Source organism: Panthera onca, chromosome D1, assembly GCF_046562875.1.
Source record: "Panthera onca isolate mPanOnc1 chromosome D1, mPanOnc1 haplotype 2, whole genome shotgun sequence".
NCBI classification, from domain to species: Eukaryota; Metazoa; Chordata; class Mammalia; order Carnivora; family Felidae; genus Panthera; species Panthera onca.
In genome coordinates, this window is record NC_138348.1 from 101,111,380 (window position 1) to 101,399,737 (window position 288,358).

The 288,358-nt window shown below is 47.3% G+C and overlaps 3 long non-coding RNA genes across 5 annotated transcripts; 2 read left to right on the top strand and 1 right to left on the bottom strand.

The window, feature by feature from the left end:
* Window positions 1-329: 329 nt before the first annotated feature.
* LOC132660899 (uncharacterized) lies at window positions 330-183,347 on the top strand. 2 transcript variants are annotated; one of them, XR_009601955.3, is made up of 8 exons: window positions 330-503; window positions 22,030-22,137; window positions 24,106-24,273; window positions 25,166-25,285; window positions 33,811-33,913; window positions 35,549-35,645; window positions 169,468-169,666; window positions 182,715-183,347. It is a non-coding gene; the product is annotated as an uncharacterized LOC132660899 (long non-coding RNA). The 2 variants fall into 2 exon arrangements; XR_013550029.2 differs by lacking the exon at window positions 24,106-24,273.
* Window positions 183,348-229,372: 46,025 nt separating this feature from the next.
* Window positions 229,373-242,305, bottom strand: LOC132660896 (uncharacterized). Of its 2 annotated transcripts, XR_013550028.1 has the most exons (5): window positions 240,651-242,303; window positions 237,440-237,603; window positions 236,954-237,344; window positions 231,371-231,513; window positions 229,373-230,155 (listed from the first exon to the last, which is right to left on the bottom strand). It is a non-coding gene; the product is annotated as an uncharacterized LOC132660896 (long non-coding RNA). The 2 variants fall into 2 exon arrangements; XR_014135322.1 differs by having other exon boundaries at window positions 236,954-237,603; window positions 240,651-242,305.
* On the top strand, window positions 237,582-243,970 carry LOC132660897 (uncharacterized). Its single transcript, XR_009601952.2, has 3 exons — window positions 237,582-237,659; window positions 239,179-239,238; window positions 242,408-243,970. It is a non-coding gene; the product is annotated as an uncharacterized LOC132660897 (long non-coding RNA).
* The last annotated feature ends 44,388 nt before the right edge of the window (window positions 243,971-288,358 follow it).

Below are 288,358 nucleotides of genomic sequence, written 5' to 3' on the forward strand. Positions count from 1 at the left end.
GTAGTCCCATCTCCTGGGCTCACAGGCTACCTCAAATCTGGGTCCGTGATCCCCAAAGAAGCTCTCTCCTCCACTGCCTATCATCTGACTGTGGAAGGTGCCCAGTAAATGCTAAAGATGCTCCCCTTAATATCTAGCCGGGTTCAGGAACGGTCACTTTTCAATTCGATAGTGGGGCCTCTAGGGGGACCCCTAGGCACCAATGGGAGCATAAGGTGGCTAGACCTTTGGAGTTCTGAGAATTAATCATGCTCTCCAGTTGGTTCAGGGTGGCTTCTTTGTGGAGCAGGGGGCACCAGCAGATGACTTCGCATGTTTGTGCTGGAGATTTCATCTTGTCCTTCCCTCTACAGTCTCAGCATCAACCAACTGAGCCCTCGGAGGAAGGGCGCGGTATAGGGGTGGTGACCCCAAGAAGTAAGACCAGAGGAGTCACTCAGAAACCCGGGGAGTGGAGGCTAGAGCAGCCGGCAGCCTGCAGCCCGGGCTCTCAACAATCCCAGGTGGGACTCCTCCCTGCTTGGAGAGGCTGGGAGGCCTTTCAAACATTGCTTTCCAGGAAAAAGTGCTGGTTCTTGCGTTCTCTGCCCTCTCCTCCCCTACACGGGCCTTGAATGTTTTAAACGGCAGTCTTCATGGTTTGATGGAGAATTTTACACTAATGCAGAGTATTACCTAGTTAATTTGACTAGAATAGACAGTGATTTTACACGGTGAGACTGTTGCCTCCTGAGCTAACAGTTCCATTACCAGGGGTGGGGCAGACCGCTCTCCTAGAATCTGATGAGCTGAGGGCCAGCTGCAGATGGGCTTGCTGGGAGCTCCCCGGGGAGGCTGGACAACAGGAAGGGGGCCAAGGAAAGGCTTGCGATAATTCACTGCTTCCTTTGGTCATTCCTTGCTGATGAGTTCCTTCCTTTACTCAATAACTGACTCATTCGTTATTCCCTAATTAAGTCCATCCATCTCATTTCCTTCCTTCGACAAGCTGGCAGTGTGTGCCTGTGAGGCGCCAGGCCCAGTGGTGTGTCCTGGGGGTACAAGATGCCTAAGCCCACTCCTTGCCCGTTGGGTACTCACAGACATGCCAGAGAAAACAGTTGCAAACATCTAAGCGCACCACAGTAGACCCAGAATGAATCCAAACCCCGGTGGGAGCCTGGAGGAGAGGCTGGCAGCTTGGGAGGCTGGGGCAGACCCGGCAGAGGGCTGAGACCTAACCAGGATCTTCCACTGGCCAAGTGTGTGAGGGGACTGGACCAACAGTGGGGTCAGCAGCTGGGTGCAGAGAAATGATAAGAGAACCGCATCCTAAATAGAGACACCAACATCTGGGGCTTGTTAAGAAGCTGATCGGGCCCTGTCACCCCCTGCCCCACAGCACATTCTAGTGTCCAACGTCCCAGTGTGTAGAAGAAGGGAGAGGGGCTGGCCGCTGATTTTGTGGAGACTATTTAGAATTCTCTTTCTCTCCCAAGCCAGCTGAGAGTGGCTCTGAGGGAATTATTCAGGGAGGTTGGGAGTGCCTATAGGAGGAGAGATGACACATCACTCCCAGGACAAAGTAGACACTTCCGGGCTTTGACTGGAGATGGGGACAGCGAGGGGTTCTCGCACAGGTTTGACTTGTGTCCTCTGCTTGCGTCTTTCCTGATTTTTCTGAAGCGGGAGCCAGGGAATGGGGAGTGCGGAGCACAGAAGTTGAAGTCCAGAGTGGTTTGGGCCAAGGCCAGAAGGAACCGCAGTGTTGTAAATCTGGGAAGGGAGGGGAAGGGAAGGGGGGGTCTCCCCTCCATCCTACGTCCCTCCAGCTCTCAGAGAGTACCAAAGAAAACCCAGAAGACCTCACTGATGTGGAAGGACGAGGTGTCTGGAGGAGGGGCGGTTGGTATGGGGCCTGTCCGCTACATGAAGCGACGGCCTTCTCCGGGGGGTAGACCACTGGCAGGGGCCTGAGGTAGCCATGGCTGCCCTTCCTGACATGTGCTCAGCACTGGAGGAATAGGTAAAGCCAACACTAATCCAAGACCGCCATGTATACCTGCACACAGGCAAAGCCACCAGCAGGGGATGGGACCAAACTGAACCGTTAGAGACCAAGGCCTTCCCCATGTTGTCAGCCTGCCAATTCCACACAATGACCCCAGCCATCATTTCTAAACACCCACCCCCCTTCCTGGCCTCAGCACCAAAGGATCCAGATCCGGGAAAGGAACCAGAAAGTTAGGGTATCTGTTAATGAGAGAATCCAAAGAATGTGATGGAAGGGATTTCCATTTATGTATTTATGCCCCACTGAATAGAAACTGTTTAATAAACCATTTAATAAACCAGTTAAACAAAGGGAAGGGGAAAAGACACGTGGATGTAACCACAAGAGCAAAGTCACAGGGGGGTGTGAGCACATGGCAGGGAAGTCTGAGTGGTCTGGTGAGACAGCTGGGTGAGTGACAGGACAGGAGAGGATAGGGCTCGGGAGGCTAGCGTGTGCTCTTAGAAGGAAGCTGGACATGATCCTAGAGGTTCTTGCCCCCAGGCGGCATCAGGTAGCCTCCCAGCCTCATCCCTTCCAGCTTGAAATTTCCAGCAACACTCTTCTCTGGACAAGGGGAGGCTTTCTCCTACACTTTAGAAGCTCCACATACTCTGTAAGCCCCCCACGCTAATACATCTATTTATAAGAAAACACTTGGGTCCCTCTGTTAGCGGGTTCCAGTGCTCAGTGTTGGTTTGGTGGGACCTGTAACCCTAAACAGCCACTCTCAGGACTGTCATGAATCATGCCCCAGGGAGGTCCTTCTCCCGGTCTTTTGCCCTCTGTTCTTGAAACAAAAGGTGGCTGGGTTAGGTTGCTATGAAGGTGCTGGGTTGTGCTGCTGCCCACATCAGGGAGACAGTGTTTTGGGGTGGATGGTGGGCAAACTAGGATTTAAGCAGTGGAAGTGCTTAGATAGAAGGCCAATTAATTAACTTGTCAAATCCTTCTCAGATAGCACAATGAAATAGATTCTTTCATAATGAACTGTCCACAGTGCTGAGCATCCATTTTCTTGTTTTCTTTGTGTTCAAATTCAAATTCATGGAGGTATTCATTAATTAGTGTAGTATTTGCAATAGTTGTATATAAAAAATCAGAAACACTTTGCAGTATTAAACAACTCCCGTTTCTCTTACTTTTGTCCATCTGTAAGTCTAGATGTAACATGCATAAAGTATCATGCAGAACGCCTATGTTACTCTATCCCGTGAGAAACAGGATGAAAATCAACTGTTTTATATCATTCCCTGAAATGATAATTTATCATATGTGGCCATATTATAGTGTTTGAAAATAAGTAAAATTCTCTGCTTATTTCTGAATACATAGATGTGGGGCTTTAAGAATTGTATTGTCATTTCTAATTTATCCTGCCTCTGCAGAGAAGTTTCTTCAAATTGAAATTAACAACAACAACAAGAAAAAAACTATCTAAGAACTACAATACCTCAAGAGATGTCTAAGTTGGCATTAATCCCAACAGAACACAAATTATGTAAACGTCTCGATTATGACAACATAATTAGGGACTCTTTAAATAAAGGCAAGAAAAATAATTTTGGAGTAAATACACAATTGTTTTTGAATTATTTTATCTTTGTTTTATTACTCATCCAAACATTGTCAGCACCCAAACATGTGCAATAATGATTAAATTCATCTATCTTTAAGAGTTGCCAACTTTAAGTCATATAAAAAGAAATCTGTGGTTTTACACCTAGATTTTTCAATTTTGTCATCATGAAGATGTATTTGTCAAGGTAGGAGGGTAAGCGTATTTTATCAGTTTGTTATACTCATTGTACCTTTTAAGCATTTAGACCCATGATTTGGGGGCCTTGGTTGCCTTGCCCCCTCCCCCAACACCAGTGTTAGGAGAGGGTCTGCTTGTCTGCTCTGACAATCTTGGTTGCCTTCTCCCAACATCAGCCTTTATCCTGACATCATAGTTCTTGTGGGCACAGGAAAAGCACAGGACTCAATGATTTTCTTGCCCTATAGCACCCTTTCCTGGGGAAAGAAACTGAGTCAGAGAGGCAAAGTGTCTTGCCAAGGTCACACAGCTACTGAAGCATTTAGAGACCCTGGAGTAGGGACCTTCCGTGGAAGAAGTGGGCAGGGGGTGGATGAAGAGACATCTGCACAAAACCCTGTACCTCAGCAGCCCCCAAGGCTTTAGCACCTCCTGGTTAGTGGTGCTCCACAGAGTTGGTGCAGAGGGAGGAGTGAAAAGCAGGCCTGCTGCCTACATGCCTCCTTGGTCTCGGTGACAATAAGGGGGAGCAGGGATCTGGGATACGGCCCGACACTCGCGCTGACCTACTCTCTCCAGGTCTCAGTTTCCCCCATTGTAAGAGGAGCAGCTGGGCAGGATGATCTCTGAAATGCCTCCCAGCCCCAACATCCTGTGTCTGCATGATTCCCCAGGGACTGCAGGTTTGTGGAACCCTGCGAACTGGATTTGGCCTCAATCCACGTTTCTCCTTCATTTCTAAAACCACGTGCACTTGCTGGAACACTAACTCCATCTGGTCTTGATTCCCTTCCTCCTGATTTCGCTCCCTGCTGGAAAGCGCTGCATCACGCCCAAGGCACCTTAGGGAGCTGCTCTCACCAACTCCCTGGTTTTTCTCCCCTGAGGCTTAGCAAGTCAAGCATTGCCAAGAACTCCCTTCCTTCTGCCCCAGCAGAGAGGAGCAACCACCGTCTGGGTGAGCAGGCTTCTTCTCTTTCCCTTTGGGGAGGCTGGCTAGCTGGGATCACCAGCCTCCCTCCCTCAGGAGCCAGGGGGCCCTCTTGCCCTCTTTGGCCCACGGCTCTGTCTCCAGAAAGTCTGGCCTTTGGCAGCCTTGCTTCCTCGTCACAATTGCATCTCCCACCTGCCCACCTCTTTCCCAAACTCCTAGTAAATTCTGTCCTCTTGCTCTTCTCCTTTCTCAGGCAGTGGAGTGTAGCGGTTAAGACCGTGCCTGAGTTTGCATCCAGCTCCTCTGTTCATGGGCTGTGAGGCTTTCTTTGAAATGATTGTCTTGTCTGTCAGTTGGGCATAGCGATTCCTATGTAACGAGGTGGCTGAGAAGCAGACACCCCGGACGGAGCGACGCGTCGTGTCTGTTAATCTTCCATCTGATGAACATGTGTGAAACACTGTCTCGTGTCCTTCATTCCTTTCTCTAGGTGTCCTCCAGATTTTATTAACATATCTCACCTTTTGCTTAATTTCTAAATAAAGTAATCTGAGTCAACATCCCACACACCTCTGGAGAGTCACTCTGCCCAGTAGTTTTGAGAATTCTCTAGGTGACCTTATGTTCTGCTGGCTCCTTGTGGTTCTGAATTCCTGTCTCTACTCAATTCTGGAGTCCCCTCTTGATGTCTTGCTTTTTGCTATTATTTGCTGCCTGTCCAGATAGGACCCCGTGTGATCAAAGGCCTCCTCCCTTCCCTCGGTATCGCTAATGCAAGTCACGTTATCAGTGACAATTATGTTTATAGGGCTTTTGAGAATAGAAGGCGCTTATGTGTACAAGAAGAAAAAAGAACATTATAATTGGTATGTGCCATTGTTCATGAAGTCACAGAGTTGGCTGTGTAGAAAGAGGGGAAGTGGGACTAGGAGAGGCATTCCAAGCAGAGAGAACATGGCGGGCCAAGATCCTCCATTGCCCGCTATGACCATCTGCTGGCTCCTCACCAAATCTGTGGCCTGTGGGGACTCTGCTCTTCCTTTGCAGTTAGGTGTGGCCTGTATTGAGGTCCAGTCATTAGCCTGTGAGTAGAAAGTGATTGATCTGTGCTACTCTCAAGCCTGGCCCACAGAAACTTCCCACACGCTCCTTGCTCTTTTCCCTTCTGCTGACGTTGATGGTGCCCCCGGGGAGGCCTTGGAGGATTCCTGTTGAAGCCGGCAGAGCTGCTGTCATCCTGTCTGTAAGAGAAATGAAGAGCAGAGGAGAGCATCTCTCACCAACTGGGAGTATTGGTGTTGTCCTGCTGAGTGAGTGAAGGATGAAGTTCGGAGTTGGAGCCATCATGGGGTCTGTTCATCGTAGCAGTTAGCACCGCCCTAACTAATACACACCCAAGCCTCGTCGTCCTCTAGACTCCTCATGCTTGCAAGGACGCATGTGGTATTGGCCTTCCTTGGTAGACTACAAGCTACAGAAGGACACAGACCACACTTTTCATTCATCTCGTCCCCCTTACCTGGTGCAAGGTAGGTGCTGCGTAGAGATGTGTCTCATGGAATGGAGTGGAACCAACGTTCGGAGGAATCATTAGCAGGTGGACTAGCAGTACGTTGCTCTCAAAGCTCCACTGTCCCTGCATGATGCCCCCTTCCTCCTCCTCAGGCCAGAATGCTGCCCTGGCCCTACGCTACAGCCTTGTTCTGACTTTTAAATGCAGCATGTGCCCTTACACCTGCTGCTTACGTGACTGGAACCCAAAGGTTTCCCTTCACCTTCAGTGTCCCATGCTGCTGGGCAGTACATGGGCCTGCTTCCTCTTGCCCTGTCCTAAGCCCAGCCGATACTGGGTGGTGGTCTTTTTTTTTTTTTAAATATAATTTATTGTCAAATTGGCTTACATACAACACCCAGTGCTCATCCCAACAAGCGCCCTTCTCAATGCCCATCACCCATTTTCCCCTTTCCCCCACCCCCCCCCATCCACCCTCAGTTTGTTCTCTGTATTTAAGAGGCTCTTATGGTTTGCCTCCCTCCCTCTCTAACTATTTTTTCCCCCTTCCCTTCCCCCATGGACTTCTGTTAAGTTTCTCAAGATCCACATATGAGTGAAAACATATGATATCTGTCCTCTGACTTACTTATTTCACTTAGCATCATACCTTCCAGTTTTTTTTTTTTTTAACATAAGGGTGATGGTCTTATATGAAACAATAACTGATAACAGGTGTGTAGCAGATAGGATTAAGATGCCAGGGTTTGAATCCTGACTCCACCCACTTATTAGTGGTACAACCCTTGAGAATCGATGTAATCTCTTTTTGCCTTAATGTCCTCATCTGAATAATCAGGATACAAATAGGACCTGTAGGTAGGTGTATTATGAGCACTGGATGGGATAAAGCATGTAAAACGTTTAGAATAGTGCTTAGCATATAGTAAGTGCTCAGTAAATGCTACTGTTACTGTTACTGTTATTGTTATTTCACTTTCCAGTTCATAAAGCACCTTCACTGATTCAGTGCATACCCCTCCTACAACCCTGGGAGAGAGAGATCCCCTGTAAGTACACAGGTCCCTCAACACATTCAGATTCAAGCACTATTACTGATAAGTTCAAGGCCAGTTTTTTCATAGGCCAAGCTAGTTGGAGAAGCTGGGCCCAGAAAGGTTATAATAGTTTCTGGTACGTGGGAGGATGGGACTCAAACCCAGGTCCTGGGTACGAATCCCACCACAGCCCGCTGGATGTTCTCCCACTCAGGATGGCAGTACCAAAGGCAACACAGATGAGGACCTTTGTGTCTAAGGCAGAGTCCTCTTCACGCACACACTCGCTCATGTGCACACACACATACACCAGCGCCTCGGACCTGAGTTCAGGGGACAGGTCTCTCCGTGATACTTCTGTCACTGACCAGTGTCCAGTTCATGTTGCATCAGGACTCTGTCCATCTGGAGGATGTTTCTTTTCAAAGTGGGTTTCTGCCCTTATACCTTGCACCTTCTATTGCTTTCCATTAACTGGTCTGCCTTCCCCAGTTAAAGCCCCAAGTTCTTAGCTTTCTGACTTGTCCTTCCAGGGAAGAGGCCCTCCTATGTCCCTTAGTAGACTCCTCTCACAGACCATAAGTGACTGTGAAACTGACATGATTCCTGCAACTTCCAAGGGGGCAGTAGTGAGTCACCTTGCCATAGGACCTACTGACACTTAGCACCGGTGAGGGCTTCAGGCATGGCTCTGCGTGGGTCGACTAGGACGATGGCCTTAGCAGTGAGCCGAAAAGCTGAGCCCATGCGGTCACAGGACTGGCCTGGCCCACACTACCACTCACCCTCTAACCCATGCCCCACTTCTCCCGTCGGGGCACCAAGGAACAGACACCTTGTGGCTGTAGATTCAGATCCTGCAGTAGCCTCCCACCTGCTCTTCCCAGACTCATGCCAGCTCCCCGGCCTGGCCCGTAGGGCCTCCTCACAGTCTCCTTGCGAAGCCTTCTGGGGAGGGTGCCGCTCCAGCATCGAACAGCTGCTCTGGCTAATCCATTTTCTCTGTGCATTTGCAACATACGTAATTAAGAGTTCTGCTGAGGGGGGAAATAAAGCACACCATTAGATTTGTTTAGCATATTACGCCAGGTCTAGTACCTGTCTGGGCCCCAGTGCCACACAAGACATTAAGGTAAGACTCCAGAAACAGCCCCAAGGTTGCCTGATGGGATCTGTTCCGTGTTAATTCTGAGTAAATGTTTGCTATTTGGGTTTTCATAGCTTTGCCATTGGCGGGGATTTTGAAAGGTGGGCTCCCCCACCAAACCCTTGTTATTTAATTAACAGACCACTTAAAACCAGAGTTCTTAAGGCTTTCCCCATTTGCCCTTTTATTTTGTCTTGCATTTTGCTTGCTTCCTTTCTTTGTCCTGATCCTGCCTTCTTTCTTGCTGTCATCTTCTCATCCCTCTTGCTCTTATCTGTGTCTTTGATGTCCAGATCTGGGAAGTATGCCCCTGGTGGGAGGGAATGAACAAGGAGTGGGCACCAAGAATCCTGGGTTAAGGACAAGGCCAAACTTCGACATCCTCCTTTGAACCTTCTGCAAGAGAGGATCAGGCATGGCCCCTTGGATGCCACCTGAGGGGCTGAAGAGGAGAGGGGCTTGGAAGACTCAAAGGAGAGATGGAAAAGTTTGGAGCTTGAGGGGAGAGAGCAAGTGGAAAAAGGTTGGGGTCCTTTGTGAGAAGGAGGAGGAGGTTCTCAGGATCTTTGAAGAAGTCAGTTGGTATGGAAACTTATTTTCAACTGGTTTAAGTAGGAACCCATGACGACCACAGGAGTGATGGACGCCCTCACAGCACACTGTGACAGGAGCTGCTCATGGCCCATCCAAGAGCCAGGTTGGGAGAGGCCGCCATCCCTTATGTCTGCATAACAGGAGCAAAGGATGCTGGGAAGGGAGAGGGAATATTGTCAAAGCTTAGCTTGATGCATCATCTTGAGAAGCCATGGTGAGCCTTACACTTGGGCACAGACGTCATGTAGGCCAATCCCAAGCACCAGTCCTCCCTACCCATCCCCCAAATGATTCTCCTTCATTAATAATATGGAGTACACAAGCTTTTGTGGTGCAGGGCCCATTGTAGGGCAGTGCTGAGGGTTAAAATCTCCTTGACTCACTAAGACAGAGTCTTCCTGTATTTCCTGTGCTGTTCTGGTCCCAGACCCCACTTGGGAAAGCCCAGAGAGCTTGTCCAATCCCTTTGCCACATCATTCCCTCACATATTTGAGGTCACCCATCAAAGTATTTCTGAGTTTGTTTCCCTGGCCCCAACACTCCCCATTTTTTGTCTTCTCAGTATTTATCACATTGCTCACTATGCAGTCCTTGTATGAGCTGTGGTTTAATGTCCTCTAATAGCCTTGTTTAGTTTAGGAGGACAGGAGCTATGTTCTTTTCACTGCTGTAACCTGGTGCCCAGCAGAGTGTCGGCAGATGGGAGGCACTCCGTCGACATCTGATGAGTTAAAGAAGTAATTCCTTCCTGGTCTTCTCCCTCTGCACTCTGCAGTTTCTCTATTTACCTCTTAAAATGTGCTGTTTTAACCAGAGAAGGCCAGAGTAGGACTAGTACCTCCGTACTTGATGCCCCTTTGGCCAACACCTTCTGTGAAGGGTCAGATAGTAAATATTTTAGGTTTGACCAGCCATAGTCTCAGTCTCAGACCGAGGCTGAACTCGGTCGTTACAGCCCCAAAGCAACCATAGACAATACTTAAATAAATGTGTGTGACTGCATCTCATTAAAACTTTATTTACAAAAACAGATGGTGGGCCAGATTTGGTCTATGAGGCATAGTTGTTTGACCTCTGCTTTAGACACTAAAATCCTAGGAATTCAGAATGGAATTGGATTAAATATATAATATATATTTTTATATTTTATATATATATATATAAAATATATTTATATATATTTATATATATATTTTTATATATATGCTTATTATAAAAAATAAGCATATCAGAGCTGCTGGAGCCCAAGCAAGGAGGAGTGAGCAGGAATGATCCCTTGGGCTTATCATGGCCACAGCAGCCTCTGTAGAAGGCAAAGAGTGGAGAGGGTAACTTCAAAGCCTGTGGCTTGTCTGAGGTCAGGCTGAGAATGAAGTTGGTCCATTGTTGGAGAGACCACTCCCCACACCCAAGGCTGTGTCACTGCTAGACTAGGTACTCAGTGAACAGCCAAGAAGAGAGATTCAGTCCAAGCAGTGACGGTGCTCATGAGAGAACATTCTTGCCCTAACAGCAGCTTTAGCATGAGAGAGGTGCTTGATGGGTGGCTTTTTAAGCCCCTGTGCCTAATTGAAGTGACTGATCATGGTTAAAATTGTGGGGTATGGGCACAGAGTGGGAATGTGAATGATGAGTACATTTGTGCATCTGTATGCATGTAGAATATTCCTGTAAATCTGGAGCTCCTGAGGGTGTGTGCTTGTGTGCACACCTATTTCCGTGACTGAACTAACCAGCTTTTGTTGTAACTGTCTGCTTTCTTGTCCATTTCTCTTCCTAGACAGAGACCTCCCTGAGGGTAAGGTCCCTGTTCTTTTTTTTTTTTTCTTTTTTTTTTTTAATTCCAAGTTAGTTAACAGGCAGTGTAATAATGGTTTCAGGAGTAGAATTTAGTGATTCATCACTTACATGTAACACCCAGTGCTCATCCCAACAAGTGCCCTCCTCAATGCTGTCTTTTTCATCTCCCTATTTCCAACACCAAACAGACTCTTCTCCAGGCCCAAGAGTTTAGTTCAGTCTTAATTAAATTGAATTGATGGTGGGCATTTGATACAGGCACGGGGTGGTAGAGGGAGCTGTACGTGGTTGCCTTTGCATGTGGCAATGGCAGACTTGAGTGTGTGTACGTCCATGTACTGGGGTCTATGTAACCCGTATGCACGCACATGTAGAATAGGGCATTCAGAGGTGTGAGCACACACATTTGAGATGTGCATGAAGACGGGAAGACGTCAGAGTATGAGCAAGGGCAGAATTGGTGTCTTATCGGGGGACATGTAATGTGAACATACAGACAGTAGAATATTATGGGATGTTTACATGGAATATACATACTGATAGGGCTTAAGAGTTCATGTGCCTGGGATATAAGCAAAGGGGATCAAGTATGTATGTGTACATGAGGTGCTTACAAATATATCTGAAATACACATTAAAGTCTGACTTGCAGATAGGCTGGTGGGAGTAGCGGTTTCTGTGAGGATGTGGCAGACATGGAGGTTTGGGGATATACCCAGGAAGTGTGTATGTAGGGTGGGCACATGCAGACATGGCCGGCAAACAGCGGATGTGTACGCGGAAGTGCAGCTTGCAGATGTGGGTGGTTGAGGCTGGGTGTATCTGGGGTGAGTGTGTGCAGATGTGGTCTGTTGGAGGTATATGCACATCAGAAGTGTGCACACAGGGTTCAGCTCCTGGTAGTGTATGTAAATAGCTGGGCGCCGTGCCTGCAGAAATAGACAGTTTTGAGGGCACCTGTGATTAGTATCAGTACTGAAGGAGCATCTTTGCGGGGATATATGTGAATAATGGCCTGTTGATGATGTGGTGTGTACACACATGAATGTACACGTGGACGGTTGAGGGTGTGGTGACCTGGGCATGTGCGTGCAGACCGAAGCCGTCGAGAGTATATGTGTATGAGGCGTGTACGTGCAGACTGGAGAATGCACCTTGCAGGTGCGCGTGCGCTCTTTCAAGTGTAGATCCTCAGGACTACCCATCCGGAATGTGGATTTTCTGAGAATGTTTGTATGGTGGGGTCTGGGCGTGTAGATATGGACTTCTGGGTGCGTGCACACGGGCGTGGGGTTTTGGAAGTGTGGGTAGGTGGAGGTGCACGCGGTCACCGCCTGCTGGGGACGGTGCTGGCCTCGTGCCTGCACTGGTGGGCAGCGTGAGCCTGTGTGCTCAGCTGACACTGGTGTCGGCCATCTGGCAAGTGCTCTAAGCCATGCGCCTCATCCTTCGATGGACTGAAACTCTCTCTGGGCTGCCTCTGTCCTTGAACCTGAGTGTCCTGGGAAGGGACAGATAACGAAACATTAACTCGGCAGAGGCATCTGAGCCTTCAAGGCTCAGTCTTCTCAGGAACCGACTGCCCAGGAAAACGATTGAAAATAAATAAATAATAATGTTTCTAGGGACCCTTTAGCTGTTCGGGGAGGGAGGAGGTGCAGGTTGGGAAGAGAAAGACTTTGACAAAAACAGAACAACGACAACAACAAACCCCAGAAAAACAAACAAACCAACAGCATCACGAGGAGAGGGAGAGGGAGGGAGAGAGCAAGCTGAGGAGCAATCCAGTGGAGCCTGAGGCAGGAGAGCATTATGGTGGTGGCAGCAGCCAACAGGCTGACAAGTTGTGTGTGTTTTACGTGCCCGTTAACCCACTAACTCAATAAAAGAAGATGCACCGTTACCGCCACCCGGACTTGCCGCTGCTGGAGGAGGTGGCCCAAACTGCCTGCCTCCAGCCTGAGGGTCACAGGGACGGCTACCGTGGGCAGCAGGAAGTCAGGAAGTCACCAGCCTGTGAGTGACAGAAATGAGGCAGAACCCCAACGAAACCAGGCAGCAGCACTGCAAAGACTCCAGTCAGCTCTGCCTCTCTCGGATTCTTTCATTCGGTGTTAGCTTCTCAAGGGACCCTGTCCTGGGCTGGGGCTGTGCTGTGCGTTTTTGTCTTTTGTTTTTTTAAGAAAGACCTTTCTAATTTTTTTTTTAATGTTTATTAATTTTTTTTGAGAGAGAGAGACAAAGTGCGAGCGGGGGAGGAGCAGAGAGAGATAGAGGGAGGCAGAATCCGAAGCAGGCTCCAGGCTCTGAGCTGTCGGCACAGAGCCCAATGCAGGGCTGGAACTCACGAACCATGAGATCGTGACCTGAGCTGAAGCCTGACGCTTAACAGACTGAGCCACCCAGGCGCCCCTGTGGTGTGTTCTTAGGGGAAGAGGGGTGAAGAGTGGTGGACTTGGTGGAGTAGATAGTGGGGGGCACGGACCCGGGCAGTCGTGGCTGGCTGCGGGAGAATTAGGCTGGGCTCGGGCCAGTAATGTTAAGTAGCCTCTTCTGTGAGCTCATTTCCATTCGTGGATGAATGAACCAGAGCCGGTTATCGGGCAAAGGTCGGAAGCGCGTGTCAGTGTGTGGTGTTAACTCACCTGCAGAAAGTTAACGTCAGCTTGTTGGCAGGGATGGAGTGAGCACCTCCTTTGTGCACAGACCTGCCCTGGGTGATATGCAGGGTGTACCAGAGATGTGGGCCTTGGTCTCTGGCCTCAGCCAAGGGCCCTCTGGAAGGGGACAGATGAGAAGCAGCATCTGTTAGAGAGAACTCAAGACTGGGGAGTCTTGGATTCTGGTTTTAGCTCTGTGACTTCCTAGCCATGTGCCCATGGAAAAAAGACTTACCCTTTCTGGGTCTCAGTTTCTCCTATTCATTTGCCTTGTATTTTTGTGTCACAGATAAGAGATACATCCAGCTTTCACGATCAAAATAAACACTTGGCTCGTCAGCATTCAGGTTAATAATGGCACCGGAGTCCCTTTGGAAGAGTAGCTGTAGAAAACGAACAGGTCCATGGTGGTTTCTCCCCAGAACAAAGGGCTGTCTCTCCATGGTTAAATTCAAGTCACCCTGCTGACAGATGGAGCAGGACATCAATCTTCAGGCAGACAACTCAATCTCTCTGAGCCACGGCTTCATCTGTAAAGTGGAGACAATGATAGTTCTTAGCTCACAGTCTCGCCGTAAGGCTTAAATGAGGTAATATATGGAAAGCTTTTAGCAAAGGACATAGTAAGCGCCGAATACATATGAGGTGTTATTGTCATGAGCCATTCTAGGATCTCCAGGGTTCTTTCCAGGAATGTTCTTGGATGTGGATGGTCTAAAGTCAGAAAGTTTCAAGGGCTAGATGAGGGCAGGCAAAGAGACACCTGGGTGCACCAACCAGGATGCGTGATTGAGGTGTTCACTCTCTTGGAGGCGGGGGGCAAAGAGTGAGGGGTTGGATCAATGGCCCCCACAGGGGCAGGGGGGAGAGGGAGTAGCTGCCTGCCATAGGTACCAGCACAGAGCTACCTGGGCAACTTGAACCCACATGACAGGTGGTAGCTATGTGCCTTCCCTTTTCACCCCAGCAACCACAGAGCCCTGGATCGGCAGTATTTGGCTTTCTGTCCTCTCTCTTGGGCACTGTCCTGCCCACTTGTTACATAGCTGGGTGCTTAGACATCCTCGGTGGCAGGCTACTGGGAGGAGGGGACTGTGTATCCCTACTCCCCTTTCCTTGAAGGCAAGATCATGCTAAAAGTAATTAATAATAATAATAATAATAATAATAATAATAATAATGCTATCAGTGATACCACTACCACATTTATTTCATTTTATTACACATCGGGCACTTTTCTAAGTTCTTTGCATATATAGAAACATTTCGTCCCTGTCACCACCCTGTAGGTCAGTTTTATTACTATCTCCTTTTTTTTTAATTTTAATTTTTTTTAACATTTATTTATTTTTGAGAGGCAGAGCGCGAGCTGTGGAGGGGCAGGGAGAGAGGGAGACGCAGAATCTGAAGCAGGCTCCAGGATCTGAGCTGTCAGAGGCTCAGACACAGAGCCTTTGACACAGAAGCCGAAGCAGGGCTCAAACTCATGAACCATGAGATCATAACCTGAGTAGAAGTTGGTCGCTTAACCCACTGAGCCGCTAAGGTGCCCTATATTACTATCTCCTTTTTATAATTGAGAAAATGAAGGCACAAGACTTAGGAAGGAGCCCTGATCGCCCAATAAATCATGCTCCAGAATCCCTCCCTCCCCTGCGCAGGGAGCCTCTTGTCGGCAAAAGAGCGTGTGCAGGTCTCTGGTGCAAGGCCAAGGCCAAGCCCGAATTCAACACCTTTAAGGAGAAAAGTTTTAGAAGGCAGTACATTCAAATGTTACCAGTGGCGGATGCAGGTCATGGCTTCCCTACTTTTTTACATTGTTATTTTCCTTAAGGCTGTTTTCTGTTAAAATGAAAACATTAAACCAAGTTCTGTTACAACAGGGAAGGCACGGTGCTGCTCTCCAAGCTTCACACGGCTCTCTGAGACCCTCAGGGCCACGGGGAAGCTGGACACCACCACGGAGGCCCCTGGGCCCTGCTGAGCTGCCCCTGAGTGGGCTGGAGCAGCCAGTTGGTTAAATTAAACCTCTCAGGCCAGTTTGGGTTGTTTTCTGAAGTGAGAGGCCAAACTCCAGGCTCTGACTCGCTGTCGCCAGAGGGAGTTTGCTGGGAGGTTGGGGCCAAGGCCGCCAGGCACTTTACCCTGCTGCTTCCTGAACAGGTTTGCGCATGAGAGAGGAGGCCTCTGCACTGCCCCAGAGCCAGCGCAGGGCGCCTACTCAGCTCCCATAAACGCTTTGCAGCCTTGAAGACTGAGGGGTGGATTAGAAATAGAAGGACTAAGGTTTTAGTGGTGTAGACACTCCTCATCCACCTGTGTATCTCCTCACACCAGGGCCCAGACCTCTGGCCCTGCCGCCACCTGACTGCCCATCTCCCCCTCCAACTGCCTTTATGAACCTCCACTCTTCTGGTCCACCCCTGTCCGGGGCCTCTAGGGGCATGGAGGGTCCAGGGAAGGGTCCAGGCATGGAGGGAGCAAGAGAGGGGTGGGTAAAGAGCAGGTGTGTGCAAAGTCTGGGCAGGCTGGGTTTGGGGGTGCTGGGAGGGCCAGCACAGAGGCCAAACTCTAGGCCTCTCTGTTCCTTCCCCTGGCTGCTGAGACCCTCACCCCATGCCCAGGGCCTGCACCCCTCCTGCCCCCCAGCCGGCCTGAACAAGTTGACTGCCTCTGCCCTCATGGAGCTGCCTTCCTCTGCAGACCATCCTGTGGGGAGACAGGAGGTTGTCAGGGGGACTAAGGGGGTCACCTGTGTCTCCCTTAACCTCTAAGCGTGTTGTCGTCGTGAGGTGCGGGGGCTCCCTGGGTCCGGGCATTCTCTGCTTGAGTGTGTCGTGTTTATCATGCCTGGTTAAAGATCATTAAAGCCTTTGTTGGGGGAGCTGAGTGACAAGGAGAGTGGATTAATATTAGAACACCCTGTCACAACTGGTGAAAAGGCGGGATTGATTTTATAGGGAGTTTAGTCAGAGCTGCGTGTAAAACCCCTGGGGTCGCTCTGGAGTGTATCCATCTCTTCCATTAGGAAGTCCCTGCGGGAATATTCAGCTGCAGTGTTTATTACAACCGAAGCTGCATATCACAGATAGAGTATTAGCTGCTTTTATTCAGCTTTCTTGCTCTTGATTGCCCTGGCTCCTAGTGGCTCAGTCCTGTGTACCCAGTCAGCTGCCTGGTCAGAGGAGACCGTCATGGGCTGGCCCCAGGAAGGCACGCGAGTGCGTGTGCATGTGTGTGCTCACAGGCATGCTGGGCTGGAGCTGGGGCAGCTCCAGAGCTCCCCCTTCTGGGGGATGGTGGGGAGAAACTTCTTCTGTCCCTGCTGTAGAACTGTCCAGCAGGGCTCATAGATTTCCCTAAGAGACCGTTTGCCTAAGAATTCACCGAATGCTCCTTGGACCAGACACAGGAGAGTGATGGTTTACCAGGCCAGGAGTCAGCTCTGGCACTTATTAGCTGTGTGATCTAGGTCAAATCACCTAACATCTCTGGGCTTGGTTTCTTCATTGGTTATGTCAGGATAAGGAAAGAGGTACCCACCTTACAGATGTGTCCCCTGAATTCAAGGGATATTATGAGCAAAGTGCCTGGCATATAGTGAGCACTCAATGCAAGTTGATGCTGTTGTGTCATTAGCTAATTATTCTAATGTATTCTAAATGGGATTCAATCTACAAACATTCAGTTTGGACAAAGCTCTTCTGGAACATCTTTCTTGCAGAAAACATGGCCTACTGGAAGCAAAGGGGTCACGGAGCAGTTTCCATCAGTTTTTCCCCAGTGGGAGGGCTCATGGAACGTTGGGAAGAAGCCCAGACCCAAGCAGGAAAGCTCTGGGGCAGTTGGGCTGCTGGATGTGAGATGGTGTGGGACACGATCTGGGCCTGCCAACCCAGCCAGGTGGACCTGGGGCCGGAGGCCAGCCCAGCAGATGTCAGTCACTCACAGCAGATGCTGAGTCTAAGTTAAGACGATGTTTGACGTTTCATCTGCAGAGATAAAAGCAGAAGGTTGGGTGAGTAAGCAGCAGAGAGAAAGCTGGTTACCTACCTGGGTTCTCACACAGGTCAAGAGTCTGAGAGCCAAAAGAATTCATGACTCACTTTTGCCAAACTCCCGTAGTCTTTCTATAAATATCTATTACAACACTTCACAGGTGGCCTCTTTTCTTTCATAGCACATGGTGTTTAGGAGCCAGATTGCCATTCAATTCTCTGTGACCTTGGGGAAGCTATTCTCTATGCCTCAGTTTCCTCCTCTTTAAAACGGACACATTCATCATACTTACTTCACAGGATTATAGCGAGGGTTAAAGGAGATAATACGTGCAAAGCGTCTAGAACAGCACCTGGCAGTCATAGACCTTCAGGGTCAGCTACCATCAGAGTCCCTACGGCTCTCTCAAGTGTAGAGACCTCTACTCACGGTTTCTATGTCCGCAAGAACCTGTCCAGGGCTTGAGCATGTAAGGAGCACACAGTAGGTTTTTTGAACTGTTGAATCAAGTGGAATAGAGCATTGTCACACCTAGCATGGTAGGGATGACTGGAAACTTCCAGGAAGCAGCAAAGTCCAAGACGCAAGACAGAACAAGGTCAGATGCCAAGTAGGGTATTAGGATAAACGGAGCCGAGGGTAAGCGTGGAGGCGATGGCAGGGATTTCCACGTCTGGTGAGAGCCCTGTGGTCAAATCAGAACCTAAGAGACAAGTCTTAGAAAAGGAAGGCAGAGGAAGGTGAGGGGCAAAGATAAAAATTTGGCAGTGTCCCTGCTCAGCCCGGTCAGAAGAATGTGAGCACCATCGTTCCACAGGTGGGGGAGAGGCAGACTTGGGGAGTTTGATGCAGGTAGCGTCTGAGCATGGCGCTTGTCCACGGGCTTGCATCTACAGAGACACCCCAAAGCTGGCAAGAGACAGCTGGGGTTCTCGAGGAAGGGCAACAGCATGGTGAGAAAAGTTAATATTGCAGATGTTGACAGGCAAGACACAGAAATCCAGGCTCTCAGGATATTATAAAAGAAAGAAAGAAAACAGCACTTGTGAGCATTCCCTGACAGCAAATATTGCAAAATTCTTTGTGCAAAATGTTCAAATAATACTAAAAATTCAAAGAAATGAACACATGCCGAATCACGCCTCCAAGAGATAATCACTGCTAATATTTTGGTCAATGCCTGGCGGCAGGTGGAGGTGTTCATAACCTCCATCAGTGTCCCTCCCTGCACCCCAAAAGAACATACATTCTAAGAAACACACACACACACACACACACACACACACACACACACACACACACAACTTGGAGGCTGGTTGGCAAATGCAGTTTCAAAGTGAATCCTCAGTCCTTGCCCCACCCCACCCCCAGACCAGACTGCCACCTTTAAGCCCTCCCTCCTATCTGAAACCAACAGAGCCTCTGGCGTTTCTTTATCTAAGGCACACATACAGATTTGTGCATATAAATTTATATAAATGGGCTAAGGCTTCGAATGCTGGATTCTTTTTCACTCCAGAAAATACCCAAGACCTCTTTCCAAGTCAGTACATATAGAGCTACATCATCATTTTTCAGGACTGCATACTATCTTTCCATTTGTCGATTTCATCCTGCTCATTCCCCTGTTGATGGACATTTAGGTTGTTGCTACAATTTTGCTCTTAGAAACAGTGCTTCAGCAAACATCCTTGTACTGCTATCTTTTAATACTTAGGTGGTTACTCCCACAGAGTAAACTACCAGAAATAGAATTAGTCAGTGAACAATCATACACATTTTTACATCTCGATACAAAAAAACTCTTTCCAGGTTTTCCAGCCATGTAAAAGATTGTCCGTCTCCCAGCCATGTAAAAGATTGTCCGTCTCTTCATCCAGGTAACAAAGTAGATTGTGTCAGCTTAAAAAAAGAAAAAAAAAAAAAAACTATGCTGATCGTATATATAAAAATAACATCTCATTCCTCTTCTTTGATTATTCTTGAGGCAAAGTGTTTTTTTGTATGTTTGCTGGCCATTTGTAATTCTTCATCTGCAGTTTTCCTGAATATTAAAAATCACGAGAAAAAAGAACAAACTTAAGAAAAAAAATTGCAGAAGAATATCCGTGTAAGAGAAAATGTGTACAGTGCATCCCAAAATGATGAAAGGATAGACTGCAGAACATGATTCTAGTATATTTTTACTTAAAGAATATATGGATATGCAAACTCTGAAGACTAAAATGACATTCCAAATGACATTCCAAAGGTTAATAGAAATGATATCTGGGTTGTATTTGAGAAACAGGTGTTTGTCTATTTATTTGTTAAATGCTTATTCTTGGTTTTCAAGTTTTCTGCCATTAGAATGATTTATAATTTGAAGAAGATCCCCAGAAGTATTAATAAAAGCAGAAAATATCCTTTGTGTAATCTGCACCACTCTGCTCCTCCTTATGTGTAGTCATAAAATGATTAAAAATTTTTTAATGTTTATTTATTTATTTATTTTAATTTTTTTAACGTTTTTTATTTATTTTTGAGACAGAGAGAGACAGAGCATGAACAGGGGAGGGTCGGAGAGAGGGAGACACAGAATCTGAAACAGGCTCCAGGCTCTGAGCTGTCAGCACAGAGCCTGACGCGGGGCTTGAACTCACGGACTGCGAGATCGTGACCTGAGCCGAAGTCGGCCGCTTAACCAACTGAGCCACCCAGGCGCCCCTGTTTATTTATTTTTGAGAGAGAGAACACGAGCAGGGGAGGGACAGAGAAAGAGGGAGACCCAGAATCCGAAGCAGGCTCCAGACTCTGAGCTGTCAGCACAGAGCACAGAGCCTGACACGGGGCCCGGACTCATGAAATGCGAGATCACGACCTGAGCCGAAGTCGGACGCTTATAGACTTTTTGACCTAAAAGGACCCCTGCACCTCATTGTAGAAATGAGAAAAGTGCATGCAGTGCAGGCAAGTGAAGTGACCCCGGCCAAGGTGTGCCGGCCGCTGGAGACAGCAGAGAAGTGAGGTAATGCTATGAGACACCAACCAAGAAGGAAAAGACACCCCATCTCCCCACTGCTCCCCTCTTCTAGGGGGCCCCCGCCCCAGTGCAGAACCAGAACCGTGTTGAAACTTTGAAACCACAGCAGCCCAAGCCTGGGTTAAACCTTAGACGTGAACGCAGAACTGGTAGTGGAATGGGTTGCAGGAATCTGAAATCCGGAGATTTTAAAGACCAGGAGAGTGAGGCTCTGGTGAGGTGTAATCCCCCCGGGGGGAGAGAAACCACAGGTGATTCTGAGGTCCAGGGATCCGAGGTGCCGGGCGGCAGGGAGAGGTCGGCGCACCCCAGCTCCCCTGGGAGGCTGCCCTCGTCCTCAGAAAGCCCACAGAACGGAGCCTGCAGGGTGATCCCCCAGCCCAGTGTACTCCCCCACCAACTCCAGATCGTCCCCAGCTCCCTTTCCTGCCGCGCTTCTTCACAGACCTCAGACCCAGGGTTTTGTTTTGCAATTTGTTGCAGGTTGTGTTTCTTTTTTTTTTTTTTTTTTTTCCCTTCCCTTTCTTCGCAAAGCCTGTCTGGGATTCTGCCCCACTCGGAGGTTGGAGAGAGCAGCACGGCTGCCTCTGGAAATCTTGTTTCCCCTGCCACATGACATCAGTGGGTTATATTGCAACTTTCCACATGGCTGCCCAGACACAGACAGTTGTGTTTATGAAAATCCTCTTGATACTGACTTGGAGCCTCCCTGGCGCTCAAGGCTCCTTCTCAGGCTGCGCGCCGTGTGTTCTGCTTAGAGGAGCAGCTGACAAAGGGTGGTTCGGAAAGCCGGCTTCCCTGCAGGTGCTCCATGGGTGTGTGTGTGGGGGGGGGGGGGTGGCTCCCCTCCACCCAGAGCAGGAACATCTTTGCCGGCACCGCACTCAGCTCCAGGAGGCCCCAGTTGCCTTGGATCAGAGTGTTCCGGATAGCGGGGAGTCGGGGTGGGCAGGGAGCAGAGCAGCTCACCTTTGGGTCAGAACCCCTGGTTTGGCCGATTCGGTTGCTGACTTGCAGGGTGGCTTGGGGTAAGCCTCTCGGCAATCTGGGTCTCAGCTCTTACGTTCAGTTCCCTAAAACTGGAAAAGTGATTTCTGTTCCTCTCTACCAGTGGTGAGGACAGGGATTCAGTGACAAGAAATAAAGGGACACATTTGGGAGATAAGCTCAGCTGACTTAGGAAAACCATTTCGACTCTCTGAGTGTTAGCTTCCCCGCTATCAAATCGCTGGTAAAAATGTTCTTTCCTCAACCCCCTCTAGTTCTAAGGAAAAAAAAAAAAAATCATGGCTTTATGACTTTTTCAAATCCCTAGCAGCTAACACTAAAAGATCCTTTGGTTAATACTCAGGAACCAAAGTCACCTAGGAAATCTTAACCATGAGTCAAAGCTTGGGAGGGTCAGCTGAGGGAAAATTCAGTGAGTCGTGGCCTTGCACTCCCTTGCCCCATAAGTGGTCCCTACAGGGCAGGGATGTTTGGGGGTATCTAGACTCTCCCTAATCTCAGACAACTCATCACTCCTTTCCAGAACTTCTGGTGCTGGTGGCCACCTGAGATCTACCTCTAAGTTCCTGCTGCCAGACTGGCCCATGGAACATTCTCCCTGTGATGGCTGTCCTCGCTGCCCAACTAGAAGGTAAGTACTGTGGAACGTTGGGGTCTTTTCATCCCCCACACTCCCATGCTCACTGATATTCATTCATTCATTCATTCATTCATTCATTCATCCATTCATCCATCCATCCATCCATTCATTCATCCATTCATCCCAGGCCTTGGACACATAGGGAAGACATGGTCTACTGGAAGTGAACATTCAGTGTCATTCCTGAGCCCCACTACCCCCAGCCACACACCCCAGGGAATACTAACAAACAAAAGGAATAGCAGGTGAAATGTGCCAAGGTCTGCTCTGAGAGCTGTATGTGGATAAATCTCACATTGATCCTGAGAGGCGTGTACTCTCATTGTCCTGCAATTAATAGTTAAGGAAACTGAGGCACAGAGAGGTTATGTAATGGTCCAAGGTCACACAGTGAGTGGTGAAATCTTGATTCAAATCTAGACAGTCTGACTTCCGAGCTCGGGGTCTCAGCCACCGTACTGTCTTTTTACTTCACTCTAATGCTCAGAGGAAAGAGAGGAGGGAGGGATCGACTGTGGCGAGGAGGAGATGTTACAGCAGAGTTACAAAGCGTGAATGAGTTCCTGGAGTCAGAATGCTGTGCTCTCTGCAAACAGACGTGACCGAGGCCCTCCACCGGCTAACAGCTGGTGCGGCCCAGGCTGCTGGGCGAGGGAGCCAGTAGCAACTCCGCTCCCCATCTTTCTTCACGGCCCCTTCCTCAGAGAACAGGAGGTGAGGCCACAGGAGCATCCCAGTGGCTCTCACCCTCACATGCAAGCACTGTCATCCGTGTACTTTCTACGCCCATCACCACGAGGTTCCCACCCACTACGGCACGCTACCTTTCAGGCACCAGCTTCTTGGAGTCCTACAAAAGGAGGAGAAAATTGTTGGACAGACTGAGAACGGGTGTCCAGGCCACAGCAGCCACAGAAAGGCACAGGAAGGACACTGGGGGCCCTGAGCACAGAGCAGACGTAGGCCAGGCCAAGAGAGTCCCTTCCTTCCGCCCTCCCAGCCGCTGTTTCTGCCTGCCAGCTAGAGGCCTGCTCAGGATGCGGTGACATTCTTCGCGGGCGTGATTTAGAAGGGGCTGTGCGGAGCGGTCAACCCTTCCTAATGGGCCTGGGTCATAATTCTCAACAACCATCCTCCTCTTCCCCACTCCCACCCTTCCTGTGGCTACGGCTCAGAGACATTTAGGGCAGATTTAAGATCAAAATCAAATCAGATTCACCAAACAAGGTGTCAGGCCAGGCAGGAGGGGCTGGGGGCTCCGAGTTATAGCTGGAAGGCCTGGCAGTTCCTTGGAGACTATTAAGTGAGCATATTTTATGGCCAGACACAATGCTGAGAGAACCGTCCATAAACCAATTACAGGAAACTTGCCCACATGTCTCGGGGAATGCTGGTGGATGGCCGGCTGGTGACGAGGAAGCACACATTCACACCCATCAGGCATGCGTGGGGGTTCCACTTGCTGTGGCCCACTGGCTGGCTCCACCCTTAGGAACCAGGCAGCCTCATGGGTAGGACTACCTTCCTGAAATGGGTCAGCAAGCGTGCTGTGCATTACAAGCAGCAGGTTCTCAAGATGGATAGATCCCATTTTACCAAGGAAAAAGTGGAAACTCAGAGACAGGGAGAGTCCGTGCCCATGGTCACACAGCTCCTGAGGCCTAGGAATGGGTCTCCAGACTCCGTGTTCAGTGCTTGTTCACGCCACGTATGCTCCCAGCCTCTCTTGGAAAAAGGCAGAAAGCCTATTTCCTCGCAGATTGCACCTGCCACACAGCTTTGAAAGTAAATTTCCAAGAATCTTGCTGGTTGGGCTCCTCGCGTGCACTGGGGTGGAGATCACAGCCTCTACTTCTGTCTCGCGTCCTGTGAGGGACGCCCTAGCCCGGGATGCCCTGCATACCTTGCACCCAAGTCCTGGACCGTGAGATGTGAAGAATGCCCCCTCCTCCCTCCCAGAACGCAGGTCTATGGGAAGTCAGAGGCTGTGTTTATTCGCCTGGATCTCATCTCACACGGTGCCGGGCACACGAGGAGTATTGAGTGCCTGTATGCTAAATAGATGAGTGCCTCGAAACCACCACCCTCTCAATCACTTTACAGAGGAAGAAGCTGGAGTCCACAGAGGTGCAGTTACTGGGCCGGAGTCACACAGTGAGAGACAGAACCAGGCTGGGACCCAGGTCTTAGTTCCCCCTGCCCTGTGCTCTTTGGGCTACAACTTGTTGCCCTCTATGCGGGGTCCTCCGGGCTGAATAATTGATGGAGAGTGAATCCTCTGCTCCCCTCCCACTGGGAAAACCCAGAGGTGCCCTCCATTCTGGCTATCGGGCTCCTGCTTTAGAGTGGGTGGGCTTTGGGGGGTTTCCTCTTATGTGGCCCTGGGGAGACCCCATGGCGCCCCTCCTCTCTGTAGGCCCCAGCCCTCCATCCTCTGCTCCTCCTCCTCCATCCGCTCCTCCTCCTCCAGCTCTCCTCGCTGGACACCTCTGAGGACCTGGGCAAGGCTCAGGGGAAGCAAAACCCAGGGGACCCAGCTGCCTCCCTGTCAAGTCCAGCTGCCCCGAGCACTGACGGCTTGACAAGTGGCATTAGCATAAAAACCTCAGCAGTAGCAGCTGCCGGCTCTGTGCCAGAGCCCTGGGCATCCCTGCTCCGTGCCATTCACTGTCACCAGGGGCGGGCACCTGCCAGCCAGAGGTGCATGGCTGTCTCTCACGCCAGGCTCCTGGACTCTGGGCATCTGCTCTCCGGGCTCCGGCTGAAGTTCTTCCAACAAGCTGGCAGTCCACTCAGACCCTTCTGAGTCCCTTTCCCAAGGGTTAGCAGCTTCGTTGCCTCTGTCCCCAGCGTTTCCTTATTCCTAGGAGGGCCCCCAATTCCCCAGTCCCTTCCACTTTCCTGACGGGAAAATTCTGCTCTGGCAGCGTGATTCAGCCTAGTTTCTCCCCCAAGTGCCCTGCACTTTGCTTTTTAAATTCAGCTGCCTCACGCTAGGATGCCCTGTGTCCACCCCCAGCTTCTTCCAATCCAGGCTGAGAAAGGGGCCCGTGAAGTGCTGCTGGGATGAGGACCTGGGTCTCGTTCAAGAGCAAGGGCACACACGTCCCTGGGTCTACGCCTAACACTACTGCGTATGGTGAGTCTCTGAGTTGTGGGAGGACATGTGAGAGGCACCTTTCACCCTGCTTACCAACAAACTGCGGGACCTCCAACGTTAAACACACACAAGAGGGGACCCGAAGGCTGGGGTGGTGCAGGTGGGAGGCTGGGGCCAGATGCAGTGACCTTCCCCCTTGGAGCCCTCACCCCCAAGTGCGCTGACCAAGGTCTTGTTGCCCCCTCTCTGACCTTTGTAACTCGGGCCTGAAAACCTTCCCTCAGTTTCCATAGCACAGGCATTATAAAAAGAGAGCCTAACTGTGGGAAGACAAAAAGGCAGCAATTACAGTTAAGCAAAGAGCCTATGAACCCTCCTCTGCTTTGAGTCCTACTGGTCACCCCGGGGCTTTCTACCTGGAGCTTGAAAACATGGAGGTGGCCCATTGTCCTCCCCTGCTCCTCCTCCTCCCCTTCTTCCTCCTCCTCCCCCTCCCCCTCTTCCTCCTCCTCCCCTTCTCCTCCCCTTCCTCCTCCCCTTCCTCCTCCCCTTCCTCCTTCCCCTCCTCCTCTTCCTCCTCCTCCTCCCCCTCCCCCCTCCTCCCCCTCCCCCCTCCTCCCCCTCGCCTTCCTCCTCCCCCTCCCCTTCCTCCTCCCCCTCCCCTTCCTCCTCCCCCTCCCCTTCCTCTTCCCCCTCCCCTTCCCCCTCCCCTTCCTCCTCTCACTCTTCCTCCTCCTCCCCCTCCCCTTCTTCCTCCTCCTCTCCTCCTCCCCCTCCTCCTCCTCCTCCTTCTCCCTTACACTAAGGATCACTGGCCTTCTTGGGCCTTTGTGATGTTCTTCCCTTTGCCTGAAACCCCACCTCCTGGGGCTCAGAGAGGCCTTCCCCAACTCACAGCCTTGAGGAGTACCCTGCTTCCCTCTCACTGCCCTGGCATCTTGTTCTTGTCTTCCACAAATTATTAAATTGTATACTTTTCTTTTGCAAATACATTTCATATTTTAAAATACTTATCAGTAAATACACCATTCTTTTCCTTTTTTAAATTAGTTTTTTTTAAGCCAAAGGAATACATACACAGAATTTAAAAATCAAATTATGTCAAGAGATTTTTCATGGCAGGCAGCTGGCCCTGATCACATCCCTCCCACCCTCCAGAGATAACCACTTTAAACTCTTGGCTGTTTCTCCTTGCCCTTCACCCAAATAATATACCCAGCTTCTACTTTTCCCCCAACATTTTATTACAAAAATTTTCAGATGCACACCAAAGTTGAAATAATTTATGGCAAATACCCATAAACCCACCACCATCTAGACTCTACCCTTAACATTTTGTTACATTTGTTCTATCACATAACTTTTTAATTTTCCATCCTTCTACCCACCCATCATTCCATCTTACCTTTCCATGCATTTCCAAGTGAGTTGCGGATGTAAGTACATTTCATCCTTAAACACGCCACCAAGCGTATCATTAGAATTCACTATTTGCTGGTGGTTCCTTTTTTCCCCCTTTTGAAATAGATTTTACGTGCAACAAAATGTGCAGATCTCCGGTGTAGCAATCCATGAGTTTAGACCTAGGCATACAACTATGTAACCAAACCAAACTATGACCCTTAGTCAGACCTTTACCGTTCCCTTGGGGAGTTTCCTTACGCACCTTCTTGGTAAGTACTGACTGCTACCCACATATAAAGCAGGTGGCTACTGTTCTTTCTTCTTTTTTTTTTCCACTCTCTTTTCTGACAGAACTATTTTTGACCTTGTCTAGCGGTTTCTTATTATGGCACGAGTCTTAGCTCATAACTTTCAGTTCCCATAATATACTTACATCACACTTTAAAAAATTAAATCAATACTCTTCTTACAAAAGAGTAAGTAAAAACAGTTCACTCCCGAGACAGTACTGTACTCAATGCTGATTATGTTTCCTTTCTTGTGCAACTTTATGCTTTTCCTCATTTTTGACTTGCTTTTCTGTACCTGTCTCATGATTTTTTCTTTATGATTCAACGGAACTGGGAAACCTCTGTTGCTTTTATTTGTCCTATGAGCGAGTGTATCAAATAATCTATAACTTACTTTTATTATTTTTTTTTCCAGGGAGACTGCCCTCCAGTCTCTTGAGGGTGGCTCCCTGCTGCTCCCTTTCTCGAAGCTTTTAGGAGCCTCTCATCTCTGGTGTCTGAAACGTCACGATCATATGCCTTGGACCTTTAATGACCCTTCATTCTGGAAACCAACATCTCTCAGTATGGGGAAATTTTCTTCTATTATTTCTTTGATAATTATCCCGTCCATTTTCTCTAAACCTTTCTAGAATTTCCAATGGTCAAATGCGGGACCTTCTGAACTGATCCTTAGTGTTCTCATTTTCTCTCCCATTATCTGTCTTTCTCTTATTCTCTTTCTTTCTGTTCCACTTTGGGGGAAATGTCCTCTATTTTATCTTTCAGACCTCTTATTGAATTCTGAAATTTTGCTATCATTTTTAATAGCCAAGAGCTTTTCTCTGTGCTTTGATTTTATATATGGTATCTGTATATGCTTATAGTTTCTATCTATCTATCTATCTATCTATCCATCCATCTTTCTCCCACTTTATTTCAGGTGAAAGGTCTGCTTTTATCTCTCTGAGAATATTGATTATATATATTTTTGAAGTTTTTTTTCTATTTCTGACCTTGTCTGTTTCTTCAGAGTTCCTTTCCTTTTTTTTTTTTTTTTTTTTTTTTTCTTCCTATTTTCTTGTCTGGTCTTAATGGTGGAGGCTTTCCTAGAATGTCTGGTGATCCTCAGTTGCCCATATTTAAGATTGTAAGTCATTAGAAAACACCTGATTGGCAGCTCTATGGGCACGGCTGGGTCCTGTTTACTGGTGGGATTCACCACAGAGGGAATGGATAGGGCGCTGGCTTTTTCTTCAGGGGACACTCAGTATTGCCCTTTACCCTCTTTGTCCATTCAGTTTTTCCAGAGAAGAATTCTCTTGACTCTGTCAGGGGTGACTCCGGCAGGGGTGAGGGATGGAAGTTCAGGGATATCCAGGCTGTTGCCATTATGAATGCTCAGTTGGGAATGGAGAGTGAGGATCTCACTGTTCAAGATGCAGAATTTAACCTAAACATCCTGTTTATGTCTAACCAGTGCCCCTGTTTAGCCCCATCTCAGCTTCTGCTGTGCCTCAGGCCCCTGCTTCCTTAGGACTGGGGTGGAGGGCAGTCCCCAGAGGCCACATCTCTTTTTCCAGGGAAATTTCCCTGCAGACAGGGTCATTTACATTTCCTCCCTCTATTAAGTCAGTTGTCACTCTTCCATTTGCTAACATTTGTCCTATGCCTCAGACATCTTTCCCACTTGCCTTTTCCTGGTCGGTTTCCAGTGACTTGAATTTCACGTTAGTGTGATTTCAGGAGGGAACAGTGATAAAAAAAAAAAATGGTGATCAATCCACTATGTTTAGCCTGAAGCTTTTAGTTAATATCTGCCCCCTCACACAAGATTTCAAGAGCCCCATAGGTAGGGATTCTGCCTGCTTTGTTCAACACTTTTCCCTGCACTTAGCAGCATGCCTAACTCATACTTGGTTCTTAGAAAATACTGACTACATTAAAAGTGTGGAGGATGGGAGGTTTTATACGTTCTCTTATTTAGCGGTATCTATCGCACTGGATGTGGGGAGGAGGTCCTCAGTTTCCTCCTCTGAAAAATGAGGAGCCTGGGTCTGAATGGGGGTTATCAGATGATCAGATGTGGTGGGGAGGGTCATACCTGTGATGGCAGAAAAAAAAAAAAAACCTCACAGGTGGACAATCCCTTGATTCCACCAATTCGAACGTTGGAGCATTATGGAGACTGGCTGGATGCCCCCTAGAGAGGGGCGGGCGAGGGGTCCTGGGTGCCTGGCAGCAAAGAGGAAGGATCTGGCTCCAGCCCCAAGCCCTTCCCACTGTCCCCTTACCACACCCCCTTCACAGAGCAGGCCTTCTGTCTCAGCTGGAGGGAAGGGGATGTCAGTGGGCACCGGAAACCTCTTTCCTACCTCCAGAAGGCCGGGGAGGGCTGCAGACCTCCACACGGAGCCCAGATGCGGGTTGAGGAGCTAAAAATATAGCCATCGGTATCCCCCCTCCCCCACTGTCTTAATGTGGTTTTAAAATAAGTCAGCCTCTTTCTAGTTCTCGCTTTCCACTGTCATTTATTTCAGTTTTTATCTCCACAACAAAAATTCCTTCCGACTTTTTTTTCCCCCTCTCTCCCTGTAATGCTCTTCACTTTCAAATGCTAATAATCTCCAGCTGTAAAAGGCTTAGAAGTGGCTCTAGATTGTTTGATCTTTGGCCTGTGATCTGCTTTCATCTCTCTGCTTTCAAATGTTACTTTAGATTTACTTTAACCTATTAACATGCTTGGTATTCACAGACACGCACTCTCCAAACCAGCTTCCCAGCACCCCCACCCCATCATAACTAGACGAGGAAAGTGAACCTGTAGGCTCTGGGGAGGCACGTTTGGCCACGGTGGCAGGAGGCCTGGAAGGCAGGAAAGGCAGAGAGGAGCCGGCAGGGGAAGGCTGGACGGAGGGGAGGCCATATGGAAGGAGAGGGAAGGGAAGAGGGGCAGGGGACCAAGAAAGCCTAAAAGGAAAGGAAGGAAGAAGACAGCGAAGCCAGAGAGTGGGAGAGTGGGACAGGGACAGGAGGACAAGTCCCCAGCACAAGCAGGCTGCCTCCCTGCTGGTTAGATGGCTATCTAACTCTGCTCTGGCGGTATGGGTAGTGGGGGGACTGAATTAGTGCTTGAGATTTCTTGCACCCACTGTTGTGCTGGAATGTCTGCGTGTTCGTTTCCACAGGAAACGCGAGGCATGAATATGGATGAAACTCCTCACTGAGACCACAAGGGTACGGCTCAATTATTTGCCATATAAAGTAGCACACGAGGACTCTTTGCGCTTGATCATCTCCTCTGTGTAGGGCTGTGCGCGCGCGCCCGTGTGTGCTGGGGGTGCACGCAGGCGGTTCAGGGAGGCACCAAATCATCCAGGCCCTCACGGCGGTCCTAGCTGCAGCTGGGTGCCTGGAGGGGCACTGAGGAGAGAACTCACTGGCCCACGTGCCCCGCCCCCAACACAGGCCCGTATGTAGTGAGGGCTGTGACTCCACAGCCTCTGAAAGGACCAAAGGACAGAAGTCAGAGGAGGATTGGGCATACCAGACTTTCTGGAAAACCTAAAGGGCGGGAGCCTGAGGGCCCAGCTCTTCTGAGGCTGCTCCCTTGTCTGGGGAGAAAGCCTGAGCCACCCCCACTCTGTGGGAAGGCAGGAAGGAGAGAGAGGCTGTCTGAAGCTGGGCTGAGAGGGACACCAAGGGAGGCCAGGGTCCCCTGGACAGTCTAGCCACAGAGGAGAAGCGTCCAAGGCTGCTGAGGCCAGAGGAGTGCAAGGAACCCTCACTTGACATCAGAGAGTCTAGCGTTCAAGGGGCACCTGGGTGGTTCCTTGGGTTACATAGGACTTTGGCTCAGGTCGTGATCTCAGAGTTGGTGAGTTCGAGCCCCACATCTGGCTCTGTGCTGACAGCTCAGAGCCTGGAATCTGCTTTGGATTTTGTGTCTCCCTCTCTCTCTGCCCTTCCCCCACTCATACTCCCTCTCTCTCAAAAATAAATAAACATTAAAAAAAAGTGGGAAGGGGGCTGGGTGGCTCAGTCAGTTAAGCGTCTGACTTAGGCTCAGGTCATGATCTCTCAGTTCGTGGGTTCGAGCCCCGCGTCGGGCTCTGTGCTGACAGCTCAGAGCCTGGAGCCTGCTTCAGATTCTGTGTCTCCCTCTCTCTCTCTGCCCCTCCCCTGCTCATATTCTCTCTGTCTCTCAAAAATAATAAACTTTAAAAAATAGTCTGGAGTTCAAGTCATGGGCCAGTGACTTAGCCCCTCAGTTTTTCCATCTATGAAATGGACTAACAATGTTCTTACTGCAAAAGGTAGCTGTGGTGGTACAATAATCCCAGCAAGGACTATATTTATATTTCACTGAGCGCTCATTATGCAGCAGGTACTATTCTAAGTGTGTTACTAATATTAACTCACTTAATCCCCATTAATCCTCATCTAATACACATTTAACCCTATCAGGTGGATACTATGATCAGCCTCATTTTGCAAATAAGGGAACTGAGACACAGAGGGTTTAAGGCAATTTGCACAAGGTCACACAGATAGGGCTAGCATGTTTATTTTAGGTGAATTAGGCTCCTGGATTACACGTATGCATCTCTTACCTCCCTGAATCCTGCAACATCCCTCTGGGTTGGTATCAGGGCACCGGCTTTACATAGACCCTGGCAGTATAGCCTAGGTTCTCTGCTGCCCAGGCCCACACTCCTTATCACGCTCTGTTGTGAAGATGCTTTTCAACTGCAAAGCGCTGAAAAATGTCAGTTATTATTATCCACAAATGTTGGGGAGTCTCTGCCAAGGGGAAGACTCATGTTCGGGAGTCGGAGGTCTAGGGTGCTAAGGAAGAGGCGGGGTTCCTACAGGGTGTCCCCTCTCCCACACCTTCTCTAAGGCAAAGCAGAACCCTTCTGCTATTGCCAGTCAATTGCTTCTGGTCCTGAACAAAGAGAAAAGGGAGGGCAGCAGTTACCCCTGCTCTGTAACTCAACAGAATCAGCACAGAGAGGGAGGGGGAGCCAGGGACCCCCCCCCCCCTTAGATCAGGGCACCACCTGGAATGAGCCAGATTCACAGCTGCCATGCCCCAGCTTCCCCCGGTGGAGGTGGTAACCAGGGCAGGGTTTACTGGCTGAGCCCACCTGTGGGCGCTTGTGGGAACTTTCAAGCTCCCCGCCCATCATAGCAAAAGGGAAATGGACCCAATCTGAATACTGTCACGTGCCAGGCATCATGTGAATTATTTCCACACCTATCAGTGCATTCAAACTCCACACCAGCCCTATGAGTGAGGCATCCACCCGCATCATCATTTTGCAGGTGCCGAGAGTCTAAGTGACTGAAACATGGTCACACGGCCTCTTCTCTTTCCAGCCCACTGCCTCCCGCAGGGCTCAGCGGATGTAGATGGATGACAAAAATCCAGTAGTGAACAAGAAGGGAGCTTTGGCCTAGATACCAGTGCTCCCACAGTCCCACGTAGGTCTTGTTTCACCAGGCACCAGACATGCCTGGGGCAGGACCTGGATCTGCTTGTGACCCGATAGAACCCAAGTGTAAAGTACTTCTTCTCGTCGCTCTCTTTGGGCTCTGTCTCCTCCCGGCAGCTTGCCTGGTCCAGGGGTGGTGAGCCCTGCGTGTCAGTTGCCCACGTGATGAGAAGCCACTCAGCTCTTTCGCGTAGTGACTGTGTGCCCCCAGATAAGTAACTTAGCCTCTCTGAGCCAGAGTTTCATCATTTGCCTAAATAGTGAAACAGTGGGGGTGGTCCTAATGAACCAGGGCCCCAGAGGCGCGTGGCCCTGGGGCCTCTGTGTCTTCTGCACGGTCTGTGGGGTTCTCCCTTGGGAGGGTTCCATCTGACTGACTCCCTACCTGTAGGGCTGGTGACGAAGGGGGTAAGAACATTTGTATTGTCCACTTTTCTGTCTCCAGCAAAGCTCAGTTGCTCTGCCACCCGCCCCACAGGGCAGGCTGTCTTGCACAAGAGAGGCTATTTTCAGAGGCACCTGCCGGGGGCATCATGAACACTGGAAAACCCAGCTTTGGCTACGAGGCCTCCCCCCCGAGACCCAGTTGACAGCTCTTTGGTTCAGGAGGAATCCTTCTAGGTTGCTTTGGGAGTGGGGGTGACGTCGGGGGTTGATTAGGATGCTTGTTGGAGCAACTCCTTTGCCTCCTCTGGTATCAGCCTCACCAGGAGGCCGGGATCTGGGAGGGGCGGGGGGTACCGAGGAGAAGCCCCCTTCCTTCACACCCACCCACCAGCCCAGAGTCACTGGAAAGAGCAAATGCAAATGGATCCAAAGCACAATACCCAGAATACACTGCCTCGCGTCCTGGGGGCTCACTCTGAGTTAAAGCTGGGCTCCTCCTGGGGGCTGACATTTTCCCTGGTTCAAACAACATCTGTGGCTCGCTGAGCTTGGTGAAAGGTGAAGGAACCAGCCTCTGCCACTGCAGACTCCAGGGAAACAGAAAATCCAGCTTTGTAGGTCCCTCCCACCTGGAGGGGCTCCTGGGCCCACGCCTGCACTCGCACGCCCATACACACACACACATACACACACGTGACCCCACAAGCTCATACTCGTGGTAACCCTCACAGCCACTCAAAAGCCCACACGTGTGCATTCCCACATGCGTGCAGACTCACATGTGTGCCCTTTCATAAACACTCACCTCCACCCAAACCCACACACACGTGTGCACACACACATCTGTCCACAAACAACGTGCAGACTTCTATGAACCAGACGAGAGGGCCCGCCCCCACCCCATCCACACCCCACACCCCAAGATCGGACAGGGGCAGACCCAGGAGAGGCTGCTGAGGGTTTGAAATAAATGCATTCTGAAAAGAAGGACTGTCTTCCCCTCCAGGCTCCAGGCCAAATCTCCAAATGAAATCAGGCCGGGGAGAAATGAACAACCGAGATGCACAAAACAATGTGAAGAAGAAACAAATAATAATATAAAAAAAAAGGTGAGAGTTATTTTTCAGCTCACTGGCTTTCTGAAAAGTAATATAAAGTTGAGCAGCGTCTTCTTGGAATCGACCTTTCTGAGCCGAGACCCAGGCCACACGCACATCTCTTTCCTCTCTTTCTATTACCCGAAATTTGTATGGTTTCATCTCCTCTGATATTCTTTCCCTTTGTGCGCCTGTGCAAACCCCTTGTGTCAGGGGCTTGTTCCTAACCCTGCAGCCCTGCCATGCCAGAATGTGTCTCCCGGGCTCCCTGCAGGGCTGAGAATTGAGAGCCTCCTCTACAGCTCCCCCACCAAAGTTGAGGCCTTGGCCCCCACCCAGCTCTGTCCTCCTCCCTGCCCAGAAGAGGCTGCAGCCTTCCCCCTCCCCGCCTCCCCCACAACAGCCTCCTGGCCTTCTTTGTTCCAGAGACAATTCTCTTGCACACTGTTCTTTGAAGCAGAGCTGGAAAGGGAAGGGTGGATGGACCCAGGGGTGCAGGCTCCTGGTGCAGGGAGGGCCGGATGATGTTTGGTGAGCGCACGAGAGAGCAGGTGAATCCTAAGAAGATTCTGTCTTCTTCAGGGCATGGTGGGAAAAAAAAAGTGTCCATTCTATTTTTTTTTGTTTTAATTTTTTTTTTAACATTTACTTAGTTTTTGAGACAGAGAGAGAGCATGAACAGGGGAGGGTCAGAGAAAGAGGGAGACACAGAATCTGAAACAGACTCCAGGCTCTGAGCTGTCAGCACAGAGCCCGACGCGGGGCTCGAACCCACAGACCGCGAGATCATGACCTGAGCTGAAGTCGGACGCTTAACCGACTGAGCCACCCAGGCGCCCAAAAGTGTCCATTCTAAAATGTTCACGGGAAAAGGATATGGAAGGGGAGATCCAGAATTTTCCTAACAATTATGACATTCCCTGTAGTTGCAGTCAATTCTCCACTAGAAATGATGCTGGAAGAACCTACCTAACGGTGGCCCCTTTGCCTGCCGTCTCTACCACCTCCCATCCCCAGACACACATACTCATGTACCTGCATATGTAGACAGACACACAAACTCGCATGCACGAGCACCTCAGACACATCCATACAGATGCACACACACACACACACAGAGCCGTGAAACAAACATCCATATGCACTCCTCAAATGCACATGCATGTACACCCTCAAACACATCCACATAGATACACACACATGCACTCCTTACACACACTTGCACAGACAGGGGTACATGCACTTTCATCTGCATGGTTACCTTTTCGAGCTGCACTGGTGCCTTTTCCAGTGAACTGTGTGTCTACTCTCAACTTTCTGCCTTAAGGAGGTGGGGGACCTAATGGCTTTTGCAATAAAACATCAAATGTGGGGAGAAAGTGCCTGGTGGCATCTTGGCTACAAAGGTGAGTCAGGGGTGTCTGGCTAACCCCCGACTCGGGATGGAATGGCTTCAGGAGGACCAGTCACACACCTGTCCTTGGTCCACCCAGCAAGATAAGAACACTGATGGATGCATTTGAGGTGGGGAAATGAGGGCATGGGGATGTAGGGAAGGTAATTGAAGTTTTTCTCTGGAAGAGACTAAGAGGTCTAGTGTAGCTAATTCCGACGTGTATCGCCTGATGTGTTCTTGTCCTCACTCAGCCGGTGGTTGAAGCCCAAGATGAGCCGTGGGAGGGGCTCAGGACATGACACGATGTGAGGGGTGGACTGCTGTGTGCCAACAGTGGTGATGATTGACGTGAGTAAATCCTTGGCTTTTTGCCTAAGTGCTTCCTCCTTTGTTATGTCATTTCTATCATCACGCTCACCTTGTCATGTAACTGGAACGGGTATTAGTATGCTTATGTTATAGATGAGGAGTCTGGGGCTCAGGGAAGGTGAGCAGCTTGCCAGGTGAATGAGTCAGGCTGGGCTAATCACTGTCACAAACAGCCCCAAAATCTCAGTGGGTTAGTTCCGTAAAAGTTTTGCAGATATGCCCCTCCTCAATGAGAACTGGAAAGGATGCCCCGCTTGATGCAATGTTTCTGAGACCCAGGCTCCTTCTTGGGGCTCTGCTATTCTTGGAGTGCTTGGAGTGTCTTGACTTGGCAGGTGCATGGAAAAATCAAGTGAGGGGTCTATGCATAATACTTTTTATGGGTGGGGCCTGGGAGTGGCGGCGTCACCTCTGTTCATGTTCCATGGGCTAGAACATAGTCACCTGCTATGTTTACAGCAGGGAGGCTAGGGAGTGTCATGAAGCTGTGGGTCCGGCAAGAAAAGGAGAATGAGGGTACCAGTGAGTCCTGCCACGCCCAGACTCACACAGCCCACAGCAGTGAAATCAGTCCTCAGACCTATGTTCTGATCCTGGTGCTGTGCTTTTCTCTTCTGGCGCTTTACTTTGAAATAGTAAGCTTTTTCAGTGGAGCCATGTTCCTGGTCTTTTTCTAGGTCTGGAAGTCCTTACATCGATAAGAATCCAATGATAATGACAACAGTATCTCCCTGTTATATGCACATCTCATTTCTTGTCCCCACCACCCCATAAGTTACATAGGAGAACCCTACCTTCTACTTGAGGACAGTGCAGCTCAGGGAGATCAAGTAGCTTCTTTGAGGTTGTGGGAAGGTGACAGTGTGAGTCTAAGCCTTTCTGGCTCCTGTCTTCTGTCTTTCTCCCATGCTGCTATGGCTCCTGCTGGACGTGGGATTGGGGTCTGAGTAGGTGGAGAGCCAGCCTTCTTAATCCCGCAGGGCAGACGTCCCTGAAGATACTTAAGTAGGATGCAAATGCAGTGGGCAAAGTTCTCGCCGCCTTCTGCGCTGGAAAGCATCTGGATAAATATGAGGGCCTAGGCCATTGTAGCTTAGTTTACTTGGCAGCCATGCACCTGGAGATATTAGCAGGGCTGGGAACCGACTTCCAGTTGTATGATCTTGAGCAAAGCTGGGTTGGGAGTCAAGAGATATTCATGCGGAAACCCAGCCATAGTTAACTGTGCAACTGTGGGCCTCTGCATGGAGGCCCGTGTGGTTCAGCACCACACCCTCCCCTCCTGAAAATTGGAGATGGTAGTTACCACCCTCGTTCCAGACCCTGCTATGCTGCATAGCCTCCTAATTGGTTTCACCAAGGCCACACCATTTGTCTTTAATCCCTTCCTGCGCATCCCACAAAGTAACCTTCTTAACCACACACCCCTGTCGTCGTGCCTCTCTTCTGCACAACGACGTTCATGACTGCCATAATGTCCAAGCTCCTCAGTTAGCCCGTCATGGTGCTTGATACTCTGCCCCTACATTACCCATCTAGACGGATCCCCCTTGACTCCCCTAAATGTATCAAATGTTATTCTTGCCGTACTTTCTTCTTCCTCCCTCGGACACCCCACTGCCGGGGTGCCCTCATTGCTAGCCTACCTGTTGCTACTTCTAAGATACCGCTCTGGATCACTCAGCACAACCTCCACCCCTCCATCATTGTGATTGTACCCTCATGCCGTGCTTCCCTCCGAGGCACCCTTGGTGCTGTGGTCTTCTGAGAATGTTTCTTATCTTTTTCCCCAGCTGTGAGCTTCACCAGGGTGAGAGTTTAGTCTTGTACAATTTGTACCTTTGGATATAACAGCCCTCAGACAATAGTTTACGCATGAAAAAATAATCAGGAGATAGCCAAGACTTTCAGTGATATGCAAATGAAAGATATGGCTTAGGAGCCATCGTTAAAGTCGGTTTGACTGTTTCCTGCCAGCTGGGGGTTGTCAGGCAGTTTCCACGTCTTGAAGGGCTGCTAACCTCCTGGGTTTATCTGCAAGGCTGCATGGGTGGGACCTCCAAGCAGAGACCTGTGGCACTTTGAGCTGTGTATTCTCTGCCCACTGGGGGCTTATAAGCCCAGACCCCCAACAGGCTCACCTGTCGGGAAGTAAGCTAGGCAGGTGCATTTGGGGAGCTCCTCAAATTGAGCTCTGTTGGCTCTCTGCCCACACTCCGCCCCTCCACACCAGGCCAAATTGTAGGCTGGAGCCAGTGGAGAAAGTAATGGATTGGAACCAGGATGCTCAGGTTAAGTGGGCCGCTTTGTGGAACTCATCCATAATCCTGCTGGAGCCCAGAGAACAATACGTTAATTAGAGCCGACAGCACTGCTCCCACCAGCCATCCATCCTGCCTGTGTCTGCAGGGCCTTCCCCATGGACACGCCGGCCCACTCCCTTCTCTGAAAGAGATTTATTCATTATCAATGTTTGTCTGTGAGAGGGACCCAGTGGGGAGGGAACAGGATTCCAAAGGGGACGGGATATGAAAGAGCTGCTGGCAGCTGACGAATGGGTGTGTCTGGGGGCTGGAGATGGGTGTTCCCAATTAGGAGGATGAGGCAAGCCCACTGGATTGGACAGGGGAAGAGGTAAGTCAAATGGAATTAGAAGAAATTCAGTAAACATGTCCAACAAGTGGTCCTTGTGGGAGTTTTAGCTTTGGACCTAGCTCGCTTTAAGCCACAGACGATGGGGGGGGGGGGGGGGGAGACAGAAAACAGATGAAGTCCCTTTATCTATAGTCTACCCTAGTGCTCCTTTGCAGAAGCACTCAAAAAGTGCTTGTTGGGTGAATAAATGTCTTTCATGGCAGCCAGAGGGACTTAGGTCGGACATCATAAAGAACTCTTTGCCAGGGAGCAGGAACTAGGGATGAGAGACCAAAAATGGGTTCTGGGGTTCCTACCCAGCAAGAATCTTTTGAAAGAAAGGCAGACATATTTCATTTGTCCTGGATCCCATTATCTGCGTATCATGTGGAATTTTGGAGGAAATGGGAGAGGACCAGCTCTCCTCAAGAAAGCGGGACAGCCTAGGGAGGTAGGAGTCAACAGGTCAGAGATGGCAAGGGACTAGCGGGCCTGTGGCCCACTGACCAAAGCTCCAAAGGGAATGAGAGGGGTGAGCAGTGGGCTGCAAAGTCCTCACGAACTCATCTCACAAAGGGATATGAAGGACTCTAGCACCCTCTCAGTAGCCTCTGCTGCCAGGCAGAGAAAAGGGGAAGTGGGAAAGTGAGGGCCAGAGTCCCACCATCAGTGCATGCCAGCATCTGGCTGCTCTATGTGTGAGCCCCGGGGCCAGCCGCATCCCATTCCCCGGGGTCCTGTTTGACATGCAGAATCTTGGGCAGCACCCCCAGAACTACCGGATCCAGATCTGCATTTTAACGAGATCCTCCTGTGACTTCTCTGCACACGAAAGTTGGGGAAGCAAGTCAGCAGGATCATGTGCCTAGCCCTTAGAGGACCAGATGGTGTTTTGGGGAGAGAACTGTGTGAGTAGTTTGGAAGTTCTTGCCATAACTGTCTATTGACTGGCTGGGTGACTTGGGGCAAATCACTTAGGCCCTCTGGGCATTAGTTTATTCATGTCTAATCTGAAAGGACTGCGCCAGATCTGTGTTTCTTAAACTCTGTCAACCATCAGAATCCCCTGAAATGAAAGACAGATTCTTGGGTGCCAGTGGCACCCTTTGTGTAGAGCCTGAGATTTTCTGATTAGTTCCAGATGATGCTAATCACTGCTGGTGGGGGGAGCACACTTTGAGAAGTGCCTGACCAGATGATGTCTAAGGTTCCTTCTGATTCGGAAGCTCTATGGGGTTTTATTCCCCCATTTACGACTCTTCCTTCCCCCAGGGCACCAACCTGTTGCTCTCTGTCTCTGGCTCCCCTTCCTGTGTCAGTGCCATTTTTCCAGCACACCCAGGACTTGAGGGAGCCAAATCTTACAAAATGCGTGGAAGTCAATACAGGCAAAGTATTAGCCACAAAGATTTAAGAAGAGTCCTACGAAACACAGCAATAAAACCTGGAAATAACTATCCATTTCCTACAACAAAATGTCTCATTTCCGAGTCCATAAACGCTCCCCCTCCAGATCCCCGGACCCATCTGTTTTGTAAGCATGTGTAATTATTAGCACCATAAAGTCACTTTCTATACCTAATCTAATTATAGGGAGCCAAAGTAATATCAGGTAGAGGAGGGGGAGGGAAGAGATGCGCTCACTGCAAACTCAGACTATTTCTTTAAAGAGAGAGAAGTAGTCACATGAGAGTGTAATGATTCTTTATGGTGATATTATACTTCCTATGGAGGCTTTGGGGACAGCTTTGCAAATAAGACTGAGCTGGCTCATCTCAAAGTAAAGAGCAGTTTCCTGCCATGTACGGAGGATTTAGGCCCTACTGGGAGCTAGGAATTAGGATCACCGAGCTTCGTCTGCTCCCAGCCTTCAGATCCTCTGTAGATCTCAAGGACATGGCCTTCCATTCTAGGCACTTCCAAAACCGGTTTACCCTTTCCTTCCTTTTGCACTTCCTCTGGAAGGAAAAAAAAAATTACAAAGCTACTCTGAGATACGAGCTAACTAGGAACTTGTGGTTCAGAGTGAAGCCTCGACTACTGTTTCCTTTTCTCCCAAAGTGCCTTGGGGAAGCTATCTAGTCACCGGCTAACCGAATGAGTGAGTGAGTCACCGGATGAAGTGGTGAATGAATGGGTAAGTTACAGATGATGACAGGACTGTTCTTAAAGATGAAGGAGAACATATTCCTTCTCTTCATATGTCTTATTTGTGATGGGGTGCGGGACAGAATAAGGACCAATGAGGCATTACCGGCAGGCTGATTTTGCTTTACTTTATGATAAGCAAAATAGCATTCTGAGCATGTGAGCCCCTCAGATGGACCAGCCCTCTTTGGTTAGTGGTGAGTTCTCCATCACTGGAGATTTTCAGACAAGGCACATTTGCCTTGAATCTTGTCTAGGGCGTTGGCGTGTTAGGTAGGAAGAGAGGGAGCGGGTAATGAGGAGAATGTTTATTGAGCACTTACTATGTGCTCGACTCTTTAGTTGTATAATCTCATCTAATCCATTCACCAAACCCATGAGGTTTACTCTGATCCCTGTTTTAAAAAGAGAGAAGGCAAGCTCAGAGCATCGTGGAACTAGTCCACGCAACCCAGCTAGTCAAAGGGGAACTGGGATCCAGACCAGGTCTGTCTGCTCCAGACTTCATCCGCCTTCTGCGGGGACTTGGAAATACTGTCCTATAGGCTTAAAATTCTTCAGTGCACTTTTCTGGAGCTGCACTTGACACGCTTGACTTTTGAAAACACAGGCTGCTGCCGCTGCTGGAGGTGATGTTGGTCTATCTTCTGGATCCACCTTTGAAAATTCAAAGAGGAGATGTGGGAAACAGCTCTCTTGGTTTGTTAAGCTGCCCTGACGTCTCTCCTCATCTGCAGATTTGTCTGTCTGTGAGGATCCCATATAGACATGATGGTTTAGGGGTTTCACTCCATGGCCTGGAAACCCATGCATGCGGTAGCCCCTTGCTTCCCCTCTTCACCCAGGGCAACGGCTCCTCTCTCCAGCTCTCACACTGACCCCATTCAGGGCTGAATGGAGGAGTGTTTTGGCCAGGCAGGGGCAGATAGCTGGGGCTGCAGACCACGACACGGTTGCTAATTTCTTGTGCTGGGCAAATCCCAAAGGTGCTGGTGGGGCAGTCTGGAGAAGACTGAAAGATGGGCTGATGTGTGCTTTCTGAAGCGTCTCGGCAGCCTCTGGAGGCAGCTTTGCGTGCGTGTGTGTGTGTGTGTGTGTGTGTGACTCTCGTCTCTGTCCCTTGTTCTCATGCCAGCCTTTTCTGGACGCCCACCAGATTCCTTCCTGCCTATGTGCCTCCGTGCCCCGCTTCTCATTTCTCTTTGAAACCACGTGGCAGGACCCCTTTCCCAGTTGCAGGGGGAGCAGCTGATCAAGGGGGATAGGACGCAACTTGTCATTTGGTACCAGGCCACCACCTTTCCTCTCTGAAGTCTACCCCCTTCTTTTTGCCCCTGCTTGCCTTTGCCTCCATTTCCTTCCAATCCAGCTTCATATCATGCTGGGGGAGGCCCGAGCTCGAGAAGGGCACCAGCCAGGCCCCTGGGAGGGCATCTGCTTCTGCTGATAAGTAGCCCTGTCTTTTTCCTACCCATTCGGTGGGGCGGAGATGTCCTCCCACACGAGCCATGGAATTAAAGCAGCGAAGTGGGCTTTGGCAACTGGCCTTCTGCTGGTACCAGACCTGCTCTCGTCTCCATGGATTTTTCATTCTCAGAGAGTCACTATTGCCCGATTACAAATGATTTCTTCTTGCAAAGCACAAGAGGGTCTTGTGTGGAGCCCACCCCCTGAACGAGATGGGAAATTGGAAATCCAAGGGCCCAGAGCCTTAGGTCTGAGAATCGATTCCCAACCCCTGCCCTGTAGGCTGGGTGGAGGGGTTTCAGAGCAGAGGGCTGTACAGAGTGCAAACCCGACCCTACCCAAGTCAGAGCCATGGCTCAACCTGTCTAGCCCATGTATGAGCATACTAGGGCCTCTGTGAAAATGTACCGCAGACTGGGGGGCCGTAAACAGCAGAAATGTGTCATTTTTCAGGTCTGGAGGCTTGAAGTCCAAGACCAAGGTGTTGGCAGGCTTACTTCCTTCTGATGGCTGTGAGGGCAGGATCCGTTCGGGCCTCTTTCCTCGGCTTGCAGGTGGCTGTTTTGTGCCTGTATCTTTTCACACTGTCTTCCCTCTCAGTGCCTCTCTGTGTCCAAATTTCTCCTTTTCATTAGGATGCTAGTTGTACTAGTCCACTCGGGCTGCCATAGCAAAATACCCCAGACGACGTGGTTTAAACAACAGAAACGGCTCTGAACAACAGAAACCAATGGAAAACTTTCTTACAGTTGTGGAGGCGGGAGAGTTCAAGATGAAGGTCTGGCAGGGCTCAGTTTCTGGTGAGAGGTCTCTTGCTGGCTTGCGGACAGCATCCTTCTGGCTGTATCCTCGTGTGACAGAGGGGAAGGCTCTGGGGTCTCTTCCTCTCCATAAAAGCACACGGGCCTTGTCAAACTAGGGCCCCACCCTTACGAGCTCATTTAACCTTTATCATCTCCCTGTCTCCAAATCCAGTCACGTTAGGGGGTACGGCATAAACATGAATTTTGGGGGGAGGGGACACAATTCAGTCAGTAGCGGCAGGCATGTTGTTGCGTTAGCGTCTACCCTAATGATCTCACTTGATTTTCTCTGTAAAGACCTTATAGCCGAGTAAGATCCCATTCTGAGGTCTGGGGAGACCTCACTTCAACAGGTGAATTCACTTCAGCGGGTGAATTTCCGGAAACGCAAGTCAACCAGTAAGACTCAAGTCCCACCCAGCTCCACCAGCCCCACACTCCCCTCACCACCACCCCAGAATCCATTACAAAGAGACCGATGGCTCCTCAATCATGTTTCCTTTCCTTGGCACAGTCTGCTTGGTTTTCTGAAGGCAAGGGATGGGAATAGTCCCCCCCCCCCCACACTGCAGCTCCCTTTTCTGAGGGGGCCCCCAGGGCACCCCAGGCTCTGCCATGCACCCCCATCTTATGAGTTGTCAGCCCTGCTCACAGCTGCCATTTTCCAAGTCATCAGCTTGTTCATTGGGGCCCGGGCCACCCCAGCTGACTTGTCTCTATTCCAGAAGGGAAGGAACCATAGCATTCAGGTGGCCGTTTGAGGTGTCCTTGGAGACATCCGGGCCCGAGCCAGCCAGAGAGCACGAGGGGGTGCCTCTGAAGAGGATTTGGGGATCAGGTGTGTGGGGAGAGTCAGGCAAGAGGGAGAGAGGAGAAGAGAGAGACTGGGAATTAGTCAAATTCCCCCTCATTCCAAGCTTGCCATCACACAGCCATGGAGAAAGCCTTTTCACCACACTTTTTCCTCATAATAGGATTATTCCGAAAACATTTCAAGCGAGAGAAATGCTGTTTTCTTTTAAATCTTTATTTAAAGGACACAAAGATCAGAATTTTCTTTTCCACATTGAGTAGCCCTTATATCTTTATCATTCTCCTGTAATTTCCTCCTGGAGATACAGAAGGCAGGCCCTCGCTATTAGCAGGAGGCCCTCGAGCCATGCTGTGCTTCTAAGTTCTAGAGCTGGGTGTGGGGTCAGGGCGTTGGGACTCCTCTTTGAGGAATCCCACAAAGTCGCTTCCTGGCCCCCACGCCTGGTGCATCCCCCACTGGCCGCAGGGCTTGTCCGCCTCCCTCCTCATACCTCCACACATCCATCGCTCAGCATCACAGGGCGTTGGCCTTGGCACAGGGGTGGGAGTCAGACGAACATGTGATCCAAGTGGACAGGGAGGTGGGAGCATGAAGGCTCATGGAGGAGGTAGATGTCATGTGGCTCCTTTTATTCTGTTTGCACCTACCCTGGTCAGCATCTGGGGAGAAGGATGCCTGCTTCCTGTGCTCCCCGTCTCTGCCTTAAAACAAGACTCTGACAGACAGAAGGGTCTTTGGACAGAGTAGAACTCATCTCCCTCCTGGATGTGTGGATATTGGCCAGGGCCCTGCTTTCATACATCCTGGGGAGGGGAGCACTGTTCCCCATCCCTGAGCTGGGGGGCAGCTCAGGATGTTGGAACATCTCCTCCAGTTTGGGTAGGATCCTTTCCAGAGAAAGAAACCCAGTAGGATGTGTGTGTGTGTGTGTGTGTGTGTGTGTGTGTGTGTGTGTGTGTATTTCCATTTATATGTATGTATTTATATATTTCCATATGTGTGTATATATATATTTTTTCACATATATATGGAAAGAGATTTTTATTAAAAGGAATTGGCTCATGTGCTTATAGAGGCTAACAAGTCTCAAAACCTACAGAGTGAGTGGGCAAGCTAGAGAGCTGCTGGTGTCGTCCCAGTCTGAAGGCTGGCAGGCTCAAGACCTAAGAAATTTTGCTATTGTGGGTTGAATCCAAAGGCAGGAAAAAGCCGATGTCCCATTTCAAATGCAATCAAGCAGGAGAAATTCTCTCTTACTCATGGAAGGGTCGGCCTTTTTGCTATAGTTAGGCCTTCACCTGACTGGATGTGGCCCACCCAACACTGGGGAGGGGTCTGCTGTAATTCAGTCTACCAATTCAAGTGTTAATCTCATCCAGAAACACCCTCACAAAACACTCAGATGAATATTTAGCCAAATGTCTTTGGGATCCAGTGGCCCCATCAGGTTAATACATAAAAGTAATCACCCCACTACCTTTCTATCATTCCCCACTTAGTCTGATACATTTCTGAAATACCAGGCTGCTCTGGCCAGAGAGGGCGATACTGAATGGCCTGTACTTGGTTCTATCTTAGAGAAAATGACTGGCTATCAGGATAAGGAAGCCCATGTCCCTGCTTCTCTCTGCCATGTCCCTCTCTGCTTCTGGGTGAATCATAGGCAGTGGTAGCTGGGCCAATAGGAATCATATCCTGGGATTGATCTTTGAAGAGAAAAAGAAAGCACATTTCCATCTCTGTTTCCCCCCTACTGGTGGCCTCACAGAGGAAGGAAAAGGGAGCTGCCAACTTAAATGCCAAAGGCTCTCCCTGCATCACATCCTCGAAGCTGCACAAAGACTCAGCAAGGGCAAATCTCCTGTCTGCTGTAACCACAAGGAAACATGCACGGAGTTTACATCACCAGCTCAGAGTCTTAGAACTGCCAACTGCTGGAACCAGGATTTGAATCCAGCTTAGGTATACTTTGAAACTTCCTCTTCCTACTACATCTTGGGAAGCTGCATGTCTGTGCAGGCTCTGGAAACTGTATTGCCTCAGGGTGGGGGGGCCACCGTCAGGTTTAACAGCATTCTCACAGCAGCGATGTTGTTCTGCCCAGGTGCCCAGGCAGTAAACCTGTCAGCCAGCAAAGGGAGTCACTGAGGGTTTGATGTCGCCGTGCTATGTCATCTACGGTCAAGAGTAAACGAGGAACCTGGAGAAGATGACCGCTAAGGGTCGTGTTCTCAGGTTCTGGCGTCCTCGGGATGAAAGCTTTTCAACCGCCCTGGAGGATCCCCAGGGCAGGCAGCCTGGAGGCTCCTTCATCTTGGTGGCACTGAGGAAGGGAGTATGCGGAGGAACAAGTGGCCAGAAGCCCAGAGCACCTCATGGTCTATGGTCCCTCGCCACGGTCTGCACACGGGCCTTGTTGGGGGAGGAGGTGTGGGCAGGAGGCTTTGAAAAGGGCACAGCGTGAGTGGAGCCCAGCTTCCTGTTTGTCTGGGACCCTGCCAGCCGTGTTCTGTGGTGACTCAGAAGAAGAGAGCAAACAAGGGGATTTTCAGATGGTCTTTGCATGCTTTCTCCTTTGTTTTCCCTTGGAGGGAGAGGCAGCCACTATGGGTCCTCTAAATCTTGGCCTGGAGGAGCCAGGCGCAGGAAGTGGGGCGGGGGTGGGGGGGGGGGGTGGATGGCTTATGTGAGATGAGAAGCCGAAGCCGCGCTAAGCCGAGCTGGGGCCAGTTGATATGCACCCTGCTCGGGGAAACTCCGGCTTCTCCGCAGAGAATGTGGGCTGACCTTTCTGGATCCCCTTGCTTCTCTTCCACTGGACTCTTTAACAAAAACTGTCACTAATCTGGAGGTCTTGGGGCTGGAGGGGCCTGAAGTGAATCACCCGGATGCTCTGTAAACACCTGCAGAGAAGGGACCTCTGTACCCTGCCAGGACAGCCCGTCTTGTCTTGTGCAGCTAGTGCCTGCAACTCTGTCTGCTCGTAGCTTCGGCTCCCCATCCGGGGGCTGCTGAGCCCTGGCGTTTGCCTCTGCTTGTTTCGTGGCACTGCTATGCGTAGGCTGTCCTCTGACCCCACGAGTGCGTTGTGCTCCCCTGGGAATGTGGCCTGTGCTCTGAAATTACTTCCTGTGGTAGCTGTTGCATCTCCTCAGCTGGACCGTAAGCTGTCTTCAGCAGGGACCAGATCGTCCCTATATTTTATATCCCACATACTCACTACTAGAGGGCTGAGCATATGGCAAGCGTTTAATCACTGCATGGTGGAAAGAAGGAAGGAACAGAGGGAGGAAGAGAGGGAGGGAGGGAGGGAATCGGGAAGGAGGGGAGGGAGAAAAAATAGAAAGATTTGTCCGCATCTTTTTTTGTCCACTAGACAATGACTCTGCACTCTGGGGAGTGTCCCCTGTGACGATCATTGTCTCCCCTGTCTGGGAGATGCCCTGGTGTGGAGAACAGCTCTAGGCTCTGGCCTCGATACCCAGGTTGCAGCAATAGCCTCATATTGGGTTGTGTGGCCATCAAGTCAGATCAAGGGTCCTCACCCTGTGTAAACTGAGTTCCCTTAGGCGTGAGAGGCAATGCTCATGTTTATGACACGGAGCACTGTGATTCCAACAATAACAATTTTGTTATTATTTGATTAGTTTCTACTGTGTGCTGACCAATGAAAATTGCTTTATATACACGGTCTGTGTATACAGCTCGTGAGGTGGCCAGTTTTACTGGAAGTTCGGAAAGCTTAAGTGACTTGAAAAAGTAGGATCTGCACCCAGATCCCTAATGGCCTCCAGGCCCCAATTGTCTCTACTGCATCAAACTGCTTCCTGTCAAAAACAAATTAGGGTCCATGTGGGGAGGCGGTAGAGGGTGATGTTGGACTCAGAGACTGTAGGAGAGACTCCAAATCTTGTCATTGAATCACTTTCCCAGCTAGTAGGGTACAGCAAATACCCAGGCTCGTTCTTTTCCTGAGTTAGTACTTTCCTCGCCGAAGTGTGTCCTTTGCAGTCAGAGTGAGTCTGCCAGCCAGGCGCAACTTACTTTCCAAGAAGCCGGGGATGGCTGCATTAAAGACGTGGGTTTCCGGGAGCACTGTGTGTGTGTGTGCATGCGTGTGTGTGTGTGTGTGTGTGTGTGTGTGTGTGTGTGTGTGTGTGAGATCTAGAAATCAGGCGGAACCCCACAAAGAAGATGTGGCTCTGAGGCAGTGACCAGTGGATCATTCAGCAAACTTTACTGAGCACCGACATGTGCCAGGGGCTGTGCTAAACCCCACAGGGTTGAGGAAACCACGCACCCGCTCTGATCTCCAGGAGCTAGCGGATTGGTGAGGAAGACAGGATTCAAGGTAGATGGAGGCTCCTTCTGCTTGTGGCCAGACAGGGGAGGGGAGGAGAGGGCAGGGAGGGCGGCGGGAGGGAGGGGGTGTCGGGGAGGGAGGCTGGACCCAGGAGACCGTGGGGGAGGGGGTGGCACACCCGGGTCCCCCTGGAATTCTCCACCCCACCAGCCGCCCTCGGGCCTGGTTCTCAGTTTAAGTCAAATAACTTTGGTCTCCAGTTGCCTCCTGCCTGCCACGTTCCAACTCAATCATTCTTTGAAATTTGGAGCTGTAGCTAAAGTGCCTTTGCCCTGTAACAGGATTTTCACAGTCTCCACAGCAGCGGCTAGCGTGGCTCCTCACCTGCTGTTGTAATCTGCACCGCTAAGCCCGCGGCTCCAGGCGGAAAGCTTAACTCGCCTTGCCCATTGGAGCTCACTCTTCCTGGCATCGGAGCCTCATTTCAGGAAGGGGAGCTAATCCGCTCCCCCCGCCCCCACTCGGCACACAGAGACGTTTCAAAGAAAACACACACGAAAGAGGGAGTGCGGCCCCTCCTCCGAAGGGGCAGTGAGAACCCGGTGCTCTGCAGCTGATGAGCAACAGGAAAGGTGCCGGGCGTCTCTTCTCCTGAAGAGGGTGGGTGCCAGAGCCAAAGCCGCTGATTTTCCGGGAGATTTTGCTTCCTGGACAGGCCCAGCCTCAGTGTCTACCTTGTGAACGGGAGTGAGTGGTATGCCTCTGCCCTTGTGCCTGTCAATACCTCGGACCTTTATCTAAAGTCATTAATCACTGCTGGTAATTTTTGCCCTCTACCTCCATCTTAACACTTTATACTCTTGAGGGCGAAAGCCCGGTGTCTGACACATAGTAGGAGTTCGGCGACTGCTTGCTCAGTGAATGAGTTCTAGCACTTGAGCTCAGCTTCGTTCCAGGCGCTGTGAAGTAATGCACAAGAACACACGGGGAGCATGGGGAGCTGATCACATAGGCAATAAATGGAAAAGCAAATAGAAACAGGAAGAAGTTGGAAAGTCCTTGGAGGCAGGGGCCACGCATGCAGGCAAGCATTCATTCATTCAAGAGATATTTACCGAGCCTAACATATGCCAGGTGCTCTTCCTGGATGCCGAGAATAGAGCAGTGGAACAAGTTACAGACAAACATTCTTGCCCCTGTTCTAGTGCAAGGTACCAGATCAAGACTGGACATCAAACAGATTTTAACTTTTAACCTAAGAAATAACTTCCTGACAACTAGAATTGCCCAATGATAGAAGGTACTGCTGTGTAGTAAGATCCCTGTCTCTAAAAAAGCTTGAGCAGAGGCTACGTGGGCACACACGGGTGGTGTAGAGAGGGCACAGCAGACCCTACGCATCCTTGCCCGTGTCCTCTTTTTCCTATCTCTTCAGTGCACGCTGGCTGAGTTCCAGCTGCCAGCACCTGCATTTCCTTACCTGAGAGCTTTCTCTGGTCGCAGAACCTATTTTGTTGTTCACTGGGCAAGCAGGAAGTTGCCCCCTCATTGCCTACTACCCAACAAGGCCTGGGCACCAGAGGCCCAGGGTTAGCATGATTAAGCCGTATGTCCTGTCGGGGGAGGAGGGAGAGAGACACAGGTTGTTCAGTAGGTGTTGAAGGGGTTCAGAACGAGTTTCTTCAAAATGTGCCACTTTGGCAGGCGGGTCATTTTGAGCTGAAGGCGATCAAGGCCCAAAAGACTCAGAAAGAGCTTCCTACCTCCCCCTTAACCGCCTCTAAGAATTTAGATGGAAGGTGTGGTGCAGGAAGAGAGCCATCGGCAGAGACAATTACAAAGACTCGGGGCCAGGTAGGGGGAGCTGAGGGGGAGCTGGGGCCTGGGGCCTGTTTGTGCAAAGTCTTCTTGTGTTCCATTGTCTCTGCTCCAGTGAGCAGCTTTTGTTTATCAAACATTTGCTCTTCCCATATTCCTATGAATTGTCTTCCTCCCCCTTGAAGTCTAAACCCCTACCCCCTCTCACTAGCTCAGGATGGCATATAAGCCTCAATTGCCTGGCTTTGAAACTGTCATGTCTCTATGAGGCTCCTGCACGTATGACATTTGTTTTTCTCTTGTTAATCTGTCTTATGTCAATTTAATTAATAGAACGGCCCGAAGAACCTGAAAGCGTAGAGGGAAAACATTTCCTCCCCCACAGTGTGGTCGCCCCTGTAGCGTGTCATCCAGATCATCCTTCAGGGAGGACTTGTTGGCCTAACTGCTAGGCAAGTGATCGGCTGGTGGACTTTGGCAGTCAGCCCCTAGAGAGATCACTTCGGCCACAGAAAGCTTCCTGCCCAAGGTTATCCCCCTTCTGGGCTGGTCCATATCCAGGGACAGGGTGATGTGGGAAAAAGACGGCCTGGCCATCTCCACTGGGTTTGGGACAGCTCCGAAGGGCCATTCCAAGGCTCCAGAGCAAATTGTGGGGTTGGCCAAGGCTGCTCTTGGTCTGCATAAAGGCCAGACTCCTCCCCGCCCCCCACACTTGCTTCCTAGGCTTCTTTTCCACAAGTACAGACTTCATAGACACCCCTTAGTAAGCACCCTACTGGCCAAACTCCATCTCAGGGGCCTCTTCCCAAGGAACCCGCCCTGTCACAGCGGGACCTCATCCCTGCCTGCTGGGCTGAGCCTCTGGAATCTGCCTGCCGAGCCCTGCTCCTTCACCACCTGTCATGTTTATGGAAAGCGCCTCCTACTACCTTAAAGAGCGAGTCTCCGGCCAGGCCCAGCACTTGCTCCATGGGGCTTCATCTAGGCTCCCACAGGAAAGAGTTTGTGTGGACAGGGTGGTGGGAGTAGGGTATCTGGTCCTCTGACAGCCATGCCCCTTTCTGACACCCACCGCCCCCCCCGCCCCGCCCCCGCTGCCACAACCATGTTGCGTGTGGATGCCCCAGGCACTGTGCTCCCAGACAAACCTAGTCAGGGAGCCCCCAGGAAGATGAAACGGCCGTGGCCCCAGAGCAGCATCTCTGGATCTGAGGCGCATTCCAGCAGCTGGGACTGCGACGGGAGCTTGCTTTATTAGATCCCATTATATATGGATGATTTGCCATCCCCGAAGATAAATGGGAAACTTAATGCAGAGGTATCCTGTCTGGGGAAACTGGAGAGTTATGGATGTTAGCTTTGTAGCTTTATGAAAGCACTTTCTTATAGAAACTGAAATGACCAAGATTAGATTGAATTAGTATGTACTGGTATGAGCTTTTTCTCCCCCTATCCATCTTGATTTTTTTTTTTTTTTTTTTTAAGGAAAGAGATTTGCCTCCTCCGTGAGCATTTCATGAAAATGCAAATCCCAAGTTTGGGGTTGGTAATTAGCAGGGTTGCCTCCTGGTGCTAATGAGGCAGCTGCCCCAGCTGGAACTGTATCTGCAGGGGTGGGGAAAGAGGCGCCCTCTGCCGGCTTCCCTCTTGGGTGGTGCCTGCTCCTTCCCGTCCACTCTCCTCCCACTGGTACCAGGTGCCCCCCTCACTCTACAGCGTATAGAGACCCTTCCATCCCAGCAGCTGGGCTCCCGGCCGCCCCCCTCTGAGGGACGGGCTCTCCCTCACAGTGTTGTTCCCCAACCTGAACTTTGGGCCCAGGTCCCGGTCGGGTGGCCGGGCTTTCTGCCAGCAACAAATCCATCAGGTAAGTGAGCACTCTGATACCAAGCACAGTGTCAGGCACCGAAAAAACAAAGATGAAAATGCTGAGTCTGTGCCCTTGAGGGGAGAGCAGTGTATCCACTAACCCCATAGGGGCCCCTGGAAATAACTTAAGGGCAGTGTTCTGGAGGGGAAGTAATTTGGGGCTTAATTTTTCAGCTAAGCTTTCCGGAATCTCAGGCCCATCACTTCTGTGATTTGAGCCTCAGTTTCATCTCCTCTAAAATGGGATTATTAAAGCCTGCTCTGCCTCTCTAGGATATTAGGAATAGGAAACGTGGTGTTTATCTGGTCCAGTCTCTCCCCCTCAGTGGAGGAGGGAGCTCCGGTCTCTCGACAGGGGTGGGGCAGAATCAGTTGCGGGCATTTTGAGCAAGTAAATTATTGCTCTTGTGCTGTGGGGATTGATTATGGGTAAGGAAAGGAAGATCTTTGGAGTCAGAACTGTATCAAAGAGCCTGGGCCTTCCGTAGCCACCACTCTTAGGAGCCATAGCAGCTGATCGGGACCCAGTGCTGAGGTCTGTCCCGCATTTGAAGCTTGGAAGGCTGGCAGGGAAGAGACCTTATTTGTGATATTACTGACCATGCTAGGCCTAGCACACACCCTACACTCCAAATGTGCACCAAACATCGGCACGATAAAGGCATCCCAAGAGTCAGGATGCAGAAGGAGGAAACAGAATAGTGTGTGTGCCACGGGGTGAATGGGGACCCCAGATCTGGGGGGCCCTGAGAGCTTCAGAGCCTCTCAGGCACTTTACTGGGGCTGCAGATTGACCTGGTGAGCATCCCGTCAGATGGTGAATGGGGGTGTCCCAGCATGGCTTCTGGAACTGCCTTTGCACCCAGGAGATTTGCAGAGATGGAGAGGGGGAGCCCAAAAATGAGATCAAAGTGGCCTCCTTGCAATGGACTCAGCCTCTAGGGGGTGTCAGCGCAGAAATGGAATTTGAATGAAGCATTGAGCGCTGGGCTCGGAGATGAGAGGGGCCAAGAGCAGTTAGTCTCAGGTGGAGTCATTTAAAATTTACAACGCAGATTAAACAGCTTCCTTTGTATGATGATAAGCACTGTGCCTATCCCAGGTCCCAGGGTGCCATCTCCATGAGGGGCTGAGCTCTGTCAGATGGAGGACGAAGGCTAGCTCTGCTCACCAGCCAACACCGGACTAAGGCCTGGGGCCCACTTTTGCCACAGACCCCTCCTTGGCCGCTGCCACTGCCCACTGGGGCCCCAGGGCCGTCTCCATTCCAGGCTCCATCCAGCAAAGCTTTTCACCATGGGAGCTGCTTCTCCTATTACAGAAGCATTAAAAACTTTTTTTTGGCGTTTATTCATTTTTGAGAGACAGAGACAGAGCATGAGCAGGGAAAGGGCAGAGAGACAGGGAGACGCAGAATCCAAAGCAGGCTCCAGGGTCTGAGCTGTCAGCACAGAGCCGATGTGGGGCTCGGACTCCTGACCCGTGAGATCATGACCTGAGCCAAAGAGCCGAAGTCAGACGCTTAACTGACTGAGCCACCCAGGCGCCCCATATGGCAGCATTTTTTAAGCCTCTTGTCTATAGGCGCCTGGCTTTGGGCCTGGGAAAGGGAGACCTTGCCTCACATGAGGCATGCTTCTTCATCCTCTTTAAGGCCAGCTTCTTCATCTCCTTCTGGCTGAGGCAGAAGCAGAGCTGAAGAACCTTCCGTGACTTCAACCATCTCCTTCTCCATCCACATTTGGCAGAGGAGGAACCGAGGCTCCAAGGCCAGAAGACTTGCCCAAGGTCCCACAGCTAGTCTGGAGCCAGGTTGGAATTGAAATTCACGTTGTCTCTCTAACTCAATGAATCACTCAATCAATAGATTTTTCGTAAATACCTAGTATATGCTAAGAGCCGTGCCAGCCAAGGGGATAACAGAGAGCAAGAAGACAGGGTCTACCTTCAAGGACTTTGCCTTGGGGAGGGGGAGAATGAATGTATAATCCCCACTTTTTCTAAGTGTTGCAAGGGAGAGTAACCAGGTGGTATGAGAGAGAAAAGCAGAGGAGGGGGTTACTCTCTAGAATGGGTGGCCCGAGAAGTCACAGCTGAAGCTGAAACCATATATAAGCTTACCTCTGCAGGAAGAGTAGGGGGGCAGCAAAGACGGGGAAGAGTCAGAAGCATCTGACTCTTGATCTCCAGGCGGGGGCTACAGCCTGTGCAAAAGCCCCAAAGTAGGGAAGTTTGATGTGCTCAAAGAGACCAACACCAGCAAGCAGAAGGGGGCGTGTTTGGGCAGGGTGAGTGCCAGAGAGAGTAGCAGGACAGGACGGTGGGGAAGGAGGCAGGCAAGATCACGAGACAAGGCCTCCCTAAGTCAAGTTAAAGACAGGTTTCACTCCCATCTCCATCATGCAGATAGGACATAATAGCTGCGTTTGGGCGGCACCAGGAAAGGTTGAAGCCTGACTGTGGCAACCCGGAAAAGGAGGGACCTAGTGGTGATGAGTACAGGGCTTCAGAAGACATTGTGGGACGCAAGGTAGGAGCTGCTGGAAAAGCTCCACTTGATGCCCAAGAAGGCCCAAGCCAAGAGGCTGGGTCCTGAGGCTGAGGCTGGCATAAGAGGCTGTCAGGGGGCAACCGAGGGGCCAATTTGACCAGAATGGGCTAGGTACTTCCAAGGACTGGGGCCGAGGTGGTGGTCTAGCCAGCCAGGGCCTTAACGGCTCCTGATGGGAGAGGCCAGACTTGGGCCTTAGGCTCTTCTGGTCGAATCTGTGCTAGAGCTGGGTATCTGTGATTCGCTTCTCTGCATGCTGCTGGTCCCCCGAGAGTCCTGGCCAGTGACCCTAACAGGCGGAGCGTGTGCAACACTGACACTCCTCTTACCTGAGAGATGGATTGCAAGAGATGTGTGTAGGCAAGGTGGTAGGGCCAAGTTCCAGGGTCGTGCCCGTGGATGCAGCAGGGAGGGAAGGTCGGGAGGGCTGTGGGGTGGAGGGTTTCCAGGTGAAATGGAGCAAGGCCTGTCACCCCTTCCTGGGGGGCTCTCTTCTCTGCCCTGGCTGTGGAGGTCTGAGGCCGTAGGGTCAGCCTGCCTCCTGCTCCAGAGGAGTGTGATGGGCCTACCTCTGGAAATGGACCTTCCCCCCAGCTTTCATTCCCAGTGGCATAACAGCTTGGCTGACAGCGTGCCCTCTCATAGGTCCATCATGGGTCCACCTCCCAGTCCCCAGTGTCTAATGAGAGAAGGCATGGAAAGCACTTAACACCCGCCTGAGATACTCTAGATGCTCCGTCCAGCTACTGTTACTCTCATTATTTATTGGGTCGGGTTTCCTCCATTAACGCTACTTAACTCCCTTGCCCTGGAATGAGCTCCTTGACCTTCTCCCAGGACCTGATGTCCTCCCATTTTTTAAGAGCGGGCGATACAGTACAGGGACGTTACTTTTCCACTTGCCGCTGGCCCACGTGCGTGGCCTCAGCCAAGCCACTTTTGCTCACCACATCTGTTTTCTCATCCATCACTCGATGAGCTCGTTCTGAACCCCAACTTCCCTGCAGGCGTGCAGCAGCACACTGGCGAGCCCCAGACAGGTGCCCTGTGTTGAGCTGGGGAGTCCCTGGGTGGGCGGGGGCGGTCCCCTGGCTGTGTCTCTTCTCTTGGGAGTAGCCGATGCAGTGCGCTGCAGCGTGCAGAACAAATGTGGCCGTTTCTCTGTGAGCCGTGATGTAAAAACTGTCGAGAAGTGCTGGAAATCATGCCTGAAGTCTCTAGTGGGATAATGTCGCCAGTATCCCACGAGTCATCACCTAGATTCAAAATGGACCTGTTCCGAGAAATCTGTTCCTACACTAAGTTCAATGCCGTTCCTCTGTCATGGTATTCTCAGCATTTATGAGTGGTGTTAGCCTGAAATTAATTAATTTGTACTTCTTAATATGTGGCCTGTGGGTTGTTTCCTGTAACAGATACTATTACTGTGCCACCGCCATTGACTGAGGTGCCTCACCATTCACTCACAACGGGGCTGTGGGGTAGTGTGCACGTGGAGACTCGAGACTTGTGTGGATTGCAATAGTTGCCCAGGGGCGCCTGGGTGGCTCAGTCGGTTAAGCGTCCAGCTTCGGCTCAGGTCATGATCTCACAGGTCGTGAGTTCGAGACCCATGTCGGGCTCTGTGCTCACAGTTCAGAGTCTGGAGCCTGCTTCAGATTCTGTGTCTCCCTCTTTCTCTGCCCCTCCTCCACTCGTGCACCCTCTCTTTCTTCCTTCCTTTCTTTCTTCCTTCCTTCCTTCCTTCCTCTTTCTTTCTTTCTTTCTTTCTTTCTTTCTTTCTTTCTTTCCCTCTCTCTTTCTCTCTCTCTCAAAATAAATAAACATTAAAGAAAATTAAAAAGAAATAGTTGCCCAAATCATAAGTAGCTGAGTCAGGATTTGGACATGAGTCTGTCTGGCTTGATGTAGCCCATGTTCCTTGTCACTTAAGCATTTTGCTCTTGTGTGTGTGTTCTCCCCGTCTCCCAGTTAGATCAGGGGGTGTCCTGGGAAGAAGCACTGTGTTTTCTATCAGCCTTTCTGTCTCCCCGCAGTTTAGGATTATGCTCGATAGTAAGAATTCAGTGATTATTGTGGGCGTGCCAGACACTCTAGTAAGAATGGACAGTGAGAGCGAGAGCCAGGACGGGCTTCCCCGGGTCACAGACTGAAGGCACGGTTGACCTCTGTCTTTACCTGAGTGTGTGAGATCTTACCTGTGCTGTCTCACAGCGGAGCAAGCCCTGTTCAGCCTGGCTTCTGGTGTTTGAGGGTAAGAGAAGTTCTGGAAATGAGGAGTTCACACCAGGTTCCCAGCCGATGAGAACCTGTCTTGAGGCCCCCCCATAGCTTGTCCCACAGGCCTGTCCGGGTCTCTCCGGAGGAGGGAGAAACAAGAGTCAGTGATTAGCGTCGGGGACTGGCGGGTAGTAGTTGACGGGAAGGGGTTCACGTCGCTGGCTTGCTAACCCTGGTGGTGTGGCCTTCAGTGTAAAGCTCACCATGTCACCCAGCAGTGTCCTGGGACTACGCTCTCTGTTCTTCTCCTCTCTCTCCTTCCTGGGCCTCACGGTCCTCCTGGGCGGTGGGTCAGTCCTTCCCCGGCCTTCTTACTGCTGGGGCTGCCAATCGGGTCCTGCGAAGCATTTACACCCGGACCGTCAGTGAGTTAGCTTCGAGTGCCCCGGGGCAGTCCCCATCTCACTCGTCCTTCACCCTGAACACCAAAACCACCCACATACACGCTGTGTGGTTAAGGGTCAGACCGCCTGAAATTTGATTCTCTCTGCTCCAACTCTGGAGGATGTAACCTTGGGCGAGCTTGACAATGTTTGTTCAAGAAATATTTGGTGGGAAAAAAATATTTACTGAGCATCTATGAAGTGCCAGGTATGATTTTAGGCAAGACCTGCGGTGGTAAAGGATGTATGGTGATAGAGTATAAGGAATAGGACAGAGAGGTATGTGTTCAGGAAGGTGGTCAAGTCAGTCCTCTTTGACTTGCAACCTGAATGATGATGAAGGAGTAATCTGGAGGGAGAACATTCTATTGAGACAGAGAGAACAGCCAGTGAAAAGGCCCTGAGGCACAAAGATGGCTGACAGGCTCCCTGGGTTTATTGCTGTCGCTCCATGTGGAATGAATTGCAGGGGATCAAGAGCAGAAGTAGAGGGGCACCGGGGTAGCTCTGTTGGTTAAGCATCTGACTCTTGATCTCATGGTTTGTAAGTTCAAGCCCCACTTTGGGCATTGCGATGACAGTGCAGAGACTGCTTGGGATTCTGTATCTCCCTCTCTGTCTCTGCCCCTCTCCCATGCTCTCTCTCTTTCGCTCTCTCTCTCTCTCTCTCTCAAAATAAATAAACATTAAAAAAAAAAAAAGAGTGGAAGTAAGGAAACTGGCTAGAAGGCTATTGCAAAGGTCCTGGCCGGCAGTGGTCACGGCTGGGGTGAGTTACATCATTCTCTGAGCCTCAGGTTCCTCACTGACAAAATGGACGTAACAGTAGTACTTAACTTACAGTGTGGTTGTGGAGATTAAATGAGTGAATACATGACGTGTAATGAATGGCAATTATTAGCACCGATAGAAAGAGTAATAATCGTTAAGTGTGGGCAGGGGGTGAGGGCTCACGTAGCCAGGCCCTCACAGGAGGTCTGAGCCTTTAATTAAGCGGAGATTTTTCCGTTCGGCAGGTCCAGGGGTGCCTCCGGGAAGTTCAGGATCACATGCCAGTTACCCCCGCTGGCTCACCCATCCTGAGCTTCTTGGGTCAGGGAGGGGGAACAGGTGGCCTTGGGAGGCAGGGCAGATTCTCTGCGTGTGAAAGCAAGCAGGCCCAGGACTGAGAAATCCAGAGAACCCCTTGCTCCGCTGCTTTCTGGGAAAGGCCTGGGAGAGTCCTCGCCTCCTCCAGGAAGCCTTCCGAGTTGAGACGGGGGCTGGAGAAAGGCACACTCAGGAGGTAGCAGGGGAAGCAGGCCCGGATAAAGAAGGCAAGGCGGCAGGCTCCTCTTATTTCTGACTTTCTGTCCCCCGGGGCAGGGATGTGGGCCAACAGGAGGGAGAGAGAGAGGGCGGGATGAGTGGGGTCCTTCCCTGATCTTACTTCCGTCACCTTTGAGATGAGAAACCCCTAAGGGAATTTGGTGAGATGCTCACAAGGGTGCCGAGACAGCAGCTGGGTGCTGTGGCATCTTTCTGCTCTGACAGACAGGCCTCCTCCCCTGCAGAAATTCTGCTCTTCCAAGCGGAGGCCAGGAGGGTTCTAGTGACCTGTAGCCCGCCCTGCCCTCCCCCACCCCCCGGCCTGTGTCTCCTCTGCCATGCTGCCAGAGGGACATTTTATGAGCTCTTCAGTCCTCGGGCCCCATGAGGCTTTTGCCTTGCTTCAAGACCATCTCTGGTACACACATATATCTTAAAAAGGAAAAGAAAGAGAGAGAAAAGCTATTTTATTTCATTGCCAAACTATCCACTTTAAATACCCTTTTTATTACAGTATCTGCATAGTAATACTAATAATAGATCTTGTTGGCAGCTCTAATGAGGCTGGAGAATATAAGGTTTCCAATAAAGTTAATTGTTGCCTTTAATATTCTCATACATTTATACATGGTAAATCTTTAAAGGAGAAAAAACACTCCATTTCATCTCTGTTAAGCAGCCGGTTCTAAACTGGACGGAGACGCGCCGCAGTCTTGATGTGGGCTGGGCCCAGGCTGGACTCTCAGAGAACTTGGATTGGGAGCTCCGAACTTTTTTCCAGCGGTAAGAGCATGAGCTTTGCACCAGGAGGATCTGGGTTTGAATCTGAGCTTTGCACCAGTAGGATCTGGGTTTGCCTTTGTCACTCGCTGGTTTTATAGCTAGGGCAGATCGCTTCCCTCTCCCGGCCTCAGTTTCTTCGATGGCGAGCTGAGATTCGTGAAAAATGCAGATAAAGTGCAGGACAGCACGTGGTGTATTGTCAAGGGCATCACAATGTGAGCTACGGGCATTATTTTAACCTATTAAATACAATGCTACTGTGTGTATTCACTTACTGTGTGTATCACTAACTGTGAAATAAATCAGGGTTCTACAATCACTGTGCTTGGATTTCACCGCTAGCTAAAATTTCTTTCTGTTACTTGATTTCTCGAGGTTATGTTGTAGTAAGTGATAGAGTCGGAACCCAGGATTCTCGGACTCCTGCAACTCCCCGTAGTTATCAGGCAGCCCTCAATCCCCACAGTGCCTTCCCACCTCAAGTCTAGAGCATTTTGGCCAACTTTTCCTTCTGCCCATCTCTTAACCAGACTCAAGTCTGCTGTCTGGGATCTAGAGAACCCTGATTTAGATGCTGGGAGGAAGGGAGGGTGACCTCCCCCGGTCTTGGGACAAACACTCATGGCTACTGGCCAACCTCTCCAGCGTGATTTTTCTGTGGTTCTTACTTCCTCTTAGAGAAATTTCGTGGTCTTTAGAGACACAGAACAAAGAAGCACACGTATTTCGCCATTTATTATATAGCCCATTCCATGTATTTTTGACAGTTCCTTCACATTTCTGGCATTTATGATGTTTTCCTCCCAGGGTGTGAGTAGAAGGAGATGTTTACCCCCAGACCTCACCCCAAGATCCAGGAAAGGGAAAGACGGACTCAGGATGGCCGGGGTTAGGGACAGCCTATGTGACTTGCCTCTCAACAAATGGATCACCAACCATGCAGCCCCCCACCCCTCCGACCTTCCCCACCCAGCCAGGGTTCTCTACACATCAACGCCTCTCCTGCTGGCAAGTGGTAAGAAATACTATGTGACAGGATGGTTTCCATGGCAACCCTCATTTCCAGTTAAACAACCGGGCACTGATGAAAGGGTCTCGTTTGCTTTGGTTAAAGGTTTTGTGGGGAAGGGTGTGAGGTTCCTTACTTCCTCCCTCTCTCCTTTCCCCTCTCTCACTCCTCACCTTCCTGTCCCCCTTTCCAGGGATGAGGGCCAGGCACTACGGGGCCAGGCTCTGCCTGGGCCCTGGAGAATGGGGACTCCCACTCCAGTCTGGACCAGAGGAGCCAGGATGGGGGACTCAGGTCTGAGAGCCTGCATGCCCTCAGCTGGCAGCCACCGTTTCCTCTCAACCCCGCTGCCTTGCGTCCCAGGTCCCCTGCCCTCCCCAAAGAAGGACCCGTTGTGGGAAGAAAGAGGCTGGTGCAGGACCCTGTGTCCCAACAGGTGGTTGGGTAATTAAGTGAGCTTTATGCATACAACACTGTTTTGCCCAATGTAATTGCAGTTTCCATATAAATAATTCACGGGAAATTATTAGAGTGAGGACATCGCCCGCCTCCTCATAATTTGCTTAACCGAAATAGGCTCTTTCATCATCTGCGCTGATTTGCCTTAAGACCATGCACTCAGCATCCTTCATAGGCCGGCTCCTTCGAAACCAAGAATGCAGAATTTAATTAAGTTATGCAAATCGGGTGTCCCCTGCCTGGGGAGAGGCAGGGTGTTTGCCCACATGGCTGTGGGTGGTGCATGGAAGGGGAGGAGGGGCCTCGCCGTGTCCCAGGTGGTAGGCAGCTGTTTGGGGAGGTGCCAGGCAGCGCGCCCCCCCCCCCCCCCATGGCGAACCCAGGAGCTGGACTCCATGGATGGGGCAGAGCGGAGTCAGAGCTAGAACTCAGGGTCCTGCCTCCAGACTGACTGACTGTGTAATTTGGGGGATAGTACTTGACCCCATTATACCTTTGCTTCCCTCTCTGGCAAATGAGGATAATAAAGCAAGCCATCACAGGACGCCTGGGTGGCTCAGTCAGTTAAGCGCCCAACTTTGGCTCAGGTCATGATCTCACGGTTTGTGAGTTCGAGCCAGTCATCAGTCTCTGTGCTGACAGCTCAGGGCCTGGAGCCCACTTTGGATTCTGTTTCCTTTTCTCTCTGCTCCTCCTCTGCACACGCTCTGTCTCTCTCTGTCTCTCAAAAATAAATATTAAAAAATTAAGAAAAAAAAAAAGAAAGAAAGAAAGCTGTCAGGAATCGGTGTAAACTACTAAATATGGTCCTGGTCGGAGTGCTTGGCAAATAGCTATCATCACTGTTACTATTGCTATTCTTGTCGCTGCTGTTAGATATATTAGACTCGTTGTGGCTTCCACTGCTCTCGAAGAAAGTATCTGGCTGAGACCAACTGTCCTCCTGCCACGGGGAGGGTCACATTTAAAACTTCCTCTATAAACTGTTGCGTGATTTTTGGAAGGAGCTGTCAAATTAGCCAACATGTTGGAGGCAGACAGGTCAAGGCTCAAATCCCAGTTCTGCCCCTAATGTACTCGATGTTAAGTCGCGGGCAGGTCACTTTGCTTTCGTGGGGCCTAAGAACCTCTTGGGTAATATCCCTGCCTCCCGTGGGGCCTGTGAGAGAAGCACCAGGCACAAGTCTGCTCCGTGGTTTATGATCCACAACTGGCGAACACACCTTCAGGGCTGAGCCAGGATCCTCTAAGAGAGTTCAGGAGCCTCCTCATGCTCCTCCCTTCCCTTTGCTTAGTGGTGATGCTCCCACTCCTCCTTCCAAGCACCCTTTCTCCCATGCTTTCTGTCAAAGGACCAAAGCAGCCAGAAACTCATGCACCCTGAGGTGTGAGGGCCTGGGAAGTTTAAACGTTCTACTCTTCTGGAGGAGACTTATTTTCTCAAGGGGACGAACTGCTTAATTTTTCTTAAATCCAAGGTTTGTTGCTCTAACGGAATCAGGCCATAAAGGCGCGGTAAAGCAGAGAGCCGCTCCCGAAATCTCTGCTGGGAATCGATGGCTTCCTCATGAGGGAAGCAGTGGGTCTGGGAATCTGCCCTGGTGGCTGGTGCCTCTCACCAACTCTGTGTCTCTCCCTCAGACTCAAGCTCTGTCACAGAGCAAGCTGCTTTGTTCCTGTAACAAATATTTATTGAGCACCTACTACTATATACCAGGCACTTCAAGAAGCACCGGGTTTATAGTGGGGAGTGAAACAGACACAGGCCTGGTGTCCCAAAGGAGCCCATGCCCCGCTTTAGCCTGCAGCCAGAGGGGCTGGGAAGGATCGTCAGCTCGGGGTCAGAAAGGCCAGGCTGTTTTTGGCTCTTCTAATTATTCCTCATCAAATTCACTGCCCCAAGCCTTCGCCTCTCCACCTGTAATGGGTGTGCAGTGTGTTTCCTGCTGGTCCCTGGAGAGCCACCCTCCACCTTTCTAGGCCCTGCTCTGGGCCCTGGAGGCTGGTCTGTGTGCTCTGCACCGCCAGGCACCCTTTCCCTCCAGCTGGGTTGCTGGGAGGTACCAATACAAAGACCCGCAGGCAGGAAAGTTAGGTCAAGCTACTCGTTTCCCCGGCTCTTGCCTTGCTGGGCCATGGCTACCACTCCCATCTTCTGTTTCTCTCCTGCAGCTGCTGAACTGAGGCTCTGGTCACTGCCCCTTCCAAGGTCTCCTCTGCCAGGAAGGGCAGTGGCTTCCTGCTGTGGCTAGCCCTGAAGTACTTTACTGTTCTTTGTTGCTTTCCCTAACCCAGCCCACATCTTTGCAAAGGATCCCCTTAGTGGGTGTGATGGTTAATTTTGTGTGTCATTTTGACTGGACCACAGGGTGGTCAGGGTGCCCTGACATCATTTTGGGTGTGTCTGTGAGGGTGTTTCTGAATGAGATTAGCATTTGAATCAGAGACTGAGTAAAGCAAATCACCGTCTCTAGTGTGGGTGGGTCCCATCTAATCAGTTGAAGACCTGAGTACAACAAAAATGCTGACCCTTCCCCGAGTAAAGGAAAACTCCTATCTGATGGCCTTCAAGATGGGACCGGGATTCTTTCCTGCCTTCAGGCTGCAACTGAAACATGAACTCTTCCTGGGTGTTCAGCCTGCTGGTTTTCAGTCTGGAACTTAGACCTTTGTCTCTCCCGTTTCTCCAGCGTGATGTTTGCAGATCTGCATGTGCCCTGCCCACCTCCCAGGGCCATTGGGAGGCTGTCACAAGCCAAGATCTATGAAAGTGCTTTGTAAACTGTGAAGTGCTGTCATGGTGAGACACGACCTATGTTACACTTTTGTAGTCCCGAGGGCTTGTGTATTCTGTTTGTTCTCTGAGGTTGGGCCAGGGACACGACACTCAGGTGTATGATTTCAGGCCTTGGCACATAGTCCCTCACAATCTCTGGGAACTCTTCTCCAGTACACAGTTGAGAGAGGTGAGCTCAAGCCATGACCCCAGCTCTTCTCTGCACTTTCGCCCACTGGTACAGCAGGAGGCAGAGAGGTCAGGAGCACAGGATCGGAGGCCAGAGATCTGGCACCAAATCCCAGTGCATCCTTTTTGGCCCGTGTGGCCTTTGGCAGCTCTCTTACCTCTTTGGCCTCAGATTCTCACCTGTCAAATAGGGACACTAACAGGTGATCATATAGTTAATATCTATATGTACTCCATGATGTTGTCACAAAGATTACCCAAGACTTTGGCCTTGTGCTTTGTGCAGCGTAAATCTTGGGGAAACTAGTTATTACCACCTTGTCGGTGATCAGCTGTGTGACCTTGGGCAAGTCCTATCACTTTTCTGGGCGTCAGTGATCTTTTCTCTAAATGTGTCTGGGGTGAGTGAATGCATTTGCTTTCTACTGCTGCATAACAGATTTCCACAACATCAGTGCCTAAAACAATACACACTTACTGTCTTTCTGTTCCTATGGGTCAGAAATCCCAGCATGGGTTAGCTGGGTCCTCTGCTGGGGTTCTCATCAGGCTGCCCTCAAGGTGGTGACTGGGCTACATTCTTACCTGGAGCTCAGTGACCTCTTCCAAGTGCATTTAAGTTGTTGGCAGAATTCAGTTCCGTGGGATGGTTAGACTGGGGCCATCAGCTCATGGAGGCTGCCCCTCTCCTTAGAGAGCTCACAACATTCCTGTTTGTTTCTCCATCAGGGGAATGTCCCTTTCAAGAGGAGCCTAGTTCCTCTTGAGGGTTTTACCAGATGCAGTCAGGCCCGCCCAGGATAATCTCTTTTGATTAATTCAAACCAACTGATATGGGACATTAATTACATCTGAAAAAAATCCCTTTACCTTTGCCATTTAAGTAATATGATCAAGGGAGTGATATCCCATCACATTTGCCAAATTGTATTGGTTGGAAGCAGCCATTGGCTCTGCCCACACTCAAGGAGAAGGTATATATGGGTCATAATAACACCAGGGGGCAGAAATTATGGGGGCCATCCTAGAATTCTGTTGACCACAGTAAATTATCATTAACAATGTTCTTTTTAGGAAACATTTTTTTTAATGTTTATTTTTGAGAGAGAGAGAGAGAGAGAGAGAGAGAGAGAGAGAAAGAGAGCATGAGTGGAAGGGGCAGAGAGAGAGGGAGACACAGAATCTGAAACAGGCTCCAGGCTCTGAGCTGTCAGCACAGAGCCTGATTCAGGACTTGAACTCACAGACTGTGAGATCATGACCTGAGCCGAAGTCAGAAGCTTAACCGACTGAGCCACCTAGGCACCCCTCATTAACAATGTCTTTAGTGTCTGTCTCCATATAGACTGAAAACTCTAATGCTTGTCTAGGTTGCTGCTTTGTTTCCAGTGTATAAAACCCAGAAGGGGTTTGTGATGGTTAAAATTTACGTCAACCTGACCGGGTCACGAGGTCCCCAGACATTTCATCAAATGTTATCCTGGGTGTGACTGTGAAGGTGTTTCTGGCTGAAATTAACAGCTGAACTGTGGACCTGAATAAAAGTAGATTGCCCTCCCTAGGGTGAATGGGTCTCATCCAATCAGTTGAAGACCTCAATAGAACAAAAAGGCTGAAAAGAGGGAACTTTTGCCTGATTGTTCAGGTGAGACATTGTTCTTCTCCTGTTCTCAAACTGAAACTTACACCACTGATTTTCTTGGGTCTCTTGGGACTGCAGATCTTGGGACTTCTCAGCCTCCATAATCACATGATCCAATTCCTTAAAATCAGTCCCCTCTCTTCTCTCTGTATCTATATCCATCCGTACCTGTACTTATATCTAATCTATATATCTCTTTGTCTCTCTGTATACTCTCTGTATATGTACATATACATATACATATACATATACATATACTATTGGTTCTGTGTGTGTGTGTGTGTGTATATATATATATATATAACATATATATATATATATATATATATATATATGTATAAAACCAATATATACTATTGGTTCTATTTCTCTAACAGTGTTCACTAAATACTTGTTGACTATTGAAGGTGACTTTATCATCTCTCAGGTCCCTTCCAACTCTCATATTCATCAATGTGAGAAATAGGCAGTGGCAGGGAGCAGGGCAATGGATAAGAGGTACTGAGGAGCAGAAGCTGTCCTACAGCTGTCTTAAGCATATATGTCCCCTTATCTGTACTCTTTCTATCTTCCTCCATCATCCCCAAGCCTTCACTGGGGAGTTAGGATAAGGGGAAGGCAAGAGGCAAAACAGTAATCTTCCCTACTACTCCTGTACGTCTTTACAGATCCTTTGATTTTTAAGCGTTATTGAAATATAATTGACACACAATAAACTGAACATACTTAAAGTGTACAGTATGACGAGTTTTGACACATGTATGTTCAAGATAATGAAAATATCCATCATCCCCAAAAGTTTCTTTGTGCCCCTTTGTAATCTCTCTCTCCTGTGCTCCCCCCACCCCTAATTCCCAGGCAACCACAGATCTGCTGTCACTATAGATTCATTTGCATTTCCTAGAGTTCTATAAATGGAAGCATCCAGTATGCACTCTTTTTTTGTCTGCCTTCTTTCACTCAGCATAATTATTTTGAAATCCATCTGTGTTGTTGTATAGATCAATAGTTCATTCCTTTTCATTTCTGATAGTATCTTATTAAATGACACCACGGTTTGTCTATCTGTTCACCAGTTGATGGACATTTGGGATGTTTCCAAGTTTGGGCTATTACAAATAGCGCTGCCGTGAATACTTGTTTGAAAGTCTTGGTATAGACAAACATGTTCATTTCCCTTGGACAAATACCTAAGAACTGAATGACTGGACCGTGTAGTAGGTGGTTGTTTAAATTTTTGAGAAGCCACCATGCTGTTTGCTAAATTAGTTGTGCCATTTTACAGTTTGCCCAGAAGTGTACGAGAATTCCACTTGCCTCACTTCCTTGGCAACGTTTGGTATGGTCAGACATCTTAATTTTAGATATTCCAATAAATGCACGGTGGTGTCTCATTGTGATTTTAATTTAAATTTCCCCAATGACTAGTGACATAGAGCATCTTTCTTCTACATGCTTCTTTGCTATTTGTATATCTTCTTTGATAAAGTCAAATCCTTTGCCTGTTTTTAAATAGGGTTGTTGATGTTCTTGTTACTGGATTGTGAGTTATTCACACATCACAGATACAACTCCTTCATCAAATGTATGGTTTGTGTTTTCATTCTCTTAACAGTGGTTTTGAAGGGCAGTTTTTAATGTTGATGAAGTCCAGTTTACCAGTTTGTTTTTGTATGTGACTGTGTCTAAGATATCTTTGCCAGACCCAAGGTCATAAGTTTTCTTTTATGTTTTTTTCTAGAAGTTTTAAAGTTTTATGTCTCTGTTCCCTTTTGAATTAACATTTGTATATAGTGTGAGAAATAGATCAAAGTTCCTATTTTTTCATGTAGATAGCTCATTGTTCTAAGTTCTGTTAGTGGAAAATATCATCCTTTCTCTACTGAATTGCCTTTACAAATTTGCCAAAAATCAGTTATCTGTATATGTTTGGGCCTGTTTCTGTGCTCTCTTCTGTTACATTGATTAATTTAGTTTAATTCTTTTTCTTTTTTTCTTTTTTGTTTTTTTGTTTTTAGGTTTTACATCAGTAGCACACCATCTTGACTGCTGCAAACTTTAGTTCTTGAAATCGGATGGTGTTAATCCTCCAACTTTGGACTTCTTTTTCAAAGTTGTTTTGGGTATCCTGGGTTTTTGGCATTTTCATACAAATATTTGAATCAGTTTCTACCAAGAGGCATGCTAGTATGTTGATTGTGGTTACACTGAATCTGTAGATGAATTTGGGAAGAAGTGATATTTTAAGAACATTGAATTTCTTTTTTTTCATGTTTATTTAAGTTTGTTTTAATTTTTTTTAATATCTATTTTTGAGAGAGAGAGGGAAACAGAGCATGAATAGGGGAGGGGCAGAGAGAAGGGGAGACACAGAATCCAAAGCAGGCTGCAGGCTCTGAGCTGTCAGCACAGATCCCGACACGGAGCTCGAACCCATGAACTCTGAGGTCATGACCTGAGCCAGAATCAGATGCTTAACCGACTGAGCCACTCAGGTGCCCCTATTTATTTATTTTTTTGAAAGAGAGAAAGAGAGCAGGAATAGGAACAGGGGAGGGGCAGAGAGAGAGGGAGAGAGAGGATCTTAAGCAGGCTCCATGCTCAGTGCATAGCCCATAACCTGACATGGGCTTCATTTGATGACTAAGATCATGACCTGAGCAGAAATCAAGAGTTGGATGCTTAACCTACTGAGCCAAGGCTCCCCAAGAACATTGAATTTCTAACCCATAAACATAGTATATATCTCCATTTATTGAGATATTTAAAAGCTTCTCTCAGTGATGTTTTATGGTTTTTGGCATACCTAGATTTTACAACTTTTGCAAATTTATCCTTAAGTATTTTATATTTTTGATACCACTGTAAATCATATTGTGCCTTCTTAATGTCTATATTTGATTTTTCATTGTTAGCATATAAAAACAATTTTTGTGTATTGATATTGTATCCTTTAGCCTTGATAAACTTACTTATTAGTTATAGTAGCTTTTAATGGATTCCTTTGAAATTTTTCATAGGCAATCATATTGTTTGCAAATAACGACAGCTTTTCTTCCTTTCCAATCTTGATTCCTTTTCTTTCTTTTTCTTTTCTTATTGCACTGGCTCAAACCTCCAGTGCAATGTTGAACAGAAGTGGACATTCTTATGTTGTTCTTGGCTTTGGCATATGTGGGGGGGTGGGCAGGGGGAGGGAGATATTAACCTTTGTCTACCCTTTATCTGATTGGGGAAGATCCTTTTATTCCACTTTACTGTGAAGTTTTGTCCTGTATGGATGTTAGATTTTTGTCAAATGCCTTCTCTGCATATATTGAGAAGATCATATGGATTTTCTTTTTTTATGTGTTCCTATGATGAGTTACATTGATGAAATTTCAATGTTAAACCAACCTTGCATTCCTGAGTTAAATCCTACTTAGTCATGATTATTACCTTTTTCATTTATTGTGGAGTCCACTAAGTAAAATTTTGTTTAGAATTTTTTAAATCTATGATATTAATCAGTAATTTTCTTGTATTATCTTTGTGTGATTTTGATATCTGGGTAACGCAGGCCTCATAGAATAAGTTGGGAAGCATTGCCTCCTCACTTATCTTGAAGACTTTGTGTGGAATTAGTATTGTTTTTCTGTAAGTATTGGTAGAATTCACTGGTTAACCTATCTAGGTCTGAGGTTTTATTTGTTAGAAAATTTTAACTTCAAATTTAATTTCTTTAATAGATATAAATCTATTCAAGTTATCTCTTTCCTCTTTAGTGAGAGTTGGTAATTTGTATCTTTCAGTATATTGACTTTATCTAAGTTGGATTTGTTGGCATACACTTATTTATAGTATGCTCTTATTACTCATTAATATATGTTGTATCTGTAGAGTTGCCCTGTCTCTCATCATTATATTGGCAATTTGTGTCTTCTCTTTATTTTTACTGAACAGTCCAGCTAAAGGCTTATCAATTTTTTTGCTATCCTCAAGTAACCAACTTTTGATTTCATTGATTTTTCTCTATTGTTTTTCTATTTTCTATTTTATTGACTTCTATTCTGATCTTTATTTTAACACTTAACTTATTTTGGGTTTTATTTGCTCTTCGCTTTCAAGCTTCTTAAGGTGGAAGCTTAGGTCTTTGATTTGCTACTTTCTACATCTCTACTATAGGCATTTAGTGCTCTCTCTCTTCTTCGCCCCGTTCCATAAGCCCACCAATGCTTTGGTGGCTTCCCATAATTTTGACTAGGTTACATTTTATTTTTACTCAATTCAAAATACTTTCTAATGCCCTTTTTTATTCCTTCTGTGATCCATGCATTTAAAAAAAATGTTCATTTATTTATGAGAGAGGGAGGGAGGGGCAGAGACAGAGGAAGAGAGTATCCCAAGCAGGCTCCGTGCTGACAATGCGGGCGCAGGGCTCAAACTCACAAACCGTGAGATCATGACCTGAGCCAAAATCAAGAGTTGGATACTTGACTGAGCCATCCAGGTGCCGTGAGTGACCCATACATTTTTGAAAGTATGTTATTTCATTTTCAAATATGTGGGGATTTCCCAGGGATATTTCTGTTATTAAACCCTAATCGAGAAAACATTTTGTATGACTTGTGCTCTTTACATTGCTTGAGACTTACTTGTGTTGCAAAATATGTTCCATCTTGTGAAATGTTCTTTGTACACTTTAAAAAATTTGTATTCTGTTATTGTTGGATGGATTATTCTATGGTGTCAAACAGGTCGCTTTGTTTGATAGTGCTCTTCAAATCATCTATATCTTTAATAATTTTTTGTCTACTTGTTCTGTCAATTACTGAAAAATGAGTATTTTAGCTTCTAACTATAATTATGGATTTGCCCATTTCTCCTTGTAGTTCTGTCAGGTTTTACTTCGCGTTTTTGAAGCTCTGTGATTAGGTGCATAAACATTTAGGATTGTTATGTCCTCTTGATGAATTGCCTCCCTTTTCATTATGAAATAAGTTTTAAAAAGTACCTGGTAATATTCTTTGGACTGAAATCTACTTTTTCTGAAGTTAATATAGACACTAAAGCTTTCTTTCCTTTTTACAGCTCTATTGAGAAAGAAGTTATGCAGCTTAAATTCACACACATTAAATGCATAGTTCAATGGTTTTTAGTGTATGTATGGAGTTGTGCAAATATCATCACAATCTAATTTTAGAACCTTTTCATTACCCCCAAAGAAACCTCATACTCGTTAGCAGTTACCCCATTTTCTTCTCCTCCTACGCTCAGGCTTAGGCAACTATTTTTTACTTTTTATAGCATTTCCTGTCCTGTACATTTCACATAGATGGAATCATATAATATGTGGTTTTTGTATTTGGGATTTTAAAAGTTATTTTTAATTAAACTTTTTTTATTTTGAGATAATTAAAGATTCACATGCAGTTGTAAGAAATAGTACAGAGAAAGCACATTACTCTTTAACCAGTTTCCCACAATGGTAATATCTTGAGCAATCAAGATACAGACATTTCTATCACCACCGACATCCCTCATGTTGCCCCTCCCTCCCACTTGCACCTCCTCCATAACTTTTGACAACCACTAATCTGTTCTTTATTCCTATAGTTTTGTCATTTAAAGAATGTTATATGAATGGAAGTATGCAGTATGTAACCTTTGAGATTGGAGTTTTTCATTCAGCTCAATTCTTTGGAGATGCATGTAGGTTGTTGCATATAGGAGTAAATTTGTTCTTTGTTATTGCTGAATAGTATTCCATGGTATGAATGCACCACAGTTTAACCATCCATCCTTTGAAGGACAGCTTGGTTGTTTCCACTTTTTGGCTATTATGAATAAGGTTGTTAAAAACATTCATAGGGGGTGCCTGGGCAGCTCAGTCAGTTAAGCGTCCGACTTTGGCTCAGGCCATGATCTAGCAGTTCATGAATTCAAACCCTGTGTTCAAGCCCTGAATTCAAGCCTGTTTCAGATTCTGTGTCCCCCTCTCTCTCTCTGCCCCTCCCCTGCTTTCTCTCTCTCTCTCTCTCTCTCTCAAAAATAAACATAAAAAAAAAAAAAAAAAAAACAAAAAAAAAAAAAAAAAACACAACAACCAGACATTCATAGGACGCCTGAGTGGCTTAGTCGATGAAGTGTCCAGCTCTTGATTTCAGCTCAGGTCATGATCTCACGGTTCATAGGTTCCAGTCCCACAGCAAGTTCTGTGCTGACAGTGCAGAGACTGCTTGGGATTTTCTCTCTCCTTCTCTCTCTCTCTCTGCCTCTCATCTGCTTATTCTCACTCTCTTTCTCAAAATAAATAAATCAACTAAAAAAAAATTTTTTTAATTCATGTACAGGTTTTTATGTGAATGTAAGTCTTCATTTTTCTGGGATAAATGCCCAACAGTACAATTACTGGACTCCTTAGTAGTTGCAAGTTTAGTTTTTCAAGAAACTGCCTAATTCTAGTTTTTCTAGAAACTGGTTTCTAGAGTGTCTATATCATTGGCCATTCTGCTGGCAAATTACAAGTGATCCAGTTTCTCCACATCCTCACCAGCTTTTGGTGTTAATTATTATTATTATTTGTATATTTTTTTAGCCATTTTGAAGTGTGTGTAGTGATATTTCACTGTGGTTTTAATTTGCATTTCCCCAGAGGCTGACATATCGGACATCATTTTATGTGCTTATTTTTCATCTATATAACCTCATTTTCAAATTAAAAAAAAATTTTTTTTTGCCACTGACATAAGGGTTCCTTTGTTGGACATGTGGTTTACAAATATTTGTTCTCATTCTTTAGCTTACTTTTTCAACCTTTTCCACAAGGTATTTTACAGAGCACAAGTTTTAAATTTTAATAAAGTCTAATTAATCAAAATTTCCTTTTTCTTGGTGTCAAATCTAAGAACTCTTTGCGTACACCTAGATTTTCTCCTATTTTTTTCTAAATGTTTTATAGTTTACATTACATTTTACATTTTACATTTAAGTTTGATCCATTGTGAGTTACTTTTTGTATAGATATGAGATTTAGGTTGAGGTTTTTTTTTGTTATTGTTGTTGTTTTTTACTTGTTTTTGATTTTTGCCTGTGGGTGTTCAATTGCTCTAGAACCATATGTTGAAAAGGCTATTTTTCCTCTATTGAGTTGTTTTTGAAACTTTGTCATCAATCAGTTTGGCATATTTGTGTGGATCTCTTTCTGGATTCTCTATTCTACTCCATTCATCTTTGTGTCTTTTCTCTGCCAATACCCACAGTCTTGATTACTGTAGCTGTGTGAGGCTTGAAATCAAGTAGACTGATTCTTCCCACTTTACTCATTTTTTTTTCAAAATTGTTTTAGCTCTTTCAGTTCTTTTCTCTTTCCATATAAATTTTATAATTATCTTATGCACGCACCCAGTATGTTGGTCTGGTATTTTGATAGAAAATCTCTTAAACCTGCATATTAGTATGGTGAGAATTAACAATTTTACTCATCTTTTTTTTTTAATGTTTTAATTTATTTTTGAGACAGAGAGAGACAAAGCATGAGCAGGGGAGGGCCAGAGAGAGAGGGAGACACAGAATCTGAAGCAGGCTCCAGGCTCTGAACTGTCAGCACAGAGCCTGACACAGGGCTTGAACTCATGGACTGTGAGATCATGACCTGAGCTGAAGTCAGACGCCCAACCGACTGAACCACCCAGGCGCCCCTAATTTTACTCATCTTTGTTGTGTCTTCCAATTTGTGAGCGGAAATATCTCTCCATTTATTTAGATCTTGCTGATTGCTTTCATTGACATTATGTAGTTTTTAACATATAAACATTGTATATGGTTTTTTTAGATTTACATGTAAGTGTGTTTTAATTTTTTTTATGTTTTATTTATTTTGAGAGTGAGAGAGAGAGAGAGAGCGTGACAGTGTGTGAGTGGGGAAGGGCAGAGAGAGAGGGAGACACAGAATCTGAGCAGGCTCCAGGTTCTGGGCTGTCAGCACAGAGCCCAATGCAGGGCTTGACCCCACCAACTGTGAGATCATGACCTGAGCTGAAGTCAGACGCTCAACTGACTGAGCCACCCAGGCACCCCTCATGTAAGTGTATTTTAAAAGAGAGATTGTAAACAGTATCGTATTTTTATGATTTTTTTAATTGAAGTAAAATTGACATACAATATACTATTAGTTTCAGGTGTACATCATAGTGACTTGATATTTTTACACATTACAAAATAATCCCCATAAGTCTACTTAACATCTGTCACCATACAGAGTTATTACAGTGTTAGAAGCTATATTCCCTATGCTATACATTACATACCCATGACTTATTTATTTTATAACTGATAGTTTGTACTTCTTGATCTCCTTCACCTGTTTTGCCTATCTCCCAACCCCTCCTCTCTCTGGTAACCAACAGTTTATTTCTTGTATCTACAAGTCTTTTTTCTGGTTTGTTTTGTTTGTTCATTTGTTTTTGTGTTTTAGATTCCACATGCAAGTGAAATCATACAGTATTTGTCTTTCTCTGACTTATTTCACTTAGCATAATACTTTCTACATTCATACATGTTGTTGAAAGTGGCAAGATTTCATTCTTTTTTATTGCTATCTCACATGTCTTTATCCATTTATCTATCAATAGGCACTTAGGTTGCTTCCATATCTTGACTATTGTAAATAATGTTTCAATGAACATAGAAGTGCATATATCTCTTCAAGTTGGTGTTTTCATTTTCTTTGGATCAATAACCAGAAGTGAAATTGCCATATTCTATGCTATTTATATTTAAATTTTTTGAGGAAACTCCATACTGTTTTCCATAGTGGCTGTACCAATTTACTTTCCCACCAGTAGTGTGCCAGGGTTCCCTTTTCTCCACTTCCTCACCAATTCTTATTGTTTCTTGTCTTTTTGATAATAGCCAATCTGACAGATGTGAGGTGATATCTCATTGTGGTTTTGATTGTGTTTTTTCTTATAATTAGTGATGTTGAGCATGCAACTGTGCACCAAGCAAGTCTATCAGTGCTATTTTTTTTAACAGCAACTGCTCACTTTATATCTGTCACATTTTGGTAATTCTCACATTTCCAACTTTTTCATTATATTTATATTTATGATGATGATCTATGATCAGTGACTATGACTCATTGAAAGTTCAGATGATGGTATTATACATTTTTTTAGACATAATGCTATTGTACTTTTAATGGACTAGAATATAGAGTAAACGTAACTTTTATATGCACTGGGAAACCAAAAAATTCTTTTGACTCACTTTATTGCTATATTTGCTTAATTGTAGTGGTCTGGAACTGAACCTACAATATCATAAGGTATGCCTGTAATTGTTTGGCCCCCCTTTTTTTTTTAAATGAGTCTGACCAGAGGTTAATCAATTTTGTTTATGTTTTCAAAAAGCCGGCCTTTAGTTTTGTTGATATTTTCTATTTTTTTAAGTCTGTTTATTTCCATTCTGATCTTCATTATTTCCTTACTTCTGTTAAATTTGGGCTTTGTTTGTTCTTCTTTTTCCAGTTCCTTTAGATGTAAAGTTAGTGTATTTGGGATTTTTCTTGTTTCTTGATGTGGACATGTGTCACTATGAACTTCCCTTTTAGAACTGCTTTTGCTGTATCCCAAAGATTTTGGAAAGATGTCTTTCCATTTTTAGTTGTCCCAAGGTATTTTTAATTACCTCTTTGAATTTTTGTTGACCCATTGGTGGTTTAATGACATGTTGTTTCCTCTTCATGTGTTTGTATTTTTTCAAGTTTTCTTCTTATTTTTTAAAAATGCTTATTAATTTTTGAGAGAGAGAGAGTAGGGGAGGGGCATAGAGAGAGAGACGGGAATAGAGGATTTGAAACGGGTTCTGCATTGACAACAGTGAGCTTGATGGAGGGCTCGAACCCACCAACCGTGAGACCATGACCTGAGCCGAAGTTAGACACTCAACCAACTGAGCCACCCTGGCACCCCTCCAGTTTTTTCCTGTAATTGATTTCTAGTTTCATACTGTTGTTGTTGGAAAAGGTGCTTCGTATGCTTTTAATCTTCTTGAATTTACTGCGACTTGTTGTGTGGCCTAACATATGATCTATCCCAGAGAATGTTCCATATGCACTTGAATGTGTGTCCTATAGTTTTTGGATGGAAATCCTTCTTATATATGTTAAGTCTCTCTGGTCTAATGTGTCATTGAAGGCCAATGTTTATTTATTGATTTTTCTGTCTGGATAATTTACCTGTTGATGTAAGTGGGGTATTAATTTCCCCTATTATTACATTGCTATCTGTTTCTTCCTTATGTCTGTTAATATCTCCTTTTTATGCACTCCTATATTGGGTGCATACATGTTTACAAATGCTATATCCTCTTCTTGGATTGACCCCTTTATCATTACGTAGTGTCCTTTTTTTGTTTCTGTTGCAGTCTTTATTTTAAAGTCCATTATATCTGATATGAGTATTGCTACTCCAGCCTTCTTTACATTTTCATTTGCATGGAATATGTTTTTCCATCCATTTGCTTTCAGTCTGTGTGTTTTTAACAGTCTAGTTAGAATGCCTGGACCCTGCTCCTATCCATACTCTCAAGGTGGAGGAGGAATGTAAAAAATGGTGCTTTCCAGTGTCTCTGACCCTGGAGAGAGTTCCAGCAATTCCCGCATGTCTGGTGGCCACTCTAAGGTTAGTAAATGGATTTCTTTTATTTATAGTCTAGGTGCCCTTTACGGCACTGGTTTTTCACTATGTTTCAGTGTGGGTGAGCCTGTGCATGGAACCCTCAGTGATGTCCCTCTCTACTGCAGATTGCTGCATTGGGGGCGAGTTTCCTGTCATTACCATGTCTCCCTGTCTCTGCCTCTTCTCTGTATTTGTTGTGCAGAAGCTGTTCAGTCAGTCGGTTCTTCCGGAGGGTTGCTCTACACATAGGTGTAGTTTTGGTATGTCTGTGGGAGGAGGCGAGGCCAGGGTCTTCCTGTGCCACCATCTTCTACCTTCTTGTATATTTTTACTATCTGCAGGGTCTGTAATGATATCTGTTTTCACTCCTGATATTGGCAATTTGTGTCTTTCTTAAAAACCAGTCTTGCCAGGGATTTGTTAAGTTATATTGATCTTTTCAAAGAATCAACTCTTTGTTTTGATATTCTCTTTTCAATTGTATTTATTTCTGCTCTTCTATTATTTTCTTCTTTCTGCTTTCTTTGATTTTAAGTGACTCCTCTTTTTCTAGATTCTTCAGGTGAAAACTTAGATCGCTAATTTGAGACTTTTCCTCTTTTCTAATTTTTTAAAATGTTTATTTATTTTTGAGAGACAGAGCGCGCATGTGCCCACATGAGCAGGGGCAGGAGGAGCAGAGAGAGGGAAACGCAGAATCCAAATCAGGCTCCAGGCTCTAATCTGTCAGCACAGAGCCTGATATGGGGCTTGAACACACCAACTGTGAGATTATGACCTGAGCTGAAGCTGGACGCTTCACTGACTGGGCCACCCAGGCACCCCTAGACTTTTCCTCTTTTCTAATGTAGGCATTGAGTGCTATAAATTTCCCTATCATCACTGCTTTAGCTGTGTCCTACAAATTTTGATGTTATATTCTTATTTCTACTCAAGTCCCTATACTTTTAAAAGATTTCTCTTGACACTTGCTTTTTAATTAACAAATTATTTAGAAATGTGGTTTGGTTTCTGAGTGTGTGGAGACTTTTTCTGTTATATTTCTGTTCTGTTATTGGTTTTTAGTTTGATTTCATTGTGGTCAGAGGACATAGTTTGTATGCTTTCAATTATTTTAAATATGTTGAGATTTGTTTTTTGTCCCAGGATATGGTCTTTTTGCTATATGACCCAAGGACACTTGAAAAGAATGTGTATTCTACTGTTATTGAGAGAGTATTCTATAAATGCCAATTTAGATCCTTTTGTTTGGTGGTGGTGTTCTTCTGTATTCCTGCTGGTTTTCTATCAAGGAGTTCTGTCAGTTGCTGAGAATAGAGTGTTGAAGTCCTTAACTATAATTGTAGTTTGTTTGTTTGTTTGTTCTCCTCTTTCTTCTTTTAGCACTAACAGTTTGGCTTCATGTATTCCTTAGCTCTGTTGTTTGGGTCATACCCTCTTAGGATTGCTATGTCTTCTTAGCAAATTGACTCTTCTATCATTACGTAACATCCCTCTCTATCTCTAGTAATTTTTCTTTTCTCTGCAAGTCTACTTTATCTGATATTAATGTAGCTACTCCTGCTTTCCATACATTGTGTTTGTGTTATATATAATTTCCATCCTTGTACTTTCAACATGCTTATCATTATATTTAATATGAGTTTCTTGTAGACTGCATATAGTTGGGTCAGTTTTTTAATCCACTTTTTAAACTGGTGTATTTATACCATTTACATTTAATGTGATTATCGCCATATCAGGGCTTGAGTCTGTTATTGCTTTTTTTTTGGTTTTCTGTTTCAGTCACTTATTTGTGTGATTGTTTCTCTGCTTTCTTTCTCCTGCTTTCATATGGGTTACTTGAACTTTTTTTTTTTAGAATTCCATTTTGGTTTGTTAATAGTGTTTTTGAGTGTACCTATTTGTATAGCTTTGTTAGAGGTTACTCTAGGTATTATATTATAGACACATAACTTATGGACTACTAATATCATTATCTTACCAGTTTGATGAAGTGATAAGGTGAGAATTCATCTCCTTTTTTTCCCTTTACCTGCCCCCATTTGTAAAATCATTATTTGAAATAGTTCCTACATTTAGAACCACATCAGATAATGTTATAGTCTTCGTTTTAACTGTCAAACATTGTTCAGATCATTCAAGAGAAAGAAAATCTATTGTATTTTTGGTTAGGTCTTCTGGCAAACAAGTTTTTAGTTTTCTTTCTTCTGAGAATATCTTTATTCTCCTTTCATGATTGCAGGATAGTTTTGCCAGATATAGGATATATAAAGCTGAGCAATAGGATTATGATTGACAGTTCTAGTCTCTCAACTCTTGAAAAATATTGTGTTACTGCCTTTGGGCCTCCATGGCTACTGATGAAAAATTCACTGTAACTTGAATCATTTCTCTACTAAAGAGGAAGTACCATTTTCCTCTGGCTGCATTCAAGAATTTTGCTTTGTCTTTACTTTTCAGAAGTTTAATTATGGTATATCATGGCATGGATTTCTTCTTTTTTTTTTTTTTTTTTTTTTTTTTTTTTTTACTGATATCTATCCATCATTAAAATTTTTTTATTTTAAATGTTTATTTTTTTTTGAGAGAGAGAGAGAGAGAGAAACAGAGCATGAGTGGGGGAAGGGCAGAGAGAGAGGGAGACACAGAATCCCAAGCAGGATCCAGGCTCTGAGCTGTCATCACAGAGCCCAATGCAGGGCTTGAACTCATGAACTAAGAGATCATGACCTGAACCGAATTTGGATGCTTAACTGACTGAGCCACGTAGGCACCCTGACATGGATTTCTTTGGGTTTGTCCTGTTTGGGATTTGCTCAACTCCTTGAATCTAAAAGTTTATGTTTCTTGACAAATTGTGGAAGTTTTCAGCCATTATTTCTTGGAACACTTTTTTTGCTCAGTCCTCTTTCTTCTCCTGAGACTCCGATAACACAAATGTTAGTTCCTTTGTTATTATTCCCCAGATCCCTGAGGCCTATTTTTTTTTTTTTTTAGTCTATATTCCCTCCATAATTCAGACTGAGTCATTTCTATTGTTTTATCTTCTAGTTCACTATTTTTTTTCTGTCTCTCCCTTCTGTTCTGATGTCAAGTTTATCTACTGAGACTCTTATTTTGGTTATTGTGTTTTCCTGTTCAAAAATGTCCATTTAGTTATTCTTTGTATCTTCTATTCTTTTTGCTTTGAGTTTATACATATATATTTTTTTTGATTCAAGCATGTTTATAAGTGCTCACTGGAGCATTTTTACTGTGGTTGCATTCAAATATTTATCAGATAATTTTAACATCTTTATCATTTCAATGTTGGTACCTATTGATTATCTTTTTTTGAGAGAGAGAGGTGGGGGGAGAGAGAGAGAGAGAATGAGTGGGGGAGGGGAAGACGGGGAGGAAGAGAGAGAATCTCAAGAAGGCCCCACACAGCACAGAGCTCAACTTGGGGCTCAGTCTCACAACCGTGAGATCATGACCTGAGCTGTAATCAAGAGTTGGATGCTTAACTGAACCACCCAGGTGTTCCTTGATTATGTTTTTAAATTTCATTTGAAATCTTTGTAGTTTTTGGTATAATGACTGAATTTTTATTGAACCTGGAAATTTTAATATTATGTTTGAAACTGGATCTTATTTATACTTTCTGGTTTATTTTATTTTAAAAAAATTTAAATGTTTATTATTTAATTTCTAGAGAGAGAGAGAGCGTGCGTACAAGTGGGGGAGGGGCAGAGGGAGAGGGAGACACAGAATCCAAAGCAGGCTCCAGGCTCTGAGCTGTTAGCACAGAGCCCAACGCGGGCCTCAAACCCGTGAACGATCAAATCATGACCCGAGCTGAAGTCTGATGTTTAAGCAACCAAGCCACTCAGGTGCCCCTGTACTTTCTGTTTTAACTGCCTTTCTCTTACTCAGGGGTAGGAGGTGTTGCTGCCTTGTTACTGGCAGGTGGCGGTAGAAGTTCATATTCCCCATTCAGCCTCTGTTGACACCCAAGGAGAAAGGCTCTTCATTCCTGCTGGGCGATGGTGAGGGCTCCAGCTCCACAGGTGGTCTCCAGGGATGCTGTGGCAGGAGTGGCATCTCTCCCGCTGGGTCCTGATAAAAGTCCTGACCAGAGTCTGCTTATGCCCCAGTGGGGAGGAGGATAACCCTTGTTATTCAGGAGGGTGGAATCTACGGTCCTAGTTGGCCTTTAGTAGCAGGGACTGTGATAAACCCACAGTTTTCTTTCTGTGGTATTAAACTAGAGTAGAGAAGTAATTGTCCAAAAGCCTTCTGTATTGTTAAGATGCTCTTTTCTTGGTCTTTGGCTATAAAGAACAGGCTTTATTTTTTTCCTTCTTCTTTTTTTGTCTCTGTTTATTGGCATTTCTAGGTTGCTGGGTTCTTTATGTATTCTTCTGGAATTATGAGACTAAAGAAATCCCAGGGAGCTTACCACCATATTATTTCTGGAGTCTTGAATTCCCTTAGCTGATCTGCTTTATTCTCTTCACCTATGGGGATTGTCTTATGTTTTATATACAGCATCCAGAATAGTTAGTTTTACTTAGCAGGATGAATAGAGAAAAGTACATCTACTCCACCTTCCCAGCAGTGGAAATCTGTTTCCAGTTTTTTGTTTTGTTTTGTTTTGTTTTAACTAGTGTTAGTATAGTGTATCTTTTTCCATCCTTTTACTTTCAAACAATTTGTGTCTTTAGTTTTGACCTGCTTTCCTTTTTGGAAGTGTATAGTAGGATCTTACATTTTTTATCCAGTTTGATAGTTGAGGCATTTAAGGTCAATTTAGATTTAAAGTGACTGTTGTTGATATGATTACATTTAAATTGATCTTATTGCTCTTTTTTTTTTTTTTAATTTGTCCCATATATAGTTCTCTTTTTTCTATCTTCTTTTGGATTATTGAATACATTTTTAAATTCTTTCTCGTTCTCCTTGTTGTGTCATTAGCTGTAACTTTACTTTTGTATTGCTTACTTTAGGGCTACAGTATTTTCCTCTCATCACAGTTGAACTTCTAGTGATATATTTCCTTGTGCTACTGTTGTCACACATTTTACCTGTTAGAACTTCCATACTACAGTACTAACATTTTTGTATAGTCCATTATTTTCTAAAGATATTCGAACACTTCAGAAATAAAAACTGAAATATTCACCGATATAGTTATCATCGCTGGTGCCCTGCACCCCTTCGTGCAGATCCATGTTTTTATCTAGTATTATTTGCCTTCAGTCTAAAGGATGTTCTTTAAGATTTCTAGTAGTGTGGGTCTGCTAGTAGTGAATTATTTCAGCTTTTTTTATGTCTAAAAAGTCTTTATATTGCCTTTGTTTTTGAAAGACCTTTGTGCTTTGTATAGAATTCTAGGTCAACCATTTTTTTTTTCTTTTCGTACTTTCTAGATGTTGTTCTACATTCTTCTCACTTGCCTTGTTTCCAGTGAGAAATTTACTATCAATTCTTATCTTTGTTCCTTTGTATGTAACATGGTTTTCCCCCCTAGCTTCTGTTATTGTTTTTTCTCTTATTGATTTTGAGCAGTTTGATTATGATGTGGCTGCTATATAGTTTTCTTCATGTTTCTTGTGCTTGGGGTTCATTGGACTTCATGGGTCTGTCAATTTCTAGTTTTCATCAAATTTGGAAAATTATTTGACATCATTCAATTTTTTTTCTGCTTCTTCTCCCTTGGAGACCCCAATGACATATATGTTAGGATGCTTGAGGTTTTCTTTCAGTTTACTGATGCTCTATTCATTTTTTTAAATGTTTTTAATGTTTATTTATTTTTGAGAGAGACAGAGTGCAAGTGGGGAAGGGCAGAGAGAGAGAGGAAGACAGAGAATCTGAAGCAGGCTCCAGGCTCAGAGCTGTCAGCACAGAGCCTGATGTGGGGCTTGAACTTATGAACTGTGAGATCATGACCTGAGCCAGAGTCAGAGGCTCAACTGACTGAGCCACTCAGGCACCCCTGCTCTATTCATTTTTAAAATTCTCTTTTCTCATTGTGTTTCATTTTGTTTGTTTATGTGGCCATGCCTTCAGGTTCACTAATCTTTTCTTCTGAAATGCCTAATCTGCCATTAATCCTGTCTAGTGTCTTTATTTTTACATTTCAGAGTTTTTATTTCTAGAAGTTCAGTGGGATCTTTTCTGTATCTTCCACATCTCTGTTTAGCTTTTCAACATATGAAATCCAGTCATAGTAACCGGTTTGATAACTTTATGTGCTACTTTTAACATATACACTAGTTTTGAGTTGATTTTAATTTATTTTGATCTTCACAGGTTGTTCTTGCTTCTTTGTGTGCTTGCTAGTTTTTTATTTGCTGCCAGATGCTGCGAGTTTACCTTGGATGTTGGAGATTTTTGTATCCATTCCTCATAATTCCAATTGGCTGGAAGAGGACTTTGGTCTTTGTTCCTTGACATTCCACCAGGGGCTGGGACATCAGGAGGAGCTGAGCTGGATGTTGACATATCTTATCAGGTGACAGCAAGTGTATTCGTTTGGGCTGCTCTTCCAGGGATGCCCAGAGTTTATTCCACAGTGCTGAAGAATGTCTTGCTCCTCCCCCAAATTTTCTACCTCTGTCCCACTTCATTTCCAAGATCGTATTTTTTATGGCCTGTTGGTTTCTTGTTTGGATAAGGAAGGCAAATAAACCTAAAACTGTTACTTTCTACCTTAGTTGATAGCAGAAGCAAGAGCCATTTGTCTCTCTACAAAATGTGTTTTTTTTTCTCTTCCTTCTTCCTTCTTTTTGTTCATGTATAGTGTGGAGTGCCCAGCTCTTTCTAACTGAGGATTCTGTAATAAACAAGGCAGTCAAAGCTTGTACCTCCTGATGCTTATATTATGGTAAGGGAGCCTACGATAGTCTGAATTTGGTTTTCAAAGATGTCCATGTCTTAATTTCTGAACCTTTGAATATGCTACCTTACATGGAAAAGGGACTTTGTAGATGTGATTAAGTAAGGATTTTGAAATGGGGACATTCTTGTGGATTGTCTGGGTGGGTGCTATGTAATCACAAGGGTCCTTATCAGAGGGAGGCAATAGGGTCAGAATTAGAGAAGAAAATGTGACAACAGAAGCAGGGCAGAGAGGGATTTGAAGATGCCACGCTGCAGGCTTGACAATGGAGGAATGGGCCATGAGCCAAGGAATGCAGGTGGTTTCTAGAAGCTGGAAAGGCAAGGAAATAGATTCTTCCCTAGAGTTTCCAGAAGGGACACAGGCCTGCCAATACTTTGATTTTAGCCCAGTGAAACTCGTTTTGGACTTGTGACCTCCAGGATGCTAAGATAATACCTTTATGTTGTTTTTAGCCATGAAATTTGTAGTAATTTGTTTTGGAGCCAAGTAATAAATGAACAAACAAATAATAAATTACAGAGAGTGGTAATTGCTACAGGTGCGATACACAGGGTATGAATGATGTATGTTAGAGAATAATGGGCATAGGCAATGGTATCAGGGGACTTGATTTGATCAGGTGGTCAGGAAAGATTTTTCTGAGGAGGTAACATTTAATCTGAGTCCTGAGGATGAAAGAGACCATATTAAGCTTTCCTCTCTTTCTCTTTCTGTCTCAGCACAAGCTTCCCGAGCCCACCCTTGCTAAGAACACTGGAAAAGGAGCAAAAAACGATGACAATTTGCCTTTAGCCTAGAGATGAACAGAAAAGAGAGAGTTTAATTTGCAGGAGGAAGTAGTGAGGTTGGATACAGGGAAAGACTCTTTGGCTGGAAGCTGGTTGACAAAAGGCCTTGTGGATCCTGGAACACTGGCATTACTCATCTTTACATTTGGAAGGTAGCTCAGAGACCAGTCCATACAACCCTGAGGCTTGCAAAGGAGTAGAGGGAGGCCGGGCAAAGGTAGTGACTTGCCCATAGTTGCTCAGCTAGTTATCCGCAGAACAGGGCCTGGATCCCAGGGGTTGGATATCCCACTTCTGTGCCGGCCTCCCCATTTCCCCTGCTGCGACACCACCGAGATTAATTTCAGATTAGTGGGTAGGCTTCTGGAGCCAGCTACCTCACTGAGGCCCCCAAATGGCCTTGGGCACAACTAGCTTCTTGGAGGAGGAAGATCCCAGTGCAGCTGGACTTGTGCAGACCACAAGTCTGGGAGAAGGAGCTGGGGCTGGTAAGGTTGCTGTGCGATGGTCAGAGGTTTGGTGGGAGCCTGAGTGCCCATAGCACCACCCTGTGGAAAGGCTGGGGCGTTCCTGCTGTCTCCAGGCCGCTGGGGCTGACAGTGCTAGAGAGTTCCAGCTGAGATGATCTGTCACTCTCTGCTTGCACCACCTCCTGTCGGAGAGTGGGAATGACCATCAAGAGGGAGGATCGGGTCAGGACTTCCAGCCTCCCCTGCCACTACTGATGTCAACATGGACTGAGTGCCCTGGGAGCATCTGGAGAATGCAAACTGACTTTCATGAGGTTGGCAGGTGTCTTTTGGAGCTTACTGTGTACCCACTAGTATCCTGGATTCAGTGGGTAGAAGAGGGAATGAGGGGGCAAAGGGAACAAAAAGAAGAGTGGACGCAACAAGGGTTTATGAGTGTGTCTGCCACGTGGATTCTCAAAGAATGCTGGGTGAGGTGCACTCACAAATTCAGAATCACTGGACATTTATCAATTGGCTGTGGACACCTGGGATTGTGCAGGGTGCATTCTCGAATATTACCTTACTTAATGTCTATAAAATGCCCCACCAGATTTGTCCTTATTGCCCCGTCCTACACAGGACACAACAGTAGTCTGGAGTAGTCCGGTGACTTGCCCAAGATGCTGAGATGCAGGTGTGGGTCCACCGGAATCATTGCTGCCTGCAGTGAATAAACAAGTGAAGGAATGGATGGGAAACAAACACCACGCGGGCCACCTTCAGTGTGCAAAGTGGACGTGAGGGCTCTGAGAGGCAAGAAGCCCATGGACAGGGAGCGTCCAAAAAATCTTGGCAATGCCCGGCCTGTCATCACTCCGAGAGAGAAGATACACATGAAAAACAGTGGAACAATTTAGGCCAACAAATATGTCAGGAAAGGTGAAGAAAGCCACACACACATCTTAGTGGGGGCACAGAGAAGAGGTTCCATGTCAGGAGTGGTGATGCCCAAGGTTAAAGGGAGGCATCTGGAACACGAAGGAAGAGGGTGGTGTATATGAGAAGAGGAGTTCACGCCCTAGTCAGCAGTGGGCAGGGAAGCACATTCTGGAAGGGGGAACGTGGTGTGTAAAGCCAGGCCCTGGCACAGGTGGGTGTGTCTGGATGCCATTCCAGGCACCGAAGTTCGGAAAGGAAGGGTTGGGTGGCGTGTGGAAGGTGCAGTCTTAGATGAGGGAGCCTAAGTTCGCAGCGGTGAATGTATCGGTAGAAATAGCCCAGGGGAGCTTTGTTCTTCCCAGAATCCCAGAGCTAGCTGCAGGCCTTGCCCCAACCCTGGTTGGGCTGCCTGGGCTCCCAGGGGATGAGGCTCCCCAGCTTTCTGAAGCTACATTCTTTTTCTCAAGCATATTTTATGTCTCTCAACTCCCAGAGGCTGTGGTCCTCATTCCTTAGTCTGTCGTTTGCTGCCTGCCGTCCTGGCTGCGGCCGCAGAGCTCCTTTGGAGTAAGGCCTTCCACTCTTCCCCACCCACATCCCTGCTACAGGACCACCCATCTTTATTTAGATGCTACCAGAATGTGCAGAGGCTTTTTGCTATGGAGTCACTGCTTGGCCCATTCCTTGCCTCTCACCCTCGCCTGTGGCCCTTTTCCTTCTTTGTGTTTTTCCAAACCAACTCATCCTTTGAAACCTAGCTCAAGGGCCACCCGCTCCAGGCAGCCTACCCTGGCTTCCCTAGTTCAGAGCAGCCTCTCCCTACCCTTGCTTTTCTGTAGAATTTGCTAGGCATACAGCTCCCTTCACATTTAGCATGTCCTGGGGCTGTTCACCACCATGCTGCTGCAGGGGAAATGGTTCCTGGATATTCAAGATCTAGCTTCAAAATCTATGTGACTTCTAATGCATTAGTAAATCTTTTTTGTGCTTTGGTTTCTTTTCTTTCTTTTCTTTTTCTTTTTCTTTCTTTTTTTTTTTTTTTTTGTAACAAATTGTATTATAATTCCATTGTGAGGGTTAAAACAACCTAGTGTATGGGACATGGCTGATAAACCGTTGGTGCCCAATGAGTGGTTATAGGACAAATGCCTGATTGTCTCCTCCTATTAATACCTCCATAGCATGAGGGATCAGATACTATAGGGGGTCAGCCAGGGCTTGAAGATGCCATGAGGACCAGAGAGCCCAGACTGGACCCGATGAGGCAGGGAAGACCATGGCTAGCTAACCCCTGAGTGTCAGGTGTTTCCCGCCCAGCCCAGGGCTCCTGCCGTCTGTCCATCTGTCTGTTCCTCCGTGGCCGGAGCAGGCGGAGGTTCTAGGCTCACTGTAGAGGGCTACAAAGCTCTGGTTCTCAGCCAGTGATTATCGCTAAACTCCTTCCTGCTCTGGGTTCCCGTGAACCTGGCTGCTGTCTCTCAGAGATTCTTAAACACCTTCTCGAATCGCACCCTCAGGGACTCATTCCTCTCTTCTGTTGGTCACAAAGAGCCCTACTTTTCTAATGAGCTGCTAAGGAGCTGTCAATTACAGATGCAAATGAAGAGGCGGGAAACCATTAGTGGCCCAGAAATGAACTGAAGGAGCCGCTTCTCTTCAGGCCCCTGCCCTGCCCTGGGAAAGTGGGACCAGGAGCGGGATGGGGAGACTGGCCTGCCCAGGCCCCAGTGCCAGCAGAACGTCCTGGCTTCCTTCTTCCCACACAACCCTTACTACTCAGGGGCAGCCCTTCAGAATCAGGTCCAAGTTGCAGGGGATTGTCCACATATATTACACATACTTTATTGCATGTTTGAGGTAGTTCACACACACACACACACACACACACACACACACACACACACACACACACTAGCAGCTATTGAACATATGTGGCAGACACATTTTCTTCTTAAAAAATTCTTATTAAACTCTCTTTTATTTTGCATAGCCTTATATGTGTCTCCCACAAAATTCTAGGGCAGTAGTTGTTTAATAAACTTTCACTTTATTGAAAAAAAGAGGGGGGTGCTTATTTGAGCCCATTGTGCTGGCCAGGGGGTAGGAGATACTCCTGGGCTTGTGTTCTTCCTGGCCCTCAACTCTGCACCCTCTCTCCCCAGGCAGCCTCTCTTTTCTGGTTCCCAAAGATCATGTGTTTTTACTCCTCTAAAAAGCAAACAATATTTTGGTAAAGTATTCAACCACGGCACCATATGAAGTAAAGATTAGTAGTGCGGCTTTCGTAGCAGCCTGCACGTGTTCATATATTGTGTCCCCTTCTGGGTAGTAAAGTAGAACACCTTCTCTGTGCTGATGTCTCCTTATTTGTAATATGCAGACACATAGAGTGCCCTGGGGTAGGGATTTGTAGGGCTGCAATGATGTAATGCATGAGAGGCTTTAATGGTCTGGCTCATAGCGCTCCATCGATGTTGCAAGGACTCAGCTCACAGGGAGCAAAGGTGCTTCCTGCCTCAACCCTCCCAAAGACCTGTGAGGCACGCCGCGGCAATCACTGTGCCAGTAAGAAATTGAAGCTCAGCGATATTAGCCAAACCTCACCTTGGAGTCTAGGACTCCTGTGCCTTCCGTTTCTTGAGCTCACTGCTACACCTTATCATGTTGCCTCTCACGAGGGATTTACATTTTAATGGTGGCCAGAGGTCCTACGAATAGGAATATGAACTATGAATATCTAATTGTTGATCTCCTAACACCACCTCTGGGGATGGGTGTGAGGAGTTGGTGAGCTGTGGAAGAAGGGTGGGGTGGTTTGAAAGACTAGCAGTGAAGGAAAGAGAAAAATTGTGCCTGCTTCTGAAATCGTGGTGAAGAGGCATAAACCCTTCTTGCTCTCAGCTGATCCAGGAGGATGATATCTCACCCTGGAAGAGAGGGGGTTCAGGAGGTGGGTCTTGAGGCCCGCAGGGTTCCAGGTGGACAACTGTTGCCCTCAGGTCTTTGGAATTTGGAGAAGCTTGATGGTTCCAAGTCCAGGAGTTTGCTTGAGAAGCCGCCTGAGGCGTGTTCTGAGAAGCCGGAAGGCTCTGACCCAAAGAAGGCTGGGGATGATAGGCTGGGGTCTTTAGCTGTAGACACCCCTGGCCAAATGTAAGAGGAAATGAGTTTAAATAATTGCCAAGGGGAATCTAATTGAGTTGGGCGCTGAGAAACCCCAGGGCTAGCACTGGCTTTAGGCAAAGCTGAATGGGATGGGATGGGATGGGATGGGATGGGATGGGATGGGATGGGATGGGATGGAGGGCCTCAGCTGCTGTTATCGAGTCTCTTTTTCCTCTCCATCTCTCAGATCTGCCCGATGCTTGCTTCTCAGATTCCCCAGGGTGCCTCCCAGCAGGGCTGGGATCAAGTCAGGAGAGCTTCCATGCAGGAATCAGTCACAGTTTCTCAGGAAACCGGAAGCCACTTTGGGTATATGGAGGAATAATGAATTTAATATAAAGAGTAAAAGTTAACATTCATTGGAAGAATTGGAGAGCATAGGCCAGGAAGGCAGCTCCTAATCTCCAGGAATTCTGGAATTGCAGGAATCTTGGGGAAGCTGCCGCTTGTGGTCTCATGTGCCCATCGCACCCAAGTGACCCACCAGGGGATGTCTGGAAGTTGCAAAACTCCACGTAGCTGGAGAAAAAATGGCTGGGGCTTCTCTTCCGCCTTCCACATCTTGTACAAACTCCTGTCACTGTAGGACTCTCACAGAGACGGGGCTGGGGAGGGAGACTGGGAGAGAGAATTTCCTGGTTTTCAGTCCTGTGTGCCAGGAGATAGCTAAGAAGGGTAGGGACAGTTCTGGATGTGAACAAATAACCCCTCTCTTAATAACTCTCTTGCAAAGGGTTGATTATGTTTTGTTGGTTCTGGTGGGATTAGGTGCCTGGATCTGCTATGTTCCAAAAGTCACGCCGAGTCCTAAGACCCCCTGAAGTGGGGAGTTGAGTCAGTTCCTCCCACAGCACATGGACTGAGGGTGGGGAATGGTATCTCTTGAAGGAAAAGTTGGGGTATTGTTACTAAAGGAAGAGGGAACTGATACTCAGGAGCCAGAAAAACATTCATTGTAATTTCTATCTTGAACAGACAATTTGAAGATGAACTTTGGAGCCAGACGGCTAGGGGTTCAAATACTGGTGTGATTTGGGCAAAGACTTTAAACATCCTGGAGTTTCATCTTCCCCCCCAAGAGCAGCAAGATGCTGTTACCTAGTTAGCAAGACAAGTGTAAGCTTCATGAGTAGTAGATGCCCACGTGACTAACTGCTTCCAAATACATGCACAAAAATGTTAGTAGGCGCTCTTTCTTTCTTTCCTCTCCATTTATTTATTGATCGATTCAATAAATATTAATTGGGAACCTCCCATGTATATCAGCACCATGCTAGATGCTGGAGATCAAAGATGAACATGACAGTTTCTGATCTTTACTAGCTCAGAGTTTAGGGGTTAAGTGAGATAGTCATAAACACATATCAAAAAAAATTGTCAAGCAGTATAATTCGTTATAACACAAAGTCTCTTTCCTGCTGTATAAATGCAATGTCATGCATATTAAATGACATTTTATTGTATACTTACTACTACCACTGTATGCAATCAGGGCTATTCTGGTCCCCACTGTGGACCAGAGCCGCCTACAGGCAGCCAATCAGACGGCTCATTGCTGTAGTTTCTCTCTTGCCCAGGCCTCACAGCTCGGTGCTCTGCCCACAAATAAGAAAGGAAGGTCTAGGGGTTCCTGTAAATCAGAGAACCACCCCTAGAGTAACATTCTGTCCCCTTTCTCTGCCTGGGTTTGGACTGGCCCGGCTCCCCAGGGGCTGGTGGGGGTGGGGTCAGGGTGGTTACTGGTGTTGGTGCTTCTCCACAAGAGGTTTTCCAAGGCCTGAGAAGCACCTGTTTCAGCCTTCTCTATAACTCGGCCCATGAGGGGTTAAGCTTCCAAGGAAAAGGTTACGAGAGAGGCCTGGCTGGTCTGTCTCTTCACTTAACAATGGCAGAGACTCTTCTCTGCAGTAACCTTTGATCTAATTGCACTCTCGGCATCATTCAGTCGGACTCACAATTCTTTGCAAAGTAGGGAAATGACAAGAGACTGAAGGGCTGTGAAAGTTCAGCTTCGGCTTTGTGGCTTTTTGCCTCAAATGCCACCCAGGCCCCTTCAGGAGGAGCGTGCAGCCGTGGCTCCAGAGTCTAAATGCCCTGATGGTGGGAGTGCCAGGGGGGCCGGAGCAGTGGCAGGGAGGGGAGAGGGATGCAACAGACTGGGAGGACCCCCTGAGGATGTGATTTCAATGCCCGGCTGCCACAAAGGTGGTATTGAGGGGGGTTTCAGAGCCCGAATGGCGATTGGATTGTGTCCAGGAGTTGAGAAGTGCCTTCACCCCAGGGGTTGACTGTGGGCGGGTCAAGGAGGGTGAAGGACCTGGGGCGCGTCCACACAAGAGGAAGCAGAATGGAGAATGGGATGGAAAGTGCCTGACTGCCTCTTTCTTAAGTATTAGTCTGAAAATAGCAAGGCAGGCAGATGGTGAGGTACATACCCCTTCGTCCCGGGAAACAGGCTGAGCTGAGAGACACCCTGGGGGGACAGCAGAATGCATCCCCACATTTGGCTGGTGCTCCAGGCTGGAGCCTGCCCGCCTTCACTCAGGCCCTCGGCAGGCTTGCTGAGACTACCGAGCTCCTGCAAGGCTGCTGCTCTCCCCTTCTCCACTCCTGTCTCTCATTGCTGTCACTGTAACCTTTGTAAAACATAAGTGGAACCATGTCACTTTCCCCCACATCCTTCAGCAAGTCTCAGAGGCCTACAGAATAAGTTCAAACTCTTCGGTTTGGCTTTTAAGCTCAACTAGGAATTGGGCTCAACCTACCTTTCAAGTCTCAGCTCCTGTAACATCCCTCCAGACACCTTAAGCTCCGCCCATCCCACTTCTCCATTTCTTTTTCTTTCTTTCTTTTTTTAAGTTTATTTATTTTGAGAGAGACAGAGGCACAGAGGGAGAAAGAGTCACAAGCAGGCTCCGCACTGTCAGCTCAGAACCTGATGTGGGGCTCGAACTCACGAACCCTGAGATCATGACCTGAGCTGAAACCAGGAGTCGGATTCTTAACGGACCCCCGCTTCCCCATTTTCTGAGTGTGCTGGCCACCATTGTGCCTTGGTTCACGTGGACTTGCCTGTGTCTGTCTTCTCTTCTCGGTCCATTAACGTTTTCCCTGCCTTCCGAGCCCCAGGTGAAGCCGCCCCTGATCTTGGGTGAGAATTTCTGGGTCCTTGCACTTCCTGACTTGACCTGTAACCGCAGACACACCCTCTCCCGAGGCTAGAAGTTGTTTGAGGCCCAGGCTGTGTAGAAGCCATCCGTTTGGTACGAGGCACTGCAGCCTACTCAGTGCTAGGCTTCTGGCAAGTGCCCAGTGAATGTGGATAAATGAAAGAGAAGCCCTCTTGCGGGGTGAATGGTAAGGAACCACAGATGCTGTGCATCCAGGAAGGGCAAGGTAGCCGAGGATTTGCTTGTCTCTTTTCTTTTACGATCGTGATTCATTTGCCACGCTGAGCTCAGCAGCCTGCCACCGAGGGATAGAGAGTTTGAAGCCTGAAGGCCTGTTCCAAATGGGTCCAGGTATTCTTAGGAGCTTTTTGTGTAATAAAGAGAGTCCCCTGACCAGCTCCCTGAACTTTCTCCGGGCCTCCCGGAGGCTGAGTTATCACCTTGTACATAGCCCAGGAGCTATGTCCCCAGAGAAAGAAGAAAACGCATGTGGGAAAGATAATAAGCGCTCCCACTTGCTGAGCACGTACAGGGTGCAGGGCACTATGCTAAGCACTTTGTGTACCTTCACCCATTTTCTCCCAGGACACATGGCGGTAACTTAGGGATGGTAAGAGTCTGAGGCTCAGGATACTTAAGTCACTTGCCTCAGACCACACAGCTAGTAGCTGATGGAGCTGGAATCTGGACCCAGGTCTGCCTGACTCCAGAAGTCCACATTCTCATCGACCACATTCCACAGTCTTGGGGTGGGACAGTGCCCCTGCGGCTCCATCTGCCCCTCAGGAGGACCTTTGTCACCTAGAGTTTAGTCCCAGGGCTACGGATGGGCGATTGATTTGCAAGGGCTGCTCTCACATCTGGGGTATCTGGTGTGTGTGTGTGTGTGTGTGTGTGTGTGTGTGTGTGTGTGTGTGGAGTGGAGAGAGGATTTATTTTACTGATTAGGCCTGTGTTCTGTTGGGGACAGCCTGTGTGACAGAAACATGGCACCCTAATGTTTCTTTATGGTACCGCTCTCTACAGGAGTGGAGGTGTCTCTAACCAGAGACAAAGTCAGGAGACATGAATTAGACCCTCTCTGGGAGGACCTAGCCCCTCATTCCATGGGAGGTGGGACAGGCAGAGTGGGGGCTTGGCCTGTCACGGCACAGGCTGCTGTCCCCGTGCCAGGGGCTGCCCTTCATGTGTGTGAACGCCTGCGTGTGAGAGCCTCTGCTTGCCTCTTTCTAAGAAAACACTAATGTGATACAAAGCACATTCTAATCACCACATCTAATCACAGAAAAAAAGAGTAAATCACCAAACAAAATTAGTTTTCAGAGTCTTAATTATCACCAGAAAGAGTAATTAATAAGCGAAACAGGAAATGACCCAGCCACGTCCTGGAGCCTCTCAGAGCTGAGCTGGGGTCTCAGCACATGCTCCCGGGTGGGGGTGTGTGGGAGGGGCGGGCAGGGGGCCGGGCTTCCCAGAGCCTCAGAGCCCCACTGGGCATCACGGATTTCCTGAGGCTGCGCGCATCCTCAGAAGTTCGCCTGCCTTTCAAACTTGGTTTGCAAAGTTTCTAGGTCATTCCTTCCAGGGCCCTTTCTTTCCCAGGCCTCAAGGCCAGAGTAAGGCGGTAGAATTAGAATAAATAAACAGACCCTCCTGCCTTTTTTCTCCCCCAGTGTAACAGGCTCTGGGCCAGAAACTCTCAAACCAATTGATGATAACAAGCCCAAGTTCAATGCCATTGGCCGCCTGGCGAGACTTTCCTGGGTTTTCCTGCCTCTATTCCTTGGCTTGTATTTCTTTCTTCATTTTAATGGTGCGTCATATAAATAAAACACCATTACAAAAATGTCGCGGAAAGTTCACAACTATTCATTATCCATTTCATACAGGTTAAAATTGCCATCAAGGCTGTTTGGATTTGACGTGCGTTCCTTTCCTTCTAATGAGCTGGATAGAGGAGGCAAAAGATGCTAATTCATCCTTACATCTCTATCATATCTCGGCTTTTACTATATAAAGCATCAAGGTCGCATTCTGGGGAAATGTCTTTTTACCAAAGGTGCTATAATAATAATGAAGAAGCAATTTGTTTCAGCAAACTGCCTGCAGTAATGAGGCTTAATTATAACCATGTTATTAATACCGCTGCTTAAGGTAATTCACTTCTGAGCGGGGTGCAGAACAGTAAACTATAATTTAAACAAGAATCGAGACCTAATTTAAATCATCGGATCTACTGCGGAAAAAGGCAAACAGAACGACTGTAATCTGCACGTGATTTAGAGCTTCCCCTTGGTGCCATTTCCGGAAGACTTAGGTGACTGTCAGAGGGGCAGGGTGCCGGGGATCTGGGTTTGGTCCCTTCTACTTTCTTCCTGGAGGCTTTACAGGTGGTACGGCTGCATGGCTCTGCGTCCAAGAACCTGCCTGCCGCCACTTGACCCCTTCTTCACACTGGCAGGGGAGGCTGAGAGGCCAGGAGGCAGGTCCTTCGGACCTCAGAGACGTGTCCTATGTGTTCTTGAACCCATCTTAGTTCTCTGCCTGCTGATTTGTTATGAAAATGTGGAGTTTTGTGTTGGAAGGGGCTCTCAACCTCACCTGAAGACTGTGTCGTCCTTGCTCAAGAGCACACAGTTGGCCGTGAGGTGTGAACCAAGCCCTTTTGCTTCCGGGTCGCATGCTCTTGTAGCAAACCAGTGTCATCTGGGGGTCTTGATGTCCCTATTGCTAGTCTCACATGGCACTCAAGGCATCTAACCCAGTGATTCCCAGACCCGGCTGCTCATTGGAATGTCCTGAGGTGCTTGTTAGAAAATACAAGTTTATGAGTCCTGCCCCCATGACCTAGATTCTGATTTTGTCAGTCTGGCTTTGGGCCAGGGGATCCATGTATTTGTCAATAACTTTGGCTATTTTGATGCAGGTGGTTTAAGGGTAGTTCACTCACCTGTTCAGCAGCACCAGTGCATTTTAAATACTTAAGAAATGGCGTGTGTGTGTTTTCTTGATTACCTCTTCCAAGTTATATTTATTCATTCATCTTTTCAACATTTATAGGGTGCCAATTATGTGCAAGCCACAGCTTACACACATCAACCCTTCCTAGTCAACTATGCTTTAATCCCTGCTGCTGTATTTTCAATGAATTTTTCTCCTTTTAATGCAGAACTGTAATCCATGTTATTTTACATGGAAATGAATAGGAAATCGAGAACAGACTTAAGTGTATGGTAAATATTATGAAAGACCATATCTAACCCATATTTTATACCAGGTCTTTGTGGATGTTAGATGTTACTGAGGTAAATGGCCGTCCTTTCTAAGAGTCTTCCTAAGAGTAAGAGTTCAGAATGCCTGGCAGTCAAGGCTAAGTTAATGAGGCAGTTATGAATGCTCTATCACTGGGAATTTACAAAGGTAGGAGAGATTTCCAGAGTGAGGGCAGTGAAGATACTATTTCCAGTTCTGACTCCATGATAAATACTAGGGGGCCTCTGCAGAAGTGGGGGGGGGGGGTTGGTCTTTGACTGCTACCCAATTTCTGCCTATCCATTCTCTATCCAACGGCCATCTGACCAGCCAATATTCTCATCGACCTAACTGGATACAGGGGGTGGTAGAGTAGGGAGGGAGTCCAGTGGCTTGAAACCCAGAGCTCACCCAGGGAGACTCGCCTACCTTTTCAGACTGAGGTTTTCTTGCAGAGTATGGAGTCCTTCCTATTCCTCATCCTCAGCTCCTTCAAGCCCCATGCCAGATCCAAAGCCAAATTAAGTGTGGAGCTGATTGGATTCCAATCTGGAAATCACTCCTGAGGGTTGCCTCCTCTCAACCTTTCTTTTATGTTCTGGAGAGCTCTTCTCTCTTTCTTCTTTCTTTCTTTTTAATGTTTATTTATTTATTTTGAGAGGGGGGAGAGGCAGAGAGAGAGAGAGAGAGAGAGGGAGAGAGAGGGAGAGAGAGAATCCCAAGCAGGCTCTGCACTGTCAGTGCAGAGCCCCACATGGGGCTCCATCCGACAAACCATGAGATCATTACCTGAGCTGAAATCAAGAGCCAGATGCTTAACAGACTGAGCCACCCAGGTGCCCCTGGAGTGCTTTTCTAAAGGGTCTGCTGTTCTGTGAAATGCAAAGTGGGAAGATAGGATTTCAGACAGCTCAAAAGACAATAGAAACTCTTTTTCACTGAAGGGAGATGAAAGCCTTGCTTTGTCTTAAGGTCAGCCAACCTACAGCCCACCCACTTCAGACCTGCCTCAGTTTATCTACATGCGTTCTCTGTCTCTGTCTCTCGTCAGGAAGCCTGCAGTTCTCTCCCTCAGCCTCCCCTCACCTTTGTTCTTTTCCAAAAGAACTCTCCCTCCTGGGGCTCCTCACTGGTACAGGAGCTTGACAAAGCCAAATGACACCAAATGATGTTTCCAGCTGGTGGTAATGATTAGGCTCTGGCTCAACTACAATAGCAAGGCTCAGCGCTATAGATAATCCAGAATGTACTGGGAGGGGCGCTCCCCTTTCTCTCTGTCTCTGTCTCTGTCTCTGTCTCTGTCTCTCTCTCTCTCTCACACACACACACTCTGCATCTCACACATCCATACGAATATGCATATGCATGCACATATAATGCACGTATGCAAATTCACATACACAGTATAAACGCACAGACACTGATGCTGGTGTGTGCAAAAGCATATACCCATGCAGATACAGATTTAGTTTTTGTTTATTTTGCTTCATGCGGCAACAACCCTCCCTTTTCCCTTAACTAACCCCTCCTTCCTTCTTGAAGTGCTGGGTTCACACCCACCGGTTATGGGGCAGGTGTCTGGGGAAGCAGTCCCTTTCAATCTCGGAGACACTGTGAACCCATCCAGATAAAAATGTCTGGAGATGAGGTGACGGCAACGGGGGGGGGGGGGGGGGGGGAGGGGACGGAAGCTGGAGTGTCTGGAGCATTTCCCTTAGTGGGGGAATAAAACCCCTCCATCGGTGTTCCATTTCTCTGTTACCTCCTGCAGGCTGTTTCATCTCATATTGTGTGAGCTCTGAGGGGGTGTCCAATTTGAGGAACAATAACTATAAAGTCATTTGCGGTGCCCCGCTGTGGCACAGTTTCTGACCGACCTGGCTGCAGACGGCACTAGCTTCGAGAAGCTGCCCCTCACTGTGGGTCTTGCAGTCTGCCACTGGCACCCCCAGCCCCCAGCCCCCAGCCCCCAGCCCCCAGCCCCATGTCTCTGGCATCGAACCCAAGCCCCTCAGAGCAAACCTTCTAGTCATGGCTTTGAGGTTTCAAAGGAAGACCAGGGCAAGCCCCTACCCTGCTCAAGGAGCTGAGAAAGTCTAGGTGGCAGGCCATGGCCCTAGACAATGTTTGGGAGTAGCAGAACCCCCAAGGTAGGTGTGGGAACGTACCTACAGAAACCCCTGCTCCTGCCTTTGTGTGGCCTATAGCTTGAGTCTGGAGGAGGAATGTCCTACAAAATCCTGTGACTTCTTACCAGGAGCCTCAGGGTGGTATTTTTTTTTTTTAATTTTTAATTTTTATTTGTTTATTTATTTTTGAGAGAGAGAGAGAGAGAGAGAGCACGAGCAGGAGAGAGGCAGAGAGAGAGGGAGACACAGAATCTGAAGCAGGCTCCAGGCTCCAAGCTGTCAGCACAGAGCCCGATGTGGGCTTGGAACCCATGAACCGTTAAGATCATGACCTGAGTCGAAATCGCATGCTTAAGCGACTGAGCCACTCAGGTGCCCCTCAGGATGGTATTTTTAAAACCTGGGAATTGGAACCCCTTTTCCAAAGTAATGCTCAATAGATGTCACCTTCACCGGCCAATTGGCCCATCACCTGGGTTTAAGAGAGAATTCACCCGTTCTCAGGCCAGAGGTCTGAAGAGGGCATCTGCTCCCTGGAAGTTCCAGGCAGCCTCCCCCCGTCACTTTTCTGATAATAAAAATCTCTTTCGTCTTACACTTTTCAAAGCACTTTCACATCCATTAGCCCATTAATTGATTCATTCATTGTACATGTTTATTGAACACGTTAGACACTTCAAGTCTTTTTAGAACAAGGCAGGACCCAGATAAATATATGCACACGTATTGACTAGCCACAAAGTGCAGGTTGCTCTGACGGGCATGGTGCGGAATGAGCAGGATTTCACAGAGACAAAGAAGAGGCAGCCTCCAAACGCAGTCCCCCTCCAGCACCCTGTAAGTCGGACAGCAGATCTATTATGCCAGTTTTGCAGGCATGTAAACTGAGGGCCCAACAGGTTAAATAACTTGCTTCTGGTCAAGAAATTAGTTAGAGGCAGGCCCAGAATGCACCTCCTGTTTCAAATTGGGTGTGCCCTACCGTTCCATTTTCTGAGATGTTGCTTTCCAGAAAGTTCTTCCCGCGGCCAGATCTCCCCTTGCCTTCTTCTTTTCTTAGCCTCTCTGGAATAAGCTGTCTCAAAGGAGAAATAATCACATTGCAATTCTTTCTGGGCTCACATATATATTGCTTCAGGGACAAGAAAGAAAAAAAAATTCTTCTCTCTTTCAATAAGAAGGTCAGCAAGACTGGGCAGTCGCTTGCGTTCCTATGCGGCCTCTCCAAGGACTTTTCATTTTCTCCGGCAGAGCCCTGGGGTGGGCGAGGCAGCCGGCTCATTCAGGACAGCATTCAGGACAATGTGTCCATCCCAGTTTTTCCTCATGAACCAAGAAGATGAAGGAAGTCCCCCTCTCAGCCTTCCAGCCAGGAAAGCCTGAGGCTGAGAGGGGTTGAAGAACCTGCCAGAGGCCACCTCAGAGGGCAGAGGAAGGTTGGCATTGCTGCCCTCTCATTAGCTCTTACTTGAGCTCGGGCTCTTGCCTTTCTGTTCTGAGGGAAGATGTGTGCGTGTGCACGTGTGTGAGTGTGTGTGTGTGTGTGTTGGGGGGTGTGTAAGCCAGGTTCAAGGTTGAATGGGGAAGCAATGTAACTGTTTTCTCTCTGTGCATGTCATGGTGTCAAAAATTCTGAGACTCTTCAAGCCCCAGGCCCCTCTTGAGTAAGGTCACACTGTCAACTACAAGCTGCTGGAGTGGCCACGGGAATGATAATGGAGCTGCCCCGACAGCTTAGTGAGGCACTGGCCTCCAATGCCCACGCCTGCTTGCCTGTGGCTCTCAGAGAGCTGCTCTGGGGTGGACAGGGCATCTCTGGAGCAATACTCGTGACCTGCTGGTTCAGGCTCTGGGGACCGGACGGCCTGGCCCCCGTGCTTTGGAGCACGGACGGGTTTTTGGTTGCAAGTAGGCAGAACTGACTCTGGGCAGAGTACGCAAAAAGGGGAATTTTTTGGAGGACATCAGGGACTCGCTAAATCTTTGGAAGGCTGCTTGACTAGGCTGAGGAAGGGTCGGGCACTAGGGTGGTCTTGAGGAGTGAGAGGCAGGGAGGTAGCCGTTGGTTTTTAGCAGTTGTCTGGCCAGGACGTCACCCTGCCGCTGAATGGGGCTGCCATGGCCTCGGCCTGCCACACCGCATGGCTACGGCCACTGGACACCTCTTCTCTGCACCCCTATCTCCGGGGCCAAGGATCCTGGCGCTCCACCCTCTTTGCCTTACTCACCCAGAACCAGTGGGAGCAGGTGCTCAGTAGGGCACAGGCCACACCCCGGGGGGAATGTAGAGTCTGTGTCTGTCTTTCTGTGGTGGGAGATAGGACAGGGAAACGAAGACCTATGTCCCTCAGAGAGGTGCTGAAGGTCTGATACTTCTTTTGTGGGATAATTAAGTGAAGTAAAGAGACTGAAAGAGGCTTGGTATCTCTTTAAAGAATTGGGAGTCCCCCCCCCGCCCCCGCCTCACTTTTCTCCATTCAGAGGATGATGGGCAGATGGCACATGGAAAATGGGGCTGGAATAATGCAGGAGAATGGAGCCTGGATACGTGAAGATTAGATTGGTTTCCTTGCAGTGAGGGTACTTCCGGGCCAGGCGGTGGATGACTGTGGGGTGCTGGGGCCCTGCCATGAGGGAAAGGGAGATCTCCCAGGTCTACACTTTCCCTCTTTCCCTCACCCTGCCCCTTGGGGGAGTGTTAGCTCTCTTGATGGGTCTTGGGCAGTGTCCTTCCCTGGAGATCCATGGAGGGGCATAATGATGGAGGGCAGGTGGGCAGTGGCTGAAGGATGGGGTTCTTCATTTCTGGAAAAAGAGAGAAGAAACTACTGGGGACTTTCACTATAGCCCCATGAGACTGAAAATGGGAAGACGCTCCCCATGTAGAAAGGCAGCCTTCTCAAAGTCAGAAAACAGCACTTCCCAGCCTGGGGGATCCCACAGGCACCCAGAGTGCCTCAAGCCGGGTGGGAAAGAGGTACTGCCGAGAGAGAGATCCATCCTTGCCCAGGATATGTACACTCAGTGTCCTGTCCCTTTAAAGCACTCCCGCCTGGTGCCACGGCACACTTGGAAATGGGTTTAGCCCAGCAGCTCCCAAGAAGCCTGAGCAATAAATGATGAGCATCTCCCCTGAACTCATCTCCCCGTGCCCGGTGTTTAAAGTGAATTGAAACGAATATCTGATAAATGAATAAACCTGTAAATGGAATCAAAAACCTTATGAACCTGAAGGAGAAATAGGAGTCCCTGGTCTGTTAAGTCTAAATTGAATAAATCTGATCAACTCCCTGACAATTTCTGCCAACGCTCTTGAAGAAGAAGGAGAAGAGGGGTGAGCAGAGATCGGGCAGAGGAGGGGGAAAGAGTGAGTGGGGGAGGGCGAGGCAGGTTCAGTAATTAAGCTATCACCGTGAACCAACGGAGAAGGCCCAGGCGGCCCCCGGCTTCACTCAGTTGGACTGAATAAGTAGATGATGTTAGGAGGCTCTTGTGAGACTGGCTACTCCTGTGTGTCTGCCCCAGAGGACACTTCCAGAGAGTGACTAGAGATTTGTATAAAATGGGGCCAAGGTCCCATTGTGGATTTTTCTGGGAGAGCAGCTATGGAAGAATGGCAGCCTGTGACTCAGTTGTGGGGCTCGGTGAACTCTGCTGTCTAGGGGTGGGAGTCCTTGGTGAATGGGACTTGGTAGGGTAGCAGGTACTGGATGTAGAGAAGTCACATTCGGAAAGAGCCCCGGACAGTGATGGAGCCAGAGAACTCCTCCCTTGCTCTCCATTGACCTCTGCCACTTCCTGCCTGTTGTGTTGGACAAGTTACTTCCTGTAATGGTTTTCAAACAAACACGGCCACAAAATTCTTTAACACTTAACCCAGTGAGAGGTGGTGATGGTGGTGGTGATGTTTAGGGGTGGGGAGTGGGGAGGGTCCTTCTTGACTCTAGGTGGATTTGTGACTACTTTGACCATGACATTGATGTTGTGTGACTTTCAAGGCTGGGTCAGCAAAGGTCATGCAGCTCCTGCCTGGCTGTCTCTGGGGGAAGCCAGCCACTATGTAGGAAATCTGGTAGCCCTGAGACTGCCATGCTGGAGGGGTGGTCCAGGCCACAGTGCTGCTGAGCTCCCACCTGACCAGCAGCGTGGACTGCCAGCCATGAGCATGAACCCTGTTAACCAGCCAGCCTAGCAGAGCCTTTGGATGTCCATGAGCCCGGCCCACATTTGACTGCAATGGCCAAGTAAGAACCACCCCACCAAGCCCTTCCCAAACTCCTGACCTGCAAACTTACAAGCACCAGAAAATGGTTTTATAAGCTGCTAAATTCTGGAGTAGTTTGCTAATAGTAACCAAAACACTTGCTCTTGAGTTTTGATTTTCTTCTTTAAAATGAGTGGTTAGATGGTCTAAGACAAATTTTAAACCTATGTTTTGAAAATCGTAAGTAGGAGATGAACATAGTATTTTTTTTTTTTTTTTAATTTATTTTTGGGACAGAGAGAGACAGAGCATGAACGGGGGAGGGGCAGAGAGAGAGGGAGACACAGAATCGGAATCAGGCTCCAGGCTCTGAGCCATCAGCCCAGAGCCTGACGCGGGGCTCGAACTCACGGACCGCGAGATCGTGACCTGGCTGAAGTCGGACGCTTAACCGACTGCGCCACCCAGGCGCCCCGAACATAGTATTTTTAAAAAGAGTTCAAACAGCATAAAATGATAAAAACAGAAATCAAGCAATTTCCTTCCTTACTCTTGAGTTCTTCCCACCTCTGAGAGATAACTACATTCAATAAGTTATAGGTCCTTCCAGAAATGTTTTATGCGATCACAACATTTGCAATTCTATCTTTGAAAACTACGCATAGAATTATACATAATTTTTTTTTGTAATTTGCTCTTGTCATTTACTAATAAAGACTGGAGATATTTCTATAGTAATATACATAAAACTAACCTCATTCTTTTTATGGCTGCGTAGTATTCCATGGAATGGCTATATCAGAGTTCACTTCCCCCGTCCCTACTGATGAATGTTTATGTTATTTCTCAGTTGGTTGGTTGGTTGGCTGGCTTTTGCTATTGTAATAGCGCAGCGAGCATTCTTATGTACATATTTATGCCTTCTTACACAAGTGCGTTTATAGGCTAAATTCCTAGAAGTAGAATTCTTGGGTCAAAGCATTTACACATTCAAAATTTTGATCATTATTACCAAAGTTGGCTTCTAAAGAGGTGGCCCAAATTTATATCCCACCAACGAGAGGACTCGTTTCTTACCATCCTCATGGTCTTTCAAATTTTGCCAATATGCTACAAGAAACACAGGGTCCTGCTTTGAAGTTTTCATGCCTTTGATTGTGAAGTTGAACATTTTTTATGTGTGCATTGATGATTTTTAATTCTTTTTCTCCTTTGAACATCTTATTTATATACTTTGCCAATAGTATAGGTTTTTCATCTTTGTTTTAAAAACTGATTTGTAAGAGCTTTCCTCACATAAACTTTTTGCTATTATATGTTACCAATATTTTCCGTATTAAATGTGTTCATTGTCTTTTCAACCTTCTTTTTTTATTTTGTAATTTTTTTTAATGTTTATTTAATTTTGGCAGAGAGGGAGAGACAGAGCATGAGCAGGGGAGGGGCAGAGAGAGAGGGAGACACAGAATCCGAAACAGGCTCCGGGCTCCGAGCTGTCAGCACAGGGCCTGATGCGGGGCTCAAACCAACGAGCTGTGAGATCATGATCTGAGCCAAGGTCGGATGCTCAGCTGACTGAACCACCCAGGCACCCCTGTCTTTTCAACCTTCTTAAAGGTGTTTTTCTTTGTAGATAAATTTATCTTTTATGACATCAAATTTATCAATCTTTTTAAAAGATAGCTTTGAATTTAGTCTGTTTTCAAAGGTTTTCCCCATTCCACAATCATAAAATAAAATCATACAATAGATTATGCACATTTTCTTCCAGGTGTATTTTACATCAAAATATCGATCCATTTGGATTTTATTTTCCATATGAAGTGTGAGATAGGGATTCAATTTTACTTTTTACCAGTGGTTAGAATACTTCTGTCCAATATATATATAAAGAAAGCCATATATGTAATTTAAAATGTTCTGTTACCCACAATTTAAGTAAAAGGAAACAGGTAGGAGAAATCATAATAACATATTATTTTATCCCACCATATATTCAAAGCATAATGTCAACGTATAACCTATATAAAAATTGTAAGTGAGTTAATTTATACGTCTTTTCTCATATCTAGTGTTCAAAATCCAGTGTGTATTTTGGACTGGCCACAGTTCAGGCGCACAACAGCCACCTGTGGCTACTGGTTACCACATGGAACAATCCAGGGTTAAATAGTAATGACAATAACATTGGTCAAATCTTTCCATGCACTGATCTGAAATACCACTTCCATCAGAGGCTCAATTATTTTTTATATTTAGGCCTATTTCTGGTCTCTATCCTTTCCCTCTGTACTGTCTCTTCCTTCCCATGCCAATACTGGGCTATTTCAATTATGATAGTTTTAAAATATTTTGTATCTTATAGAGCAATTCTTCCCCTTTATTCTTCTTGTCTAGTGTTTTTCTGGCTCTTCCAGTTTAGTTTTTTCTCTAGATAGACATTAATATCTAATATTGGATATGAGTTCATATTATACTTCATTATAGGTCTATCCACACTCTCCTCTCTATAGATACTATACTATTTTATAGAGAATATAATATTGATAATACCTAATATTAGACAGACACTAACATCTGATCATATTTTGAATATCAAACATGCTGTATTGTTGGTATTGACTGGGAACACAATGGATTTCTAAGGGCTCTTCTACCCTAAATTTCAAAGACTCCATTTTGCCGTCCAGGGGAGGAAAGCAGGGGATGGCGACAGCCGCATCCTGCATGACTAGTATGGTGGGCTGATTTGTGCTGTGTGTGGACATATCCCCCCCACCAACTGTTTGACCTCCTGGCAGGTAGGGCAACCTGTGTATGGTGTTTGGGAGACACTTGGTGGCAACAGTTTAGAAAGCCCTACCTGCTAGAATGGCTGGGGAAGCTGGCTGGGAGGAGGGCCCAGGCTCTCTCCCTGGGGGTAGTTGTCCTGAAAGATGGATAAGAGCAGAGTTGGGTGGGAAGAAGAGAGGAGGGAAGGGCCCTCATGGGGGGAGGGGTGGGTGGGGAGAAAGCAAAGAGAAGGGAAGGCTAGAGGCAGAGAGGGGAAGAGGAGCAAGGGGAGAGTAGGGAAGGGATGGAGGGGAAGGGGGAAGGAGAGAAGGGGAGGAAAGGGAGGGAGGTGGGGGGTGCAGAAGAAGGTTTTTTATAGGTCAAAGTGGCTGAGATAGACCAGGCAGAGAGGCCCAGCCCAGGGGAAGGCACTCCAGGAGAGGAAGGCCAGGCTCCCTCTGCGGCAGGCTGGAGAGGCTGGAGCTGTGAGGGTTCTCCTCACCTCCAGGAGCTCTTGTCAACACAGCATCGTGGCCGTGGTGGGCGGGCGTCTCCAAAGAGTGAGAAGGAGGCTTTTGATCTGCAGAAGTTGGGGTGTCTATGGGGACAGGATTAAGAGTGTCTGGGGCAGCAGGGGCATGGGCCAATGGCCAGGACCCACTGTGCCTGGGGAGGTTGGCCAGGAGCCCAGAGCAAAAGATGACAAGTCACATATGCCTGGCTGGGGTCTAGAGACTGGGGTCCCCAGGTGGGAGGGAAAGAAGGATGAGGGATCAGTGAAGTCGGTGAGGTGGCTGTCACACTGGACGGTGGGAGTGGGAGGGCTCAGCAAAGACACTCAGCCCCCTGACGTGTCTCCATGTGACTGTCCTGCTGCTTAACGGTGGTGGAATGTCTTTGGGCACCTTTCAGGAGAAGAGGAATGGCGTCACCGTCAAATAACCACTCTTGGGCTCACCTGACCTCCTGTGACCCTCACCCCAAACCGGGAAGCGTGTTACACCAGCAGGTTCTCTGCAAGTTGCGTGCAGGGAAGCTGAGGCCAGAGTCCCAATGCCACTCGCCTGTGGCCAGCGGCACGGCCAGCACCAGAAGCCTGGTCTCTTCCGTCCTGCCCAGGTGCCCTTGGCAGCTCTTTTCTTGTTCCTTCTCTGTCTGGAGAAGCAGAAAAAGGAATGTCAGGCATCGACTCTGAGCCCCTGGATTTCCAAGGAGTCACAGGGTCACACGGAGACGGAAACAAAAGGGGAAAAAAACCCATCTTCACAGCTTCCAGGAGATGCACAGCCTGTCTCTCCAGACTGCTTGCTCCTCATCACAAGCGCGACAAAATGCTATTTTCCTTTCAGTGGTGTGCACAGGTGCCAATCTAAATGAATATTATTCACACACTTCTGTCCAAACACTGTGAAGTCTTCAAAGGTTGATTAAACCTCTGACATCGTTGCTTTATTTCTCCAGCGCTCCCCACCAGGTGAAGACCTCCCTCCTGTGACCTCGCCCCTCCTACCTCTCTGTCCTCCTCCACACACACCCTTCCCGCACAGAATCCAGACGTCCCAGGGGAGCATGCTGCCGCGTCTCCTCTGGCAGGAAGGCTGGCTTTGACTTTGGTTCGCTGAGGACTCAGGGAGCAGGGTGCAGGGAGGGCACCTTGCATGCGATGGGGGCTGGTGCTAGGGGTACTCACGGGTGGGGATAGTGAGGGATTTGACTTTGATTACCCAGCAAAAATCCATTTCCTGCTAGTAATGACGGGCTGGTGCATATTGGAAATCACAGCCTCCCTGCCCGACTCTCCCCGTGTCATTAGGCCCCAGTGGAGCGATGTCTCATTGGAAATCACACCTGGTGAAATGAGGCGTGACATGCAACTCTGCAGACCTGCTTTCCCTGGGCAGCCTGACAGCAGCCACTCAAAGGTGCCCAGCACAGCCCAGGGGTTCCTGGATGACCCAGGAGACCCGGTCATGCTGGATCACTCTTCGGGCTTCCTTAATCTTACCTATTCGCAAAGGTGGGGCGTGTGCCAAATGTTAAAGCATCTCTGTACCCATCACAGTGCTTCACGGAGTGCCCAGGGCCCAGGAATGCCCCACGATGACCTTAGGAGAATGATGACCTGAAAGGCCCAGGGTCTCTCCAAAGCCATAGAGTGTCTCTAAGTTGTTTTTGTCCACCACACTGCTGTGTGGCATTTTCTTTTGGCAGTAGACTCCCAAATTCCTTTTGAGAGGAGAGGCCGTGCCTTTCTTACCCCAATGGAGAGATTTGGGTGCCCTTCACCCCACGTTAAGGGATGGACATGTGACCAAATGTTGGTCAATCAACATTTGACCGTAGTGATTGATCCAAGGATTAGTATGGAAGGCAAGTGCGGTGCTGGGGTTACTGATGGGAAGGAGGCATTCCTTTTACCCGGGGCAGCAGAATTGATTGCAGATAGGACTGGGCCACGCTGGACTGTCAACACCTCATGGAATGACCCCAGCTGCAGGTAGTAAAGAATAAAGAATAGTGAAGACACACACAATCATCTGATTTATAGCAAATGCTTCACTACAATTCAGTGGGGGAGAAGGATGTACTTTTTAATAAATGGTGCCGGGTTAATTCATGTGGAAAAAAAATGAACCTTGACCTCTACCTCATACCATCCACAAAAAATCAATGCATGAAGGAGCATAGATCTAAACACAAAAGATAGAACAATCAAGTTTCTAGACTAAAACAAAGGATAATGAATATGTCCATGCCTTTGAGATAAGAGTTTTCTTCAACAGGCTATACATAGCAATACACAAAACTGAATGTAAAATAAATGTTAATTTGATTTTATCAAAATTAAGAATGTTAACTCATAAAAAGACAATATTAAGGATTATAAGCAAGCCAAAGATTGGGACAAGATATTTGCAACTCACATATCAGAGAAAAAAGACTACAATATTCAGAATATATAAAGAACTCCCACAAACCAGTGCGCAAACAACAGACAATCCAATTAAAAATTCTAGTGGGTGTGTAAATTGGGATAACTGCTCCAGAAAAACTATTTTGAAGTATCTATTAAGACTAAACATACACATTCTCTATTTTGGAGGGGGGGGGGGGGCACAACTCTATTCCTGAGTATATATACCCAACGGAAAGGAGTGCTTTTGTCCACCAGTGATGTGTACAAAAATGCTCACAAAACCTTTATTTGTGGTAGCCAAAATTGGAAGCAATCTATGTGTTTACCAACAATAATTTGTGGTATATTCATATAATAGAATACTGCACAGCAATTAAAAGGAACAAACTCCCGTTACAGGATAATAAGAAGCATACATTTCACAAACATAATCTTGACTGAGCCAAGTCAGCCACACAAGAATACCCACACATGATTCAATTTATATGAGACCAAGATAGGAAAGCCTAAACTCAACAGCAAAGAAACAAACAATCTGATGTAAAAATAGGCAGAAGACCTGAATAGACATTTTCCCAAAGAAGACACACAGATGGCCGACAGGAACATGAAGAGATGCTCAGTGTCACTCATCATCAGGGAAAATGCAAATCAAAATCACAATGAGATCTCACCTTACACCTGTCAGAATGGCTAAAATCAAGGAGAGAAGACATAACCTGTTGATGAGAATGTGGAGAAAATGGAACCTTCATGCACTGTTGGCCAGAATGTAAATTGGTGCAGCCATTATGGAAAACAGTGTGGAGGCTCCTCAAAAAGTTAAATATAGAACTATCACATGATCCAGGAATTCCACTTCTGGGCATTTGCTTAAGAAAACAAAACCACTGACTTGAGAAGATATCTGCACCCCTGTGTTCATTGCAACGTTATTTACAATAGCCAGTACAAGGCGACAACCCAAGTGTCCATCAGCGAATGAATTGAGGAGAAATATTATATATTTATGTGGTAATCCACACACACACAGGAGTATTATTCAGACATAAAAAAAGAATGAAATCGTGCCATTTGCAACAACATGGATGGACCTGGAGGGCATTGTGCTAAGTGAAATAAGACAGAGAAAGACAAATACCTTATGATATCACTTACATCTGGAATCTAAAATGAAACAAAGCAAAGCAAAACAAAACAAACACAAAAAACCCAAAACGTCAAACTCCTAGATACAGAGAACAGATTATTGATTGCCAGGGGCAGAGGCAGGTGGGGGTGGCCAAAACAGATGAAAGGGGTCAAAATGTGCAAACGTCTAGTTCTAAAAGAAGTCATGGGGGTGAAATGTAGAGCGTGGTGACTATAGTTAATAATACTGTATTGCATATTTGAAAGCTGTTAAGAGAGTAGATCTTAAAAGTTCTTATCACAACGAGGAAAACACTATAATTATGTATATGTGGATATTAATGGGGCTTATTGTGGCAGTCATTTCAAAATACATACAAATATCGAATCATTGTACTATACACCTGAAACTAATATCATGTTATGTGTCAATTACATCTCCGTAATTATAATAAAACGATAGCAAAACTTAACCTGCGGTGATAAAAGTCGGTACAGTGGCTACCCTTTAGGGGTTATTGATTATAGTGGGGCAAAAGAGCTTTACGGGGTGCTGGAAATTCTATATCTTGATCTGATGGTTTTTTGTGTAGAAATTCTGAAGTGTATACCTACGACCTCTACATTTTACTGTATGTTAAGTCATACTTTAATTAAATAAGAAAAAGATAGGGAAGAGAAGGGAGAAACTGAGTCTTGTGATAGTGTCCAAACACCTGGATCCAGCCATGCCTGAAGGTAAACACTCCTGGACCTTTTAAGAGCCAATTGATCTCCTCACCTTTTTTGTACTTAAGTCAGATTGTGCTTGGTTTTCTCCCACTTGCTACTAAAGTTGTCCCGACAACTCCCGCTTTCCTGCTTCCAGGCCAAAATATTCCTCCTTCAGCCTAAGCGGATAAGAGCAATTGTACATTTAACGGGATCCTAGGTGAGCAAGTTCCTTAGTTCGTTTCTGGTTCTACTAGGAGTGCACCGTTGGGCAGGCATCCAGCATCTTTGTGCCTCAGTTTTCTTATTTGTCAAATGGAGTTGAAAATAGCACCTACCTCAGACAACAGATCAGGTGCCTTTGTCGAGGCTCAAATGCCTTCTATTCTTTCCGGTCCCCTTTTGAGTGCTATTTGTGACCACAACTTCTCTGGGGATGAGGATTGTGTCCATTTCACTCACCACCGTATCTCTAGTGTTAGTGCCACTCCCGGGATGTGTAGAGTCCCAAGCAAATTTTGCTTTGTGAGGCTTCTGTCTATGCAATCAAAGGCAGTCACACCAAGTCAGAGAGCCAGCACCATTCTGGTGGGTCAATCTCATGGGACTCCATGAAAATAAATGAATGAATGAATGAATGAATGAATGAAGCTTCAGCAGGAGGGAGTGATGTACTCACCACTCTACACTCCGGGAAGAGATTCTTTAAGTGCAAGTGGCCTCAGAGGATCTGGCCAACCCTAATGTATGTTATGTGTGTGGGAGTGGGGTGGGGAGGTAGGGTAGAGGGTCCAGGGTTGCCCTGAAGGGGAGAAGCAGGGACCGGACTCACATGGAGCTCAGGGCTCCACACCAGGTCCTCACTGCCAGCAGGTACCAGGCATCAGAGAAAGACTGAGAATTCACAGGAAGATGCACCAAAGCACCAAAGCTTTAACATACAGGCCCCGTGAGGCCCGGTCTGAGGTCAGGGCTGCCCACTACGACATCTGGTGCATCAGAAGTCCTCAGTTCCTGCTTGTTTGAATAAATGCATGAATGAAAGGTTGCATAAGCATTATATAACACATAGTAAGTGGTCAGTAACGTGGGGTGGTTGTAGCATTTTTCCTGAGAGGCAGGAACCCTCCCTCTTTTTCCTGAGAGGCAGGAACCCTCCCTGCTCCCATGCTTCCCCCCACCCCCAAGCAAAGGAGTCAGTCTTGTGACCATGGCTTGAGTGGTCAGCTTCTCACAGGGTCAGGCTTGGAAACAGTCCCATTGTGGTCCTGTCACAGGGGACAGATTCCCAAGGAGGAACAAAGGGGCCTGGAAATCAGGCCAGGGAGGAAAATACCCTTTGGGGTTATTTAGCGTTTGTTAATTGGTCACCTCGTTAGCAGCCCATCTGCAGCCTGATTCTAGCAAGTGAGTGGCTAAAAGGGAGGGGGCCACCCTGGCCAAGACTGGCTTCCCAGGCTCAATAATAAGGACGGAGCAATTACCGGAATTTCCAGAGCCAATTCCTGTTAGGAGCGAGCCAGGCCAGGCTTTGTCCTATGGAGAAGAGGAAAAGGTCAGCGTGCTCTGTGGGAGGAGAAAAAAAGAGCCCTTCACAGTGAAAGAGCCTGCCCGAGGGGGGAGACAAAGAAAAGGAGGGCTCTGTGGAGGTGAAAAACTAAAGAAAGAATGACATTTGGAAGTTCCTCCGAACGAGGGGAGGAGAAGACTGAAATAAAAATGACAAGGGAGAAGGAGCCAGCTCACAAACCAGGAGAGCCCAAGGCGGGGGGTCGCCCTGGAGGGTCACTGCCGGCCTGGAAATCAGCTTGGGGAGCAGCTCGTGGGGGCTGCTGGCACAGCCTGAGCCAACCACAAGCCCTCTGGGCCTCGGTTTCCCCATCTGTAAACTGAGGGGCCGTCTAGGTCTGATACCCTGTGGGTCTCTGATTCTGTGCTGGTGCAGATGTGTGGACGGGAGGAAGGCAGGGCCAGAAGCATTAGCGGGAATGTGATCTGAGGCACAGAGGCCGCTGCCCCCCAAGCATGCCTCCACATGTTCCCGCCCTCTTGCCCTGAGGTGAGACCCCGTGGCTCGATCTGCTGGATGAGCTGTGAGTGGTTCATGTGTCATTCTGAAGCTGAAGTGTGGGAGAGCCTTTGAGTGGCCCTCCCGTTGTCTCGGGGCCACAAGAAATTCCAAAGCCCGGGACCCTGAGTGACCGAGTGGAACAGAGGCCTCTGCTGACCCACACAAGAAATAAACATCTGTTGTTTGCAAGGCACTGTGGTTTGGGCTTGTTTACCATATAAGCATAACCTGGCCTGTTCTGACCGATGCACAGGCCAGGCAGAGCGCCCACGATTGCACAATCGTGGCAGCTTCCTGAAGGGCCGTTGTGTCCCCGGGGGTCACCCTTTCTGGCCCACCTGCCTGCTGCTGTACCTCTGTGAACTCCTGATGTGACAGGTCTGTCCTTATTCACACCCCTTCAGTGGCTCTCCAGTGACCACCAAGCCTGCAAAGCAAATTGCTTTCAGTGCTGCCTAAGCCCCTGCAGGTTCACGTTTAAGGCCCAGGAGGAGAGTCATTCAGTTGGCAGTGAAAGAGAAAGACCAGCAGCCGTGAGGGCAGGGAGGCCCCTGCTGGCAGAGGCCCAGGGGCTGCCGGGGAGACTTGACAAGAGAGGGGTCTGGGGCTGGGCCGTGTGTCTGAAACAGGCGTGGTCTCTGTGGGGCTGTCCGTGTAGTTCCTGAGAGTCCCCCTGTCTCCCTGACATCTTGTCCAACAAACCCCCACCCACTGGGATGAGAGCACGTGTCTTCCCTTGGACGGTGGGGACCCAGTGAGCTGAGAGACAACAGGGCTACCAATCACTGTGACCCCTGCTCGTGGACCTGCCCTCTGGGCCTGAGCCCCGTGGCGCTGGAGGGGACAGTCTTTCCTGTTTGAGAAATGGTATCCTTCTTCCACAGTGTGCGGCCTGTTCTACCCGGCCCAGGCCTGAAGGGATTCACGGGAAGCCAGACCACCCGTGTGCTCCCTCCAAGATGCCTCCGAACATGGCGGCTTGGGAGTCCTGGTTGGGCAGAATGCTTCCCTCTGCATATGCTGGCCCAGCCACGGAGTCCAGGCACAGGATCAGGCTCCCATACACTCCCCCCTGGGAGGATGTGAGACACCAGCAACAATAGACACAGCCCTGCTGCAGGCTCCATCCTGGTGGGGGTTGGGGGGGGGGGGTGCTTCCCTGTCGTGGTTCCACAGTCAGTTGTCACTGTTTCCCAGGAACCCCTCCCAGGGACTATGACTGGGTGTGAATGGGTGAGCCTGGGAGGGAGATTCTGCAGGAAGGTGGGAGCACTGAAGTGCCTGGGGTGAGGTGGGGCTGCCTAGCCTGCCTCTCTTCCTTCCCCTGGCCTCCTGCTGCCCCCACTCGGTCCCCTGTCCCCAGAAAGCCTCCTTCCGCCTCTCTCTACCGGCCCTGTCTGTTTCTGGGCTCCGCGCACTGCTCTAGGACCCTTAGCTTCTCTTTTGCCTCTCTCCCCTCCCTTATACCCGCAGCGGTGGGCATTCATTATTTAAACAACCCATGCCTCTGAAGTCTTATTTATCCAACATCTTTCCACAGCATATGTCAAAATTTACAGTAAGTGCATTCATCCCATAATAAACATTTGGCTTTGCTGGTCTACCGGCGGCAGGGCTAATTAGGGAGAGCGACTCCCTTGTTATCTGAAGGGAGGTCAGATACAGCAATTAGCATCTCTTGCATGGCTTTCATAGTGGTGACTTTGAGGCTAGGCCCTTCGGTGCCAGGTGGAAAAGAGGAGTTGGCAGGAGGGAAGGGGAGCCGTCCCCAGCAAGTTCTAGAGAACCAAAGCTGAGCTTTGAAAAGCAGCCTGACTGGTTGGTTTCTTGGGCTCCCAAGTCTCACCTGCAGCCTGAGCTCCCTGCTTGCCTCCTTCCCCCCAGCCCCCGAGGCAGGGCCCTGTCCTGAGAATATTCTCTCCCAGCCACAGTTGTCTCCCCAGCCTGTCTGTGGGCATATGAGAGGACACCCCTGTCTGAAAATCCTGTCATTGCTTCAGGCTGAAAGTATCCAAACCAAGGCATGCGTCTAACAATCAACGCTTTAGGGTCTGAGAGAAACGTAAGGTCTTCTGGTTCATTCCTTGCGCCCTCCCTTTGACTGTCTCTCTGGAGCCTCCACCAAGAGGCTGTTCAGCTATGGTGAAGCGTGTCTGACCTCCCTTCCCTGGGGAGGACAGAGCAGAATGCTCTGGCCCAGGGTGCATTCTCTAGGAGCGAGAACAGGCCGTGGGCACAGCTGGGGCCGGTTGCCAGCTGCTGCACGTGCCGTCCCCGGACAATGCAAACGTAGGCACAAAGAGGTCCAGGGGGGCAGGTCCAGGGGAACACGCAGAGAGCCAGGCCCAGCTCTGCAGCAACAGGCAGTGAGAGGCAGCAGGCAGGAGCAATGCTTGGTCAAGACGACCTCTGTGCAGGAGTCCCCACGGCCACGGCCACTCGCGGGCTCAGTGAATTCACTAGGACTCAGAACTCGGCGAAGCTGTACGACTCACAGTTACAGTTCATCACAGCAAAGGGATACAGATTATAGTCCGTGACAGGAAAGGCGCAGAGGCAGGCGTCAGGAGAGTTCCAGGGATGTGCTTCCTGTTGTCCTGGGCCATGGAATTATCCAAGCGGCACTGACAGTACTTTCATCTAGGGAAGCTTGCCTGCGCCTCGCTGTCTGGTTTTTGGTGGGGTCAGAAACTTAGGCAGGGAGTGCCTGCCCGGCACAAGGCAGTCTCCAGGCCCTCCCAAGGTCAAGGTGATACTGAGTGGCCCAAGGCCTACGGGTTAGGAAACACACCCTTATCAGGCACATTTTAAGGTTACCTCCCAGGAGCCGGGCAAGGGCCAAGTCTTTCTTAGGGTGAAGTTCATCCCTGTCCGGTTGGAAAGATATCCAATGAGGGGGCTGAGCCCAGAGAGCAGGCCCCAGAGGGCATGGAGGTCTAGGCCTGCTTGGGAAGAAGCCACCTACCTCTCTACCCACCTTTCGGCATCTGAGCCCAGCAAAAGCCTTGGGGTGACCTCTCCACCTGGAGATGGGCTGGTCTCCAAAGAGGAAGTCCGAAGGGGGGAGGCTGATTTTGGTGGGAGAGCAACAGACACGGGGTGAGGGGTGGCAAGCAAATGGTTTGGGGCTCCTCAGGTGTGCGTCCCCAGGGAAGAGAAGTTTGCCGTCCCAGTGCACTGAGGTTCCAGAATCAGGCGAGCCTTGGTTTAAAACCTGTCTCTATCGCTTCCGGGCACTATCGCTTGGATACTTTACACAGCCTGTTCGAGACTTGCTCTTCTCACCTGTCGGCCGAGGATGGAGACTATTCCTGTGTCACGGGCGGTGGTGAGATTTACATGACACGAATATGAAGACAAACGGTGACTATCCTTACCCTCGCCATAGTCACCTCCTGATGAAGCAGGGTCCATCTTTAGAAGCTCTTGGCCTCTGTGAAGGTCTCCCTTCACAGGGAGATTGAGATGAAACCTGGTTTCTCTTTGTTTTGAAACAACTTTCTTGTTGTGCTGGCACCCTTCTTTATCTTCTATTTCTGTCATGGCCTCACCATTTTTTGTTTTCAGAACCATCAATTAGTCATTCAGTTATTTCTTCACTCATTCATTCAATACTTGTTTATTGATATTTGTGTGTCGTTATTGATATTGTGCTAAATGCTGTGGACAAAAGGAAAAATAAGACACTCCGCACCCCCAAAGGACTTCTAGTTAAGTGAGATAACAAGCAACTGCGTAAAATAAACAGCTAAAATATTTCGTGTGGCAAATGTACTGAATACCGGAGGTGTAAAAGAAGCCGTGATCTGTTTTATCTGCTCTCCCACCTCCCAGATGCACCTTCTCACTTGCCTTTATTCATCTGGTGAGATAACTTGCAAATTCTCTCTTTCTTTCCTATGCTTGTTGCTATGCGTTCAAGAATTGTCAGTAAATTCAGTCTCAGGTTGGAATTCACAATGGCTGCTAGCATTTCCTATGGGGCTGGGTTGAGGGAGGTTGAGGGCTGCATCTCATCAGTGAGGCGGGATCAGACCACCTGTCTGAAGAAGATTTGAAAGCTGTGGTCATTATATAAGTCTGACCTTTTACCTCCAGAACATACTCCAGGCTCAGAGCAGACAGGTGCCCTCACTCCACGTAAGCTTCTCAGGACACTCCCTTTCTCTGACTCCCTATCAGGAATACCCCAGCTCAGTCCACACCCCAGGGGTCACAGTGGTCTCCCTCTTCCCAGAGTAATGCCTATTCCATGGCTCCCTGCTTCATGTCTGCTGTGATGTCTTCCCTTTGGAGAGTGTAGCCCTTTGGCAGGGATTCCCCCTTTTACGTCTTGGGTGTTCCCCTCGTCCATCATCACCCCCAGGCTAGTACTGGTCTGTGCTCAAGGTAGGTGCTGACTGATGGATAGACAGGCCTCCCGGGTGATTATGCAGGGCTCCAGGAAGACTTTGGGGTTAGAAACGCCCTGGCCGTGTTGCGTCTAGATAAGGTGCATACCCCACACTTTGCAAAGCGACTGTGATGTTAACGAACAACTTGCTTGCTCTTCGCATCTCTGCTGTATTTACTCGAGTTCTTTGTGGCAGTAATGCGTCTCTCCCTCCCTCCATGCAACCCAAGGCAAAATTTCTAAGTGGACCTGGGAGCACTCCCAGCCTGGATGGAGCCACAGGGACGGGAGTGAAATTAAGCTGTGAATGTGCACTGTGCTAAACTGACCTCACAATGATGATAGCTCAGAATGGAGTTTCTTTGAGCCGAGGAAGTTTGGGGGACCACTGGCAGGGACACTGGGGCTCCATGGAGAAGCCAATGGCAGAGAATTTGAAAGACATGATCATTCTACCAATCTGACCTTCTACAGCCTGTGCACAGGAGGACTGGGAAGTTTCCCGGGACAGGGAAATGGGAGATGAGCCCAGGAGGGGCTGACCCAGATAAGAGGGGCTACAGCTACCTTACTCCCTAGGAAAGCTGGAGGGGGGAAAGATGACAGGGAGGCCCGGCTGTTAAAATCTGGAAACAGGGTGCTCAGAACAGTGATGCAGTGAATCCAAAATTTTGGAGGCCATCATTCAGGAAAGATTCAATAAACAGGGTCCAAGGAAGCATAAGGGAAGTGCTGTTGAAAAATCATTTATGCAACCATTCTTCCTGTATTCCTTCAGTTGCATATTCCGAACAGCTGTGATGTGTCAAGAATGGTTTCAGGCACCAGGAACACAAAGAGAAGTAAGATACAGTCCTGGTTGTGGAGGTGGTAGGATCCTTCCAGGACTCTGAAGCCTAGGACACAAGACAGGGACAAGAAGCAGTGAGCTTGGGGAGGTCCGTTGGAGGCAGTGCCTTGAATACCATGCTGGAGAATTTAGTTTTTACCCAGTGGGAACTGGGGTGGCCCTGAGGGCATTTAAGCTAGGAAAGGACGTGTGTGTTCAGAAAGGCTGTGATGGCCGCAGCATGAAGGATGGTCTGCAGGAGAATTTTGCTGCCGATGGCAGGAAAGCCAAAGACAAGAGGAATTGGGACAAGGAGTTGGGGAGTGAGTCTTGATTCAAAGGATATACAGAAAGTTATCTTTCGCCAGTAACCACGGGCACTGGAGAAACCACTTGTGGGTTGGGAATGGCATAGAAACAAGATAAACTAGGAAAGAAGATTGTGAGCCCAAATGCCAAGTTCAAGAAGGACAAATTCACTCGCCCGCTGTGAGAATACACTTTGAAGAGGTGTTGATACGGGCTCTGCGGCCTGAGAGACACATAATTTGACGTTGACCAATCGTGCAAGTGTAACAACCTCTCCAAGACTCAGTTTCTTTATCTTTAAAATGGGCTTAAATTGTACTCCCCTCCATATGGCGGGCGTGAGGATAATACGAAGGAATCTCTGTGCAGCCCTTAGCCTGGAGCGAAGCAAGATCTCAATGCCATTAAGGGTTCGTTGACAGCAATAACATTTATTGTGGTGGAGTTTCGTTTTTCTCCGAAGACGGAAGAGGAGGAAGAGGATTGTGGGGAGCTGAGGCAGCCTGGCCATTTGTGGGCTCGCCTGCCAAGCTGTTGTGAAACAGTATCACAATCCAGGAGCTGAGCATATGGAAGCAGCTCTGAGGAATGGAGATGTGGCTATGGGGCCTGAACCACGTGACTTTGCCTTATGTCACAGGTTTTTCTCCTCACTCTTTCTCTGAAAGGAGATCGCTGTGTCTCTTAGCATCGCAGGAGGGGTACTGCAGAGCCAGAGGGGAGAAGCTTCCGTGCAACCAGCTTTGCACCTTGACGCAAACACAAAGCCCTTTAGTTGGGGGTCCCAAGCCAACCAGGTCCATCTCTCAGCCGTGCCTGTCTCTCGCACAGGCTGTCTCTATTGAGAGGGGAAGGGAAATTCTCTTAAGAGATATACACCCCTTCTGGGGCCATCTTCTAAAGAGGAGCCAGATGTGGGTGAGCTGCTGAGCATCTGGCCTTCGAACTCGCTTTTTCTTCGCCACTTGGCTACTCCTCCAACACTCTTTGAGGGCAAGGTGGAAGAACTCTGAGCTCCGGGTTTAACTAATGCAGCTCTTTGACCTCCCTTTTGCCATAATGGTCTCCTCTGTCCCCACTTTGAGATAAGCAGGGCTCTACATTTTTTTTCCTTTTACTCCTTCTTGCTCTTTCTATTCCTCTGTCACAATTCCCTCTTGACTAAGAATGTACTATATGTTAGACACCATGCTGTATACTGCACAGACAATATTTCATTTAATCCTTGCAGATCTCTGTGAGGAACATGATCTTATGAATCCCATTTTACATACGAAGAAACCAATGAATAGAGAAATTAAATAAATTGTCCAAGGTCATTCAGCTAAAAAAATTGGCACAGTCAAGCTTCAGACTCAGGTCTGTTTAATGTCAGGCCATATACGCTTAACCTGAAGATCAGTGATTCTCAAAGTGTGGCTCATGGAAGCCTGGGGTTCTCTAGATCCTTTACAGGATCAAGACTGTGCTATGACATTATTTGCCTTTTTCACTATGTTGACGCTGGCATTTGTGGTTCAAAATCAGTGGTGGGTGAATCAGCTGGTTCCTCAGCCCAAATCAAGGCAGAGGCATCAAATTGTACTTCTAGATATTGTATTTTTCACTGGGACAGCCTTTCAGGAAAAAAAACAAAAAAAAAAGCTGTTTTACTTAAGAATGTCCTAATAAAGCAGTGAAAAATATTAATTGTATTAAATCTTGACCCTTGAGCACATGTCTATTTAATATTTTGTGTAATGAAATGGGAAGTATGCAAAAATCATTTATGCAAAATATAATGTTTATCTTGTAGAAAAGCACATGTGTGATTATTTGAATAGCGAGTTGAATTAGCCACTTAAAAAAAAAAAACCAGCATTTTACTTGAAAGAATGACTGACAGACAAATTACGACTATCCAGACTTGAGTATTTGAAAAACAAATACCTGGATTCTTGCAAATGAACAAAGTGAGACTGTTGCTTCACGGAAAGCACCTGATAGTATTTGTTGCTGATGGTGGGATTCAAGCTTCCCCGAATACTAGTATTTGGGAACATTTGCATTTGTACTGTATCAGTCTTGGTCTAGACAGGAGACAGAAACTACCTAGCAATTTGGATAGGGAAGGTTAAATATAAAGAATTATAAACTATTTACAAGAACAAAAGACAACCCTGACGAATACTGTAAGTCCAGGGGAAGGTACTCAAGGAAGGAAGACACTTAACAAGGAGATTCCCCCTCAAGGCTGGGATTCTGACTTCATTGGAGATGATGCAGTTGCAAATGGATGGTGAAGTTGTCCTTGGCCTGAGTCTGCCCACAGTTGGTGGGCCAGACCTGGCAAGCAGGAAAGGATGAGATGGGACCAACAAACAGGAAAGTCACACTTGGGGTGTGGATGTGCAGAGGCTGGCAGACAAGAAGCTGCTCAAGGGGTGTCAATGAAACTTGCCTGGAAGCTGTCTATATGGGTATTAAACATCCTGGAAAGCCAGCTGGAAAGCCAGCTGTGGCTCCTATAGAAGCTACCTGGAAGTTCCTTCTCTGTGGTTCCAGCGGGGCTGCCTGCAGGGAGGTGCTGTATTCATGGCCAGAACCCCATGGCAGTCACTCTCTGAGGTGCCAAGGGAAGCTACTAATGGGGGGGGGGGTGTGCCAGACCTGGATGTGAGGTCACTCATTGTCCCTCAAGCTGCTGGCTGTCATGTGCCAAAGAGCAAGCTGAGATCACTGGAACCAGGAAGAGACTCTCTTCCCTCTCCCAGTGTCCTCCCAGTGCTGTCTACTGGCAAAACATCACCTTGTGCCTGCTCTCCAGAAAGAAACATTCCAGCATCATAGCAGGAATGGACTTGGGCCAGTCAGCAATAGCTGGGAGACTGGTACAGTCTACCCCTTTGTTTGCTCAGCTTCTGCCTATAGCTCAACTTCCATGCAACATCAAAACAGCTCTCTTTCCACAGATACAGATATTCTCTGAGCTGGTAAAGATCTCACCCTTTCCCTAGAGAAGGAGGTGCACTGTCCCAAAAGTCTTTGCATCCATTGCTGGCTATGTGAATTTCCTAAATTTAGCCACACCTCCATTAAAAATACCTCAAGAACAAATTGTAAAGTTAATCTCCCACAACTTATATCTAAAATGATAATGGGGGCTCATCTCCACCAGCCTGGCACCTGTCCATAAGTGGCTGCTGTTGGCACCCTAGAGGATGAATTGCCCTGATTGGTGAGGGCAGTATTCCAGAGGGCAGCTTTCTAGTGAGTTCCATGGACTCCCCAGAGGGCTTACTTCAACAATACCCCTCAAAGGTGGCTTCCATGAAGATTTAATCAGTACCCAAGTGGGGGGTTCCTATATACCGGTTCCCTATTTTCCAGCCTCAGCCCATTGACTATGGCCCAGCTTTGGTCCAGAGCAATCCAGAAGACTTCTGTGCATTCCAGTGGGCTGCAACCACACCTTCTCCTATGAGATCTGAATCACAGTGGTGCTTGCACTGTGACCTTTCCAAATAACCGAAAGACTTTTTTGTATGAGATCAAAGGTGGTATTAATGAATGTGATTTTCCAAAATTGTAGATGATCCTGTATGAAAAGGTTTCAATCAAACTGGGAGAGCCATTGTAATGACACGCTGTGTGAGCTTCAGGGCAGGCCACCACTCCGGTTCACAGTTCTTGCCTTCATCACTCTGGGCTTCCTGCCTATTGAACAGAGCCTACTGATGACCTGTGCCCCCTTTTGTCTTAAAATGTATTGCTTTCACCTTCTGCCAATTGAATGCAGTATCTACATACCTTGACTTATTTCTTCTTGCTGGACTTTGGGAAGGATGCAAGAGATACCCGTGGATGAAGAGTGCCGAATAAAGACCCGGTTACTCAGCACTCAGAGGCAGGTGCTCACTACCCGACAAGCCAGGAGTTCCCAAGAAGAGTGGAAAAGTCTGAGAACAAACGTCCTGAATTGAAGCTCAATTTCAGTAGCAGGGTGTTTCACTTTTGCCAGTTACATCCAGTGGAAGGAGTTGACCTTGGGAAGGATCTCTGTGACCTTCTGTGAAGTGCGTTTGAAACCCACCCTATTGAGCAGTGTTGGAGATGTCTGCAATCTTGCTCCCAAGACTGGGCAGACATCAAGACATCATTGACATCTCCTAAGATTCTGCAGGCCAGAAGGGTCTGGGGAGTTCCCTTTCTCATCCCAGACCCTTTAAGCGCTAGAACTACCCAGAAGGGGAAGTATAGAGTGGGGTTCTCAAGAATCTACAAAGAGGGGTTTCACCGGAACTATGAGGAGGGAGCAGTTCCCTGCACCCATACATCATCCAGGCAATAGAAGCCTTCCAGCGAGCCTCTGGTGGGCAATTTTCCCAAGAAATGGCACCTTCTATCCCAGGCCCCAAGTTGCCTGTGAGCTCTGCCGGGGAAACTTTGGGCTGACAAGCTCAGCAGACAGGAGTACTGAAGGGGAAGCCTCCTCAGTCACCTCTGAGATAAAAAGAACAAAATAAGAGAGAGGGAGAAAGGGAGAAGGAGAAAATCAAAGACTAATCCTACAAATTCTCCTTTAATCTTAGAGCTTCAGACCTAGTTCCCCTTTCATCTAGGACTTCGAAGTTATCTAGTTATTTTATGGGTAGTGAAACCACAGGGCGAAGAGAGGGTGGGGGGAGATTGAATTAATGAACAGGTAAGCAGGTTTATTATTTCGTCTGATCCTTCCTTCCTTCCTGCTAATTTCTCTGAGCCAATTTGGGAGGCAGAGCCTATCATGTTAACTCAGAGACAGACTATTGTATCCATGTTCTTTCTGAAACCATTTATCTGAAGGATATTAAAGATCCAATTTACATAGACATTATGGCACTGTGAGGAGGGTGTGTGCACGTGTGCATGAGAGAGAGAGAGAGGGAAAGAGCGAGATAGGGAGGGAGGGAGGGAGGGAGAGAGAGAGAGAGAGAGAGAGAGAAATGAGCTAGGGTATCCATCCAAATGGGCATATGTTTGTGTACATGCTTGACCTGCATTGAGAATCATCTCCCATGAAGCTCTCAAAGGAGTTTGCAATCACTCAACAAGTTAGATCAAGAAGTCATCGGGCCTTGACAGAAATCAGGCTCCAGGCAATGGTGGAAATGTTTATTAAGTCTGTGATTCAACCCTCAGGCTCCTGCATTTCCTTATCAGAGCTACAAAGTCACAGTGGAGGAAATGGGACTCTCTTGAGTTTGATATCTGCCTAATTGGATGCCTGGTTGCATTGCCCCGGCCCATGCGTGTGCCTATGTGATGAAAAACAGGTAGGATAGATGCTGGGAAGAAGAGGTCAGATTCCCAGGTTAGCCCTTAGCATCCAGGATAACCCATTGCAGTGTAGGGTCCTTGGTTCCACATAAGGGAACTGAGTGACTTAAGACGACCCATATCATTGTGGGGGCGGGAGCACAGAGGGCATGCCATTATATTCATTCATGAAACACAGATAAAAACACCTATCCTGCCTTTGACCCTGGTTTGTCATAAGAATGAAGTGAGGGGATGTGCATAACAGCAGTCTAAACAGAATTAGCAGGAAGGAGGGGGCAACTCACCCAGCTATAAGTGTTTGTTGTGAAGATTCTTTCAGCAACAGCCAATTTCCCTTTGCTGACATTGGGTTCACCAAAGAGACTTCTAATGGGTGATTTGGTCTCCTGAGTGGAGCTGTGCAGAGCCCATGGCATGGCAATGCCAGTGGTCCTACAGGGGATGCTGTCATTGTAAATGAGTGCTGGCAGTCTCCTGCTCTTCATTCGTTCATTCATCCATTCAGCTCATACTCACAGAGGAGCTGGTGCAATGGCTCATAGCCTTGGCTCCACTTTAGATTACCTGGGGAGCTGAAACGCAAAACAAAGCTCCCAGGCCTTTCCCCAGACTAATTAACTGAGAGGTTCCGGGAGTAGCTCCCAGGCACAGACACTTTTATAAAGCAGCCCAGGTTGTTCTAATGAGCAACCGTGGCTGAAGTCATCGACCTGGTGTATGCCCTGCATTGTGCTTGCCTCCAGAAAATACAAAGATAAATAAGATGTTCCTTACCCAGTGAAAACCATCCCCCTAGCACCAGGTCACCCCTGGGAGAGGTAGGGGAATTCTATTCCTGATTTTGCAAAGTTGAGGATCACGATGAGACCCAAATCTCCTGAGGACACCATGAAATAGTCCTTCCATCTCACTCTTGCTCACGAGCCCAGCTTGCTGGTCTTACTCCTTCAGAAAAATAAGCACTTCCTAAATCTCAGGTACCACGGAGCTCATCTTGGCCTTTAGTGCAGTCTCCCTCCTGGCCCAGGCATCCCCCAGGTCCCTCTGCCTGCAGCACAAATGGTGGTAAGCTTGGTGAAGCTCAACCTGTTCTCCACTCAGGTTGTGGACCAGGTCCTTCTAGAATCCGTGAGGAGACCATGATCTCAAGATGCATCAGCCTCATATTTCTTTCCTTTAGGAGCTCCCAGAAGACTAACTCTTGCCTTTCTTCCTGATGCTTGGACTCTCTCTGCACCTGCTCCTAAGGTTACGGTCCGTTTCTGAAATAATATACCTCATTTGAGAAGGAGGAAAGCTGCCTACGCTCGCGCTGATGAATCTAAGTCAGGAGATGAGCTTTGCCCACTTTGGGATTTTATGATTTGGCCAAGCGACACCTCCTCCAGGCAGTAATATTGCAAAGGTCATTTCCCCACACACGTCTTCATCTTCATAGCTGAGGTTAGGCTGGCTTCCCTGCGCACTGTCCTCAGAAGTCCACACTGTGGATGCTTAGCCCAGCGCCTGCCACAAGTCAAGAAGGTGGTACCAGCTTAGGTCAGGCATCCGGCTCAAGGCTGGGATAGAAGGCTTCTCAATCGTCTCTCCCTTTACTCTCTTCAGAGCTGACTGCTGCAATCAGATGGGACTGTGATGTTTTATCATTCAAGTCTGTTAAGAATCTGTTTCTTTCAGCGTCAAAACTTTGTTCCTGTCTTCTCGGAGACTTAAAATACTGTCCTTGAACTGAGGCGGGACCCTCTTGCATTAAACACACTCACAGCTTCAAAGCTACAAGTATTGCTGCAGAGGGTCCCAGGGGAGTGTCAATAAGAGACGTTTGTTTGCTATACTACAAAGAGAAGCCTCTCTTCTTGATGGAGTTGATCTGAGGGGCGGGGGTGCTGGAGGGGTTTGTTGTTTGTCTCCAAAGGAGGAAGGGATTAGGGGAGGAGAGGTTTAAACTCCAAGAGGAGTTTCTGGCATCAGCAGCCTCCTTCCCAAGGAGGATCCTGGTCTCCTACTGGAACAGAAGATGCCCAGACCCTTGAGATTGCGAAGCCAGCTGTTTCCGCCCCTGAATAACCACACTGCCACCACCATTTCGTCACACTTCTCTGCACTCTGCCCTGTTTGCTGCTCACACCAGCCCTAGGGGTCAGGTGAAGAGATAGAGACTCTGAGAGGTCGAACTGCATGCCTGAGATTGCCCCACTGATATTGGACCTGTGCTCTTTCTTTCGTGGAAGGTGGCGAGTAGATTTCAATGCCTTGACTGATGGATTGTTGTTGCTTAGAAGGTGGGCTGAGAAGGGTTTTGAGATTGCATCTAGGCTCAGTGGGAAGGAGGGTTGCCATTGATGTGTAAACTTATCATCTAATCTGCGACACTTTTGGGGGTGAAAGGGACTGTATTAGAATTATGCCTAAACAACACATTTAAACTGGGACTGTCCTGGGTCAATGGGGATATGTTACTCCTAAGGGAGTAAGTGTGTGAGATCTGGGTACTAGGGTGGGGGAGCATATGGGAGGATGTCAGCTGCCAGTCGGCCAGGAACATGCCAGTTCTGACTAGTTCTATGATTTCTGTGAGGATGTCTCTTCTGGTTCCTCCTCTCAAGGAGCAAGCTCAGCCTATCACATCCTGCAAAAAGTTGAGAGCGGTGGTCACGGATCAGAGGTCATCTAATGTGGCCAAATCCAGACCATAATATGCCTTGCCATATGTGCCCTCGAATGGCCTATTGCCTCACCTCGGCCTTTTGCCAAGTAATGAATGCAAGGGAAGGGAAAGTCCCGAGGTGAACACTTCTCTTTTTTGACTATAGCATCAATATTACGGCCATGCTTACCCATTCCCCAGCCTGGAGGCAGCCACAGAATCTCTCCAGACCCAGTCCATACTGATTTGACAAGGATTCATGCACTGCTGGAATTCACTGCCAAACCCTCATCACCTCCTGTTTGACTCCTTCAACAGCCTCTCCACTTGTATCTCTGCCTCCATGTTTGCTCCTCGTCATTCCCCCTCTGCTGACAGGGTAGTGTGTCTAAACACTCACATCTTCCTAAAAATCTTCCTAAGAATCTTCATTGTCTTTGCATATCTCTTATGGACTCAATGCATGTGCCCCCCAAACTCATATGTTGAAGCCCTATCCCAAAAGGTGATGGCATTTGGTAATGGGGACCTTTGGGAGGTCATGAGGCTCGGGCACCCGTGATGAGATTGGTGCTTTTCTAAGAAGAGCCACCTGAGAATTTGTTCTCACTTTTCATGCACATGCTGAGGAAAGGCCACATGAAGACACCGTGAGAAAGTATCCACCTGCAAGTCAGGAAGAGAGGCCTGAGAACATGACGATGCCAGCACCTTGATGCTGGACTTTCCAGCCTCCAGAACTGAGAGAAAGAAATGTCTGTCATCGAAGCCCCCTAGTCTGTGGTTTTATGTTATGGTGGCCCTAGCAAACTAAGACGGCATGTAAAATAACTAGGCTCACATTTACAGCCTCCCACAATCACCTGCCATTAGTTTCCCGTACAAGACTATGCTCTGACATTACCAGATTACTCACCAGTTTTTGATCACATACATGGCACATATTTTCATGCCTCTCTGCCCTTGTACGTGCTGTTGGTGCTACGAGTCTCTTTTCTCATCTCCTTTAATATCTGGTCAATGCCTACTTAGCATTAAAGCCCCAACTCCTTTCAAACGTCCTCCCTTCCCCTCTCTCAGCAGAAATCCTTCCCCCATCTGCTTGGCTGTCATATATAGGGTGCACGCCGGCTTGCGGCTTTACCTTCCCACTAACGCGGTGCCTGACCTATTAGGAGCTGGGAAATTAATGAATGCACAAAAGGATGAATGAATAAATGAATGAATGACACCAGACCCTTGGACAGAGTTCTCTGTCAGGCCTTCAAGGAAATGCACTCTTGGATTCTCATTAAAAGAAGAAAGGGGGCGCCTGGGTGGCTCAGTCGGTTGAGCGGCCGACTTCGGCTCAGGTCATGATCTCGCGGTCCTTGAGTTCGAGCCCCGTGTCGGGCTCTGTGCTGACAGCTCAGATCCTGAAGCCTGTTTCGGATTCTGTGTCTCCCTCTCTCTGACTCTCCCCCATTCATGCTCTGTCTCTCTCTGTCTCAAAAATAAATATACGTTAAAAAAAATTTAAAAGAAGAAAGGGAGGAGGGGTGCCTGGTGGCTCATTTGGTTAAGCATCTGACTCTTGGTTTCAGCTCCAGGTCATGATTGCATGGTTTGTGAGTTCGAGCCCTGCATCAGGCTCTGTGTTCACAGCGTGGAACCTGCTGGGGATTCTCTCGCTCCCCCTCTGTCTCTCTCTCTGCCACTCCCCTGCCACAAGCTCTCAAAATAAATAAACATTTAAAAAATGGAAAAGGAAGATAGTTGAATTAGCCTGGAGGTTTATTAGCTCTGTAGCTTTGCGCGCTGTCTTCTGGGGACTCAACTTTGGGCAGAGGCCAGAGGGTGACAGTGGGGAGCAGTGGGGCCGGGGATGGGCTGCGCCTCCCTGCGTAGGGATCCTTGCTGAGGGAGATCTGCTGAGAAGGGAGGCAGGGCAACAGCAAGTAGAGAATGAGCCAGGAAATAACTCATCTCTTTACCTTCACATATCTGGTCCCCACCCTCAGCTTTCTCTTCTGCCCCAAAGCTGTGAGTGACCTTCCTTGCCTGCCCTTACCAGCATTCACCCCTGTTACTCTCCTTCTTCAGTGACCTTGGCCTTGCCCTCCGGAGAGCCACCAGGAGCCTGCTCTCCCTGACCTTCCTCCTCACCTCCTCCTTGAGAATGTCAGGCTCAGTGACCCTCCCCCTGTTCCCTACCAGCAATTTCCCCCAGAGTGATGCTGCAGACGGGAGGGTGCAGTGGCCTGGGGAGAGAAATGCTGCCTGGACCTGAGCCGGAAATAGGAAGTTCAATGGGCATCAGCCTCGTGAGCAGCCCCGGCCTCATTCTGAGACCCCGCTTAATCCTCAGGCCTTTGCTTTGAGGTGGGGAGCGGGGAGTCCTGGCTGTGCCTCCCTGCCTGCCACCCCCACCCTCATCGCTGACCCCTTGCTGCAAACTGTTTGTCCGTGTTTCTCCTCTTTGCCCCAGCGCATTTTGGCAGCCCAATTAGTGCCTCGCAGATAGTTTCTTGAGTCTGAGTAATCCTCCTACCCAACCTTTCACCTCCTGATTTCACTTTCCTGCCCTTGTAGGGAGATGTTTGACAGGCTCCCTTCCATTTCATCTTCAAGCAGGCTGACATGCTCAGAAGGCTGCTGCTGTCTTCCAAGTGAAAAGTGGGTTAATTAAGGCATATTTTCCAGCTTGTTTTTAAAAAGGAAAACAAAAGAGAAAGAACAGGTATCCTAGTTAATGGTTCCTAATTGCTTCTTTCCCAAAAAGTCTTCAGCGTGAAGCAGCCTGCTGGAGTACTTCCTAACCTGGCATTGAAGAACTGAGCAGGGCTGTGCCTGGCCCCCAACCTAACTCCCACTCTCTTTCAAGACCCAGCTCATGTGCCATCTCATCATGGAAGCCACCCAGCTCCCTTGGATTAGGTCAGGGGATTACAGTGGATGCTGTGCTTTCAGCCCAGAACCTTCTGAAGGGCTTGCTCTGCTAGCTGCTGAGGGGGTTGTCAGTAGACGGTCCTCATCTGTCAACCCTTCTTAGGAATGCCCCTCACCAAAGAGAGCTGACTTGTCCAGAGTCATGCCCTTTTCACGGGACACTTGCCTCCAATGATTGGCCCATGCAGCAGCGTCAAGGCCTGGGCCATTCGTTTCAGTTTGGTACGACCCTGAGATGCCATCTGAGCTTCAGTTTCCTGCAATGTTGCCTGCAGCCTTTAATGAGACTGCCTTTCAGCCCAACCCCTCCTTTGGGCCACTCTTGCGTCCTCCCTTTTCCACAGGTGTTCGGCCCATGAGTACTCCCTGATGTTCTCCCGGCATGCTGATCTCCTTCTCAGGAGCTGATTGCTGGCTCACCCCGTGACCGTGATCTTTCTCTGTGTTACTGTAGTGTCCTCGCTGGCTATCATCATCAGTGGACAGCAGTGTGATGCCCGAGGAGGCTTTTTAAGAGGGACATAATGCAATGAGGCCATTTACAGTTTTTCATCTAGCAAAGATATGTGGATTCAATTCTTTCCAGACTCAACCTCTGTTAACTGCTACAAAACTCTACCTACAATCTATAACTTGTCTGTCTGTCTATCTATCTATCTATCTATCCATCTATCTATCTACTATATCTATCTATCTATCTATCTATCTATCTATCTATCTATCTATGTCTCTCTCTCTCTCTCCACCATATCTATCAATCTTTCATATCTATCATCTATCTATCTATCTATCTATCTATCTATCTATTTTTAATATCTATCTATCTATCTAATATCTAATTAGATCTAATATCTATCTATCATCTGTCTACCATATCTATCTTCTATCTATCTATCTGTCATCTATCTACCTATCAATACTGTTGGTGCCCCACCCAAGTCCCCGTTATTGGCTGGTGCACCCTTCTCCCAGCTGCTATCACTGTGACAGTGACACTCATGACAGTCACTCATGACAGTTCACAGCTGAACCCCTTTCTGGAAATTTTCCTTTAGCCAGACAGGAGCTGCTTTATCCTGGAGGCTGTGAAACCCTTCCCCTTCCCCAGTGGCCGACCTCAGACAATGACTGACTGGCACTGGGGTAAATGGACAGCCCTCTTGCCCCTACGTGGGACAAAGTCTGTAGTAGAATTTGCACTGCAGAGCTCCCCAGAAGATCAGACTGAAAACTGTTTTCAGCCGAGAGCACATTCCTGCTTAGCTGTTTTGCTTTCCTGAATCCTCCTCTTCTGAGTGTACTTCCCCAATAAAAGTACTTGAGTGAAAGTCCTTATGTTAGGCTCTGCTTTTTGGAGAGCCTGACCTGAGACTTTTGCTATCAAGACTGGTCCTAAAAAAGCAAACAAGCAAGCAAGCAGGCGGACAAAAAAATAAAAGCAGGCACCAAGTATGGGATTCTGGAACTGGATTGCAATGGAGACTGCACTGTTGGTTATCAGTGGAATTATTGCTAGCCTCTGGCAGGCTGTGCGATTGCTAAGATCTTTACCTAGGTGAACTTGCAAAGATGATGGTTCAATGTCTTAGGGGTTTGGGCTGCTGTAACAAAATACCATGGACTGCAGGAGCAGGGGGGCTTAAATAAGAAACATTCATTTTCTCATGGTTCTAGAGGCTGGAAGTTGAAAATTAAGGTGTTGCAGTTTTGATTTCTCCTGAGGCCTCTCTTCTTCTCTTGGAGGCACCCACCTTTTTGCTGTGTCTTCACATGGCTTTTTCTCTGCGTACATGCTCCTCTGGTGTCTCTTTCCTCATAGAGATACAAGTCACATTGGATTAGGGCCCTGCCCTTATTATCATTTCATCTTAATTACCCCTTAGAAGGCCCTTTTCCCAGATACAGTCACATTGGAGGTTAGACCTTCAACACATGAGTTTGGGGAAAACACAATTCAATCCACAATAAAGTATACCTTCATTGTGAGAGAGAAAATGGCGGCCTCAACTCTGTTAATTAACAATTTAAAGCAAAGTCACGCATTTAAGGAGGAGAACTTCCATTCCTATGGCCAGAGGCAGACAAAGCTAAAAACCAAGCACAGGGCTTGATTGTGGGAGTGACAGAACTTTAAAGAGGAGTGAATTCTCAGCGAAGATGAATCACCTATGCTGAAAGCAGGGCCTCGTATTTGGGATGTGACTATCTAGATAGATGTACTTGAGAACTCATTCTCTAGAATTCCCTGAGCCATTTGGGCCTGAACTAATGGCCTACTCTTCATTGTTCACAGGTAGAGGCTCCTACTTGCTTGAAGATGATGTGGAGGCCTCACATGAGGCCTTCAAGACAATGCTTGCCCTACCTCCCCTTTCTGGCCCCCAGAGTCACAGACAGGGTTAAATCTCAGCACAGCAGACTGGGGAAGTAGTGAGTCTGCTAAGGGACCCACAGATCACACCCAGAGCTACCAGACCTGACTGCAGTATAATGGCAGGAACCAGGAATGGATTCAGAAGGGCCTGGGTGAGGAGGGGACCAGACTACAAAGCTGGATGGGGACAATTTTCCAATACAAGGCACTCTCCCACAACACAGGGTATAGTGCTCTGGCCAGGGCCCTGAGATATGGCTCTAATGCACTGCTGAGATGACTCTTGGAAGCTTGGCTAAAGCAATGGCCTACATTAAATAAAACACAGTTACCAGAATTACCATGGTGAACAGGTAGGAAGAGACAAGAGGCTTGGAGAAGTGGGCAGGCTAGAGCGGGTCTGTGATATAATCTAGAAAATCCAACTAACCATGCTCCTCAGGGGGCCTGGACGACACTCTTGTTGCTAAGGTGATGAGGGGTACCAGTGTCGCCAGAGGGTTCAGTGGTAGAACTGATGGAAATTCTTAGTAAAAATGGGGATGTCTCAGAATAGCAGATGCCAGGTGGTAGCATAATTGTCAGAGGCAAGGTGAGCATAATTACCGTAATGGGCATCAAGGTTAGCATGAGAGCCAGGACAGCCTGGCCTTCAGGGACTTCTGGAAATGGTATGAAGATCATGGTGTTCCTAGAGGGAGACAGATGGGCAGCCAACAAGGATACATGGCTTTGGATAAACACACACACACATGTGTATAGGTAAAACTGAAAGAGATCAAGCATGGATGAGTGTTAAGTCCAAATTCAGGCTCTCCAAAAGAAAGTCATGTTCCCTTGCCTAGTTTCCAAACCTAAGCTTGTTCTCAACCCCAGAACGCATTGACTAAAGGAGAGGCCAAGTCATGTAACACTGTGGTAAGTGTATACAGTAGCACCCTGCATATACTAGTTCTTTCCCAAAGAGCCTGTAATTATTTACTTGCATAACCAGGTACTGGGGAAAAGGAATACCTGGAGCCTTGTAAGGTCTGCTGGAGATAAGTTCTGGGCTGACACTGATGCCTGGGAAATAAAGCACAATTATGATGTCCCTGTTAGGTTAGTGGGGACCAGGTAATAAATGGCGCTGTGGCCCAGGTGTTTCTCAAAATATCCACCTGGTGGTCACTTCCCTGGTTGCTGAAATATAATTGGAGTGGACGTCATTAGCAGAAGATAGATATAACCTTTACTTGGTTCTTGGACTTGTAGAGTAAGAACTATTGAATAGGAAAGGCCAGTAGAACTCTTGGAAGGCTCCCTCCGTCTACCGGGATGATAAATCAAAAACAACATCACATTCTAGGGAGGATGGCCGAGATTTAGCTCCATCCTGACTGACCTAAAGGGTGCTGAGATGGTGGTTCCTTGTAATAGTCCCATATAGTTCACCAGTCTGGCCGCTGCAAGACTCAGGTGGATCCGACAGACAATGGCAGATTTTGGCCAGTTTAACCAAGCAGTAGTCTCAACTGTAGCCACTGTATGACTCATCCTATATTTACCAGAGCAGGTTAGCATGGCCTTGTTAATGGTCATGCAGCTATTGATCTGCTGAATGCATTCTTTGTCTTCATACCCTTCATAAGCAGGAAGGATCAAATGCACTTGGCATGTACCTAGAACAGACAGAAGTTTACATCCACCATCTTACCTCTGGGAGATTGTGAATTTTTTATTCAAAGTATAGTTCAAAGTACCTTCGACTATCTGGACATTCTACCAAACATCAAAATGGTCCACTCTGTTGATGCCATCATGTTAATTGGATCCAATGAGAAGAAGTGACAGACACTCTGGATGCATGGAAAGGCTCATGCTTTCCAGAGGGCTGGTGATAAGCCCTAGAGACCTAGGATTCTGCCACAGCATTGACATTTTTAGGGGACCAATGGATCGCTTCTCAGCCTTTTGGCTAAGATCAAGTGTAGGGGACCAATGGCCTAAGGAAAGTCTCTTCGTACCCCCTCTCACTAAGAAAGAAGCATAACAGCTAGTAGGCTTCTGTGGTTTTGGAGGCAGCATATTCCATGCTTGGAAATTCTGCTACAACCCATTTATCAGGTGACATTGGGAGTCCCCTGGCTTGGACTGTACTTGCCTGGTCAAGTCACTAAAACCAACAGGAGCACTAGCTCAGTATGAGGGGTTATCTAAAATGAGTGGTGAAGATGGAAGGTCAAGAGTAGTGGTCATGACCTTGAGAACAGGCAGCTGGGCTGTGGTTCACTCTAGTAGGCCACCTTTTGTATGTTTTCCAGGAACCCATGACCTATCAGAATCCTGGAGATGCTCTGTCTGGTTAGAGTAGACCTAACAGAGAAGTAAGCGGACCAGCACTGTGCAAAGGTTGAGTGTATCAGGTACTGTTGGGGTCCAGCCCAGACACCATGTACCTGCTGTGAGTCGTGGCCACCTGACCTAGGAGAAGACTAGCCCCTTCCCCCCAAGTGCTGATCTCAGCCATTGACTGACCAGCACAGGGAACAAAGGTCCTCAAGGTGGGACTGACTCTTTGGTAGTCCTTGATTTAGTGCTATTAGAGCTTCCCAATGGACTCAGTCTGAAGCTACTGACCAGCCGAGACTACGTTTTTACTTAGCTTCCCTTCCCCTCCTGTTCTCTCCGAAGAATGCTCCCTCCAACAAATCACGTGACCAAGAATCCCTACCCAAGAGCTGCTTCTAGGGTGCTCAGCCTAAGACAATGTATGCATTATTTGTGTTATTATGTATGTGTGTTTACTATAAACACAGTACCTCTTTCTGCAACGTCATTATCTGGTGCATACCCATGTTCACATCTGTGCCCCCAGATCATGTTCATGAACAACATGGCCCACATGTGTCTAAGTCCAATTTACTTTGGGGTTTCTTGCATCAGTTAAGTGATTCCGATCTACATGTTTTGAAGGATTGAGAATTTTGCATCAGGAAATTTTCGCTAGTTCAAACTGAGTTCGTAGGTGGAATCCCATCACATAACTGAACTTGAACTTGCTGAATTCCACCATAGAAAGTCAGAGAGAGAGGGAGGGAAGAAGGGAGAGAGAGAGAATGAGAAAGAGAGGCTTTTATTTATCCATTACTTTATTAATTTTTGGCTTTTGAGCTTCTGAGAGCCCACGTTTTGATTTTAAGGATTTTCAAGGAGAACTTTGACAACACCTATTTTTACCTTGCATGCTTGATTTTAAAGGAGACTCTCTGGTGATAAACTATTGAATTATTTTATATTTTAGACTCTTCATTTCAGAGTAGGCTCCCCCACTTTGGTCTGAATTAGTGAGGTTTGACGAAATGTGGACAGCAAATGAATTGCAAATTATATGTAAATGTGTATACATTAGCACCAGTTATTAGAATAATTTGCATCAACAGCTCTATAATTAGGCAGCAACCTGAGAGAGAAGGGCAGTGGGCAAAGGATCTGAGGAAGCTGGGAAGGCAGCCCAGGAGTCCTGGGGTCCCCACCTCTATGTTAATGAGGCTCTGTTTTCGCCTTCTCCAGGCCCCTTGGCACAGGGCCTCGGGGATCTAAAATCCATACCCTGGCTTTTGTCTGGTTCTTGCTAAGATGCCTTGTTGGCGCCGCTCGGGAAACTGGGCTTTTCCTGCTCCGTGCGGCACAGCGAGAGGCTGTGGCTTCGGTGTGTGGAAGTCTCAGATCTACTGCTTTCAGGACAGCTTCAGCCGAATCACTGTCTGACTCTCAGTTTCCTCATCCCTAAAATGGGCTTTGCAACAAGCGCTTGCTCCCACATTGTCTCCTAGCGCTATGTGGCTCAGACGAGATTATGTATCGAACTCTACAGCCCTCTTCGTGAATTCAGTATTACTGGGACAGCTGACCGCATCTAGCCAGCCAGTGGCAGATCCAGGATGAAACCCAGGCCCGTCTGGCTTCAGACCCCTTCTGCATCCCTGCCTCCCAGGGAAGCAGGAAGCAGGCGTGAAGTATAGTTCCTTCCCATTATCCATTCTCCTGGTACCACTTGGCCTCCTGCCCCATGTGGGTGCAGGTCCCTTGAGGCCAGACGCTGTGTCCTCTATGCCTTTTGCATCCTGTCCTCAGCACACTTTTTGGTGGGCATGCCCTGGTGAGTGCCCGGTCCTTGGGGCCTGTGCCTGTCTATGGGCTTATTGAGGGCATTTCTCTTCCTCTTTCCCTCTATCCTGCGACAACAAGGGAAATGACACAGAGCTCCCATCCCCTCGTCTATAGCTACCCTTGCATCAGCCATCCTTGAGCAAATGAGGGTAGTTACAGGTGTGCAGGGAGCTGGGAAAACCAGACGACGATATAAATAATCACCTACTTGCCTTTGGAATGAATCATATGGATTTTCTTTTTAGCGTATTTGCCATCTTCATTTGCCCTGAAAACACATACCCATGCTCTGAACCCAGCCCAGAGGACAATGTGTGGCTGGAGGAAAACACTAAGGGGGGGGGGAGTCACCACTGGGGCAGGTACCTAAGGGGTGAGCACCTGTCACAGAAAGATCACAGGGTGTGGGTTCAGAATCAGGTACTGGTTCCTGCGCTGTGATCTTGTAAGCTTTCTGAGCCTCCTGTATCCTTCACAAAGTGACCTTGAGGATGAAATGGAATTTTATATGTAAAAGGAATTTTCCATTATTTCATTATGATCAAGGACCCCGAGCACAGCCCAGCTAGATCTTTAGTTCCTGCCTGCCTGTCCCACTTCCCATCTGCCTGTCCATCCTTCAACACACACCCGGGGCCCCCGTCGTGGGCACTGCTCGTCATTCCAACTATCTTCACTCACATGGCCATCTCTTCTCTGAGTGGCTTTTCCTGCTCCATTGGCTGGACCAGCATCTACTGATCAATTCATCCATTCAGCAGATGCATGTTTACCAAGCATGTGTGCCAGTCACGGTGACGGGCGGTGGGGACACAATGGTGAACCAAACAAAGGTATTTCCTTTCCTCATGGAGCTTACATTTCCTGAACGATTTCACACTCTCTTAAATATTACAACCTTCCCTGACATCTACCCTCCCTTTGCAGACGTGTGCCCCTCTTCTGTTTACCCACCCCGTGTCTAAAGTTCTGTCATTTTGCCCTTGACATTGCGCTGACTCTTACACACTCCGCCCCCTCCCCTTCTGCCTCTTCAGCGCCTCCTGTCTTGCTTTTCCCCTTTCTTCTCTCTGTTTCCCTCCCTCCCTCCCTCCTACGGCAGCCATTTCCTTTGTCCCTCCCTGGAATTTATAAGGCCAATCCTTGAAATGAGAAGGTGACTACTTTCAAACAGATAAAAAGAAAGCCCTTCTTTTCCCAGCAGATAATTAATTTGTGTCACTTGCTGGTCGTGGAACATAATTGAGGCCAAGGGCTTAAGAAGGCCCCGAGAAGGAATTAGACACGTAGCCACACCAGAGGGAATGTATCGCTCACTCCCTTCCCTGTCCCTGGAGGGCGAGGGTGGTAAGCCCTGCCCTGTGCATTGGTCACGTGCCACCGTGGTGAGCTGCAAGCCAGCTTTCTGGAGCCAGCAGGGGGACTTGTTGTTAAAGGGTGCTTGGAGAATAAGTTGGAAGTCCTGGGTTCGAGTCCCAGTTCTGTCATTTTATTAGTGGGATGATTCAGTTTTATTCCTTAATCTCTCACAGCCTCCAGATGCCCGGAACCCCTAAATCCTATGTGTTTCCCCTCCCCTCCCCGCCCCCATGGGCTGTGGAAGGTTCTGGAAAGCGTAGTCTGTGGACAGCTTGGCAAGCCGTAGAATGTAAAGGGCTGAGTGTTCCACGGATGCTCATCCTGTTTCCCGCCTTTGGCCATGGACGCGGCAGAAAGGATATTCCCCAGAAGCTGGAAGTGTACAGGTGTTGGCACAGATCTTGGCGACGGGGACCATCATCAGGCATGTGGCGATCACAGGGGAGCTCCTGGGAGCAGAAACGACCCAGTGTCCCTGACGCCCAGGTCTCCGTCTGGCACTACCCAGCTGTGAGGTCCTGTGAACTCCTTTTTTCCTTTCTGGACTCTCAGATTCTTAATCTGCAAAATGGGCACTGGAGGGTGGAGCGAAAAGAGTCACACCAGATCATGATTTTGCAAACCGTATTCCTTGGAACATCGGTGAGAGATTTCAAGAAAGAAAAGAGCTCCAGAAAAATAAGGTTTCGAGAGAAAGTTTGAGAAATTCTGCCTAATATATGAAGGTAATCAGAGTGCAGGCTAGCATAATACGTCTCTTCAAAGTCCTGTAATAGGGAGAATTGGTTTTGTTTAACCTGGTTTGGCCCAAATTTTGCAGAGCCGTTATGAACGTCCTATAGATGTTGATGCTCTCAGTGATATGCCTTGGGGAGCATGTGACAAAGCCCTTGCATTCGTCCCTGTCAAACATTGCGTGCCTCCGTAATACTCACGTGGCAATTCCACACAGACCGGGGTTTGGGGGCCATCACGCTCACACCGAGGGTTGGCCAGGGGTCAGTGCTGTGCCATTTTGGAAAGTTCTGTTGAGGCTGTCTGCCGCCTCCTTCCCAGCTATGCTTTTTATGCTTAGGTGACATTCAGGTTGTTTTCCCTGAGCCCGCCACAGAGGCAGGTAGCAAGGGAGCCGGCAGACAGGGAGCCCCACCTGGGTAATTGGGAGAGCGCTGCAGGTGCTGGCATGTTGCACATGTTGCAAACTAGCCCCCCGAGGCACGAGGTGAACTGAGTCTCAGGAACCGGCAGCGTGTGAGATGGGCTCCAAAGAACGCAAAACCAGGCAACGTTACTCAGCATTTCCACGAAAAGTGCATTGGGCACTTTGTGCCAGGAGCTGTACCAATTGCTGGCCACACAGTGATAACTCAGACCCAGTCTCTCTGACCTTGAGGTGCTCTTGGACTTGGGGAGGGAGGGGAAAAGAGATAGCATATAAACAGGTAACAGCACCTGCTCGCAGGCGCTGGTGGAAAGGATCCCCTGGGAAGTTGGTTAAAAATTCAGATGCCCGGCTTCTGATCCTGAGGGTTGGAATCTGTGGTGTGGGGGCCAGACACCCGCATATGCTGGTATGTGATCGGACTGGGGCACTGCGGCATTCCCTGAGTAGGATCAACGGGGAAAACACGCTACTGTGGAGTCAGGACGTTGCCCGGGTGAGCCTGGACAGGGCCCTCCCCTCTCCCCAGCTTTACGGAGGGGTAACTGACAAACAACACGGTAAGAGATTTAAAGTGTGCTCTGTGATGATTTGATCTACGTCTACAGTGTGAAAAGATCCCCCCACCCCCCCACGTCCATCACTTCACATATTTGTCTCTTTTGTTCTTTTGGGGAGAACATTGAAGTTCTGCTCTCTCAGCATAATTCGGTCATACTGCAGTGTTTTCAACGACAGCCCCCCATGTGATACATTAGATCCTCAGACCCTGTTCATCTTCTAGTGCCACGTTTGCACCCCCTTACCAACCTCTCCCTATTTCTTCCACCCTCAGCCTCTGGCAACCACCCTCCTATGCTCTGTGTCTAGGAGTTTGACTTTTTCTTTAGATTCCACAGTGATACCATGCGGTATTTGTCTTTGTCTGTTTTATCTCACTTAGCTTCTTGATTGGACACGCTCATGCATTTGTGGGTGCAGTGCCCTTGGAATGTCGTGTGTAAGGCACCTGGCACAGAGTCTGGCTAGCCACAGGAGCCCTGTGGCCACACCACAGGGGCATGGCCATTCTCGGTATATTTATTGAAATGCGATTTATTGAAATGCGAAGGGCAAGGAAGGCAGGAAGGTCACCTGTCAGTCTACTTCCTCAGGGCTCATGTCAGAGGGCAGCAAGGAGCCAGCTGGGTCCTGGCTGTGCCTGGGTCCTGCTGAACAGGTAGCACTTTACATGGGTGTAAAGATACCATTTAACCACAGAGGTTAAGACACCTTAAGACACCAACCTCTGGTTGGGCCAGACATCTTAGTGCTTTTCACAAAGGAGTGTTTAGGAGGCTTGTGAGGCTCTGCAGAGCTGCATGGCTCGATCCAGCCAAGATCTGAGTTCCGTGTTATAGCAGCTCCTTTGGTCTGATTCACACATTTCGTACCAAAGCCTTCACTTTCTCACAGCATTTATTAATTTACTGTGGGTATGCCTTATTGCCTTTGCTAGCTCCTAAAGGCCAGGAACTGGACAGATGACACCTTTTCTTCCTTAACCCAGTGCTGTGCAAACAATAAGTACTCAATACAGACCTGTGGCTAATTGATAATTGATCTGTTGCAGCAGGGAGGGAGGATGCCAGCTGTGGCTGTTTTGTCCTCAATTTGGGTTCATTTCCACCTTTAAAGAGCTTGTGCATTATTATATTATCGTATTATGCAAACCAAATATCCTAAAAAGACAGATAGTTAACAAACAGACTAGTAGATTAGGGATTGCCTATGGGATTCATCCTAATCAACCAGCCTACTTATCTGCCTGTGATCAGGGCCCTGAATCTTTATCATTCAGCCGAGTGAAGCAACATACCAGGTTCCCAGAGGAGTAGAACGGGATTTCAATTACATATCCATTTTTTTATCACTTCACTGAAATAACATGGGCTCCCTGGCTCTAAATTGCTAAAAACCAGTTTAAGTTAAGGAGACAAATAGACACTAATTACAGAGCAATGTGGAGTCCAAAGAATCAAGGCACTTGGCCGAGAAATGCCTTCCGTCACTCCCTCCATTGCAAAGTGGGAAGAAATTGCAATTTCCTCTCCTGCTACTTTATTCCCAGGAACCCCTCCCCTCAGGAGGGTAGGAGTATGGCAGGGTGGGGGGGGGGGGGCTACAAAAGAACCATCTGGGGAGAGAAGTTTAGATGTTCCTCTTTTAGCCCTGGCAAGCTATTAACTCCAAGACCATGGCATCTGTTTCTTTTGTATAATAATCTGCGCTGTTGTCTACATTCTTATGTATTTAGAGGCATCCTCTAAACCTACTCAGAACTGCAGCCTCCCACTGAAAAGAATAATAACACATAGGCATCAGGTGACCCCACGAGCTCCATGCTAGCTCCATGACCAATTGGCTGAGTGACCTTGGACAAGTTACTTCATTTTCTGCTTTGGTTTCCTCTTGTCTACAGTGAGATCCACTGGCATGCTGGCAAATATTTGACTGGCTCTCCAGGGAGGAAAAGCCCTTATTTGTAGCTTTTGCCAGTTTCCATGGTGTAAATACTCCCACCATGGCCGATTTCAAGCTGCCCGCCTGATGTCACTGAATATGGAATGGGAAGAAATGCCCACGGTCAGCTTTCATGAGCTGGCATGAGATGGTTTCAGCATACCACTGGCTGAGATATCACCCATCATCAAATCGAATAATAACGGGATGGTCATACAGAGTGCATGTACTCTCTCTGCCTGTCTAGGTATGTCCATAGTCCTAGTTCCTTTTTTTTTTTTTGTTTTATTTATTTTTGAGAAAGAGAGACAAAGTGCGAGTAGGGGAGGGGCAGAGAGAGAGGGAGACACAGAATCTGAAACAGGCTCCTGGCTCTGAGCTGTCAATATAGAGCCCAACGTGGGGCCTGAACCCACGATCTGTGAGATCATGACCCGAGCTGAAGTCAGATGCTTAACCTGCTGAGTCACTCAGGTGCCCCCATAGCCCTAGCTCTTACAGCTAAAATTTGATGACAGGCAAGAAGGAAAACATCTGGTTTCTGCCCATCTCAGAGGTGGGGTAAGAATAAAGGAAACAGTGTTTTCAACATGAGATAAAAATAAAATACAGAATTTAGTTCATTCTTTATAGCAGTGTTTAATGAATATGTGATAACATTTATTAATAAAACGTAATAATTGTATTCAAAATTTCATTGAATGGAAAACACTCTTCTCTGCTTTTGTGCCTTTGTGAAGGGGAAAGTGGACAATTTATTCCCTGTCAAGGGAGTTTGACAAGAAATAGATCAACAAGGTGCCTTCTCCCCGTCTGTCATGTCCAAGTCCACATGTTCAACAAATGCTCAGCATCTGCGTATCGATGACACCTCCTGGCCATGAGGACTTTCCTCTTTTAAAAATGGCAGCGATCTGATAATCAGGCACTGAGTACTGACTGGACCCTTCAAGCCTCCCCACCATGCCTCCTGTTACCTGCGCTGACATTCATTTCCCTGTATCAAATGCTTCTTCCGATAGCTTCTCTGCAGACCCTTCCCTATCATGTATGGCCCCTCTTTCTTTGACCCAGCATAGTACCACAGCAATAAAAATCTCTCTTATGGCACAGGTCTTACCCTACCTGGATTACAGTCACTGATACACTTGTCCTATCCCCGAATCAGACAGTGAGCATCTTGCAGGAAGAGATTAGGTATTATTAATCATTTTTTATTTCCTGCAGTGTGCTTAATAAGTGCTTTTTGAATTTTAATTGAATTTCTATGACTAGAAGCTGATGTACCTCCTTAATCTAAAGAGTTCTTTAAAAAAATGAATTCAGAAGTTACATCCTATTGAAGAATATCTAGAATAACATTAGCCAGAACTGTTGGAATGGTAGACGACCACATTCTTGGTACGCTTTGTGGTGGTAAGCTTTTGATGCCAAAAGACACACCCTCACCCCCTCTCACGTGCACGCAGTAATTTGCCTGACATTCCAGCTTCCACTTCCTTAAATAAAGTATCTATTTATACCCACATTCATTAATTTTATAATTGGAATTACCTGAACAAGAATGTTTCCAATTAAAAAAAAATCTAAGAACACGGAACATTGCTAGGTGCCATGCAAGATATGGAAGTGATGGAACAGAGTCCACCTTCTCAGGGACCTTAGAGTTTTTCAAGGTCAAAGCAGTTGCAATATATGTAAGCAGTCTGAGATTAGTTGGGGAATGTTTGACCTAAACCTTGAAAGATGAAGTAGAATTTGGGTAAGAAGAGGAAAGAGGGAAATGGAGAAGAATAGAAGAGATAGAGGAAGAAAAGTAAAGAGGGAGAGAAAGAGGTAATTGTAGGACTTAAAGGGAAAGGTGTGGCATAGGGAGAAGTGGATGAATAGGAGGAGTCTTGACTGACTGGTGGGTGGTGTTCATGCTCGGAGATAAATTACAGGTTTCTCTGAGAACCAAAAGATGTAGGGTCACAGACGTCTTTGAGTTTAGACTTTTTCTCTAAGAAGCCCTAAGAAGCCACCAGATCTTTTGATAAGGGAAGTAGCCTGATGACAGATCTTGGAGGGAATGACCAGAGGGTAGAAAGAAGTTAGAGTCAGAGCCTCGGGTGGGACCAGCCAGGAGAACTTGGGATTCTGGATTTCACAGTCATGTAGTGGCCATGAGGATGGACCAAAAGGGACAGGAGTCAAGGCCCCAAGGAGGGGGCATGACCTGGGGGCTGGTCAAAACTGTTTAACAGCGAGTTACAGATCAAAGTAAAAGGTGATGGGTGGGTAGCTCTTGAAAGAACACAAATTATGGGAATGAGAACGGAATGTAGAAGCCATTGGAAAACCCAAGAAGACCCATGGAGGTGGCTATTCTTTCTGTCTCTCCTTCCCTCTATTTGGACCCCAGAACCAAATCTTCTTCCTACACAGCTCCTCTGCTTTCTTGTCTCTACCCTCTGGCTTTCTCTGATCACTTACTCCTTCTTCTCCCTCAGCAAGTTCAGCCGTCACCTTCGGCCCTCCCGCTGCTAAGTGACTCAGCTACTCAATATTTGCCTCTTCACACTTCTGAGGGAGCACACCTGGTTGACTCAGCATTCCGTACCTGTTACATTCTAATCTTGTGGGTGGCCAGCCAACCTATGGCTTGGCTGGTCTTGGCTCAGGTACCCACTCCTGGTCCAATCAACCTAGTCTGGTGGGGGTGGGGCGGGGCCAGAATCTGGCTCACGTGATGAAACGCAGAGCCCGGGTACTGCAGGCAGGGCCTTAGAAAAACCTATGGGTTGAGTAGGGGGGAAGGCATCATGATTATTATTTCTTTACATATTCTTTGGATTTAGAAGCTAAAGATAATGATGGGGTCAATAATGACTAACTGTTCACAAGACTCACTAACTAGAAGAATAAAAATGTCAGTGACAGAAGAATAAGAAAATGTGGCAGGGAAACAGGTAGAAACGGGAAAATGATATGCACATGTAGGGGCGAGTTTCACTTATGCATTCATTTAGCAAATATTTATTGACTACCTACCGTGTGCCAAGGATGGTGGTAGGTAGGTCCCGAGGGATTCATGGACTTGAAGCATTGGAACCATCAATAATCTAATAATAATGACATTTCCCGTCTATTAAGCTCCTACTGCACTCAGTGTGCTTTTTGGCTTATTATCTCATTTAGCCCTTACAACCATCTTTAAAAGATGCTGTTATTCATTTCATTTTACAGCTGGGGAAATTAAGAAATTAAGTCTCAGAAAGATCATGTAACCATCCTAAGGCCATACAGACCAACAGATGAATGGATAAATAAAATGTGGTGTGTGTGTACGTATCCCTATCTATCTATCTATCTATAATGGAATATTATTTAGCCTTAAAAAGGAATACAATTTTGATAGATGCTATAACATGGATGAGCTTTGTAAACATGATACTAAGTGACATAAGCCAGACACAAAAGGGCAAATATTATCTGCTTCCACTTGTGTTGTGTCTAGAGTGGGCAGATTCATGGAGACATAACAGACCAGAGATCACCTGGGACTGAGGGGAGAGAAATGGGGAATTATTGTTTTGTGGGTATAGAACTTCTGTGTGAGGTGGTGAACAAGTTCTGGAGTGGGATGGGGGTGATGGATGCACAACAATGGGAATGGACTTAGGGCCACTGAACAGTACACTTAAAAATGGTAAAAACGTATATTTTATACGCAACATATTTTATTTTCTCGTGATGAAAAAGTTGCACATAAATTCCTCTGGCTGCTGTGTGGAGAATAGATTGTGGGGTTTCCTGGTGGGGGCGGTTGGGGGGGGGGAAGAAGCAGAAGACCAATGTGGGGGAGTCTGTCCTGGGGTCTTATTGAGATAATGGTGCCTTGGACCAGAGTGGTGCCAGCAGAGATGGAGAGAGGACCAGAGATGAGCTGCAGACTTGTCTGAAGGCAGAGAGCTGACAGGGTGCACCATGCATGTAGGATGTAAGGAAATGGGGGATTCCGTGTGACATCCAGGGTCTTGTCGTGAGGCACAGGATGCATGATGGTGTTGGGTTCTGATACTTTAGGGGAAAATAGCTGAAATGCTCTCAGCGGGGAGCTGAGCAAATAATATACTTGCTTAGTGCCATCCAAGGAGCAGGAGAAGGGTTTGGGGTCAACATTACAAAACACAACAACAACAGATCTTTCTAATAGAGTGATTCTGACCATGCAGTCCGTCAGGTTAAGAGTTCCCATCTGATTGTGTACAGGAACCGCTCTTGGTGAGGCAGCCATGCAGAAGATACACTCAGGGCTGGGAGATCTTTAAGACCCATGTCGATCGTCAGATTCCTTCATCCTAAGTTCTTGGAGGTCTTTGCAAATAAAATTTCCGTTGCAGATTGAGACAGAAGCCAGATTACACAAGTGGATGGTAAGGTAACGAGGCTGTGCCTGCAGATCTTGAGATAATTTTTAAGAATCTCATAACCAGGGAAGTCAGTGGTGTCAAAGAGCTTTTTTTTTTTCTGCTTTCTATTTCTGTTTTTCCTTTTTTTCCCTTTCTTCCTCCCTCCTTCTCTTCCTCCCTTCCTTCCTCCTGCTCTCCCTCCCTTCCTCCCTCCCTCCCTCTTCCTTCCTTCCACCATCTCTTCTTCCCCAATTCACCCCTACCTCTGCCCCTGCTATTGGAGTGCCTGGGTGGCTCAGGCAATTGAGCATCCGACTCTTGATTTCGACTCAGGTCAGGATCGCACGGTTTGTGGGATTGAGCCCTGCATCAGGTGCTGAAAGCCTGGAGCCTGCTTGGGATTCTCTTTCTCTCTCTCTCTCTCTCTCTCTCTGCCCATCCCATGCTCATGCCCTCTCTCTCAAAATAAATTAAAAAATTAAAAAAATAAAAATAAAATGGAAGAAAATGATCTCATACTGGCTATTCTCTAAGAGGACCCTGGGCACTAGGTGACGTGAGGCTGGCTGGGTATTTGGGGTTCAGATTGGGACATAGAGAACAGTTCCACCCCTGTGCGTCCCAATCCACGTCACCCCAGCCACCACCGTGATCCCTGGACGTGTCACCACCAACCTCCTTGGCTCAAATCACTTCCCGCTGTGTACCCATAGCACACAGATTGCGGGTAACTTTACTCCAGAGAGCCAATTAGCACAGACCCAGCCTGGGTAATTACAGTCTGATAAGATCCTTGCGGCAGATATCCAGGGCAGATAAAGCACTAGGAAGCCATTTCTCAGCAGAACTTGGTGGGAAACAGTATTATAACTTGCCTTCCCTCTCCCCGTCTCTGCCCTTGGTCCCCCACCCCTGCCTCTCCCAAAATGAAACCGGGCCCAGAGAAGAAGGAGATGAGAGGGGATGAGAGAGACCCCAGAGTGGACAGCCGCCTTCTCCCCGGCCTGGGCCACAACCTGCACTTTCCTCTCCATCAGCCCTGACAGGTTGTCGTTATTCAAAGAAGGACATGGGACCAACTCACTGGGAGAGCCAAGGGATTCTTGTCACCAGACAAGTCAGGTGACCTGACTCGATGGTTGGGCCGGGCGACCGGGCTCTACTCACAGTGGCCTCTGGCCCACAGCCACCCTCCACATTCCCTCAGACCACAGAGGCTCCGACCTCCTGCCCTCCCCATGCCCTCTGGACCTGGGCAGAGGCTGCTGCTCTGTGTGAGCCTGTCTCTCTTCCTCCTCCTCCTCTTTCCCACATTTGTCACCTGGACCTCCCCAACTGCCCCTCACCAGCCTCCCCACAGCCACTTGGGGCTGCCTTTAGTCCGCTCTGCCAGAGGAACTGTTTTAAAATGCAAATCCGGTTATGCCATTCCCTTGCTTAAAACTCTTTTTGGGTGGCTCCCCACAGCCACCCGGAAAATGTGCAAACACAGCCTTAGCATGGCTGATTCCTTTCTGTCAGATCTATTAAGAAACAAAACATCGCAGATACCGTCAAGATCCACTGTGTACCATTCTCCACCCCAGTTTTCTTTTTTGAGGTCTTCAGCTGTCAATTTCTCTTTTGTGGCTTTAAATTGTTTAAATTAGCCAACAGTCAAGTTGACCTCTGTTTGTGTTTTTCTTAATGTTTATTCATTTACTTTGAGAAAGAGAGAGAGAGCATGTATGTGCGTGAGCAGGGGAAGGGCAGAGAGAGGGAGAGAGAGAATCCCAAGCGGGCCCCACACTGTCAGCGCAGAGCCCCGCGCGGGTCTCATCAAGAGTCAGGACGTGGTTAACCGACTGAGTCACCCAGGCGCCCCGACCTCTATTTTTGGTGCACGGTTCCGTGAGTTGTAACATATGCAGATGTACACAGCGCCCTCACGCTCAGAATACAAACCAGCGTCCTCAGTCCTGAAAAGTCTTGTGTCACTGTGTGTGGTCAAACCTCCCCTCCTTCCCTAACTCCTAAACTGCGCCCGTCTGTTTATCACTATAGTTTGCTTTTAAAGAAGCACCGTCCGTCCGTGCAATGGCGCAGAGCGTAACCTTTTGAGACTAACGTCTTCACTCGGCGTCTTCGAGACCCATCCAAGTTGCTGGGTGTGTCAATAGTTTGTTTTTCCTTTTTATGGCTGACTAGTATTTCATTTCATGGAGGAAAACGAGTTTGTTAATCCACTCCCCTGAAGATGTGCCTGCTGCTGTTTCTTCTTACGGGGCCCTTCTTCCCCTCCTCCTCCTCCTTACCAGTCTGACTCCTCATCCTTCTTCTTCAGACAGCAGTTTAAACATCTCTCTGCCAGGGAGGCCTCTCAGACTCTAGACAGGATTAGGTTTTTCCCCTAGTACTTCCTGCAGGAAGTACCTGCTCGCTTCAGGGTAGCTTTTGGGTTAAATCACCTGCCCCGCCCCCACCAGCCGTAAGTTTCACGAGGGCGAAACGATGCAGTCACGTTGTCCACTGCTGTATTTCTGTCACCCGGTGAGTCCTAAGAAATGTGTGTTCAGTGAATAAATGTCAGCTTGGTTTTATAACCCTGGAGTCTTGCATTGTACCAAACATTCAGTACATCACAATGGGTATGTGACAAATTAGTGAAATTAGTGGGGTTTTCTTGTTTGTTTGTTTTTTGGGTTTTTTGTTTGTTTTTTGGTTTTGGGGTTTTTTTTGGGGGGTACATCCCTCAATAGACACGTTGGTTTATGCTGCTTTATCTGTACTGACCAACCTTCTGAGTGTTCTGAATCGCCAGTCTTCTTCCCTTTTCTGAGTTACAAAGGGAAACTGAGGTAGCTTATAATCGTGATACACTCCAATAACACAAAAATATAGCCTGGGATAAAGTGAAATTGAGGAAGAGTCAGAATGGGAGACATAGAAAAAGCTAGAATGCAGGAATTCCTGCCATAAAGCCTGAGCTTCCTGGCAACCAAAGACAAAAGGGAAGCCATGAGTGACAGATTTTTGTGTTGCCCGTCAGTCAGAATTACACCAGTTTCCCTGGAGAAGCTGGAGCTAAGGGAAGTTTCTCATCTGAGGCTTCAAAAAGGAATGTGGAATCAACTTTGAAAATACCGTTCTTCCTTTAAATATCATCGCTAGACCCTTAACATTCCCGTCAAGCGTTCCTTTGGTGGGAACTTGAAAACAGTCTGCCTAAATACAAGCCGATAAATCTACTTCCATGTGGAGCCAAAACCATTCTGTCCAGATGTGCAGCTCTCTGATTATCTGGCTTGATCCACAGATAAAATCTAGAATATCTGGGGGCACCTGGGTGGCTTGGTCGGTTGAGCGTCAGACTTCGGCTCAGGTCATGATCTCGCAGTTCGTGTATTTGAGCCCCGTGTCGGGCTCTGTGCTGACAGCTCAGAGCCTGGAGCCTGCTTTGGATTCTGTGTCTCCCTCTCTCTCTCTCTGCTCCTTCCCTGTTCATGCTCTGTCTCTCTCTGTCTCAAAAATAAATAAACGTTAAAAAAAAAATTAAAAAAAATCTAGAATATCTGGAGGAGTAGTTGGGCACAGGTCCTTCAGAAAATCCTGCACGAATATGATTTCTTGCCCCGGGCTTTTCACGACAGCCAGCAGCAGACAATTCGAGTTTATGTTTCCCAGGGAGGGTGTGGCATGTTGGCATCCTGTGTTGTCAACACAGGGCAGCACACATCCCTCACAGGCCAACCAGACGGGTGACAGGATCACCATCCTCCTATTCCATCAAGGCCTCACCAAGGCCCTCATCTGATCAGGCTACCGTTTCCCCACCACCCTCAGCTAGGCCACCAATATAAAGTTGTGGATGAGGTCCCCTCCCCATCCCATGCCCCCGGTCTATGCAATGCCAGGAAGGACCCTTTTGAAAATTTGGTTCAGTTTCAGGAGGATTGGAAAAAGAGAACTTTAAGATGATATCAGATCCTGGGCTGAAATACTTTTAAGAGGATGAGAGTATCAGCTAACATTTGGATATAGAATGCATTGCTATGTGCATATGCTATTCCTGAATGCTGGGCAGGAGGTGGGCTGGGCATGGCTCACCGTTATCCCCATTTTACAGATGATGAAAAGGTACTTAGGAGGTTAAATGAGCTTCCTAGAGCCACTCAGCATAGTATGTCAGAACCAATACTTTAGTTTTTCTGGACTCAAATCCTGTGTCCTTTGCACTTCCCATTCAATATATTAATGTTCTAGAATACTACATGCTGACGTGGTATGAAGATTTTGTGAAATAATAAGAGAGGCAATTTTTATCTTTAGATCAAGAAGAGGGAGTTTCCAATGGCGATAAAAGGGATTTGGGTTAGACATTAGGAAGATATTTCTGCCGGGGAGAGTTGTAAATCATAAAAACAGGCCACTGAGGGGGACACTGGAATTTTCTTACTTATAACCTTTAAAAATGTGAGTGCTGATCTTGTTCGGAGGACAGTTTTGGGGTTATCCTATTTAGAGACCTCATGTCTGCCTTGAGCTTCCTTTTGACTTCCACCCTATCCTTCTGTGGCCCGGCCTGGGCTTCTTGGAGGTGGGTGGCTGGGGGTGGGGGGGCGGGCGCCATTAGCCTGGGGCCCTTGCCATTCATTGATCCATTCGACAATAGTTGTTGTGTTAAACCAAAGCTTTATCAGGGTCTCAGCAGGATTGTTTTCACCAGTTCAGGTGCAAAGGCTTTGATGAAGGAACTAGTTACAGAGACGTGGGCAGGTCAGGGGAAGCAGCAAGGCACAGTGAGGGATCCGAAACCAGGAGTAACGACCAGGCAGCCACAGGAGGCAGCACTGGGGCTCAGGGAGCCCTGGAGTCACAGGCACGAGGCTGTCTGGCGCAAGCCTTAGGGAGGACTGACCCTTCCGCCAGGTTCCCAGTGTCAGAGCAGGGAGGGAGTGGGAAAGAAACCCCCACCTCTCTCTCCCCTGCCTTCCCATCTCTCTCTGAGGCTGCACCGGCCTCGGCCAACAAGCAGCTGGTCATCAGGAGAGTCTGGAAGGTGTAGCACCCGGAGGTCAGCTTCCTGAGGCCGGAGAAGGGCAGAGATGGGCGGGCCCGGCCCGAGTGAGGAAGGAGCACACAGAGAATAGCCAGCACGGTGGGCGCCAGATCCACAGCACCCCTGCCTCCCCCTGCTTTTACTCTGACAGTCGCCACGCACACACACGCCATGCGCAAACAAGGAAAGGGATATGGCACAATAACGTGGCCGTGCGCGTGATGCAGAAAAACTGAGCAGGTGGAGTGTTGCAAGCCGAAGGGGGCTCTTTTAAGCGGAGTGGCCTGGGGCCTCCGAGGAGGTGACCCTGTGCAGAGATGCGGATGAGGGGAGGGCCTGGCTGCCTGGTTCCAACAATGGGTGAGAGACCCTCATACCCGAGGCCACGCTTCCACCTGGGCCACTGGGGAGGCAGGCTGGTGTGGCACAGTGCATGCACACGCAAGCGACAGCTTCCTTCGGGGGATGGGGCCGCAGCGTGGCTGCTGCGGGGGCTGCGGGGCTTCCTGGGCGACAGGCGCGGGTGGGGAAGAAGGCCGCTCTTCCCAATCGCTAGGCAGTGACCCAGAAAATGCCTCAGACTCCCGTGGCTTCTTCCCAAGAGCTTGAAGAGAGTGGCAGCTGGTGGACAGGTGGCCGAGCACCCACACTCAGCTCCTGCTGCTCCCCGCAGTGGTCTGGGGGCTCTGGAGTCGGCTATAATTGGGACTGAGGGACTCACACCCACCCCCTCCCCCCAACTCAGGCACAGACGTGTTCCTCACAATCAATCAATCAATCTCTTTCTCTCTCTCTCTCTCTCTCTCTCTCTCTCTCTCTCTCTCTCACACACACACACACACACACACACACACACACACACTCCTAGAAGTACAGGGTTCCAGGAAAGCCAGCCTGTGTGCTGGTTCTGGGAGGCCCTCTTGGAAGAAATGACCTTCAAACTGAGACCAGAAGGCAGAGTAGTAGTTAGTCCAGCAAAGAGAAGGCAGGAAAATGGTCCAGGCAGAGAGAAAGACGTGCAAAGGCCCTGAGGTGAGGGGAAGCCGGCTTCCCTGGACCCAGGAACACAAAGAAGTTCAGAATGGCCGCGGCAGGAATTGGGAGAGGTCCTTCAAGCAGATGCAGCAGGGGGGCTGGGGGCCTCCACGCTCTCCTTCTGGCCCCTCCTGTGAGCTTCTAATTGGGAAGGACACACTCTTCCTGCATCTGGAGAGCTTTACAGTTTGCAAGATGCTTCCATGTCCATTTTTTCATCTGGTTCACTGCCCGCTAAGATGAACGACAGGGCCGAGATTGTGAACACTGGTGAGGACAGAAGCTCTGTGACACCTGGTGACTTGTTCAAGGGCATACTGCTAAGGGTCAGGACTCACAGCAGACTGTGTGACACAGAGTCTCCTGGCTCCTAGCCTGATACTTGCCTCCCTGCAAAGTTCTATACAGACTCCTTGCCTGGGGCCAGGGTGATGGCCCAGCCTGCACCCCAGGCTGCACCCTCCTGGAGGCTGCCCTGCCTCCCCCTGGCCTTGGGCTCCCACCCTGGTGACGCCCCCTGAGACAGCACACACGCTCAGCTGTCCTGAGGCCGTGCCTGGCTCTGTGCTCTGTGGCTGAAGCTTTGATCCCCGAGTCTCCCCGAGTCCACGTCCACACAGGCAAGGGGTGCCTGGGCGGGGTCCCCGCATGGATTCCAAGGTGCTTTCTCTCCTCTGAAGAGGACAGGAGATTGCAAGTGTTCAGGTGTGAAAATTTCCTTTTACAGGGGTTCTGCTCTTGTGGGCTCTCCACCTTACCCACCTGCCTCATGTCCTTGTTTCATACGTTTGTCTGAGCGCCCATGTTCTCCCTCCCTTGCTCCCTTGCTCCCTTGCTCGAGACTCTGTTATGTGTCCTGGGCTCTCTGGCCTTCTTAGAAGTTGTCTGCCTTTCTAGGAGCTTCTCTCTCTGTGTGGTGGCCCTAGCTCCTCAACCCCCATCCCTCCCAGCCATACTCTCATTTCCACGGCAACCCCAACCAGAGAGGGGAGCCTCCCCCCCCCCCCCCGCCTTGCTTTCAGGGAGTCAAGTGGTTGAGGAGACATCATGACTCACCAGCCTCCGAATAACCTGGTTGGGCAGGGGGAGCGGGGGACGAGGGGACAAAGAGACTTTGAGGCCAAGGAAAGAGCAGCTATTAGTCACCAGGGGGAGAAAAAGAAAAGGAATTGATCAGACAGCAGGTGGTCCGAGAAAGCTCCCCACGCCCAAATCAGCCTTGAATTTAATAAGGGACAGGAATTAGAGTCGTGGGTGGATCCGTGCTACTACTGGTCCAGTCCCCTCTGTGCCCCAGCCCCCGGGGAGGAGGAAAGGCGAGCAGGAGGGCACCTGGGTGGATGCCTACTTGTGTCCTTGGAAGCTGAGAGTAAGAATAAGAGGAGACAGAGAGGAAGGAGATGTAGGCAAGAGAAGAAAAGAACAAATAGCCGCTAGAATCTCCAGGGGCTCTGAATATCTCGCATGCATCCCAGTGACGCGACCCAGTGCAGGGTCTTTTGTAGCTAGACGCTTGTCCTCCCTCCCTTCCTTCCCTTTCACATAGCCTGCTTGCCATGTGACCAAATAGGAGTTAAGTAGTTAACAGTAGTTGTCGGCACCTATAGGTATCAGACTCTGGGTAGATGCAGGGAATCAGAGGTGAGGGGCACACGATCCGTGCCCTCAACATGTTCAGTCTAATGAGAGATAAAGGCATGCACACAGTGACTCACCCTAATTGATGTCACAGTGAAAGGGATCTGTGTAGGGTCCGGTGGTGGCCCAGCTCTGACCAGAGGGCTGGGAGGGCTTCACGGAGCCTGGCCTCTGAGCCAAGACCTGGAAAACAAGTCAGAGCTAGCGCAACAGGCAGAGAGAGGAAAGGCAGTCCCAGCAAGAGGAAGAGCTGTGCGGTTCTTGGGTGGCTCAGTCGGTTAGGTGTCTGATTCTCGATTTCGGCTCAGGTCATGATCTCAAGATTTGTAGGTTCAAGCACCAGGTCGGGCTCTGTGCTGACAGTGTGGAGCCTGCTTGGGACTCTCTCTTTCTCTTAGTCTCTGCCCCTCCCCTGCTCACACACACACTCTCTCTCTAAATAAATAAATAAACATTAAAAAAAAGAAAAACTTTGGTAAAGGATTGGGGGTCACTGATGGGCACAGTGTGTTTGGGGAAAATGTAGAACGTGGGAGCAGGAGAAGCTAGTAGCTGATGTCCCCTATAGGGCCCTGCTTAACAAGTAGCAGCAGGATGGGGGGTCGAAGAGGCTCCCAGCTTCTGGGATAAAGGACCTGCCTCCTTCTCCCTACACTGGTCAATGTGACTAAGCCACACTGCCCAGCGTAAGGTTCTAGAGAAGGGTAAGGAGACCAAGAGACCTTTGTTTATGTGGCCGTCAAAAGGGTCTGGGCTTTTGGGTGGCTTGGCTTTTGGGTGGAGGCAGCAGGGACTGGGCACATCCTTCTAATCGTACCCACTCTTTTCTTCAGTTTCTAGTCCTGCAAGATCTTCCTCAAGCCCCTCTCTACCTCCTCAGAAAACATTCACCTTCACTTACCTATGGCAGCCTCAGGACAGAGTCCACCTGTTTCTGTCCTCATTCTATGGCAGAAATGGGAGGAGAGCCCTGAGGAATCCCAAGGAGAATTGGAATAGGAACACTTGAGATGAGGATTTCTTGTTGTAAATGAGCACAAACAATTTAGAAAGCAAATTGGAAAGGTGTATCCAGAGTCTGCTGAAAATCCCTCACTGGCTCCCCATTACCTTAAGGATAAAATGTGAACTCGTTGGTAACAGAACACGGGCCGCCCCTCCTAGCCGCTCAGTCTCACCTCCCCTCATGAGCGTCTGGGGACCCTTCCACACCCACATCTACACCCCACGTCCTTGTGCCACCAGCAGGTCCTGGAATACATTGTGCTTTCTGGAGCTGTTGTGGCTTGAATCTTGCTGTTTTCCCTGTCCAGAATTCCCTTCTTTACCTTATCCACCAGGGTGACATTCCCTACCATTTGCAGCAGCTTGCGTGGCCTTACCCATATCCCTCAGCTTATTTGGAAGTAATTTCCTGGGTCCCCGTAACTCTTTGCATCTCATATTTGTAGTATTTATCGAACTGTGTCATTTATGGACTTGTGCCCCACTAGCCAGCAAACCCCATGATGGCAGAGTGAGCTTTTTCATCTTTGTATCCTCAGTGCCCAGGACAGTCTCTGGCACATAGTAGGTGTCCAAATATGTCCATAGTAGGTGGACAAATATGTCCACCATATTTGGTGAAAGCATGTATAAGTCATAAAAGTTATTCTGCCCCTTGATTTGATAATCTCAGTTGTAGACATTTATCCTAAGGAAATACTACATCCCTTTGATCAGTCTGTAATTCTTTCCTGTATCTCTTCTCTTATTTTTTAATGTTTATTTATTTATTTTGAGAGAGTGAGCACAAGCAGGGGAAGGGGCAGAGAGAGAAGGAGACAGAGAATCCCAAGCAGGCTGACAGCGTGGAGCCTGACACGGGGCTAGAACCCACAAACCGTGAGACAATGACCTGAGCTGAAATTGAGAGTCGGACGCTCAACCGACTGAGCCACCGAGGCGCCCCTGGATCTCTTCCCGATCTATTGCAGTATTTGCACATCAGTTATTTACCAAATGCTTACCAGGCACCAGGCAAGGTGACCAGACCAACCATTCCCTTCTGCCTGGTGCCATCCTGGTCTTACAGCTGGAAAGTTCATTATCCTGGAAATCAGTCCCAGGCAAGTCAGGCGGGCTGTTCACCCTGGTGCCAGACTCCATTTTTCATAGGCTGGAGTTAAAGTTAAGAACCAGATGCTCCAGGTCCTGCCCTCAAGGAGCTTACATCCTAAAAGCAGGGGATGACCCCAAACATAACCATGAGCATGCTGTTACAAAGCTTGGCACCAACTGCTATGAATGCATAGGGTAAAAAGCAATGGTTGCTGCATGTGTGTGTGCGTGTGTGTGCATGTGTGTGTGTGTGTGTGTGTGTGTGTGTGGGCAGAGGACGGTTTGTAAAGGGGGTGGTATTAGAGCTGGGCAGAGAGAGAACTGTAGGGTTCTCCTGACAGACAAGGCAGGCTGCTCACAGGCACCTCCTTGGGGCTCGTGCTCCATCCTGCCCCACGTTCTGTGCTGTGTGTGGTTGTCCAGCTACTGTCTCCAAGGGAAGGGTCGTGCTTCTATTTAGTTTCTCACACCCTTCCCTGTGCCAGCCAGCAGTTGCCCTTTACTGTCTGCTGCTCCCTGGTTTCTAGTCTTCTTGGCACAGAAAAGATTCCAGGTATTAGCCCCCCATCTTTGGTCACCTTTGCAAGCGGGGTGTGCCTAACGCGAACGCTTTTCGCCTTGCTCCAGCGTGGTGTTGTATGCTCTATGCGTTTTCAAACCAAAGCTCCTGCCTCAGGCAGTCCTCTCCTGGCCTTGCCTACTTTCTCCGGTAGCCACCTTCCATGACGGCATGAGGGACAGGGCGTGTTATGGACTGAATCGTGTCCCCCACAAAATCCTGTGGGACTGTTTTGGGAGACAAGAAGGAAAGTGACTTTTAGTCTCTGGAACAGTGAGAAAATAAACTGTTGTCTAAGTCTCCTAGCCCACGGCACTTTGTTAGAACGGCCCATGCTGACTAATGTAGGGACGCTTTAATATTTCCCAGCTGAGAGTCTGGCCTCTTCAACTGAACCAGGCCCGTTGGAGCAGAAGCCTAGCCTTAGACTGATCCCACATGGACAGGGCCCAGCATGGTGAACGGTAAAAACCTAGTCATTTCTGAGGGGCAACGAGAAGAGGGGAGATCTTAGGAGCAGCAGGAAGGAATGGGTGTCTTAGGACAAAGCCATCAAATGTGTGAACAAAAGAGCCGATGACACTCACCCTCCTTGTCTCCTTAGACGTCTCTCCTCTCCCAAGAGTGGAGGCACAGATCATATTCTGGAGATGCTGTAGGCAATTGTTGTCATTGAAGGCAGGACTTTGGGGTCCTTTGGAGGTCTCCTGTTCTAGAATCCTGACATCTTTCTTTGGTCACTTGCTGGACACCTATTACAGTTATGAAACAATTTTATGGTTGGCCCTCACAATCAGGCTTGGACATAGGGACCTGGCATTAGCCCTGTTTTACAGATGGGAACACTGAGGCTCAGAGGCCAAGTGCCCTGTACAAGGTCACATACCCACTGGATGAGGGACCCAGGCCTCAGCTCCAGGTCTCTTTCCCTCCCAAGTCCGTGAGCTTTCCACCCCATTGCCCTGGAGCAAAGACCCCATCACTCAGGTCGATGTGGCCTGGGCAGCCCCTCTGACCAGTGGATCACCCAGTCCCTTCTCATTCCTGCCCTGTGGTCAGGGAGCATGTTCCCCGGGCCGAGAAGCCAGCCCACAGCTATTCTTTCCGCAATTGCTCCTTTCAGTCCAGATTTGTTTTTTGATTTGTTTTCTGTTTGTCTTTTCTTCTGGGGAGGGCGGGAGGGATGGGGGAGGCTCAGCCTTTTCTGCGAGCTCTGTGTTTATTTCTCCTTCTGTTGTGTGGGGATTTTAAATGACGAGGCTTTGATTTTTCTGCCTCCTTGGGAGATTTGTGCAATTTTTAAAAAACACACTGGCTCTGGTGCTACATTGCTGCCCAATTTCACCTGCTGAGGAACCCATGGGTCTGTGAATGAGCGCCTTCCCCCTCCTTGCGCGGGGCACACAGAAGGCACAGACTCCGTGCTTTGCTGGGCGAGAGTCGGGGGGGAGAGAATGGGGGCAGGAGAGACACCAGGTATGGAGGGGGCCTCAGGAGAGCATCTCCGCCAGCCTGCATTGGAATACTCACGCTCAAACATACAAGTCCACCCTCAGCCCTGAGAAGCCATGACGTGACACGAGAGAAGGTGTGCGAGCGTACATTCGCCTTTGGCCAAGAGCGTACATCTGAGGGAGCAGGTGTGAGCACGGTTCTGGAGACACTCGAGCATGTCAAGGGGGGAGACGTGCCAGCTCTATGTACTTGGGTACACGCGTGTGTTGCCACATCCGTGGGAAGATGTCCACGGAGCCCGGATAACCATGCACGTGCCTGGGCGCAGAACGGTAAACGTGCCGAAGAGATGGCAGGTACACGTGAAATGTTCGCGGAGCCCGGACACGACATCAGGAGACCCGAGGTCAAGCGCCCAACCTACTCCGGCGATGGCAGTACGTATTTTGAAGCAGATTCAGGAGTGAGCAAAGACACACGCGTGTGCACCCGTGTTTCTGTTTGCGCCAGCCGAGGAGCGTGTCACGGTGTGTCCAGTGTCCCTGTGGGCGTGCATTCTTGCGTGTGCTTGGGGCTGGGTGAGCACACGTTTGCAGGGACCATGGGAAGATGCACCTCCCGGATGTACGTGAGAGAACGTCGGGGTGTGTTTGTGCCTCTCAAAGAGCCACAGTAGCGGCAGCGAAGACGGAGGGCAAATGGTGTAAGCTGCCTCCGTGTCTGGAGACTCCGGAGCAGGCCCTGTGCCGGCTGCGACTCCAGCGGTGGCCGTTACCATGGCTATCACTAAAAAGACACTGCTGGTGCCTGTTTGTTTTCCAAATCCCCAATCTTGTGACAGTCCCTTCTGAAACTCAACCCCTTTCCCAGGCTGCTGCCTTCCCTCTCAGATCAGGAGATGAGAGTCCAGTTCCCTCCCAGTCTCCAGAGGGAGCAGAGGGGGAGGTCAGCCGGCCTATATTCCAACCCCCCTCCCCTCCCCCAAATCTCGGTGCATCTGGGGATGACTCAGGACCCTCCTGGAAAACCAGGGGGCTCCATGAAGATAGATAGCCCCCTGCACGTCTTTGGGCCAGATCCTGGCCCAGCTCATGACTAACTGGCTGCCAGTTCGGGGCGGGGGGGGGGGGGGGGGCTAAGGATGATGCAGGGAGTCACGGCTGCAGATTGACAAGAGCTTGGCCTGGCAGCCCAGGCAGGGGGGGGGGACTATAGACAAAGGCCTGGTCCCAGGCTACGCTGGGCAGGCCTGCACGCCATGACAAATACCTGCTCTCATCCCCTTGGCGAGTCTGTGACTCGGTGACAGGGAGGCTGGAGGGATCGCCATGAAGGAGGAGGAAGGCTGAGTCAGGCTGTGGGAAGCTCCCTCCCGCTCATAGGTGATGGGTCACAGTAGCTCATCCCTTTAAAGGCAGGGCCAGTAAGACCCAAGTCACAGGGTCCCTTTGCATATCAGCTAGTCAGCTTCAGAGATTCCAGGCCACATGCTGGACTGGCAGCCAGGCCTTCTCTGTATCATGGGTAATACAGAGCAGAGAGGGGGCACAGCCCATGCACGCCTCCCTGGAGGTACACGGCAACAGGGTGCCCCCCGCTTCTCCCTCCAGACAGCTCCCTGAGGGCAGGCGTCGTGTCCTTTTCAATGACACCGGATCCTCCCTCCTCCAAGATGGCACCCTGCACCGGGCCCTGGTGACAGCAGGAAGTCAGTACATGTTCTCTGAATGAAAGGCAGTGCCCTGGGAGCCCTCAGACCTGCATGTTCCCACGTGGGACCCTGACTGTATGTGGGGACACCTCTTTACCTTTTCTCAACATTGCTTCCTTCATCTAAAAAATGAGGAGTTTGGATTGAATTATCTCTACACTTCCAGCACTGACATTTCATGATTCTATTAACTAATTGAATTGGATGGACATTATGGGGAATGTTGAACAACAGGCTAATTTTTCTTTGAACATTAACCAGATCCCCGGGCTGTGTCATTGTCAGGTCAGCAGAAAGCAGACTATGAAATACTCCTACCTTCTCTCCTTTTGTCAGTGAACAGACTCATCGCGTCCTTCCTGGAACCTGCAATGGGGAGTTTGAAGATGTGTTCTGAGATTTCTGGTGGTTGGAATGCTTTGGGCACTAGCTGGCCCTTCAGGGGCAGGAGACCCAAGCTCCCTTCCATGGTAACAGCCAGGCCTCTGACTCTGCTTGGGGAGTCAAAGTGGGGGCTACAGAAAAGTGGTGGGCTTTTTTTTTAATGTTTATTTATTTTTAAGAGAGACAGACAGAGCATGAGCAGGGGAGGGACAGAGAGGGAGAATTCAAAGCAGGCTTGACTTGAGACGAAGTCAGCCACTTAACTGACTGAGCCAAGGGGTGCCCCAAAAGTGGGGGTTCGGGAAGCAGATCCTGGCTCCTGGAATAGAGACAGAAAACAGGGATATGTCTTTGTGGAGCCAGGGGGAATAGATGCCAGAATTCCTCCTTCCTCTAACTCCTGATTTGCTGGGTCACTCCCTCTCTGGATAGTCTTTTTCTCCTGGTGATAAGAGTTATGGGTTGAATTATGTCCTCTCCCCCATCCATACGTTGAAGTCCTCTCCCCCAGTACCTCAGAATGTGACCTTATGTGGAAATAGGGTTGTTGGAGATTTAGATGAGGTTGTCCTAGAGTGGGAGGTGGGGGCCCTAATCCAGTATGACTGGTGTCCTCATCCAAAGGGGAAACACGGACACAGACGCTCGTAGAGGGAGACCCCACCCAAAGACGAAGGTAGACGCAGCATGATGTGTCTATGAGCCAAGGGATGCCATCAATTGCCGTAACCACCAGAGGCTGGGCCAGGGGCCTGGGACCAGTCCTGCCCTCACAGCCCTCAGATGGGACCTTGATCCTGGACTTCTAGCCTCCAGAACTGAGAAACCATCAATTTCTGTTGTTGAAGCCCCCAGGCTGTGGTACCTGTTACTGTAGGCCTGGCAGAGTAATAGATCAGAGGTGCACCCCTGCCGGAGAGGGTATTCCCTCCTCTCCCCCGTCCCCACCCCTGTCAGGACTCCACCCAAGAGAATGAGGTAGAGGGACTGTAACAGCAGGCAAAGATCCTCAGGGAAAGTGATTTTTTGCAGCCCAGTGTGGCTTCCTGTGGATCTAGCTATTACTGTGGATCAGGAGGTCCTGCCTTCTATCCCACCTAATTCCTACCTGCTGTAAGTCCAGCCCTTTTTGTCTTATTTGACCCTCAGAAGAGACAATGGTCAACCAGAACCCCCACCTCCAGAAAACAGGCCTTGGTTGCCTAAACGGCTGATATGGAATCTCCTTTCCATAGCAGCTGACTGCCCCCAACCTCCCAGAGCAAGGAAAACCTTCGGCGCCCAGCCCCCACCCCCTGTCCAGACCCAATCCTCCAAATGTCCGCCTGACGACCTTTTCTCCCATGTCCCGGAGTAGGCGAGACAGGCTGTGGCCTCCTCCCCCGAGTCCAGCCCTCCCCTGCCTCCCTGGACCCCTGCGCACAGGCCGTCCTTCCCAAAGACAGGGTTTGTTTATGTGATCCCACACGCCTTGTCTCCAAACACAGCGTGGAAATAAGTCGTGGGGACGAAAGGCAGCGGCTGCGAAATCGCAGTGACCGATGAGAGGGCCTGATTGCTTGTGCGTAGCTGCTGAAAGGGGTCTTGACATTTTAAGTGCTCGTCACAGTGAGGAATGACAGCGGCAGACAATGAGACACTTCCTCTTTGCCTTTTGCTGGCTATTAATAAGTGTTTCTGATTCTGCAGATGTGGGAGAGATTCTGGGCCATTGGGTTGGGTGTGCTGTGTTTTTTTTTTTTTTCTCACTTTGTCTTCCTCCCAGGTCCCCGTTTCCTCCTCTCTCCCCTGCCTCCCGTTCTGTGAGCCTGCCGCCAGTCTCCGTCTCTCCCCGGCTGTTTGTCTTGGAGTCAGATTTGTTAGTGCTCAGGAAATGTCATCAGGCAGCTGGTCTCCGACCTGCTCTTGGCTCTTTGCTCGAATCCAATCCTTAGTCTCCCCTGGCTTGGACCAACTGCCAAATCCCACTCGCTTTCCCCAGGGTTAGAGAAGAAGAGAAGGAGTGTGGCGCACTGTCGGGGAAGACAGAGAGCGTGTGAGGCTGGAGTTGGAGACAGGGTGGCAGGGCACTGGCTGTAGGATGCAGGACCACTGAGAGCAGTCAGTGTAGGCAGGGACGGAGGGGCCGGGCCTTGGGGACAGACCAGTTCAGAGACAATAGGAGGGGGGAGTAGATTCTTCTTCCCTTCCTCCTTTCAGCAGCACCGACTTCAGAAAAGCCACAGCCTTTCTGTCCTCCTCCAGAGCCTGCATAGGGAGGGGTGTCGTCTCCGGGCCTTGGGGAGAATGTTGGCTGAGCACATCTAAGAGGAGGCTGTTTGGTGTCCAGAAGCCCTGAGTCTCACTGTTCGTTGTTTTCAAATCCTGTCTCTCTCTCCCAATTAGGGAGATCAACCACCTGATGTTCCCAGAATTGAGGCGTTGTCCACAGAGCTCAAACTGGGACAGTCCTGGGGCCTACGAGGACCCTTAGTCACTTGACCCAAATCACCCCATGACTCCTGACCTGGCTTCTGGCGTGCCTTCTCAAGAGGTACCTTCCTGGCTTAGGGGCGCCTGGGTGGCTCAGTCGGTTAAGCGTCTGACTTCGGCTCAGGTCATGATGTCACAGTCTGTGAGTTGGAGCCCCTTGTCGGACCCTGGGTTGACAGCTCAGAGCCTGGAGCCTGCTCTGGATTCTGTATCTCCGTCTCTCTCTGCCCTTCCCCCACTCATGGTCTCTCTCTCTCTCTCTCTCTCTCTCTCTCTCTCTCTCTCTCTTAAAATTATATAAACATTAAAAAAAATTTTTTTAAAGAGGTACCTTCTGGCTTGAAATGCACTCTGGTAGAGAAGGCAGTGAGAAGGATGCAAGAGGGCAGCTTGAGTGGGAAGGAAAGAGCCTTCAGACCTGAGCGGCTCAGTCTTCTCATGCCAGCAGAAGAGAAAAGAGATGTCCAGCCAAGGGCGAGTGACACCTGGAGATGCCTTCCAAGCCAAGAGCCTCTGTGTCCCTGGGGGAACAAGGCTTGGGGGAACCAAGCAAATAGAGGGACAATGCTCCTGCTCCAGGACCCGCCTGGCCCTCTGCTCCCCTTGCCCTCTCCCCTCCCTCTCGCTCCCAGCCAGTGCCCCCCACCCCGCCCCAGCTAGCCCCCCACCCCCCTCCGCAGCCTGGCTTCATTGGAGTCCAGCTCCAAAGCCTTATCCCAAGCCCGCAGCCTTTGGATCTCTTTATTCTGATTCAATTACATACACAATATGAGCTTTGCAAACAGAAAATTACACGCTGCAATAATTGAATTCTTTCCTGGACTTGAAGCTTGCTGGGCTGTGGTGTGGAGCAGCTCCCGGATACCCAGCCTCGCCCCAGGGCCCCACATTCACTTAGCAAAATAACTAACATTTAAACACCATTTTATAGTTAATAGTGCCTCTACCTCCACTATCTCCTTTGCATTTTACAAGTAGGTGAAGTAAGCTTTTACACACCGTGGTTAGTTCTTCCCTTTTTACGAGTGGGGAAACTGAGGCATAGAGCAATTCTAAGATGTGCTCAAAGTAACGGAGCAGGTGATTGTGTCAGAGCCAAGATCCAAATCTAAGTTTTATGTGACAAATTTCATGGTTTCCCACCACCCCCAGTCCAGCCTGACTCCCATTTCCTGCCCACCCTAACCACCACGTGGGCCTGGCTCTCCTGGTCCCTTGTGATTCATGAGAAAGGGCCCGATTACTTGCCTTCCCTCCTATAAGTCCAGGCCTCCGTGCTATCCAAGAGCACTGGATATAATCACCATACCCCAAAGCCACTGTTTCTAGACCTGCCAAAACCCCCATAAGCAAAGATCACGGTGGGCAATGCAAGAGAGGATGCTCTTTCCCGTCTACCAGATCTGTCCCCTGTAGGACCCACATGGCAACTACATTTTCATTCATTGTTCCTGCCCTTAACTTCCTGCCCTTACTGCTGCTGGTGTCCATCAGGTTGATGGAGCAGGTGCTCTGGGCTGGGCATTTCTCTCATTTGGTCCTCCCGGCAAATGAATAAAGCTATGATCATTTCTGTTTTGGAGATGAGCAACCGGGGCTTAGAGCAGCCAAAAAAACTTGTCCAAGTCTCTATTGGAAATAGGGACTAGAACCCAGGCTCACCAACTGCAGTCTATGTTCTTAACCACAGTGCCGCATGGCTGACTGGAGACATGGCCCCTTTCTTCCTCCCTGGTTCAGATCAACCTCCCCTTTGCACTGGGCTATTGAACTCCTTTCCTCATGGTCTCCTTGACTTTGGTCTTATGTTCACTAAATCCATCATCTGTACTCAGCTGGTGGGTGACTTAAACATCTCTAACAAGGCTCCAAGAAAAACTCCATATTTCCCAACTGCTCACAGAAAAAAAAAGTTTGCACTCTGTGAGGCACTGGCAGGTGCTCTGTGATTCCTGTTTCTCTCCTGATTCCTACCTTCTGCCTTTTCCGCTGTGTCGTATTCCCTAGCTATGCTAAACTGCTCAGAATTCCTTTATTGCGAACACCAGGAGGTTTCACACCTCAGTGTTTTTCGCTTAGGCTTCTCCTCCTCCTTGGAGTTCCCATCCCACTTTTCTGTGCTGGGCTTAATCTTACTTCTTCATCAAGACTCAGCCTAGGCATCATCGTCTCCAGAAAGCCTTTGCCGAATCTCAGGTGGGCTAAGTCTCCTTTGCTAGGATTTCATAGTCTCCTGTGTGCACTGTCCTAAGAGGACAAATTACTTGTTCACGTGTTGGTGACCTGTAGCCCTGCCCTCCAATCCTGGACTGCAAGCTCATTATCCAGGGACTGGATTGTTCTGTGTGCCCCAGCAGCTAACACAGTTCCTGGCTCACGGTAATCACTCATGACCTGTCTGTCGAAAGTCTTTAAATCACTACATTTAGCTGATGACACTACATGCATGATCATGTCCTCTTAAATACCTAACCCCAGAAGATTTCCCATGATTCCTGACACCCTGAATATAAAAGGAACTATTTTACCAAATGGCCTGGAGTTGTATGTACCAATGGGAACCCTGTTTCTTAGAGATGAAGAAAAATCCTAGGATAAGAAAGTCTCTTACACATCAACTGACTTTACACTGATTTCCTTAGAGGGTCCTAGAAAATGAGAAGGAAAGTTTGAGATAGTACAAAGTTAACCTGTCAATCTGAGGCTACTCTGACAGGCCTAGCCAACAAGTCAGAGAAACAAGTCTTCTTTCTGCTAAGAATATGCCAGGCATTATTGTCATAAAAGGAAACCTGGAAAAATGAAGACATTTACCACGCTCCTGATGTAGAAGATTCAATATTGCGAAGATGTCAATTCTCCCCAAATAGATCTATAAATATTTAATGCACTTCCAATCAAGATCCCAATAAGGTTTTTCATAGAATCTGACAAGCTAATTTTGAAATCCATATTGAAACATAAATATCAAGAAAATCAAGATAATTAAAAGAAAGAAAAAGGAAAGGAGATGTGCTCTCTCAGATATCAAACATACTATATATATTTATAGTAAAACTCTGTGGTATTGACTCAAAAATAGGTAAGCAGGTTGAAAGACTAGAATACCAACTCTAGCACATAGTAAACACTGAATAAATATTTGTCAGGTAAATAAATAAAGGTGGCATTTCACATCAATTGTGGTGGGACAATTGACTATTCATTAGGGGAAAAATAGAGGTAGATTCTACCAGTCACAAAAATCAATTCCAAATAGCTTAAAAACCAAAGCATAAAGATATTCATAATATTTAAAAGAGACTATAGGACAATTTGTTTATGACCTTAGGGGAAGGAGGGCCTTCTAAATAAATGAAAATATGCAAAATATATAGAGCAGGGGTTGGCCCACCACCTATCTTTATGTAAAAATAGGGACACGGCCACATCTGTTGTATGCATTGTTTTGGGCTGCTTTTGTGCTACCATGGGAGTTGAGTGGTTATGACAGAGACAGTAGATCTCATGAAAGTGAAAATATTTACTGTCTGGCCATTTCTAGAAACTGTGCTGACCCCCGACACAGCATGAAAAGATTGATAAATATAACTATATCAAAAATTAAGGGGCGCCTGGGTGGCTCAGTTGGTTAAGCGTCAGACTCTTGGCTTCAGCTCAGGTCATGATCTGTCAGTTTCATGAGTTCAAACCCCTCTGCACTGTCAGTGCAGATCCTGCTTGGGATTCTCTCTCTTTCTCCCTCTCTGTCTTCCTCTCCCCCACTCACTCTCTCTCTGTCTCTCTCTCTCTCTCTCAAAAAAAATTAAAACTTAGCTGTCACAATGATGCTGTGAACTAAGTTGGAAGCGTAAAACACACACTTGAAGAAAATATTTTCAACATATAATAACAGACAAGAGATGATATGTATTGAGGTTATGTGAAGACAGCTTACAAATTAAGGAGTCACTCTAACAAGAAAAAGACGATTACCCCCCTAAAAGGGTGGGCAGAAGATATGAACAGGAAATTCACAGAAGACATTAATATGGTTGATAGAAACCCAAAGAGATACTCAACCTCACTGGTTTTATCATTCAAGGCCCCAGCAAGAAATAGAGGGTGAAATTAGGCAATTTGAAGAAAGTTTAATAAAGGGACCATTTATAGAGGTGTGGACCAGATTTAAATAAACAGACAAGGGATCCTGGGCCAATAGTTTTATACCATGTGTATTTTGTGTTATATATATTTACCACAATAAAATAGCATGTATGTCCTCCTCCTCCAAAAAGCATTAAAAAGCCAACTGTATGGTGTTTTAAAATATTCAAATATAAAGGCACAGACAGGTTGAAAATAAAAGATGTAAACTGCAAAGAATAAGCAGAAGAAAGCAGGCATGGCTATATTTCTATCAGAAAAAAACAGATTTTGAGACTAAAATATTACTGGAAATAAAGACATTAAATGGTGGGTCAGTCCATCAAAAAAAAAAAAAAAAAACCCTAAATAATCTTAAGTGTCTATGTACCTAATAACAACAGAGCTTCCCATATATAAAGTGACAATTGACAAATCTAAATGCAGAAATAAAGAAATCCACAGGTATAGTTTTTAACAACTTCCTGTCAATAACTGATAGAGCAAATAGCAAAACAACGCCAGAGACACGCAGAATTTGATAAACTGGAAGCTGTTGCCACCTCAAGGCTTGAAGGTCCAAGACAAAGAGTAGAAATCTGGGAGTACTGTATGGAGAGAGCTGATGACAGCAACTGTCCAGCGTGCGTTAACCCACTGGGACCTGGCAGAGAAGGAAACGAAGGAATACAGTCCTCACCTTCATTCTCCTCCTGTCGTCTGAACCTTCTCTTGGCTGAATCCAGCTGGAAGATGAAGGACAAGGAGCCTGTTGGAATAGTCCTTCAGGCCAGTTCTTAGAGAACGGGGTAGAGAGATGTGGGGAGTGGATCTGGAAGGGCCAAGTGAGGATATTCACACCCATAATCCATGAAAATGATTATCACAGCAACAGTGAGATGCCCCTTTTAACCCACAAAAATGGTAAATATTTGTCAAGTGTGAGTGTTGTGAAACATACTCTCAGACACTGATGGTAGAGAAGAAATTTGGTCAGCTGCTTTGGAGTCCAATTTTTCAACTTCCTTTTAATTTTAAGTATGCATATATTATACCCCAGCAATTTCACTTCTCTGTATCTAGAGAAACAGTTGTACTATTGCACAAAGAGGTATGTACAAATATGTCCATTGCAGTATTTTTTTAAGTGAGAAATGGAAAACATCCCAGATTCCTATCAGTTGAGGAATAAATTATATTATCTTTAAATAAATTGCATTGTAGTCATATGACAGAATAATATGCATTAGTTGAAAAGAATAGGATTGGTTCTAATATATACTATTATGGGTAGCTCTCCAGGAGGTATTATTGAGTGAAAAATGGAAGCTGTAAGATAACAATATGTATGGGATTTTATTTATGTAAAACATATGCAAAATAATCATATATTTTATAGGATAAGACATTTACATCAATGTAAATTTGTGGCCATAGTCTAAAAGGATATGTATATCATGATTAACTACGAGAAGATGGTCAATTTTTTAATAAGAAGAATGTATTTATTTTTTGTTTGTGGGGTTAAAAATTCATTACCACCACTATCACCACCAGTGGCAACAAAGCCAGAAAACTAGCCGTGTTGGAATGCTCTCATATGGAATTCTCTCATATGAAGCCTTCTGGTTCTGTCTATCAGAATTCCTCCCTCCCGTGCACCATCTGGACCACAAATCTCTGTTCTAGCATGTGCCACAGTTGGCCTTACACTAAGGTTCATGGTTTATGTGTCTGCTTTCCCTTCTGGACTATAATCTCCTTGAGTCCAAGAACTGTGCCTTTGTGGTGGACACTCTTTGCTTTCTTTTCTCATCTCTGTCCTCTTTCTGCCAACTGTTCGACTGAAGTCCAATCCATAGGTGACAGCAGTGCCCTCCAGGAACGACGCTTGTCAGTAACAAGTACCTGGGCAACTGGCCCAAGTTGGACCAATTAGTGTCCCTTTCTGGAAAATGAGGACCTGGGAGAGAGAGAAGGCTAAGCCTACAATATGTCAACCGCCATGTTCTCAACTTCAGGGACAGGAGAAGCAGACAAAGCTAGTTCTGAAGAGAAGGAGAGAAGGAGAATCAAAAGACGTGCAGAAGGGAGCAAAAATCTGAACTCTGCTGGTGTTTGAGGACCTGACTCTGCCTTGCTTCAGCAACATCTCTCTGTCCCTTTATGTAAAGTCGTCCCTGCATCTTTATAAATGTCCATAGTTTTGACTAACATCTCCAGTTGGTTTCTGTCACTTGTAACCCGGAGAATTCTAATTAATAGTGAGGAGCTATGCACTTTTGCATCTCCTACTGTACCTACCTCAGGGCAGAGCCTGCTTCCTAGTGGGTCCTCTCAACAACCATTTGCTGAAATGAACCAAAGGAGGCATTATTCCTGCCATAGGCCCTGCGCAGGTGCCCACCTGGCCTCTGTTTCATACTTGCAGTGATTCTGGTTCACCACCTCCCAAGACACCCCATCCCACCGATGGGGCAGCTTGAGCACCTCCATGTCCTCTCTGTCATGACAGCTCTGCAAATGGGAAGCCTCCTCTTTTCCCAGCTTCACCAAATTTTCCCCATAAGGCACCTCTTCCACACCCTTCTTTCCCTGATCACACTCCTCACAACAAACCTCCGTTTGTCAGCGTCTCTCTTAGAAGGAAGTGCCCCAAACTGACTCTTCAGACTTCAGGCTCTGGTGGCCTGTGAGTGATGGGCAGGGCTGTGGGATGCCACAGGGCTGAGCCACAGGGCTGAGAGTCAGTAAGGGGCGTATTATGTTGCTGAGGATTTAAAAAAGAATTATTACGTGTAGGGAACTACTCGGAAATTGCTCCAATGTATAAACTCTTTGCTATTAAAGGTGAGTGGGAATTGTGTTGATACAGAATTTGGTGTGCTGATGTGAAACCCTGAGTACAAAGTGTTACCACAGCGGGAGGCACACGTCCCCCCAGGCAGTCCCACAGTCCCTCCGTGACTCTGAATCACTCATACTTGAGGGGCAGCTGGCATCCCTCAAACTTGGAATTGAACTGCGGACACTACAAAGTCAAGTGGGAAGCAGGCTTGTCAGAGCATCCTAGAGCTGGGAGGATACTCCAGAAGGGATCACCTAGCCTAATCCCTTCATTTTACAGCTAAGCCACCTTAAATCCATTCTGGAACCTGTGGGGCATTAATAAATTAATAATTAATAAATAAATAAATAAAATGAAGTCAATTTTACCTATGAGGAAGCTAACCCAAGGTGGTTCGATGGCTAACCCAAGAGTATGCGGCAGGCTGGGAGTTCACAGTTCTTTCCTCCACACTTACTGGTCTGTGAGAGGGAGCTGGCAGCCCGTTAGGGGCAGCTCTTAGGTGCAAAGAAGCGTCTCATCTTCTCTTTGAGGACAGCAGGCACAGACTAAGGGCCATTTGTTAACAGCCAGAAATCTAGAAGCAGCTGAACTAATCAAAGCTTGCAATTAGGGAGCATCCATCAGCCAGACTGCCCACCCAGAACTGGTTTCCCAGCCTGCCCCCTTCCCCACAGGAAGCATGACAAATCAAATCAATATTGGAGTTAAATTCTTCCCTCTTCTTAAATGTGGCATCTGTGAGACTGTAAGGGATGGCAATCGATTAGAGCACAGTACGGGCTTTACGTGCACGTGCAAATCTCTTAACTTCTCCAGAGACGCCAGAATCTCACCTTCTCCTGCAGTAAGCCGTTAGGAAACAGGGAACAGTTGTCTCTCGGTGCAGTGACCAGACAGAACATGCCATGCTCTCTCTGATAACTTTTCTAAGTTCCATGGGGGAGAACTTACCTATTTGACCAGGAGAACAATCAAACTCTTTATCTACAGTCGCCGAATACGGTGAAAGCTGCAGGCTGTTTGCAGTGTAGAGGGGTGTCTGAGGAACAGCCCTGGTCAGCTCCCTCCGGGTTCCTCAGCATGGTTTAAGGGTGGCTGGAGATAAGCACAGTTCCCGGAGACAAGTTTAGATCCCTCTGGAATTCCAAAGGTCTGAAACTTCATTTCCTCCCCAAGAAGTGACAGATGAGAAGGACGCTATAGGGGTTTTGGAAAACAAAACGTGTAAATTATATAACAGCTCACAATGGAAATAATCAGGGCAGCAAGAGAGTTGGCCAAATCCAGAAGGTACTGGACAACAAGTCTAGCCTGAAGAATTCAAAGTCCGGGAGAAGCCATGCGTCCAATCTCACGCCGGCTTCTGACTTCCCCGTTGCCCTACGGGCACCCTTTCCAAAGGGAATACCTCTTCCGTTCGCAGCTTTGCTTGGGTGCCCAGTTTCCTAGTGTCTTTCAAAAATAACATTTATCTGGCTTTTAAGGTCTTATTCTGGGGACATTTCTTATTTTCCTTCTTTCTTCTTTCAAAAAGAAAGAAAGAAAGAAAGAAACAGCAGCTTTGACTAGTCTGAGGGTGACACGAACGCCTGATTTTTATGCAATGTTGCAAGTGCCTTTCAGCAACACAATGGCAGGCTCTTTGACAATGTCATGCGTCTATTCAAAACAAGCGGCATGCCAGTCAGAGGCCTGGGCGTTTGCACAGTGCTTGTTCTCCTTAGTGATAAGGCATGTTAGATTTTCCCATTCTATTTGAGAAATAATTCTGGTCTTTTTTAAGTCCCCTGCTTTTTTGATTATTTTTTTTTCTTGCCTCTTTGCTGAACAATAGGACCTGTCCCTGTTTGATTCCTTCCGTGATGCCTGTGCGGTAACAACTTGAGAAAGAGAGAAAAGGAGAGTGGGGACAGGGCTGGGGGTTGAGGGGGGGTAGAATGTGATGGCTTAACAGCCCTGCCAGGTGCTGGCCAGGAGAGGGACAGCGGGAAGGAGGGGCTGGGAGATTAGCACCGATAATTTTGTTGGGTCGATTTGTACAGCTCCTTTTGTTGGAAGCCAAGGTATGTAGGAGGATGGGTTAATTATCTAGCGGGCGTCCTGCTCCCTGGCTGGTCTACCACAACTAATCCTCTCTCCCTTTAGCAGGTATGCAGCACCAAGAGTGGGAACGTCTGCTTCCTTCCCCTGCTGGAAGCATGATGGATAAAAAGAGGGAAAAAAAAAAAAAAAAAAAAGAATGGGGACAGGGATAAGAGTTGGGAGGGTGTGAAGTCATCCAGCTTTGCAAATGGAGAGAAAAAGTCCCCACCTACCTTCTCTCCCCAGCAGGTTCCCCCAGCTAGGATTTGATGTCTTCAAATAGACATGCCCTGCCAACTGGGGTTAGCAGTTGGCTTTTGCTGTGTAATAAACCACGTCGAAACTTAGTGGCTTCAAACAATCACCATTTCCTTCGATCACAATTCTTCAGAGCAATTCTGGGCTGGGCTGGGCTGGGCTGGGCTGATCTCAGCTGGGCTCACTGATGTGCAGGTGGGTTGACTGGAGACTGGCCTAGCCGGCCCCATCACACCCCTGGTGGTTGGCTAAAGCCATGAGGGTGACCGGGCCATGTGTCTGTCACAATCTAACAGGCTAGTCTGGGAAACTGTGCTCCAAAAACAGTGACAGGGCAACGCCAGAAGTGTGCGTAAGTTTTCAAGCCCCTGTTCACATTGGGCAAAGTCATATGGGTACACTCAGGCCATTAGTCATATGACCTACTCAGGTCAAGGAGTGGGGAAACAGTTTCTGGACTCAGCATCAGAACCAGAGGGGAACAGTCTGTGGCCATTCTTTCTTTCATCTGCTACAGCTTGAATAGCCTCTCTCCTCTTTCCCCCCAGCCCCCGCGAAGACACGTACACTAATGTTTGATTTACACACCCGGTTCAAAGCTCCAGGAGAGCTTCTGTCTCGAATGCAATGCCAAAGCATGCTCATGCTCTTCACTCTCTCTGCATTTCTAATAACTTGCACCTGTCCTTTTGCTATTCCTCCCTTTCACCTACCTGGCAGGATTTTGGAGCTAGCCTAACCTCCTTGTTTTGTGAATGGGGCAATCGGGGCCCAGGAAGGAGGAAGGGTGTGTGCACTGTTGCCCGTCCCATCGGTGGAATGCCTGAGACCCCCAACTCCCCAGTTCTAAGGCCCCATATCAGACACCTCAGGAAACTGCTGCACGCCTTTCCTGTACCACACAGAAGTAATGTTGTATGTGTGTGTTTATGCCCTATCTATTACCAGAAAAGGATTCAAAGTGATTTCCACACCAAAACACAAAACAAAAGGAACAGAGCAGAGCCTTGAAGGGATGTAGAAACAGTAGATATTCTCAGGCTCCTGAAATGAGTAGATTATACCATTTGGGCAGATTTACTCTGGATTTGCTGGCAGCTGAGGCAAAGGACGGATATTCATTGAGTTATATAGTTTTGGGGTTTTTTTTCCTAACAAAAGAAAACATACAAACTCATCTGTTGAGACAATTTATTTTGCTGGCACAAAACTCAAGCAGACGTTGACTGGACATATCTCTCTCTCTACAGAACGTCGAACAGCGTTCTGGACACCTTCCTCCTTCACAGTTCCAAAAGCACATTTATTTGCTGTGCCCCTTGCCCCCTGCCCTGCACTGCCTGGCGTGGGGTGCTGCCCACAGTGGGTGCTCAATCAATGCTGCAGGCTGATTGGTGACTGGCATCGGCAGTTTTGACTCCACGCCGGGAGTCGAGTCTCCAGCCCTGGGTGAGTACACAGAGCTATCTGGAAGGCTAAACTAATTGATTTAGTATTGATTGGGCTGCAAACCTCTGTTCAATATCTCCAGAACCCACAGATCCTCCAGGGGAAGAAGCCCCTTCAAATTTCATCCGGGGTTCCTCTAAGCAGCACAAATTTATAAATCGCTGTGCAGACCAGCCACACCAGAGTCCTTGCCCACCACCCCACCATCTACTCACGGGTGGCTCTGAGCAGATTCTTTTACTTCTCTGGATAGCTACCTGCCCCCTCAAGCATCCAGGTACTCTGAGCATCAAATGATGTGGTATGTGCAAAGCTTTAAGTGCCGTAGCGATGTAAGGAACCATGGTGATACGTTCCGAGTATCAGCTCACGACTCAGGAAGACTTCCGATTGTTAGCCTCAGGCCTTGCCTAGATGATTCCACCCAAACCTTGTGCCTTGTCATACACAGCACGTGTTAGAGAAACAAAAGGAAAAGAGGCTGAAGGGTGTCTACACGAACCAACCACCACTACAGGAGCTCATGTCACCTGGTGGCACTTTATGGGTACATACTCCAGGTCCCCAGCAGTGGGAGATGGTAGATGGAAGGTCCTTCTTCTGAGGCGGTCTGGGTTCCTGCAATATTGCTGTGGTCGGGGACTGTCTCCTCCAACTCTGACGTGCATATGAATTCCCCGGGGTCTCATTAAAACGCAGATTATGATTCAGTAGGTCTGGGATGGGAGTCTGAGAATCTGCACCTCTGAAAACCTCCCAGGCAATGCCAGTGCTGGTGGTCTAGGGACCACACTATGAGCACAACCAGAGGTAAAAGGACCTATATGACACTGATGGATAGAATTCTGTATATGGTATCGGTGTGCCCAGCTCACAATGTATATAACACGAGCAAGGAATGCAGTTTCTGTGGTTCCTAGATGGCCCTGAAGTTCAGAGCAGGTGGTTAAGGGAGGGCACAGCTTGCAGAGGGGGTGTTTGTTATCCCTTTACATTTACCATAACCAAAGTTCTTTCTGGAACTCAGGGTATGATGAAATAGGAATGAGGGGTTGAACTTTACATTCTGCCCCTGGCTGGCCTACTTAAGGGTCTGAAGGAGGTGGGCTATTAAGTAATCTGGCTTCCTGCCATGTTAAACCAACAAACAAAATCACACAGGGACATACTGTTTACTGAGCACTTAGTATAACCCACAGGGTTATATTATGCTGTACTTTACTGTACTATGCTATATTATACCATACTATACCATACTATTCAACTCTACATCTTCACTAACACCTTTCCATAGATGAAAAAGCCAGAGGCACCAAGAGGTCAAGCAGGCATTCCAAGGTGATTCAGTCAGCAAAGGGCAAGTCAAATCCAGGTTCTGGGCTCCAAAGTCTACATTTTTCTAGGACACTGCACAAGCCCAGAAGTCAATGAGCCAGACATCAGCCCAGCAAAGAGCCCCTGGCCTTGGACGCAGCAGACATGAACCACCAGGGGGGACATCGGTCTCCCCACTGAGAAGAGGAAGCTCACCTCATGGGCCCTGTCTTCCTTTCCTGCTCCAAGATGAGCTGCCTGGTGCACTCCAGGAACAGCCGCACAACTACGTGTCGTCAAGGGAAAAGTGGGGAGTGTGCAGAGATACTAATCAATTACTTAGAAAACTGACAGTCTGGGGGTTTTCACTTGAAAACAAGTAAAAATATGTCACTTGCTTTTTATTATTTTTTAAGAGTGCAGTTAGATATGGGACTTTAGCATGAATAACCTCAGATTCATGTGCCGATCAGATGGATCCTTAAACTTCCTAAGTGCTTCAAGTGTACACATTTTAACTTGAAAAATTACCAGGTTTGTCTAAAGAAAAATTTTCAAACATAGAACACGAAGCTCATTTGAAGAGAGGAATTCTCCAATGGAGTGAACCCAGGCTGTCATAAAGAAGTTAAACCAGGCATAAAGGAAAATGTCAGATGTGTGGGAGAACCAGATGTCTCTCCTCTTTTTTTTTTTTTTTTTTTTTTTTTTTAATTTTTAGAACGTAGATCAGATTATAGGAGAATATATGAATGTCTGAGCCTGGGCATCAGGAGAGCCGGGAGGAGAGTGAGCCTTGCTCTCCTGGGTGATGCTGAGCTCTCTCCTGGAGAATACATTTTTTTTTTAACTTCTAAATAAAGCACTCTAGAGTGGCACATTTATAACCACCGAAGAATTACTCAAATAAGAGACACTGTCAGCTATTTATTTTAAAAGCTTTTTTTCCTGAAGGAGAAGAGGAAAAAAAATCTCTCCACTTTCCTCCACGTCCCTTCAAAAGGTTTGTGAGTGGATTCTTTCCTGGCTTTCTTTTTCCTCCTTAGGAGAAGAACCTATCTCCTCCTGGTCTGAGGATTATTCCTCCTCCTCTTTCTCTCTCTGCTCTGGCTCCAGCCGTGTTATCTGTCCACCTTCCAGGAAAAAGGGAAGGTGAGCCTCAGGCTCATGAAGTGGGTTGAGCACGAAGATGCTGGAGTGTAGGGTTGTGGGGTGCACAAGGGGTTCTTAAGTAAATCCCAGAAATGGCACTCACCAAGAGGAAGGAAGGAAAGAAGGTGGGGGGGGGCGTCTGAGGGGGGAAAGGAAAGCAAAACCAGAAAGGGGTAGAAGCAAGGAAGGACCCAAGAAGAGAATGGTTGTAGAGAGCAGGAAAGGAGCAGGAAGAGAAGGGTACAGGTGCTCCTGGTCTGGGGGCGCCCCGTGGGATCCAGGACTGGGCCCCAGGCTTCCAGCTCCCGCTGCCTTCCAGAAACCTCTCCGATAAGTCCCACTTCCAGTCATGCCTGAGCTGTGGACTCAAAGCCAAGAGTGTGGGTGCCATCGTGTCAGTTGAGCACTTCCTTTTGCAGAAGGCCTGGGTGGAGTGGGCTAAGGCTGGGTCTGCCCAAGGGCTCCAAAATGAAAACAAGAATGGGCTTGTGTTCGTGCAAACGCCAGAAAGCTCTTCACTGGGAATAGCATGGAGACTCCCACTGTGCTAAAGGGCAATGTTAGTTGGATGGACTTCTTTCTCCTTTTGGCGGGTGTCACCCAGAGAACATGAGACACCCTACTAACTGATGGCTGCTGAGGTGGTGAGAACGGTACCTGTGACCCCCCTCCCAGTCTATATAATCCTGCCCTATCCTCAAGCACCAGCTCAAATTCTTTCTCCATCATGGACCCCATCCCATCAGGACTGGTATCATTCTATAAATGCTTTTCTTGTCCTTCACAAACAGCACCCGACCCCCTTCTGGGCTATGTTAATTATTTGAGTGCTCATCCAAGGCCAAGACTAGGCCTGGTTCATTTTCATATTTGCCACAGCGTCTTGTGCAGAATGGGCGTACAACAAAAAGACTCAGAATTGTTAATAGTAGCCAACACATTATGCACTACAGGAGGGCAGGCATTGCCCTGAGCATTTTGCATGTGTTAATTCTAATCTTCAAACCAATCCTATAAGGAGATGCTGTAGTTGTCCTCATTTTCAAAAGGAGGCAACCAAAGTAACGCAGTTGAACTTGCCCAAGGTCGCACAGCTTACAGGCAGCGGAGCTAGGATTTGAACCCAGGTGTTTGGAGCTAATGCCTGCTCGTTCAGCCACTGCCCTAAGTCCTCGAAAATCTCACCTGCTACCAGTGAGAATAATTAAGTCAACATTTTTTTTTTTTTTACCAGGCTCAACAATCCAACCACAAGACTGCTCATTAGCCTTAACTTTTGTTTTGTGTGTGCCACGTGTATATTGTACCTATTGCTGACTACTCTCGCAACCCCGACCTTTCCTGGAGTTTCACAACACAACAGTCCTATGAGATTCAAATGTGGGTCTGCTAGGCCCGAAGCCCTTATTCTCTTTGCTGTATCACATTGGACATGGCATCAGAACAGCTTAGGAAAGAGCAGAGTTTCAGGCTTCACTCATCTACCTACCTCACAGGGTTGTTGTAAGAATGAAATGTGATAATAATGTCATGTACCTACGATGCGACCTGCAACGAAATGATTCACAATAATGACCGTGATAACGTTATCATTAGATGCTTGTGAAGTAGAGGGTGATTAGCACCCATCTGAGATCTGGCGTCTCAAACTCTGCTTTCTCCATGAAGCCCTCCCTCTGTGACTACTCCAACCTTCTTTTCTGAAGGGGCCATGCTCGTGTCTGCACCACACAGCCCAGCAATAGATGAGGTCTGCCATACTCTGCTTTGGCTGTTTTGCAAGGGGCTCACCCGGAGGGACTGCCAGAGGAGATGGAATCTTGTGGCGGGAAGCCCTTGGTCTCTGGAGTCAGCGACACCACTCTGTGCAGCTGCCTGGCTGGTGCATTCCCTACACACCCCCAAAGGCCATCATTCCCACCCGCCACAACGTGCACAGGACTCTGTGGACCCTGATTCTCTCTGACCCCGAGTCAGGCAGCCCCAAGTCCACAACCTGGTTGAACCACCTGTTACCGTGTGATCTCAGACCCATAATTTACCTCTTGGATCCCTGGTTTCCTTGCCTGTGACTGTACCTCTCACAGCACTGTGGTGACAGTGGAGGCACACAGCATGTGTAAGTGGCTGAGCACAGACCCGCATGAGCAGGAACTCGATAATGTCAATTATTATTTTTAGAGCCTGAACAGAGGGGAGGACACAGAGGAGGGACGCCGCAAATGTTCATTGATCAATGAATTTCTCCCCTATAAGGCCTGGATTGTGGCTCTTCCTCCAAAGAATTCTTCTGCATAAGCCAACTCCGCTGACACAGGGGTGGGAGGCGGCAGCTGTTGGCAGAGACCAAAGGGGATAAGGAGCAGGGAGAACGGACAGTATAGATCAGCAGGGACTTGTCCAAGACTCTACACATGGTCCTTAGCTCAGCGTGGGTGTAAAGGCTTCCTGCAGGCGGGGCTTCCCTTCTGCGTGTCTCCAGCTGCCAGCAATGTGCATGTGTGACGCAAGAGACACTGCTCTGGTTGATGCTCTTGCTCATTCACCCTCTGCATGTCCCCAAGCCGAGGTGCTCTGAGACCTGCATTCCAGGCCTGGCCCTTAAATGTGGATGCACCGCATTGCAGAAAACAGCCCTTCTCTGGGAGTCAGATGACCTGAATGTTGGGTGGGTCCAGCCCTGTCTCTCTGGACATTCGCAGCTTCTGTTGGCCTCAGGTTACTTGCCTCTACATAAGTATAGCCAGCAAACCTCCCTTCTGCCTTAGGAGGTTCTAGAAACCTCAAATGAGATAACATATGAGAGAACTTTGACAGGCATAATGAGCTACTCAAAAGCAAAAGATTATAAGTATCATCAATGTAACAATTATTCATTGTCGTGTACCCAGCAAGACCTGGGGGTCTTACACTTGTCCATGAGCTGCGCACCTGTCTCTCTGATAAGAGTATAGATAAACTGATTTTGGAAGGCTTAAAATGGCTATCCTTATGAAAATCTCAGAAGAGCATTGCAGGCAGAGGGGAAAGTGTGTGCAAAGGCCCTGTGGTGGGAAGGAGCTTCGAATGTTCTAGGAATTGGCCGACCAGTATGGGTAAAACATAGCGAATGGGGTGCGGTTGGAGAGAGAAGTGATATATAGCAGGGGCTTGATACCGTTTGATGAACAAATGAATGATTTGGTGAGTGAGTGAGGTTGCTTTAGGGGTCTTGGGGACCCCCCCTTCCTAGGGGTTCACATCTCTGTAGTGCCACCGATGGCTCGGGCAAGCTCTTCCTGGACTCTCTGTGGGGCTGCCCGCTCTCCTGGCAGAGACCCCCCTCAGAGCTCTGCCAGCTTACCTGGCTATCAGATGCCAGCCAGAAGCTCTGGCCTTTACACTCGGCTGACCCTGTCCACTCTGCCCACTCCGAGAACCCCTCCTTTTATCCTGTCTGGCTCCCCCAGGGGGCCACTGCCCATGTTTATGAAAACTGAACATGTCATTCAAACCGGCACCTCTGGCCTCACACAGCTGAGGATCAGGAGCCTGTATTTTTACCTCTCCTTTCTGTCACTGGACTTTACAAGCAAAGGCCGGTCTCCCCCTTGGCGGTTCCCAGAACCTCGCAGACAGTAATGAGTCTGGGGTTGGTGTTAAGCTCAGATGTCAAACAGAGTGGCCAGGGCCTCCCGAAACGCTGAGAGAGCCGCGAGCTTCTCCCTCTACAAGGTCAGCTTGTGTGTAACACTTCATTAAATTGCTCAAACACTGAGCCGTGTCTTTAACCAATACCTTTAATGTCATTTTCTGCAGACTTAATAGAGGAGCATTAGCATACCTGTCAAGTCTTCCCATTTAAACTTGGAAGCAAGTGAAGTTTAAAGTGCCTCCTTCAGCCCACAGTGGATTTGCCTTCAAACTTTGGTTTAAGAAAAAAGAAAAAAAAAAAAAAAAAAAAACAGAGAGAAAGAAGGAGGGGGATTCCTCTGTGGGGCCGGGTGACGAAACAGAGAATGTTCTGTATGTTGCGATCTTCTTCTGAGTCTCCCTTCCTGCCTCCAGGAAGTATGCCTGGGTTAAGAACAGTAAAGGCAAGCCTCTGTATTGACTAGGAAGTGACCCTTTCTTGTCTCAGATTTACAGACTGAACGGAGCCCCATGAGGTCAATCAGTCCATTTCCCTGCCCCCCCCACAAAAAGCCTGCTGTTCAGAGCAGGGCACTGAACCATTCTGGGGAGACATAAAAACCAAGGCACAGGACGGTACTGGGAGGATATGGTCCTGCTCGCACAGCCAGTGTATTTCATTTGGGCTTGAATGTAGAGGCTTCCTTTTTCTGAAAGGCCTGGATTGTGTGTGGATAACTACTTAGCTCTGCTTTCGCCCTGGTGGGGTGAGAAGAAGGCACTGGAACAGGTGAGGAAGCCAACAGGCGAGGGCCAGTGAAAGGATCGGTGACGGCCTTCCTAGCTTTGGAAAGGAGCCACTGCTCTCTGGGTCGGGCTCGGTGCTCCTGGGAGAGGGGACCAAACCACGGAGCTCAGAATTGGGCCTGTCTGCTGCCCTGGGACACCCACAAGAGGCAGGGTCTGTGAAGACAGTGCTGACCGGAAGATGCCCCTTGTCCGTGAGGCATAGGGAGTGTCCATTTAGGACATTTCTGGGATCTTGGGAAGACCAGAGGGCAGGCATTGGGCCTTGGCGATGCCCATCTGTGAAATGGGTTCAACTGTCAGCTCTCATGGAGCTGGGGGTGGAGCAAGCTTGGGTACCCAGCATGTAAGTCCTGGTGGCAGCTGGAACCAGGATAATGAATGTGCTGCTGTCATTAAACCACTAATCGTTAATTATCCCCCTTGACATCGCATAATGTGCTGCCCAGGCAAAAATAAAATTGCTTGAACTTTTCCACCAAGTTCTAGCTTTAAACAAATTACTCGCGTCAAAACTATTTACAAAAATGGGTAATTTTAGACATTCGTCAGATGCCAAAACATGCTTTAATTAGCACCGGCTAATAAAGTCCTCTTGTAATTAAGCACACATACATCCCTTGTTTTTATTTAAAATTTTTGCTTACGATAATTTTTTTTTTAATGATTTGATGTCTGGTTTCCAGAAGACATGTACACACGCGAGGGTGTGTGCCTCTGTGCGTATTTCGGTGTTGCTCCCGTAGCGAGACATCCACATCATTAAAGCACCCGCTTAATTATTAATGCTGCCGTGAGGGCAAGAAGGAGGGGTTTCTCCACCAAAATGGAAAGTTGATCCCTGGATCCCACTGCAGTACGAGCTGGTGCAGGCTGGTGCTCTCACCCTCTTGGTCCCAGGAGGCAGATCAGACTGTGTGACTTGAGCCGGGATGCCCTTAGGGAGCAAGCAGGTCTATAAGGAGCCTGCTGGTTTCCCTGACATGCTCCTCCTGAGAGGCTCTAGCGGTGACAGTTCACTCTCAGCTCAGAAACCTGTCACTTGGAGATCAGCATTTTAACTAACCCTTGCTCCTCAGGAAAAAAAAAAAAAAAAAAAAAAAAAAAAAGAGAAAAAAAAAGGATGCCTTAATTTACCCTTCTGATTGGCTTGATAGCTGTCAGAGTGACAAGCTGTCTCTGGCTGAAAGGGACCTGGTGTTAGTTCTCAGGCTGGCTTTATGTGCGTTACATGCTTGGCTTGCTCCTGGTAATGGCAACACAAAGCCGCATGGCATCCCATCCTGATCTCTGCTCTCCCCCGGCTCCTGCCTCCCCGCCTGCTGGCCAGGGGGTGACCTCCAGGGCCCCGCTAGCCAGATCTCCAGCTTAAAGCTGGGAGCTATGACTTTCCCCCCCTCCCTTGGGCATCCCCAGTGGACGTGCCAGGGCATAGATGGGCCAACCTGCACACGGGGCTAGGCTGCTGCTCCCCTGCGTGTTTGATAGAGGCACACGGACGGCTCAGGCAGGTGGATGCCTCGAGGGTTCCCCGGCGTCCTACATAAAGTCTCAGGCTTCCACCTCCACTTGAGACTCTGTAGGTACTGAGTTTGGTTCTCTAAGGAAACGCATTCGGTAACTTATATTGTGGTGGCAACAACGTCATCTGAGAAACTGCTCTGCCCCAAAGGGCTGGCATGTTTCTTAGCCTATAAGTTCATGCTCATTTTTGGCAAACACAGACCCCTAATAACGCCCGGAAACTCTAATTCACCTTCCATACCTCCCTGAGAAGACTCATAACGTGACAGACAGTCAGTCTTCAGGGTGTCCTAAGATTTTGTCAGGGTTTACTATCTGTATGTAGCTTGTGCTTATGAATCAGGTTTTTAAAAGTTTCCAAGCGTATCGTAGTATTTATTTGCCTTTTCAAAGTACGCATGCCCTCGCCTAGGCCCTCCCTGCCTCTCCAGGGGATATGCGCACATTGCCCTGGCCTCATATACCTCGGTGTAGAGATGCAAATACAGCATGGTAGGCACAAGCATGTGTGGCTACTCCAAACTGAGATGTGCTGTCATTGTAAAATGGACCCAGAGCCTCAGCATGACGCAAAGAATGTAAACTACCTCAGCACTTTTTATGTTGGTGACATGTTAAAAGGATACTAATTTGCCTATGTTAGGTTGAATAGAAAATATTAAAATTAATCTCACCTGTCTCTTATTACTCCTTAAATGTGGCTACTGGAATATTTAAAGCCACATATAGGGCATTCATTATATTTTTATTGGGCAATGCTGATCTACAGTGAGGACATTTCCAGCCTGGAGCTGGATTTGGTCCAGCCCCAGCACTCAATGGTTGTGTGACCTTGGGCATATGTCTTTACTTCCCTGGGCCTCAGTTCCTTGAGCTTTAAAAGAGAAGGTTGACTATTCAAGGTGACCTACAAGATCTCTTCCGGTTGTAAGTTTCTTTAGGTGTATAGAATGGGATTTCCATCCCTCCAGAGACCCTAAAGAATAGGAAGAATTCTCTAGGCGGACTTTAGTGTTTGGAGGGATATAAAGACCTGTGGCATTTCTGATTGGCCTCTGTCACCTTGTACCTTCCCTTCCTGGTTAACCTAGAAGTTGCACTCAGGCTCCCAAAGGTAGGGCCAGATGAACTCTGGTCTCTCCACTTGGGTTCTCCCATTTCACTTTGCCAGGCTGAACAGCACCTGGGAAGGGGTGCACCTGTCCCGTCCTTTAACCCATGGTGATATGTCACTGATCTGCACAATTGGCTCTAATAGCTCCCCAGGTGGATTCCAGAGAGCAATGAGCCGAACATAAAAATCCCTTTATTATTGCCATTTCACTTTTATATACCCATCAAGCTTTCATATTTAATCTCCTACATCACAATAGCTGATCATTTTTAACATTTGACATTGATAGAGTGCCCACTGCTATTATTCTGACATACTATAAAACATTACGCCCATTTGCAATAGAAAAGGCCAAGAATCAATACCCAGCCCCATTTTCCACTGTGGCTGTAAATCACGAAGCACCTAACAAATTGGTTTAAGTAGTAGAAACTTCAGAACCAATGAACGGCCTGACCAATCCCCACCCCCTGTTAGAGCTGACAGGGACCTGGATGCCTGTGGTCTGGGGAGGAGAGGGTGCTGGTGGGGAGCCAGGTTGCTCCACGAGGCAGCCAGGTTCTCCAGGGACAAGAACTGTCCATCTATCTGGGCCCCAGAAACACATAGTGAGTAAAGGGTACCTTTATTCTGTTCATGTCTGTATCAGCTCTTGCTTTATAGCAAGTGGCCCCACATTGGGAAGCTGGTGACTTCTACTTCCTACCCTATCTCTCTACTGGTTCCAAGACCCATCCTCAAGATTATTGGTCTGTTTTGTCAGTGAGCCCATTCATTGGAACAGCCAGATGTTAAACTGAATTGATGGGCTATTTAATCAAATTGACTTTAGGATGAAGTAATTGATCAGTTCTGCCCCAAATGAGCAGGAGTTAAGGAAAGTCATGAATTTAGGCATTGCTTAAAATATTTAGGGTAATAGGTCAGCCTAAATATTCAGTCATTATGCTTGTATGTGAAGTGAATGACACTTTCACAATCCACCAGTTTGGAATATTCAGAAAATTGCCATCATTTTTCATTCCTTGGGTATCATCTTGGTCCAGCCTAAGGCTGTGCTCATTTTGTTGGACTCCATTGAAAGTTTCTTTCAGCTCAAGCTGCCTCGTTGAAAATACATGAGCCCATGGTCTGACTGAGTGTCGTCGCTGGGATGCTGGAATGTTCTGACAACACAAGGACCCAGCTCCGGGAGAAAAGAAAGGAGAAGCAGCTTATTTGTGAATTTATTTTCAGTTCAGGACTGCGTTTCCTGCCGAAGTCTGGTGTACACACTTACCTGACTTTCTAGTGCCGGGTTTACTTCCGAAAAGTCACATACATACCGGATTCTTCTAAAACAAATTCCTTTTTCCTATTAGCTTACATTATCATTTCAGAGATGATTTGCCTGCATTTCAATTAGCAGGGAGTGATTCTTTATGTTATCTGTCTTACTCAACCTCTTAATGATCCTACATAAAACGAAGAGCTTTTATAAAATGGGATTCTTTGGAAAAGGAATATTTCCTGGTGCTTCGTGAATGATTCCAGTCATTGCGTGTTCACATTTGGAATGACATATGTGGGAGGTCACTGGATTCAGATCTGCCGCGGTGGTTTTGGAAGTTTGGAATGGTACGAAGAACATCAGATTCCAAGTCAGGAGTCTGATGCTGCCATTTTCCAATTGGCTGATTGCAGGGAAAGTGAGATATATGACCCCTTTATGCATGAGGTTTTTTTTTTTTTTTATTTGTATAGTGGGAATAATAATTCCCAATCTCTTTCATAAGATCCCTAATGAGAAAATGAGAAAACGCAAGCAAGAGCATTTACTATTATTGTTATTACTGATACTACAATAATAAGAATAAAATACAGTGAGAGAAGAAACAAGATAGACCATTCTTACACCAAGTTCTATTTTATGGCAATGCGAGCAGAGCTCCATTTATTCAAAACTAACCTAACAAAGAGCTCATAAAGCTCAACTCTGGGCTTCTCAATTTTGTACCCTGACAGTAGAGAGCCAGAAAGATAATCAGATATAACTGGTTCCTAGAAAGCTTCCAATCCTAAAGAAATGTCTGACCTTTGCCACTCATTGTGCTTTCCTTGAATGTATTTGAATATATTTCAATGAATTTATTTACTCAGTCACCAAACATTTATTAAATGTCTATCCTGTGCTCTGTCCTAATGTGTGTGTATGTACCTATATATCATATAGATATCTATATATGAACTATATATAAATGATCTGTATATAGAGAGAGACAAGATATGGGCCCATGTGGACTGTCTATATATGAGGTTGTCAAGTTTTCTGGTTATCAGAATCATTTTTGAGGTCCTAATTCCAACATTTGGGCCCATTGGTCTATATGATAGCACACTATTAGCCAGAAGTCACCATGACCAGGAATCATCAAGTAGGTTGCAGGGGCTGGGGGGCTATGTTGAGATTCCAGATTTGCGGGTTTCCTAAAATTGCGACACAACCAGGAACTGCTGGGCTCAGCTGGTGCGTGACCACTGCAGAGATGCAGAAAGGGGCCAAGTCCCTTGTTTTTAGCCTACATGTCTGCTTCTGACTCACTCCAAAACAACCTGGTTTCCTTGGCACCCTGGACTGCAGGTCTCCTGTCCGTGGGCCCAGAGGACCACCCGGAAATTCTGTTGTCCCTTCTATCATCTGGCATGGGATGGTTCTCTTTAGATGAAGTCTCTGTTTAGAGCTTGAGTAAGGGGAGAAGGAAGGCCAAGGAAGAAGGGAAAGGGGTTTAAGTCAGCTCCCTGGTGACTCAGCCATATTGTCTCTGAACTAAAGCCATACTCCCAATACTGCTCACTTTTATGGTTCCTGCAAAAGAGCTTTGCCAGAGCATTTTGCCCTCTGTCATCTCACATGCACCTCTAAGCAACCGTACAGAGGACCTAGGCTGGGTGTTACAACTTCCATTTGATGGATGGTGATGTTCAAGCTCAGAGCAATGCACTGACTTCCCTCAGTCAACAGACATATGATCCCTAAGGACAAAGACAGCAGTAGTATTAATCATTTTTGCCCTTGGCATATTTCTAAAAAAAATAGTAGATTCTTTTTTTGAAAAAAAGTGCATTTGTTGAGTTGATGAATGAACAAATACATGAAAAAAGGAGAGATGATCTATTAGGGCTGGACCAGGCATCGGACCCTCTCCTAAGTGCTGGGGCTGATGAGCCAGGAGATCTCTGGCTTCACCCAGGAGCATGGACCTGAGTCCCGGCCCTTCTGCTGAGGTCTTGTCATTCTCAACAATCATGTTGCTTCAAAGGTCGCCAGAGCCTCAGGCAGCCCTCTCACTGTGGGCCCTGAGTGGCCCTTTCAATGCCTATTTCTGCCTTTCGCCCAAGCCTCAGTGAAGTTTGACGTGCAAACCTTCGTTTTGCCTTGTGGTCTCGCCTTCCCTGGATGGAGAGCTATTCTTGGCTTGTACCTGCTCCTGCTGATTTTGCAATATCATGATTTCAGCTAAATGAAAATGCCTCTTATTTCCACAGACTAACTACCCAGCACCCTTTTATGGGAGCTGATTTGGGGGAGACTAGCCTTGAGGTGAGACAGCAGCAGAGCTTCTCGAATGGAAAGGTCTTCGAAGAGAAGGGCTGGGGCCTGCCAGGAGCCACCTCACCTCTGCTACGGGCTTTCTCAGTCCAGCCAACGGAGAGGCTCCAGACAGCTTCCGCAGCCCAGGAGCTTTGACTTCGCACTCAAGTCCATGTCTTGAGCCTAAACGTAAGTTCCATTTCTTCTTGCTTGGTCCTCAGTGGATTTGGAGAACCCGCCTTTCACTGGAGCCCCGATTACCAGAATACACAACCCAGCAAACCTGTAGAGAGTCTTTCCTGAGAGTACTGGGAGGAAGGACAAGATACCCTTGCCTCTTAGGGTTCGGTGAGGAGCAGGCTGGCCTCCAGGTGGGACCTAGCGTGGGCAGACTTCTACATACCCCTAGGGTTTTCTGGTTTTCAGTAACAGAGAGCTATTGCTAGCAATGAGTCTCAGAGGACAAGCTCAAATCCTGTCCTGGTGAATGAGGAGGACAAGGAAGTGGCAGCAGCGAGTAGTGGAGACCTTACTGCAAAGAAGCCTAGGGCCCAGGCGGTACTCAGTATTCTGTTTTTCAGACCCATTAGAGCACCCCAGTGTGCCCTCTGTTCCTCCTTCCACTTGGCCCAGGTGGCCGGGACCCAGGCTGCCTTCTGGGCTCTCAAAAGTGACCCCTCGGTATCTGATCTCCCATCTGCTGGGCTAGGCATGTGGAAGAGACAGCTGGCACAGCCCCTCCCGGGGGACTGCAATTAGGGGATATTTAATCCTGTCACCTGGTTCATTTGCAGTGATGGATTTGGATTGGAGCACTGAGTGGCTCCAAGAGGATATTGGATTACCAGGGCCCATCCCCTTCACCCCTCACACAGAGCTGGCCCACCCCTGCCCTGCACCTGTCTTCCCTGGCCCCAAGGTGAGCCACCTGGCTCCCATGAATTAAGAGCAAGCACTTGGTGTCTCCTCTCCCCCTGCCCCCCCCCCCCCCCCCCCGCCGGGATACTTTACCTGAAACATCCTGCAGATAGGAAAACATTATGGGCTTTCCAGCTTGATGTATCTTAAAGCAGCCTTTGGGGATGGTGGACGATCTCTCCCCATGGCAAGGTCCAGGTTTCAGGAGCGTCGAAAGGTTTGGGGTCATACGGGAGGTTTCACCCCCCCACCCAAGACTTGGCATGGCAGCTGCCACCTCCCACGACCCAGGCCAGATACGAAGCTTTTCCTCAGGGGGCCATGAGTGGTTCAATGGCTTCCCATTGTACTCAGTAAAATGACAGCATACTGCCATACGTTACTCAGCCTGGAGGTCTGGCCTTTGCTGGCTTTTTGCTTGACTCTCCCCGATGTTCTTACTCCTTACGCACAGGCCAGTATGTGTGTGTGTGGATACATGTATATGTGGTGTGGGTGTGGATACATACATATGTGGTGAGTTGCAAGCACCTGCACATACCTTGGAGTTTCCGGTTTTGTGCCCACCTCAGCATGTTGTACTTGTCTCTCTGCCTGGAAAACCCTTTCCTTACTACTTTCCATGGCTGGCTTCTCATTATTCTTCAGCTCTTGGCTCAAATATTGCAACTTCAGGGAGATCTTCCCTGCACCCTCTCTAGGACATCACTGTTTACTCCTTAATAGCATCTATACATTATCCTGTATAAAATTAACTTGCCGATTTTCTTTTTCTCTCACTTTAATATAATCTCGGTGAAACTAGGAAACTTTTTTCTCTTGTTGGCAACTCTATTCCCAGCACCTGGAATAATAGCTAGCATGTCGTAGTAGTACAATAAACATTTGTTGAATCGATAAGCACAGGATGCCTGTTGTAGGGTGAGCTCGGAGGCCACATCTCTGGATGTTGTTGGGGGACGGGCGGGCTGTGCACTGGGCAGTGAGTCGCCTGTTCGCCTCGCCCCACACCATCACCCCCAATAGCAGGGGGCCGTGCTTTCCCATGGCCAGCCCTGAGAAACATAAACAGCTGTCACCCTGGCTCTGCCCTCGGCCAACCTGCTCAAATTTCCTGTTCCTAAGATGATCAAAGGCACTGGAACAAAGAATCATCATTGAATGGGTTCCGTGTTACATCCTGGAAGTGGGGGCACTTGCAGTGCAGACCCAATCCTGGGAGAGAGCTCTTGAGAGCTGCGAAGCTGCTACCTTCAAAGGGTCGACGTGAAAGCAAAGAAAGAAGCCCTTGAGGAGAGACGACTCCCTTCCAGGGAGGGGAAGCACTTCAAGTCCATTACTCCACCCCTGCAGCCACAGGGATGCGTGCGTGCGTGCGTGCGTGCGTCCCACAGAGGAAACCTCTCCCACGAGCGCTGTGGCTCCAGAACTTTCAAATGCCCTTGCAAATGGTGTCTGCTCACCCCCTCCATCCAAAGTGACAGATAGAATTTTGTTTATATTGCCAATGCCTCCATATAATGCCCTGCTTCTCCAAAAAGCTCCTCTTGATTAACCCCTCCTGCTTTTTACTGTTCTTCTGAAATTCATCAATGCCTGTGTCATAGTTTAAAAATACAACTGCATTTAGGTAATTTGATAAATCATCTTCAGGCATTTTCATATGCATGTGCTCTGCTTCTCCATTCCATTTATAAGCTCCTTCCGGGCAAAATCTATACTTTTTTTTTTTTCCCACTTCCATTTGTAACTCTCTCTCCACAAGAATCTTAGGACAGAATTCTTGTCTGTGTGCTTATTGTCTGAACATGTTTTTATAGGCTGAGAATGCTAGGATGCTGATTCTCTTTTATTCATTAATTTATTTAAAATATTTACTGGGACCTATTATGTGGCAGGCACCGTGCTAAGTGCTGGGGACTCAATGTTGAAACTCAGTCTGGGGCAGAAATGGAAACATACACAAATAACTACAATACAATGTGATAAGTGCTATAATATAGGTACTGTATAGTCAGAGTGCTATGGGAACTCAGGAGGGAGCTTATAAAATCATTTGATTAATGTTCCAATGTCTAAATGTGAATGTTTAAATAACGCTGTTCCTAAGTGCTTCCTGCTTTTCACGGCATTTTTTATGTCCATTATCTTATTTGATGCTTTTAGTGATCCTGTTAATAAGCTTTCACTCCACAAATTCATCCTTACACAGAGTAGGTGTTCAAGACGTATCTACCGAGAGACAAAATAGGCAAATGGAGAGTGAATGTTGTTATCTATGCTTTCCCATTAGGTAACCTGAACATTCCAGAGTGGTGTGCTAAAGGTCATAAGAATCCTGGTAGTCTGTATAAATGCATGTTCAACACCTGCTATGTGTGGGTCACTGTCCACTGTGCTGCAGTAAGCACAAAGAAGTGCAGAACATCTTCCTCCTTCCTGAAGCTGCCAGTCTCACAGGTGAAACAAAACAAAAACCACGGGTGGTCAAATGATGACGTAGGAGATACTTAGCAACTTGGGACAATAGTACAAGATGGTCCATAGATGATCCCAAATGAATGGTGTAGACCAGAGGGGCCACGGTAGGCAGGAAGGCAGATTACAGTGCTCCTGGAAGGCCTGATGAGAGATGGGAATGAACAGGATAGGCCGATAAAATCAGAACAGGAAAAAGAGAATACTCAAAGAAATACTCAAAGGCAATGAAGCCCAATGAGCCCAGAACACCATGACCAGATCTGGCGAGCAGGCAGCCCTCACTGGAGGGCCTGTCCCTGCCTCTCCACTCAGTCTCAGCTCATGGGCACCTGTGGATTCTCCTCACACAGCCCTGCACCTCCCACCTTTACCTGCCATCTGCTCCCCCACTATTGAACTTTCCCCCAGTCCTTTTACCTGTAACCCATCCACACCTACCGCATTATTTAAAAAAAAAAAATCCTGTATCTTCAACTTTGTCACCAATGCTCCATCTTCTGGCTCTAATAAAAACCTGATTCCTCCAAGATCATGGCCTTCTTTGCAGTTCTTTCAATGGAGGGCTCTTATTCTGCACTCACCCTGTAGCATCTAGACAAGGGAGGGTGAGGGTCAACTTTCTGCTACTTCCCCATTTCTGTTTCTAGATCATTATTCTTCCTGTCATGGGAAATGCCTCAATATAGTTTGAGCCTCGTGTATCTGCTGAGACATCTTTCCAGCTCTCTTAATTGTTGTTATATCTGTGTGTCCAGGTCACTTTGTAAGAAATTATGCAAAAAAATAATACTTCTGCTTAGAGATACGGTACCTATCTTTGGGGGTGTCTTCCATGCTTTTCTCTTGCTGATCATGAAGTAATTTTGTAAAGATTTTTATTGGAATGGCTGCTACAGAGAAATGGAGCACCTTCATCATCACTTGTGGTTGCTTCTAACCATAAGATGTTTAGTCGTTCTGAGAATTTAAAAAGCCACCACTGGTTCCCAGTCAGCATATATAGGCTCTTAATATACTGTTTATTATTAAACAATTCAATGTACTATTTTATATTGGAAAATATTGATTCTTAACATTGGCTTTCCAGTCATCAAGAGTCAACATAAAAATTCCAATTTTCAGTAATCTAGTGGAAAGTATCTTTCCCCCTCCACCCCCCAATTTTAAAGGCTTCTTATTCTCTACACTTGTATATTATCAGTGAAAGGGATCAACAGCTAACTTGGGGCAAGTAATAAGGGTAATTTTGCATTTGTCACTAAGACAGTTTATGGTATACGTGACTACACAGAATACAAAATAACGTCTTCATTTTACCTGTTTATATAAGATACAGAGCCACACTAAACTACTCAATGGGATTTATCTATTCCATTCACTTAAAACAATAAACAATAACGTATTCAAGGAAAAAAAAATGCTTTTCTTTGGCCATGCTTTTCTTTGACCTTCTGGTATATGTCCAGAAACTGTCTTTACATTTTATGGTCCTGATTCCTTATCCACAGGTGAGAGGACCAACATACATTCATGGTCGACAGGGACAATCTGATTGTCTCCTCCAGGAGTTGAGAAAGAAGGACCAAGAGACTAGTTTCAGTCTGAGCTAGTTCTGTGAACAGAGAAATAGTAAACTGGTGAGCTGGGGTGTCAGTAAACTTATAGCCATGTTTAGCCATGTGCCTGTGAAGCAGGAAAAGCCAATCTAAAAGAAGGTAGAGAAGAATAATGCAGATATATAGAGAGAGGTGAGGCCAGACATCAGAGGGAGTCTTGCCTGGGCACTTGACAGCATTCCAGTCCACCCTGAGGCTCAGCTGCTCTTTCTCCTCAATGTCCTTAAGACGTCCCCATGTCCTTGGAATAAAGCCCACCACCTACCGAGGTTAAGCACTTTTGTTTCAAATTTTGTGTGTTTGATTTTGATTCCCACAACTAGAACTACTTTGCTAAAAATAGAATCAGTGGTCAATGGAGCTAGTTGTCACCAAGCTGAAGTTTGCAAAGATAGAAATGACCCAGTTAAGACAACATAGCACTCTTTGCTCTCATCTTACCTGTATGTTGGGAAGCACCATCATTAAGAAAGAAGAGTTGACACTCGAGGTCTTGGCAAGATGGTAAATCATTATAACCCAAAAATATTTCCACTAGAAGCAGCTATAAATGTCTCATATTTAAAATTTTTTTAATGTTTATTTATATTTGAGAGAGAGAGTGAGCAGAGAAAGGCAGAGAGATGGAGACAGAATCTGAAGCAGGCTCCAGGTTCTGAGCTGTCAACACAGAGCCTGAGGCGGGACTCAAATCCACGAAGCACGAGATCATGACCTGAGCCAAAGTCGGACGCTTAGCCAACTAAGACACCCAGGCGCCCTTATATGTTTCATATTTTAAAAGAATCATATAAATGCACAAGTAAACTCTCAAGGGAAAAAAAAAGGAAAACATAAAAGGGGAAGATAAGAACTAGGGTATTCAGAGGAAAACACGGGGATATGGTCTACTGTGAGTAGGAATCAGCAAACACCACCAATAGGCCAATTTGGGCATCAGAAACTTGACATAATAGACAAGCAATCTGGAAGATAATGTACAATAAGTCTGTTTAAAATGAATAAAAAAACTTTAAAGGTAGTAGAGATTCTAATACACACATAAAGCACTATGAACAACAGAACATGCGGGTTTTTGCACGAACCACATAGAAATGAGAAATAAAGCCTTGCGAGGAAAAGCTCAATGGAAATGTGTTGGAAATAGGAGAAAAGATAATAGGTGAATTGGAAAAATGGATCAGGAGACTTTATTTATTTATTTATTTGTTTGTTTGTTTATTTACTTATTTATTTGTTTATTCATTCAATATTTATTTATTTCTGAGAGAGAGACAGAGTGTGAGCAGGGGAGGAGCAAAGAGAGAAGGAGACACAGAATCCGAAGCAGGCTCCAGGCTCTGAACTGTCAGCACAGAGTCTGATGCGGGGTTCCAACTCACACTGTGAGATCATGACCTGAGATGAAGCTGGATGCTTAACCGACTGAGCTACCCAGGCGCCCCTGGGAGACTTTAATCAGAATATGATGTGAGGAAAAGATAAAAATATGAAAAATGTAGAGGGTCTGGAAGGATAAACCCACAACAAATGCCTAGTAGGCATTCCAGAAGGAAAGTACTGACAGAATGAAAAGACGAAAGTTGTCCAGAACTGATGACAAACTTGATTAATTACATTAAAAAGGCATCATGGTCAAGCAGAATAATTAAAAATAAATCCATCACTGAACACTTCACAGTGAAACTGCTGAATGCAGACGTCAAAGAGAGTTTACTACAGAGAAGCAGGTTATTTGGGCAGCCGACTTCACAACAGCAGTATTTCAGTCGGGAGGTGATGGAAGGTGTTTGAAAGATTAACGGAAGGAAAGTCATTGCCAGTGCCAAACTCCATCCTGATCCGACCTACTGTTCAGAAGTGAAGGAAAAATAAAGATATATCCAGAAAGGTAGAAATTAAAAGATTTTGTAACCCACAGAACCCTCCTGAGAGAAAGATTATAGAGAGGAATTGAAACCGGAAGGAGAAAGTAAGACACAAAAAGTGATGGTGGATAAAAGAAGGGGTGAATATGTGGGTAAAGATGCAGAAACAGATTATATAAAATAATAATAACGAAAATACCTGATTTGGGGTTTATACAAACAAGGTGGAGAGTAAAATAGTGGACTATAATATCAAGTAAAACAGTTGGGGCATAATAGTTGGGAGCTAAAATGATTAAACTTTCCTGTTTTGTTCAGGAAAAAGGTAGAAATATTGATTAACTTTAGATTTTTCAAGTCAGCAGGTATGTTAAAAATTTAAAGCTAACCACACTCATGTAAAAAAGAAATAGAATGCATATAAGAAGGAAATTAAAAAGAAATGCAATCAATCAAATGGAAAACAGGAGAAAGCAGGAAAGTCTGGGGAAGGACAAAACAATGAAAAGTACAATTAAATCTAAATATCAGGAAGCACAATAAATATTCTCCATGTAATGCTGTTTATGTACCCTATAATAAACCCTGGGACTGTCTCAGGTAAACAAGGATATATAGTCACCATTGTCAAAGCATATAAAGAAGGGATATTTATATTCAAAAAACATATAAAAGCAAAGGTGCTTATCCTCACTAGTAATGAGGAAATACAAACTTTAAAAAGTCAGATGTTACTTGACATCTACTCAATTTACAAAAATAAGCAGTGAGGGATGAAGGAACTTTTCACATTCCTAGGGGAGTACAGATTGAAATTAACTGGGCAGTACACCTAGGGAAGTGAAATATGAACCTGCAATCTAGTAACTTCCACTGTGGCTATGAAGGAGTAAGAGAGTCCAGACTTGGCTTCCCAGGGTCAGCACCTGAGACTGGACCAGATATGTGAAGCATTTCCCTGACCTTGAGCAAGAGGTCCCTGAAGGAACAAGAACAAAACAAGAGGACCCTACGATCACCCTGGACTTCTGTGCTGAAGCAGTTTCTGGGCAGTGGGGAGGAGAGTCAAAACAGCCTGATAGCCTCGCTGATTTCATCAGAGTCTGGTGAAATTGGGGTGGCAAGAGTTTGTGGGGCTGAGTACCAGAGAGAGAAAGCCATGCAGGGAAAGAGCTCCAGAAATCAGCCCAGGAATTCCTTGGGGTTGTTAGCTGCAAACCACCCCTCACGTGTACAGGGTGAAATTCTACAAGACTGGAAAAAGGACACCTCCTGGGGAAAGAGCACTTCCTGAGGACTGTCAGTCAAGGACAATTTACAGAGCTTGTGCAAGGCCAGGCGCCATCAGAGTGCCAACCCGTCAGAATGGAGAGACTTTGTTGTGGACACAAAAAATATAGTAGAGACACTGAAAAGGATCATGTTTTACTAGGTGGATAAACTGAGTCTATAGGAGTTTCCTCTAGATCTGGTCTTTAAGAATCTCAAAAAACAAGTCTTGAAGAGATCAAACTGATTCACAAGTAACTTTATTGCCTGCCAAAATAAAGATCAATATTTGTTTATTTATTCATTTATTTATGAGAGAGTGCATGTGTGTGTACGTGAGTGGGGGAGGGGCAGAGAGAGAGGGAGCGAGAACCCTGCGATCACCGCCTGAGCTGAAATCAAAAGTCGGGTGCTCAACCCACGGAGCCATCCAGGTGCCCCAAGACCAATATTTTTAAAGGAATGTAACAAAATCTAGCACCCAACAATGTACAATTCGCCATTTCCAGTTAAAAACTGGTAGACATGAGAAGAAACGTGAGCATGTAACCCATAAATGAAAGGAGGAAAATGAGTCAAGAGAAACAGACCCAAAAGAAAAATGACAGCAGACAGAAACAGACTTACCTATAGAAGTAGAGAGTGCTGGAAATAGCAAATATGGAGGTAAGTATAAAATATTTTTGTACTCATTTAATGTATTTTAAAGATTATTGGTTATTTACAGAAAATAATAGTTTATTTTGAGATTTATAACATGTCAAAGTAAAACATGTAACAACAAAAGCACAAAGAATGGGAGGAGAGAAACAAGATTCTTGTATAAGAGCTCAAGATTCAAGATCATTACTTACATGTGAAATAGTGTCACAGCACTGTAGGTAGATGGTGATAAGCCAAAGATGTGTGCTGGAAACCATGATGCAAACATGAAAAATAGGACAAAGAAATACAGCTAATACCTACTCCACTACAGAAGATAAAAAGGGAACCATTAAAATCACTGAAACAATGGGGCACCTGGGTGGCTCAGTCGGTTAAATGTCCAGCTTTGGCTTAGGTCATGATCTCATGGCCCATGGGTTCAAGCCCTACTTCAGGCTCTGTGCTGACAGCTCAGAACCTGGAGCCTACTTTGCATTCTGTTTCTCCCTCTCTCTCTGCCTTTCCCCTGCTCTGTCTCTGTCTCTCTCAAAAATACATAAATATTAAAAAAAAAATTTTTTTTAAAGTACTGAAACAAAAATTAAAACTTTAAGAAAGCTTCAACTGGTGGAAGAAATAAGAAAAAAGAGATGGAACAAATTGAAAACAAAAGGCAATAGGGTGAACTTAAACCATATAAATAAATATATTAAAAATAAATGGTTTAGGGGCGCCTGGGTGGCGCAGTCGGTTAAGCGTCCGACTTCAGCCAGGTCACGATCTCACGGTCCGTGAGTTCGAGCCCCGCGTCAGGCGCTGGGCTGATGGCTCGGAGCCTGGAGCCTGTTTCCGATTCTGTGTCTCCCTCTCTCTCTCTGCCCCTCCCCCGTTCATGCTCTGTCTCTCTCTGTCCCAAAAATAAATAAAAAACGTTGGAAAAAAAAAATTAAAAAAAAAAAAAATAAATAAATGGTTTAAACATACCATTTCATTCATATGTGGAATTTAAGAAACAAAACAAACGAACAAAGAAAAAAAGAGACAAACTGAACTCTTAACTACAGAGAACAAACTGGTGGTTTCCAGAAGGGAGGTGGGTGGGGGATGGGTGAAATAGGTGATGGGGATTAAGAGCACGCTTACCGTGACGTTCACTGAGTAATGCACAGAACTGTCACATCACTATATTCTACACGTGAAATTGATACAACACTGTATGTTAATTATACTTCAAAAAAAGAAAGAAAAAAACACTACAGAAAACCTATAGGAAAAAAATTCCAATTAAAAGTCAAATATTGTAAGGCTGGATAATAAAGCACGATCAAATTATATGCTGTTTATAAGAAGCCCAACTTAAGTATAAACACACAGATAAGTTCAAAAAAGTAAAAATAGAAATACCGTAAGACACATGTGAGTTAAAATTCAAGAATAGAAAAATAATGTATGGTGAAAACAATTATCATAAGAAAGCTGGAGCGGCTCTCCTAACAACAAAGTAGACCTCAGAACAGAGGATGCTATAGGGATCAAAATGAGATGTTTCATAATGATGAGGGAGTCCAATTTCAAGAAGGTATAATACTTCCAAATGGTTATGCACCTAATAATATATTTCAAAATACATGAGGCAAAAACTGACAGAACTGAAAGGGAAAAGAGAGAAATCCATAATTATAGTCAAAGACTTTAACACTTCTCTCATTAATTAATAGAACAGATAGAAAATCAGTGAGGAAAGATGTCCTAAACAGCATTATTAGCCAGCATCGCCTAATTGACATTTATACAAGAACAACAGAACACGCATGTTTTACAAGTGAACGTGAAATGGTCATCAAAAAAAGGACCAGAAAAATAATAACAAAGAATTAAAATCAAAAGTGTGTTTTCTGACCACGATGGAATTAAAACAGAAAACAGTGACAGAAGGCCAAAAATCCCCAAATTCTAGAAAATTAGTTTTTTAATGTTTATTTATTTTTGAGAGAGAGACAGAGAGACAGAGAGAGAAAGAGCATGAGTGGGAGAGGGGCAGAAAGAGGGAGACACAGAATTCGAAGCGGGCTCCAGTCAGCACAGAGCCAGACGCGGGACTCGAACTAACAAGCCGTGAGATCATAACCTGAGCCAAAATCAAGACTTGGATGCTTAACCGACTGAGCCACCAGGTGCCCCCTCAAATACTAGAAAGTTATACAACACACTTCTAAATACCTGATGGACTAAAGGGGAAGTCACAAGGAAAATCTGTAGCCGTTTTTTGTTTAATAATAATTAAAATTGGGGGCACCGGGGTGGCTCAGTCCGTTAAGCACGGAGCCTGCTTGGGATTCTCTCTCTCCCTTTCTCTCTCTGCCTCTCCCCTGTTCACGCTCACTCTCTATTTCAAGAAAAATAAATAAAACTTGGAAAAAAATTACAACATAACTTGTGGAATGCACATGAAGCAAGTGCTTCAAGAGGAATTTACAGCATTACGTATTTCTATTAGACGATACAAAAAAAGGTGGGATAAATTGTCTAAATTTTCACTTTAAGAAGCCAAAAACAGGAGATAAAATTGAAGAAAGAGAACAGAAGAAAGGGAATAATAATGACAAGGGCAGAAATAAAATTTAAAACCGAAAAAGCTATCAAGAGAAAAGAATCAAAATCAAAAGATGATTCTTCGAAAAGATCAATAAAATTAATTAGCTTCTAGCCAGACCTGATCAAGAACAAAAGATACAAATGAACAGTATCACCAATGAAAGAAGAAACAGCATGCAGATCCTACAGGCATTAAAAAGATAATAAAGGGATATTCGAACTACATTATGCCAATAAATTTGAAAACAGAAGAAACTGACACATTGCAAGAAATCCATAAATTTCACTAAGTCCACTTAAGAATAGATCATCTAAATAGCTCTATATTTATTAAGAAAGTACAATTGTGTTTATAAAAGTCCCAGTGAAGAAAACTCCAGGCCCAGATGGTTTCACTGGTGAATTCTACTAAACATTTAAGAAAGAATAATTAATAATAATAATAATAATACCAATTCTACACAAACTCTTCCAGAAAGCAAAAGAAGAGAGGACACTCCCCAAATAGTTTTATAAGGTCAGCATTTCCCTGATACCAAAACCAGAAAAAAACATTACAAGGGATGAAAACTACGGACCAATATCCTCCCATGAACATTGTTATAAAACTTCTTAATAGAAGAATAGCAAATTGATCCTGAATATATAAAAAGGATAATACATCTGACCAAGTGGATGTTATTGCAGGGTACAAGTTTGGTCCAGCATTCACAAATTAATCAGTGTAATTTACCATTCAGCAGATGAAAGAAGAAAAACATTTCATCCTGTTTATTTACATAGAAAAATTATTTGACAAAATCCAGCATTTGTTCACGATAAAAACTCTCAGCAAACTAGGAACAAAAGGGAACTGCTTCAAACTGATAAAAGGCAACTATGAAAAACCTAGAACAAGAGAACAGGAAACAGACCAGGATGTCTGCTCTCAGCACTCCTATTAAACATTATATCAGACGTCCTCATCAGTATAATAAAGAAAGGAGAAGAAAGAGGAGGCTAAAACCTTTCAGTGCCTCCTCATCACCCCACAGGACAAAAATCCCGATTCTTTAACATATAAAAGCCATTCCTGATTCTGTCCTTGTCTATCTCCTATAGGCATGTGGTAGCCAAGTCAACACAATTGTTCCCCCAGCTCTGTGTTTGGTGATGTCACATATGATACTTTGAAATCAGCCACGATGGGAATATTTGCAACATAGAAACAGGCAAATGCTACAAAAAAAAAAAAAAAAAAAAAAAAAAAAAAAAAAGATTCCTTCTTCCCCCAGAGAACTGGTTGTTAAAAATGCACTGCCTCACCACTGCTTCCTCCCACCTTTTCCCCATCTCCACACTATTACAATGTTAGACAACTTGGAGTTTCTAGAATATGGCCTTTCAGCTGCCATGTCTTCTATCCATAATACTCCTGGCTTTCCTTATTAACCATCCACATGTCTGCCTACGCTTACAGTCTCAACTTGGGCATCTGCTCAGGTTCTTTCTAACCACTCCAAGCAGGGTGGATCACGCCCTCCCCTGTTACCAGTACACATTTTTGGTAGTGATTTTTTTTGGCTGTATTTGATAACAGGAATTGTTTATGCACACACTTCGTTTTCTTCCTCCCCAGACTGTGAACTCCTTCCTCCCCAGACTGTGAACTCCTTCCTGTCAAGGGCCATGTCTCTATCATAGTTGTATTCTCCTAACCTGTCATGGTGACTGCCATATCGTTGACATTCAATAATTGTTTCTTTAATGAATAAATAGATGAACAAATGAAAAAGTGAATGAGGGAACCTGGTTGGAGGGGAATATTCAGAACAGAGATAAGCTTGGAAACATACTGAAATGCCTTCATTTGGGTGGGTGGTCAATGCCAGATTTGGACTTTATCTCACAGTAAATGGAGAACCACTGTGGTTTCTCCGATAAGGGGAAGTGACCTGTAAAAAATCATGTTTTAGGATGGTTAGTCTGACAGTGGCATTCAGATTAAACCTGAAAGAAGATAAACTGGAGGAAAAGAGGCTCTGGTCAGGTCCAAGGGGATCAGAGCCTCAGGCAGAAAGGCCAAGAGGCAGAAGGTGGGCTCAGCCAAGGCACCCCTATGGTCATCAGCATCCAGGGTGTGTCCAGGCGAAAATGAATGTGACAGTTGCTAGCCCAGAAATAATAGGAAAAAAAATTGATTTGCATGCCCTTAAGCATAGAAAATAGAGGGTGACATGATGGCTCTCTTCAAATCTTTGACGACCACTCCCAGGGGAACAGGAATTGGCCAATTTATTTCTGTGTTCCGTATTGCCCAGGAGTAATATCTAAGACAAATATAAGAAAGAATTTTATATCAATTAGACATGCTTAAAAGTGGAACAGGCAGCCTAAAGAAGTAGCGAGTTCCTTATTACAGGAAATGATCAGCAGAACATTTGGCACAGTTGTTATAAAGGGAATTCAACGATGAGACCAGGTAATCCTTCCACCACTTGCAATTCTGTAATTTCATGATGGTTTTTGTCCCAGTGAGTTTTGAAAAAGCAGTATGACTTGCTGGCACATCGCCCAGCGGTTGGAGTTCCTGGACGTGAAGCTGAGGAGGTCAGAACTGTACTCTGAGCATGGGGAGGTTCACATTATACCACGGTTATCCTGGAGAAGGACTGCCAGGGCCGAAAAGTGGCCACTCTGGACTAGGAAGTGTCTGGGTCTTCCCCAACCCCAGGAGACATGAATGGGAGGCCATCAGACAACAGGAAGTCATCAATAAAACACCCACAGCAGCTTTCCTCCCCCCTTTCCTGTCTTCTCAATAGCTCCCCTTTACTGATGCCCCCAGTTAGCCTTACAGATGATCTCACCGTGTCCTCACCCAACGGCAGGGTCTTCGTCACCCTCGCCTTCCTCTAGCTCAGAATTTCTTCTGCCTCTTCACTGTCAAAGTGATGTGCCAAGATGCACCCCTCCCCATGTGTGCTCGGTCCCATGTCCCTTCTCCCCCTTCTGGGACCTTGCTCCATCCTTTGCCATATCCAGTCCTTCCTTCCCTGGCCACACACATTTAAAATGCTTTTGAATCTGGAAAAAGAAAAAAAAGCCCTTTCAATTACTACTCAGCTTCTCTTTACCATCCAAACTTTTAAAGAGAATGCTTTACTCTCATTGGGCTTGACCTTGACCTTGACCACATCCTTGTACCTCCCTGCTTGCTCGTGGTACAGTTTTGGTCCCAAGGGATTCTCTTGAGGGATGCTACGCAATGTAACAGAAAGAGAACGAGATTTGGAGTCAGAAAACTTGGGCTTAGCTTCTGGATCAGCCATTTACTATCTAAACTCATTCTCATCATCCCATTTGTTATGAGTGTCAAATGAGCTACTAGTTAAGGAAGATGCTCCCCATCATTCACGCACACACACTGAAAAGCACTATGTAGATGTCAGTGTTACCGAAACTGCTGTCACGAAGTTGACTAATGACATCTTGATCACTTGTTTCCATGGTCTTTCCTCAACTCACAATGTCCTAACTCCTTGGCTACATTTGAATCTGCTGACCATGTCCCTCTTTGTGAAACTATTTTCATGATTTTCTCTTCATTTGTTTTTAGGAAATTAACATATCTTACCCAGTTTCCTCTTCAAATCCTCTTCTAGCCCCTAGCAGCAACACCGTCTTCCTTTTCCTACTGTTATTCCTTCACCTAGAATTCAAGAAATAATCTCTCTCCCAGAGGGTCCAACTATCTCCTCTGGGTACATAACCAGCTCAGACTTCTTTCCCAAAGCTTTGGTCCCAGGTTTGCAACTCTGTTGGATTTCTCCATCTGGTTTTCCTGCCAGAATCTCAAACTCTTCATTGTTGACACAAGGTAAATCAATACATTTTCGCAGAGCCCCTGACAAAGCAGTTTGAAAAGGCCAGACACTGAATGATTACCGGTCAGCCCTACAAAGAACTGTACTTACCATCAGGGACCACCCCCAAAATGCCAATCAGAGAAAAACAATCCCTGTTAGATAGATTTCATGTTATAAATTATAGCGTCGGTATTCAAGTAGAAGGTGGTAATGTCTACTCCCATAGGTCTCTGGATATTGTTGTGGCAATGTAGGGATTGACATTTTCCTGTTGCTACCCATCTCCCTGGGTTCTAGATTCTTGATTTCTGCAGGTGTCTATGACCGAAATCTATAAGTTGACATCTGGAGTGCCTCTCAAAGCTTTCTTGATGGGTGAACAATGTGTTCACTAAAAGAGTAATGAGACCAATTCTTATCAGATGACATTTTCCTGGCCTGGACCAAAGAAAACCACTCATTCTGCCCATCTGGCCCAGATATTCTGTGCTGAAAAATTCTGAGTCACACTGAACTATAAAAATATATTCTTTATATCACAGAAAATACATATGATCTTTCATGTTTCCTCCCTCCTGACCTCTCTAATTTTTACTAATGGTAGAAGTATTTGTTTTCTCTCCCTGCTTCCCCTTTCTCTCTCAGTCTGTAGGTGATATGAGGGCAGAGACCCTGCCTTTCCCGTTTTTGTACTCCTAACACCATGACTTTTCCATCCATCCATCCATGCACACGTTAAAAATGCACTTATTAAATTAAGCAGACGTATCTAGGCAGGTGGCACGGGAGTATTTCGTTTTAAATGGGATCATTTTAAGAAGGATCAGGTGCCGTGTCTCTTGCATTTAATTGTGGGGTGTGCCATCCATGTATCTGGGAGTTGTGCCTGAATGTAGCAATCCCCGATCCTCAGCCCGTAGCCCCGGAGAGCTCTCTCTACTCCCATCATTTCGGTTGTCTGATCCTTTAACATTGGCCCCGACCCATTCTCTGCTCGCCCTCTGGTTGGGCCAGGTAACTGCGAACCAGTGCTGTGCTGAAGGCAGCTTGCCTGGGCTGGTGGGGATCTGTCCTTCACATCTCTTCCCGGTTCTGTGTGCAGTGATATCACGTTGGCAGCTCGAAATTGGCAATACGGGAGTATTTACACCATGGAAACTGGCAAACGTTACAAGTCAGGGCTTTCTTTCCCCCCAGAGAGCCAGCTGTGAAACATTTACTGGCACACCACTGCTGGCAACTCTCTTCTTATCTCTTGGCATGACTGGCTTCTTCTAATCTATACATTTCAGCTCAGATATCACCTCTTCAGAGAGACCTTTAATCTGAAGTTATCCCCCACCCTAGTCACTTTCTGGTATACCACCCATTCTTTCCTTCAGAGCACTTACTTTGATCGGTAGCTACATTGTTCACGTACGTCCTGTGCTGGTCTATTGTTCACCTGCCTCAGTAGAAATTTTGTCTTGTGCGCCGCTGAATGCCCAACATCTCGTGCAGGTCTGGGCACATAACCGGTGCTCAAGAAAGATCTTTCTGATGAATGAATAAAAAAAAATAATAATAAATGCTTCCAGCAGCTCAGGCAGCAGAAATACGAAGTGTGATTGTCCACTTGTCTGTGCTTCCCGACACACTCTGGGTGCTTTTCGTTGCCTTCCTGGGACCTAACACGGTAGCTAGAGCTTAGTAGATGCTCGTTGAGCTTTTTAGGATGAATACAGTTAGGTATACAGTTAGGTATTCATTAGAAATGAGTCAATTCATTTACATTTCTCTGTAACGCCCCAGAGAACTCCATTCTATTACCTTCATCGGCAACATAAAGTCCTGGTGTTTCCTTCCTTCCTTCCGAGGAAGCAAAGCCTCCAAGGAGGAGATGTTCCTCACCACCAGGACTGCAGGAAAGAGTGGGGTGGGGGGTGGGGCGTCAGTTTATCTCCTCCAACCTGTATTTTTCTTCTGACTGGGTCACAGCAATTCATTATGTCACCCTTAGGCAAGTCACCAAATGGGAATGAGAGAGGCCAAGGCCCCCGTCCTTTCCGGCGGGCTGCAGCAGTGATAGCTTTCCCTGCACGGATGATTAGCTGTAAGCCACCTTTGCCCCAGCCTCCTGGAGAAGGCAAAAGAAGTTTTCTAAATGTTTTCCTGCCACACGGATCACTGAATTATGCATGAGGCCAAACCCAGGGAACAGCAAATCGTTGTGGGATGGAGGGGTAAGGTTCATCCAGAAAGGGAAATCGAAACCTTACCTGCCTTCTCCCTGTGATGGGTGCCCTCAATTGATAATTAGTGTTATATTATCCCACATCTTTAATAGATTATTGATGCCTTTGGCAGCGATATAATCCTGGTGTCAAGAGTAATTCTTTCTTTCTGGTATGCGGTACTTACTACTCTCAGCAAAGTGACTTGGACACAGGGCCTGGCTGATCCAGCTCCAATCAATTCAACCCAGTACTTCTCTGGGTGTTGACATGAAGGATGGTGGAAAGGTGCATGTTGCTGATTTGCCTCAAAAGCAGGAGAGGCCGTGAGACTTGGTGAGTCTAGTGGTGATCTGGCCGAGGACGTCTGGGTCCCTCATCATCTTTGGATAGAAGATGTCAAATATCTGTCTGCCATAGTCTTACTACTCACGATAGGGCCGTGCCACCTGCCGAAGGTGACTGGAGCTGCTCCCGGCCACAGCAATGGGAATGATCTTCTTCGTCTCAGTTCGCACTATACCTTCTAGATGGACTTTATCCCCTTTTCCAGTTTCTCTTTCCCCATAGGCAGTACTGCCTCTGGACCAGAGGTCTCCAGTCATTTCACAAGGTAGAAGAATCTCTAAGTACCCAAAATTAGACAATCAAGACTGGAATGGGGATGGGGCCAGAGTCTTTGGGTATGGATCCTGGCTAGACAACAAAATCCCTAAGTTAAGCAGACGTGGTCATTGAGGTCAGCTGTTGTATCTCAGGAGATCCCCACAAACTTTCAAATGGAGCTGAGGAATAGCCCCCAACAAGTCTACCAGCCAAGGCTTTCTATCATTCAGGAAAACACGATCTTACAATAAGAGATTCTTTTCCTGGAAGCTCACAACCTTCCTGCTCCCCTCTTGTACAGGAGAATGAAGATTGGTATTGAAATAAAAATCAGTACAGCAATCAGTAAAGACGCAGGTCATGGATGGGTCCTTTAGAAGCTATGTGACCTTGCTTAATCCATTTCACCTCCCTGGACCTCACTCTTCCCATCAGTAAAATGGAAAGAATTATAAACGTCGTCTACTCTCTGCAGAGTTTGGTGGGAGACAAAATGACATGATACATATAAGGAGCCACGAGTAGCCAAGTGCTGTGTGAATTCCAGGGGACATTTGATCGGACAGCACCCTTTCCTTCTTCTAAGAACAGAGGCCCCATCTTCTGGGGAATGTTCCTCCCTCACAACAAACCTTGTGATTTGAATAAAAGCTGCCATGTTGTCGCTCCATGTGTGGGTGTCTGACCGAAGCCAGATCAGTCATGGCAACCCTCTCCTATGGCTGTCACAGTTGATTGGGATGGCTCTGTGGGGGACATTCAGAGCCCTTCCCCAGGGTTTGCCATGAGAAAAGAGTATGAAGCGGTTCCCCCCTGGGTGTGGAAGCTGTTAGATGAGAAGCAGAGACGGTTGGTTGCTCTGTTCCCTAATGTGTGGGGGAGGTTTAACTGCTGGGAGAGAGAACTAAGCCCACACTCCAAGGGGGGACAGAATGCACAGACACTGGTGACAGTATGTCCGACTCAGATTTTCTTTGGATCCAAATGCATTTCTTCTTCATGGCTTGGGATGCTAGTGTGTCAGTCCCCTTCCAGTACATTCCTCTTCTTGCCTAAACCAGTTTTCTGTCACTTACAACCAAAAGAGGCTCAATAGAGAGGCTGCCATTCACTACCCTGGCCCCCTGGCTCCAAGTTGAGCTTGGATCTTGCATTCTGAGCTCCCGTCCTCTCAGACAAAACTCCTTCCCCAGGGCCATTTCACTTTGCCTTGTCCTTTGTTCACTCTACAAACAATTGATGAGCTTTCCCCGTGTGCCAGGCACTCACTCATACCTCTTGGTTCCACACATACTGCAAGGAGGCAGTTATCCTGAGGAAACTCACACAAGTACCTTAGAGGCACCCAGACAACAGGTCAAGCCCAAGTACTCACGCTGACACTCTTGATTATTTATTGTGTTTTTCTGTAGAATGTATTTGTGTAGGGTTCTTCAAATCTTTCATGGAATAGGGTAGGTTACAACTCACTAAAAATTGCTGAGTGTCAACTGGCAGCTGGGAACAATTGGGAAAAAAGGCATGACTCTGCCCTTGAAATGCATATAGTCCTGCTGAGCAAACAATGCAAACCAGAGTACAAGTCAGGAAAAAAACAAACCTGAAAACGTATGGGGCACAGGTTATAAAACTTTAAGCAACCAGAGAAGGAAAGTATTTGATAGACTAGGGTGTTTAGGGTAGATGTGGTGCAGGGTATAACCTGTTGAAATTGTCATTATGGCCCGTCTAGTATTTAATTTTTTTAATTAGCTGTCATCACTTGAAAATCAGATTTTATATTAAAAAAAGAGAGAGAGAGATGGGTTTCTGGTTTCTTTTGATCAACTTGGAGATTTGATAATTCCCACCTGAATGACAATGACCAGCTGAAACTGAGTTTCAGCTGCCGCCCTCTTTAGCTGGGCAGACACGCTCTACGTATCACCTGGCTGGCCTGGCGCATTTAGGTTCCTCAGCTTGGTTCCCAGAGGCAGTTGGGTTTGCTACCTAAGACCCAAGTTGGAGCTCAAAATGTCCCAGCTCCCTAGAAGCCTCGAAGGAGGGACTTTACGATCAACACATGTCTAAGGTCAATGCCCACCTTGACAGGCGCCCAATTAGGCAGTTTTCAAAGCTTCATTGGCCAAGGAACCCTATGCCAACTGCCATTTACCCAACTGGCTACCGGTGAGCTGGAGCCAGGGAAAGCCAGACGGAAGGCTTCATCAAGTCACCAGCTACCAAACACACACCATTCTGAGCCTCCGACTTGCTTTCAGAACCTCTCCTCCTCCTCCTCCTCCTCTTCTTCAGGTCCACAGTTTTGCACTCTGTTGCATTCGAATGCAGATGATGCAGAATGAAATTCCTTTGGTGGCAGTACATGCCGGAGTGTGCAAAAGTATTTATGAATCCTAAAGGAAGCTGGCTGCAGAGCCCAAGAGCTCCAGCAGAGCGCCCGCGTGCATGCCCTCCAGAGTCTGATCTCTTACACGGGAAGCTGTGTTTGATACCTCATGTATTGGCAGCGTTCCTCACAAAGTCGAGTGCCGTCTAACCTACTTTCCCACAGAGGAAGAAAATGCAGAAGAGGCTGGCTGGGCAAGGGGAACATCATCCCACAAAAGGTCACAGGAAACAGCTCTGAGGGCATGTGGGAGGTGCTGCCACCCTCTGGCTGGGTGTAGCATCACACCTTGCTGAACCAAGTAGGCACCCCCTCACTCCCTTGGGTGGTGGGGGGGCCTCCCTGCCTCTTAACCTCCCTGAGGTCCCAGAATTGCAGTGGAGTCCGGACTGGCTTGGCTTTGTCCTCAAAGATGTGTTTTCTCTGCTTCTGGTTTCCTAAGAAACTTCTCTCGGGCAAACCAAGACCCCCCTCCAGCCCTGGCCGAGGAGAGACACAGCATGCAGTTGTGGCTGATCCGCCTCTTCCTGCTAGATATTCAGCCCACGAGTGACAAAGACTTTGGCAAAATGCTAGCAATCAGAAATCCGCTCTTCATAGACATAAAAGAGTCGGTACATAGGTCTCCCCAATAATGATAGTCTACATGCATTAGCATATATTTTCTTGAGAAGAGAACTATCGGAGTATGTCCCTAAAAGCAATTCATTCTATTTACAGCTTTTCTGAAGCCCCCGAGAGGGAAGCATCTTGGAGCACTGCAGACACCACACTGAAAATAGTGAAAAACATTCAATTTGGAAACAATTTTACCTCGATTTATCTTTTTTTTCCCCCCCTTTGTGTGTCAGCCGCTGCTTCTGCTCCTTCCCTTACCTGAAGGCAGTCCTCCCCATGAGTCCTCCTGGGGTCATGATGGCAGCAGGAATGGTGCTGGATCCCCCAAGTGTGGCCAGGGGGAGGCCGAGAAGGCAGGACACCCCATCTTCCCTCCTGGTGGGAACACCCCATTCCCAGACCAGAGGAAGGCGGAGAACAGACGCTGCATCTGACAAGCAACGGTGTTATCACTACAAGACACACATTGTTCTCCAGAAGGTGACTGCAGCTCTTTAAAACAGTGACAATATGAATGTCGTGTCCTATTACCCCATCCTCTGGGCTAATAATAAGATTTTGTAACCATGTCAACAGCAAGAGAAAGGGAGCGAGGAAGTATCCCTTTGATTACATAAAACGCCCAGGTTTCTAGTACAGCCTTGTAAATCGCTCAGCTTGCGCCATGTGCTGCCGGAGGCCTCGCATCTTCAGCAAAGCCCAGGGCAGACCCACAATCACAGCGAGGAAGGCAGCGAATGCCTACTGTGTGCCCACAACCGTGCTCCAATGGGAAGTAAGCCGGATAAACAGGACAAATGTTAAAATACATGTTTTGCTCGTGAAAGAAGTTAACAAGTGAATCACAGATAAGCCACTCCCAAGCGTGGGTTGTAAATACTCTGGTTTCAGAGTCAGGAGACAGAAGCTGGGATCCTCCCTCTTCCCTGGGCCTCCCTGACCGTCAGGCTCTTCTACCGTAATATGTGCATGATAACACTTAGTCTTATGTGCCGCACAAGCTTCTTGTGAGGATGGAAGAAAAAAAATGCCGTGGTTTCCAAATCAATAGCAGGATCCTTTTTAGAAAGGAACATTGTATGTGCAAGTCTAAGATACACCACAGAGAGTGGCTGAGCTGCTGTTTTCGGAGGGGCGGGGGCTAAGGGCTCACCCACCTACCCAGCCTCTCCTCGGCCCCAGGCTGACCTCTGCGGCACCCGTGGATACACTATGGCTCTGAGAATTGTAACTCGAAGACCAGTGAGAAAATGCTCTGAAATTGTGTGTTACTATTTTTATTAATCATACAGACTGGCCATTAATGGAGATAATTGTCGGAATTGAGAGATCAATGTGAGCTTAAGTGTTAAACAGCAGCGAGACATGCACTGATCCTTTAAGGAAAGCGAGTGTCTGACCGGGCAGAGGGGAGCAGGGAGAGGACGGCGGCCTGGAGGTGAGCAAAGGCAGGGAGGTAGGTGATCACCTGTGCTCTGCAGGCACAAGAGAGAGTAGAGGAGTAGAGCAGAGCACGTGTGCAGGGTGGGGGGTATGGGCTGGTTAAGGCCGCCCTCCTTGAGCAGGTCGGATGAGAAGCCCAAACCAGGAAGGAGAAGGCCCGGTGGACAGGGAGGGGGGTTCAGCTGTCTGACTCTAGTTGGGCTGATTCATTGCCTTGAACCTTCTTTGTTTGTTGGAGCCACATTTCATCAAGGCCCATTTACTACACTGATGACCATCCTTTGCTCTGGACTCTGATTCCGATCCCTGATTTCCATGTCAGAGCTCCCTGTGTGTCCTGCTCTCCTCTGCCACTGACTTGTGTGGAGGTGTCGGTCCCCAGCCTCCTGGAAGTACCTGATGGAAAGTCGGTCGACGCAGTCTTTCTGGTCTCCCCAGACCCCACGGGCACTGTCAGCCACATTGCCCCCTGTTAGGACCTTGTGTCTGCGGGGGGATGTCCCTGCCCTGCCGTCCCCCACTGCAATCCCTTCAGCCCCCGCGGATGATTGACCTTTTCTGCTTGTCTCAGAACACCTTGTTGTCTTGTCCTCTTTGAAATGCCTGACAGCAGCAAATGCTCGGGTCTAAAAGCAAAATAATGAAATCAAATGAAAGCTCCCCAATTTCTCAGCCACTTGTCCTTGGTCCGGTGCGGTGCACGGCATGCATTATTCAGACAGGAGCAGCTGCGTTCCCTGAAGCAGAAATTCTGTTTTTCAGGTGACAATCTGGAAGGGTGGCTGGGGGGCCTGCCCAGTAGCCTGTGGGGGCCGAGGGGCTGAGGGATGGTCTGGCTTTGGCACCGGATCCAACGAGGTCATCAAAGGAGTTTGTGTCCGCTGCCCCATCACAGGAAGAGTCACCTCAGTGAGCCCAGTGTGAGAGGGAGGAAAGTCCAGAAGGGTAAGGCAGACATGAAGGAAGCAGGCAGGAAGGATGAAAGGGGTGAATGGAGGGACTCCCAGCTGCACAGACCCCCCAGAGGTATGGCCCACTCTTCAAATCACCAGGTACATGAAATTAACAGAGCACAGGATATCTTCTAAGCGGAATACTGTATCCATCGGGGCAGCTGAGGGGAAGGAGAGGGTCAGTGCCCACTGTAGTGGATCCTATTGCTCTACCAGGTATTTATTCTCTTCCCATAAGACCATTATGCTCCCTTGCCCGTGAACCTCTGACTCACTGTGGCCTTTAGAAAATGGAATGCATTTGGGCGCCTGGGTGGCTCAGTCGGTTGAGTGTCTGACTCCGGCTCAGGTCATGATCTCACAGTTTGTGGGTTCAAGCCCCGCGTTGGGCTCTGTGCTGACAGCTCAGAGCCCGGAGCCTGCTTTGGATTCTGTGTCTCCCTCTCTCTCTGTCCCTCCCCCACTCTCACTTTGTCTCATTCTGTCTCTCAAAAATAAATAATTGTAAAAAAAAAATTAAAAAAAAAAAAAAAGAAAATGGAATGCATTTTAGCCACTCCCTCAGCCCTGTGTGCTATCCCGCCATTATCAGCCTTGACCATTTGACTGACTTGGCCCCATGGAATGTTAGTTCAGAGGCTATCAGAAGTAGGGCACGGTCAGCCAGTTCTCTGGCTTGCTTCCTTCTACTGTCAGAAGAGCCAGTCCAAAATTAGGGGCTGCCATTTCAGCCTAAGTCCCAGAATGAGGAGACAAGTGGAATGTATCCATAGCTGCCAACATGTTCCGTGAACAAGAAATAAATGCTTGTGGTTATAAGCCATTAAGATTTTAGGGGTTGTTTGTTACCATAGCAAAGCTGGCTAATATAGTTAATGTCAATCAATGATGAGGAAATTAATCACGTCTGCCTTGAGTTAAGCTTTTTTAAACTTGATTTGTTTATTTAATTGATTGTTGTCATCTTCACTTGGGGTGAATAGCATTGATAAATAAGAGGGGTTGTTTGTTTTAATGAATCCATGGAAGAATGCTGTTGATTTGTTCAGAATTCGCATATTAGGATTTGACAAGTCCTATGGCCGGGCTTCTAGCTGGATTTCCCTTTACTTGCGGTTGACAAGGGTCTAAACACAGTGTGTAATTGTCCATTCTCTGTCTTCAACCTGTTGAGAGTGCGTTACGACCAACCTCCCCCCATAATTCTACCTACTATGTGTGCATAGCTCCCTTCAACTCTGATTCAATTAATATTAACTATTAACAGGGCTCAGGGCCCTGGGAGGGTATATCCATTACTTCATTTGTTCCTCTCAACAATACTTTGACATTAGGCAACTCTTTTGCTGCACACTAAATGTATCCCCCCAAATTTAGCGGTTGGAAACCTCATCCCCAGTGTGAGGATTCCCACCTCTTTGAGAGGTGATTAGGTCAGAAGGGTGGAGCTTTCATGAATGGGATTAGTGCCCTTCTAGAAGAGATACTGGAGAACTCCCTCACCCCTCCTACCATAGGATGACATAGTGAGAAGATGGCCATCTACTGAGCCAGAATGTGGGCTCTCGCCAGACACCAAACCTGCTAACACCTTGATGTTGGACTTCCCAGCTTCCGGTGAAAAATAAAATCCTGCCGTTTATAAGCTATCCATCCCATGGTACTCTGTTATAGCAGCCTAAAGGATCAACACAATTGTTACGTATCTTTTGAGGAAATCAAGAGTACGAAGGGTTTGCCAAGGACACAGAGCTGGTAAGGAGCCCATCAAGATTCAACCCGGTCTCCTCACTCTTGGCCCAGGTTTCTCTTCACATCCCCAAGCTCCGTGGACGGAAAGTGCCCCGTGTCAGGCCACCATTTAGGACCTAGAAGACCAGGAACATGGGTTCATGCGTAGTCATGGAAGGTGGGTCAGAAGATAAGATCCTTTATACTTTATACATTTATATACAATTTACATTTTATCCTCAGATGCAAATTCACTGGTATTATATCCCTACAATGAAAAGACCATCACACCAGGAGCCTCTGTACTCTAGGAAGGGAATCTACCTTTCGGTGAGGGACCTCTGTGTGCTCTTAGGAGGGAAGCATTAATGGAATTACGAATAGATGCCTCTGCAAAAAAGCTGGTCTCCGAGGGGGCTGTACTCTTTGAAGCACATTCCTACTGTCAATTCTCTGCGAGGGGCAATAGTGCCATCTTGCTAACAATCACGACAATAATAATATTAATAATTAAATAATAGCTTCAGTGTCAATAAGTATTTTCCAAAATGCTTTCATATGAATTGTCTGTCTGCTGCCTGAGAAGGCCTCCAAGAGCCACTTGAATTTACCCTGTAATCACTGCTGGCTGCCATCTGCCTAGGGCTCAATAATTCCAGGATTCACGATGTTGGATTCACTCGTGCCACTGAAGCACAGACAGGCAGAGGCAAGGAGGCAGGCCATAATGAGGTGAGCCGTTTCCAGGGTAGATGTGCCTGTTTCTGCTTTCCCATTCTTGTTTTGAAAGCTTGAGAGAGTCTTTCTATGAGCCTGGAAGCAGAGGGTTGGATAAAAGAAGCTACCAGTACAAATCCCATTAAGGCCTGGGAATTGGACACATCCCCTCAACGTGCTGGTAATGTCCTGATTCTACTGCATGAAGTTGGAGACACCCCATCCTGGCCCAAGACCATCTCCAACCATCTCAAATAGAAACCAGTTTTGGGGGAGTCTGCTGGATCTGGGCCTGCAGGGTTTCGTGAGTCACCTTGTGCCTTTTCTGCCTGCAGGAAGACCAGCCCCTGGATGGCCTGGGCGGCCTGGCTGTTCTTGAAGAGACCCCTTCCTATTCCTTGTACCTTCAGTTGGCTGGACTATAGATCTGCCCAATGCCCTTGGATTCTTTGGGGAAGATGGGGAGAAAGGATAGTAGTTTCCGGTTTACTCATATTTAGCACTCATACAATTTCAGCCCTAGGAGGCAGCTCCTGGGGGACCCTCTACTTGCTCCCCAGCCAGCTGAATTACAAACACTCTCCTTAAAGGCAAAGGAGTCCCAGTAAGAGAGTATGGATGGCTCAGCATGCATCCGTTCCTACCGCTGAGAAAAATGACCCAACACACAGCCATGGGATGGAAGCAACTCTCCCTCCCAGGGTCAGCACATTCCCCCGCAGTCTGGCCTCAGGTCCTATGGGGGGAAGGGTTTGGGAATGGACTTGACAATGGCCAGATATACCCACTCTATGCAAAGGAGAGGGAGATGGGAGGGCCATCTGGCATTCCCCGGGAGCTTTCTGACGCCCCCCCCCCCCCTTGTGCCTGGAATGCTTCCTTAGTGTGGTGCTAAGGGACTCAAGAAATCCTAGGTCTGCTGGCTAGCCTTGAAGCTTCTAGTCCTGTCCTCAAATCTGGACTAGGAGTCCAGCCTTTCTCCTGCATGCCTGGGGAAGAGGGAGATTGTGAGTGTGCTCACCCCCTAAATTTGTCACCCTGACACTTGCATTCTGGATCGTCTCCACTGGCTGCCATGTTTGACAGAAAAAAGGCACTCTCTTTGAGGAGTTTTGGTTCCTTCTCTGTATAAGCTGCTTTGAGGCCAAGCAAGGAATTACACACAGACCTTGTTTCTGAATGCCTCAAATTCCAAATTCCATATATTCTGAGGTCCCTCCTCTGGCCCACCTTCTTGTTTCCCTCCTGTCCTGGGGAGAAAGGCAGGTGGCTGCCTATTAGAGTGACCTCTTCGGGGGACCCTCGGCCCTGCCTGCCCATTTCCAGAGCCCTCTTTGGAGGCCTTCTTTCTTATGCATGGTCTCTGTGTCTCAGACTACCCAATTCATCCCTTTCACCACAGCTAATGGACCAGAAGGGGTCTCAGACCCAAATGTAGCTGCCTCTAGCCTACCAGCGGCCTGTGTGGTTGTCAGGCTTCTAAACCTTCCAAGCTGGCCAGTCTTGGATGGTGACTAACCAGACGAGTCAGCTTGTCCCTCAGAAGCTTGAATGAGAGAGGTAAAAGAGTGGGCTGGTTAGTGAATTGGAGGTGGTAGGGGCAGCACCCAGAGTAGTTCAGTGACCCTAGGCTGGCGCCGTGCCTGCTCCCACAGGTGGGACCCAGCGGCCGAGGCACAGGGGATTCCCAGGCCTGTCTTCTCATAAGGCTGAGTTCCTGTGTTCTTGCAACAGTCGCAGTGGCCTGAGCATGTTTTCTTTTTCTAGAACCTAAAAGAATGTAACTTGCACAGAGTACATACTCAAAACAACCTGCTTTAAAAGGTAAGCAAAGCATTGACCAGAGGTTCCTTGGCTTCCAGCCCGTCATTTCCTCTTCATTTCCCATATGACACCCTCAGCTGGGTCAGGCTGAGGTGTATCTCTGGGCCTGCCACTGGGGGCAACACTCTTGGGGGATTTGGAGGGCTATAGGTGAAGATGTTTTGCATATGGTCTGGGAGAGTGGCTCAGAGAGGGGCGAGCAGAGGCTGGCAGGGTGGGAAAGTCTCCCCTCTGAGAAATCATCCTTCTACTGTTCTCCAAACACCCTGAGTAGAGGAAAGGGAGAGATAGGAGGGCAAGATGGTGATGGTAATGGTGGGGCCTGGGGTGGGGAGATGGGTGGGATAAGGGGATGGGATCCCAAGCTCCCCAGGTCTCTGGTCCCGGCCCAGGCCCAGGCCCAGGCAGTGGGGCAATAAATAGAATGGGGGGGGCCTCATCTAGGCTGTCCTCCTTGACTCTGATTTTGGCTTCTTATCTGGTGTCCTCACTTCACCCTCTCTGCAGCCAAAGCCAAGGCTGAGCCTCCCTAACTCATGGGGGAGAAACTAGCTCTGTGTGCCCAGAAGTCCAGTGTGCATGCAGATGGAAAGGCGGGTGGCCTTCAAAGCCTTCCTCCTTCTGGAAGGCTTCTCTGCTTAATCCCAGAGGCACACAGTCTTTGTTTTCAGCACGGCCACCAGGGAATGTAAGAGTTGGACTGGATAACTGAGCACCAGGACGGCAGGAGCCATGTCTGCTTTGTTCAGTGACATATCCCGAGTGCTTAACACAGCTCCTGGCCCAGGGAAGGGGCTCCATCAGTAGTCATTGAATGAATGAATGAACAAATTCATACACTCTTCTTTTTCCAAAGTCAAAATCTTCTTATTTCAAATGAAATGCTTGCTAGCTGCCAATATGCAAAAACAGAGCAACCAACTGTTATGGAGAGATGGGAGGGGGTTCAGAACTCCGCATCCCAAGTAATTCCCACCCCCCCCCCCCCGTTCTTCTGCAACGGTCCCTAAGGATTGTTTGCATCCTCTGAAATTCAGACTGAAACGCCTCTCATTTTCACCATGAAGAAGCAGGCCCCCAAGGAAAAGTGGCTCATCTAAGCCAGAACTGGCACCCAGGTCTCCTGACTCCTGGGCTATTGTGAAAGTGCTCTGTTTAGACTGTATTAACTCACCACACTAGGTGCACAGCAAACGCTCAGTGAATGAAGTGCCGGGAGGGAGGGGCTTGTCGATTCTCAGGCTGTGCTCGCCTGGCAAGAGTCACGAGCGACGCCGAGGAAGGATGCAGCACCAAAATAAAATGTATTGTATTTAAATATTCCCCAAGTCATTTTGTGTATTTAAGTCTTAATTCATCTCCTCTAAATCTCTCCCCGCTACATTAATGTGACGGCTTTGACAGAAAGATGAATAACATTATTAAAGAAGCTCGTGAGCAAATTTCACTCATAAAAATCTCCCATTCACTCACACACTTTGCTGTTCCCACTCAGTGTTCTGTTCCCGCTCACGTCCCAGGTCCACATCCCTCTGGGCCTCAGGCTGCTGCTGGAGGGTGATCAAGGGGAGGCTCAGAGGATGGAGGTGTGGATGCATTTCAAACCCAAATCTTCCCCTTTTGGTTGAAAAATGGGTCATTCGAGCCAAACCCCAGGAGCAGCAAGATTCAGGCTGGAGAGGAGACAGAAAGGCGGAACCTCCTTTGAAGAAAAGCTTCCCACGAGGGGGCATGGAATGTGGCACAAATATGGCAAATGACCAGGAGGGTGCCTTCCTTGGGGATGTGCATCTCAGGAGGAGAGGGACCCTCACTACAAAACCCTCCTCTGGGGATGCTTCCAGTGTGACACTTCTCAACCTGCTGGCTCCCACCCAGCCGGAGGCAGCTCTGGAACTTGCCATCACGTCCTGTTCCTCCTCCTGGAGCCCTGCTTGGCCTCGCTGGCTGGGGATTTATGCCCCTCTTTGCCAAGCCGCCCTGATGGATCGCTTCCAGGATGGCAGCGGAGTCAGTGGTATTCATCTCCCCGACGTCTCAACCTTCTCCTTTAAATCATTGCTCATGTTGGCAGCCGTTCGTTCGCTGGGCCTGGCCGCTCCGTCAGTGGGACTCCCAGCTGGGAAGGACCTGCAGGGTCTGCCTCTGGAGGGACCAAAGTCTCCTCCTCTGCAGACTCTCCCTCAAACACCAGCGCTTCCTCACCTGGAAAAGCCCTCTTGTTAGATCATCTGAAGTCTGGAAGCCAACCCCAGAGCCCCCAAAGGCCACCTCTGCCCTATCATTTACTATGTGATGTAAAATCATCCGTTGGTTTGGTGACCAGGCTAGTAGCTACTCTGGGCCATGGATGATCCTCGTTTTATCATGTGCCCAGTGCCCAGTGGAGTGCCTGCCTCATCATCGGTGCACAAAGACTGTTTGATGAACTAAATCCTTACATTGTGCAGTTGGATGCAACCTCTTTGGAAAACTATTTGACAGAATCTACTGAAAGCTGAACGTATCTGTGCTCTGACTTGCCTGGGTATGTATCCAAATGAAACAAGGGCTCATGTCTATTCAGACATGTACAAGAATGTTTGTGGCAACCTTATTTCCAATAGGCGCAAACAAAAGCAATCCAATGTCCATCAACAGTAGAATGGCCAAACAAATTGTAGCATATCTACACAATGATCGCATCGCTTTGGTGTCGGGCAGCAAGGTGAGGTACTGTTCACACGACATGGGTCAGTCTCGCAGGCAGAATGTGAAACCACGGAAGCCAGGAGTACATATTGTGTGCTTACATTGGTATGAAGCTCCAAGGCATGCAAACCCTGACTACGATGTTTGGAGGTTGGAGTAATGGTTATCGTTGAGGGTGGCTGGTCGTGGTCTCCTGACTGGGAGGAGATATAAGAGGGCTTCTGGGATATTGGAAGTATTCTAAATCTTGATCTGGGTGGTAGTTACACCCCCTGCTTGTGTGCATTCTCTCTCTCTCTCTCCCTCTCCCTCTCTTTCTGTCTCTCTCTCTCTCTCAAAATAAAGAAACATGAAAAAAATTAAAAAATAAATACATATTACCCCATAGCAACAAAGAGATTCATTGTCTCCCAAGACCATATCTCATTCAAGTGAGATGACAGGTAGAGAGAAAGATTAGTAGCTCCTTAGGGGGATGGGCTGTCATAGAGCAGAAGCAATAGGGGCTTGTGTCCAAGAAACTCCACATCATTAAGAGATATGAATTCAAGGGCCTTCCCAAGAGGACCAAAGGGTATAGACCAACCCTTTCTTTCAGCTTAATTTTCTGAAAACTAAGCCATGTGTGCCCTGTAAATTTGGATGCGCTTGGATATATACAGGGACTGGCCATCTGAACCACTGGAGTCAGTTTGAATATTTGGGGAGGAGGAGGAGGCAAGGTGTCAAAGTGGAGTCCAAAGGCAGAGGCTGGCCTCAGAAACGAGACTCAATCCACGTGGGTAATTATAAATCGCCCACTGATTCAGCCCTTCTCACCAAGATCTTATGCTAGAGTCCTAAGAAGAAGACGACTGAGGATGCTTTTAACTAGTTGTTAGAAGCATCAGGTCAGTTTTGATCGAAAAACAAAATACAAACCATAACTGGAACTAGCTTGAGCAAAATGGTAATTCATTATGAGAAAAGGGACGCATCATCAGGACTGTGTTTGCATCTCAAGAACACCTGGAAGGATGGCCTTTAAGGCCATCAGTCCTCACTCCTCATCCTTTTTTCTGTACACATCACAGTGAGTCTCAGCACTATTCTTCATTCTCACTGCAGACAAGCTTTTTCCACATGGTAGGAAACAGCTAAAAACACCTTTGGCCTTAAAGCTTCAGCCTGGATGTGAAATCTAAACATCTCAGCAAAGAACTCTGATTAGCCTGAGTCATTTGCTTATCCCCAGACCTAACAGCTGAGGCTGAAGAGCCTGATCATGTATATTAAACTGTTGCTCCTGTGTTAGATATGGGCGTGGGAGATGCTGGATCCTAGGGAATGGGCAGTGCCCTGAAAGGCAGGGCTGGGCAGACAATACCACAAATATCCTCCATAAGGAGCTTGGAAAGTAGGTGGCTCTCCCCCGATTCTTCATTTGGAGTCAGAATGAGGTAAACACTGTTTTCTCCTAACACCGTGACCAGACTGTACCTACTCCTGGTTGATATAGCCTATATGCTTGTTCCTGTTCTAGTGAGAGTCTGATCTTGTGTGGTCCCCTGGTTCTTCGGTCTGTCTGTCATTTTGCACCATTTTTGTTTTGTTTTGTTTTGCTTTGGCAGTTTCTGCCTGGCCCTAGTCTTCATTTACCTAAGGACGGCCCTTAGTTGTTGGGCCTTCCAGTTCAAACCCAACGCCATGATGGTAGAAACTTCTTCACACGTTGTTTAGTTGCTGATGCCATCTTGATAAGTGAGCTGTTTCTTCTTGGGTAAACCATTTAACTTCTCTGAGTCTTACTTGTCTTTATGTATAATCAAATAATATTAATATAAAATTACATCTGCCCTTTTATTACATCCCTGCCCTGGATCCCCTAGGGGAGGATCAATCCTATGAAATAAGCATATTATTATAGCGCTTTGCTAACATTTGAAGAAACCGAGGCTCAAAGAAATTGAACAAGTTGTCCAAAGTGATAGATACCAGTAATAAGTGGTAGATCTGGGATTTAAATTCATGTCTTCTGATTACAAATCCTCTCTTTGCCGAAAGATAAGGTGTTAGGCCAACAAGTTAGCTTTGAAGGTTCCTTCTAGATATAAAATCTATGATTCTATAGAATGTTGACAGTAATATTAGCTGCTATTTATTCAGGGTTTGTACTGTTCTAAGTATTCTAAATGTATAGCTCACTTTATTCACATAATAACTGTATGAGGTACATACTATTATTATTCCTACAATGCAGATGAGGAAACCAAATCTTAAAGAGTCAATTACCTTGCCCAAGGTCACACACTTAGGTGGCAGACCTAGTATTCCGACCCAGACCTTCTGTCTCCAGAGCTTAAATTCTGAACCCCTACTGTCTTCGAGGATGACAAGAAGTGGACAAAGGAAAGCTCACTTCAGAACTCTCCAAACAGTGGGTATGTCAGCTCCCAACCCCCAAGATTGAACAGCACATCCTCATTGCAGATTTGACAGATCCTGCCTGTGGGAACCAGGAGAGGGCACTATCCTGGTGCACTAAATGCCTCTGATCACTAGGGGGCACTATCCTGGTGCACTAAATGCCTCTGATCACTAGGGCGGGGCATAATGGGATGCAGCATGACATGAAAGGGGAAAGGCATTTGCACCGCACACACAGCGAGGCATTAAACCGTAAGTAGAGCGTGGGCACTGGGTTCTAATGTGGTTTAAAGACTTCTATGTGTTTGATCTTGGGTAAGTTATGCAACATGGCTGAGCCTTGAGTTCCCGTCTGTACAATGGCTATTGCAATCCCTCCCTCCTGTGTCTAACGTGAGGGTTGTATAAATAACACCCGGAGACTCAGCATAATATAGTGAGTGCTCCATATGGAGTTGCTAGAGACTCTTGGTGAAGAGTAAAAAGTAAATTCAAACTTCTTGGCCCTGGGGGCTTTGTTTTGGGCGTTTGCATTCCAAGTGGGGAAGCAAGATCGACCACAGAAAGCCAGGAAACAGCATTTTCCGAATATTCCAATGTGCTGCTCAGGACACAGAAATGTAGCTCCGGACAAGTGCCATTCCAGTCCAGTTGGGAGGAGCAGTGGTGGGACCAGGCTGGAACTAAGACATCACATGGTGGGCCTTGAACTCAGGGAGGGAATTTTCCTGTTCACATGTCTGGAGAAGATAAAGCCACTTGGCTTCAGGGATGGACCTGGGTGAGAATCCCTGCCTGATCCCTTATTGGTTGGTAGCAGGTGCTACATTCTCTGACGTAGAGCCTGAGGATAGAAGAAATATGTGCATAGGCTCTTGGTCCAGGGCCTGGCACAGAGTGGGTGCTCCCTGAGTGGTAGATAGGAGTAGAGCCATACAGTGGCGCCATGGGAACATAGGGGACGTTCCTTCCTTAAACCTCCAGAAAGGACACACTGCCCTGTACCCATCTGCCAGGAGGAAGCACCTTGCTGAATCGTCCCCAGTGCCTGGATCGGAAACCCTAAGAGATTCTCTTTCTGCTGTACCCCACAAACGCAGTGGGCATGCCAAATATATTATTAGAAATCGTGCTGAAATTAGAGCCAGTTGGGCTAGACCTTAGGTAATTCACTCAACCTCTCTGAGCCTCAGGTTTTTATCTACAAAGAGAAGGGGTAGCTGTGACAGCTAAGGTGAGGATCTCCCGTAAAGGTGATGGTCAATGTTAATCGCATTTGCCATGAATCTGGAGGGGTGGGCTTTCTTTACCTCCTTGCCTCAAACCCTTGTCTGTCTCGTCTTCATGCCCTGAAGGGAACATTTTACTGCGGATACAGCATATTCTTGTTCTACACAGCAGGCACACTCAGGCCGCAGCCCCTGCACCACACACACACACACACACACACACACACACACACACACGTGATGGCTGTCGTGGAGAGAAATAGCAGCAGGAGGGAATCCCCCCATCCTTTCTCCCTATGTCGCTTTGTTCTGGCTGCACAGGCAACAAATTAAAACAAGAACCCCCCATCGCCCAGAGCTGCCTGGGCTTCTGCCGCGGCGGCTCTAATAGTAGCCGAGCAGAAAGGCCCCCCTGTCCGTCAGGCCCGGGAGCACAGAGACAGCACTTCTCATTGGCAGCCAGAGATGTGGCTGGGAGGTTTGGCTGTGTTTATTTGGTGTGACTTCGGGGCGAATATATATTGTTTCTTGTCCTCTGTCTAAGTGCTTCATCAGAGATGGGGGGACAGGGGTGAAGGGGCAGTAGTGGGAAGAAAAGCAAAAGAGAAATTCAGCTTCCCCAGGAAAACACACACACGGTGCGCTCAGTCAATGCAGGCAATGGCACACAGCAAAATTGAACTTTCCCTGCCTCACAGTGGTCTTTGAAAGCATTCAATTATCTGTCTGCACCTATAGAAAATGTTAGGGATTGCTTCCAGAAGCCTTTAAAAGGGTCTATACATAACAGAGGCGCACGCATACTCTCAGCGGCAGGCAGAAAAACAACAACAATCTATTCATTTACCTTTGAAAAAGCCAAAAAGTATAAATTCTGCCCAGAAATCAATCTCCCTCTCTCTTTCTTTGTCTTTTGCCACATCCCTTCTCCCACCTCTCACCCCATCTCATGTTTGTTTATTTATTTATTTATTTATTTATTTAGCCATGGCCACGGAAGCAGCCAGAGAAAGCGTTAGTGCAGAGCAAAGACACCGAGTTTATTTTGATGGAAATGCCCACTCCGTTCAGGCAAAGCAGAACTTCCTCACGCTGGTTCCCTGCGGGCCTCCCGTCAGAACTGAATGCACTTAGTGGGGGCACCCACTGCACATGGGACACCGTGCCAAGCCCTTCCATAGATGCCTCCTCCCTGGGCTCTCAAAACCAATCTCTCAAGTAGAGGGTGCTCCTCCCACTTCACAGATGAGGAAAGTGAGGCCCGAAGAGCTTATGCAGTTAGCAAGTAGGCGGACTGGGCAGCTAGGGAAGGTCTCTGCCTCTCAGTCTGGGTCTCTCCCTATCTCTACCATTTTTCCTTAACTATACCACATTCTCGTCTCTGGAACAGACACCGCAGTGGGCCTGGCAGATAACGCACAGAGCTACCCATAGCCACAAAAGGAAGTGGTTTAGCACACAGTGTTAACTGTGGTTGATGAAAATAATGACGACGAGGGGCGCCTGACTTCAGCTCAGGTCATGATCTCACGGTTCGTGAGTTTGAGCCCCACATCACATTCTCTGCTGTCAGTGCAGAGCCTGCTTCAGATCCTCTGTCCCCCTCTCTCTCTGCCTCTCCTCCACTCAATGCTCTTTCCCTCAAAAATGAATCAAACATAAGAAAGGAAGAAAGAAAGAAAGAAAGAAAGAAAGAAAGGGAATGACAATGAGGATGAAGCGGATGAAGAGAATGAGGAAGTGCAGGACAATAGCTGGGACTTAGGTGGTGAGCGCTCCAGGCACGAATCCCAGCTTTACCGCCCACAGCTGTGTGACTCAGCCAACAGTCACTTCACCTCTCCGTGCCCCTGTCTCCTTATGTGCCAAATCAAGAGAGTGGGCTGCATCGGTGGCTTTCAAGTGGGGCTCAGTGGAGTAGCTAGAACTCTAAGGACCCAGAGGTCGCTGGGGAAATGGGTGGAGCTCAGGTGCCTGCCTGGACCAGGGGAACCCCCACCTTTTAAAAAAGCTAGTTTATGTATCATGGCTTTGTGTGGTAGTTCACCAGAAGAAAGGGTTCTACTGCTAATGAGGTGAGATCTAGAGGTTCTTCTTGCTAGAACATTCTGTGATGTGATGGTGTCATGACATCCACCATCCAAGGAGCTGTCTCAGGGTCCCAGCACCACAGAAGGCAATGGCAGAATGGCAGAATGGCACCAGAAGGTGCTCGGTAAACACTCTATAGTGGGTGAGGGTGGCCTGCACCCCTCTGATCACCGCCAAGGGTATAGACTGGGAAGACAGAGCAGATAGGACGGACCTGAGACAGAACTCTTCAAGGAGAGCTGATGGTCCGAACTTTGGGTAGACCAGATGTGACCGTCAAAAGCAAAGGAGGTGTCCACGAATGGGAGACTGGAATCACAGAACAGGATGGGACCCAGAGAACTGCATGGAAATGGCAACTGTCCAGGAAGGAGAAAGCAAGGGTGGGACTGTGGCTGTGCAAACCACGGCACCTGTCCTACTTCATGGACAGGAGTCCAATATGCTCAGCCTGGGGACAAGGGGTCCTGATGGACAATGAGCTAGCTGGCTGTTAAGACGTGATAACAGAAGCATTTCTCACCTGTGCCCCACTGTCCCCACATCCCTATGGATAGAAACCCTGGACAGGGCAAAGCATTCTCTGGGGCCTAAGTGTGTTTTGTGAGGTGTTAAATGAGTCCGTCAGTTCCGAATCTCCTGGAGCACATGCAGCTCATTGCATCTGTGTGATCAAGAGTGTGATTTCAAACCACAAAAGCCCAGGTTTGCAGCATTTTGAAATCAGGAAATCTTACAGGTAGTTAGCCCAACTTCACTACCACCTAAAATCAGGGCTGGATTTGGGGGTCAGCTTGCCTCTGGAAAACGCAGCTCAAAGCAGATGGGCTGGACAAGATGGGCCAATTCCCAAGACTGGGCCAACACTTTGGGAATGACTGACTGGAAGCAATGCCCATAGTTTTGAGCTTAGTGCACATTATTTTTGCTCATATTAAATTTGGCTGGGTTGCTGGGTGGACTGATTAGAATCCATTCTGTTCCCATCTACACGCCTCTAAGGGGCTTGGCAAAGAAGACTTTTGTTTCCAAAAGTTACATCCAAAAGGTAATACCACTTTAATGTTTTCAGAGTTTTTATATCTGTTGTGTCTAATGCATGAAGTACCAAGGATGCCTGTAAGTATCATTAGTCCCACTTTATAGATGAGTAAACTGAGTGACCTCTTCAGGGTTATCAGTGAGTCCAGAGCAAAACTGGGGCCGGGACCCGACATCCCTCTACCAGCTCAGTCTACTGAGCCAGGAGCTCCCTAGACTCAGGTTCCCCAGACCAAACCACCCCTCCCAGCACCCCATCTGTTGAGTTTCCTCTTCTGACCTCCTGAAGTCTTGCTGACCCCTGAGGCCCCAGCTTCAGCACAGAAGGATTGAGGGTAAACGAGAGAGTGACTTTCTATGGCGTGTGACTTGTCGTCCAATTTGAAGAGCATTTTCTTGGCCAGCGCTCTAATCCCAATGCTTAGTAATGCCCAGAGACCACATCGATCGGGATCCGGGAAATTCCGACCCGACCGCAGCACATTGTAATGGCCTCTGCCCGGGTGACCTTCTCCCTGTCAGAAAATACATCTTTTCTGCAAGTCCCTAGCCTGCAAACATCGCCCACAGCCAGCTTAGCCCAGACAAAGGGCTTTGAAATGGTCCAGATAATGCATCGAGGGGAAAACTGTTTTCCAAGTGTGTAATTCGTCCACTATTAACCTGCAGCTGCAGGAATGGCCCTGCCTTTGATTCCCGTCTGCAGCCGGGGCCACTCCTGTCGTGTAAAGCAACACATGATGCACGGCAGCAGACAGGGAGCAGAGGCTTGTCATATTTCCTGAATGCTAATGACCCCCCGGCCGCCCGGCTGACACCCGGCTGCTGCCTGGAGGCACTGCAGGCCTGACCCATCACAGAATTCCTTGTCTTCTACTTGGTTCTACCGGAGAAGGTGTCCTGGTCTTAAGGCTGAGCGGCTGGAGCGGGGAGTGGACACATCCCTGGCCATCTGGAGGTGTGTGCTCACCACGGGCCTTGACACGAACACGCGGCCTTCTCCTTTGTACCTCAGAAAGATGACTCTGGGCTCCAGCCAATGGCACTGTGAGGCCGTGTGCCTTTGGGAAAAGCACTCCTCATTCTGGGTTCACTTTTGTTGTCTACAAAACCAAAGAATTGGACAAAGTAATTCGGCTCTGATTATCTGTTTCTGGTTTTTGTTTCTGGTTGTTTTTTTTTTTTTTTTTCCCCCTGGATGATTCTCTGTCTTGGGTTAAATGATCGGTAGAATCAAAAAAGAAGGAAGGAGGGTCAATTGGGTGGCTCAGTCGGTTGAGTGTCCGACTTCGGCTCAGGTCATGACCTCACGGTTCGTGGATTCGAGCCCCTCGTTGGGCTCTGTGCTGTCTGCTCAGAGCCTGGAGCCTTCTTTGGATTCTGTCTCCCTCCCTCTCTGCCCCTCCCCTGCTCTCTCTCTCTCTCTCAAAAATAAATAAACATTAAAAAATGTTTTTAAAAAAGGAGGGGAAGAAGCATGAAGGGGAGGAAGAGGAGGAGGATGGTAAAGGTCTATGGTAAATTATCAGTCCTAAGCACCAAAATATGCGTGTATGGGGATGAGAAAAGAGAAGACTGTTATGACTATCTCCTTTCTCTTCCTTTTCTCTTCATCATTATTCTGGTCTTAGAAAATTCCTGACCTCCCATGAGCTAAGCTGAGTCTGGGTTTTCGAGGAAGCAGGGCCAAGGGAAGACGGCTCAAACTGACCTGATGGTCACAGGTCACTGGAGCGGGGTCGGCAGGTGGGAGTTGGGTGTAAGGAGCATGAAAGAGAAGGAGGCAAGGGATGATGAGCAGGTGTCAGAACCAGAGCATAGGTTTGGCACCTCTGAACAGACAGGGCATCTGCAGAAGCAGCATCAATGAGATTTCCAGAAGCAATGGGGGACAAAGGGTGAGTTCTTCTAGACAGTGTCTTCAGGAAGGCTATGGGTGGGGAAGGAGCTAAGCTCAACGTCAAGCCAATTCGATGACCAGAGTTTCAAACAAGTGACTCATAACCCCTGACCAATGTACAATATTACCCAGCTAAGGTCTGGGGTAAGACCGAGGTTCTGTTTAATGTAACAAGACAAGACATCATAAGTGAAAAGCAAAAAACCCTCTTCATTAATTTTTCCAGAATTAATTTTCCAAAATTAATGAAGGCCCAAAATGATAGATTAAAAACCAGAAAAGCAAAATTATATTTAGATCGCAAGGGAATGTGTTTCCCCCAAGCCTTGGGTTTTAATGGCTCTCAGGTGGCAGTGGGATGAATTCACCTGTAGAACTTCTGCAAAACTACAGTATCTGGGCCTTGCTCCAGACCGACTGAATCCAGGACGAGGCTCTTCCTGGGTATGGACCATGAGGTTGCCTTGCTTCTTGAAGACAAGTGCAGAGGATGCAACCCACTCATAAAATAATAGCAATGTAGCAACCATGGGACGTGACAACAGTTGCTTGAGAACTGTGTGCACTCAGGCCAGCTGTTTGTTTACTAAGTGTTAAATATTTGTTGAATCAATATTTCAAGACTAGGTTGTGAGTTCCACTAGATTCTATAATCTGTTAGTGCAGAGAACTTGCCCATGTCATCTTGGTATCTCCCTAGTGCCTGGCCTATTTGAGTCCCCAGATGCCTGGTGCATATTTATTGAGTGTATAAATCAACGAATACGTGAACCCATGAATGTAGATTAAGGCCTCCTTTTACATTTTTTAAAATTTTTATTTATTTTTGAGAGAGACAGAGACAGAGCGTGAGCAAGGGAGGAGCAGAGAGAGAGGGAGACACAGAATCGGAAGCAGGCTCCAGGCTCTGAGCTGTCAACACAGAGCCTGACGTGGGGCTTGAACTCACAGACTGCGAGATCATGACCTGAGCCGAAGTCGGATGCCTAACCGACTGAGCCACCCAAGCGCTGCCCCCACCCCTGCTTTTTTTTTTTTTTTACGTTTTTTTAAAGGTTTATTTATTTTTGGGAGAGAGGATTAAGGCCTCCTTTTAAAGTGGCAGAATAGAAAAGCTCAAGTTTGGACATTAGGAACCTTTGTTCAAACCCTGATGCACCATCTCTAAGTGTGGGATCCTTATGCAAGGTTGCTTCAGCCCTCCAAGCCTCAGTTTCCACGTCTGAGAAACATGGGGCCAATACTCGGTGCTTCATGGGGCTACGTGAGTTAATCTATATGAACGGGCAAATGTACCATTGCATCACAGAGCGTTTGATTAATGTGAATAGAATGAAGTTTCATCTGGGATTCAGGCATCAGATATTGGTTCCATTTCCCCTGATGCTCGTAAGCTCACGGTCACTTCAGACCTCACAGCCTGGACAGTTGCAAAAGAGACTGGGGACTCTGATCCGGCTGTAAAATAACCTCCCTCACGGACTCCTGAGCCTTCAAATAAGACCAGAGCCCAAGCTATGTTTAATTGTAAGTGGCCTTGATTAAAAAAAAAAAAAAAAAAGGCTCGTTTTCCTTTAAATTCACCATCAGACAAATTCCCTTGTCCCAGAAGCTATACAGGAGTTTGGGCTGACAGGACACACCAATGTAGCAAGACAACATAATTTAAAGGAGCCCTGTGGCTTTTACATTTGAGGCTGACTGTTTCCCAGCATTTGAGCCAGGGCTCGGAGAACAGCTGGGAGATTAGGTACTAATGAAAAAGAAATGATTTGAAATATCCACCCTGCGCTCCCTGCAAATCAAAACCCTGTGACTTGGCAAGCTCCAGCCTTCCTCCCCACCCCGGCCACCCCCATTGAAATGTGTCTCCATGTGGGGCTGTCTGCTGAGCTGCTCTGAGATGTTTACAGCTCTCTCACTCCTGGCTTCCGCGTATGCTTGTGTGATAAAGGTTTGGCTTTGTTGTCTCAAGCGAAATCACAGACTTGGATGTTTCCCTTGTCTGTCTAAGAAATACTGCAAATATTATATCAGGTCGTGCCTTTGCGTCCCATAATTTATCTCGCCTGTAGTGGTACCTTCTGGGGACCGTAGCAGATAGAGGAGGAGGAGGGAGGGGGCTGGCGGACGCTGCCCCACATCGCCTGCTCCAGCCCCCCTGTCTCCAGGACGGACGGGCCTTGAAATTGTTCTATGTGGAGTTAGTTACCTGACTTCTGGGGACTTCCTCCAGGGACCCGCTAGCCCTATTTGTCCAGTCTGGGTGGGATCCCCTTGATCATCCAAAAAGGCTTCCTCTAGGTCAAATCAATTCTCCTCACTCTCATTTTCTAAGGTCCCTTGACTTCTCTTTTTCTCACCCACTCAATCCCAACATCAGTTTTCCTCATGACTGGACTTCCCTCCAGACAATTTGAATTGGAAAAAACTATCGCCTCTTCTTCCCCGAACTTCTCAGGGTCATTTCTTCTAGGAACTTCATAGCTTATAAAGAAGCTCCTTTCCACTCTCCGAGGCAGGCGCAAATGATATGTGGGTGGATAATAAAGCTGCCTGTGCTGTTACTGGAGCGGGGTTCGAGCTGAGGAAAAGGCTCTGTCTGATTAGGATGTGACGCTCCATGGGCAGGTGGAGCTAAGGCCAGAAGGAAGAGTATTCATTCAACAAACATTTGGAAGCAGCCGGACACCGTGGACCAGTGTGGCCTCTGTGGCTCCCCCAGTTCTTCGGTTCTCCCTGTTATCCTGCCGTCTGGACAGAAGACAGGAGAGCTGAGCAGACAGACGCGGGATCTTCTTCAGAAGTCTGGGGAGGAGTCCTGCTGCATTATTTCACGCGCTTCTCTGCTCAGTCCTCGTGTTCCCGGGGTACGCAGTGGCAGATGACGTGGGTAAACAAGTCTACGATCCCTGTTACTTGAAGATGTGGGCTTCAACATTTGTATACATCATGGAATGGAATGCAAAAGTCAAGGGACTTCCCGTAGGACTTCAAAGAAGCGTTGCAGGCGTGTGGCAGGGCCTCTCCGGGCTGTGCCCCCAGGCCTCCACGAGGGCGGGAGGCGGACTCTCTCAGGCTGTTCTGTCAGGATGAACTTTAGTGGTTGGAAACCCCTGAAAGCATCCGATATATCCCCACCTCTGAGAGGGCCAGCTTCCCGGCAGAGCAGCATGGGGTGTCTCTCCAGCTCCTAAGCTCACGTGGATGGTCTTGGGGAGCCCGGGAACTGGCGAACAGCATGGGAGAGGGGCCCGGCAGGCCGCCGCGAGATAGCGCTGGGAGCCTGCCTCTGCGAGAAAAGGGACTGAAATAGCTGATTTCTCCCAGTCTTGGAGATGCATCACCCGGGGGGCCTGTCACTTCCTTGGGAGAAGTGGGATGGATTATGGTTATCAGGAAGGCAGCAACTAACTCACTTTTATTGCGGGAGAACTTAGTCCCCGCGCTCCCGGGGGACACACACAGGCTCACGCAACCCACACCTGCGGACGCTTGGCTCACCTACCTGCTGTCCTCCCAGCTAGCCAGAGGAGAGAGAGAGAGAGAGAGAGGAAATGTGATTAATGGGGCCACCCCGGGGGACTTGCTGGATGGCAAGCGGACCTGCGGGTACCAGGGAGCCAATTTCAGTAACAGGTTTAAGGGAGCCCTGAGACGGGAGAAAATGCAGCTGACTCAGCCACTCTAGGCTCCTGTAAGTCCAGAGGGAGCCTTGGGAGTAAAGGAGCTGCACATTGCTGCAGAGCCCAGTGCCGGGGGCGAGTGGGGGGTGTGGGGGGGGCTTCATTCTCACACTTCCTCGGGTGGGGGGTGGGACGGGCGGGCAGCGGGGCTGACGGCAGGGACCTGGAGGCGGGCGTTACTAAGGGACGGGGGAGGACTTTTTCCATGCCTGGAGAATTAATGTGGTTCTCCGTCTTGGCGGGTGTCAGAACAAAATACCTTACTGGATATTCCGAGAGAGCTTTATAGTTTTCAAAGCATTTTCATGATTATTATCTTATTTCATTTTCATGGTATCTTTGTGAAGTAGGGTACAGAAGCTTGGAGAGCTTACTGGGGTTTTGAGGGTGTTTGTTTTTTGTTTTGTTTTGTTTTGTTTTGTTTTGTTTTGTTTTTTAATTGGTACAAGACCATAGAGTCAGGGCTGGAAACCTGGACTTGACATTGAGGCCAGTGTCTTCCCTCCCTCCTCTTTGATGTTGTCATCAGATGTGATGAACGTCTTAGCAGTCAGGGATGGGGCATTGAAACAGGACATCCAGGAGAAGATCCAAGAGAGAAGGGGCTTCGAGATCAGAAAGGCCAGGGCTTGCTTCTGGGTTCTCCAGCTTACTTCCTGTGTGACCTTGGGCAAATTCCTTCACCTCTCTGAGTCTTAGAAAATGAGGATGTCATAAGTGCATCATATGGATTAACAAAATAGCTCATGCCATGTGCCAATACCTGGCACATACTAAGTTCTCCGTAACAATGAGAAATCATCACTATTGCTTTCTGAAAACGGGAAAAATATTATGACCTTGGGTAGAAAGGAGAAAAATCTCTCCAGCACCTGGTCTGTCAGTGATTTTCAGAAGACACTATTAATCTGAAGGAGGCGGGAGAAAAAAGCTAAGCCCCAGAATGAGTTGTCAGTAAAACCGTATTTGAACTAGCATCTGTTTATTAAAAAATACGTGTAAAACAAAAACACGTTGAAGACATTTCTCAGCTTCTGCACCCAGGGATTACCCAGTCACCACAGCTGGATGACTAGGAGAAGGGGGGACGTCAGAGAATCTTCTCAGAGTCTCTTGTGTGAAATAAGCAAGTGGACCCCAGTGGGCTGTGAGGACGGCAGGACCAGCCATAGGGGAGGGTCAGGCCTCAGGCTGCCACTGTGGGGTTGAGGTCTCTCTGAGTGTCCACCTAGAAAAGGTTGCATTGTCCTCCTTCAGGACCGAGGTGGGGAGCAAGCTGAGGTCCTGTGGTGAGCATGTTGTCCTCATATCCCTCCCTCTAGAAGGGTCCGCATCTCAGGATGCCCCTTTCAGACTTCTGAGAATTACAGGCCTAGGCTACTCGCACGAGAACTGGAAACTGACTCCTCCCTTCACAAACAAGGAAGGAGAGGCCCAGAGAGGGCAAGGGATCTGCTTGGAGCCACACAGCAATCTCTCCTCTTTACCCAACCGTTCGGCATCCACTTGGGCCTCCCCGGGCCGTCGTCCAGAGCTACTGAAAGTTGCTCCAAGCTGCGGGCACGGGAGCAGGGGAAGGTCGAGCCACATCTGCTGTGCGGTCTCTCCCCGGCTGCAGGCTGTGCGCCAGCCTCGGGGAAAAGCGTGTCTTCTGAGGCTCCCTGAGTCCTTGACCAGGACTAGGGCACAATGCAAACGGGAGAACAATGGGGAGTGTGTGAGGGAGCCCAGCCAGAGAGGGTATTGATCATGTTTAAAAAAGGAAACGCATACCGAGGAGCACAGAAAAACCTTCCCAACGCACCAGCTGGCCTAGCTAATTAGCTCGGGTGAGCCCGTGTCAGCCGCCAGCTCGGAGCCTGGAAGAAAACAATTCGCTCAACAAACAGAACATCTAAGGAGGAACAAAAGGAAAACAGCCACTGTCCCCTAACCTCCAGGGAGTTCGTACAGTCCAGGGAAGGGCGGGTGATGGGGCGGGAACCCAGGCGGAGGTGGGGATTATTTACACTCAGACGCACCTGGGGGCAGAGGGCCGAGGTGGCATCCGGCCCTGAGAAGGGGGTGTCACTGTGCTGGGGACCGAGTGGCCCCTTCCCCTCTACGAGGGGAATCTCACTGCCCCTCAGAGCACTGGCTCTGAGCCCTGCCTCTCTTTGGGGGCCTTTGTCACCATGCACTAGGTGACTTCTCTGGGTAGGTCGCAGGTGTGGCAGGAGGAAGCAGGGCAGCAGCTTGGGTCAGTCTGAACTTGCAGCCTGACCTTGGGCAGAAGGCCTCCCCGATGGCAGGCTGGGCACAGCGGGCAGCCCACCTGGTCTGAATGTTGGTTCTGCCAGAGACGAGACTGTGCAGGGGGCCCCTCAGTGTAATGACACGTGGCCTGTGCTGGGCTGGCCTGTTGGCCTCTGGCTGCAAGGGAGGCCAGCATTTCCCTGAGGACATCGCCTGGAGGGAAAGAGCTGAGTGTTCTGTGGAAGAAGTGGGGGTGGGCCAGGGGTGAGGGACCAGCAGACAATTGAAGCTCCTCAAGTGACTCAATTCAGGTTATTTGGGTCCAAAGCTACCAAACAGTGCAGAGACAGAGGGAGAGGATGACAGGCAGGAAGAAGGGGGGAAGGAAGGGAGGGAGGGAAGAAGGAAGGAAGGAAGGAAGGAAGGAGGAAGGAAGGAAGTGAGGGAGGAAAGGAGGGAAAGAGGAAGGGGAGGAGGGAGGGAAGGAAGGAAAGAGAAGGAGGGAAGGAAAGAAGGAAGGAAAGAAGGAGGGGACAAGGGAGGGAGAGGAGGGAGGAGGGAAGGAAGGGAAGATGAAGGGGAGGAGGGAAGGAAGAAAGGAAGAAGGGGGGAAGGAAGAAGGCAGGAAAGAAGGAAGTGAGGGAGGGAAGGAGGGAAAGAGGAAGGGGAGGAGGGAGGGAAGGAAGGAAAGAGAAGGAGGGAAGGAAAGAAGGAGGGGACAAGGGAGGGAGAGGAGGGTGGGAAAGAGGGAAGGGAGGAGGGAGGAAGGGGTAGAAGGAGGGGTGGAGGGAGGGAGGGGTAGAAGGAGGGGCGGAGGGAAAAAGGGGTAGAAGGAGGGGTGGAGGGAGGGAGGAGGGAGGGAGAAGGAAGAAATGAAACACGTTTCTCTATTAGATGTCTCAGTAATCCTCGCAATACTCTGTGAAATCAGTATTGTGACTCCCTCTCGAAAGATGAGGAAATGGGACACAAAGCGATCACACAGGGAGTAAGTCGGTGTCCAGGGAGATTGGGTGTTGTTGAGCACGTACTGGGCTCTCCAGATCCGGTGAGGAAAGTGAGCGACAGGCGCGCCCCCACTGCTGCTCACTGTTGTGAGTCCCGCGGCTCCATCCGTGCCTCCGGGTCCCTGCCTCTCGGGCTCTGTCTCTTTTCCCACAGATTACAAACCTTGTGATCAGAAGGAAGCTGAGTTCCTGAGGGTGATTGCCCCTCTGCTTCAGGGTACTGCCAGGTGGCAATGTGGCCGAGTGGAAAGAACATTGGGACTGAATTCAAGAGAGTGTGCTGGGGTCCCCACTGCCCCATTTCCTAACTGGGTGATGTCGAATGCCTCACCTCATCCTTGAGGACCCCAGCTTCATCATCAGTAAAATGGGGGTGCTAACAGTTCCCTCAGAAATCTGTGAAAATCATATATGGCATTACACGTACCCCAAAGCTCGTTCTTAAAAGGCAAGGTGCAGTCGTTTTTAGGAAGTATCATTTTAGTAAAAAAAGAATCGCAGAGGATTCTGAATGTTTTTCTCTACTTCTGAAATTACAAGATGGATGGATCGTTAAGGGTGTTATTTCCAGCATCATGGCACAGGGATCAGGGAGACTTACTGGGGACCGAGTTCCTTCCCCAGTATCTAAACCACATTGCCTGGTCCTACCCTCTTCTCCCTCCTCCAGAGCGTGAGATAGATTCTGAACATGGGCAGGGTAGGGGGCTGAGTTATGAATTAGGATGTCCCTTCAGGGAATCTCTTCCTTTAAGTGTAGACTTGATCATGTTCGGCTCTGTGTGTTTGTAAATGTACACGCGAACGTGCCCACGTTCATTTCCATCCATTTCTTGCTTTTATGTCTCAGTCAATAGTTTTTGGCAATGCCTTTGCAACACCATGAACTGTAGACAGGAAATAAGACCCATCCATTTGTGCTGGTACAAGCTAAAGATTTTCTATAAAGTGACCACATTTCCAGGCTGGGCGAATGGATTTCACTGCAGGAAAAAAAAATATTGTGAGGTGGGAGAAGTGCAGCAAAGGGAAATATTGGCCACTTTAATGATTTACAGAAGCATAAAAAACCTCCTTGCCTGCTGAGATTTCATATTTCCCCTCCTGCCGGTAAGGGGGCTGGGGTAGGGGGTCTGATTTGAGCTGTCGTGTGAGGAAGCCTGAAAATGCAAAGCCAAGGCTGGCCCCTTCCTGAATATTCTGTAGCCTCCAGTTGAGCCGTCTGACCCGAGGAGCCGGCGGTGGTTGGGGAAGGGATGGAAAAAAGGAATGAAGGTGGGCACACCTTTTAGGGGTGACTGTTGCACACGTAGAGCCTGGAATACTAGCCTGGGGAAGAGAGATGCTTAAGAAAGGCAGCTGCTTCATTTTACACCTGGGGAAACAGAGAGCCAGAGATATAAAGTGACTTTTCCAAGATCACAACTCTAGTTTATAGACAAACTGGAACTATACCCAGACCTTCTGGATGCCAGTCGTAAATTCTTTCAGCTATACCCACCATTAATACTATCATTATTGTTAGTATAATTCCCATCACAAAAAGACCACCAAGAGCTTCCTACCTGCCACAACTACACCACCAGTTTTCCTAACAACATCACGCTCAATTTTCATACCAACTCTAAAAACAATAGCTCAGATTGGCGTGCCTGGGTGGCTCAGTTGGTTGAGCATCCGACTTTGGCTTGGGTCATGATCCCATGATTCAAGGGTTTGAGCCCCGCATCAGGCTCTGTGCTGACGGCTCAGAGCCTGGAGCCTGTTTCAGTTTCTGGGTCTCTCTCTCTCTCTCTCTCTCTCTCTGCCCCTCTCCCCCCTCAAAATATGAATAAACATTAAAAAAATAAACAAATAAAAATGATGTGTTATGATTTCCACTTTAGATGAGGAAACCGGGACCCAGAAAGACTAAATAGCTTGCTGAGATCGCACAGCCAGTTAGTAACACAGCCAGGGTTTGAACCAACACCACCAGGATCTGTGCCCAGATCACTTCTGAAGAGCAGGAAATCCAGACACAGAGAGTAATAAACTACCCCTCAGACACGCTGCCTTAACTTCACCAATGAACACAGTCAAACATGTCTGGCTTGAACAATTCTGAGGAACAGTGGCTTTAAAGCAAAGCCCAAGATGGTTAAATTTAGATGGGAAACAAATGGGAAGCAGCCCGTTTCCTGTACGGTTGCCGTAATTTGAATGGCTTGCAGCAGTGAGTAGTGGGAATTGAGCTATTAATAAAGGAGCCGGCAGAATGATTTACAATCAGACATTAATATGGAGATTTTCATAAACACAATAATTCACACCCAAGCAGAGTCATAAATGTAAAGTTGCATTAACTATTCTAGCTGGCATGGAATGTCACACGCAGTGTGAAATTGAACATTCCATTGTACTGTAATAATGGACTAACGGAAAGTTTTTCTTGGGTGGGGGGTGGGGCAGTGGGAGACCAGATACTTCCTATTGCAAACTTACTTAGTCCTAGTAAGGACCTAGCTCTGCCCGTGCCTTACTCCTTCAAAAAACAAAGCATATTTATCAAAACTATGAAGGTAATGTTGGTACGATACTGTTAACTAACCTCCAGACTTTATTTAGATTTCAGTAATACCCTTTCTTTTTCTGTTCCAGAATCCCGTCCACGATCCACATAACGTTTGATCATCAAGTCTCCATAGCTGCTGGTCTGTGTCACTTTTTCAGTCTTTCCTTGTTGTTCATGGCCTAGACAGTTTTGAAGATACTGGTCAGGTATTTTGTAGAACGTCTCTCAATTTGAGTTTGTCTGATGTTTTCCTCAATTCTAGGCTGAGGTTATGGGTTTTGGGAAAGACCACCACAGAGCTGAATTGCCCTTCTCAACACATCACACAAGGGCGCATTATATCCATGTGACTTATCACTGATGTAGTTGACCTTGACCATTTGGGTAAGGTGGGAGGTATTCGCCAGGTTTCTCCACTCTAAAGTTACTATTTTTTCCCCTCTCTGCATCCTATTCTGTAGAAGCCAACTCACTAAGTCCAGCCCATACTGAGGGACAGGGAGGATTAAGCTCTACCTCCCAGAGGGAGATGTTTCTACATATATTATTTGCCTTACACTTTTTAAAAAATAATTTTAGATTGATTGAACTCTTTGCACTTTACTATAAATAATAAATTATAATAAATAAAAAATAAATAATAAAAAATAATAAATTCCCAGGCTTCTTAAGCACATTATTTTGAACATAATTTGACTTCTTCTTGATTGCTTCCTGTCCTAAGTATACTCTAATCTCCGTTAATTTTGTGGCCTTTTCTCAGTTCTTACCTCCCTTGTCCTCTGCAGATTTTGACATTGTTGGCCACTCTTCATCAAGGAAAAAAATTTCTCCCGATGACCCTGCCATTATTCTCTTCTGTCTCTTCTTCCTCCTTCTCAGCTCATCGCCACTGTGCACCTGCCTCCATTTCAGTTTCAGTCCCTGCTCCTCTTCCTTCCCTCCCACCTGAGCAAACAAGCTGTCCGGGTGCCCTGTGGTCCTCACCTCTCCTCTCTCTCCAGTGCTTCCCTGAGCAATCTCACTCACTACATGGCTTCAAGCATCATCATGACTCACATGACTCTTAAATCCCTGTCTACACCCTGGATCCATCTCTATACCTACTGTTCAGGCTTGACCTCTCCTGGCCACCTCTGCCTTCTACTATACACCAAACTCATTGTCTCTTTATTAGAGGACTGTTTAAGCTGTGTTTCCCTTTTATGTGAAAATCTGAGCTGGTAGAGGTCTGGGTAAGAGGCACAGCTCTGCTGGGGCCCCTTGTTGTTCTAATCCTAATGCTTTGGAGGTTGCCCTCGCCTGCATGGCTCACTACTCCATTCCTATATAGACCTTTAGGAAAGGGAAAGAAGAATGGAAAACAAGTGACTCTTTTTAAGGGAATGATCTGGAAGTGGCACATATCATTCTGCTTACATCCCATTGGTCAGAACCTAATCACATGGCAACACCTGTTGCAAGGGAGACTGGGAAATGAAGTCTTTAGCCGGGTAGCCATCTATATAGCATGGCGGAGAAGGAATATTGAGATCATTAGCAACCCCCAAAACTTTTCAGTTTTTCAAAAAGGCCACCATTTTGTCTATTTCCTGACTCTCACAACTCCTGTCCCAATATTTGTTGGTGCTCCTTCCAGTAACCTTGATTGGAAATTTGGGTATTTGATATTTCCTCTTAGTTTACCTCAACAAATTCCCCCATGTTTAATATCTCTTCCCCATTCTTATTGACACTACACAAATTCAGACCTTCATTACCTCTCATTTGAGCTCTTGTAATCATTTCATAAATGATTGTCATGTTTTCAATCCCTTCCTCCTCCAAACCATCTTTCGTATGGGTACTTATTAATCTCAGTCAACACAGCTCAACTCTTCAGCCCTATTTGTGAATCTTCAGTGGCTCCCAACCGCCAACCCAGTAAAGTCCAAATTCCTTAGTCTAGCACTCAAGGCCTTGCACAGTCTCTCCCAGGCTCTCTGACCCACTTTCCCTCTCCATTTTGTTCTGCACCATATGCATTCTGTAACACACCCTGCCTCAGCCCCCGCTCCCTGTTGCTCTGCCATGATAAGAGGATAGCAGTTAACTGTGCTGATGGCTTGCTTTGAGTCAAACACAGTTAAATACATTATTTCATTAAATAGAGGAACCATAAGATAAATGATAATTATAACTATTTTACAAATGAGGAACAGAGGCTCAGAGGAGCAAAGTAACTTACCCCTAACTCTCTGCCTAGAATATGACAGAGCTGTTTGAGCCCAGGCTTGTGTAACTCCAGAGCCTGTGGTATTGTCCCTAGACTACACCATTCCCTGTCCCAATGACTGCTCAGGATGCTTCCTCCACCAGAAATGCCCTCTCCTCTTATGAACTCATGGTGAAATCTTTTATATCTTTCAAAGCCCACTTTGAAGGCCACTTCTTCCATGAAGCCTTGTCTGGATAACTCAACTGGAATTTATGCCTCTTTCCTCTGACTCCCACAGCCAGGTGTCTACACCTCTGTTTCAACACTTAGCATCTTCAACCTTGTGTTACAAGTGCTTACAACAGACTTGTCTTAATTTTTCCACACTGGACCCCGAACTTGAGGATGACAATGTTGTTGGGCAGTATAGGTCAGTATTACTCATTTTTGGTCTCTGAAGTAGAGTGTCATATGATCTCAACCCCCCACATCTAATCTCAGCATCCAAAATATTTCTCAAATCTAACTCCTCTCTTCCTTCTCTATTACTGCTCCTCAGGCCCTCAACATGTCTCTCCTGGATCACTGCAATTATCGCCAAATATGTCCCTGACCTACTCTTAACTTCCTCTCCATAAGGCTTCCAGAGTGATTGGTCCCCATTAATGGCTTCCATGTCCAATGCAATGTACTCTAAGCACCTTAACTTGGTAGGGAAGTCTCTCCAAGATGGCGACCATACCTACCTCTGTTGTCTAGCTTGTTCTTGCCTTTTTATGCTTGAGAGATAGTGTATACACTATACAGGTTCTCATACTTTTGTGGCATTCTTAGACTATTCTGCCTTTCTGAAATGTCTTTCCCAGCTTCCTTTGTTAATGCTTACACCAAGACTTGTCTTGGGCAAGGTGACCTTCAGGAAGCATTCCCTGAACTCCAGATTGGGCTGGCTGCTCTTTTTTTCTCTCATGGTATGTTCATATGTTATTATACTCAAATGCATATCTCTTTTAGTTGTACCATTTAATTGGAATTATCCATTTATGTGTCTGCTCAGCCACCTGTTTGCACATTTTTAGAGGTTAGAAATGATGCCTTGGTCATCTTTGTCTTCCTTACACCTAAGTCAACGCATATGTTAGGTATTAAAATGTAGCAGTTTGTTGAGTGAATCATAAAAATCAATTACTGTATTATGCCTTAATACAGTGATACCAGCTGGTCTACTGGAATTCGTAAAGATTATTGTCTATATTAAAGGATCTCTCTTTTTTTTTTTTTTTTTTTTTTTGTAGTTTATTTTTTCATTTTGAGAGAGAGAGAAAGAGAGAGAGAGAGAGAGAATGTGTGCCAGGGTAGGGGCAGAGAGAGAATCCCAAGCAGGCTCTGCACTGCCAGCAAGGAGCCCAGTGCAGGGTGTGGTCCCATGAACTGTGAGATTATGACATGAGCCAAAACCAAGAGTTGGACGCTCAACCAACTGGGACCCAGGTGCCACTGGGATCCCATCTTTCTGTGTTTGCCTGCAGTATTTTCTGCTGTCATTTCACACAGTGGTGAGGAAACTTGCCTGTAGAGGCACCTGGGTGACTCAGTCAGTTAAGCATCTGACCACGGCTCAGGTCATGATCTCATGGTTCATGAGTCTGAGCACCGCATTGGGCTCTCTGCTGTCAGTGCAGAGCCTGCTTTGGATGGATTCTCTGTCTCCCTCTGTCTTTCTCTCTCTCTCTTTCAAAAATAAACATTAAAAAAAACTGCCTGTATTGGCTCTTCTTTTATTAAGGGAAGTCCTCTATTAGATTCTGGATATAAATCAGGAAACTAAGATGGCTACAATAGTATTAGAACAAGAGTATTTTATAAATGTAGCAACACCACCAATTTTGCCTGATTTTTTTTTTGTTCCATTCTGGTTCTTGGTGTGTTTTGCAGTGGTATGGCTCCAGGATTCAGGTTAGAGAGCTAGAACCAACTGGGACACATAAGACATTATTCTGCTCTTTCTTTGAATGTGACTAAAAAGTCGTAGTTTTTCCAAGACCATTCTAGACATACTCTCTTTGCATTCATATATTTTATCTTCTTTGATCCCCCAGAATATCCCTTTACAGCTAATGTATTATCTGAATTTTACAGATAATGAAAGAGACACATAGAGGTTAATGGGCACATCTAAGGTCACACAGGCAATAAGTAGCTGAGTCATGCCATGAATCAGGTATCTCCACTCAAAATCCAGTGTTCTTTCCTTTATCCTACATTTCTCTTCTTCTAGGAAAATTATATCTATCTAAACCGATGCTTTTTAAAACTGCAGCTTGCAGCCCACTATTTGGCCATAAAGCAAATTTAGTGCATACTAAGGAGCATCCATATGGGATGGGACAGGATGGAATGGAATGGAATGGAATAGAATAGAATAGAATAGAATAGAAAAGTCTGAAATATCAGAGAGCGAGTATTGGTCATGAAACTTTTGTCCCAGGTCATAATATAACACATTTTTCTTACTCTGGATCATAGTAACAACAGCAACAACCAAAGTGGAAAAGTTCTTCTCTTAACTACATCTTAAAATAAGTCGCCAAAGTGACCTTCTAATTTCCGAATGTGATAGGCATGTTTCAGTTTCCATCTTCTTTGACCCCGGGTAGATTTTGACACCTCCGTCTGCTTGCGCCATCACAAAATGTTTGTCTCCCTTGGAGTCTTAAGCCCCTCTTTCTCCTGGGACTTCCGCGTCTCTGACAGTCCTTATTCTAGCACCTGAATGTTGGTGCTCCCTAGAGCTCTCCATGACCCTCTTTTCTTCCTGCTCTGTGGTCTTAGCCTACGTCCAACTTCAACCACCATCTAAAAGCCAGGGACCCCCAGATCAGAGCACAGCACCCCCGTTCTCTCCCAAGGCCGACTCACAGCCCTCTCCTGCACACCTGCTTCTAGATGTCCCCAGGTCTCCCAGAACAAGCAAGTCCAAATGAACTCATTATTGACCCTTCAAGCCCACTCCCCGCTGTGTCGGGGCAGGGGGGACACCTATTCACCCGGCCATCCAAGCTAATAACCTGGGAGTTCTTCCTGACTCCTCTTTCTCTCATGCCTCGACATCAAATCAATGGCCTCTCCCTGTCAATTCTGACTCTGCTACACCTCTCAAAATTGTCTGCTCTGCCACTTTCTTAGTTCACAGCCTCATTATCTCTCATTGAACTACTGCTTCCATTATCTCCTTCCTGCAGTCGATCTTCCACATTGCTGCCCCGATCTCAAAAATGCAAATCTGACCACCTTGGGTCCTTATGTGAAGTCATCCCATGGGTTCGCTCCAGCGTGGACTGGATGAAGGGGATCACCTTGCAGCATCCCCTGTGAGCCCCTTTGACTCTGCCCACCCTTGCTTCCTCCTCTCTCCCTCTCACCTGTCCCTCGAATCCCTTCTTGGCTGCAGCGTCCGCCTGCGATGTATATTCCAGCTTGAACTCCGTGGCTGCTTCCTCTGAAGGGTCCTCTTCTTAAGACTCACTTCCTGTGTCGATACCTGGGCTCACCCCTGGCTTTAGGACATTCCCTAAATACGTCTTGCTTTTCACATCACACTAGACTGTAATTGATTATTTGCGTTTCAGGCTCTGGCACTCTACTGTGAACATTTCGAGAACTAGAATTAGGACTTATCCACTTTCCTATGCCTGAGGCACTGGCATATAGTAGGTGTTCAATAATGTTTGTAAAATAAATGAAGTCTCAGTTCTGCCGTTTACTAGCTGTTACTTTGAGCAATTCCCTTAACCTCTCCAGCTTCGTTTTCTTCTGTAAGTGGATAGAAAGTAACGATTATCCGGTGCTTCTATGCATCAGGACCTACACTGTGTTTTTATATAGGCTGTTAAATTCTTACCGCATACCTCATCTTACAGGTAGTAGAAATGATTCCCCATCTTACAGGTACAAAAAAAGGACACTGGAAGAATGGGAGCACATCGTCTGTGGTTGGACAGCTGGTGGGTGGTCATTGCCGGGATTTGAACTTACGTCTGCCTGGGTCCAGCACTCTTTCCACTACACCAAGCTGCCAATAGAAAAAAAGAAGAGAGTATCGACCTCACCGGGATTAAATGTGATAATGTAAGTGAAAGCACTTTGTAAACTGTTAAATGCCATGAAAATGTGAGATGATATTATTGTCATTAAGATCTGCCATGGTCTGCCTATCATGGTTAGAATTCTCAGAAACTGAATATTGGAAATCATTCCGTTAGAGCTGGCTGCAAAGGCCTATGGGAATCAGACACCACTCCCGGACTATTTCTGCAGGATACCTGCTCCCTGCTTGCGGATGCAAATAAGCAGCCGCAATGCAACAGGAGGCCCAGGGGAATGCAAGAATGCTGTGCCCAGGGGGAAACCAGGGCAGGTGTGCCTGTCAGTTACAGGTCGTGACACCCTCTGAATGCCCCAGTGACACAGTTGTGTTTTAGAATCTTTGCTGCTGCAACATCCCATTTAGAATCTTGGTGTCGTGCTTGGGGTCACGAACTGCGCTGCGTTTAGCTGCTGACGCCGGTGTGTGAATCGTTCTGTTGACAATCCTATGGTTGCTCTCTGGGTGGCGTGCCTGTAGGATGGCGGTGATCTACGACAGTGCCTTGCATCAGGGAGGCATCAGGGAACCACCACGAGACACAAGATTCTCAATCGAAATGTGTTGTGCTTAGCTGGCCATTTAGTCACCTGAAGCCGTCAGGAGGCTCTGGGAAGGACGGCTGCGTGAGGGTATATGGCAGCCAAGCCTTGTGGCCTATCAGAGTCACTTTCTCCCGTTGATGGCAGGACGGTGGGAAAGACAGTCTTGTGTTTTAATTGACTGGGTAAACTGCCTGGGCAGTGTAAGGTTAGCTCCTTAAATTCCCCTTTCATCGTTTGAACGCCACTTAATTCCATCTAACATCTTTGCTTGTTAATGGCTCTTGTTTTTTATTGCTGAAAAGAAACATGTTCTAACCAATCTGGACAAACCATGGGCATGTCTATAATTTAATGTCTGCTGACCCCGGTTTGTGGCATTTTTTCTTCAAGTGCATTTTCCCTGGGTCTGTAAACCCTCCCTTGTGTCCGCCTAACATCCTTCTCCAAACTCAGTTCATTTTCTTCTCAGGTTAATAAAAAAAAAATGGCAGGGGCTGGGGGGACTTTACAGTGATGCTCTGAAAAGGCTGTGGAGAGAGATTCTATTGGATATGGAATCAAATCTTAAAAACGTTTGCCTTATTTCTTAGGAACTATGAAATGTGATTTCCTGTAATGAATAACAACTAATTCAATCCAGAGCGCTAAAGCAAATGCCTCCCAATTTTGTCCCTTCAAAGACTGCTTCCTCTGAACACACTGTACTGCCTCACAACTGGGAGCCCGCGATCAGTTTTGAGGGGCAAGGACTAGGGCTGAACCTGATTGTTCTTGAATGTTGTCAGCTCTGGAAAATTCCTAATATACTCAGGAATGCTATGTTTACAATAGTCTGGCTTCTACACCACAAGTAGACATGAGTCATCCAGATTCATGAACAAAGTGCCTGGATATCAACGTGTCATAAATTTCCCTGGAGGAAGAGACATCATTAATCTCCTTTCCTTTCTTTCCCCAGGGGAAGGAGATAGTGGATTATGGACCCTCTCCAGGTGGTGGTCAGAGGATATCAGACCAGGTAATAGATACACTTAATTATTATTGCTTTCACCCTGAGATCTCAACAACTTGGCTTCCAGGACTGCGGTATTTACCATGGAGAGGCATGCCTACCGTGCCGCCATTTCCAAGATGGCAGCTGTGAGACCCGTCACACCCACGGATCTTCCTTAGGTTGAGAAGTTCATAAGAGTAACAATAGAACCCAAGACGCTGAATTCCCTGTTCCAGCACTCTCTGTTGCCCTGAGCTGTTTCCAAACGGGCTAGAGGAAGCAAACATTCAGCATTCTCTGGTTTTCTCGCCTCCGTCTTTTGTAGCCATTTCTGTTGTCTTTGGGAGCCAAGGGCATGCATGAGGAACCAAATCTTGTAAACGCAGTGCCTGAGTTTTGCCCCTGAGATGCTATAACTGCGCAGATAACAACATTGGACTGAAGCTAATAGCCCAGCATGGCTCACGGCAGTATTCTGAGCTTACCTACAGATTCACTGTGGTGTTACTTATGGAGATGACAGATTTACTGTAGCTCAACTTAATAAAATAACATTTATGGGAATATCTGCACAATTAGAGCACACTCCAGGTCATAAATATGCTCCAGCCAAAGCCACATCATACACATTCCCCAACTTTTGGACACCGCTGTTCTTTGGAGATTGATGAGAGTTCTTGCAGGTAACTAGCAGCTGGATACAGGAAAGGTGCCCAAAAAAGGACTCAGAGAAGCTCCCTAGTTCTTAAGAGAGAATTCTACTTCATAACCCATTCCTTTTCAACATGTCCATTACAGGTTGCTATGTTGTATCTGCGTCTCCTGGTTCATTAGCACCTTAACTGGAGACAACCAGGTGCAATTAAATTTAGCCAAGTGAACACTCACTTTTTACCTGTGTAGCCCTGTGTATGTCTCTCTATCTCCCTGGGCCTCCCTTTTCTCCCCTTTAAGATCTGGGAGTTGGGGGGCGCCCGGGTGGGTCAGTCAGTTAAGCGTCCGACTCGTGATTTCGGTTCAGGTCATGGTCTCGCGGTCGTGGGATCGAGCCCCGTGTCAGGCTATGCACTGAGCATGGAGCCTGCTTGGGATTCTGTCTCTCCCTCTCTCTCTCTCTGCCCTTCTCCCCCACTTGCATGCACCCTCTCTTTCTCAAAATAAAGAAATAAACATTAAAAAAAATAAAGCTTAAAAAAAATCCGGGAGTTGGGATAATGATCTCCAAGAGGCTGGAATTAGAAGTTTGTCTCTTCTGGGGTCACTCACCCAACAATCCTAAGCGAAAACAAAACAGGTGGTCAGCATGATTTGGGGGGATTATCTCTGGATTTCACAGTTTTGAACTTCATCTGACCCCTATCCCTGCCTCCCATACCAGTGGCCAGATATTATCTAGAGCTGCCTGAAGCTACTCAGTCCTCAGACATGGAACTCACCAGAAGTGGTGGAGCAGCCCCAAAGTCCTATCTTGCCCCAAAATGTCTGCCATCATTTCCAGTGGGATCCCCATAAAACCGTCCTGAGGACAGAATTACTAGTGAGGCAGATAGTTGATTCTTTGACTCTGGACAAGCTCGCTGGACGGTTTTAGAGCTGTGTAGACAGAGTCTGGGTCAAACTGTTAAAAGCACTTGTGTAGGCAAGCCCAGCATCAGCTAGTGTCACAATGACCAGCTGGAAAGGGACAAATGTGAACAAACAATGGGCTGCTTTCTTTCACCATGCCAAATAACCCGGCCTACCGATTTTCTTTTCCCACTGACTTAATTGTTTTCTCAATGGATCTGACTCACTTCACAGATTGTTTCCAACCATGTGGACACAGCCCAAGTTGCCAAGTGTGGTGGTTCCTGTTCCCTCCACTCCAGTGAGGTGGCTGTGGGGGAGCTCGTTGACTCACTGCCCGCGGCTAGCCACGTGACAGCGTTTCATCACACCCTCCTTCTGGGTGCAAGCACTTGCTTGCAGACATGCAAGTCACAGACGCTGGGAGAAAGAGACACATCACACACATGCCCATGCACACACGCACGCGTGCACACGCACACACATTCACCATAGCAAGGAAGTCTGGTCGGGACACAGGGAAGTTCAAAGGGCTGGGCATCTTGAAATTTTGTAAATAGCCACTAACCCAGGACAAATTGGGCCCATTAATAATGAAAAAAGCCGATTTCATTGATCTGCCTGTCTTACAGTTCACTTGCTTCTCTTCTTGGGATGGCAAAGCTCTACTTCCGATCTCTCTACCCACTCTTAACACACAGGCCAGGAGCTGGGGCTGGCCTGAATGAGCTCTGTGGAGGCCACACCAGAACTCTGTGATTGGGGATGGAGTGTAGTCAAGAGTTTAATTGGTCGGTGAGTCACAGAAGCAGATACAAAGGGGTCATTGAAGCAAGGAAGGCCTGAAATGGTCATAGGGAGCCAGAGTTCATAAGGGTCAGTACGCAAGAGTAGATGAATAGGGAGAGCCACATGTCAAAGTGGGTAAGAGGCTGAGTGGTCCAACAAGATGCCTGAGACAGGAGGCTGTGGGTGATGACTGGTTTGTGGTGAGTTCCTGGGCCCCTGTGGTGTGGAAGGGGGCTGGTGCCATAACATCAAGGCCAAGGCATGGTACATGGTTTTGCAAAATCCTTTCTACTAAACAGTGCTTACTACAGCTGAGCATACCCATACCCTATGATTCTAACAACTCCATTCCCAAATATAGAGAAATGGATGCATATATAGAACAAAATACCTGTTAAAATGATTAGGACATCATTATTCATCGTAAGCCAAATCCATAAATAATCCAAATGTTTCTTAATAGTGGAACAGATAATTGTGAATGACTCAGATGGTGGAATAGTATACAGCAATGAAAAAGAACAACCATTGCATACAAACATTGAGCAAAAAGAGCTGGCTAGACCATAATGCATTGTGTCTGGGTCCATTCATATAAAATTCCGAAACATGGGGCGCCTGGGTGGCTCAGTCAGTTGAGCGTCTGACTTCAGCTCAGGTCATGATGTCACGGTCCGTGAGTTCAAGTCCCGCGTCGAGCTCTGTGCTGACAGCTCAGGGCCCAGAGCCTGTTTCGGATTCTGTGTCTCCCTCTTTCTCTCTCCTCCCCTGCTCATGCTCTCTCTCTTATCAAAAATAAATAAATGTTTAAAAAAAAAAATTTTTAATTCCAAAACAGCCAAAACGAATCTGTGGTGATTGAAGGCAAGTGGCCACTTTTGGAGAAGAAGGCCGGAACAGAGTTAGTGTGACTGGAACAGACTAAGAAAAGCTTTTGGAGTGCTGTGAATTATCAGTTTCTTGATCCAGTGGGAGTGGTACTACTATGTTTACTTTTTGTGTATATTCTACTTCGATAAAAATCTTTTTATAAAAATCGTAGGCAGGTTTTCAAAAAGGAAGCAGGCAAAGAAGACCGTGGACTATGAACGTCCTCTGCCACCAGGTATGTTTCTCACGTGAACGCGCATGATCGTACTTGATTGTACTTGCTCGTACACGATCGAGGGCACTCGGTCCGTGTGATCATCTCCAAAATTGGGTGAAGGCTGAAGGCTGAAGGCGGGGGGAGAGTAATCTGCATATTCCTGCCCTTGGCCTAGAGACGAATGTAGGGAAGGGGGTAGTCGCCACGCGGAAGTAAAGACGAAGTTGAACGCGCATGCTCGGGAGAGTAGAACTCGTGTGAAGCAGTGTGGAAGCAGCGGGGGGGGGGGGGGCTCAGAACTCTCGCATCTGCATTCTGAAACCACCATCTGACGCCACGCCCCTCAGAAGCACCCACGTTAGTCACCACCAGCTGACACCCCCAGCCACATCTGGAACACCCCGGCTAATCACTGCCCACGACCGCCTACACCTGTCTTCCCCGCCCGCCAGCCCCTGCCACCTGCCTGCCTGCCACTTTGAGTCCTCACGCTAAATCAATAACAAAGACCTCCGAGGGCTGCCAGGCTTCTCCGCTGGTGCCCCCTCCCCTTAAGCCCACGTCCCCTCCTCCTTTCTCTCAGCCCGATCCATCTGCCCAAGCTCAGATCTGCTCTGGCAGGACTGGCAGGCCTGCTCTCTCCTTGCAGACAGCGTGGCTCAGCCTGGCGTTAGCAGCTGCCGACGCTGCAGTTTAAGAATCACCGTGTCTGGGGAAAGTCCATTAAAAGACAGTAACAATGTATATTGTGCTGTGACCCTGGGGGCACCCAATTCCACCTTGTTAATGATCTCTTTGAAATAGCCAAGGCTATGGAGAGAGACGTGGTTCAGAGGTCACCGGCGCCCTGTTGTTAGGACACGGCTATGTTTGGGCAACTTTCAGGAATCACTCTCATGCTAATGGGGGCAGGTCCTCAGAGACCCACTCAGACAATTAAAATGTTCTTCAGGAGTGTGCTAAACATCCAGTCCCCTGGGCGGATCTGTGCATATCCGGCCTGGCAAGGAGAAAGCTGAAGAGCTGGCCATCCACCCCACGTTGAGGAATGAATGTTTCAGCGGCAAGGCTCATGCTTGTTTCCACCCCCGCCCCCTGACTAAGTCAGGACACTTGGACAAAAGCTACATACCCCAGACAGCCCCCACTGCCTCTACAGAGGTCGTGCACCAGGCCCTGCAATCCTGCTGTGACTCTGCCCATCGCTTTCCCGCTAAAAGCAAACGGAAATGCCGGGTGCGGTGCAAGAGACATTATGATAAGCTAAGCTCTCTTTCAGATCTTCTTTCTCAAATAAAAGCTTCTCGGACTTGATGCCGTATGATTGGTAACAAAGTACTCGCAGTGCGCCTCACCCCAGACGAGGGCACAGAAACCAACAGCCAAGCACACTGTAAGGAACACACGTGTGGCAGGGCATGAGAGTATAAGAGCCTCTGGGTAGGACGATTTATGAGCACTCAGCAAACGCCTGAGTGCCTACTTGGTGCCGGGCTCTGTGCTAGGTGTGGGGCATGACTGCCTGTTGCAAGGGTAACTGGAATCTATGAATATCTTTAAGAATGGTTTAGAGAATCACCTGAGCAGGGACGCGTGGGTGGCTCAGTCGGTTAAGCACCCGACTTTGGCTCAGGTCATGATTCATGGTTTGTGAGTTTGAGCCCCACGTCAGGTTCTGCGCTGACAGCTCAGAGCCTGGAGCCTACTAGGATCCTGTGTCTCCCTCTCTCTCTGCCCTCCCCTGCTTGCACTCTGTCTCTGTCTCTCTCTCTCTCAAGAATAAATAAGCATTTAAAGAAAAAAGAAAGTAAATCACCCAAGCAGAGATCAGGCAGAAAATGGGCAAGGCCAGAGGCACGTGGGTGACTCTGTTGGTTAAGTGCCCAACTCTTGATTTCCGCTCAGGTCGTGATCTCATAGTTGGTGGGAAGGAGCCCTGCATGGTGCTCTGTGCTGACAGTGTGGATGGAGACTGCTTGGGATTCTCCCTCCCTCCCTCCCTCTCTCTCTCTCTCTCTCTGCCCCTCCCTCACCGGCTCGCTTGCTCTCTCTGTCTCAAAATAAGTAAATAAACTTTAAAAAAAAATTGGCAAGGCCAATGACATTCTGACATATGTCATTCCAGTTACTTCCCATTCTTCTCCAAGCACGTAGGGATGATTTGTGGCCTTAGTTCCAGGACCCTAGAATGGGAGAGTCTAAGAGGGAACCCTATCATGTGGCCTGTACCCTCAGCTGCCTCCTTCTGGTCACCGGGTCCTGCTAATCCACAGGCTGCAAGGCTACATCCTGGTGAGGTGTTGGGAAAATGACTCTTAACCCATGTCCTCTGTGGAAGGAGGACACCGGTGCCCTCACCACCACGCACTTGCTAACGTGAGCAGGTTGTGGAAAGCCCTGAATTGGGAATTAGGACACCCAGGTTCCAGCTCCACCAGAGCATAATCATTTTAGGGAAGGATGCAAGGCCTCATATATCCATCCTTATAAAGGGGATATGCCCCTCCATAGCAGACAAGAAGGGTCCGCAAGCCAGGACTTCCACTTTTCAGAACCTTGCTGTTGAAACATGGACCACTGGAAGCTGCAAAACATCCTTAACCTAACTCTCCATGTTGTATTTGACCACTGTTCAGTCCGACTCAGACCTCACATGATATGACAAAACTCTGTCCACTGTGTTTGAACCATGAGCAACCCCCCCAAGCTGACTGCCATTCTGCGAGCACAACTCTGCCCTCTTCTACCTCCCACTCCCTCCCCCGTAATTACCCAAGTCTTCTCCCATTCTAGAATCTTCCTTAACCTCTTAGTTTGTCTGTTCTCACCAGCCTCATGTGCCTACCTGGGCAGCCATTTCACCTGCTCACTGTCACTCCGGAAGTCCCCACTGTCCCGCCTCAGAGGTCTCTTGCTGCCAAGCCCAAACACAGCCCAGTTTTCTGTGCTGTCTTCCCAAATATTGCTGGAGGTAAAAAAAAAAAAAAAAAATCATGGATCCATCCCTAGTTAGATGGACCATATTCTCTTCAGGAGCCCATTTACTCAGATTTAATAGACTTTCCCATTATGGTTCTTCCAAAACATTTTCATTCTCTCCAATCCGTTGCTGTCCCCTTACCCCTAATGTGTAAATCTGTGAAAGCTGTTGTAACAGATTCCACAGGCGAGGTGGCTTCGACCACAGAAATGTATTATTCCTCCTCGTTCAGGAGACTAGAAGCCCAAGATCAAGGTGACAGCAGGGTTGGTTTCTTCAAAGACCACTTCCCTTGGCTTGGACACGGCCGTCTTATTCCAGGGTGTCTGTGATCTAACCTCTTCTCCTTACAGGGACATGGTCAGCTTAAGGTCCACTCGTATGATCTCGTTCTACCTTAGGTACCTCTTTCAAGGCCTTATCACCCAATAGTCACATTACAGAATACTGGGGTTAGGACGTCAACATATGAATGGGGGGCGGGCACAGTTCAGGCCATACCGCCTCAAAAGACAACCTTGCTTTCTGTTCATTAGAAGACCAGAGCCATCAGATCTATCTTCCTCATTGCCCTGTTCTAAACTCCAATTATTCCTGAATCTTCACCACCTTCTCCCTTTCCCCTACCTCAGCTCTAAGTTTCTCTCTCAACAGCTTTACTTGGTGCTCGGGACAGAGTTAAATGTGTCATCCTCTATAGTACTGTTGTGCTTTGCCCCAGGAAGAAAGAAAGCTAAGCTTGCAAGGCACGGTACGCGCTCGTCTCGTTGCTGGGATCGGTGGTGCCACACGACACCTTTCTGCTTGGTTTGCTGTCACAGCTTAGTGGAGTCGTGGTGAAAGAGGAGGAGAGTGAGCCTCCAAGAGGTAAGCCCCTCTCGGCCCCCCTGTGGGGAAGCCGTCAGAGGCGCTATTTGAAGCAGGAGCATTTCTTCCTTTTCCGCCACAAATGTTTCCATTCTGGAAGCTAGCCTGTTTCCAGGGATGGTTGTTTCCCCCTCCTCCCTCCTAGAGGGGAGTGGCTGTGCCTCGCCCGCCTCTTTGTGCCAAGGGTCCTAGCGCGAAGCCTGGGCTCACAGAAGGACCGAATCCATGCCTGTTGAATGGCTGGATGAATGAATCCTCATTAAAGCCAGACTCCCTGGACCCCACTTGTGGTCTCGGTCCCTCCTTCTCTTCTGAGTCCTTCTTCACATATGATTCCCTTTCTCTTGCATCTTTAATACGTTCCTTTCCACAGGCTCAATTCCCTCTACCCGGGATGCATCCCCTCTACATCTCTTCTACACTAAGACATCTCCTCCCTCCCTTCTTGCCTCAGACCATCAAATTACCTCTGTTCCTTCTTTTCCCCTATCAGTCTAAAATTCTGGAGTCACATTTACGTTAGTCTTAGGAAAAGCTCCACCTGAACGCCCACTGCCCACCTCACACGGGCTATGTCTGTCTCAGAGTATCCCCAAAGCGGAGCTTGAGACACGGAGTGGGCGGGGAGCTTCTAGGCTCCAGAGAAGGCGTTGGGGCGCAAATGGAATGAAGCACGAGGAGGCTTTGAGGTGAGGTGCAGGCAGAGCGCAAAGTGAGTTTGAGGCCACGTGGGACTCTCCACCACGTCTGTGCCACAGCGGAGGCAGATCAAGGGGGAGGTCGGCAGGATTGGCCTCCTTCCTCCCGTCGGCTCAACCAAATATCAAAGTCCCAGACTGCTGACCCTCGCCATGTTTCCAGTCTCTTGGACTGTCTCACATTGGATGAACTTCCATCTCTAGGGCTTGTCTCCCCTTCTTCCATACTACCACACAACTGATGCCAGATTATTTTTCCTAAGGATTAGTTCCAATATCATTAACCTGCTCATAAATCCTCAATGGCTCCCAGCAGACGTCCTAAATATGTCCAACCCCCGAAAGCTGGCATCCAATGAGTGCCATTTGTGCTCTGACCCGATTTCATCAGGGCAAAATGTTATTCCTACTTACTCTTTGGTTTGAATCTTCTCTCTGGAAGGATCTTTGGCCACTTCAACCATGCAGCCCTGTTTTCCTCATTTACATCTTTGTTCTTTTCTTTCTCCTTGCATGTAATTTGCCAGATTCCCCTGCTGCCCTGGGCATCGTATCAGTCTGAATCTCACCTGTCTTTCCCGGCTCATGTATATGCGACTTACTTCCTCCATGAAGCCCAAGGGAACATCCACTCTCCTCTTGAATTCCCAAACCCTTGATCTCTTCTGGCTTATGTCTCCTCCTCCTCCTCCTTATTGTTATTGTTGTCATTATTATTATTATTATTATTATTTGCAGTGTGGTTACTTTCAAACCTGCCTGCCTTCTCAAGTAGAGGGTGACCAGGTCCTTGAGGGTGGGGGGTTATAGCTGCACCGTCTCTGACTCTCCTATGACATCAAACATAGTGTCACGCACAGAAAAGAAGTCGGGAAAAGGGGCGAGAAGGAAGAGCAGATCTGGTCCCGCACTGAGAAACAGGCCACACAGAAGAACAAACGTTTCGAGCCACGTAAGGCCTGGCATATGCCAGCTGACTCACCCCTCCGATAGACTCCCACCTCCCTGAAGAGGCCTTTACTGTTGCTCATTATCTCACCTGCCCTCGCGCTGAGCGCCCACCTGGAGTCCACCGCTTCTGCCTGAGACAGCTGCTCCTGATGTCTGGGTAAACGTGGTGTAGACCTCCGTGCGGAGAAGGTGGGTGGTGCCGGTGGAAGGAAAGACATCTTTCCCGAGTTCCAGATGGTAAAGGTGAAAACTACGTGAAGGAAACATGCCAACTGTCTCCACACTGCCCCCTCTGCTGTGTCAGCTTTACGTCCACAACGACCAGGTGAAAGGAAAAAAAAAAAAAAAAATCAGTCCATCAAACATGGCTTTGACTACATAATGTCAAAACTTGGTATCACTGAAGTGGCAGCTACAGACTGTCACATGGACCCGCTTGACCAGTATGTTTGTCACTATCGTGATAGGTTTTAACCAAATCACCGATGTTTTCCAACACTGTAGCAGAGGCACCTGCTGTCCAGAAGTCTTCAGATCTCCCGAATGACTGGTTGATTTGGTCGAACAAGAGGCCTGACCTGCCCATCAATGACACGGCCAATTCACCTGTTCCTTTGGCTTTGAGCCGAGCCGGGCGCCGTCACAGACGAGCCACACTTAATTAAATCAGCAGTCAGAAAGATTCCGTGGCTCCTCGGTTCCCTGGCCCCAGGAATGGCAGAGGGCCAGAAGTAGGGCCTGTGGGATTATTTATGAGCTGTGGTGAATCACAACCAACTAACTTTTCCTCCTTGCCTCCTGTTTTCATTAGGGTACAGACAGCCTTTGATATTTATTGCTGTCAACTACTTTGTTTAAAAATCAACCAGATTGGGGCGCCTGGGTGGCGCAGTCGGTTAAGCGTCCGACTTCAGCCAGGTCGCGATCTCGTGGTCCATGAGTTCGAGCCCCGCGTCGGGCTCTGGGCTGATGGCTCAGAGCCTGGAGCCTGCTTCTGATTCTGTGTCTCCCTCTCTCTCTGACCCTCCCCCGTTCATGCTCTGTCTCTCTCTGTCCCAAAAATAAATAAAAAACATTGAAAAAAAAAAAATTTAAAAAAAAAAATCAACCAGAGCCAGGGCTGGTCCTGGGAAAAATGGGGAAGGAAGTGGATATTGACTTCAGGACCTCCTCCCTTTCCTCTAATACCACTCCCCTTCATTTCGGATCTCTTACTCCGGTCTCCTATTTCCCAAAGCAGACCCTCCTGCTCTAACGTTTCTTTCACAACCTCACCCCTCAGCCCTTTCCCCCTCTTTCTCTCCTTCCAGCCAAGCTTACCTACCTTGTGTTACCATGCATCTCCTCTTGAATTTATCCATCCAACAAACAGATGTTGAACACCCATTTGGTGCTCAGATAGTGACCCATCACACTGGGACGGGAACGTGCACAGTAGTACAATCCTCTTGGACATAATAACTTAATATAAAAAAGTGATTGAAAGGGCTGGGAGTATAGGTACCAGGGCAGGCTCAGGGAGGAGGGGTCACCATATGGGGCCACACAAGACTTCAGTGACTTCCTGAAATCAAAAAAAGGAGGAGACCAGTCCTCTGCTCCTTCTCTCTTGGTTGGAAGCTTGGCTCTTTTCTTGCCGTTCAGACAGGACTTTGTATATCATGAAAAAGATGAAGTTCCCCATCCTCAAGGACACTATAATTGATGGTACTCCTTGCCTCACTCACCCTTATAAACTGGAATGAAGGACAGGACCATACAGAAAGTGAATTGGGCTCCTCTCCGTCTCCCAGGAAAAGCAGAAAGCGCAGCTCAGCCCAGGCCAGCGGTCCCAGCCGTAGCATCCGCTCCTGGTGTCCTATTTGTCTTGGAACCCAGCGCGTCCACCACGTGATGAATGGTGTTCCACTTGATAGGGAACAGAACGAGCGACGATTTGTCATTCACCATAAAGTACTGCTATTTCATCTGTCCCCGTTCCTAAGGACGCAGCTCTGGCTGTTTGCTCTATGCATCAATTTATAGTTTATCCTAAGACTAATGATGCTGTGTTTAAGAGGCAAGGTGGGGCTTTGTTTTTGTGTTCTACCAACAGAGGATTACATTACTGATTGATCGTACACGGTTGTCTGAGGCAAAAACATTTTGAATTGATACCTGGATTTGGACTACAATCAACTTCCTTGACAATTGCCTCTTGGTGCTGAATATATCAAGGAGGTGCAGCTTTCTAATAGGGCCTCAAGGAGGTTTTGACAATCCGTGCTAGAAGCAAGGGAAGAAGGCACATAGATCATCTGAAGGGCTGGTGTGTGGTTTCCGGGAACCTGAGGACATGCTCGAAGACCCTGTGATTCCAGATGGCTGAAATGGGACAACAACAGCGATGTGCTGGCAGATGTTGGACAGTCTGTTCCTCCTAAGGGAAAAATACAAGTCCTGATTTGTAGCATATCCGCCAATTTCCATGGTGTAAATGCTCCTGCCATGGCCAGTTTCAAGCTACCAATGTGATGTCACCTATCTCAAATCCGGAAGAGACACACACCATTGGCTGAGGAGCTGGTACAAACTGCCCCAACACATCACTGGGCAAAGACCAATAGTTACTATTAGTCTATCCTGGCCTGTTCTAGGAGTATTTTTTTTTTTTTCTGATGAGGAAATCGAGGCTCAGAAAAGGTATGTAACTTGCTCAAGATCACACAACTATGAAGGTGAGTCTTCTAACCCGAAGGATACACCCTCCTCCTCATCCCCTAGCGTCCAGGGCACAGAGCCATCTGGTCAACCGTGGTCTCCGAGTCCATGGCTCATGGTCTCTCACGAAACCAAGCTGCTGGTACAAAGAACAGTGGGATCCAGGAAAGTCCACTTTTGTCTACACCTCTGCTAGTTAAGCCTGATTCATCCAATTCTTGTCACCTAATGTGTGGTAGTGGGAAAATTCAAGTCTGCCTCCGAGCTCGTTTACCAATTTCTTCAGTCCTGCTAACTTTAAGGACAAGGATATAAACTTCCATGGTGACTCTTGCCTGGAGTCTGGGGAAAGGAACAAGATGACCCCTAGGAGATCCCAATCAGAACAATCCAAGAAGCCAATTCAACAACCAATTTGACTGAAAAACCAAATCACTTCCCCTTGGATTTGTTTTCTCCACTTCTAATTTCCACCCACTGTCTTTGCTAGTTCATTTCCTTCCTGAAATTCTGAAGCAGAGGAGGCATCGGCATTGGGGGGTGAGCGAGGGGGCCGGGGCGGTGACCCGCCCCAGCGCTCCGGCTGTCAGGCTTCGATGCGGTGCAAAACAGCAGGGCATTAATGGCTATTAATATCCACAGAGGAAGTGTGGAAAGGCCAACAACATAATTACCATTTATTCATCCTATCAACTGGTCCTCAGCTCCTTCCGGCAGCGTGTCATAGTGTCCTGGAGTGGGGAGTTGGGGAGGAAGGGGAGAAGAAAGGGGAGAATCAGACTCCTCTTCCCCACCCACCTCCCAACCACCCTGTGATAGGGATGTTGGTCAGACCGTAGGACACTGGCTCTTAGATAAGCAAGAAGTTGCTGGGCACGTTCTGGATGGTCTAGAATCGCGGTCAAGGAAGATGGCTACCAACTCAGGATGGCAATGGCAGGCTGTCCCCCTTCCTTCAGAGCAAGCTCTCCAGCTTCAGGAGGCTCAGTAGGGCAAGCAGACAGGTTTTGAAAGGACCGTAAACTTCCAGCAATTTCCAGTTCCTGAGAAGGGCTGTATTCTGGACTGCTCACGAAGCCAGCTCATTTCCCGAGCACGTGGAGAAAGGAGGTGACCCAGTCACTCTTCTTGGCACCCTGCTCCCCAATCCTGTCCTGGGAGAATGCAGTAGTTTGGCTTCTGGGGATTCCAGATCTGGACAGGGATGGCGGGGAAGAGATCAGTGCTGTGTTTTTTCTTCCCCGCCCCTGGTACCAGCTTGACTGGCAGCCTGGGCAAAGAAGAGCCCATTCTAAATGCTCCCTGGGGTCCAGAATGGAACTCATTACATCAAACCTGCCGGTAGCCAGCAGCTCTGCTTTGTGAAACAAATGTTTATCCACCACTCAGTTCAGTTCACAGCTATTTAAGGAGCTTGAGGTGTTGAGCTACAGGCAAAAGCTGTGTGTGCAAGGCCAGCACTGGCACAAAGTGAGGTGAGCAGATCTAGGGACTGGGGCCTCCAGCTGCCCTGGCTCCAGGACAAGGCCAAGGGCAGAAGCAGAACATCAAGACTAGCTACTATGTACATGTTGCATTTTGCCTTCATCCAAAGCCCTTCCTCTCCTCTTTCATTTCTTCTTCCCTCTTCGTCTTTCTTTCTCTTCCCCCCCCCTCTCCCTCTCTCCCCCTTCTGTTTTCCTTCTTTTTTTTTCTCTTTCTGCTTTTCTTCATCCCTCCTTCCCTCACCACTTCCTCCCTCCCTCTCTCCCTCCTTCCTCCTTCCTTCCTTCCTTCCTCCCTTCCTTCCTTCCTTCCTTCCTTCCATCTCCCTTGCCTTGCTTTCTTTCATTTCCCCCTTTCATTTCATTTCTTCCCTTGGCTAGGTCCTCATTATACTCTAACATGCATTCTTTTCTCTTATGGAAAGTGATAAACCTCACAGAATAAATAGAAGAATAAAATAAAGCTAAAGCCTTTACCCCCACACAACTTACAGACTAAGGAAAACTCAGCATAGTGTGAGCCCAACGGGTGTTTGTAATGAAGGGACCCAGGTCAGCATCAGAGCATGGGCTGCATGAGCTACATGGGGCTTTCTTGAGTGACACAGGATGCCAGTCATTCTTGTCTGTGCCGACGGGCTCCAGGGCACAGCATCTTCTGAGCATCTTTGTTTCTGAAAGGGCCTGGAGCCCGCAGGTTACACATGAGAAGACTTGGATCCACTGCCCTGGTTTTCATGGCTTTACTGAAGTGGCCATTCAGCTGGGGTGTACATGGCTTCTGTTGTAAGACAAGTTGAGAGGTATTGGTGAAGGGACCCAGAGAAGGCTGATGGATGAGGGCAAGGGAGGTGGCATTCACCGCCAGGGACTTGACATAGGCATTCTTAATTATTCTCCACAGTAACTATTGGGAAGCGCCTACGGTGCCATAACAAACCATTCAGAACAGTATCTTAAAATAATAATGATCATGTCTTTTGCTCACAAATCTGGGATTCGCCTGGGCTCACTTAGGCAATTTTCCCTGGGGGTTTCTCTTGCAGGTGCAGTCGGGAGGGAGCTGGGGCCGGGGTCTTCTCGAAGCCGTCTTCACTCCACGTGTCTGGAGGCTGGGCTGGGAGATCACAAACACCTGGGGCGCTCGGGCATCTCGATCTGTCTCTGCAGTCTCTCTCCGTGGCAGCTTCAGGGGGTCAGGGCTCTTAGATGGCAGCTGAAGGCCCCCAGAGCAAGAGTCCCAAGGGAGACAGCAGAAGCTGAAAAGGCCTTTCCTAATCCAGTCTTGGCGATCTCATGGCATCCTATTTGCCACATTCCCATTCTTTAAGGCAGCTGCAGAGCCCCCTAGAACATTCCAGGGGAGGAGGCTGAGACTCTCTGCCTTTTGGTCAAGAGGCGTAAAGGAGTTTGCAAACATGTTTTGAAACTGGTCACCAGCCGTTCAATCTGGACTCGCATTGCATATTCATTGTCAATTGGCGATGTGGTGTTGGGCAAATTACTGAGTCTCAGTTTCCTTATCTGTTAAGTGGTGATAGTAGTTCCGGATTCACAAGATTGCTGTAAGGATTAAATTAATACATACTAATTCCTTAACATGAAGCTTGTCGTATTATTGGCATTCCATAAATATTAGCTGTTATTACTATCATTATGCCCATTTTACAGCGGAGAAAACGGAGGTGCAGAGACTGTGGAGACCAGCCTGTCCCGTAACTAGGATCTGAACACAGTCCCAACAGATTCCAAAGTCAAAAAGCCTCCCTGGGCTCCCGATAGCAGTAACTCTCTCCTCTACATAAGCACTAGTCCCAACCTTAAAATCTCTCTAAGGATGGAAATTCGGAACGTGTGGGCCCCTGGGCCTCGGCCGAGGGTCTCACCCAGCAGCTAAGCTCTGGACTCGGGAGCCACGTTGACTCTGACCTTGTAAATGCAGCCAGGAAGTTCCTGGATGAGGGGAGCCAGGCCACTAAGTTGGCCTGCCCTGCACCTTTCTAACCTGCAGGGATCCAAAGAGTAGAGATATAAGAGGAGACAGTCCAAAAATAAAGGAAACAGCACACTGTGACATTCTGGGGCAGAGGAAATAATACTGCATCTGACTTAAAGGCAGACATTTCTGAGACTCTGAGTCTTAGTTCCCATCTTGGTGACGGGGACTGCTCTGCCCACCCGACTTCTATGAGGATCACATGAGAGCCCGGGGGTGACAGTTCTTGGTAAACCACCAGGTCCTGGCCACATGTCAGTTATGAATTTAACCCAGCCAGGAAGGAGGCGGCCACCTTGAACTACTGCCCAGTTCAGAGCCTGTGTGTGTGAAGCTGGGGAGTAGGCAGCCCTGACTTGGAGAGAGAGAGGGCTGTCGCTTTGGACGATGTCGCGTGGCTTGGGAGCTGATGTGGCTTCAGGTTGCCTGTATGCCTTTTGGGCAGGTGTATGTATACACTTACACAGCCAGGCACACACAGAGTGAATGCATGCAGTCCGTGCACTGATAAATGTACCTTACTTATACACACACACCTACGTTACCCGTCTTGGAGGTCTGCCCCAGAGAAGTGCTTCAGACTGTCTGCGGCCCCCAGGCTGAGATAAGGCACATCGATGGCCCAGCCCTGCCCTCGGGGAGCTGAGTGTTGCCTGAAGTCCCTCAGGACCCTGCTGGAAGATGACCATTTTCCTTTGGCTTCTAAAATGCACAACCCTTTCCCAGCTCCAGCCCCTATCAGCCACCGGAGCCCAGCTCCCATGTAAATCACTGTGTACTTAAACAGCCTCCTCCTGATCCCTTGTGAGATCCCAGCCTTTCCTCTTTTTTCTTCCTTCTTCTGCTTCTTCAGTCCTCCTTTTTCTCCTCTGCCACTGTCTCTCTGTGGAAGCCTCTAGAAAGGCATGTGAGCCCCTCCCGCAGACCCTTGAGGCAGGCGCCTCACACTCTTCCCATAGGAGGGGCAGGGAAGGAAGGCAGGTGGGGAGTGGGTCTCTGCAGTCTGGTGCGTGGGCGAACTCCCCAGTTAAGGGAGCTTCCCGAGCCCCGGTTCTGAATCCCGAGAACATAAACTGAAACCCCACAAAGCACAAAGCAGAGCTGTTTAAAGGATAGGACACGTGGGTGAGATGGCTGGTCCCAGCTCCCCACCCGTGTTCTTAGGAAAGGAGGACAGAGGGCTTGGGCTCCGAGGTGCACGCAGCCTGCAGCTGCTCCCCCACCAGGAAGCGGATTTGTTTCTCCCTCAGTAAGAAACTGCTTCCTGTAGGATCCACGGAGCCCAGGTCTCGGCACATGCTGGGAACAGGTGGGGGCAGGACTGGACAGAAGCACTGAGATGGCTGGGGTCCACGGTGCCACCATACGGGCCGGCACAGAGGGGCTCACCCGGGGGAGTCTGAAAGCACACAGTGACACTGCAGGCTTTTCAAGTCGGTTTGATCCTACGAGCGACATGGGGCAAAACCACAAGCACATGTCTCAGATAAGGAAACTGGGACACAGGGTGGGGGGGAGGGTTACGAGGCTCTGTGAGCATTCGCTGTGAAGTGCCAGCAATCTGAGATGGGGAGAGAATGACCGTTTACTGGTCACCAAATACTCCCTGTACTACCTTCTCCCCTTCATCCCCAAGCTCCTTCTAACCCCTGGGGAGTCTGCAGGTCAGATCCACAGCTAACGGGCAAGGCAGGGAGCCACACATGAGTGTCCCTGAGTCCCCTCCTCCATGCTGCCCCCCGAGACTCCTGGCTGCTGGCTCCAGTGTGAGAACATCACTCCCATGGATGGCATACATGCTCTCCAGAATGCTTTCACATCCAGTTGGTCCTACCACGTCTTTGCAGAACTCGTTCTGTTATTACCGCCTGATTGCTGTAGTTATTACTTCAGTGTCTCAGGAGAAGAAGGCTCGTTGAGTTGAAGGGGTCTGCTCAGATTCCCAAGACTCGTATGTGGCCAAGCTGGCCATTGAACAATGGTTCCAAAGTGCACGAACCTCACTCCCTACACTGCCACTGGTCTGCTTTGGTCACTCCCCAGCTACAAGCCAGTAGACTTCTCTTCGAATTCCCAAAATTGCAAAATCTGGGTCTTGTCTAAAGGCAGGACAGGGCCAGCTCCCACAAAGCCAGGTTAATCAGGGCAAGGGGCTTGAAGGGCTGGGAGACGTAGCTGAGAGCCATCCTCTCTCTATGGCACACACACACACACACACACACACATGCACACACACATACATACATACACACACACACACACACACACACACACACACACACTTGCCCTGCTTGAGTGGAAAGGCTCTCGGCTCTCTGCTGTATTTTTCTGTTCTTGGGGATTTGGATCAATGAAGTGTATGTGTGAGAAAGCCCAGAGAGTGTGGGCTTAGAGTGACAACATCCAGGAAAATGATAATGCCATTTCAGCTTGACTTCCTTGGAATGGCTGGCCTGGGCTTTGGAGGTGTACGTAAATGATGCGTCCAGTGGTAACAGGAGTCTCCCCAGGTGTTGGCTCTGTTTCCCCTCAGCTCCTCTCCCATGTGTTTAAACCACAGAAACTCTTCCAACCTCAGAATGACTGGCTGTAATAGACCCAGAAGGTCTTATAAGACCCCTGGTAAAGGTTATCTAGCTCAAACCCCACGTAAACCCTGCAGGAATGGGGCAATCTCTGCCCCGTTTTTCTCTAATGCCACTGACCAATGGGTAGGCTTATGTTATGGACACTCACCACCATCTCTGAACTGTGACTCTGTGGTATAAGGGCAGCCCAAAACCTCCTGCCCCCAATTCCTTCCCAGCTAGTCTGCTTTGCCCATTTTTGGTTTTTTTCAATGTTTATTTTTGAGAGACAGAGAGAGACAGAGCATGAGCGGGAGACAGAGAGGGAGATACAGAATCCAAAGCAGGCTCCAGGCTCAGACCTGTCAGCACAGAGCCCAACGCAGGGCTTGAACTCACAACCCATGAGATCATGACATGAGCAGAGGTCGGATGCTAACCGACTGGGCCACCCAGGAGCCTCAAAGTCTGCTTTAGTTGTTAAGAATCCCACAGGGGCAGCTCTCCTTCAGGGGGTCAGTCATTGCCAACACAGGGCGGGTTCAGGATGCATGCAAGCAGAGGAACCGGGGGTACAGGAGAAGGGGATGGGGGAGAGAAGGACGAGAGAGGGGACAGGGACCAGCTTCCCTCCTGCCCCTTTCTACCTTTCACGGCTGGAACGTGGGAGAGTAAGCAGCCATGGAAGGAGACCAGGGGATGCTGCTGCCTTGCACAGCTTTGTTTTGTAGAAAACAAAGCTGGGTCATCCGGGAGCTGGTTCCTCTGGGAGGTGGTGTGGTGCAGAGGCTGAGGGGCTTGGGGATCCGATGACCCTGGCTTTGAACGGTCACCTTACCACCCACAGAGCTCCATATTCTCAGGCTAAGTTCTCTGAGTTTCAGTGAAGTCCTCTGAAATGCGGGGAAAGTAACACCCCATCATAGGCTTACATCATGAGATCATTAATGTAAAATACCTGGCACATGCCTGGAACATAGAAGGTGCTCAGTAAATAGAAACTGTTACTATCAGGTCCAGAAAACTCTGTTTGGGGAGAGCTGGCATGACCTAACAACAACAATAACCGTGATAACAGCTAACACTTATGAAACGGTTGGGATGTGCCAGGCATTCTTCTAAGGATGTTGCATATATGAACTAATTTCATTGTAACAACAGCCCCGTGGGGCTGCTACCACTATTTGCTCTATGTTGCAGATGGAGAAGCTGAGGCGAAAAGTTTAAAACACCGGGCCAACTACATACAATGGAGTATTATACAAAGGAAGGAAATTCTCACACACACTGTCCCATGGATGTCCTTGAGGACATTGTGCTGAGAGAAAGAAGCCAGACACCAAGGGACAAATATTGTATGATGCCACTTATATAAGGTGCCTAGAATAAGCAAATTCATAGAAAATAAAAATAGCATAGAAGTTACCAGGGGCTGGGGGTAGGGGGAAATAGGAATTATTTAACGGATATAAAGTTTGGTGGGGTTTTTTTTTTTTTTGAAAAATCATTTTTTTTAATGATAGCATAGCTGACATAGTACATTCATTTCAGGCGTACAGCATAATGATTCGATATTTATATGTATTGTGAAATGACCCCCACGATAAGTCCAGCCAACATCCCTCACCGTACATAGTTACAGACTTTTCTTTTTCTTGTGATGAGAACTTTCAAGATCTCCTTTCTTGCAACTTCCAAATATGCATGACGGCATTAATAACCATGGTGGCCACGCTGTTCATGACATCCCCAGGACTTATTTGTTTTATGACTGGCAATTTGTACCTTGTGACCCCTTTCACCCATTTGCCCATCCCACCCTCTGCTTCTGGAGACCACCAATCTGTTCTTTGTATCTATAAGCTTGGTGTTCTGCTGTTGATGCTGTTGCTTTAAATTCCACATATGAGTGAGATAATACAATGTTGGGCTTTCTCGGTTTGACCTATTTCACTTTAGCGTGATGCTCTGGAGGTCCGCCCATGTTGCTGTAAACGGCCCCACTGCTCACAGCCGCGAGATGTGTGAAACATCCCTCCATGTCTCTGGGTCTTAGTTACCACATCCGGGAAGTGGGGGAATCGTACCTACTTCTCTGTTTGATCAAGAGGATTAATGGAATTGTGGATGTAAACGATCAATCACAGTGGCCGGGACCTGGTAGGTGTGCAGAGAAATGGGAGTGTCCCACGGCAGGCTCACTCTGGAGCTACTCGCCTTCCGCGTCCCGCTGAAACAGAACGCTGCAGGCAGAGTCACTGGCTTGCGAGGGATCGGAAAGATATACGACCAAAATACCATCCTGGACACGGACATAGCTGGGGCTGGGTGCGAATGGCTGAGCTGAGGCCCGTCTCGACTTGAGAGAAAGGGAAGAAAGACTTTCATGGATCAGAAGGCTATGGAGGCCGGGGGATGGACACAATGACCTCACAAAGCACATTTCCTCCTCTCTCCTTCTCCCCCACTCAGACCCCCACCACACAGGCAGCTCTATTCCACACCAGACCGGCCCTTTGAGAGCTGGCGTTCTCATACCGTCCTCACCGTTCCGGGAAATGTGGAATAAATAAATGCAGGGTTCCTGAAGCTGTCTCTTTGAAGTTTAAAACAATCCAGGGCAGGCCCCCTTCCCCTGCCCAGAAACCCGAGGCCGTGGCTCCCCGTGCCCTCCCCACCCACTCCTGCTGCCGTCTTCAGCCCACATTAAAATTCCTCTCCAAGGGGTGCTTTAGAGGCAGGGATGGCAGGGGCAGCGATATAATAACCGACAGCAGGACCCCTGGGCAGGAGATTCTGATCGCCCGCACGCCAAGAAAGTCTCATGGAGAGAGCAGGGGAAGCGAACGCCTCTCCACCAGCCGGAGCCGGGCTAATTGCCGCCAGAGACAAGGGCAGAGTTCGCCCAGGTAACAGGTGCGCCTTGTCTTAATGAAGACTGACTTGTTTGCACAGAGCTGCCTGCAGAGGTAAGAGGAGGGGGACGGGGGTGCGGGCTGCTTGGCTCTGTGCTGGAGGCCACCAAATTAGAGGAGATGGCTTTGTCCCCTTCCTGACCCACCCCGGGGCTGGACGTGTGGGAAGAAGGGGCAGATAAATGGTAACCCCAAAATAGTGCTCGCCTAAAAGGATAGTGGTAACTCTTGATTGTCGGCAGGTGGGGTACTCGCTTTGCGAGGTCTCTCTGGCCTTGTTACTGCCCAGAAAGGTTCAATTAGGGGACTTCAGGGACAGAGATGGGACAGCAGGGAGAGGGAGGAGGAAGAGTGAGAGAGCAGGGCAGGAGGGAAAGGCCAGGAGTGTGCTGTGGGGAGGAGTGTGCTGATGGGAGCGCCGGGTACACAGCTGTGAATGCAATTCAACGATGAATGCTTATTAATACTGTCTGTCATCTGTCTGGCACTGTTCTGGGCACTGGGGATGGGGAAGAGTGAACGCGGCTCCTGCCTGAGATCTGTCAGGGGAGGCTGACGTGGAAATAGACAGTTCCAGCACAATGCCAGGTGCTATGATGGGGGCTTGGCTGGCTGTCCTGGGAGCAGAGAGGGGAAAAGGTGGGGAGGAAGGAAGAGGAGTTAGGAAGCGGGGAGTGGCACTTGTGTGGCTCAGTGGGTGAAGCGTCCAGCTTCGGCCCAGGTCATGATCTCATGGTTCGTGAGATCCAGCCCTGGGTTGGGCTCTGTGCTGACAGCTCAGAGCTTGGAACCTGCTTCGGATTCTGTGTCTCCCTCTCTCTCTGCCCCTCCCCTGCTCATGCTCTGTCTCTGTCTCTCTCTCTCTCTCTCAAAACTAAAAATAAACATTAAAAAAAGTTTAAAAACGGAAGAGTCCTGGGGAGCAGGGAATACTTCAAAGGAAGGCTGGGGGGCGACCGCAGTTGATATGGCTAGAGCAGTGTTGGAATAAGGGAGGTCCAATGGGGGACATTCCAAGAAGGGTAGAAGCCCCAAGGGGCATATAGACATGGTCCACCCATGGGCCCTGGGATGAGAGAGAGAGAGAGAGAGAGAGAGAGCCCAGAAATGAAGCTTCGGAGGTCTGTTGGGGCCAGAGTGTGGAGACACGGTCAATACCCAGGAGACAGGGCCTTTTTCTAGGAGACACCAGCAGTTATTGATAGGTTTGGGGTGACCCACAGCTCTGCTGTGCTGTCTCCTCCCAGGGCCACATATCATGAAGAGTGAGCCACAGCACCTGGGGGTTCTAAGGGGCCACTCACCTTTCAACAGACCTTCTCCCCCCCGCCTCCCCGTCTTCCCATCTTGGCCTCACATCCTTCTGCAAAAAGGCAGCAAAATGATCCCTGCTCAACAGATGGACGTGGGACACACACAATGGCAGGGATGTGCCCAAGGTAGCTCCGTGTCTGGCTTGAGTGCAGCTGTCCAGTCTCACCCCTGATCTGTCACTCCATCATCCAGGTTTAACTCATGAAAATCACTGACCACCGAACTGGTCGAGGTTGAAAAAATTAAATCCTGGAATGGTTAAGCACAGCCCAAACTACTCATGTCCCAGGCATTTGGTCTAAAAGTCACCACAACCATGCAAAGAAGCTATTCGTTTCCCATGGGAAACCCTCTCTTACCCAGAGAGGGTAAGTAACTTGTCCATCATCACACAGCTAGTGAGGGGATGAGTTGGGATTTGAAGCCAGGTCTAGGCGACCCGCCATCTTGTGTTCCGTGTACCATCACATCTCCGAACGGTGAGGCTTCTAGTAAGGGTTAGGGGGAAAGCCTGGGGGTGAGAACAGGGTGGAGGCAGCATCTCAAAACCGATCCAGTGCCAAGAACTTGAATCTCGGTTAATTCCACCTTATGATTTATTAGTTAGGGACAAGGGGTTGGGGAGGACAACACAGTTGTGTTGGTTTTGTGTTGTGATTTTTTTTTTAATCTCTGAGATGTCCCAAAATGTTTACCTTGTAAATTTGTTCAGCGGAGAGGTGGGTAAACACAAGCATTCAGAATGTGAACAGCATCACCCAGCCAGAACGCCTGGCAGGTTTGCAGAGGTAGATGTAAAACACTGCAAACAGCATGTGGGAGCAATGAGGCTCCCGCAGCACGTAGCTCGCAGCCCCCACGGAAGGCCACGGCGTGCTGAGAGAGGGGAGGGGCGCGCTGCCAGGCTGCCCAGCTGTCCCTCGGGGTGCCCCCCTCAGGAGGGCAAGGCCGTGCCGTTCACAGCACACCCATTTCAAGCCTCACCGCATTCGGTGAGGCGACACCTCCACAGGTCAGTCTTGTACATGGCACCGGCCCAATCTCCCTGCCCGGCTGCGGAGCATTCACCGGGCCCTGCCTCCATCCAACGTACCACCTCGTGTTCCCAGAGGCCTCCTGGATGGCTCCGGGCAGAAAGCCAAAGACTAGGAGCTAGTGAGCCTCCTGTCACGGGAAACATCCAAGAGGTCGGCGTCTGCCTTGCATAGGGTACCTGCCAAGGGCCCCGATTCTGCAGCCACGCTGGCCTGAATTGGGATTCTGAATCTACCGTTGTTTGGCTTACCTTCTTCCAGCCTCAGTGTACCCATCAGGAATGAGGGGTGATAATGGTATCTAGCTCACGGGGCCCATGTGAGAAGATAATGCTTGACAAGTACGAAGCACGGTGCCCAGGACTTAGTAAAGTGCTCAATATGCGCTAATAGTAATAATGAGGGTGAGGGCCAGAGACATAGTGGTCGTGAGGAAGAGGAGGAGGAGGAGGAGAGGAGGAGGAGGAGGAGGAGGAGGAGGAGGAGGAGGAGGAGGAGAGTGGTAACTGAGGTGAGGCGCTTAGTGAGGAGTGGTCTCAGTGGGCCCCACTGCAGCACACACCGCTTTAACAGCCCTGCTCTATCTGCAACGCTAAGCAGCAGACACTCAGAAGGTCACAATAAGAGGGATCCGACCCCCCGCCGCCCCCCACCCCCCCGCCCCGTGCCCCCCTTGTGAGCCAGCCACTCTGACCAAGCCAGGTTCTGTCCCGGAACTAACGCGCACGCGCGGACGGTAGGATGCCATTCAGCTAGAGCACTGCTTGATGGTTGGCATTTTGCAAACCACTCCCTTACGGGCTGTGAGGACAATGATATCAGAAAGACCTCCTGGTGACTTCACAATTGGGAAAAATAGATGCCCCTAAGTCATACCCTCTGCCCTCGGCTAAGTATCAAACCCCTCTCTTCCCCCGGGAAATTCCTTCTTTCATTTGCTGTAAAGTGACTTCTGCTGAAGTGTGTGTTTTTGAAGTGGAAAATTGAAAGCACACGATTCATTCCAAAAGAAAACTGTTAGTTCACAGCTGAGAAATCACTTGGCTATTGGTCCAAAGGGGTTACTCTGCAGGTTTGAGGGGGGCAAATATGGAACGCTGCTTTCTCCCTTTCTGTGTCCAGAACCACATCGAAGGTGGACCGAGAGCCAGAGAAATGGAGGTCCAAATGGCACCTTTATTACGGATAACATTAAATGGGAGGGGGTGGCTTGTGTCTGACCAAAGTGACCTGCTACCATGCACCTCAACTGATCTGATTCCCCAAAACGTTAGGATTCCCTGGTGGACGCAGTCTGCCCACCGTCTTATCACTGGCCGACAGCGGATACTTGATGTCCTCTGAAAGCAGACATATCCCCAAAGAGAGGGATAGGGGAGGAGGAAAGGGGGTCACACATAAGCTCATAAATGACAAATCGCTCCTCCTTGCTGGGTGAAGAAGAGAGGCAGCAAGGGGCCAGGGAAACCCCTCCACGCAGAAACCAGAGACCAAGGGGAAAAGCGCTTCTCATTTTTTTGTGTTCCTAACCAACCGGGCTTCACTTCCTTTTTTTTAAAAATGCTTACTTATTTTGGGGAGAGAGAGAGAGAGAGAGAGAGAGAGAGAGAGAGAGAGAGAGAGAATGAGAGCAGGGGAAGGGGCAGAGAGACAGGGAGAGAGAGAATCCCAAGCAGGCTCTGTGCTGTTAGTGCAGAGTCCGACATGGGGCTCGATCTCACCAACCATGAGATCATGACCTGACTGAGCCACCCAGGAGCCTCAACTGGGCTTAACTTTTAAGCCTCTGGTCAACCAGGGGTGTGGTTGTGGTGCTCTAAGTGGGGAATGAACTGTCCCCACTACATGAGGCCGCTCACCCAGTACTAACCAACTCCTGCTCCCTTCACGGGTCTTCCTGGGACCATCATAAGACAGTGTCGATTTTCTTCCCATGAGGCCCTGAAATGGGTCCAAACAGCACATTAATTAAATTAACCTCAAAGCTCTGCTGTACCCAAGGCTGAAAGTTCAGAACTTATTCTCTTTCTGACCCAAATTTATGTCTAGCCACATGGCCCGATAAACTCATCAGAGGTTCTGTAATGAGATTTAATAGCAGCGTGAAGATACTTCAATAATAAAATGCATAAAGAGCTAATGAAAAATGCATAAAGATTCTTCAATAATAAATGCCAAAATAAGATGCCCCAAATTTGGATATAAACCCTTCCCGTTATCAAATTCCTAGGGAAAATTAGAGATTAAAATCCCACAGAGATTAAAGTCCAAAATCAAAGTTTTTCGCCTCTCTGAATTAAAGTCCAAAGAAAGTCCAAGCTACCCGAGTTAAATCCAAGTGCAGGGAAATGGAGGGAGGTCCTCCCGTTTTCTCACGTAGCTCAATCTCAGGCAGAGGTGCTAACAAGACAACACCAAGTTCTTAGAACAGCTGTCCCCCGTGCCAGTGCTGCCAAAGCCCAGAGTAGGGCGTCATGGTACCCGAGGAGAAAAAGATAGCTGGAGATGGTCGTCCAGCTGCAACAAGATTCCCATGGGTGTGTGCCAGCAGCCGAGAGCCCACGACCTTAGCCCTCTGATGCACGGGGTTAGGCTATGGCACTCTTCCGGAAATGTCCCTACTTCTCCCTCCACCTAGAATGTCAGCACATCTCCACATGGTCACATCCCCAAACCTCCTTGGTCAAAATTAACCTCTCTCTGCTCTGTCCTGCCAAGGACAGAGCCCAGAACCTGAGATGATAGAGTACTGGATGCTGTCTTGAGCCATGACGGGCCCATCAGGGAAGACATTCCCGCCCCACTCACCTCTCTTCTGTCCCGCTGCTACCCAGTTCCACAGGGTCATAAACAGGACTGGGAGTGGCGTCAGAAGGGAGCAGGAGACAAACCCACCACTTTCCCCCTTTGCAGATGACAACAGGCTGGTGACACCTGCTACGGGTGCGGGCTAGACAGAGGGAATGTGGCTTTAATCCTAAATGAACTTGGAAGCTTTGCCAATTACCTGGGGTTGGACATTTAAATATGAGCTGAGTCTAAGCATTATTTAAAGTGTCGTTGAGCTTTCTGTCACTGAAAAGTATTTATGAAAGTTATGGCTCTAAGTACATACCCAGGGATAGAAGAACATCCCCCCTGAATAAACGTAAATGGGCAGTGGGAACCAAGACAAAATTGCTTTGTGATTTCATACTACATGTTAAGCTTGTTCAAAGTACAGGTTACAGCCCCATAGTGTTTGATCTGCACCTCAGTGCAGTGTGGTTACTATGGGCACATCTCTTCTTGGACCGGTAGACTGTAAGCCTCTTGCAGACAAGTGTCTTCTTTTTCTATCTCTTAAAACCCCCATCGGAGTGTCTGGAGCATGGCAGGTGCTCAGTAAATATTTGAGGATAAAAGGAAGAAAGGGACAGAAATATAGAAAGAGGGGAAGGAGAAAGGAAAAAAGGTCTGAGCATCCATGAGACTTCTGTGCAGCAAAGGTCATTGATTTCAAAGGAACCAGAGGACTGTGGTGCTAGAATTGATGGGCATCTCACCCACATTCTGCAAGGGATTTCTGGTCTTTGAATCCTTTGGTCCAGACCTGCACACAGCTACTTGCCTCTGTCCACCAGCCGTGTAAGTCACATGACTAGAAAGCTACTGGGCTGATGTAGAGATCGTTGGATGGGGAGTCTGGAGTTCCTGGCATCAGGCCCATGGACACCTGCCTGAAACTCATAGTCACCTCATCTGGTACGTGGGGGGTAGCAATGCCTTCTCCATCCAGCTCTCAGGGTTGTTACAGAGAGCATTTGGAAAGGACAGATTTCAAACGTGAATGCCAGGTGCTGGCACCAGTCCAAGGTTTCAGTGCCCTTTGAAAGGCTGTCACAGCCCCAGAAGGCTGGGCTCTTTCTCTCAGTTCTGGAGACTTCCCCACCAGGTGGGATCAGAGCACAATGCAGACAGCCTGGGAGATCCTGGACCGTGTGCTCCCTCTCCTCATGACCACAGCCCTCCCCACATCCAGTCTACTCTCCTCAGGAGGGAAAATCCAATGAGTAGGAACAGAGAAGTAGGATTTCAATGCGTCGTCTTCACAGTTCCACTCTTGGCCCTCCTTGACCTTCTGCCTTCACACAACTTTCTATCAAATGGGCTCAGAACGTGTACTGAGAGGCACCCCATTTTCATGTTACACCAGCCTGCCATTGGCATCCAGTGGCAACGCTTGTCTTGAATCTAGTGTGTCGGTGTGTGTGCCCGTGTATACGTGTGTGTAAGAGAGAGAACGAGAGAGAAGGATGCAGGTGGGGGGGAGAAAGTGGAAGACAGCGAGAGGAGGAAGGGAGAAGGAGATTTACCATCTCTCTCTATTTTTTATTTACGTAAATGTACATGCTCATTGTAACAAGTCAAATAATAAAGAGATGTGTTCTTAAGCGAATAGTCTCCCCTTCCCTCTGGAAGTCCAGTGTGTGGGGCCCTCAGCCCTCACAATCCTCTGCTTCTCACCTAACCCCTCCCCCACGGTGGGCTCCTATCTACATGCACACGTGTGCGTGCACACACACCTCACAGTGTCATCTACCTCTCTCTGCTGCCCCGCTAATCTCTCCCAGATGGACACATTTGTTCCATAATCTCCTATGGGCAAAGCCTAGTGACGTCCCAGTTGCTGCTCTGGTCCAGAATCCACTGAACTGTTCATGCTCTTCACTTTAGACAATCCTAAAATAGCCTTAGTAAATTCCCTTGGCGGCCACATCTCCCTCCTATGGCGCAGAACCTGCTCAACGGGGACGCCCCCCTGCAGGCACCATTCGGGAAGCTGGAGAACTGACTGGGGAAAGTACAACTTCAAGACTAACATCAATGAAATGCATGTGAACATTTCCAGGGCCGAGCAAACCATATGTCTTCATAATTTGATTGTGTCCTGGTCCCAGAGGCACCCCCAGCTCTATTGAACACCGATGGAGTTATTTAGGATCATAAATAATATTATCAGAGAGGGTCCACTGGGTAAACAGAGTCAGTGTGTAATTGTCGGAATGTGATATTGATTGTTCTTCACTGACTAATGAATTATTCTGTTTAAGAGCCCACAGAAATAGTGCACAACATTTCAAGGCAATGGGGCCTTTGAAGGATTTTCTTGAAGAGCGGCCTCTGCCTAGTGGCGCTGACTGCCAGAGCCAAAAGAGAGGGTTTTATCAGCCACCGTTCTGCTATTTGCAGTGAAAAATAACAGAGAACCCCACGCTGTAGGGCCCCCAGCAGGCACGATGGGATCAAGTGGAAGGTGAATAGAGGCAACTACTATATCCAGCCAACCCCAGCCCCCTTCTGCTTCACAGAGACCCAAATCTGCAGATCTATTATAGAAGGGGCCCAAGATGTGGACTGCTGGGTGGGGGTGTCCAGGGCATATCATTTTGTATATTACCTGTAAGCTCTTCATTTTATGCTTATTTGATGACCTTTCCGTGACAGACTAAAGTCATGCATTTAGTTCAAGACTATTGGAGGGAGTTTCAAAGAGTGGAAGTTGTTGCTAATCTCTGTGCCTAGACTCTCTCTTAAAAGTAGAGCCTCCCTGGGGGAGCAGTGGGAACCAAAATGCAGAATCTCCATCCAAGTGTCTGTCTACACCTTGGGCCCTATCCCTTTCCCCCAACCTGCCCAGTTTCTACTCAGTTCTCGGCCCTTTGCCAATCTTTATTCTCTTTACTATGGAATGCTTTTTCGTGTATTTTTCTCCCCTTGAACTGTTGGACTGTTCTTTACCTTCATGATTTTTCTAAATTCTTTATACGTTGGGTGTTAATTCTTTACTGAATTTATTTATTGCAAATATATTCTTTCCATCTGTGGTTTGTCTTTCTACTTTCTTTATGCCATTGTTTTGGCCAACACGCATTCTTAAGTTTAATGTAGTTGAATTTATCAGTCCTTTGATTCATTATGAATGCTTTTTGTTTAAGAAATCTTCCACATCTCATAGTCGTAAATATAGCCTCTTTTATTTACTTCTCAAAGCTTTAAAGTTTGGCCTTTAACATTTAAGTCTTTAGTTTACAAGGAAATTAATTTTATAGTTTATGCATTAGCATCCAGCTTCTAGTGTTTTCCATAAGCATAGGTGATCGCCTCAGCCCAATGCTAGGTTGCCTTTCCTCTTCCCCATGATCTGCAAGGGCACTGTCAGCTATCGAGTTTCTACATATTAGTGGGGATGTTGCTAGCCCTCTATTCTGACCCATTGGTCAATTAGCCTAGCCCTGTATCAATTCCATGATACCTTAAACTTCCACATGAACATTTCCTTCTCCTTCCCACCAGCCCCTTCCAGTGACTCTTTAATCCAAGACCTCCCGCTCCATGAATTCTTCCCTGATCCTCTGTTTATCAGTTCTCTTTCTCCCCCTTGTTTGATCTCTCACCTCTACCATTCATGGATCACGTACATATATCTTTATGTCTTACACACTAACTTCTGTGAACAAGCATCTTTTCTTTTGCTTCTTTGATCTCTGCTGTGCTCCCACCCCACTCCAACACCTCGCAGCTCCAGAGCCCTAGTAGATGCAATGAATACGTGTTTAAAAGATTCAAAGGTCAATCTCAACTTAGATCTTCAAATCTCAATGGACTTGCCCATCCTGGAAAACGCAATCATTTGGGCCCTTTGGGTTACATTACTCCTCATCCACAGGTTATTTATTTATTTATTTGGCACCTGAGTAATCCTGGTGGCGTTGGTGAGGCTGAAGAGACATCGCTGAGGAATGGAAAGGCCCTACCTGTCTTTCCCAAGGAAATCTAAGACACCCAGGAGTGTGGGGCCAAATGCTGCAAGAGTAAACGTCTGCCAGGTGGGAGGTGGTACCAACTGCATTCTGAAACCCAGAGGAGCGATGCCAGATCGTCATCCCAGGAGACCGAAGTCCTTTGGCAACCGACAGAGAGAATCCTTGGAGATGCTTGTACTCACTGCCCCCACAGCAGTTTACAAAAGCACCTCAGTCTTCCTATTCAGACCTGCATCTGTAGCCTGCAAAGAAGACTGCCAGGAAAGGGACTCCTAGCAACTAGAAATAGCACCGATTCAAAGTCTTGCAAATCTCCTTTAGAGAAGGAACCTTCCCAGACTGGCTCATGCTGATGGGGCTGCAATATAGGTTCCAACCAGGTGAGGGAGGTAGAGGTTTGCACTGATGTAAAAGGTACCGGGAAAGGAAAGGGGAAGCAGAAGGAATGGAGAAGGTACTTGGTGGTTGAGAAAGGACTCACCACACGCCACATCACCCACTCAACAAATATTGTTGAAGGGCCTACTATATATTGGGGGCCTCTGCCGAGTGCTTGAGCCTCAGGGATGAAGCACACCCTGTTCCTATTGGCATTCCTGCCCAGTGCCACCCTCAGAGCAGCAGCTGGGCACAGTGGCTGTGAAATGAATCCCTTACCCCCATTCGTTTGCCTTTTTTTTTTTTTTCTGAGTTCAATCTGCAAGTTAATTCAGAGCAAAAGACAGTTACTTAAATCCAGATATTTTATCTTAATGTGGGTAATTCCCATAATATCATACATTAAGATATCTGATTTCAGCTGCCACCCAACAGGCGGCGGGGATGTCATTTCAGATCTGTTTTATCGCTGCATGTGCATATGTTTCTATTTCGTTTATGGCACATGAGAGGCTGTCATCAAATTGGTCTCACATTCAAAGTGTGGGAACAGGAGCAGTGAGATTTTTAACCTTTACATAAGGTGGAAGCTCTGTGTACCGAGTGCATGAACGTGTGTGTGCACGTGTGTGCTCATGCACGAGTGTGTGTGTGTGTGTGTGTGTGTGTGTGTGTGTGTGTGTTTACAGCCAGAAGGAGGGCAGAGGCAGGGAGGACGATATAATCTCTCACCCCACCGCGGACCTGTTGTAGTTCATCTGTATCTACAGCAACTGGAAAACCCGATCTTAAGGAGCCAATGGTCCATTGCATCTCAAAAGCCCCGAAGAGGCTAACCCGGTAGCTTTCTGCTGAGCCCAGTTCATCATTAGTAAGAAGGTAAATTGCAAAGAGGGCACTTTTCTGCTCTCAGCCCTCCTCGCCCCACCCTGTAATCTCAGCCAAATTAGCAACGCTTCACGGGGCTGTTTGTTTGGGGCTGATTCTGCTGCCTCCACGCTGTTGTTCACAAAGATAGGCTGGGAGGCTGCCAAGCGATTAAGTGATCGTGGTTAGCCTGTTACTTGAACTGCTTTCTTCTGGAATATTAAAAGTTTTACAGCCTCAAGCAGTGCACTTTGGCTCCTAGTAATTAATACCGATTTTGCCATAATATCTTATTTTTATGGGCATTATCTTGTTTTTCACGAGCTGCAAAAATATCACTGCAGCTTATGAAATACGTTATAATATCTCGCTTTGCACAATCGTATTTGTGCCATTATCTGGCCCCTGGAGCAGCTAATTTAGCCCACATCGTACAGAGCAATATTTATTTTCCTACTGATTGTTTGAGGGGCTCTTTTCTGACAATGCTGCACATCTGAGCAATTTGCCACCTTGGTCATAAACACGTCCTTCGAAAGGGGCCACCTCTTTTGATCTTGCCTGACATCTAATAAACCTGGGTCCTCTGTCCCTCTGACATTTTATTTATTTATTTATTTTTTATTTTTATTTTTAAATTTTTTTTTAACGTTTATTCATTTTTGAGACAGAGAGAGACAGAGCATGAACGGGGGAGGGGCAGAGAGAGGGAGACACAGAATCGGAAGCAGGCTCCAGGCTCTGAGCCATCAGCCCAGAGCCCGACGCGGGGCTCGAACTCACGGACCGCGAGATCGTGACCTGAGCTGAAGTCGGACGCCCAACCGACTGAGCCACCCAGGCGCCCCTCTGACCTTTTAAAATATATTCCCATTATATATTTTTAATACATTATGGTTCATTTGTGTATTTGTCTCTCCACCAGACCATGAGTTTCTTGAGGACAGAATCTACATCTTTTCACCTCTGTGGTTGGGTTCCTATTTCAGAACCTGATGGGTTGTACATGTTCAGTAAATATTTGTTGAACGATTGACTGTAACCTTGTTTAACACATTAAATAAGTTTGTATAGGCAAAGAACTTAGCAAAGGACTTTACATAGAGCAGACATCCAACACATATTGGGTGTTAATTTTATATGAATTAACATGAAGCCCTAATCTGTCTGCCTTGTAATTTGTACCACTTGGTCCTAATTCTAGCCCTTGGGTTATGAGCCAGCATCGAGAAGCCTGAAAGTGCTACTCTGAGCAGTAGCCTTGCTGAGCTACTGCCCATCTTCTGGCCAGTGTCGAGGGCAAGGCCACTGGGCCCCACAGGGGGTGGGGGCTGGTTGGGGACAATTCACCTTGTCCATCTGCCTCGTAAATACTCACGTCTGTGGAGTATATGCATGTATGTGAGGAATTTTCATAAATGCCATTTTATTTGATCCTTTTTAAAAGCCAGTAATATAGAAGGAACTATAACATTTTATCTCCATTTTACACATACTTTGTGGTGTCCTGCCCAAGACCATACATCTATGAAGGGTAGGAGTGGACTTGAATCTAGGATTTCTGACTCGACTGAGAAAGCTTCTAGACATCTGGCACAAATAGACATGGTTACCCCCAAGTAGCTCAATCTGGCATGATTTGGGGCTGAAATGCTGTACTTGCCACTCTCTAGAAAACGGAGGCAGAACGCTTGTCTCCCAACCCCATCTGCCCCTTCATTTTATGACTTTGCTCCTGGCCATGGCCCAAAGTTTCCCTGATGCCTCAATCCATTCATGGAATCGACAAGCATAAAAGCCATCAGCTGACTGGACTGCTGGAGCCCAGGGGGTTCATGCCACACTAGTGATCAGGAGAAATGTTGTCTGGTGCTGGCATTGAGGAAGGTCTTAGAGCATGGCAATGGCATTCTTTTATTTTCCCAGCTTTGGGCAGTGGGAAATTCAGTCTGTGCAGAGAGAGAACCCTTGGTCACCCACACTCATAGTATTCAACGTGGTGGGTGTTAAGGTATAGAGGGAAAAGTATATTCCAGTTCTACCACTGATTCTACCATAATGTTACCTTGAGCAAATGAAATTCCCACTTAAAGACTCAGTGGCCTCTTCAATAAAATGGGTGGAGGAAAAAAAATAAGACAGGCACTCTAATAGAGCCAATGAGATGTTATATGAGAAATGTGCTTTGGAAGCTAAGGTCCTTACAAATGGAAGGGATTATTCTTCTAGAAGTAACTTCTATGACTCAAATTGCATCTGTCATGCCCCTCAAGTCCAGCCTGGCCATGACTTTTATACACCTATTCCATGTTTTAGCAGCAGAACCATGGTGACTCAGCAGAGGGAAGGATGGCCACATGTTGGGGCCAAGCCCTCCTGGATTTGGGCTGCCAATTGGACCACTGTGTGTAGATATAGTATGAGTACAATGTAAATGATTGTTGAGTTTTTAGCATTAGCCATAAACCTGGTTAATATCTCAGTAGTCTTTTTTTTCTTTTTATTATTAATTTTATTTTTTTAATTTACATCCAAATTAGTTAGCATATAGTACAACAATGATTTCAGGAGTAGATTCCTTAATGCCCCTTACCCATTTAGCCCATCCCCCCTCCCACAGCACCTCTAGTAACCCCCTGCTTGTTCTCCATATTTAAGAGTCTCTTATGTTTTGTCCCCCTCCCTGTTTTTATATTATTTTTTGCTTCCCTTCCCTTATATTCATCTGTTCTGTGTCTTAAAGTCCTCATATGAGTGAAGTCATATGATATTTGTCTTTCTCTGACTGACTAATTTCGCTTAGCATAATTCCCTCTAGTTCCATCTATGTAGTTGCAAATGGCAAGATTTCATTCTTTTTTTTTTTTTTATTTTTTAAATTTTTTTTTCAACGTTTTTTATTTATTTTTGGGACAGAGAGAGACAGAGCATGAACGGGGGAGGGGCAGAGAGAGAGGGAGACACAGAATCGGAAACAGGCTCCAGGCTCCGAGCCATCGGCCCAGAGCCTGACGCGGGGCTCGAACTCACGGACTGCGAGATCGTGACCTGGCTGAAGTCGGAGGCTTAACCGACTGCGCCACCCAGGCGCCCCAAGATTTCATTCTTTTTGATTGCCGAGTAATACTCCATTCTATATATATACCACATCTTCTTTATCCATTCATCCATCGATGGACATTTGTGCTCTTTCCATACTTTGGCTATTGTTGATAGTGCTGCTATAAACATGGGGGTGCATGTGTCCCTTTAAAACAGCATACCTGCATCTCTTGGATAGATACCTAGTAGTGCAATTGCTGGGTCGTAGGGTAGTTCTATTTTTAGTTTTTTGAGGAACCTCCATACTGTTTTCCAGAGTGGCTGCACCAGTTTGCATTCCCACCAGCAGTGCAAAAGAGATCTTCTTTTTCCACATCCTCACCAACATCTGTTGTTGCCTGAGTTGTTCATGTTAGCCATTCTGACAGGTGTAAGGTGGCATCTCACTGTGGTTTTTATTTGTATTCCCCTGATGATGAGTGATGTTGAGTGTCTTTTCACTTGTCCGTTGGCCATCTGAATGTCTTCTTTGGAGAAGTGTCTATTCATGTCTTTTGCCCATTTCTTCACTGGATGATTTGTTTTTTGGGTGTTGAGTTGATAAGTTCTTTATAGATTTTGGATACTAACCCTTTATCTGTTATGTCGTCTGCAAATATCTTCTCCCATTCTGTCGGTTGCCTTTTAGTTTTACTGATGGTTTCCTTCGCTGTGAAGAAACTTTTTATTTTGATTAGGCCCAAATCGTTCATTTTTGCTTTTGTTTCCCTTGCCTCTGGAGACATGTTGAGTAAGAAGTTGCGGCAGCCAAGATCAAAGAGATTTTTGCCTGCTTTCTCCTCGAGGATTTTGATAGCTTCCTGTCTTACATGGAGGTCTTTCATCCATGTTGAGTTTCTTTTTGTGTATGGTGTAAGAAAGTCGTCCAGGTTCATTCTTTTGCATGTCGCTGTCCAGTGTTCCCAGCACCACTTGCTGAAGACACTGTCTTTATTCCATTGGGTATTCTTTCCTGTTTTGCCAAAGATTAGTTGGCCATAAGTTTGTGGGTCCAATTCTGGGTTCTCTATTCTGTTCCATTGATCTGAGTGTCTGTTTTTGTGCCAGTACCATACTGTCTTGATGATTACAGATTTGTAGTATAGCTTGAAGCCCAGGATTGTGATGCCTCCTGCTTTGGTTTTCTTTTTCAAGATTGCTTTGGCTATTTTGGGTCTTTTCTGGTTCCATACAAATTTTAGGATTATTTGTTCTAGCTTTGTGAAGAATGCTGGTGTTACTTTGATAGGGATTATATTGAATATGTAGATTGCTTTGGGTGGTATCGACATTTTAACAATATTTGTTCTTCCTATCCAGGTGCATGGAATATTTTCCCATTTTTTTGTGCCTTCTTCAATTTCTTTCATATGCTTTCAATAGTATTCAGTGTATAGATTTTTCACCCCTTTGGTTAGATTTATTCCTAGGTATTTTATGGTTTTTGGTGCAATTGTCAATGGAATCGATTCCTTAATTTCTCTTTCTGTCGCTTCATTGTTGGTGTATAGGAATGCAACCGATTTCTGTGCATTGATTTTATATCCTGCCACTTTGCTGAATTCATGAATCAGTTCTAGCATTTTTTTGGTGGAATCTTTTGGGTTTTCCATATAGAGTATTATGTCATCTGTGAAGAGTGAAAGTTTGACCTCCTCCTGACTGATTTGGATGCCTTTCATTTCTTTGTGTGGTCTGATTGCTGAGGCTAAGACTTCCAATACTATGTTGAGTAACAGTTGCGAGAGTGGACATCCCTGTCTTGTTCCTGACTTTAGGGGGAAAGCACTCAATTTTTCCCCACTGAGGATGATATTAGCATTGGGTCTTTCGAATATGGCTTTTATGATGTCAAGGTATGATCCTTCTATCCCTACTTTCTTGAGGGTTTTTATCAAGAAAGGATGCTGTATTTTGTCAAATGCTTTCTCTGCATCTATTGAGAGGATCATATGGTTCTTGTCCTTTCTTTTATTGATGTGATGAATCACATTGATTGTTTTGTGGATATTGAACCAGCCCTGCACCCCAGGTATAAATCCGACTTGGTCGTGGTGAATAATTTTTTTACTGTATTGTTGGATCTGGTTGGCTAATACCTTGTTGAGGATTTTTGCATTCATGGTCATCAGGGAAATTGATGGATAGTTCTCCTTTTTAGTGGGGTCTCTGTCTGGTTTTGGAATCAAGGTAATGCTGGCTTCATAGAAAGAGTTTGGAAGTTTTCCTTCCATTTCTAATTTTTGGAACAGCTTCAAGAGGATAGGTGTTAACTCTTTCTTAAATGTTTGGTAGAATTCCCCTGGAAAGCCATCTGGCCCTGGACTCTTGTTTTTTGGGGAGATTTTTGATTACTAGTTTGATTTCTTTACTGGTAATGGTCTCTTCACATTTTCTATTTCTTCCTGTTTCAGTTTTGGTAGTGTATATGTTTCTAGGAATTTGTCTATTTCTTCCAGATTGCCCATTTTATTGGCATATAATTGCTCATAATATTCTCTTATTATTTTTATTTCTGCTGTGTTGGTTGTGATCTCTCCTCTTTCATTCTTGATTTTATTTCTTTGGGTCCTTTCCTTTTTCATTTTGATCCAGCTGGCTAGTGGTTTATCAGTTTGTTAATTCTTTCAAAGAACCGGCTTCTGGTTTCATTGATCTGTTCTACTGGTTTTTTTTTTTGTTTTTTTTTTTTGGTTTCGATAGCACTGATTTCTGCTCTAATCTTTATTATTTACTATCTTCTGCTGGTTTGGGGTTTTATTTGCTGTTATTTTTTCCAGCAAAGGTGGAGGTGTAAGGTGTAAGGTTAGGTTGTGTATCTGAGATCTTTGTTCTTTCTTTAGGAAGGCCCGGATTGCTACATACGTTCCTCTTATGACTGCCTTTCCTGCGTCCCAGAGGTTTTGAGTTGTGGTGCTATCATTTTCATTGGCTTCCATGAACTTTTAAATTTCCTCTTTAACTTCTTTGTTAGCCCATTCATTCTTTCATAGGATGTTCTTTAGTCTCCAAATATTTGTTACCTTTTGAAATTTTTTCTTGTGGTTGATTTCGAGTTTCATAGTGTTGTGGTCTGAAAATGTGCACGGTATGATCTCAATCTTTTTGTACTTGTTGAGGGCTGATTTGTGTCCCAGTATGTGGTCAATTCTGGAGAACATTCCATGTGCACTGGAGAATAATGTATACTCTGCTGCTTTAGGATGAAGTGTTCTGAATATATCTGTTAAGTCCATCTGGTTCAGTGTGTCATTCAAAGTCATTGTTTCCTTGTTGATTTTTTTGATTAGATGATCTGTCCATTGCTGTGAGTGGGGTGTTGAAGTCCCCTACAATATGGTATTACTATCAATGGGTTTCTTTATGTTTGTGATTAATTGATTTATATATTTGGGTGCTTTCCACATTTGGTGCATAAATGTTTACAATTTTTAGGTATTGGTGGATAGACCCTTTAATTATGATATAATGCCCTTCTTCATCTCTTGATACAGTCTTTCTTTTAAAGTCTAGATTGTCTGATATAAGTATGGCTACTCCAGCTTTCTTTTGCTGACCATTAGCATGATAGGGGGTTCTCTATCCCCTTACTTTCAATCTGAAGGTGTCTTTAGGTCTAAAGTGGGTCTCTTGTAAACAGCATATAGATGGATGTTTTTTTTCTTATTCATTATGTTACCCTATGTCTTTTGATTGGAGCATTTAGTCCATTGACATTTAGCATGAGTACTGAAAGGTATGAATTTATTGCCATTATGTTGCTTGTAGAGTTGGAGTTTCTGGTGGTGTTCTCTGGTCCTTTCTAGTCTCTGTTGCTTTTGGTCTTTATTTATTTGTTTTTTGTTTTTTCATCTTTTCTCCCCTCAGAGAGTCCCCCTTAAAATTTCTTGCAGGGCTGGTTTAGTGATCACAAACTCCTTTAATTTTTGTTTGTCTGGGAAACTTTTTCTCTCCTATTTTGAATGACAGCCTTGCTGGATAAAGAATTCTTGGCTGCATATTTTCTGATTCAACACGTTGAATATATCCTGCCACCTCTTTCTGGCCTGCCAAGTTTCTGTGGATGGGTCTGCTGCAAACCTGATCTGTCTTCCCTTGTAGGTAAAGGACTTTTTTTCCTTGCTGCTTTCATGATTCTCTCCTTGCCTGAGTATTTTGTGAATTTGACCATGATATGCCTTGTTGATGGTTGGTTTTTGTTGAATCTAATGGGAGTCCTCTGTGCTTCCTGGATTTTGATGTCTGTGTCTTTCCCCAGGTTAGGAAAGTTTTCTGCTATGATTTGCTGACATAACCCTTCTACCCCTATTTCTCTCTCTTCCTCTTCTGGGACCCCTATGATTCTGATGTCGTTCCTTTTTAATGAGTCACTGATTTCTCTAATTCTTAAATCATGCTCTTTTGCCTTAATCTCCCTCTTTTTTTATGCTTCATTATTCTCCATAAGTTTGTCCTCTATATCACTGATTCTCTGTTCTGCCTCATCCATCCTTGCCGCCATAGCCTTCATTTGAGATTGCAGCTCAGTTATAGCATTTTTTATTTCATCCTAACTAGCTTTTACTTCTTTTATCTACACAGAAAGGGATTCTAATCTATTTTCAGCTCCAGCTAGTATTCTTTTTTTTTTTTTAATTTTTTTTTAACATTTGTTTATTTTTGAGACAGAGAGAGACAGAGCATGAACGGGGGAGGGTCAGAGAGAGAGGGAGACACAGAATCCGAAACAGGCTCCAGGCTCTGAGCGGTCAGCACAGAGCCCGATGCGGGGCTTGAACTCATGGACTGGGAGATCATGACCTGAGCTGAAGTCGGACGCTTAGCCGACTGAGCCACCCAGGTGCCCCTGAAACTAGTATTCTTATTATCATGATTCTAAATTCTGGTTCAGACATCTTGCTTGTATCTGTGTTAAGTGTCTGGCTGTCATTTCTTCTTGCTCTTTCTTTTGGAGTGAATTCCTTAGTTTAATCATTTTGAAGGGAGAAAAGGAATAAATGAGGTAAAAAAAATTAAAATTTAAAAACTTTCAAAATATTAAAATTAAAAAATTAAGCACACACACACACACATATCGAATAAATGATGTTACATGCTAGGTGTGTTTTGGTCTGGGTGTTGAAAGAGGCTTGATGGATTAGAGAAAAAAGGGGAAAGAAAAGAAAAAGAAAGAAAAAAAAAGAAATAATTTGAAAATTGAAAAAAATGAATACACCAAAGTAGACTAGAGTGAAATGATGGAAGTAAAATGGAATTTGAAAAAAATTACACAAAAGTAAAAAATATAGAAAAAAATTAAAGAAAAATGTTTTAATAAAAATCGAAAATAATGAATTTTTCTCTTTCTGTATTCAAGAAAAAGAAAAGAAGTGAAAAAGAGAGAAAAGAAAAAAAAGAAAATTGAATAGATGGATCAGTGAACAGACTGAAATCCAACTGAAATTACTTCATTTTCCCCTAGAAGTCAAACTATGAAGCACTTTATAGTCCATAAACTAAGCAGGGGGAGAGATTTGTGGTCCTGGAGCGCGAGGTTTGTCCCGTTGGGCGGGGCTTAGTGTAATCCCTCTGTTCTCCACTAGATGGCGCTGCTTAGCTTACTGGGGGTGGATTATTGCGGCGTTTGTAGGTGCATTTGCACATGCGCCGGACCGGTGAAATGGCATCACCCAGGTACCTGGTCTCTAGTATCTGAATTCTCTTCTCCCCAGTCAGCAACTGCACACCTGTCCTTTGTCTTCGGCTGCCATCCACTCCCCACATTTACACTGTCTGTGACCAAGCGCCAGGCAGCACTTCCCTCCTGAGTTCCGTCTCAGATGCGGCTGTTTTTCCCGACCCCTCGCTTCTGAGGGACTGCGGCTTTGACCCGTTCTGCTCCTCAGCTGGAGGGTCTCACCGAGCACTGGCCGGGTGCCCGCCGCACCCAGGATCGTTCACAGGACCGGGCTGCTGCCGATGCCCAGAGACTGCAACCGGGTGCCAGCCCCCCCAGAAAAAGTTCCCGAGATCGTGTAGCAGCAGCGTTTCCGGGATCACGGAAAACCACAACACACACCTGGCACCAGGCTTCACCCTTAACGACCTCGTTCCAGCGCCAGCGAACGTGGTTGTTCTCCCGGGTCCACTGGGACCTCTGCCTGTGGGGGACCCACACAGCCTCTACCCGATGTCCTCCCAGCGGGGGAACTGCCTCTCTCCGTGTGGCCCGAAGAACCCTGGACTCCGCTCTGCTCCTGGGGATTCGCCCTTCCCACCAGAGCACCACCAGGTATGGAGCCACGCCGTTTCAGCCTCTGCGCTCCCTGTTTTTAGTCCTAATGGAATTTAAACCCTCTCCTTTCTCCCTTTTTGGTTCAGTCCCTGCGGCTGCTTCCACTTTTCCGCTTTCTCTCCAGCTGCTTCTGGGGAGGGTGCTTTTCCTACACTCTCTCCCCTGTCTCCGTCCTCTCTCCACACACAAAAACAGCTCCCTGCCCTCCGTGGCTTCTGTCTCCCCCAGTTCACCTCTTTGCGCCGCATACCTGCTGAATTCTGTGGTTCAGGTTGTGCAGATGGTCGTGTCAATCCTCAGATCAGTTTTCTAGGTGTGCAGGATGGTTTAGTGTGGGTCTGGCTGTATTTCACGGATGCGAGACACAAAAAAACTTGGATGCTGTTCCGCCATCTTGGCTCCTCCCCCAGACAACATCTCAGTAGTTTTATGAAACATTTCCTACGTTTGAATATGTTTTGAAAAATTTTGTTGGTTTTTGTTTTTAATTGTGTCTTACAGTTAAAGTTTGTAGATTTTAATAAGCAACGATTTTCAAAGATGCAATAATCTTCCAACAAATATTTATCTGTCTTTTATGGACCTACAGACTGCTCTTTGAAATCCATGAATATACTTCCTTGAGTTTCATACTTGACTTTCAAGCTTAGTGATAAGGAGGAAGCACAAGAAAAATTTCAAGTTTTTATGTTGTAAACACTAATGTATTGAACTTGCTATACGTTGAAGAGGGAAAAACGCAGAAGACGCCATCTGACCCAATGATCTGGAGCTTGCTCAGAACCTAGAACAATGCCGAGATCATCTAGCTTCAGATAGTAATTCACTTAAATACTCCTTTTTCACTAATGTTTGAACACGTTGAACTTTGAAATCTTACTAACTTCAGGTTGTAGGTCTCACAGAAACCATCTGAAATCAGCATTTCAACTATGGAATTATGGAATCTCAGAATTAAGGAAACCTGAGAGGTTATTTTTCTAACTCAGTCTTTATCCAGTTGTTATATTTGGTCATGCTACTCCTCATCATACAAACATAGTATGACTTCTCTAATGTGGGGAGCCTTTCTTGTTCATCTTTGTGTCTCCTATACTGTGGCTCTGAGTCCCCTATCACAGAGATGCGAGCATAGTCAATGCTAAATAGATAGTTGTTGTTTGAATGAATGAATGAATGAATGAATGAACAGAGAAGATAGGAATGAATTTTCCTTGCATAGGTAATATGCCTCTCAGTTCAACTAGTACAGAAGCTGCTTTGCTTGTTAACGGTGACTTGAAATCATTTCACTCACTCAATAAACTTGTATTCATTCAGTCATTCACAGAATAAATATTTATTGGGCGCCTGCTGTATGCAAGCACTGTTCTAGGCACTCAGACCACATCAGTGAATAAAACGGACAACATTTTATTCTCTTAACCTAACCTTCTAAGGAAAGGAAAACAAATGGTCAATCTAATTAGTCGATGTTTAAAGGAATAAGAAGGCTGGATGTTTCTACTGATTTCACTGCTTTTGCAACATTTAGGCATTTGGTCTAGGCATGTGGGAAAGAACAAGGTTGGATATATACAGAAAGGAATCAACATTGGTACAATGTGAATGAATGGTACAGTTGCCACAGACTTTTAATTCATTGATTTTAAAGCACTACCTACAGAGTTTTCCTACCATACCTATGGCCTGAGTTATTCAATTTTTATATTCCACAAGGACTGTATGAAGATTGTACGTCTATGTGTGTGCTACCCAGATTACTATTTACCTGTCATTTATTTTAGAGAATGGTAGTGCTGACAATAACTGTTATCTGTGTGCGCGGCCGTGGCTGAAAAGACCATCCTGGGACCAACTGTCCTTTCCACACTGTGCACACAAGAAGATTACTCTTTGGTTTGGGAAAGAGCGCACTGTTTGCAAAGTCAATGATTGTTTACTGCTCAACTTTGGCCCCCAGCTCAGAGGAGTCTTTGCTCCAAAGCAAGCCCCCCTGTTGCCCAACCCCCCAGTCCCCACTCCCTTCCTCAGCCTGGAGCCTTCTGTGGCCATGGGCTCAGCGGCTCATCTGACATGACATGACACTCTTCTGTGACACCCAGTGATTTTGTTTCAGGGCCAGAGTTGGGTTTGGAGTCTCTTTTCAGCTGCCCACTTACTCCTTTATGTGTGAACTAGTCTGTGGGTCTTTTAAAATTATTCTTTGCCTATATAGATGCTCACTTAGTAGGTAAGGAAGGTGTGTCTGTTTCTTCCCAAAACAACAGCTTATTTTGGTATACAGAAACCACCTACAAATCAAGTTGATCTGTGTTTTACAAGGTAAGGAGACACATTTTTAATGGTTTTTTGGACACTTTAGGATCATATAGGCACACATTTGCAGAATTAATGCAACTCAAATATAATGCATAGTAGTAAACGATATAACTTAATAAATCATATATATTATATACATGTATATATCATATATGTCATCTTTTACATAAGGAAGCATTTATTGTATCTGTTAGTTGCTGCCAACCTTATCTCTCTCGCCGAGGTATAAGATCATAGGGCACAGCCCATGGCCTAGGGTCATCTTCCATCCGTGATAGCACACTACTGTGCATAAGTGCCTACCCATTGCCTATTTATTGAATGATAAATACATTTTAAAATTATAAATTATTATAAATATTATAAAAAACTGAGGCCCAGAGAGGATCTAAAAATCTAAGCTAAATCCTATCTGCTTATGAACAAAAATAATATGACCAGCAACTGAAGGCATTAATTTAATCATTTACTCTTTCTAACCACTATGCTCTAAAATAGTCAAGGCTAGGGGCCCCTGGATGGCTCAGTTGGTTCATGATCTCACGGTTCGTGGGTTTGAGCCCCGCGTCAGGCTCTGTGCAGACAGCTTGGAGCCTGGAGCCTGCTTTGGATTCTGTCTCTGGATTCTGTCTTGGATTATGTCTCAAAAATAAACACTAAAATAGTCAAAGCTAGGTTTCATTTTATATTTTTAAGTCTTATTTTTTATTTATTTTGAGAACAAGAGATGTGGGAAGGGCAGAGAGAGGAAAGAGAGAATCTCAAGCAGGCTCCACACCGTCAGCCCAGAGCCCGGTGTGAGATCCGAACCATGAGATCATGACCTGAGCTGAAACCAAGAGTCAAACGCCTAACTGACTGAGCCACCCAGAGGCCCCAAGGCTAGCTTTTCTATCCCCTCATGACAGGTAAAGGAACTGAGGCTACCAGGGTAAGTTCCTTTGTTCAAAGTCACACAGCCATGTCTACAAAGAGAATGCACTCACCAAATACCTGCCAAAGTATTAACCAAAGCACCTATTTGGTACTCAGCAACATGCAAGGAGCTCTGGGAACAGTAAAAGTATAAAGCATGGTCACTGCTTTCACAGAGCTTTCCATCACGCTGGAAATTTCCGGTATCTGCAAGCAAACATTTGGATAATCATGAGAAGGGCCAAAATAAGCATGATAGACCTTAAGCAGAGTGATGACCAGAGAAAAGGGTAGACCGGTGTGGGTGGCAGTAATCAGGGACAATTCTCAAAAGAGCCGAGAACATTGATTCAAACATTAACAATGCTTTTGTCTTCAGGGCCACTGAGACTTACATGATACCTGGGGGAGGAGGTAACTCCAGTGCTATATATTTTCATTTCCCTCTCATCCCTGATTGGCAGAAAAGACAGGCAAAGCCAGCAACCACCTGAGGAGTAAGGAGAAAGCCATGCTGTCCCGAGCAACCCCATTTTAGGCACAAATGCCTTCTTCCTTGAGTGGACGTGGGGGGCCCCTCTATTAACAGGGCCCCATGCACTGAGGGCATCACTCCCTGGAGGAACCCAGGGAGAAAGGTTGAAGGGCCAGACACCCTCATCCCCAGAAAGTTGCCCAGACCATTTAATTAGTGTCCCTGGGCTTGTTACATCTGCCACTGTTTTCCCCCAAGGGATGCAGTCAGGCCTCACTTGTGCGACTGTTATCTTTCAAGAGCTCAGAGCAGAGCTCTTTTTCAGTAACCTCATCAAAGGATAAGCTAGGATTCAGATAAGCTTTTCAAGGAGGAAGTCAGGGTTATAATTTTCAGAGACTTCTGAATGTCACCTCCAATTTTCGACTCTTCAGTTCAAATGCCAGTTTGGGGGAGCCAGGCAGCCTCAGATATTGAAATGGCAACCTCTGACCTCCGTCCTTCTATATTCCTGGTCATCTTAGAGGCTGGCAGATCCAAGAGTTGAAAGTGCTAGAGATGTCTGACTTTATAATAATTCTGCTTCTCAGAAGTGCAAATTACGCAGGAATTGGTGCTAAACTCTCCATTAACTACAGAGTCCAAAAAACCCTTAGTTTCCCAAATTACCTGTCAGTTTCTCTGCGACGCCATATAATTCTGTCGTTTCAGGGGGGAAATGGCTGTAATTTGAAATTTCAGTGAAATTTCTAATTGAATCCGCATTTAACTTTAAAAACTTGATGTTCCTCCATTTCAGCAATGGGTTGAGTCACAGTAGAAATTTCAGTTTCACCTTCCCCTAAATTCCCTGGCTCTTTTCTCCCATCCCAGCCAGGAGCACCCAATATGGCAACCACAGGTACTCATGTTACATCATCAGACAGTCTTCATCCTAGAACAGGATGTTCAGTGATCATCCAGTCCATCCCCCCAGCTTGGTGTTGGGAAGGGGTTAGAGGAAGGGAAAACTGAACTCCAGTCCATGTTAAAAAATAATTGCTTCCCCCTTTAAAAATCTTATAAATGATAATACACCACAATTATTCTTAGTGATGAAATCTAGTACCCCATAGTCATCCCAGCGATCAAGTTATAGAATATTTTGGCAATGTGGCTTTTCAAACTTTCTCCTTGAGGGAACTTTGGAACATACACCGTGATCAGGCCTTTGATTTTCCACCCATATTTCAACCAGAAGAGCTCACTTTAATATAACTAACTAATATCATCTAAAGGGGAAGCTTATCTGGTTGAAATTGTCTATTTCTGCTTAAGAATTCACTGAAAGCAAGCATTCCGTGGCTTGGAGCGGTGGCCAGAGTTTGAAATCCACTGAACATGCGTTATATTATAGCTGGGGAAACTGAGCCCAGAGAGATAACTTTATGTCAATGCCATCTGCTCATTCATGCCACAGATATTTATTGGGAACTTTTTATGTGCCAGGCACATCCAAGGTACTAGAGTGTAGCAGTGAACTAAACAAAGCCCTTATTCTTATCACGGAGTTTATATTCTACTGACTGGAGAGGGAGAGTAAGCCAGAAACCAGTGTATCCTATGACAGGTAGTTCTGCAAGCCATCAAAAAATAATAATAAAATAGAATAAAGAGGGGAAAATATGTGGGGTGCAGGGGACGTGGTATTTTACACAGGATAGTCAGAGAAGGCCTTACTGAGGTGATGCAAGAAGACCTGAAGGAAGTGAGGGAGTGAGCCATGTAGATAACGAGGAAAGGAACATTCCAGCAGGGAAAACACCAGACAGAAAAGGTTCTTGCCCAGACTGTTCTAGGAGAAGCCAGAGCTGTGTCTGAAAGGAACAAGTGAGGAGGGGATATTGGGACAGGATCTTTGAGATCAGAGGGGCCTGGTCATTTAGGATGCTCTATTTGCTATAGATCATTGTAGGCCACCTGGACTTTGTTCTGAGTGATCTGAGAACCATTGAAGGTTTGGAGCAGAGGAATGACATGATGTGATTTGGTTTTTCTAAAGGATCTCTGTGGCTGCTGGGTAGAGAACAGACTATAGCTGAGCAGGAATGCAAATAAGGGATAAGTGAAGAGAATATTGCAATAACTCAGGCAAGAGATGGCAGCAACTTGGACAGGGTGGTGACAGTTGGGGCAATGAAAAGTGATCAGGTCCTAGATACCTCCAACCAGTGAAGCCAAAATGATTTGCTGTTGATTTGAATTTGGGGTGAGAGGGCAAAAATCAAGTCAAAGATGACACTGAGCTTTTATTGCCTGAGCAACGGAAAGAATGGAATCGTCACTTTCTGAGACAGAGCAGACAATGGGAAGTACCCATTTGAGTGGGAAAATGAGAGTTTTGCTTTGGATAGCTGAAGATTAATATGCCCAGTAGGCATCTATTAGCCTTCAAACAAGAACAAAAAAATGTTAACCAGCACCAAAAAGCAATTTTCTGATAGTCCCTTCCACCTTTCAGGAGGAATACAAATAGTAAAATAGAATCAATTCGAATTTTTCACATGTAACCTTGTTTGTACGTGGTAGCTCATCCATAAGTTGACTGGTCTACTAATTTTCATTGAATAATATGTCCAAAGGGATCAAGCTCATTTTAACAAAAGTCTATGCAGAACAGTAATCTGCTGAAATCTGACCATCACAAAGTCTGCCTAAATCACAGAAAAAGTTGCTTATCAAAGTTGCAGATGGCACCCAGCTGGGAAAGTTAGCTAATAACTCTGGATGACAAAATCTATATTCAAAAGGCAAGCTAGAAGGATGGGAGAGAATACATACTATGAAATTTATCAGAGCTACATTTAAGATCTCACCCTTCAATCCAAAATTATTTGTGCAAGTACAGAATGGGAGATGCCTTGGTTTTCCAGAAATTCATGTGAAACAAAGTCATAGGGGATTAGTTGACTGTAAGCTCATTATGTAATAGTATGGTACATGACTTTCAACAAAACTAATGTAACATTAATAGACATGTAGTCCTGAGTAATAGAGTTAATAATCCCAACGTATTGTGCACTGAACTGTCCATACACATCGGGGTAATTGTGTTCAGTTCCAACGCTATATTTGAAATAATAGCGGGCATCAACAGGAAGGTGGTCAGAATATAATGGGCTTGAAACTCTCATGGCTTCCAAATGCATTCTGTAGTGATTGCTTTGGGGAGATAAGAATTAAGAGGACTAGCTTTATATCTCTCAAGCTAGGTAATTATCGGCAAGTGGTTATTCCCCACTTTTAATTATTTCAAACTGAGGGTATGGGCTGCTTTTGTCCTAAGACCAAAGACTGGGGCTTCCCTTGACCCATTCCGGATACCATTTAGCTTACCTTTTCTTTTTTTTTAAATTTTTTTTTTCAACATTTTTTATTTATTTTTGGGACAGAGAGAGACAGAGCATGAATGGGGGAGGGGCAGAGAGAGAGGGAGACACAGAATCGGAAACAGGCTCCAGGCTCCGAGCCATCAGCCCAGAGCCTGATGCGGGGCTCGAACTCACGGACCGCGAGATCGTGACCTGGCTGAAGTCGGACGCTTAACCGACTGCGCCACCCAGGCGCCCCTTAGCTTACCTTTTCTTAATCTAGCACACTGAATCCCACTGACATTTAAACAGTTCTTTCATGAAAGGTCCAAGGAATTGGCCCCAAAACCATAGAGAAGAAAGGAAGAAAGTAGAGAGAAAGGGGGAAACCAAGTATTGGTTATCTAAGCTTACTAGAAAGTCTCTCAGCAGATACCTTCCAGTTGTCAATATCCTGTAGCTCAATGCCTCTTAAAGCACCTTCCCATCCATTTTATCTTTCCATTCTCATAGAAAATCTGTGACTTTATCAGTTAGAAATTTGAGGGATTAAGATAAAATGACCCAACCAGGTCCACCCTGCTGTGTAGTGATGAAGTGGCCACCAAAACTCCCATCATTTGACTCTGGGAACAGAGTTCTCTGAAGCTTACCAATTCTGAAGGCCAAGAAATAAAGAAAAAGAACACTCTTTAGTGAGTGCCCACAGTGCTAAGTACTTTCTATACATTTTCTCAATAATCACAACCATGCTGTGAAGTGCACACCATGATTAATCCATTTTATAGCAAGCAGCAGAGACTTAAAGGGGTAAGTATCCACACCTTGAAACTTGCAGACCTTGGGTTGGAGCCCATTTATCTCACCCAGGTCCGTACTTTTAAGCTCTATAATGACTACCTCCCTAGCAAGTGCAGAAGAAGGCAACATGGGTCAGAACAGTCCATGGAAGACATCACTGGGGAGGTGGGACTCAAGCTGGGCGTTAGAGTTCCAGGGTCCACTGGGGTGTTCTATCCAGGGACTGGCCACAAAATACTTCTAAGGAGCAAGAACTCACATATGTTTTCTTGTGCCTTTGACACTCCTGATCTCTAAGGAATGTAGAAAGAGGACAAGGTCGGGGGAGAATGGAAATTTTATCTACCTGTAACTTTCTAGAATTTGTAGGTGGTCCCTCTGGGCATAAGAACTCCATAAGGGAAAAGAAATCGTGTTTAGGTTTAGGACCTGACAGTTAAAAAAAAAATCTCAGCAGGGACAGCCAGGGTTATCTTTGATGGTTTTAGGGAGGGATGGTCTGCAGTTTGAAGACTGCAGAGTAGACCCATAAAGGGCACAACTAGCTATATGGACACAAGGCCTTAGAAAACCTTCCTAATTGTTACAGCTGCACTGTCCCTCCCCATGACCATGTCCCCACTGTCCCCAGCCGCTGGCGCTCTTTCTCACTTTCGCTGCAGCCCTGTCCACTTTTCTCCAAGCAAAGATTTAAAACCTGCATCAGATCCTTTTCTGGGAGCTTTCATCTTGGGCACTCACTAAAAAAAAAAAAAAAAAAATTAAAAAAATTAAAAAAAAGAGAAACAATTGTACTGACTTCGACAGCCACCCCTAGCCCCTGCCCCCTGCTTCCCTAGCTCAGCTATAACCACTGCCATAACTTATTTTCCTCTTGGTCAGATTGAGGGCTCTTCTCCCAAACTGTATCCCATCCATTTTGGTTAA